Here is a 244,089-nt window from a genome sequence, read left to right as displayed (position 1 = left end):
AAAATTTAATTATATATCATTTAATACTTTTCTCTCGGACTCAAACACAGAAAATTTTGATCCATCTGCTTTGATATCATATTAAATTATTGGTTGACCAAAAAACTTAATTAAACTGAAAAATAAAAATAAATTTAATTATATATTATTTAACACATTTTACAACCAAATTGAACCCACAACACTTTGATTCAATATACTTAATTAAAATGCATTGGTTAGACTAAATCAAAAGCCATATTGGAATCAATGTGTTGAACTTCATTCAATGTTTTTTAGCTAGTGGGGTTTCTTTTAATTGAATGTTTGATCCAAGTTGTATGATCTATAATTTGATTAGCAATTGTAGACACATGGATTAAATGTATAGTGTATAAATGAACATTTGTAATTTTGATTAGATGGTCTTTTAGACTAATCCATTACACGTTTCAATATTATTATTTGAAAATGATAACAAGTAGGTATATAGTGTCCTATTATTATAATAGTTTGCCTTTAAATTTAGTGTCAATAACATTGTAGAACATATTGGACGAGTCTTGCCTTGAGATGAACCTTAATGTAGAAAACCTTACTAGGTTTTCCCACTACTTTAAGTCTTTCTTTTTATTGTTTCGTGTGATTTTTTTTTTATCTTTTGCAAAGGTGTCGGACTAAAGCATTTGCGGGAGAAATTGAACTTCTTATCTCAAAGTTTATAATATACAAGTGTATGTCAGTTGAATTATCTTCAATTTGATAGTTTTTTTTTTTTTTGAAAAAGATATAATGAGTAAGTAAGTGCATCCGAACATCTCCACTAAGTGGATACCCCTTTAACACTCTCATCATTCCCGTTTCATTATAATAAAGAAATCAGAACATGAAGCAAGAACTAAAGTTATACAAAAGAATTTTAATTTAGAGCAACTATGATAGCACTATAATTTTTATAGAGATTGGATCTCCATAAGCCTGTAAGATTTTTGATTTGTACTTCAAATGTTTTGGCATAAGTAAGATATGTTAGTGAAGCTAAGTGGTCATGTCAGTTGATTGTATATGTGATCTTGTCCCAAATCTCCTTAGTAACAACACAATTGATGAATATGTGATCGATATCTTCTAAATGCTTTTTACAAAAATAACACCAATTTGGATCAAGGCAACAATTTGGTAGTCTTAATTCTTTGGAGCTTCTCACAACTATTGATACACTTATGCAAAATATCTCATTTCAAAAATTTACATTTCTTGGAAATTTTTAGACTTTCACAAATTTTGAAGGTGTTTGTCTTGATGTTGCTATGATTCTCTTAGCTCCATATTATGGATGTCTTTTCTAATGGATGCAACTATGAATTGTCCATCATTATTCGGCTTCCATTTAGGCATACCAGTAGTTTGGGATGAGTTTAGAGAAGGGAGAAAGATTTTCAGCTGAGACCATTGTTGTATTTCGATGCTCTTTAATGGCCTTCTAGGATGTATATCCCAATCACGAATCTATTGATTCCAAATCTCTTTTACACTTCCATATTAAAGATTTGAGAGGGAGAAAAAGCTAGGCTTGTATAGAGAGAGCGAGGATTTTTTGTTCCATGAACCATTCCAAAAGGAATTTTTTTCACCGTTTTGTTGAGCTACCAATTTATATTTATAAGGAACCAATCAATCCTTTTTATAAGAGATCTCCACGGGGCCTTTAAACTGATGAATTTACCTTTTGTTGGATAGCCACGAATAGAATCCTTTGTGTATTTGGTAGATATCAATTTTTTCCGAAGAGGTTTATTTTCAGAGATGAAACGTCATAGCCATTTACTTAATACAACAAAATTTATGTCAGTAATTCTGTTGATGCCCAAGCTACCTTTGTCTTTTGGAGCCGTAACTTTAGTCTATTTTAAGATGTGTGAATTATATATCGTTCTCTTTGGGATTTTTTCCACAAGAAATTCCTCCACAGTTGCTCAATACTGTTACAAACACCAATGGGAGACTTGAATATGGATAACTGATATGTGGAAAAACTTTCAAGAGTTGCACTGATGAGAGTCAATTTACCACCTTTTGATATGTATGAATATTTACAGTTGCTGAGCTTTTTATTAATATTTTATGTAATATTATTATCCCATAAATTTGTGGAAGTAGGCTTGCCTCCCAAAGGAACACCCAGGTAATTTATAGGTATGTATTGAACTTGAATTCCCCAGCAAATAGCAATAGTTTCAGCCCTGTTTTATTCAACATTGATAGAAGAGATGGTGGATTTATTCGATATAGAAGATGGAATTCATACGAAATTGAAAATTTCACACCTTACCGACGATCCATGGAGTTGAGGGAAAGAGTAACAGAGAACAATTTCACAGAGAGATAGAGAAAGAGAAAGGAACATACGACTTACCGATAGAGTAGGTGACGGTTGTGGTTTGAATGTTGAAGAGATTGCAACGAATTGGAGATTATAGGCACAGATTGTAAGTATTGGGACAAAGGATGTTTCGTCGTCTAGTAGAGGAGGTTTCGACGGCGCTAGAGTGAAGAGACGGGCACGAGGGGGTGGTGGCAGTGACGAAACTGAGTGTCGTCCAGAGATGGCCTTCTTCGAGTTTGGAGATGGGCGACAGAACCGGGTGCTGGAGTGAAGAGACGGGCACAAATGGAATGAGGGTATTTCGATAGGGGTTAAGCTTTAATCCTAAATAAAAATTTAATTTTTTCATACATTAAATACATTATTTTATGTATCTTTTATGACATCAAATAACTGTCGCGAAAAGTATTATACAAAAAATTCTGTCTTTTCCTGCCAAAAACATGTTTTTTCTCCTTTTGTGGCAATTTTTTTCTCCATCCATTTTGTGAGATAAACAACTGTCGTAGTAGAGGATTTTTGTTTTATTGATATGTTGAGACTTGTAGCCGCTTTGAAGACGTGTAGGACAAATATTAGATTAGAAAGATATTTATCACTATCTTCTACAAGAGTAATATATATCATCCGCAAATAGTAAGTGTTCAAGTTGATAGCAGACACTTTTTTTAAGGATACCAACGGTGGGTCAGTAGGTGCACCCAAGCATCCTTACTAAGTGGACACCCTTTTAACACCCTCGTCATACTCGATATACATTCAATAAAGCTCAATAGGTACAAAGTTCATGGAAGGGCTAGAGATAAGTCCACACAATTATAACAAAGTATTGATATTTAGAGAGATAACATGCCACGGTGAGTAATTAACCAAAAAAAAAATTACTTTTTGGTTTTTGGGTTGATGGTTGAAAGATTATATTGTTGAAGAGTTTGTTGGGTGGAGCTCAAATGTTGTGTACTACACACACTTTTACTTTTACTAGTAAAGAAAAATGTGAAATCTTTTAGTTTTAATTAGTTTATTCTTAATAGTTATTTCTAAACATATATATTAGAAGTTAGGTAACATATAATAACTTTTATTTTAGTGTTCTTTTAGAGGAAAACAAGGTGAGAGAGCAATGCTCACAAACCAAAATTTATTAATAAAGGGAGTACATAAGGCTGGAGGGAAGCCCAGAGATACATTAGTTTAGAAAAGTTTGAATATTTAGAGCAATGGTTTGAGCATTATAGTCTTTCACAAGTTTAAAACTAAAAATTGAAAGGCCAAGATAATAAATTAATATTTTAGTTAATTACATAAGAGATTATAGTTTAAATATATTTTAAAAGAATAAATGCATTATTCCAACTACATTAGGTTAGAAGGAAGGAAAGAGGTAACTTTATAATTTATAAAAATAAATTAACATCAATTTTTACTTGTCTAATATTATTAATAAATTTTGTTATATTTGCAATATGTTAAATAAAGGTGATAGAAGATTAATTTTATTAAAAGATTTTGTTATCTAGTGTAAATTCTAAAAAATATATATAATGTTTAGTAATTAATCGAAAATGATAATGGTGTCAAGGGGTATTTACCATTATCGTACTTTCTACCCTAATGTTATTAAAAAAAATATATATGCACTATTTAGTTAGACTAAATCAAAATCCATATTGGAATCAAAATTTTCGACTTCATTCAATGTTCTTTAGCTAGTGGGGTTTTATTTAATTGAAAAGTTTGATGCAAGTTGTGTAATCTCTAATTTGATTAGCAATCGTAGACACATTGTTTAAATGTATAGTGTACAAATCAATATATATTTGTAATTTTGATTTGATGGCCCTTTAGACTAATCAATTACACGTGTTAATGTTATTATTTGAATATGCTTTGAGTAAGGAGAGTGTCGTGTTATCCTGTAACATTTTTAAAAATAACAAAATAAATTAAAATATTTATAACTAAATTTTAGATGCTATCAATGATAGTCTTTTATAAATGATAGTCTTCTATCCCTAGTTATAACATATCAATAACTATCGAAGATAAAACTTACTATAGATTATAAATATTTTGTAAAATTTGTTAGTTTTAAAAATTTCTCTATATTATTATTGTTAGAGGAGTTTGCCTATAAATTTAGTGTCAATAACATCGTAGAACATACCCAATTGGACGAGTAGTATTGCCTTAAGATGAATATTTTTTATTGGCTATAAATGTGGGTTGACTATAGAGGAGAATTTCATTTGGATTATTGTTATTTCAATACGACTTTCAATATATAGCCTTTTCACACACAATAACATATAAACAATCTTCCAAGTTGATGGCACTTGAAAATTAAAACTTGCAATTGGACTTATAAACAAACATATATTGATGCTTTTATATCAATTGGAGTACATAGAATGAATTTATTTCTTTTTTAAAATTTATAAAATACTTTTTCCATAAAATTTGAATTAGATCGTTGGATTATAAAATACACATTGTATGAATGGAATGTGGAAATTAATTTTAAAGTTTTTTCTATTTTTAATTAACTCGATTAATTATTATATGGTATATAGTTTTTTTCCTTATTATGTCCGATATTTAGGTTTGTTTTTACACTAGATACAAAATTGCATTATACGTTAATTTTAGGGATCATTACAAATATAACAATTAGATTCAAAATAATTAACTATAACAATACTTTAAAAAATTGCAAATATATTAAAATATGTCCCTCTATCAAGGATAAAAGTCTATGACTGATAGACTATATTACAAATATTGACCATAAGAGTCTTTATCACTGATAAATCATAAGAGTCTTATCATCAATAGATTTTGTTATATTTGCAATTTTTTTCTAAAATGTTGCTACATACTTAATTATTATTCATAAAATTGTCATCAATTATAATTATCCATTTTTATCGACCTTTAATAACTAAATTAAATGACAGTTTTTAAAATAACTATCTTAGAAATGATAAAACGGTTAGTCCTTAGTGTATATCTTGATTGGTCTAGAGGTCAATGTGTATTTTAAAATAACTATTTTATAACTCTCTACTTGCTTTGATGTGTACTTTGAGTTAAATCTAATTTCAAATGATTTTGTTTTATTTTTTTACATTGGTTTTGTTTTTATTTTACTTTGTATCTGTTTTGTATATCAGTATTGTGATGCACTTATATTATATGTATTAATTCGTTGATATACTTACTACGTGATTTTTTCTTCTTTTTTTATAAAATTTATGCATTTTATTGTACTTTATAATTGATTAAATATGTGTATATGAACAATATAATTCAATGTATCATAACAAAGTATATCAACAATATATTATTATTAAAAAGTATATATATGAACATATATTAGTAAAGTGAATGATCAGGTATATATCAATCAATTTTACAAGTGTATATTAATAGTGTATCAAGTGTATAAGTAGGACTTTAAACATATCAAATGTATTTGATCAATTGAATAATGTATATGTAGTACATACATTGAGTGTATCAAACATATCATGTGTATCATGTGTATCAAATTTGTTGAGTGAACCAATGAAGCATAACAAGTTTATTAGTAAGACATCAAGTGTATTAAACTTATTAGTGAATCATTTTAGTGTATCAAAACTTAAATTGTATCAAGTGTATCAAGAAAAAATCAAGTATAACAAAGAGTTATTATGTATATCAAGGTGTTCAGGTGTATCAAAAGATATCGAGTTTATCAAAGAGTATCATAGTTCATCGACTGTATCAAGATCCAATAAAGGTTATCAAATGTATATCAAGAGTATCCAAGAAATATCATATGTATTAAGCATATATGTATTAGTAACGTAATGAGAGCATTTGCGACATTTTACATCTTGTATATGTAGGTTAGCCTTTGTTTTTGTCACTTTTTCAAACAATAAATATGTGTGGTATAAACTTAATTATTATAACTTGTGTTGCGTGTTTGTTATAAATGCCCTTTAAACAACGTCAACTATTGCTAATCAAATTAGAGATTAATATTCCATCCACCACTCTCCCTTTAATATATGTATTTATCTCTTCATTTAAGGAATTGTAAACTATATTTCTTATTTCATTTTAGTTATATTTATTTGTTTTTTTTAACTTGGCATTCCTTCTTTTTTTCATATTATATATCTAAGAAATATATACTACGAAAATATTACAAAAAAAAAGAAAAGAAAATAGTGGTCACCCTATAGAAAATTACCCCAACTAAGCACGTTTCACTTTGAAGTTCCTATGATTGAGCCATTGAAAAAAAAGTACACCTTGTTAGTATAAGTAGTAATTTTTAATTTTTTTAAACTTTACTTTCACCTCTTCAGAATACCTCTCATTTAGATGTAATATCATTTAATTCATGTCTCCCTCCTAAGTCGAGGCGTTACAGATTATAGAAAAAAACAAAAATTCGTTGTAGATTACATCCAATACCAACTTTTTGAAAAAAAAGAACAAAAAGAAACGTGGAAAATAATTAATATAATTAATATCAAATTAACAATATATTTAACAACCAAAATTCCTAAAACGAAAGAGAAATATATATAAATCAAATAATATAATAATACACATTAAGAAATAACCATAAATAGTAATGGTGGTAAGGGGTGCTCAGTTAGTAATTAACCATAAAGAGTGATGGTGTTAAGGGATGGTCTGTTAATGGGGATGTGGTGCAACTACTAATCCACTAATCCATCGTATTTTTTTAAAAAAATAATCGTAAATAGTAATTACACCAAATATTATATTGTTCGCAATATTTGATAATATTGAAGTTTTTGATATATTTAAATGGTAAACTTTTGATATATTTAAATGGTAAAATTTTTGAAACTTTATTAAGAGAGAATATTATGAGTATTAAGGTTAATTATTTTATCTTAAAATTTAGAGAAAACTTAGTGAGGAAATACATGTGAAGATTAGGACATCCGTTAAATATGGATTGTGCTATTCCTAATCTTTTTAAATTAAATCTAAATTCATGGTCAGTTATTCCATTTATGAGAGATAAGCTCAAACCTTCCAAACCTCTAAATTGAATTTAGCCTATTTTCCTTTTTTTAGAGAAATTATGATATATGTAAAATTCAAATTAAAGGGCTTCCAATGGAGGTAATCTCATAGCTGAAAAAGTCTAATTATCCATTGGTTCTTTATTTTGCCAAGATTATTTGGGAAAAGGTAACGAGATCATCTGGGTGGAATAATGACAGGGAAAACATTCTGTTGATCTCTGCTCCAACATCATATTTGCCACAATCAATATTCGAACACCAAGGATATCATCCACTTCAACTTGGGTCGCAGCAGCTTTATGGAACCATTTGGAATGAACGAAAAAAATGGTGCTTCAAGGACACCGCTAATAGCCACACATGGGAGGATATATCTGCTCGTTGGTTGGAGCTTGGTCGCTCACACAACCAACTCTTCAAAGACTATAATGCAGCTCACATATAGCTATCAATATTCATGCTTTCTGTAATCATTACGAAATCTGTTATGTTATGGGCTCTCTAGCCCTGAACTTTTTCTTACTCCTTTGCGCTTAATGAATATAAGAAGGTATCTAAGGGCAATTAATTAAAATTACAAGATTTCATAATATATATTGCATGTGTTTCGTGCGTGACTAGTAAAATAATAAATGTGTACTATCAACTTGAGCATAACTCAACTCGTATTATATCAACTTTGAGATAAGAAATTCGATTTGTCCGACCCATATGCTTTAGTACAACACCTTTGCAGAAGATTAAAAAATAACAAGAATCACACTAAATATTAAGAAAAGACTAAGAGTGGGAAACCTAGTAAAGTATTAGGCTTGTCTATGCACGATCGAAGAATGGCTTAATTATTTTATTTTGAAACATGAGTTTGTTTTCCCTATAAAAGGCTCCTTTGGAGATGGGATATAATATCTCACACATAATACCAAACTCTAATTCTCTCTCCATAATCTAACACCTTCCTTTCATTTTACAAGTAGAACATATGGCTGTTTCTAAGCCTGATTCTCAAAAGGGGAAATACAGAACAATTTTGAGCATTGATGGAGGTGGCATTAGAGGCATTATTCCCGGAGTTATCCTACAATTTCTCGAGATTGTGCTTCAGGTAATAACAACACTTACATTTTGATTTTTTTGTTTTTTTATAAAAAGCTAAGGTTCAAGTTGACTTTAAAATATTGAATAATGTTAGGATCTCATATCACATTGAAACAATGAAGAGAAATCTAATTTACTAGTTACTCATCTAATAAGAACTAAACTAATATAGATACATGTATATTATATTCGCATCAAAGTTTATAAAATCCAACTGAGCAATAACATAACAGGTTAATTAGGATGGTTACAGCCCTCTCATTAATTATTGTCCCTATAAGTTTAACACGTATATGAAAATTTTGATTTTTGGTTATTTGATACACTTTTGGCTAGAAATTGGATGGAGAAGATGCAAGAATAGCAGATTACTTTGATGTAATTGCTGGTACAAGTACCGGTGGTTTGGTTGCCACGATGCTTACAGCTCCAGACAAGAACAATCATAATCGACCTTTGTATGCAGCGAAAGAAATTGTCCCCTTCTATAAAGAGCATGCATCAGAAATCTTTCCTCAGTCAAAGTTGCCATTGTAATTTTCTTTTCGCTTAATTTATATAATTTTCAATTTGGAAATGCTAATTTTTGTTGTGATTTACTTTCCCTTTCCTAAAATTCAACAACACAATGAAAAACTCAAGGAATTTATGATAGATGGACTACTCTGAGATAGAACATCATACCATTAACTATACTAAATTGGTGTGTTTTATGGTGTAAACGCAGTAAGTTTTTAAGATCAACAACGAATTTTTTATGGAAATTTTGGGGCCCAAGGTACAACAGAGACGACATGGAGAATGTGTTAAAGAAGAAAAAGCTTGAAGATATAACACTCAAGGAAACTATTACACAAGTTATAATTCCTACATACGACATTAACGGTCTTTTCCCTCGTATTTTCACTACTGCCGAGGTATGAAAATTATTACTTATAATTGTTTGACAATAATAATAATAATAATAATAATAATATGTATGTCTCCTATGAACTAATTAGCATTAAATGAACTTGACATTATTTGTTTCAGGCTAAAATGGACGAGTTAAAAAATCCAACATTGCTTGAAGTTTGCATGAGCACCTCTGCAGCACCAACTTACTTACCTTGTCATGAATTGAAAAATTATGGAGATAGTCGTAATTTGCATTTGATTGATGGTGGAGTTGCTGCGAATAATCCCGTGAGTTTATTGAAAAGTAGTAAAAGTAATGTTTTTGTTTTTAATTGATCGTGATTAATTAATTAATTCACGTGTTGATATATATTTGTTTAGACATTAACTGCAATTCTGAATGAGAAAAGAGAGATGATCATCCGGAGACAATTCAAAACTGAGAAGAATAAGGAAGAAGAATCAAAGATGTTGATCCTTTCTTTAGGGACTGGTTCATTTAAAAATGTTGGGAAGTATGATGCAGCTGATGTTTCCAAATGGGGACTTTTTGATTGGATCCATAAAAATAAAACTTCACCTATCATTGATATTTTCAGTGATGCAAGTGCTGATATGGTGGATATTCATGTTGGCACTATGTTTCAATATGATCATAATCTTCATAAAAATAGACCTGATAAAAAGAACTATCGTCGTAAAAAGAACTATCTTCGTATTCAGGTAATAAAGCAAGTAATAAATGTAAAATTTATGTATGTATGAGCTAGTACAGTACAAACCTTTGATGCATCACTGTTATTTTGTACAACAGGCTCAGAATTTGACTGGCGAATTACGTTCTGTGGATATTGCAACGGAAAAGAATTTAACCGACCTGGAAACTGTGGGAGAGGAGTTGCTGGATAAAAGAGTGTCCAGGATAAATTTGAAAACGGGAGAGTTTGAGGAAGTTGAGAAAGAAACTAAAGGAAAAGCCCTTTCTGTGAAGTTTGAGGGACTTCTTGTTAAGAAAGGAACCAACAGACATGCCCTTATTAAATTTGCTAAACTTTTGTCTAAGGAGAGGAAGCTACGACAATCGAGTTGAATAATGAGGAACCCAATTCCAATTTCAAATATGCTTTTTTCTATTTGCATCATTTTCTGTTTTATTTAATTTCATGTACTTATGAGTGTGTGTGTATAATCCTTTAATTTCTATTTTTAGTACAATAAATTATTGTAAAAGTAGTCTTTATAAGACTATATTTTATGATGTATCCTTTTTTATTTCAATAAATTATAAGTATGTCATTTTCCTTCTACACCGTCAATATTATTATTTATCCTTGGCGTCTTTTCCATGTTTTCATCGTCTATTCATCTCTCATTTGATTGTGCAATGGAACAATTCTCATCCATTCGTCTCCTTTTCGAATACACAACCAAAAGTCTTGATGAGTATATGTACATAGTAAATAATACGTTATGTTTAAAATAATAGTGATTATGTATGAAAGTTGTGGAACATGAATGAGAACAAATTATGATGAGTGTATTTAATATATGCCATTAAAATATTATTAATTGTTGTAATGTTGAGGAAAATTAAATATGTTTGTGAGGTTAGAACTTTCATGAAAGGACTGAAGAGTCAGAAAATTGTATGAAAATGTGGTTGAACAAAAAATTGGTTTATGAATAGTATATATGAAATAATACATTGTATATTTTATGAATGAAAAGTTATGCTATAAATTTGTTTAATTGGTTTATGAATAGTATATATAAAATATATGTATTATGTAGTATATAGGTAATAATTAAAAAAAAATACTGATCTGTTATATAATATGTGTTTGCAGTAGTATATAAGAAAGAAGTTGTGGATGTATTATTGAGTATATACAGTAGTATATATGAAATAAAACACAAAACATAAATGTATTATTCAGTAGCATATGTGTAAAAAAATACAATGAATATATAATCCGTGTATGGAGTGGTATATCGAACATGATAGAAAGATGAACTGAAAAATATAAAATTAAATAAAATAGGAGGAACATGATTAAAATATATGCAGCCGTTGTTGGAAAAAAGACCAAAAAAATTGAAGGATGAAGTCATTGTCGACGACTGATGGAAGCACTCACATTATTAACGTGGTATGGATAATATGAAGTCGTTGCTGAAAGAAAACACAAAAAAATTAAAGGATAAAGATGTTACCTGCGACAGATGGAAGCACTGAGATTATTAACATGGTGTGGACAATATGATATACAATTATATTTAATTATTAAATCATTCCATGTTCCATATTAGAAAAGATTTAATTTTATACTTAATTAAAAAAATTTTTTTAATTTATTTTCATAATAAAGTAAGACATTAGTTAAATGCATAAATAAGGAGGTTATTATTTTCATAATAAGTTGCATATAACGTGAATAAGAAAATAATTTAAATTTAATTTTAAAAATCATATATAATTGATAATAATGAGGGTTATAATTGTCGAAAAAGTATACGAAATTCCAATCAACAAAATAAATTTTAATTCTGCACATTTATGAAATTTCATAGTAAATTGAGGTATTTTGTCTAAATACTTGGTGTTATATATAATTACAAGAGTAGATTATTATTAACCTATTAATTTTATAATTTAATAAAAACATATTTTCTCCTTTTAAACTAGTGGAAGGACCTTTTTTAGTTTTTTTAAAGACAATAATAATGAGAATATACTAAAATAGAAATTGTTATATATGTTGAGAAATCACTATTTAGAAGAAAAACTAATTAAAACTACAAGATTTCATATGCATTGCATCGTGTATTGCACGTGTTTTGTGATTAGTAAAAATGAAAACATGCACTATCAACTTTTTTAAAAAAATGATACATGGGTCAGTAGGTATACCTGAACATCTCCACTAAGTAGACACCCTCTTAGCATCCCCATCATTTTCGCTTCATTATTGATCGATAAAAATAGTACGGGAAGCAAGGAACATAAATAAAAAGAGCTAGAGAATAGCCCAACAAACCCAACAAGTTATACATAAGCTTGAATGTACTAGCATTGTATTCAGAGAAAATTTTGGCTCATCTACTCTCCATAAACTAGTGAGAGCTTTAATGTCTTCCAATTGTTCAGTCTCTGATCAAACCTTGTTATTGAAAATTGTTTTATTCCTTTTCAACCAAATGGCTATAGAGAAACAGCAAAATGTTGAACATAATGGAACGTTTTCTATTTTTTGGATTATTGATGCAACTAATATATTTACAAAGAGAGGCAGTGTTATTTATATTGTTGTTATGCCAGTTCAACAAATGAGCAATCTTCTCCCAAATATTTCTGTCAATGGCACAAGTGTTGAACAAATGGTTAACGTCCTCAGGGTGTTTTTTACATAGGACGCACGAGTTTGGATTTAGGTTTCACTAAGGGAGTCTTTTCTGAAGTTTGTCGGTCGTGTTGATACTTTCATGTAAAAAGTAATCAAACATGTACTATCAATAATTTAAGCAAAAATCAACTTGTATTATCAACTTTGAGGTAAGAAGTTCAATTTTCTTGCACATGCTTTAGTGTGAAACCTAGTGAAGTATCAGGCTTGTTTATGCACCAATCAAACAATTCTAATCAAAATAGTATTGGTGAGCAAGAAGTAGTGTTCGTAGATTCAGACATTCAAAGTATGTTTGCATTTTCTATGTTAAATCTTTTAGTTTTCATATAACATTAGATGTTTTAATATTAACATTTCTTATGTAGGTTCTAGTACAAAAACAAAAGGTCGAGGATTGACTAGAGGGGTTGCGCGCACTTGAGAAATATGTCCAAGCAAATGGTCTCATTCCAATTAAAATTGAGCTCAAAGATAGAAAACCGATTTGTAAGGACTCTTCCAAGTCAAACTCTCAGATTGGAAAAGAGGTACGAGCGATAGTACCACTTGAATGTGAACATTGGTCAAATATATCCAAAGAGGTCAAAAGGGAGATAGTAGATAGACTTTCACTAAGTTATTTAAGTTTTAGTTTTAAGGAAATACTATATATTTTTTTTTACTAAGTATAAACTAACTTGTTTTATTTCTTAATGCTAGAACTACTTCATTCTAGACTTAGATGACCCTTTGGTACAAGATTACCTTGATCACGAGATGAGTGTATTGTATAGAGATTTTCATTGTTCACTACACAAAAGCTACAAAAAGTGTGATTCTCCAACTGAAGCTCGAAAACATTGTGACAAACGAGTGGCACAGGATTCAGATTGGGCTCGTTTATGTGATCGATGGGAACGAGAAGGCTTTAAGAGTAGATCTGAAGCAAATACTAAGGCACGATCTAAACTTCCATTCACTCATCGAGGTGGAACTGTAACATTTTTACGCCATAAACAGAAAATGGTATGATACTTATTTTTGTATAGTATTTATAAATACTTTATCATACTTATAATTTTGGTTGTAATGTGTAGAAAGAAGAGGGTAAGGAAATAAGTAACATTGAATTATTCCAACCCACGCATTCCGATGAGAAGAAGAGGTGGGTGGATGAAGCTAAAGCGAAATATGTACGTAATGACACTCATTGTTGAAATTTTTCTTAACTTATATATAACACATTTATACTAGGGATAGTTGCAAATTTAGCAATTAGATTCAAAATAATTAAGTATATAGCAACATTTTAAAAAATTTGCAAATATAGCAAAATTTGTCAAATTCTATCAATGATATAAGTCTATCACCGACAGATCATGTTGTAAATATTGGTTTATAACTAATAGACCATAACGAGTCTATTAGCGATATAAGTCTATCAACGATAGTTTTGCTATATTTGCAAATTTTTTTTTAAAATGTTGCTATATCCTTGATTATTATTCCTCAAATAGCTATCCATTACAATTACCCTTTATAACTATTATGTAATTATGATGTAGGATGAAATGGTGGAATTAAAAACCACTTTATCACAAGAAGGGAGTAAACTACTTCTAGAAAAGGAAATATGTGAACGGGTATTGCGTAAACGATTGGGGCAGGTGAAAAGACAAGGTTGGGGACCAAGACCCAAGAATGCTAGAAATGAAGCAATTCAACAAAGCACCAAAAAAGCAAATGCACAGATTGCACACTTGCAAAGTATAGTTGAATTGCAACAAGCTACAATTGAATTGAGAGTCAATACATTTTTCAACTTAATTAGCTTGATATAAAATGTTAGATTAGAGTAGTATATACAAACATTGTATATTGTGAATTGATATGACTATCCTGTAGTTATGGTAGTCATAAATTCGTTCTTATGATGATTTTGATGATTAGAACGTTGTAGAGTGTCATCATGATGATTTCGTGCTTGTGATTTTGGTTCTTCATGTGGATATGTCCCCTTTCCTCATTTACGGAGTGTCATTGTGATTTTTGTTCTTGATGTGAATGTGTCCCCCCTCCCCTCCCCTCCTTTTGGTGCTTGATGTAGACATGTTCCCCACCCCTTTCTCATTATTTGAATTTTCTATTTAGACATGCCTCACTCCCCTCACTCATTGTTTTAGAATGTTTAAGTTTCAACCATTTGAGAGTAGTGTCATTATGCTTCAACCATTTGAATTCGTTGCTTTTCATGTAGACATGCCCCCTTTCCTCATTATGGAGTTTGTTGCTTTCACTTTAGATATGCTCCCTCCCCTCCCCTCATTCTGGTGCTTTGTGATTAGAATGTTATGGAGTGTCATTGTGATTGTTGTTCTTAATGTGGATATGTCCCCCCTCCCCTCAATTTGGTGCTTGATGTGGACATAACCCCCACCCCCTCCTCATTGTTTGGATTTTCAATTTAGACATGCCCCCTCCCCCTCACTCATTATTTTAGAACATTTGAATTTCAACCATTTGAGAGTAGTGTCATTATGCTTTAAAGTTCTAAGTTTTGTTTATTGAGTTTAATCATATATTTAATTTGTTGCTTTCCATGTAGACATGTCTCATTTCCTCATTATGGAAGTGTCATTGTGATTTTGATTCTTGATGTTGACATGCCCCCTCTCCTCCCTCATTGTTTTAGAATGTTTGAGTTTCAACCATTTGAGAGTAGTGACATTATGCTTTAAAGTGCTAAGTTTTGTTTACTGAGTTTAATCATATATTGAATTTGGTGCTTTTCATGTAGACATGTCCCATTTCCTTATTATAGAGTGTCATTGTGATTTTGGTCCTTGATGTGGACATGCCTCCTCCCCTCCCTCATTGTTTTAGAATGTTTGAGTTTCATCCATTTGAGAGTAGTGTATTATGCTTTGAAGTGCTAAGTTTCGTTTATTGAGTTTAATCATATTGAATTCATTGCTTTCCATGTACACATTTCAGATTTGACGCACAAATGGTCTTCTATACAAGATTTTGAAGTTGACTTTGGATGAATATGAAAAGAGTTTTTGGTTCGTATCATATAAATTTGTTAGGAAATATATTTTCATGATTCCAAGACTTGTAGGAATTCTTTGTTATTATAACCTTTTGTTAGACTTGTTGGAATGCCAAGACATGGAACTTCTTGATGTAACTACATGGTTGTAACTTTAGAACTAACTTTGGACATCCACTTTTTGTATGTAGCTTTTCACAGTTCTTAAAATTATTATCCAACGATGGTTTTGTAGCATAATGGTTAAGTGTTTCGTTTATTGAGGTTATGGGATTGAAACCTAGTAGGTGAAGAAGAAGAAGATGATGATGGAAAGATAGTTATTAAAATTATTATACGTGACATTTTATACCAGGTTTATATAATAAATTGGATTATATTTTTTATATAATAAAATACTTTTACTGGCATTTACAATAACATGGCAGAAGCATTGATTGAAAGAAATATATATTGGAATTTTTAATGGCACACTTCAACAAGTCGCAAAATATATTTGTAATGGTCCCAAATTAATCTTTACTAACAACATTATTTGTAACATCACTTTTAGTGGCGATCATAATACATCACTAAAACAATAAATAGTGACATAACATATGTTACTAAAAGTAAAATTTTAGTAACGCGGAAACGTCATTAAAAGTATCTCTTTTGCGTCGCTAAAACTTTTAGCTACGTAGATACAACTACAGTCTTAGCGACGAATAGTATTTCGTCGCTAATACTTTTAGCGACACGTTTTTGGTGTACCACTAAACATTAAATTTCTTGTAGTGATTGGTTGTGTACAGATTGTCAAGTACTTGATCTTTATTATACTTCTTGTCACAGGTCCAACATAAACTCACTTGCAGAATCTTCAACAATTCATAGTATATCAAAAGGGTAAAATGACTACCTTCACGAAATAATAAGTCTTTGAGAAAAAACTCATTTTTAGTTTTAAAGATCTTCCGATAAAATATTCCATCACGAATAAATTAATAATATTGACAAAAGATTCCTATTTATAAGGAAGATATTTTTTCTTTACCAAAAATAATCTTTTTAGAGATTTCTTAAATATAATCAAGAGAGAACAACCACTTATTTCTTTTGACAAAAATACCCAACAAACTCTCCCTTTTTGTCACCAGAGGAACTATTCTTTTTATGTTCAAACATATGTCCCATGTAACAAAAAGAGACACCCTCATATAACAAAAAGAGTATTTTCCATATGCTGACCCATCTACAAAAACATGTATTAGTTGCAAATAAGATTCCCCCTTTGAACATAAAAATGAAAAACATACCACTTAAGACGAATTAGAAGAGCTGGAAGATGGCAGAAGGGACTTCAAATGACGTACAAGACCATCAACTTCCAGCCTTCAATCAGAGAATAAGTTGGTTGAAGTGCTTAGAGCTCGTGATTCAGCAGTGAGGGTATTAATAATTCGTGAGGCTAAGTCTCGAGGAATATAATATATCTTATGTTGTGAAATCCACATCCTTTGAGTCAAAATTTTTAGGAGTCCTGTCAGGTTGCATAAAATGCTCTTATATCAGGGAACATGTGTTCCCTGAAACAATCTGTAACTGAGTGATAAGGTCTTTGGATCAGGTCCTGGAACTCCATCTTGTTGGAGGCGTTGACGAGCCCACTCTAAATTTACTCTAAATCTCACGAACTTTTAAGAGAAAAAATTTGTTCTCTTAGAAAACTCAATAACACACAAGAGAAGAATGTTGTTCTCTTGAAACTCACTTACTTTCTAAAACTCAATTTGCTTCTACTGATTTGATTCTTTTATCTTACATACAAATGAAGGAAATGATCTCTATATATAGTACTCAAGAGACACTTCCTAAAAGACACAAAATAAATGAAGTACATGAATACATATCATTCATGTACTTGAATAATTACATGTATCTAGAAATGCATATGTATCTTGAAACTAGAAATGTATCTATTAATGTGTTATCCATAATGTATCTAGCTTATTAATTTCTAACATGCCCCCTTAAGCTAGACTTCCCAAACTCCGAGCTTCTCTTTCATTTTCAAGAATGAATCTGTCTTTAATGCTTTTGTGAATACGTCTGCAACTTGATCTTGAGTCTTGCAATACCTGATATATACTTCTCCATCTTTGATCAATTCTCTGATGAAATGATATTTGATGTTTATGTGTTTGCTTCTTCCATGAAAAACGGGATTCTTCGAAAGTGAAATAGATGATTGATTGTCACAGAACATGATGGTCCCTTTCTCTTGAGGACACTTCAATTCATGTAGTACATTTCTTAGCCAAAGTGCTTGACAACTAGCAACAGACAAAGAAATGTATTCAGCTTCTGTTGTGGACAATGCTACAACATCTTGCTTCTTTGATGCCCATGAAACTGCTCCAGAACCAATATTAAATACATACCCAGAAGTACTTTTGAAATCATCAATATTTCCTCCCCAATCACTATCACTGTAGCCAACAAGAACATTATCCACATTCCTTTTATAGTGGATTCCATGATCAACAGTTCCAAGAATGTATCTAAGAACTCTCTTTCCAGCTTCCCAATGACTTCTCTTTGGTGATGTCATAAATCTACTCAATAAACTGACCGAGAACATAATATCAGGTCTAGTTGTAGTTAAATACATTAAACTTCCAACCAAACTTCTATAAATGGTGGCATCAAAAGCTTCACTAACATCATGCTTACTTAACTTTAAACCCAATTCCATAGGAGTACTGGCAGGATAAGCATTCTCCATTTTGAACTTTTTCAACAAATCTTTTGCATACTTCTTTTGGAAAATTGCAATCTCATTATCACCTTGTTTAACTTCAATACCAAGAAAATAATGAAGTAAACCCATATCAGTCATCTCAAATTCCTTTTTCATGCTCTCTTTGAATTCTTCAATCATCATATTTGAGTTGCCCGTAAATATTAAATCATCAACATATAGACAAATTATCAAGAAATTACCATTTTCATCTTCTTTGGTGTAGAGAGCATGTTCATATGGACATCTTCTGAAACCATCCTTTAAGAAAAAATTGTCGATGCGACTGTACCAAGCCCTTGGTGCTTGCTTTAGCCCATACAAGGCTTTCTTTAATCGACACACCTTATTTTCTTCTCCAATCTTTGCATAACCGGGGGTTGCTCAACATATATTTCATCCTCTAAATACCCATTTAGGAATGCTGACTTTACATCCATTTGATGAACTTTCCAGTTATTTTTTGCTGCAAGGGCTAACAACAAACGAACAGTCTCCAAGCGAGTTACCGGTGCAAAAACTTCTTCATAATCCACACCAAACTTTTGTTTGTAACCTTTTACAACGAGTCTGGCTTTGTATTTTTGCACTTCTCCGTTTTGCTTTAGCTTTGTTCTATAGATCCATTTGACTCCAAGAGCCTTTTTATTTTCTGGTAATTTTACTAACTCCCATGTCTCGTTTCTTCTTATTGCATCAATCTCTTGATTCATTGCATCTTTCCAATTTTCATCTTGAATTGCTTCTTCAAAGTATACAGGATCAACATTTGCAAATAAAGCAAAATCAACATGTTCTTCATCTAGTATCCTTCTTGAAGTATTATAGATCTCTTGAATATTTCTGGTCTTCCTTGGAGTAGTTTCTTCATCACTTGTGGAGTGTGATGAAGAAGGTGAAGTCAGTGGTTGAGTTACTTCAAGCTCCAAGTCTCGAGCATCTTTTTTTCCATCCATATCAACATGTAATGGATTTTGGTCTTCATTTGGCGCATTCCATTGCCACAATTTTGCTTCATCGAACTTGACATCTCGACTAATAATAACTTTCTTACTTATCGGATTGTATAGTCTGTAGGCCTTAGAGTTCTCACTGTACCCAACAAAAATGCATTTCTCTGATTTATCATCTAGCTTACCTCTTTTCTCATCTGAAATGTGAGAGTAAGCAATGCACCCAAACACTCTTAGGTGACTAACGGTTGGTTTCAATCCGCTCCATGCTTCTTGAGGAGTAATACCTTGCACACTTTTCGTTGAAGCTCTATTTAGGAGATAAACAGCACAAGTTACTACGTCTCCCCAAAATTGATCAGGAAGCTTCTTTGCCTTCAACATACTTCTTGCAAGTTCCATTATTATTCTATTTTTCCTCTCTGCAACTCCGTTTTGTTGAGGAGTTCTTCGAACAGTCTTCTGATGCTTGATTCCATTTTCCTTCAAGAAATCTGCAAAAACAATATATTCTCCTCCACGATCCGAACGCAATGATTTCAATTTCAAGTTACTTTCATTTTCCACCATTGCTTTGAATGTCTTGAAACATTCGAAAGTAGCACTCTTTTCTTTTAGTAGATAAATCCATGTTTTTCGACTGTAGTCATCAATAAATGTGAGAAAATAACGGTTACCTCCATGTGTAGTAGTTCTCATAGGTCCACATAAGTCTGTATGAACAAGCTCGAGTGGTTTTGATGCTCTCCAAGAACCTCCAGTCGGAAATGAATTTCGATGATGCTTTCCGAAAACACATGCTTCACAGAGTTGATCTTCCTTTTTAATATTTGACATTCCTCTCACCATATGTTGTTGACACATGTGAGACAAAGTGTCAAAACTTAGGTGCCCAAATCGACAATGCCATAACCATGAGGTGTCATTTACTAAAGTCTCAAAACAAACAAGCTTCTCATAACATATTTTAATTGGAAACATTTTGTTGTGAGTCATACGAACCTTCGTTATGAGATCTCCATTCTTGGTTCTAATCTCACATATGTTATCTTTAAAAATAACATCATGTCCTCTTAGGAGAAGTTGCCCAACACTTAAAAGATTGTGTTTGAGACCTGAAACATAATACACATCAGTAATTTTTTTTGCCCCCATTTTTGTCTTGACAAGAATATCTCCTTTTCCTTTGACTTCAAGCATCTTGTTGTCACCAGTCTTCACTACATTTTGATGAGATTCATCTAAAGATATAAAAATATCCTTTCTGTCTTCACTACAACCACTATCAAGATACCATATTTCTTCAGTGCTTGATTCTTGAACATTGAGAGTGAGGAAGAGAAGACCTTGATCATTATTTGATTGCTCATGCATTAGTGTGGTTTCTGCTTGATTAGAATTAGTCTTCTTAGACCAACAGTCTGCTTGAAAATGTCCATAACGTCTACAATTGAAACATTGTATGTGAGAAAAATCTCCACGACCACCACTTCTACCTCTTCCTCTATTTGAACTTCTTCCTCGTCCTCTATTTGAAAAAAATTGATTGTCTCTGCTTTCTGACTCTGTATTTGTTACAACGTTGGATCGTCCATTGCCTCTACCACCACGTCCACCTCTTCTTCCATTGGATCGACCTCTATAGGAGGACTGCATATGAAAAGCTTCTTCTGAAGGATTAGAATCAAACATCTTCAATCTGAGCTCATGAGATTGAAGAGATCCCATTAAGCTATTTATAGAGAGAGTTGACAAATCTTTGGATTCTTCAATTGCTACAACAATATGCTCATATCTTCTAGTCATGCTTCTAAGAATCTTCTCAACAATCCTTTGATCTTCAATTGTTTCTCCATTTGATCTCAATTGATTAACAATTAAGAGAACACGGTTGAAAAATTCTTCAATAGTTTCAGAATCTTTCATTCGAATTGTATCAAATTCAGCTCGAAGTGTTTGTAATCGGACCAATTTTACCTTTTCTTCTCCTTCATACAAATTTTGCAATGCATCCCATGCTGCTTTAGCAGTAGAGACTCCTGATATTCTTTCAAAAATATTTTCATCCACAGATTGGTAGATGAAAAATAATGCATTCTTATCCTTTTTTCTAGCATCTCTCAACTCATTGAGTTGTTGTGCTGAAAGACCATTCTCACTTTCTGGCTTTGAATATCCGATGTCAACAATATCCCAAAGATCTTGAGATCCATAAAGAACCTTCATTTGCTGGCTCCACCGCCTATAGTTTTTTCCCTCAAAACGAGGAAGTTGAGGCTGCAACATGTTAGATGACATCTTTCAATCCTTGCTCTGATACCACTTTGTTGGAGGCGTTGACGAGCCCACTCTAAATGTACTCTAAATCTCACAAACTTTTAAGAGAAGAAATTTGTTCTCTTAGAAAACTCAATAACACACAAGAGAAGAATGTTGTTCTCTTGAAACTCACTTACTTTCTAAAACTCAATTTGCTTCTACTGATTTGATTCTTTTATCTTACATACAAATGAAGGAAATGATCTCTATATATAGTACTCAAGAGACACTTCCTAAAAGACACAAAATAAATGAAGTACATGAATACATACCATTCATGTACTTGAATAATTACATGTATCTATAAATGCATATGTATCTTGAAACTAGAAATGTATCTATTAATGTGTTATCCATAATGTATCTAGCTTATTAATTTCTAACACATCTTGCTCAGAAAGAATTCCAGGATTCAATTGAAGCAATAGACTGCAGAAAAATCTAGGTAGAGCAATCGAGATTTTCACACCATATGTTCCTACATGTCTTAATAAATCAACATCAACTGAGGAACCCATGCAAATTTGATACAAAAACATTCTCAAGGAAACTAAAAGACTCGAAGCATGAGATGATGGAAACCAGTTGGCATTGTTTATCTTGTGTAGTATAGCATATTTTATACTCAAAGAAACTGCTGGAATACCAATAACAAGCTAGATGGATAAGGTACCACCAAATAAGACTGAAACTAATTTATCATGTGAAGACAGAGATGCAACACAATCAGAAGATCCATTATTCCTAAGAAAAGTACTAATAATATAGCTAAAGAAATTTTGAATTGCAATCCTCGTATATGAACAAGCTGAAAATCTAAACCACTAGGATCATTAAAGTCAGTAGGAAGATTCACAATGAATTCTCTAATTAATCTTGTATAGAATGGAAATTCATAATAAACTCTAATTAATCTTGTATAAATTCTCTAATTAATATTGTTTAGATAACTAATCAATCCTCGTATATGAACAAGCTGAAAATGTAAACTACTAGGACCATTAAAGTGAGAAGGAAGATTTACAATTGTTTTAGAGAGACCAGCTTTCAGAATTAAATTCATAATACTAATGCAGGCGTTTATTCGAGATATTTACTTCATCTACTATTCTTATCTAAACAACATACTTCCACTGTTGGAGTACAGTTTCTTCATGGTGGAAGGAGATTCCATCAATGGGGACAGATGAAATGTTTGGGGGTAGTTTTCGATGTCAAGCTTTAGTGGTAATCACTTTTGGCAGTTTGGATGACTTTTTTATTTCTGAGGGATAGGACAGATTCCTCAACATTTGGTGATGTATTTATTTATTTAAATTCAATCTCAACACTACCCAAAATTCAATTCTACTCATTAATTAATAGATATTTTTAAAAAATAACAAAATAAATTAAAATATTTATCAACAATCACAAAATTTTAGATTTTATCCATGATAATCTTATCACTATAACTATAATATATTATCATTATAACTATAACATATCAATGACTATAAGTGACAAAATTTGCTATAGATTATAAATATTTTGTAAAATCTTCTTTTCTTTTTTAATTCCTCATTTATTAAATATTCAACAACAAATCTATTTTTTGTTTTCTGGTTCTTTTTTTCTTGAAAGATAGAGAGAAAGAAAATAATTGCATAAGATTTTTTTAAAAAAATTTTGGCTTACTTTTTACTTTTATTGTCATTTTTATATAAAAAAAATCTTAGTCTTTTTCTTTCTATTATTACTATACTTGTTTGGGTTGTTGATATTCTTTTTATATTACTATTTATTCTCTATTAATTATCTTATTATTATTACTTTTTTATATTTATATATATATTTGTATCACTACTTTTTACGTTGTTTCTTTCCTTATTTTATTTCCTCAATTATTTTTTCCTTTCTTTTACTTATTCACGTGACTATCATAATAATTACTGTTATATGAACTTAAAAGATTTTTTAGGAAATTTGAAAGTCCGATTTTCTAGATTTTTTGAGGTGAGGAATCACATTTTTGGAAGTCCAAGATATGAATAAAAAAATGAATTTAATATTCGAAGACTAACCTACGATAGATTTAGATTTTGAAAAACTGTAATAATTTCTCATTTTCTTAAGGTGAGAAGTTTCATTCAATATATAGTCTAATTAATAGAATATTATTCGGTATAATAAGACATTAATTTTAAAATAAATGAAAAAATATTTTCAATTCAAGATTTGAAATTTGGCCACCGTTTTCTAAATGGGTGTCGTGGGGTGCTAATACATTCCTCACACACAAATGACTCCCGAACTCAACTCTATTTTTTTGCAGACCATTTTTTTAAATTGTTTACTTTATTTCGGTGTCCAATCATACCGTAAAAAAAGATTGGTGACGACTCCTATTTTCTTTTAAAATTAACTCTTTTGAGGACGTCGCAGTTTTTCTAACATTGATCCAAGCTCCGACTTTCTTTTAAAATTAATTGTATCAAAGGCTTTTTCAGACCAGTATCTAGCTTCATTTAGATCAATTGATCCAAGCTTCGACTTTATCGCAGTTCTTCCAACATTGTCGATTTCACAAATCATATTATTTGCTTCTTTCTTATCGATTGCTTCAATTTCTTTGATAAGATCCTTTTTTATCACGAGAGAATGACTTTTGTTTGCGTTGATCTTTTTTTGGTGATGTTAGACATATAACATAGAAGAATTTTTAAAAATAGTAGATTTTACAAAATATTTACAACCTATAGCAAATTCTATCACTAATAATTATTGATATGCTATAGTGATAGAATCCAAAATTTTACTATAGTTTGTGAATATTTTAATTTTACTATAACTTTTCGAGACTGATCCCTCTTGTTTTTCAACCGACCAAAGTTTGTGACTCGCAATTTTTTTATTTATCATGTTCATTCTAAACAGTCGTTTGATCGTTTTTTTGCTCGTTACAATCTAAAATAATAAATAGATTGTCTTGTAAAAGCTTCTTGAGCATTAATCTATATCAATATTTAGAATACGTATAAAACGGGTACAATGAGATAAACCTTTTGTGTCAAAATTATCCCTTTTCATTATTTACTTGTCATCATTTTGTAATTTAATTTAAATACAAAGGAATGTAATTAATTGCTCATTGAAACTCACCCTATACGATTTGTTGCTAATTATACCATTTCATTTGTCTTTAGGTTTTTTTTTTTCTCCATCAATTTCTTGTTTGAGTTGTTTATAAATCATTAATTATTTACTAAATGTAAATAAAATATGAAGAAGGTAAAATATATGGAATGTGCTTATGCATTTGTTTCTGATCACTCCATAATTTAGGATTCTACTTTTTAATTAGAACTAATTTTTTAGTTCCAAAAGTTTTGTAATTTTAATATTTGCAATATTACTCAACTCTTTGCAACTATATAATGACTCATCTTCTCTCTACTTTTCTTCCATGTAAAAGAATGTCATCTCTTGGTGATCTATTTCAATCAACTCAATTTCTTCCAAAGTTTTATTTATTTATTGGATTTAGATATTAATATATAAACACTATTTTTCCTTCTCTTGACTTCTTGACTTCTTTCCCTAACAAGTTCTTATTGTTGTATGATTGACAGATAAATACAATGAATTATCAAGAGTTCTTATCATATTCGTGTCGAGGAGTCTTTAATAATGTTCTATATTATTGTTTTATGATAGCTAAATATTATAATAATTAATGTAATGATTTTGTTTAAAGTTTTAATGCAATTTATACCATTTTTATTAATAAAAATGGTATATATACACTTCTAATATGTAAAAGACAGAATTATATAGTCTAGATATTTGTAATTCACCAAAAAAACAAGTCTAAAAAAAGTGTTCCTTTTTCTAAAAAAGAAAATACTTTTCAAATTTATTGTTAATCAATACACATAGATGGAAGGATATTTAAACACAATGAAGTATCAAATAAAAAAGACAAATAAAACCATGAAATATTAATGGAATTGGGTCTCAAGAAGACGATCGTAATTTTCTCTCCTCTGATAGCATTGAAGCAAATTCAACGAGGGCATCCTCATTGGTTCCATGGCCATCAAGTGGCTCAAACTTTCCAGATTCCAAATTAACCCTTGACAATTGTTTCTTAAGCAAATCCTCTCCTACTTCAATCAACTTTAATAAATTCTCTTCGGTTGCAACATCCACAGATGCTACAACGCCAGACAATGTGTCATCCTGTGTGTACAAATCCACAATGTAATATATTCTATAATATATGGATGAAATGAAATGGTGTTTAAAGTATATATATATATACCTGAATACGAAGATAGTTTTTTTGATGGTGTTCAGATTGGAATATGCTGGCAATATGATAATCTACCATATCAGCACTTGCATCAGAGAAAATATCGATAATAGGTGTTGATCCACTGTGATAAATCCAACCAAGGATACCCCATTTTGAAGAAACAGCTGCACTATATTTCTCTTCGTTTTTAGGTGCACCTGTTCCTAATGAAAGTATCAACATCCTTTTTGATGTTTCCATTGGTTTTATTGGCATAAGTTCACTTTTTTCTTTCCATATGCTCATCTCTTTTCGAACATGGGTCATTGCAGCTAATGTCTACAAAAATTACAATATCGATTTATATAACATTAATTAATCATACAGCCATTAAAAAGACTAGATAGAAAGATACTTACAGGATTATTGGCTGCAACTGCACCATCAACCATATCAAATCTACGTTTATTCCCTTTGGAGTCTTTAATTTCAAATTCATGACTAGGTAAGATGGTTGGTGCTGCAGAGGTACTAATACAAACATCTGCTAATTTTGGATTCTTTAACTCATCCAATTTAGCCTGGATATATAAATGCCAATTTATGTTAATTAATTACTTTATTTGAGGGAAAAAGGAATATATATATTCAGGTAAAGCATAACTATTTCAATTTTAAAAAAAAATACTTAGTTTTTTAAAAACTTAATTTAAAAAAAGAAAAAACAGAGAACAAATATATAATTTGCATACTTCGACTGTTGTGAAAATCACTGGTTGAAGACGTTTAATGTCGAAAGCAGGAATGATGACTTGTGTTAGTGTTTCCTTGAGCGTTGTATCGCCGAGCAAGTTGTTTATCAATGTCCTCAAGTATTTGCCGTCATATTTTGGTCCCGTAACTTTTCCAAATATATCCATCACCGAACTTAAAAAATGACTATGTTTACACCATAAGACACTGGCTTTAGTAAGAGAAATAACAAGAATTTTTTTTGAAGAAAGGAACTACTAAAACCATTTACAAATATAACAAAATTTCATATTTTATTGATAGTATATACATAGAATTTGAAATTTTATATAATAATTTATATACAAGAGGGGAAGAAAAATACAAACTTTCTTTGAGGGAAGATTTTAGGTCCATGTTCTATGTAGAAGCGAGTAAGATCTTTTGCAGCATACAAAGGTCGATTATTCTCGTCAGGAGCAGTAAGCATGGAGGTAACCAAACCACCCGTGCTTGTACCACTAATTACATCAAAGTAATCTGCTATTCTCACATCAGGACCATCCAATTCCTAGCCAAAAGTGTATCATCCAAACAACCATAAATACAAATTTTTAGTACGTAAACTTACAATATCATAATGGGAGGAGTATGTAACTACCCTTAACACATGCTTTTCAATATCACCGTCCATAATTTGATCTTTTTATGAATGGTCAATATTCGAGACTTCATGAACAACTTTGATACCACATTAGGTAATGAAAATGGTATTATACCTCACCAACTAATTGTCTACAAGTGGGAGGAGTAATTAGATCTCTCCTCATTTTTTTCTCGAGTACAAACGGAGTATGATAGACTGAAAAAAACCAACCATAACCTAATCAATTAGGCAACAATTTAAAACATATTTCAAAGGTTTAAACCAACCGATGAACTGACTACGGTTTATACTCTTTTATGATCGAAGTCGGTTTGAACATTTACTAAACCAACCATAATTGGTTCAATGTTGATGTGAGTTTTTGGCTAAAAAACTAATTATGGCCAACTGGATGCTCATCCTTTGATCGTGGGATCCTTAACATTCAATTGTTTATAATCAAGTTGAACTAAAATTTAGTTGAACGTAACTATATTTTGAAACACAAAATTGAAATATACGTATATTATTATTACCTGAAGTTTAGACTCGAGAAAAGCTAGAATAGTTCCAGGAATAATGCCTCTAATGCCACCACCATCTATGCTCAAAATTGTTATCCTCTTCCCCTTCACACAGCCATCAGATGCCATGTTGTATTTCTTAAATTGAAAAGGAAGAGAGTTTCTAAAAGGGAGAGGGAAAAAAAAGTGAATAATATGATGCTTTTAGAATTTGAGTTTTGGATTATGTGTAAGATTTCTTGTTTCCAAAGGGTCTTTTATATGGAAAAAAGACAAACCAAAGTTTATAAATAAATAAAGATTAAATTATGCACTCTTCTTTCATGTAAATACGAGCCTCATTACTTTGCTAATTTCCCACTCTTCTTTTTATTTTATGTTTCACGTGATTCTTTTTTTTTTATTATTATTACTATTTTTAAATCTTATCACAAAAATTATATTTCCCACTTGCCCATTTGAATTTGGCTCAAATTTAATATTTTCAATCATTAAATAAAAATTATTCACATTTTCACATAATCAATTAATTAATTTGATGGGGTTGTCCACGTATAACAATCTCATCTAAAATATTCACAAATATAATACTCTACAAAAAGAAAAATAATAGTTCACAACAATAAATTTGGTTATATTTATAATTTTTTTAAAATATTGGTACTAAACAAGTTATCGTTGATCTTAATTATCTTAATTATTTTTATTTTGATTTAGATACTATTTTAAACACTCTTAACTTTTAATCTTTGCACAATTATATTACATGAAAATTATATAAATTAACTTTTAAGGATTGTATTTAAATTTTGTTTATATATTTATAGTATATAAAGTCAAACTAAACCAACAACTAACATACATTATGTTAATTTTTCCAATAACAATAATAATATTCTCATTGTCGAGGGGGGAAGATAAGACTCAATAATATTTTTTTCATTTCTTTTGTTTCTCGATTTTGTAATATATGACACGTGATAGAAGTTATTTTTTATATCTAAAAAAATATTTCCTAAATTTGAATTTTTGAATAGAACAGAATGTAAAATATAAAAATCTAGAAGCCCATGGCGTGAAATAATAAAAGTACATTGTGACTAATCGACCACATACAGCTTGAAAAAACAATCTTGTATCAAACCTAAACCTAAACGATCTTGGTACGATCTTGTACTAAATCCAAACGAGCATGTGGTGAAAAGAAAAGGACACGATATTTGATAATTGAAAAAGAATAAAAAAAATATTGTCTTTATAAAAAGGATGACACCCAATATAAAAATATGATGAGGAGGAGATAAATTCTGAAAAATAATATTATGAAATTCTGGAAGAACAAATTTAAAATTTATAAAAAAGATTAACTCCAAGTTATGTAGGGTTGATGGACATTTTTTTTATTTTGTTAAATAATAATTAATGGAAATATTTATAAAATATAGAAAATTTTTAAAATATATTAATAGTAATTTTTTTATTAAAATAGGCAATGTTTTATAAATATATAGTTCGGTAATTCTATTATTTCTGTTTTCTTGTTCGGTTGTTTCTTTAAAGGTTTAGGTAATCTAATTTTGAAGCTTTGGCAGGTACATAAAATATATATGTATTACTTTATTGCCTCCTGGATTAGTGAGAGATTTCTTACACAAATTTTATTGATCTTAGGCAATCCGAGATTTAATAATACAACTTAAACTCACACATTTAATTATTTAATTAGATGTGTTTTCTATTTTCCTTCAACTAATTAGGGAAGAGGGAAGTGATTTAATAATGTGTGTACATAAGTAGTTTAATATATATGCTAGTACTTATAAAATTACCATTGACTGAAAGTCAATTAAATAGTATATAATTTTATATTCTCACTGCTGGACTGAAAAGTTCTCAAAATGAGGAAAAAACTAAAGCTTCTGCACGCCAGTCTTCCAACCTACCAACTCTCTGTCTTCAAAGCTCCGACGACATTTTATAAATAGATTAAAAATATCTGGAAAAAGTTCCTCTGGGATTCAAATATGGACAATCCAAGCTCAACTGTCTCTCACCTTAGCTATTGTCAATTGGGATATATCGTAACAAGCCCAAAAGAAAAAGGAGGTTTGGGTATATCAAAACTTAAAACTACAAACCACGTGCTTTTATGCAAATGGCTTTGGTGATATCTGCGCCATGGAGGAAAATTAATTATTAGTGCCAAGTACACCACCTCTGTTGTAGGGGACTTTCCCTTATCAAGAAAGCACTACAGTCAAAAGGCCCCTTGGATGTCTATAATTAAAAACAAATCATGGTTTGAAAGTAACTTCAAGTGGCAAATAAGCAACGAAGAAGGAATCTCTTTCTGGCATGGAAGGTGGAATGAGAAAAGTCCTCTACTCATATCCTATCCGGGACTTTTTGCTTTATCCAATTCAAATGATATCTATGTCAACTAACCCTGGAACCAAATCTTAAATGATTGGAATATCAAGCCTAGAATATCTCTCAATGAAAGGGAGAGTACTCTATGGAACAACATAAAGCCTCTACTACCAACTCCCAATCCTCAAAGAGGTATTAGCACATCAACATGGAGTTTAAATGGAAACAAATGTTATACCACCGCTTCTGCTAAAAAGGCTTTGCAAGATGATCATTGTTCGCACGAGATTTCCAGGGAAATTTATTTCGTGGTCTTGAACTTTTGTGTTGATGTTGTATTTTTGTTGATTTGATGCAATGTGGTTCTATCTCTACAATTTGATCCTCTGATTCTCTCTCGACTGAATGCATATGCTTGATTTGGAGGAAGCGGGGCACGTGATGTTCTTGAAGTTGGAGTCTTGGAAGAAAGTTTGTCTCTTAAAAAGAGCTGATCTTCGAGGGAAGTTGGAGGAAACGGAGCACAAAGAAGCTTCAATCTTCGAGGATGATCGACTTCAGGAGTTAGGGAGTCTTCTAACTCTTGGAAAAATTCTCTCTAGACCTTCTAGAGTCAAATTTTCAACTCTTACAAATGAAGAGAACTCCTCTATTTATAGACTTCACTGGCGAGCTTTATGGGCTTGAACTTAGTTAGTCAATGGACCAGACCCATGAACTCAACCACATGGATTTAGGTTATATTTGGGCTCACTTAAGCTTATTTTTGGGCTTAATTGAACTTAGTCCAAGTCAATAATATTTAATTGAACCAAAATGATTAACTTAATCCAACGATTAAAATAAAAACATGTGGCATTATTAGAATTGGCTAGTTTATGTTTTCAATTCTTTAATTTGGGCACATGTCAATTTTAATTAGTCTTAAATTTAATTATTTGCATTTTTATTTTTTCATCATTAATTTAATAAATTATGTGGCAATTTGTGATTGGTTTCAAAATTTCTTATTCAACAATCATCGTGATCACATCAATTCTCTCAAGAAAACCTTCAAATCTTTGAAATCATATGGTCTTCAACTATGCCCAAAAAAATGCAAATACTTTTTATGGGCAGTCATTCCCAGAAAAATCAACACAATGGATGTTATTAAAAAGAAGTATCCATCTTTATACCTCAACCCAAACAGATGTACTCTGCAATGCCAACAACGAAGACTTCAACCATCTACTTCTGGATTGCAAGGTCACAAAGTCAATTTGGAACAAATTAGTGGGAGCTATCGAGGATTCAATAAACATTGATAACCTAAATACCCTAAGTAGATCTCTTAGCAAGCTGAAACAAATAAACAGAAGAAATGTCACTTGTTTTAGTTGCTGCCTCTACTGTGAATAGTATGGATAGAAAGAAACAATAGAATTTTTAAGGAAAAATCAAAATCTATTGTAAACATATGGGAAGATATGTGTAACCTGATAGGGTTCTGGTCTAAACACCATTCAACATGTAAAACCACTATGATGCTAGTATCATTTCTCTTTAACTTTAGAACTTTGTTAGATTAGGTTGATTTAGGCTTCACTCTAGGCTTTCAACCTTGTAACTAATCTCTTTGTTAATAGATAAAGACTATCATTCTAGGTTCACCCTAGTTTGATGGGTTCAGTTTCTTCAAAAAAAAAGGAGAAAAGAAAAGCAAAGCCATTCATAAAGGTATTCTCGTTATTGAAATGGACCAACATAAACTAAAATAATCTTTATCTCAATCCAAATTGATCTGTTATGTGTAAGAATGGTAACAAGACATCTGATCACTTATTCTTCACTTTCCCCACAATCCAATCTCTCTTTCAAATAAGGTGGAGTTCTCTTATTGGTTGGTCTAATCAATATCTTTGCCTATAAAAAGACCTTTGTTGCTCACATTAGTTCAATAAATATCAAAGATCAGAGAGGGATGATTCGTTTTAATATATTGGTGGCTATCATTTGGGTTGTTTAGGTTGTGGGAGGAGTTGTGTACAGTCTTCACTTCTTATTCTTCTTCTTTTGTGATCATTTGTGTCTGAAACTTTCTCGCCATCGTTTTAAGTTTATCATTCAATCATTTAAATTTGAAAATTATCTTTTCATTGTGTTTAAAATGAATTACACGATCGTTCAGAAGAAGATTATAACAGAGGAAGCATAATTTGGGAGAAAAACTTACTGACGGCAGTAAATTCCTTTATTTCTGTATGTGAAAAATATTTACATCAACCAAGCTTGGTATTTATAGATGCTTGGCAACAACTAATAACTGTCTAACAGATTAACTAATACAACTAATAATTGTCTAACATATTAACTAATACAACTAATACAACAGAAAATAACAGTCTAACTACTTTTATTGTTAATACTCCCCCTCAAGTTGGACGATGAATGTCTTTCATTCCCAACTTGGATATATGTCTGTTTAAGGTAGATGAAGGTAGTGCTTTAGTGAACATATCAGCTAGTTGTAGGCTAGTGTTGATAGGTAAAACCTTTAGAAATCCTTCAACTATATTTTGTCTCGAACAAAATGACAATCAATTTCTATGTGTTTTGTCCGTTCATGAAATGTCGGATTCGAAGCAATAGCAATGACTGCTTGATTATCACAGAAAACAGTGGTTGGCATCAAGGTCTTTACTTTAAAATCAGTAAGGAGCTGTGTGATCCATACTAGCTCACTAGTGACTGATGCTAAGGCTCTATATTCAGCTTCTGCAGAGGACCTTGAGACGGTTGGTTGTTTCTTAGATTTCCAGGAGATGATGGAATCACCTAGGAAGATACAGAACCCTGTGACTGATCTTCTAGTGTCATGGCACGATCCCCAATCAGCATCAACGAAGGCTTTTAAGTGAAACGAATCAATAGGTTTTATTAAAACACCTTGTCCTGGGGAACCTTTGAGGTACTTCAATAGGTGATGAGCAGCATCTAGGTGATGTTTAGTAGGTTTGTGCAGAAATTGGCTTAAGCGGTGAACAGAGAAGCAAATATCAGGTATGGATATTTGTAAGTATATCAGTTTGCCAATTAATCTTCTATAGCAAGTGGCGTCTTCCTCAGTTAGTTGTTCTCCTTCATATTTACATAGCTTCAGATTAGGATCCATAGGTACTACAACTGGTTTAGAATCAAGAAAACCAGTATCTTCTAGGATTTGAAGACAATATTTTCTTTGGGAGAGCATAAGTCCTCATTCAGATCTTGATAATTCTAGACCCAAGAAGTATCTTGCTTGCCCTAGGTCCTTTAATTTGAAGTGTGCCTTCAAAGAATCTTTGACTGAGTTGATATTCGAAGGAGATGGTCCTGTTAGTAATATGTCATCAACATATACTAATAATGCTACAAAGGTGCTTCCATTCCCCTTAGTAAATAAGGAGTAATCAGCCTTGGATTGGATGAAACCATGTGAGGATATTGCTGCTGCAAATTTTAGGAACCATTGCCTTGATGCTTGTTTAAGACCGTAAATGGACTTATTTAGTTTACAAGCCAATTTCTCTCCTTTGTCTGGTACTTGAGAGGTTTGATAACCCAATGGTAGGGTCATGTGCACTTCTTCAAATAAGTCTCCATTGAGGAAGACATTATTTATGTCCATTTGGCTAATGGACCAATTATAGGATGTGGCAAGAGCTAAGAATATCTTCACAGTGCTTATTTTCGCCACTGGTGAAAAGATATCCAAAAAATCAATTCCCTCTTGTTGGTTATAGCCCTTTGCTACAAGTCTTGTCTTGTATCTATCAATGGTACCATCCGGTTTGCACTTTACTTTGTACACCCATTTGCTACCAACGGTGTGATGATCCTTTGGAATGGATACAATTGTCCATGTATTGGTTCTTTCCATGGCTTCTATTTCCTCAGCCATAGCTTTTCTCCAAGTCTGATGTTTCACAGCTTGGTGATAATATGTGGGTTCATAGATGGAGGTAACATTGAACATATAGTTCTTATGGTGTTGGGAATAGGCATTATAGGAGAGATATTGGTTAAGGGGAAAGGGAGTTGAATTTTGGGAGGTGAGGTTGCAATGGAAGTCTTTTAGGTAAGATGGTGGGTGGTGTGGTCGGGAGGATTTTCTGGTCATAATGGGAATTGGTTCTTGGTCAGTGTTACTAGTTTCTTCTGAGTTACTGACATGTGGATTTTGATCATCAACACCGTGGCTGTCTTCAGGGCTATCCTCTGTCGTAGGTCTTGCATCAATACTATCTTCCTTTTCTAGGCAATCAAATAGAGGGCATGGTATGACGAATTGCTCAAGGAAGTCATGGGAGATCGGAATGTCCTTTTCTTTGATAGAATGAAAGGGAAATAGTTCTTCAAAGAATAGGACATCCCTAGATATAAAGAACTTTCTCTTGGCTATGTCATATAATTTGTATCCTTTTATGCCTGGTGGGAACCCCATAAAAACACAAGGTTGTGCTCTAGGATCAAACTTAGATCTGTTTACTGAGGGGTAGAGGCATAGGCAAGACACCCGAAGGTCTTAATGATGTTGTAATCTGCTTTCTTCTTTAATAGAACAGCAAAGGGAGTGTTATTTGATAGTAATACCATAGGCGTTCTGTTGATCAAGTATGCAGCACTCAGAACACATTCTCCCCAAAAGATAAAAGGAACCTTTGATTGGAACATCAATGCTCTTGCTACGTTAAGAAGGTGTTGGTGTTTTCTTTCCACTACTGAATTTTGTTGAGGAGTGTAAGCACACGAGAATTGATGAGTTGTTCCAGTTTTGGCAAAAAGATCCCTGAAATTCAACTCAGGAGCATTGTCAGATCGAAAGACCTTGATGACTTTTGAAAATTGGGTTTCAATTAACTTGAAAAATCTAGGAATAACTTGTAGGATATCACTCTTATGTTTCAAAAGATATACCCAAGTGTATCTAGATTTATCATCTACAATGGTGGCAAAATATGAATGACCAGCATGTGTTGGGGTTTTGAAAGGACCCCATATGTCACAATGTATAAGATCAAATATATTTTCAGCAATGTTATTCAATATAGGAAAAGAGAGACGTCTTTGTTTAGCTAAGGGACAAATATGGCAGACTTCTTTACAATTTGGAAAGTCAGAAATTTCTATCATCTTAGCTAACTCCTTTATTCTGCTGATAGAGGGATGTCCCATCCGTTTATGCCACATAGAGGCCGAGACTTTACACATTAGTGCAGTGTGCTGAATGCAATTAACTCTTTCATTTTTCATTCTGAGTAGGTAGAGCCCATTAGTTAATTCAGCCTTCCCAATCGTTTTCAAAAGCCACTTGTCCTGAATAAGACAATTAGAATCAGCAAAAATGATATGGCAAATTTGTCATCCTTGAGGAGAGTACTTACTGACAGCAGGTTATACTTGAAGTCAGGAATATAAAGTACATCTTTCAGGACTAGATCATTTGATATGAAAACATCTCCTATATGCTCAACCTTTAGACGAGTCTTAGTGGGCAAAATAACAAACATATTCTGGGCGCTATAGAGATTTGTAAACATAAACTTGTCATGGCAAATATGTGAGGAAGCACCAGAGTCAATGATCCATGTTAAGGGATCATTGAGTGAGTTAGAGAGGCAAGTACCTGCTATGTGTGTAGTCTCATTTTTGAAATTCTCACCATTTTGAGGTGTGTTGAGATGAGTTTGAAGCATGCCCAGAAGCTGTGTATATTGATCACTGTTGAGACTAGCAAAAAAGGCAGATTGATTCCTCTTAGAAACTTCTGTCACTTTGTCATTTCCATCTTGGATTGTGTTGTTCTGTCTTTGATGGACAGAATTATTGTTGTTGGCAAGTCTATGTCCGGGTGGGTAGCCATGTAACTTGTAGCATTTGTCAGCAGTGTGTCCTTTATAGCCACAGTTGGAGCATATAGGTCTTGTATCTTTCTTCTTGGATTTATCAGAAGAAAATCTTCTTTCAGAGTTAGCCATCAATGTGATGCTCTCAATGGAGGGTGAAGATCCAATGGATCTTTGTCTTTCTTCTTGGATGATTAGAGAAAAGACTCTATTTATGGGAGGTAAAGGATCAATCAACAAAATTTGGGCTCTAATTTGCGAATAGGATTCATTTAATCCCATGAGAAAGGTCATTACGAATTCTGCATTCAAGAAATCGATCATTTTCTTTGATCCTTCACAAGTGCATTCATCCATAGGACGATATTCCACAAGTTCCTGCCATATAGTGGTGATTTTTGCATAGTATATTTCAACTGATAAACTTCCTTGTGTAGTGGTTACTAGGTCCTTTCGTAACTGGTATATGTGAGGTCCATTGGACTGTTTATACCTTTCTTTCAATTCATCCCACATCTCCTTTACGTTTCCATTATAAACGAGGCTTGCTGCTATCTCTTTTGAAATAGAGTTGATAATCCAAGAAGCTATCACATCATTGTTGCATTTCCAAGCGGATAATAGATTACTTTCTGAAGGTTTCTTGATCAGGCCGGTGATGAACCCAACTTTGTTCTTTCCAGATAAGGCCAGCATCATTGCTCTACTCCATGATGTAGTTATTCGATCCTGCCAATGGTGTAGAAACAAGGTTGGTGGTTGGAGTGATGGAATGATGAAGCATGAAGGGATTTAGTTGGGCGTCAAGATCAGAAGAGGTAATCGGAACTGAGTAGTTGGAGCTGCCGGACGTCGAACTCTCAGGTGTCGTCATTACTGTAGACTGCACGAGGGTAAAGGACGTTCGAGTTTTATTCTGCAACTCTTCTTTGCGGAAATAGCTCTGATACCATAACAGAGGAAGCAGAATTTGGGAGAAAAACTTACTGACTGCAGTAAATTCTTTTATTTCTGTATGTGAAAAATATTTACATCAACCAAGCTTGGTATTTATAGATGCTTGGCAACAACTAATAACTGTCTAACAGATTAACTAATACAACAGAAAATAACAGTCTAACTACTTTTATTGTTAATAGATTACTCTCGCACGTGTAACCAATTAATTGTGTGTTGATTGAGATATTTTTTATATTTCATATTGTGGGCCTATGACTTTTTTCCTTTTTCAAAATTTTTCTATTAAATATTTTATCGGTTTGTTTTAGAGGCATTTTTAAAAATAGCAAAATAAATTAAAATATTTATAAGCTATAACAAAATATTGAATTCTATCAATCATAGTCACTATCAATCAATGCCACTGATAGAAGCATATTAGTGGCTATCAACGTCTATTATTGATAAAATCTAAAATTTTTGTTATATGCTGTAAATATTTGGTCAAATTGGTTATTTTTGACAATTCCCCTTTTGTTTTATTTTTTGAAAAAGCCCTAAATATCATTTGCTAAAATTAAATTCAAGTTTTTATTTTTTTTCTTTCTTTCTTTTTTTAGAAGAGTTACATGCAAGTCAGTATAACGGTAACTTCTTAGCTTTGAACTACTCCTATGGATGATTTGCCAACCGTTGCTAAGCACAGAAGTCTCAATGCTCCATGGAGGTCCATCTGCAAGGGTTCAAACTGGTGTAAATCTCAATTGGGTTGGAAATTAAGCAATGGCAGGATGTTATCGTTTTGGCACAGAAACTGGAGCATTTATAGTCCTCTTTACACATATCCCTTTCTAGATTATATGCTCTCTCAACTCAGCAAAATGGCACCCTCAGGGATACATGGAACTCTGTAACTAATGGGTGGGATTTACACCATAGAAGAACTCTGAGAGACAGAGAAGCATTACTGTGGAGAAACATCAAAGAAAACCTCTCTTCCCTTGCGAATAACAATCAAATTAATAGATTGTTCCATTTGAAAGCTCAATAGTAATGGTAGATTGTCTGTTCAATCTGTCATCCTTGCTACAAATCTCACATGTGTGTGGACATCCAAGAGACAGAGATGCATCTTCTACAAATCTCCACAAACCACCTCTTCCTCCACTGCCTCTTTGTCAAATCTTCATTGAGCAAAGTTAAGGATCTCACAGGTTGGACAAATAATGCATTAAGTCTAAGAGACCTTTGCAAACACATCTTTTAATAAACATCAAGACTCAAAAGGGTGTGATTTTTTTCAACCTCTTGGTGGCCTAATATGTGTTTGCAAATATTCTCCGAAAGACTAATAGAAAAAATGCCTAATATATATAGATATATAAACTTTCAATTTAATATCTAAAATGTTCATGTATTAAAATATTGTGTTAGATAAAAAAATATATATTTTTTTTTTCTTTCTAATTGAACCTCAAAATAAAAAAGAAAAAAAATTAAACCTTACAATTTAATTTTGTATTCAATTATCTTCTTTTTAAATAAATGTTTGGTATACTATAATTTAGACGCACAAATCGAAATGTTAGTGCTTTAGTATCTATATTTTTTAAAACTCTACAACTCTATGTGAAACAAACTTAGACATTAATAGCTAACACATTTTAACTTGAATAAGAAGTTTACATGAAAGTCTGAATTTTTCACTATTAGTATGCCACTCAGTTTGGTTTATTTTAATGATATTATATGATTTGAATATTATATGGATGCATCTAAAATTTTATTTTTACTAACTAAATTGTGCCTCCCTACCATTGGTTGCCACTGAGAATAGATTTTTAACCTAAGAAAAAAACTAAAAAGCGATTTACAACTAAACATTAGTCTCTCTCTTCTTTCACCATCAATCTCTTCTCTATCATCTTTTCTCCTAAAAAACAAAATTTACAACTCAAAATAAGGATGAGATTTACAAGTATATTAAAATAGATTGTCATTTCTTGGGAATGACTTGTCACGGTATAAGAAATAACTTGTCAAAAAGATGTCTCTTTCTTTCTCTTCAATATGTGGGAAGCACTTTGTCACATCAAATGTCTTATAACCCAAGTGGTAGGACATGTATATTAAAACCTTTATGTGGACTTGTAAAAAGTATTTTAAATTGTTAAAACATTTTTGCCCACACATAATAGTGTTGTTATCCATCTAGCTGGATTGGCAGGGCTCTGTGTACCAAACTAGTCTAGATTTCAACTAATCCAAATTCAAATATTCACTTGTCCTTTACTTATTTTGTCCACATTTTTACGTGCATTCTAGAAAAGTTTCTACCAGACCACCCAACAATCGATTAAAACTAGAAAGGGTGGAATATAAAAAAGAAAGGAAAACAATAACATGGTGTAAAAAAATTATTATTAATAGTTTTACAATTTATTGGACTAAAGTATGAAATAATGCTTAAAAGAAGTGACGCATCATCTATGGAAGACAGAAAAAAGGGGTTGAAGATGAAAACAAGAAAGAAGCATAAATTGATGAAATGGGAATTAGATAGCTTCAAGGGCTCAATCGTAGTTTCCTCTCATCAGACAACATTTGAGCAAATTCTGCAAGTGCTTTTTCATTAGTTCCTTCTCCATCAAGTGCCTCAAACTTTCCAGATTCCAAATTTACCCTTGATAATGGTTTCTTCAGTAAACTCTCTCCAACCTCAATGAGCTTTAATAAGTTTTGTTGGGTTGCAATATCCACGGACGAAACATCACCACTCAATGTGTCATCCTGTTTGAAGATATCACACAATATATCCTTATCAAAAACATGCTGATTTTATTTAATTATAATTAACGGAGATCATAGTTTAAAATTATTGTATACCTGAATACGAAGATAATTTCTATCATTATGTTCAGATTGGAAGATGCTAGAAATATGATAATCCACCATATCTGCACTTGCATCACTAAAAATATCAACAATTGGTGTTGCTCCTCTATGATAGATCCAACCAAGCATACCCCATTTGGAAGACATAGCTGCACTATACTTCTCATCATTTTTAGCCACACCAGTTCCTAAAGAAAGAATCAACATCCTTTTTGCTTCCATGGGTTTTATTTTCAGAAGTTCACTTCTTTTTCTCAAGATGCTCATCTCTTTTGTCACATGAGTCAATGCAGCCAATGTCTAAACAATCAACCATCACACACACACACACACACATATATTAGTTAAACATCCACCAAAACGAGTCTTAAACCACCAATAATTCAGTCCAGAAGCTTAAGCTTCATGAGTAAAAAGACAAATTTAACAAATTAAGCTTTATGAGAAAAAAGACAAATTTAACAAATTAAGCTTTATGAGTAAAAAGACAAATTTAACAAATTATCTAATATGGGGAAGGAAGGTCGATCTTACTGGATTATTTGCAGCAACTCCACCATCAACCATATCGAAGTTACGAGTATTTCCCTTAGAGTCCTTAGTTTGAAATTCATGACCAGGTAAGAAAGTGGGAGCGGCGGAGGTACTGATACAAACATCAGCCAGTTTTGGATTCTTTAACGCATCCCATTTTGCCTGAATAATTAATTCCTCCGATTTATTAATTATTGAAAAAAAATTAAAGGAATATAAACTGTTTATCAAATCGTTTTTAATTAAATTTTCATACATCGAGTGTGCTGAAAATCACAGGTTGAAGAAGCTTAATGTCGAAAGCAGGAATAATGACTTGCGTTAGTGTTTCCTTAAGTGTTATATCTCGAAGCAATCTGTTTATCAATGATCTCAAGTATTTGCCATCGTACTTTGGGCCCATAACTTTTCCAAACATATTCACCGCAGAACTTAAGAAATGACTGTTTTCACACCACAAAACATCAATATCAGCAAACGAAAACGGTAAGACCAGAATAACCGCACATCTGTATGGTGAACATTATTTCAAAACTTGCAATTTATTATATTTTCTATTTTATTTTTACTATTTTCTTCTCATTCTTAAACTAAAATAGTTTACCCTATGCATACAAATTATAATCACTTAAATATAATATTTTAGGAGGCTATAATAATTTATTTCTTACAGAGGAAAGCTTTTGACAATTGAAAAGAGGAGAAAACTACTGACTTTCGTTGAGGGAAGATTTTTGGTCCATGTTCGATGTAGAAGCGGGTTAAATCTTTTGCAGCGTACAAAGGTCGATTATTCTCGTTAGGAGCTGTAAGCATGGAAGTAACCAAACCACCTGTGCTTGTACCAGCAATTACATCAAAGTAATCTGCTACTCTTGCATCTGGTCCATCCAATTCCTAACCAAATCGTTCGTCCAATCAATAAAAACCAAAAAATTTCTTACAAATTCGTAAAGAGTTTGAGTATAGACGAGTAATACTTTCACTAATTTAAGTCAACCTTTAGTTTTGAAAGAAAAATAAAGTACTATATAAGTATATATATATATATCATTATTACCTGAAGTTTAGACTCGAGAAAAGCTAGAATAGTTCCGGGAATGATGCCTCTAATGCCACCACCATCTATACTTAAAATTGTTATCTTCTTTCCCTTCTCAAATTTAGCAAACTTGTCTTCCATAATGTTTATTTGTAAACAGAAAGGATGGGTCTAGGAGGAAGAAGAGAGAAAGATAATAGTAAGTTGCTTTTGCAAATTGAGTTGTTTGGGATTATGTGTCCCCAAAGAGGTCTTTTATAACCAAAAGAAACTCTCAACTATATTATTTATTTTAATTATTATGTTTCACGTGCTCCTAATATTTAATTTTATCGCCATAGCCAAAAATAATGTCTTCGATCCGATCCCCACTTGCTTATCCAAAATTTGCTTCACATTTAATCTGTTCCAACAATATTTAATTTTTTTAAAAAAAGAAAATAAACGTCATGATTGATGGTTCTTACCAATTATTTGAGTTTAGTAAACTATCATTTATTTTCTCGTACGTTCAATTTTAGTCTCTATATTAATCAAATCATCATTATTCATCACTTCTTCATCTGGATCATTGATCCCCAATTTTTTTATCACTGATTTTAATCGTTTTAGTCACTATTCATTGTGGGTTTTGGTAACCTCATTCAGAAGATTATTATTGTAACACTGATTTTAATTTATGCTGTAATTTCTTGTTTTTGTTTTTGATTGTCTTACTTTGGTACTGCTACTTAAGGTTTTGTTGGTATGGAATTAATATGGATAATATTTATTAATAAAGTTATTCTCGTTAATAAAGATATTATATCGGTTGTGGTTGTGGTTGTGGTTGTGGTTGTTTTCTCTTAAAGTTGGTTAATATTTATTAATAAATATATGATTGATATTTAATAATAAATTGAGGGAATTAACTTTTGTTTTTGTTACGACGTGTGACCTAAAAAATATAAGCTTGTGGCCGTGTGATATTGTTGTGGTTTGAAGACAGAAGTGTGAGCAAACGTGCATCAAGATATTTATGTGTTGAGAAAGCCTTTTACAAAGTACTCATGGTGTGATGTTGAATACTTTGGCATTGTGAGTCAATTGGTTGAGAAGATCCGTGCAAGTTAGAGGAGCCTAACATTAAAGATTATTATGAGAAGTCTCTCACAAGGGGGAGCCTGCACATTGAGACGTAAAGGTGAAGCATGAAACATACGATCTAAACGAATTATATTTGTTCACATATTAAGTAGTTTAAGAAAGCCTAAACGTTTATTTGGAAAAGTCATATGATTAAGATATTTGATTCTTGATAAGTTATGTACTTGTGATCCTTTTCAATCTTTATAAAATAATCATTTCAATTGGACTAAAGATTTTTAGGTGTAGATTCTGTGTCATGGAATTGAGTTACAAAATTTGATGTATTATCTATGGTTTATGTGTTTTCATATTCATTGTTTCCATAAGTAAGTATGTGTTTTCACAGGTACAACTATATATTTCATTCAACGCACAAGGAGCTTAACCTTGTGGCTCTAGACTCTCTAAAACTGAGGAGACTTTGAAGTGTTAACAATGACATGCATGGCAGATCAACTCAAGACAAAGAGGCCAATAAGGAATTATTTGATTTTCAGCTCTCAATCTAGACAGTGCAATTGAGAATCGTGAAGGCACCAATCCAATGTGAACAACCTTGAGCTATCAGGCAAAGAGATAGCAAAGAACAACCTTGAGCTATCAGGCAAAGAGATAGCAAAGAAACCAACTCTTGTGAGTAACTACAGCAACTAACTTATCCTGTCAATTCGTATAAATGTACACCCTTCTTCCTCAACAACCATTCATTAGAAATTTTATAAAGAATTCTCAATCTTAAAATTCTACGGTTTTGAAAAGTCAATCTAAATACCAAAAATATTGAGAGTGACAGAGGAAATTAAAAACACAGAATAAACATGTGGAAGAGATCAGTATGGAAGGTGGAGAATAAAGATAAAGAGATCACTTTATGCATATTTTGTTTATGCATTTTTTTCAGAATATAATAAGTCAATTACCCTTTTAATTTGTATCTAATAAGTTTTAATAACGTATTCAAAATGTATTTTTTTCTAACAATTCCTAGTTGATATATTCAATCATCTCTTAGATATAAAATTAATTTTATTTTACATAATCTAAAATGTAAATTTTCTATTTAATTGATATGTGTGAATAAAATGTGGAAAAGGTGAAGAATTCTTCAAAATTTATAAATTTATTGTTGTACTAGACAAGAAAAATGATGATTTAATGAAAAATGGAATGAAGGCGAAGAAAATGGAAGAATTATGGAGAAAATGAATGGGAAATGGAAAGTGATGATAAGAACTAAATACATAGAATTATTGATTAAGTTTTGGCCGTCCATTTTTTGTAGGGTTTGGTCTATCAATTTTTCTCACGTTTTCCCCGTTCTCATCAATATCTATATAATTAATTAACTGACAACTTTGTCATTTTCCATTTTAATTCATTACACCTTTATTCTCATTTTCATATGAAATAAATTAATACTTTAAAATTCAATACATTCAATTTATGAATTATTAATTAAGTTGGTAATGTAATTTAATTTATTCAAAAAAAACTTTTCAAGTTCCCTTTCAACAGGGTGACATTAGATAGGTCAATAATTGATGTCAAATTAAATTAGTCATCTTGTATTTAACAAAGGTGTAAACGAGTAGGATTGAGTTAGGTTCTTTGGGGACATTCCCAATCCAATTCATACTTTTGGGTTGGTTGGATTGACAACCCAAATAACTTAAATAATATTCCTAACTCAACCCATAAAATATAGGTTAGATTGAGTTGGGTTGTGGAGTCGTATTGTTTTATAAACTCTTAAAAGACTGAGAGGTATGAGATGAGAAGTCGAGCCAAGAAAAAGAGAGTGGGCTAGAGAGATATGAGGCTTGGCTTAAATTTACTATTTACTTAAATTAATAATAAAATATAATATAAACATAAATATAGAAAAATAAAAATTAATATATATAGAAATTTTTTTAAAAAATGGCAAATTTGACTAAACATTTATAACCTATAGCAAATTATGACTAGTATCATGTATAGAATCTAAAATTTTAATATATAAATATATTTTTAATTTATCTAAAAAAATTTAATTTATTTTGTTAAATGCATCATTCATATATATATATATATTAATTCGAGTTAGATTGTGTTGAACCGAATTTTTCAACACTCAACCTGAGATCCAACCCAACTAAAAAAAATTTATCCGACCAAACCCAAATTTTAAACTAACTCAATTCAACTCTTATAAATGGATTGAGTAGTCCAAATTATTTGAATTGTCTTCGTATTTAATTTACCATTATAGATTGAGATTTAATTAGAATGCAAACCTTTAATAATTAATATGATACAAATTTAATATATAAATTATATAAAACTTGTTGATACTTCTCACATTGCGACTCAATTCTATTTTATTTAATTTGATGATTTTAAGATTTGAAACTTTGAAGATTGAAGATAAAAAAAAAAGTTAATGAATTTTTTTTGTTTTTTTTTTTAAATTTTAGTGTTGTTTACTAAATATATAGGTGTGTGTGGTTTTCATTGCGATTGTTGCGTGTGGAAAAAGACGACTAACCCGAACTTCATTAAGACAAATTTTTGCTTCATCAAGTTAGTCTGTTGAAGGTAGTATGATTGTTGCCTTTTGATATATTAACACCAATGCAATAAATTATGAGTGATAAGAAATATGAATGAAGACCACATGATTGAGAAGTCAATCCATTAATTCAGGGAGAACCTAAACTTGTTTTTTAGAAGATTCACGTTTACCGTCAGGAGAGTTTGAGTTTATACATTTAAGTTGTAGAGATATTATTATTGTAGCTTTAGTATTAAATTAGACACATATCAATCTTAATAATATTTCTTATCTGAGCAAAAAAAAAACTCCCTACATGTAATCTGTAATCCGTATTTATCGAATTGAGTTATCAAACTCTTATGCGTTACTTGTTGCTTTCATGCTTTAGCTATTTCTGCAGTTAATAACTTTCATTGAGATATAACTAAAGATTATTTTGATCATATAACTTTTTTAAAAAAAATTAAACCTAAATTGAATTTGACCTAAGTTTTTGAGGTTTGAAACCAAATGTGTGTAAATTTCATCATCATCTCATCCAAAAGACCATCAATCATTTCAATGTAACCTTTCTTCTTTGGTACAAAACTCACATGCATTTGCTCCCACTCTCACACGCACCTTAACATTAACTACGTACGCCATAGTTGAACATATGAATAAAATTAATTTGGTTTTCCAAGTTCGATGTGTTCTTCACTATAAAGGACAAAATACAGACCCTTTAATGGAAGGATATATATCCTTTACCAGAAAGATAAATAACTAAAACGTGACCAAATGGTGGACTTGTGGATACAAAATGATAAATAACTTTCTTTTCTTTTCTTTATTAGAGTCTTTAAAATTCAATTTATTTTCACACAATATAGTTTCGTTTCGATCTTCTGGATAGGGTTGTTGCTTCCATAAAAAAAAAAAAATAGTTTGTTCTCTCTTTTTTTGAAGAATAATTACTCAAAAAATTAAATTTAAATGTTGGAGTGAGTAAAATGAAATAATGCAAATTCATCTAGTGTAATTTTCTGAATTTTTTTTAACAATATATATTTCAGTTTTGTGCTAAGGGCTACCTATAAATAAATAGTTGAAGAATCCATTTTCTTTGTTCATTAAAATTGCTTAATGGGTTGATATGTTAGCTTTATTTATTTTATAAATACATACATATTTTAGTTTTGTGTTAAAGGGAATAGCTCCATAAGTTACTTTTCAAATAAAAAGTTTCTACTCTAGTTAGATACGTGTGGTGCATGTCCAAAAATTTTATGGAAGTTGACATTGAAAAAGTTAAGGTATCGTCCGATAATCATTTGAATTTTTTTAGTAAGTTATTTGATAAAATTTTGTTTTATGTTTTTTATTTAAGATTTTAAAAGTTAAGTTTACAAACATATCTATCATCTTTAAATTCCATGCTTTGTCTACTTTTACTCATACTTTAAAAAATCAACCCAACTCTTACGCTGAACAAAAATGTAATACCACGGTAAGAAAATATGAGAACATAGATTTAATTGTAAAAAATAAATAAAATGATTATCGAGATGTGACCTTTTTTTTTTCAAAACTAATTAAGCATATTTGCTCGTTTTACAACCATTTCCTTTTATTCCTTCTTTCTTTCCTTTCTTTCTTCTTTCCTTTTTTTATTTTTTTGTTGTTTATGGTTTTTATTTTTTTTTCTTATTTATTTTAACTTATTTTTGTTGCATGTATAATAATTATTATCATGTAATATTAAATTTATGAATATTTCGTTTACACTTTGCAATATTACCACGGTATTTTATATCAATTAATTGTTTTTTTTCTTACATCATATTTATCTTTATATTCTACCATTCTAAAAAAAATCGACGATGAAATTAAAAATATATGAGAGTCCGTTATTTCTAAATTTTTGAGGTGAGAGAATCGTTTCTTTAGGAGTTCAAGATTCGATTTTCAGTATTTTTAAAAAAATAAAATCTTCTGTTACTTCTTAATTCGTTGTATAATATATTTGATTTCTTTGCTCATTATTTTCTATTGACCTAATTTTGAAGCCTTTCTTAAATTTTCTTTTTTAGCCGTTAAGAAATTTTTACTTTAAAATTATCCTATTTAATTTTTTAAAAAAGAGTTTAAAATATAAATTTATACTTCATAATCAACTTTTTTAATAACACACTTCTAATTCGCTAAAAAAAAATCCTATGATGGAATCTAGGAAATTTGGGAGTCTGATTTTCTAGAATTCTTAAGGTGAGTGATCAATATCTTTGGGAGTCCGAGATTTGATCCCAAGAAAAAATGAATTTAATCAATATTTTAAAAAAATATTTATTCGAAGACTAGTCCATGATACACTTTGAGAAATTGTAATGATTTCTCATTTTCTTAAGGTGAGATGTTTCCTTCAATATATAGTCTAACTAAGGAAATATTATTCAACTTATTTTATGAGATCATTGCTTCAATATTGGAGTAATGAGAGGTAAAATAAGACAATAATTTTAAAATAAAAAAAATATATTTTCAATTCGAGATTTGAAATTTGGTCACTGTTTTTCTAAATGGGTGTTGTGGGGTCCTAATACATTTTCCACACACAAATGACTCTCGAACTCAACTCTATTTTCCACATACCAGTTTTTAAAAATTGTTTACTTTATTTCGATGTCCAATCACATCGTAAAAAAATTTGTGGCGACTCCTATTTGTTTAAAAATCTAACTCTTTTGAGGACGTCAGCCGCTCCGCATCGTCTCAGGCATGTGGCGACAATAACAGAAATTTAATCAAAGACAGACTCCACCTAAATTTGTGTTTGAATCTATTTGAAGATAAACTCAGGCTCCCGTGAATTCATTGACCGTAGTCAACTATTTTAGTATTCTTTTATATTTCTTATCAACGGGTGCAACGTCACTTGCAGAACTTCAGTAATCCATCTTCATAAAGAAGGCAATGACTACCTTCCCAAATAATAATTCAAGAGAAAACTTCTCTGAAATTAATTTTCCATCAATGTGCACACAGATCTAAGCCCATAGCTTAGTTGTTTAAAGATCTCACTAATATATCTTCTCTTTAACTTTTTTATGCAAAGATATAGATAAAATATTTCTACTACGAAGGAAATTTTTTTATTTTTAAATAATATCTCTATCTTTAAGTAATATCCTTTATTTTAAATAACCACGTTAATAAAAAGAAATTTATTATTTTCTTTTGACAAAATTATCCAACATACATGAGTGATCTTACATTAATCTATTATATAAATTTAAAGTATTTATGCTAACACAACCAACCTAATTAAACAATTCGACAAAAATTTAAAAAATATTTCAAAGGTTTAAACCAACCTAAACGATTTATACTCTTTTGTGATCAAAGTCGGTTTGAACATTTACTAAACCAACCATAATCAATTCACTATCGGTTTGAAATTTTGGCCAGAAAATCGATTATGGCCAACGGATGCTCATCCTTAATCATGGGATCCTCAACATTTAATATTTTGTAATCAAGTTGAATGTACTAACATTTAGTTGAACTATATTTTTAAACATAAAATTGAATTGAAGGTTTATTGTTATTATCTAGCATGTAGAGTCGAGAAAAGCTAGAAAAGTTCAAGGAATAATGCCTCTAAGGTCACCACCATTATTGATGCTCAAAATTGTTATCCTCTTCCCCTTCACACAGTCATGAGATGCCATGTTGTGTTTCTAAATTGAAAAGGAAGAGAGAGTTTCTAAGAGGGAGGGAGAAAAAAGTGAACAATACGATGCTTTTGCAATTTGAGTTTTGGATTATGTGTAAGATTTCTTGTTTCCAAAGGGTCTTTTATATGGAAAAAAGACAAATCCAAAGTTTGAAATAAAATTAAGATTAAATTATGCACTCTTCTTTCATGTAAATATAGCAAATTATGCCTCATTACTTTGATAATTTTCCACTCTTCTTTTTATTTTATGTTTCACGTGATTCTTTCTTTTTTTAATTTTATCACCAAAATTATATTTCCCACTTGCCAGTTTGAAATTGGCTCTAATTTAATATTCTCAATCATTGAAGAAAATTATTCACATTTTCACATAATTAATTAATTGATTTGATGGAGTTGTCCACGTATAACAATCTCATCTAAAATATTCACAAATATAATACTATACAAAAAAAAATATTCAAATATAATTTTCAAATTAGGGACATTTTTAAAAAATAACAAACTAAATTAAAATATTTACAAATTGTTGCAAAAATTTTAGATTATATCCATGATAGTTCTATTATTGTAGCATTAAGTGACCATTAGGGATAGAATTTAAAATTTTTGCTATAAGTTATAAGTATTTTGTAAAATTTGCAATTTTTAAAAGTTTTCCTTTAAAGTTTATTACAAATAAAAATCTATCATTGATAGATCATGTAGTAATAAGGGTTTAGAAACGATAAATTTTGAGAAAATTGTGAAAAATAAAATATTTGATAAAATATATACAATTCATATAAAAATCAAGTGTAATTTTTTTTAATGGTTTTGTTCAAGTCAATTTTTTTTATTTTTGAAAAAACTCATAAATGTTGTTATTATGATAACTAGTAATTTTATTATAACACCAACCATTCATAAATCAACTCAATCTTTCCACACTTATATTACATCAAAATTATATCAAGTAACATTATATTTAAAATTTGTTTATACATTTATATAGTATATAAAGTCAAACTAAACCAACAACTAACATACATTGTATTAATTTTTCTTTTAACAATATTATTATTCTCATCGTCGAGGGGGAAAATAAGACATGTGATAGAAGTTTTTTTTATTTATTTTGCTAATATTTTTTATTTCTTTGTTTCTCAATTTTGTGATATATGACATGTGATAGAGGATTTTTTTTTTCTTTCTCACATCTCTAAAAGAAATGTCTCCTAAATTTGATTTTTAGGTGACTTTTTAAAAAACACACCAAAACGCGAAAATATAGAAGTCTATAAGCCCACGATATGAAATAATAAAAATACCCTACAACTAATTGATTACATATAGTATAAGAAAACAATCTTTTATCAAATCCCAATCCAGTCAATTTTGGTACATGATCTTATATTAAATCTAAACAATTGTTTGGTAAAAGAAAACAAGAAAAAAAATGACACAATAGTTGATAACAAAAAAAGAATTAGAAAAAAATATTGTCTTTATGAAAAAGATCACGCCAAAGATGAGAGTTATGATGAAGAAGGATAAATTCCAAAAAAGAAGATGAAGAAGTTCTGAAAGAACAAATATGAAATTTATAAAAGAAAATTCACCAAGTTATCGAGGGTTGATGAACTTTATTTTATTTTGTTACACAACCTAAAATATTTTCATTTTTGTTATATATATATATATATATATATATTATATATATAATATATATATATATATATATATTAACCTTTTTCTTAAAACAAATTTATTGTGTTTTTGTTGTTTCTATAATTATGTGAAATAACAAATTATGAAAATATTTATTAAAGAAGTAAGATAACTTTACATTTAGCTATATCTAAAGCAATTAACTACAGAAATAGTTAAAGCACAAAAGTGACAAATTACGCAGAAGACTTTGGTAACTCAATTCGACAAATACAACCTACGTTTGGGAGTTCATTTGCCTCGGATAAGAAACATTATTGAGATTCAAAAGTTTGTAACTTAACACTAAAGCTACTTTAATAAATTATCACCATAACTTAAAAATAAACTCAAGCTCACCTGAAAATAATCATGGATCTCTTGAAAGATAAGTTCAAGCTCTCCCTGAAATAGTTCTTTCAATTAAGTGATCTTCATTCATATTTTTTATCACTCACTTTTCATCACATATGTCAACTATCTTTAATGTAAATTCATATACTGAAAGACAACAACCATACCTTCAATAGGATTGAATCGAAACCTATCATCGTCAACCACTAATCGCAACTATGTATATACACACACTTGTAGATGTATATTTATTTTTACGAATGTATCTTCTCCAAATTATTCATTAACAAATACAAATCTACATTCCTAAAATATAGGTTTCAAATATTTGAATCCCAACAACATATTTCCATATAAAAAGAATTTTAAAAAAAAGGACAAAAATCTCAATATTTATAAAAATATACTAAAATTTTAAAATGATCAATAATAAACTTATATTAAAAATTTGCTTTTATAAATGTAGTTCACTAATTCTATTATTTCTCTTTTCTTGTTCGGTTGTTTCTTTAAAGGTATAGTTAATGTAATATTGAAGCTTTGTAATCTTTAAAGGTATATTTTTCACTAATTCTATTATGTGTTCCTTTATTGCCTCCTCGATTAGTGAGAGATTTATTACACAAATTTGATTGATCTTAGGCAATCCCAGATTCAATAATATAACTCAAACTCACACATTTAATAGATATGTTTCATATTTTCCTTCAACCAAGGGAAGAGGGAAGTCATTTAATAATATATAATTTTAGATTCTCTTTGGAGAAATGAATTAAAAAATTGAAAATATTTATAAAATAAAGTAAAAATAAATATTTAAAAACGAATCGTCAAATTTTAATGTGTTGTATAGAATTTGATTGATTTTGCAATATTCTATAAATAGATTAAATTTTTTTATGCTCCATCAGGTGAACTTTTAGTTTGAAAAATTGTTATAGAGAGCCATAAAAATAAAATTATATTTATAGAACATATAGTTCCATAAATTTTGCAAATAGTTTTAATACATTATTATTATTTAAAATAGCTCTTTAATTATTGAAAATTAAAATTAAGTATAATGATAGTTTAGATAAATGTAACAAAACCCTAAATATTTATGGTTCGTATAACAAAATAAGAAAAACTCATTATGTACAATTATTTTTTATAAATTTCATGTATCGTTGTTGGTTTTGAATATTAATATTGTGGGACGAGTTGTGCACTTCTTTACTTCTTATTCTTCTTCTTTTGTGATCGTTTATGTATGAAATTGTCTCGCCATCATTTATAGTTTATCGTCTAATCATTTAAATTTGAAGACTATTTTTCCATTGTTTAAAATTAACTACACGATCGTCTAGAAGAAGATTACTCGTGTTCATGTAACCAATTAATTGTGTGTTGATTGAGATATTTTTTATATTTCACATTGTGGCCTATGGACATGTGACCTTTTTTTTCTTTTTCAAAATTGTTCTATTAAACCGACATTAATGAGGCCTTTAATGTCGTTTTAAACTGACATCAAACTAGAAACGACATTAAAGACCTTTAATAACGCTAGCATAAATGTCGGTTGTCAACCAACACAAAAGGCCATTAATATTGGTTTTAAACCGACATTAAATAATTTGAAAAAAGAAACTAAAAAGTGATTTACAACTAAGCGTTGTATATTAAAACCTTTATGTGTGGACTTGTGTAAAAAGTGTTTTAAATTGTTAAAATTAAAACATTTTTGCCCACAACAGAGTGTTGTTATCCATCTAGCTGGATTGGCAGGGCTCTGTGTACCAAACTAGGTCTAGAACTCAACAGAAATTCATATTCACTTGTCCTTTACTTATTTTGTCCACATTTATGTACATTCTACGAAAGTTTCTAGGAAACCACGCCAACAATATATAGAATCGATTAAAACTAGAAAGGGTGAAATACAAAAGAGAAAAATAAAACAACAACAGGGTGTAAAAAAATTATTACAAGTATTTTTACAATTTACTGGACTAAAGTATGAAAGGCTTAAAAGAAGTGACGTATCTATGGAAGACAGAAAAAAAAGGGGGGTTGAAGATGAAAACATGAAAGAAGCATAAATTGATGAAATGGGAATTAGATAGCCTCAAGGGCTCAATCGTAGTTTCCTCTCATCAGACAACATTTGAGCAAATTCTGCAAGTGCTTTTTCATTAGTTCCTTCTCCATCAAGTGCCTCAAACTTTCCAGATTCCAAATTTACCCTTGATAATGGTTTCTTCAGTAAACTCTCTCCAACCTCAATGAGCTTTAATAAGTTTTGTTGGGTTGCAATATCCACGGACGAAACATCACCACTCAATGTGTCATCCTGTTTCCAGATATCACACAATATCCTTATCAAAAACATGCTGATTTGATTTAGTTATAATTAACGAAGATCATAATTTAAAATTATTGTATACCTGAATACGAAGATAATTTCTATCATTATGTTCAGATTGGAAGACGCTAGAAATATGATAATCCACCATATCTGCACTTGCATCACTAAAAATATCAACAATTGGTGTTGCTCCTCTATGATAGATCCAACCAAGCATACCCCATTTGGAAGCCATAGCTGCACTATACTTCTCATCATTTTTAGCCACACCAGTTCCCAAAGAAAGGATCAACATCCTTTTTGATTCCATTGGTTTTATTTTCAGAAGTTCACTTCTTTTTCTCAAGATGCTCATCTCTTTTGTCACATGAGTCAATGCAGCCAATGTCTAAACAATCAACCATCACACACACATATATATATTATTAGTTATACATCCACCAAAACGAGTCTTAAATCACAAATAACTCAATCCAGAAGCTTAAGCTTTATGAGTAAAAAGACAAATTTAACAAATTAAGCTTTATGAGTAAAGAGACAAATTTAACTAATTATCTAATATGGGGAAGGAAGGTCGATCTTACTGGATTATTTGCAGCAACTCCACCATCAACCATATCGAAGTTACGAGTATTTCCCTTAGAGTCCTTAGTTTGAAATTCATGGCCAGGTAAGAAAGTGGGAGCGGCGGAGGTACTGATACAAACATCAGCCAGTTTTGGATTCTTTAACGCATCCCATTTTGCCTGAATAATTAATTCCTCCAATTTATTTATTATTGAAAAAAATTAAAGGAATATAAACTGTTTATCAAATCGTTTTTAATTAAATTTTCATACATCGAGTGTGCTGAAAATCACAGGTTGAAGAAGCTTAATGTCAAAAGCAGGAATAATGACTTGCGTTAGTGTTTCCTTAAGTGTTATATCTCCAAGCAATCTGTTTATCAATGATCTCAAGTATTTGCCATCGTACTTTGGGCCCATAACTTTTCCAAACATATTCACCACTGAACTTAAGAAATAACTGCTTTCACACAAAAACATCAATATCAGCAAACGAAAACGACGAGATTATAATAACTACATATCTCTTGCTACAGTAAATAATATTTAAACGAAAGTAATTTACACCACAAATACAAGTTATTATAACACAATTATATAAAATTTAGGAGGCTATAATAACTCATTTCTTATCCAGGAAAGCTTTTGCAAATTGAAAAGAGAAAAGAAAACTACTCACTTTCGTTGAGGGAAGATTTTTGGTCCATGTTCGATGTAGAAGCGGGTTAAATCTTTTGCAGCGTACAAAGGTCGATTATTCTCGTTAGGAGCTGTAAGCATGGAAGTAACCAAACCACCTGTGCTTGTACCAGCAATTACATCAAAGTAATCTGCTATTCTTGCATCTGGTCCATCCAATTCCTAACCAAATCGTTCGTCCAATCAATAAAAACCAAAACATTTCTTACAAATTCGTAAAAAGTTTTAGTATAGACGAGTGATACTTTCAAGTCAACCTTTAGTTTTGAAAGAAAAATAAAGTACTATATAAGTATATATATATTATTATTACCTGAAGTTTAGACTCGAGAAAAGCTAGAATAGTTCCGGGAATGATGCCTCTAATGCCACCACCATCTATACTTAAAATTGTTATCTTCTTTCCCTTCTCAAATGTAGCTAATTTATCTGCCATACTGTTTATGTGTAAATCGAAAGGATGGGTCTATGAGGAAGGAGAGAAAAAGAGAATACTATGTTGCTTTTGCAATTTGAGTTGTCTGGGATTATGTGTCCCCAAAGAAGAGTCTTTTATAACCAAAAAAAACTCTGAACTAATTTTCTTTTATTTGTTATGTTTCACATGCTCCAAATATTTTATCTCCAGATCCAAAAATAACAATATCTTACCCACTTGCATGCTTATCTAAAATTTGCTTCATATTTAAATATGTTCCAATATTTAGAAATAAATAAACGTCATGATTGATTGTTCATCTTACCAAATTAATTATTTGAGTTTAGTAAACTATAATTTATACCCTATTATAGTTATAATATAGTATAATTTTAGTCTCTATACTTGAATTGATCGTTGGACGATGACTATTGATCAAGTGTGTCGTTGATCATTATTTATCGCTTCTCCATCTTGGTCAATATTAATTGATCACCAATTTATTTGTCCCTGATTTCAACCATTTTAGTCATTATTGACGGTGGGTTTTGGTAATTGGTCTTAGAGAAGATTATTGTAAGACTGATTTTAATTTATGCTGTAATTTCTGTTGCTTTTATTTTCCATTGTCTTGTTTGGTACTGTTATTAAGGTTGGTTGTTTTATTTTATTAAAGACAAAATTGGAGTTTAATTTTCTGTATTCTATTAATAAATATATAAATAATATTTTTTATTAATAATTAAGATATGTAGTTATCATTTAAGATTTGGTTAGTATGCAAGTTTATATTTATTAATAAATATATGATTCATATTTATTAATAAAGATATTTTGGTTTAATAAAGCTATTATATTGTCTGTGGTTGTTAATATATTTTCTCTTAAATTGGTTAATATTTATTAATAAATTGAGAGAATAATTGGTTTTTGTTTTTGTTACGTGTGAAAATATAAGCTTGTGGCCGTGTGGTAATGTTGTGGTTTGAAAGATAGAAGTGTGGGCAAACGTGCATCAATATTTATGTGTTGAGACAGTTTTTTTAATGTATGTGCTGATCAATTTGTGTGGTGTCACACACTTTGCTTGTGGCACTGTGAGTCACTTGGTTGAGAAGATTTGTGCAAGTTAGGAAAGCCTAACATTAAAGATTATTATTAGGAGTCTCTTACACGGAGAATTTGCACATTGAGACACAAGGGTGAAGCATGAAGCATATGATCTAGGGGAAGCAGTCTAGATCAAATTCTTTGTTCACACATTAAGTGATTTAGGGGAGTCTAATCATTTATCTTGTAAAAGTCATATGATTTGAGATAGTTGATTCTTGATAAGTTATGTACTTGTGATCCTCTTCGGTCTTTATAAAATGATCTTTTTCAATTGAACTAAAAGCCTCCTCCATGTAGATGTTGTATCATTGAACTTGATTACCAAAGTTTAATGTGTTCTATGTGCTTTATGTGTTTTCATAGTTTATTTATTTATTTATTATTATTATTATTAACACACGATACAATAATAACTAAGTGTATGTTTTTTAAAGTACAACTATATAGTTCATGCAACCCAGAAGGAGCTTAACCTTGTGGCTCTAAACTCTAAAACTGAGGAGACATTTAAGAGTTAACAATGGCATGCATGGCATGGCAGATCAACTCAAGACAAAAAGGCCAATAAGGAATTATTTGATTTTCAGCTCTCAATCTAGACAGTGGAATTGAGAATCGTGAAGGCACCAATCCAATGTGAACAACCTTGAGCTATCAGGCAAAAAAATCATAACTCTTCTGATCAACGACAGCAGCCAACTTATCCTGTCAATTCTGTCAATGTACACCCTTCTTCTTCAACACAACCATTCATTAGAAATTTTATTAAAATTTCTCAATTTTAAAATGCTAAGGTTTGAAAAGTCAATCTAAATACCAAAAATATTTGGAGTGAAAGAGGAAAAAAACATATAATAAACATGTGGAGGAGATCAGGATGGAAGGACGACAATAAATATAGGGTTTTAAACATGTGGGAAAGAGGAAGGGAAAAAAATAATTATTTGGAGGGATGGAGATAAAAATAATAATAATAATAATTTTACGTTAAAGTTTAATATCACTTTATGCAATATTTTGTTTATGCATTTTTTCAAAATATATAATAAGTCATTATTACACTCTTAATTTTGTATCTAATCAGTTTTAATAAAGTATTCAAATCGTACTTTTTTTTCTAACAATTCCTAGTTAATATATTCAATCTTCTCTTGGATATACAATTTTATTTTATATAATCTAACATTTCAAATTTCTATTTAATCCATATGTGTGAATTTAAATATAATATATGTGGAAAAGGTCGAGGAATTCCTCAAAATGTATAAATTTAATGTTTTATTAGACACAATTACCAAAGATATATATATATATATATATATATATATATATATTTATGTTTAAAATTGAAATGAACATGTAGGTCCAAATTAAAAAATTAAAAATTTATGAATAAAAAAAGTAAACACCAATTTAAAATTCTAAAAGACAAAATTGATGATTTAATGAAAAATGGAATGAAGGCCAAGAAAATGAAATGGGAAATGTAAAGTGATGATAAGAACTGAGTACATAAAGTTATTGATTAATTAAGTTTTGGCCGTCCATTTTTGTAGAGTTTGGTCTATCAAATTTTCTCACGTTTTCCCCGTTCTCATAAATATCTATAATCTATAGACAACTTTATCCTTTTCTATTTTTAATTAATTACCGCTATACTGCCATTTTAATATAAAATAAATGAAAAGTTGAGTTAACTGAGTGTAAACAGGTTGAGTTAGGATGAGGACATAATTTTCAATCCAATCTATATTTTTGAGTTGACAACTCGAATAACCCAAATAATATTTCCAACGACCTTACCTGTAAAATATAGGTTGGATTGGATGGAGTTGTTGAGTTGTATTGTTTTATAGTCCTAAAAAGACCGAGGGAACGTCGACAGTAACACAATGAAACGCCGACAACAACACAATAAAGATTGAGAAGGAGAGACGATCGAAGACGATGAAATAGAAAGTCACTACTACATAACTGGCAATACTTGACTCTTTTTACCTATCAAGTACTTGTTTACTTTACGCTTTTTCATGCATCAAGTAATCTAATGTCAAGAATAATGAAAGTTTACTTGACAGTTTTTAAACGTCAAATACGATAATTTTACTTGATAGGTTAAAAAACATTAAGTATATGAGATTACTTGACACTTTTTACACATCAAATAATCCAATGTCAAGAATAAAGGAGTTTTTTGTTTGACAGTTTTTACGCGTCAAGCAAAATTTGTTTATTCTTGACACGTTTTGCATGTTAACATTTTTTTTTCTGCCAAATGAAAAATTGTTTAATTTGAAATATTCATATAATTATATTGCACCTGTTTTGAAGTCCATTCACACACATACAAGTAAAGCCTTTGAGATTACACAAAGTTGCTAAACTATGTATATTAATTAAACAATTGAATCAACCCGAACTTTTTCCATCAAAGAACTAATATTTTAACAAATTGCATATATCATTGGACAATACATATAGTTAGCCATTGCATACTTAATTATAATAATTCAAACTTCTACCATATGAAGATATTGTTCTAGCTAGCTCTATATCTAATATGAAAAATCTTAAAGTTTGTAAAATATAAATATGAGGAAAAGCTAACATTTACTCTATGCTTTGGATTCTTTCATAACATGTCCTTAATAAATGTTTTCCTGCATGTAGAAAAGAGCAAGAGTTTCAATATTAGACTGCATGACAACTCAAGAATTATGTTTCAATTGATGAAGCTAGCTGTTCAAGCATATTATATTTTCATTTAAGAAAATGCATATGCAGGGTATGATGTGCAGTTATGGTCATAAATACAAAATAATAAAAAATAAATAATAGTAATTTCTTCGTAAGGTTTCCAATATAAGAACTTACCCTTTTTTATAGCAAAGATCCACGTAGAAACACATATTTGCCTTGTCAAGTTAAAAGTTAGAAAAAGTGATAGGAAAGAGCCATAATGAAAGGGCATCAAATGAAGGGATGATCAGGTTACTAAAAGATATGGGCTACATAGAAGCAAATTTTATCGGAAGAAAATCGGTGAACAACACGTGGATTTTAACATCACACCAAACTAGTCTTGGGTTCTTAATAAAACAAAGAAAGAAAAGCCTTTTTTAAGTTGTTAGATGTTGTTGCTTGTAAACCCTTTTCATCTTCAAAACCATTTCACACGGAAACTACTTATTCAATACCTTATACATGAAACACTATTCTTATTCTCATTTGCATCAATATTTATTTACTAAATCTCTACTGTTCACGAGCCTCGTAGGAGTGGGTCACCGTCAGACGTCGGTCGTCGCCGAAGGTCACCATCAGTCGTCGTTGTTCATCGCTGCCATCCTCGTTCGTCGTGGTCATGGTTGTCGTGGTTTTAGGTTAGATTTTAGTGGAGATGGAAAATAAGGTAGTATCGTGGAGCTGGAGAGAAAATTGAGCTTTAGGTTTTCTTTTCTTAATTTTTTAATTAATCATTTTTTGGGTTGTCGGGTTATTATTACACTCTCGTTATTTAATTTATCGTTATATATTAAGATTTAATTAGAATGCAAACATTTAATAATTAATATGATACAAATTTAATATATAAATTATACCAAACTTTTTCAACTTTTCACACATTTCGAGTCAATTCTATTTTATTTAATTTGATGATTTTAAGATTTGAAACTCTCAAGATTGAAGATGATTTTTTTTTTAAATGAAGTTTTTTAGTCTCTTTTTTTAAATTTTAGTGTTGTGTGTTTACTAACATAAAGAATGAATTAATTAACTTCCTTATTTCTTTAATAAAAATAGTAAAATATTATATGATGCATCTTTTTTGTTCATCATTTTTTATCAAATTTGGATCCCGATTTCTTTTTATTTGAACATATTATACTTTCTTAAATTCTATAGTTTTCTGATATCATATTGGATAGTATAAAATTCTTATAGAAAATTCTATTTCAAAACAAATCTACGGAAGGAATATTTTATTTATTTTATAAGACATACGAGATCTTGATTTTTCTAATATAGGATTCTCAACGATTAAAATTGAGTTTGAGTAATAAAAGTTTTTAATTCAATATTACACCCATAATAGTGTTTCTTTGTCACTCCTATTAACTCTTATAATTGTTTTGGATATCTTTTTTAAAATAAAATAAATTGAAATTTCTTTATTTTTTTTCATTTCTCTCTCTCACCCTCTTTTCTCCTCCAATTTAAGTTTTTGGATTCAAGCAGTGATTTAACTGTTGTATTAAAAAACAAGAGGTTTAGAAGGTTCTACATTCAAACTCCTCACACCATGCATTGATATACTATTAAATTATTGGATAAATTAAACCTAAATTGGATTTGACCAAAGATTTTGAGGTTTGAAATCAAATGTGTGTAAATTTCATCATCATCTCATCCAAAAGACCATCAATCATTTCAATGTAACCTTTCTTCTTTGGTACAAAGCTCACATGCATTTTCTCCCACTCTCACACGCACCTTCACATTAACTACGTAAGGATATGTTCAAGTTGGATGTGTTCTTCGTTGTAAAGGACAAAATACAACCCTTTAATGAAAGGATATATGTCCTTTACCATAACCATGAATACAAAACGTGACGAAATGAAAACTATCTCGTGGACTTGCGGATACAAAATGATAAATAACTTTCTTTTCTTTTCTTTATTAGAGTCTTTAAAATTCAATTTATTTTCACACAGTTTCATTTGGATCTTATGGACAGGGTTGTTGCTTCCATAAAAAAAAAAAAGTTTGTTCTCTCTTTTCGGAAGAATAATTACTCAAGAAATTAAATTTAAATACAGAAGTAAGTATTAAAATCGTCTCAAGGAAATAATGTGAAATTGTTGTGTTCAAATTCTATCACGTGTATATTCTAATTTTTTTTTAAGAATGTTATTTATCTAACAATATATATTTTAGTTTTATGGGAAAGGCTACATATAAATAAATAGTTGAAGAATCCATTTTTGTTCTTTTTTTTTTTTAATTAAAATTGCTTAATGAGTTGATATGTTAGCTTTATTTATTTTATATGTACATACATATTTCAGTTTTGTGATAAGGGAATAGCTCCAAAAAGTATTCCAAAAAGTATTTAGATGCGTGTTATGCATGTTCAAAAGTGGGATGAAAATTGACATTTAAAAAATTAAGGTCTCGTTTGATAATCATTTGAATTTTGTTTAGTAACTATTTCAACGTTATTTCATACAAAATTTGTTTTCTTTTTTAGATTTTAAAAGTTAAGTTTACCAATATCTCTATTATCTTTAAATTTCATGGGTGTTATCTCTACTTTTACTATACTTTAAAAAGTCAACGCAACTCTTATACCTAACAAAAATGCAATACCACGATAAGAAAACGTGAGAAAATAGATTTAATTTTTAGAAGTAAATAAAATGATTATCAAAATGTGACCTTATTTTTTTTTCCAAAACTAATTAAATATATTTTCATGTTTTACAATGATTTGAAATTTTTAAATAACCATAGGTGAATTTTTAGTCCAACTTTAAACTTCAAGTCGAACTTGTAATTCCAAATTCGATTTGAACCTAAAACCTCTTGTCAACAGAAAAATCATACAGGTGTCAGTTGAACTAAGCTCATGTTAGCTTTTGTTTTGCTATTTACTTCTATCAATATTTTCAAAAATAAAAGAAACTTTTGAAAACTAAATTGAAGATGTTAGTTTTTATTAAGTTATTTTTATTTTTGAAACTTTGACAAGAATTCAACTCGTGCATACCCAATAGATGGTATAAGAAAATTAAACTAAAAATAGACTTAATTTTAAAAATTAAAAAATAAAGAGTAGATTAGTTACCTAAAAGGGCCTTGGTCTTATAAATTTTTTTATTATCTATTTTTACTAATGTTTTCAGAAACTAGATCATGTTTTGAAAATCAACCTGCTTAACTCTATAACACATTACTGCTTTTGTTTTCTATGAACCCCATTCCTCTATATTTACCATTAGTCAATTCATCATAATTATCATAACTTTAATGTTTAATGTCTAAACATCTAATGCAAAAATTTGATCACAATAACCATATTTTAATTGTGTTAAAAAAAAACTCACAAAACACACGAGTTTTTTAGGTTTGGATTTCCCCAAAGAATAACTCATTAAACACCGTTCAAAAATTCATGAATTTATTATTGGACACAAAATTTAGAGTTTAATAACTTATTATGATAATTTTTAAAGATTAAAGAGATGTTTATTTTATTTATTTTTTTAAAAAAATACGGATGAGTTAGTAGGTGCACTGAGATATCTCTACTGGGTGGACACCTTTTTATCACCCTCGTCATTTTCACTTCATTAATAATATAGAATAATATTGTACAGTAAGAGTGAAATAAAAAAAAAAGTGGACTAGAGATAAGTCCAAATAAGAACCACAAGTTGTTAGACAAAAACATGAATATTTAAAGCAATAGAACTAACACTATAGTTGATAAAAAGAGATCTGCTAGCCCGATATCGAGTGAGAGGTTGAATGTCTTCTCAAATATCCACAAAGGATTTTTCATGGTTTTTGAAGATTATATTATTCCTTTCAAGCCAAATGGACCAGATGACCATAGCAATGATGTTGAAATTTAAAGTGCCCTTTCTGTATGTTTTTTTTTTTTTTTTTTGCTTGATGAAACATAGCACCTTACACATAAGTTGTGGTTGTTGTTACTCCACTTAATCAAAAGTTCAACTTTTTTCCAAAGCTTTTTTTTGCAAATTTGCAAGATATGAAAAATGTGATTAATACTTTCCGAGCTCTCTTTGCAAGAATGCACCAATTTGAGCTGAGGCTTCATTTTGGCAGTCTTCTTTGAAGTTTGTCAGCTGTATTGATGCACTCATGTAGCAGAGACCATCAAACAAAGAATTTAAACTTTTTAGAGATATCCGACTTCCATAGATTTTTTACTATACTCGGGTCAATGTTAGATTCATCTCTTTGTTTTCAACTGTGTGTATGGTTTTTTTTATCAAGGCAATGCTAAAATGGCCATTTGAGTTCAGCTTTCATATTGGAGTATCAGGACCACGACTGTGACAGGGGCAGCTAGGTGAGTTTTTAGCTTATTCCAACTGTTGGATCTCAAATCTTCTAGAATTTCTTCTAGGTAGGAGCTCCCAATCTTAATCAGCTGGGTTCCAACATATCCTTTACACTGCCCCCTTGTGTCTTAGGAAGAGCAAATAGCCTCGGTCTATATAAACAAAGATGGCTCTTTTCATTCCAAGCCTCTTTCTAGAAAGAGAGGCTTTCTCGATTGTTAACTTTCATTGAATATGAGTTAGGAATCAGTCCAATCCTTTGGTGATAGATCTCCAAGGAGCTTTAAGGCTACAGAATTTACCTTTTGTTGGAGTGTCACCAATGTAGGCTTGATCATATTTTGCAAGAATCAATCGTTTTCACAATGGCGCTTGTTTATAAAAAAAATCTCTACAACCATTTACACATGAGAGCAAAGTTCGTATCCATAACTCTATATTGTGATTCCCAATCCACCTTTATCCTTTGCAGAAGTGATTATAGGCCATCTCAAGAGATGAATGTGATTTTCCTCATTTGTGTTCTTTCAAAGAAAATTTATCAAATTCTTTTCAATAGTTATGAATACACTGTTTGGAGCTTTAAAGATAGATAGCTGATATGTAGGGAGGCTGGCAAGAGTTGAGTTAATAAGGGTAATTTTTCCTCCTTTAGATATATAAGTGTATTTTCAGCTATTAAGCTTTTTGTAGATTTTGTCAGTGATATTGTCCCAACATTTAACCGAGGAAGCCTTCCCTACCAATGGAACTTCTAAGTAGTTTATAGGTTAAATAGACATATTTATAAAAAAAATTATGGTTAAATTGATAATTAGTTTGATACAATTAGTTGATATTTTTTCTTATATATTTATATTAGTAGTATTTGGATGTTTACTTGTTTGCGGTTTATTTAAAAAATTTCTAATAATGCAATAAATATTGATTCATAATCGTTTTGATATTGAATCTATAGAAACATGTAAATATGAATGTATGAATGAAAATATAAATAGTTATGATTTTAATACCTTCATAGTTATGAAAAGCTTCTAGATTTATTTTGACAAAAATATTTAATTGAGACTTGACGTTCATAAATATTTAATTGAGATTTGACGTTCATTGGTAGGTAGATGACCCATAAATTAATTGTAGTAATGAGAAAAAGAAAAAAGCTTATTATATAATGACATTAATTGATCAATTAGTCTTTGTTTAGGCCACGGCTCATAAATTTTGACCCCTTCACTGCCCTTCACACACCACATCTATCCTTTCAATTTCATACGAACACTTTAAGGCCTTAATTTTAAAATCTTGACTGTTTCTCGAATATTTTTTCTTTCATAAACAAAATCATCATTTCGAACTTTGTTTTTTAGTATTATATCTTGTTAGTGTAGAAAATAGAAATGATGTTGGGGACTCGTTGTTTGAAGGTTTGGTTAAGGATCTCAAACATACATATTTGGATATTTACTTACTAATTTTTTTCTTTCAATTTGTTTGTTTGTAAGAAGTTTCATGAGAGAGTTTGGGAGTTAGGATTCTTTTTTTTCTCTTATTCTCCTCTTGTAGTCGTTCTACTTTGCTCTCAATTTCTTAATTTTTAAGCTTTTGTTGAAGTGTTTGAAGAGTAACTTGTGAGCAATAGCGAATTCAAAACTTCACTGACACACAAATTTACATAAAGTTTGAAGTTTGGGTATCATAGTTCTTAGGTTAAACTTTCCAATTAAAATACCTAATACGTTTGTAGATTCTCAATTTTTGTGTCTATAGATTTCTAACGTATCAATTTGCATCCAACAGGAGTTCTTAGCTTACACATATTATACAATATTAAGAATTAAATGTGATAATATTATATATTAAAATTGAAAAAATCAAAATGAATCTAAGGCAAAGTATAGTCAAAGTACGAATAACGTGTTATCAAAATATAACAGTAGAGATAGTGAGATACAAAGATTGGTAACTCAATTTCATACAATATTTATCACTCACGTCTTGAAAATTGTGTTTTGATTGAAAGAAACAACGCTATATAACAAATTTAACAATTATAACAAACGGTTTATTATTGATAGATTGTCTCTCTAGTTTCTCATGTACATCTTTCCTATTCAATTTCAATCCCTTAAGTTTGAAATTCTTTCACTTCCACGATAATGCTTCTCTAAACTATATGTATTAATAGGATTTCTTAAGTGTGAGACTCCCTCTTTTTCCTCAACTTAACCCATCTTACAACTTTGTAGTGTATGTGTGCATACGTGCATGTGTGTGACGACATTATTATTTGAAAGGAGCAAGGAGCTCCTTTGATAAATTCAACCATACTCACATTCATCTAATATATATTTATGTTGAAATTTTAAGATACTTACGTGTGCGTGAGATTTAAAATTAAATATGTTGATACAAAAAAAACTTTGCAATTTGGAGAAAAAATGTTAAAAAGGCCATTTTAGATCAACAAAAGGTAGACAAAGTTTTAGACAGACTAGAAACATGACTTGATCACATTTTTAGTTAAAGAATTTTTGATCTCATTTTTTCTCGTTTAGCTAATTTTACAATACAAACTCGACATTTAATTTAGTTACTTTAAGATCGGTATTTAAATTTAGCTACTTATCTTGTTACATCCCTTTCATCAATTTAAGTATTTTTTTTTAATGACAATAGATGTGATTATTCAAACATTTGTTTCTTAATGGAAGCTGGTTTTTTAAGCTGTCATATCTAAATACATTTTTATTAAACATATGATTAGAACAAATAAGTACTTGAGTTCAAAACTTGAGTAGATCTAAATTTTCAATTAAACTTGAAAAAGAAGGTAGACCTCTTGAAAGAGATTGATGGCCTAGAAAAAATTGGACTCATCTATCCATTATTTATTACAGTATTGATTATTATCCAACTATAGTCACCAATTTTGACTAAAGGAATAAATACTTAGCATCTTAAATATCACCAACTTCCAGACTCCCATTCCCTTCCATAAGCTTAAAATTGAAAAACTCATCCATATAACCCTCATAACACAAACCTCTCCCACAACACATTCCATAAAGAAAAAAAAAAAGGAACGAAAAGATGAATCCTAATTTTGATAAAGGGGAGCTCATAACAATTCTAAGCATAGACGGAGGCGGCGTCAGAGGCATCATCCCCGGAACCATCCTTGCTTTTCTAGAATCCAAACTTCAGGTGAACAAACGAGCAAAACTTTACATTCTCCATTGTTGGAACACACGTATGATTTTAATTTGAGTTGACTTTGTTAGGAAATGGATGATCCAGAAGTGAGATTAGCAGATTACTTCGATGTAATTGCGGGGACAAGTACAGGAGGATTAGTAACAGCTATGCTTACAGCTCCAGACAAGAACAACAACAATCGACCGTTGTTTGCAGCGAACAAGATTTCAGAGTTTTACATGAAAGAGACTCCAAAGATTTTTCCTCAAAGAAGGTGGGTTGTTAGTGTTGTTTTAGAGACATATTTTAGCAGGTTTGTTAAGGGAGTTGAGCTTGATTTTGTGGTTTGTTTATTTGAAGCCATTTTCTTAGTGGAGTCTTCAATTTGGTTGGACAAGCCGTAGGGCCCAAGTATGATGGGAAGGAGCTGAGAAGAGTGGTGAATGATTTGGTGGGAGATTTAACTCTGAAACAAACATTGACAAATGTTGTGATTCCAGCTTTTGATATCAAGATTCTTCAACCTGTCATCTTCACCACTAATGATGTAAGTTTTAAAGAGTCACCCTTATAATATAGTACTGGTACTTAAAGAGTATATTCTCAAACTCTTACTTGTAAACCTTGACCCTTTTCAATCTATACAAGTACTAATATCGGACGGTAACAATTGAGTAAGTTTGTGGTTATCACATAGGATTCAATTTCTACTATCCTAAGTTTGAACTAATTCCAATTTCAATAACAAACTACTAAGTTTAAAAAATTTAATTAGAGGTTGTTTTAGTAATCAATCATTTAAAAATTTTACTTCACAAATTCTAAATTAACTTTTTTTGTAAAAAATAAATTTAAAAAAATAAGTAGGGGTGTGAATTTTGCAGGCAAAAATAAGTGCATTGAAGAATCCAAGGCTGGCGGATGTGTGCTTGGGGACCTCGGCAGCGCCCACGTTCTTGCCACCCCATTTCTTTGAAACTAAGGACGACGTTACAAATGCCACTCGCACTTTCGACCTCATTGATGGTGCCGTTGCAGTTAATAATCCAGTGAGTTCATTTTATTTTAAAAATTAGACGAAAAAACGTAAAATAATAAAGAGTCGATACAAACAATTTTATTAGCTAGAGAGGAATAAATAAAGTAGAATTACCACACAAATAACGTAAGGAAATGATAAATCCATAACTAAGGTGGAAGGTTTCAAAAACTTGGAAGGGTATAATTAAATTTGAGTATAAAGTAGGAAGCTTATATTTGTAATTTAAAGTTGCTTAGTTAACAAATATGTATGGACAATTATGAGTATACAATGCTTCCAAATTGAGGTTTAGATGGGATATATATTATGGAGATTGGAATTTTGGCTTCAATTAATAATTGTAATAATAACAAAAGAATAAGGGCCTAGGAGGCTTCAATTCCCAACCAATCAAGTTGCTCATTCATCATTATATTATATACATTTTTTTTATTAAAAAAATAATATTTTGTTTTTCTCTATTCTACAAAATGTCAAATTAAGTTTTTGTTGTCTTTTGCTAATTTTCCTTATTTTGTTTTAATATGACAAATTGATTTGTTTTCTTCCAATTTAGGCCACTATCCTATAGTCCCATGTGTGATACCTATAGTAAACATGTTTACTCTAATTAGATGGTCTCTGTTATCATAATAAGGATGTTAATTTTTCAAGACTATATGTGAATATAAAATAAATAAAAAATATGTCAAAATTTAGATTTAGTTCTCGAAATCTAATCGTGATAGATTATATTACTATATATTTGCAATTAATTTACGAGGAAGGTTGCTATAAATTTAATTATCAATGCAGTTATTTTTTTTAAAAAAATTGTCATTATTCTTAAAAATTGTTTAAAAATTCAAGTGTTTATAGTTAGGATAAAAGATGAGAATTCTTCATAAAAAATTTGTAAGAAAACAAACAAAGAGACGTTTTAAAAAATAGCCAAATATTGTAATTATCTACCTAATATAACAAAATTTAAATTCTTATTAATGCATTAAAGTTTTCTTTCTTTTCTTTTTCTATATTCTATAAATAATTTTAATATTTTACTATTCAGACAATTTTCCTCTTAAAAAACTAATAAAAAAAAAATAGTACATATTTTCCATAAAAATATTTTTTTTCTTTCTAAACTCCTCTTGTTATATATTTTAGTGGGATATTTGTTTTCTTTTATTCCAAATTTTTTATATTGATGATAGTGTTATAAATGGGTAAAAGATGCAGTGAGTGTATCTCTATTTTAGCATAACAAGAATGATGATTATTATTTAATTTCTAAATTAATTAAAAATGATATAGCTAATTAATTAAATTTGACAGACAATGGCAGCCATAACACACGTAAATAGGGAGATAGCAATTCATCATCAAAACTCAAGAGTAAAAGCAAATGATACAAGAAGGATGCTTGTTCTATCTCTAGGGACTGGATTGGGTAAACATGAAGAGAAATTTAATGCAACACAAGCATCAAAATGGGGAGCTGTTAGTTGGATTTTTCAAAGTGGTTCAACCCCAATTATCGACTTTTTTTCTGATGCTAGTTCTGATATGGTTGATTACCATGTTTCCACTCTTTTTCAATCCTCAAATGTTCAACAAAACTATCTTCGAATTCAGGTAATTAACTTAACTACTTTCCAACTTTTGTCTCAAAGCCAATTCATAATGATTTTGATTTGAAAAGGGAAGAATATTGATGAAAGATTTATGTATATATGATCGAACACAGGAGGACTCATTAACTGGGAATGCTGCATTAGTGGATATAGCAACTCCAGAAAATTTACTACAGCTTGTGAAGATTGGAGAGGATCTACTAAAGAAACCAGTTTCAAGGGTTAATTTAGAAACAGGAAAATTTGAGAGTGTTGATGGAGAAGGTAGCAATGGGGATGCTCTCACCAAGTTTGCAAAATTGCTTCATCAAGAAAGAAAATTAAGACTCAGTACTGCCTAACCCTATGATGATCACTTATGCGTTTTTGTGTTCTTGTCTCTCATCATCAAAATAAGTTCAAGCATTAAAAGGTGTTGTGTTCTAATGTGGGATTCATTAATGATTAATGTTGTTGTGAGTGATTCATAATTAAATAAATAATTTATAGTAGATTGAGTTACAAGTTTAATCTCTAAACTTTTGTTGTTACAGTCTTAATAGGTTGTTCTTGATGATGAATTTTAATATATATGGCGTATGTGTCTCAATTTTTAGTTTTGTATTTACTAATTTCTCGAGTAAATACAACCTGTTGAAATAAGTTCTTGTAAATGGTAAAAACAAGTGGTTTAAAGAAAAAGTAATATGAGTTTTACATGATTCGAGGTAACTAATACAAAAAGATAAAATCAAGTTGAGAATTTGAGTTTTAATTTTGAAAACAACCAATGTGAGGGTAGAAAAAAATATATATATGAGGATGATCAAATTTGTAGAGATAAATGACTTTGTCAAATTAGTCTATTTGTTGAGATCAATGATGATAAATTTCCTTTAATACGTCTTTTCTTTTTCTTTTTTTTTTAATTCAACAATTCATGTTTAGTTGAGCTTTGCAGGAAGATTTTAAAGTTTGGACTTCAATTTATTAGATTTCGTGGAATTTAATATTCAATTTAAAATGTGATCGTAGTTGAGAATATTATTTTTATGAACAATTTTGTGAATGTTGTTCTTTTTTGTCACATCTCTAGAGATAAAGAACAAATTTATCTATGCTTTAGCAGCTTTGGCCTTATCTCATGAAATCTATCTATGTTTTTAGCAGCTTTGGCTCCGTCTCATGGCTATTACACTACAAAATTAAACAACCTTTTAATAGTCATTCATTATAGCCTTTATTAAATGGGCTAAAAGAAAGAGAAAAACTAAAAAAGCAAAAGAAAGAAAAGAGGCAGAAAGCTCAAATTTTCTTATTTTTAAATAGTGTGCCCTAGCTAATATTTGGGTCTTCAACATTGAAATTGCCTTTTAACCCATTTTTGTGAACTATTTAAATATATATATAGTGTTTTTGAAAATTAACAACAAAAATAAAAATAGGGTAGGAGGGAAAGAAACGATAGAAATAAGTGGTTGGCAAACTATTGACAAAAATATGGTAGTTTTACTAATCGAAAGACTTTTATTAGTCCGCGTCAGCCTATTTTGACGCTAGGATAAAGAACAATTATTAACGTTGTGGCTGCGTTACGAGCAAACCGAGAGGTAAGAAGAGCAGTTGAGATCATTGAGCTGTTAGAGTGATAGTCACGATGTTGGATTTAAGAGCTATGAGCTTCTTGTTGAAGGTTGTCTAGAGTGTCGTGGGTATATTTTAGCAGGGAAGGTGACGAATGGGGATGAGAGACCGAGAGTTTATACACCATATTATCAAGGTTAGGCAAAAGGATGTTGAGGGGCTTACTGTCATTGGGGAAGTGGAACTTGCTTCTGCTGTAAGACACAGATTGGTAGAGCTGGGGTCTTATAGATACCATAAATTATTTATATCTTATTCTTAAATATATATATATATAGAATCCAAATGGCATGTGGAGAAGATTTAGAGAAGAATTTTTCACGATAAATACTCCTTGAATATGTTTAAATTTTATTGTACTTGAATCCTTCATTTTCTTTTGACTTTTATTGCTTATACATAATAACCTTTTACTAATTCTTATTGCATCTTTAGTAGACATAAAAATTTGCATGGCAAATTTAATTTTTTCACCTCTGAAGGTAGACAAGTTCAATTAACATCAGGAAGTATGCTCAGTCTTTGGTGGGGTAGCTAGCCATCATAGCTATGCCACAAGTACCTTGCCTGTCAGTTGAATCACGCTTCATTCTTATGTAACCTGATTCACCCCAATCAGTGCCCCATGAATTCTTGACAAGCCAATAAGCTTGATTGCTAGTTTCCCCATACCCAACTATTGCCACTCCATGATTCAGTTGGTTTCCACAATTGCCTGAGAAGATTCCACCAGAATAGAACTGAAAATTGTTTCCCTCTGCATCAATTGCTACAGAGACTGGCTGGTTAGCAACTGCTGCTTTTAAGCTTTTCTCGTCGTTGACCGGTACTTTTTCATATCCACTTATTGACACAAATTGGTATTTCTCTTTTTGTTCGTTGCATGCAGATTCTGCTCCTTGGTATGGATATTCTATTTCTGTAGTTAGTCCAGTTCTCTTGATGAACTCAAATGCTTTGTACATGTAACCACCATTACATCCCTGGTTCCCCGAGGTCACATCGCAGTCTACAAGCTCTTGTTCTGAAAGAGATATCAATTTTCCTGCTTTTATTTTGTTGATGCCTTCGACTGCTGCTACTGCAGAGAATGCCCAACAGCTCCCTGTGTCGAAAATTCAAGATTGGTAAGTTTTTCCAAATACGATGAAATGACTTACAATGGATAGAAGGTAGGGTTTAGGGTACTTGTTAGGAATAGGAAAAAAAAAACTTATAATCAGACGTAAAAAGAACATGTTCAACGTATTTCTGATAATTTGAATGAATGAGAGTATTACAAGTTCATACCACATTGGCCTTGATTCTTTATCGGAGTAACTGCACCTTCCTGTCTCCAATCAACATTAGTAGGCAGATTAACCATATTTCCATATCTGAAGCATGTATCAGGAATCGAAACGGTTTTATACCCTAAGTAAGTTGCCTTAAACTCCTCATTTGTGAGATCTGCAAAGTTATTTTCAGCCAGAGTATGTGAATGATTCATAGAATTGAAATTGTCAATGTATTGAACATTCGCTTGATAAATTGTGAATCTCCGCTCCCATTCTTCTCTGCTCTTGTATTGTCGACCGTATTTATCCATCCATTTCTGGTACCTGTCTTGTATGTCACTGGAACAACTAGATCCTAGAGAGTAATCCATTGCCATGGATACCAGTCTAGGTGTCCAGAAAACCCAGAGAATCAGAAAAATCAAACTCACATTAATCCAAGTCATTTTATATATACTTTTTCCGATTGCAAATGGAGCTAAGTATGCATTCATTATCAGCATCGAATTCTAGTTATATATATTGATCCATTCTTAACTGCAAGAAGATGAAGTTTGGATACTAATTAAGAAATCCTTGGATTCATGTACTTCACACCTTGAAGTTTGTGTAGGGTTTAATATGTTGTTTTCATCTTTCCAGCACGCCAAGAAAAGGTGGAAACGTATATGCTTTATTCTCTAATTGCATAATCATCATTTCTTTAGGAATTCTAAGAGCATTATTTTTCAATATTAAAAAATAAAACATAATTATTTATTTCTGGCAATATATCCTCTCTTTTCTTCATTAATTTATTTATTTTTGTTTTGAAAAACCATAAATTTAAATGTTTTAAATGAAAAAATTTATAAATATAAAAAAAAAAATTAGTTTCTACTAACTCATTAAGATTATATATAGACTCAAATATATATCTATTGATATTTAAGTTATACATGTTTATATGATAGTAAAGTAAAATTTTGTTATATTTGTATGTAACTTTAAATCATTTTTTTATATCAAAAAACGTTCCTTATAAATTGGAATACAAATGGCCCTTTATGTCTTCGAGTTCCCAGATTGTTTGTACTATCCACTGTACAAAATAGCTCTATTAATGACTCTTGGAACATCCCCTCATTAGCCGTGGGATGATATAAAAAAATTCTCTTCCTAGCCCAAACGTGAGCAGAGGCAAAGATATCCCCATATGGAAGCTAAACTGATCAAATGGTGTTTTCACCATTGCATCAATAAAAAAAGGCAAAAAATAACATATACCAAAGCGCCAATCAGAATACAGACAACTTTGCGAGGTCTTTAAACAACTATGGAAAGCAAAGATACCTAAGAGATGTAGATTTTTCATATAGTCTCTTATCCACTATTGCTTAAATACAAATGATGTTGTTTAAAGGAAGATTCCTTCCCTTTACCTCAATCCTAATTGGTGCTCGTTATGTCATCAAAGTTCTGAAGACATCGACCATATATTTACCAACTACAGTTTTATCAAATATTTGTGGATGAAGATCGAAAAATCTGCTTGGATGAAAGATACAACATAATAGTATCTCTTCTCTTTACTTGGACCTCTGCATCATTAACCAAAAGAACAAGAAAGGTATTATCAAGTTCAACACTATTTCGACTGTGCTCTGAAAAATATGGTTGGAAAGTAATAATCGAATCTTCAAAGAGAAGAACAACTCAACTATAAACCTTTGGAAAGACATATGTGCTCTATCCAAATTTTGGACTAGCAGATCCCCTCTATTTTCTAATTATAGCTCTAGCTTTATCACCACTAATCTTAATGCTTTCTAATTTCTTTGTTCTTGCTTTGGGCTTGTCTCTAACCCTTTTTTCTTACTTCTTCGATATTGTCTTGCTATATATATATTAATGAAACATGGATGATGAGAATGCTAAAAAAATGTTCATCTAGTGAAGATGTCCGAGTGCACCTACCGATCCAAAATATCTTTTTAAAAAAAATGTATTTCTTATAAATCTTTTTTCCAGGATAAGTATTGAAATTTGGATAAGTATTGAAATTTGTATGAATATGAGATTGTCAAATTAGTTTGAGATAGAAATGGAATATTCTTTCACTTATTTGATTTTGGGATGGGATGGATAATATGTTTATTTTTTCCAAACCTTTAAACTCGAACGTTGCCCACTTTTTCGATCTCCCAAATCTTCACTAATACAACCACAAATAAAGCACATAAGAACAAATGTTTCCAAACTTATTTTTGTTTAAACTTTTTTATAAAAAAAAAACTATAAAATACATTTAAAATAAATATATTTTGAGTGTTAACGCTCTAATTTTTTTCAAAATAACTTATTTTCTAAATTTAAAATTTAAAAATGTAATAAAAAACATACTATTAATCTCTAGAATAAAATTTAAATTTGGACTTTAAACAAACAAACAAAAAAGTTAATTTTCATAAATATAACAAAACACCAAAATATTTACAGTTCGTGTCAAAATCAAAAAGCTTATGAAGCCGGCTATTTTTTACAATATTTCAGGGTTTCTTTTCCTTTGATGTTCTTTGTTCTGCAACTTTTATTTTTGTTTTTTTTTCAAACAGTTATTTGGTTCAAGATCGTGAAAAAAATTATTGAAATATTGGATAGTCAAATCAAAATGATCTTGTACCAAAAATATCAAGATCATTTGGAAAAAATAGCCAAAAACATTTATAATGAATCTTTAAAAAAACCGTTCAGATTTGGGTAGTCATCTAAATGATCATATACAAAAAAATATTGAAAAAACATCATGTAACAAAGAATAGTCAAATCTAAACGATCATTTATTAAATATATTAGGCGCATTGGCTCCAGTTAATAATGAGGAATTTTTTTGTATTTTTTATTGTGGGTCTGTTGGTTTTTTCCGTTTTCGAAATTGTATTATATCGTATAAATATTTTGCAGTTTTGTTATTTTTTTTATAAAACTAAAAAAAAAAAATTGCATAGTTTTAGACACATATTTACAATAAATAAATATGAAGTGTGTGTTGGATGTTGGTAGAAAAATCGAAGATACGAGTTGTTCGGGTTTGAAGTTAGTGTTCAATTTTAGAATAAGATATGAGATGGGGTCAATAAGCTAAGTGTACCTGTGTATCTCCACTAGGTGAGCACCCTAATAACACAATCATCATTAAGGAACTTGGTGCTTAATTGGTCTTTTAATTAAGTTTTAACAAACACTTTAATTAGTCTATGAGCTTGGAAAGTACTTGTAAATAAGTCATCGAGTTAACTTGACCGTTGAAAAATGACGTGGCATATTGGGTTGGCCAATTTTAAATGAGGGTGACTATTTATTGAATTTTTATATTAGTTTTTGTGTTGTTTACAAATATATTAAAATGTCAATGTTTATGTGTGATAGACAATAATATCTTTTAGTGACATTTTGCTACATTTGAAAATATTTTCAATAGTTTTACCATTTAAAACAATTTTTCTTAATTAAGTGTACCAATATAAATACAAACTAATATTTCTATATTGTCGAATAACGAAAAACGAAAAACTACCAAGACTCAACACACAATTTTAACTACTGCGTCCATGAGTAGAGAAAGAAAACTTTTATTAGAGATTACTCTAATTCATAAATTAAAAAACAATACCTTTAAAGATTAGAAAGTTTATAAATGATAGATTCGATGGAAACACCAAATCAACACATTTCAACCCAATCATTTAATAATATGTAACAGAAAGTAGGTGTATATATATATATATGAAAGAAGCAAATTTAGAATTTAGTCCATGATCAAGTTAAGATGTATATAAAACAATATGAAATCTAGTTATGTAATATAATTATTTAATTCCACAAAATAAAAACTTATTCCAAAAAGAAATTATGGTTTAATTATTTAATTGAGTTATGAAATCTGGTATTTATTGTCCTTTTTTTTTAATTTTGATTTAAAAAATACATAAAGAAAGAAATAATAATTATGGGCATTGGCTTTGGAGGGTAGGTAAAATCGTAAATTCGGCCTTTAAATAATGAACAAAAAATGCCACCTAAGGGACATGCATTATTTAGCAATAAATGATTCCATTCCTTTAATTCTCTCACTTCAATCCGAATAAATTCGGAGGAAAGAATTAGGTCCCTTTGGATAGTTTCTTCCCGTGTTAATAAATATTCTTTTTACCAAGTCAATTCAAACACATTTTAAGTTTGGAGAAATGATCTTTAAAAGGAATATTATACAAATTATAGGGATGAGCATTGGTTCGAGTTGATTTTAAACTAAGATGGGTTTCGAAACGGATTTACTTGGTTTATTATATTGGAAAATCAAACCCCACGAACCCACAACAAAACCGAACCAAACTATTTCATCAGTTTGGGCGATTCAACACAATAAACCGAGTTACTAATTATTTGTTTTGTTTTTGGATTAAAAACCTAGTTGAGCGATCATGTCACAAAATGTCGAGCAAACGGCTGGTGTGAGAGGAGAATGGACAGGAGGCATGTGTCTCCACGATAAAACCTCTTTCTCCAAATATCAAGTTTCTTCCTAAATTTCAATGATTTACTGAAAGGAAGATAATTTGATTTCCTAAAAGAAAATAATTTTTAAAAAAGAGAAAAAAAAAAAAACTTATCAAAGATAAAACTCTAACTTATTTTATAACCCTCACTTGTTATCTAACAAATATTTAGAAAAAAAATGCAACAATGTCGGTGATCTAAATTTTCACCTTCTCAACAATATTCCATGAAAAAGGTTTTTTTTTTTCCTTTTTTGATGAAATTTTTAAATTCACATTTTGTGGAAATTGCTAGTCTTTTCTTTAGTGCTAGAAATGTAATGAATGATATTGGAGCATCAGTGAAACGTCAATATATTATTTTAAACATTTTTTAGTTTGCTTATTATATTGGGGGTTATATAGTGTCTGATGCCTTCTATATAATTTTTTTGGATATGTCACTGGTCACAACAGGGTGTCGAAGGTTGGAGCGAAAATCGAGGGAACACCGACTGACTTTTATGATTTTTACCATTTCCTACCAAAAAGTAAAACTAACAAAACTAGTTGAAATGTTGATATTAGTGAGGATTAAAATATCCATAGATATATGTTGGTATATTCGTGAATATATCTAACATTTTCTTATAGATTTAAATTTATTTTAATCTCTAAACTTTTAGCTCCATATTTGGTTGAGACTACTAAATAAGGTAATCACCCTTAATAATCTAGAGTTTTAATTTTTAATTAAAGGCTAGATGTTAAATTTATGTTTTATCAAATAACTCAAAAAATTATTCGAACTCTAGTACTGTGTTTTAGCTCATTGTCATTATATACTAGATACAATTCATCTACATATAAATTTAATTTTAATATCTCGGATATTTTGTGATTCTATTTAAGATTTCAATTTAAAAAACTAAATAAATAGAGGGTCGAGGGTCGATGGTCGAGAGGAAATGCAATTTTGGAGAAAAGAGAACAATTAGCTTTTTTAATTTAGGTTTGTTTCACTCGAAAAGTTGAACTAAAATAGAATAAAGTCCAAAATTTAAGGACCAAACTCGTAAAACACAATATATCATATCTATCTAGTCTAATGAAAATACTAATAGTTTAGGTTTGGAGTAAAAACAACTTCATTAAGAGTCTAAATAAATTTTATAAATCTCGACATTGAAATATGATATCGATATTGACATCAATATTATAATCCTCACTGTTAGATATTAAAATGATATATAAAATATTGAATAAAATTGAAATTTTTGTGTTATTTTATTTTTAGGGTTTTTCTTTTAAAAATACAATAAACTAGCAAAATATTTATACGGTATAAAACAACTTTGAAAATAGAAAAAGCTGATAGACTCACATAATGGAAAATACAAAAAATGTCCAATCGACACGTGATTAATCGACTACATGCGCTCGTGTAATTCTTCTTCTAAACGATCATGATACACGATCATATATATAGTATCAACTCGATTATGTAGTTTTTCTTAATAATAGAAAAAATGCTTCAAATCTAAACAATCGTGTTAATCGTGTTAAACGATTATGTTAACTATAATAAATTATCGTTTAGATCATATTCACACGATCATGTAGTTCTTTTTAAACGATGGAAAAAATGACTTCAGATCTAATTGATCGTGTTTATAATGGTAAAAATCGTGTTGATCATTTAATGACTAGGTAAACAATCGTTTAGATCATATAAAAGTGATATTCAAACGATCTTGATATTCTAAAAGATGAGCTGAAATAAAGAAAAAGAAGATAAAGAAAGGAAAAGAAAATATGAATAAAATATAAGGAAGAAAATCTAAAAGAGAAACTAAAAAAATTTAGAAGAGAATAGGAATAAACTAGAAATCATTCAAAATATCAAAAATAAATCTAAAATTTATAAAAAACACGATTTTTTAAAAAACCAAAGCCGTAAATATTTGAGAGTTGAATTATATTTATGAAAATTAACGATACTTTTGGTATATTTGAAAACCGACACTAAAAAACAAGAAATAAAAAAAAAATGGAGGGACGCGTAGGGAAGGAGTGAAGAGGTGGGCATTGATTAACCACAGCTGTACTCCAATCACACTCTCACTCTCTTCTCCTCCATCTTCATGTGACATTCATCTCTCTCTCTCTAAACCCCCCCATCTCCTCCTTCTCTCCCTTCCCCAAATCTCCAATGGCTTCCAAATCCCTCCTCTTCCCCCTCTTCACCCTCCTCCTCCTCTTCCTCTCTTCCTCCTCCGCCCACCTCTCCGTCGACACCTCCCTCAAACTCATGGCCGACGCCCTCGAATGGCCCACCACCACTTCCCTCATCCAATCCCCCACTGAAGACGACCTCGACGACGATCTCGACCTACAACAAGACCCCCGCAGATCTCTCTTCTGGAGGCGAGTCCACTACTACATTTCCTACGGTGCCCTCTCCGCCAACCGGATCCCTTGCCCACCCCGCTCCGGCCGCCCTTACTACACTCATAACTGCTACAAAGCTCGTGGCCCTGTCAATCCTTACACCCGCGGCTGCTCCGCCATCACTCGCTGCCGCCGCTGATCTCTCTCTCTCTCTCTTGTAAAACCCCGTCGTATCCCCCCTCTACTCCGAATTTCTTCCTCTCCTCTTTGTTTTGTCGTTTTTTTTTTAGTGCCTTGGAGTTCGACAACGGAGACGACATGTAGTTTTGGGGATTTCCTTATTTTATATTACTTTTTTGTTTATTGTTCCGCAATCTAGGGTCCGGAAAACGACGTGGTTTTGTTGGTTGGCTATTTAATTATGATAATGATGTGTACTTTTATATCTGAACAAGATTATATAAATTCAAGATTGTTTTATCATTATCATTACTTCCTAATTATATTTTAATCATAGATTGATGCTCTAATTACGCCCGAGTGTCGGTGGACGCTGCTCTTTTATGTTTAATTAATTTATCTAATCTTTCGTAAATTGTTTTCATGATTCTGAGGCATTGTCAGCATTTTTAATCTCACATTCCTAATTTCTCAATGCATGTTATCTTATTAGAGATCGAAAATCAAAAGTGATAATCCAACTAATGAATTCACGAGGTGATCTCTTTTGAGTTTGGTTTGTAATACTAACTTCATTTCATTCTTTTCTTTTACATTTCTCAATTTTATTTTTGATTTCTCTTGTGCATCCAAAAATCGATTACTTTCCAACGTTCTTTAACGAAATTAAAAAAATATGACCATTTGGTTGTATTGTTTAGTTTGTACTTCTATTCTATTATGATTGTTGAAGCTTTCTAATTGAATACAATAATTAACTTTACCTTTCCATCACATAATATCTTTAATATTGTACACATAAAGTAGTTGGAGTAAGTGTTAGATTAATAGAATGATATTTATGGCTAACGTATCTTGTTACCAACATTTACAAAATCTAAAAAACTAGATAGATTTGTAAAACATGATTTTGTTTTGTTTTGTTTTTCCTTTTTCTAGATAAGAAGGCAAAAGTGATTACCAAAAAACAGTTAGAAAAAGTACTTTTCTTTAACCAGAAAGTGTTCTTTTTAAAAAAAAAAAAAATTTGAAAATGTATATGTTGGGTATTCAATGCAGTGGAAATTATATGAAAGGAAGTAGCCTTTTGATGTCTTTTATATTCAAATAATAGTTTTGTTAGGTGTAAATTGTAATACAAATGAATAATTTGAAAATAATTCTACAAGACTCATGAGAAATGGTTTACTATAGTATGCACAATTTATTATTGCAAAAGGGAAAAAAAAATTGAAGTAGATGGTCAAGAAGAGGTTAGCACCCAAATTTTTGTTTTAAGACCAATGAGAAGTAGATGTGATTATTACATGAAATAGTGTGAGAGTCTAAATGTTTTTAGAACCCAATTTTTTGTCAAGAAAAGTAATGCAAACTAAGAATTAAATGTACATAAAGTATAATATGATATATAACCAACCTAATATAATAAAATATGATAGTGTTCATAATAGTATTATAAATTTATTAACATTAAAGAAAGCATCATACCTAGTTAGGAGGGACCTATTTGTGTGGTTGTGTTATTTTACTTTCAAAATACTTTTACTTAAAAAGAGAATCAAAACAACTATTATTAGTTATAGTTAGAAAAGTAGGAAGCAAACATTTTGGTATGTTATTCACATTTCATATTTGATTGTCTAATAAGTATGAACATAGTGTAAATGTTCAATAAACTTTAATCAATTCATGGAAATATAGAAATAGAAGTTAAAGAACGAAAGAAAGAAAAGGGAAAGATTATAAAATATAATGTAGACATTGATTTAGAGATCTATTCGTTCTTTAGCACAAACAAACTTTAACACATCATGAATAGAAAATTTAAACATTGTAAGATTTGTTTGAATCTAAATGTTATTTAGGAATTTATTTACCAAAATTACGTTTTCTTCGCAAGGAAATGACTAAAAGGGGTAGCAAACGGACAGTCATTTGCATCTCGTCGTCGTCGTCGTCGGATGCCGACGAAGAAGAATCGGAGGAGTATGATGATGAAGACGATGGCGTAGGGGATTCGGAAGAGGAGTTTGATGATAAAGACGATGACGAAGGGGAATCGGGAGAGGAGTTTGATAATGAAGAGAGCGACAATGGTTGCGATGAAGTTCTATCCAAGCGAGTCATACGCTTCCTTAAAGGTAATTTCGGATCGTTTTTTTTTTTTTTTTGTTTTTTTTCTTTGTTCACTCACTCGCCATTATGTTCAAATTTGAGCCGAAGTTTGAACTGTCGATTGAAAGAATGAAAGCGATGATTTGCGCTAAAGGTTAAGAAGTGGACAGACATTTGATTTGATCTGTTAGAAGAAGAGCAATGAATTTATCAATTTTGTAACATATTTCTTTGCAGAGAACAAAAATTTGGATTCGTTAACACTTAATGATTGCAAAGCTTATTTACGGGAGAGTAGGCTAAGAATAGCGGGGACTAAAGCCGTATGTATTCAAAGAGTCAAGGAACACTGGAGGTACGCGAATTCTTGATCTTGAAGCTCAAGAAAGATACAGAAATCTTTGCCATTGTTAGTACTTGTTCATGTAGGGAACTGCTATGAACTCGAGATATCATTATTTCCACTGCAATTAATGTTAATTCTTGTTTTGGATCTTTTATAAATTTCCAAGCTTACAGGTGAGGTGATTGTTGAGTAAGAGTTGTTGATATAACTATATATAATATAACTCATAAGCTTAAGCTTCTGGGTTGAATGAGGATTATTATGATACCACTTGTGAGGGATAATATACCTCTACACATCTCTACATTGGTATGATATTGTACACTTTGGGCATAAACTTTAATGACATTGCTTTTGGATTAACCCAAAAAATCTGATACCCATTGCTATATTAACCCTCACTTGTATCTCATGATCTTTCTTTCGTTTAGCCAATGCAAGACTTTAGTTGCATTCCCAACAATATTGTATCGAACATAGGACTGTTGAGCTTTCCCTCAAATTCTTATCTATCTATTACCTCTTATCTAAATGAACTCCTCTTCAATTAAGCACACTACCTACCAATCAGATGGGGCTGAGCATTGGATCATATCATGATATGTAGAGAAAGGACCAGTGAGTATTTTTGTAAAAGTTTGTTTCGATTGATTTGAGAAAAAAGTTTTATTCAAAGAACTCATTTTTATTTAATTTCTTTTGATGATAATTGTTTAAAATACACTTCAAAAGCTATTTTAAGTGGTTACTAAACATATCCTAAATGTGATTGTCCACTATGTTCCTTTGGACTTGAAGACTTTTAGACAAATGGTATCTTGAGAACTTTCATATCCATTTAAGGATTCTTTTCTTTTTTTTCCTGGTTCTTGGAGTTTTTATCTTCCAAGCGTTCTGTGTTGAAGCATATCAAACCAGAAGGCAGCAACCTCATTTTTCTAAACACTTTTTTTACCCAATATTGCATTTCCATCTGTTGCTGAGAAAATTCTTGATCATCTAATCTCTATCCTATGAATTCTCTTCTGTTATCGGGTTTCTGCAAAGTTGAACCATTATATCGAACTTATTAAGCAAAAAGAGAGGGGAGTCTGAAAGAATTATATACACTTATTCAATCCTTCACAAAGAGTTAAATATACGATTCGTATCAGGTACAACTACTCTTAACAAAATGTATATGCCCCTCCTCCCTCCATCATCCCAGGTTGAAAAATGGAAATGGTGAAGTTCAATATCCAAAGTCATCCTTCGTTGTCAATTGTACTGGTGAGTGCTTGTTCATTTGTCATAGTATTTCTATTTCTTTGATCTTTGATCTCTTTTAGTGGCTGTAATTATTCAACTAAAACATCAATGCAGGTGATGTTTGTAGGGGGGATACTGTTCTGTTCACTCAGAAAGTTTATGCAAAGTACCCAAACAACCAACTCTTCCACCACTATCCTTGTGCTATATATTTTGGACTATACTTCTAATTCTTGTAGTTTACTTCTTAATAGGTTTGATAAAGTAACTAGGCATGGTGGACTCATAGGGAAGAGAACTGTAGCAGGGAGGGTAGTAAAGGAGAGCTATGGTGCAAGCAAACAGCAGCATACCTTTACTGTAAGGCTGCTTTTCTGCTCAAGTATTCATTTTCTCCAATCTCCGTACATGTTTCCAACACTTGTGACTTTAATATGCTAGGTTGAAGTTCTGTGGAGCAGGGGAGTTAGGAAATTACGTCCACTTTATCCTCTGCTTGTTAAGGGTCGAAATCTCTATAAACTGAGAACTTTCAGACTGGTAACTACTCGCCATAAATATATTGAATTTACATTCAAAAGCATCTATGTTATGGAGGCTTGTTCTGTGGATGAAAATTTAAATCACGTTGATACTTTTAATTATGTCATTGTTGGTGAAGGGCGTGGCTGCGTGCATGTAAATATGAATTTAGTAACAAAAGAATGTTTGTTGTGTCTTACATTCTCAAGAATTGGGTTAACTTCAAAACCTGCCCCATTTCCAAATTTATGTCAGAGCCAAAGTTCTACAAAATATAATTGTAAAAGTTTATCGTTTCGTCTTCTTTCCAATTGATGATAAATGGAACCGTCTTCTTTCCAATTGACGATAAATGGAACCTAGTGACATATATTGTAGAGTTTTATTCATTATTTGCATTTTCTTCTCTGTTTTCTTTAGCTTTGGAATGATGAAGCTGAAAGAGTTCAAGCTCTTGCCGAGAAGCACAGAAGAGGTGTGGCTGCTCGGGGTTTACGAGCAATGCAGAAAAAGAAACGAAAAACTATTCAAACCAAAGGTATCAATTCTTGCCCCTACTCGCCATAAAAACAGCAAAGGAGCTTACTGCTATCAAATAAAAAATTGAATGTTACCATATATTTCCATTGCATTCATCAGGATGTGCAGAGAATCAAGGACATGTTCATCTTGCAAGACAACCTCTTAAGAGTAAAGAGAAGCGCCAAAGGATGCCATCAAGGGACAATAACAATGTTGTACGTAGACATTCAACATAGCCCCCTATTAGTTTTTGAATTTGAAGTTTATTCTAACGTCCTCATTATGTGATGAGAAGATAGGACGGTCCTGGTTACCTCCACATTCCACACGTGACACGGGCTAAATGAAATGGTAAAAGAGAGAAGAGCAAATGGAATAACAATAGGGGGAAAGAAGGGGATGATTGACATTCATGAATGATCAATTCTTTTAGAATATTATGTTACAGATGAGGAAAATAGAATTCAAACATACTATCCACTAGAGACCTTAGCATTCGAGTTCAAGCTGTGTGCAAATCAGCATGATTCCAATTCTAGAAAAGTTTGTAAATGTCATCAACCTTTCTCTGACCAATGGTACAATCCCTGACCAATTTGGGATTATGGGTTTCGAGTCACTAGAACAATCTTTGAAGTTAGAAAAGAGGGGTCAGTGCTATCCCTGTTAATAAATAGCCAAACCTTGGTCCAAATCAAATGAAAACATGGGTTCATTTTCATCAAATATTGACATTCACACAGTAATTAAAGAAAGTTGACTGACCACATCTCAGTTTTTTACAAAGGCATTCACTTAGCCATTTTGAGATCTCTTGTTATTGTGGTCTCAGCTAAAAATCCCCCACCCTAACTGTCATAACAAAAGAAAAACTACTTTAACTGAGTTTACTACTTTAACTAATACAAACTAAAAAATATTCAATGAAAGTAAATTGAAGTAATGAAAACAAAGTCAAATTCCTACCAACCATCAATTTTTCGATTCAAACCTTGAGATGAGGTCACTAATGTCTGGTGAGAAGTTAATTTATGAACTCATCAGCTATCAAAAGTTGAAGTTGATTTGACAAATTTGGTTGATTATATTTCAATACTGAACAATACAACTTGATCCTATTAGTGAAATGACCCACCTAGGAACATAGCCCAGGATTTGCCACTACTATCTTTTAACAAGAATCACATTACTTTGTCATCTTTGATTTGACTTGAATGGCTTCTACTTCTTGTTTCAACTCAATCTGCACCCTATCCACAAAACAAAGCACTTTTGATCCTATAAGTGCAAAGACCAAAAGCAAACACTTTCCGACAATGGAGAAAGAAAGAACAAAGAAAATGGTAAAACTCAAAAGAGAAGTTCACAAAAGAAGACGACAGTCAGACAATACATTCAAGGGGGGTGTGAGAATAAACATTGTATTTTCTAGTGACAGTAGTTTGATTATCTACCTTAGAACTCAAGGATACAGTTGTGTAATCTATAAAATAAATCCTATTCCAATATGGTTGTTAAGTCAAGTATCTACCTAGAGACTCGAGTGTAATCGAATTAATTTAAACATTAAAATGAATGTTATTAGAAGAAGTAAATGGGAATAGAGAGAGAGAAGGTATTGTTATAGATCAAGACACTATTCATACTATTGAGTGGAATGGAAGAAGAGCTCACAATTACAATCCAGAAGTTAAATGTCTGGAAATGCAAGTGCCATCCTCAGAAAACCTTTGAGGAGTATCATCACTTGCAAGTGAACACACACTTTTTTTTACTCAAACCTATACAAATACAGTGAGGAAAAACTCCAACTCCTACATTTTCACTTCACATACCAATGAGAGGTCGGATCGTCAACCCTGTCGTGAGTATCCACAAGCTTAGGGCCAAATGGAAATCGAAGTATTTCTCGACTCGGCCATTTGATTCAATTACCCAACATCAAATTACAACTGGGATCTCACCACTATGTAGCTGATGGAATCTTGGTAGAGCAACCAATACATTTGATGATTTTTCAAACATTCGAGTCATACACTTTATAATGGTTTCGCCAGAGTTCGACTAGAAGGTCCGTGTAACAGTTTGACAAACCCAAGGAAGCTCAATTTTCCGTCGGTATGTCTAATCCAGTCATGAAGAACAGCATGAACAGGGACAGAAGGGCTGAGGCCAAGTTCCTGAAATGTTCACAATACAGAGATTATAGTTCACAATATCAAAGTTCAAAGACACCAATGCCTTTTCCAATTGGTAAAACTATAGAACAAGTTGTCTACCAATTCCACGTAAATCTTAATAGACTGAAAATTTTTTCAAGATTTCTATAACCACGTGTTTGAAACCATTTATAAAACACTAAGGAAACTGTAAAGTTGAACTACGGAGCATTTGTACGACAGAGATTTAACTATTTCTGTTTCATCACACAAGCAAATCAAACATACCGATGCCAGTTCCTCGATAACAATAGGTCTGTTTCCGTCCTTCTCAAACAGATCATAAGCATAACGTGCATGTTGCTCCCACCTATCAAGAGCTTCAAGTTGATGGATACTTACGGCAGCAGCACAAAACTCCTCAAAATCCATTCTCCTATATTGCAATGCACTAAGCTGTTGCACAAAAAGCAAAGCATAACCAACACGAGCTTAAAGGATAATAGACTTAAGGAATAGACTTGAGCACAATACCGAAGTCAATAGATCAGGTATCCTTGATTCCTTCATCCCATTCGTTATGTTTTTCATCAAAGCCTGACCAGAAGTAAAAGAGAAATCAACATAACCAACAGAAAATCATGTTGAAGAAAGAAAAGAAAAAAAAAAGGATATAGACCTCTTTGATGTTTTCTATGTTTATGGTGCCATTTTTGCTTGGCTCCAAGAGCGAAAATTGCATCTTCAAATAGAATAACTCGTCTATAGTTAACGTTCTCGACACAGCCTACCACATTGTCCAAAGAAAAAAGAAATATGAAGTTAACAAAATAATGGGAAAACAGCAGATGGGTATGCATGAAACCCTACTAGTAAAGAAAACAAACCCTCAAAGCAGCTTTTCGAAGATATGATGACCGCATATAAATCTTCATGAGTTTGAATATAAGTATATCAAGAGGTGCTTTTACATCCATAGAATTTTTAATCCATGGATGACCTGAGTAGAAAAGATGAATAAGAGAGGAAATTATGAAAACAAAAATACTTTTTTACTATTATGAAGCACGAAAAATTTCTACTATTGTGAAGTACGTACTCAGGGCTTGAGCAGCAGACATTCTTTTTCTTGGATCCTTAACTAATAAGCGCTTAACAAAATCTTTTGCCTCAGAAGATAGAGAAGGCCACGGTGGCTCATCAAAGATGGGATCAGCTTTAAGGACAGCTTTAAAGATGCCGGACTCCGTTCGAGCCCAAAATGGACGACTTCCACATAGAAGAATATATGCAATTACACCTATACTCCATACATCTGCCTCAGTACTGTAAGATCTATGGAGCACTTCAGGAGCTACATAATAAGCACTACCAACAATGTCATTGAGCCTTTCATCTGCCAAAGGAATTAAAGAACATAAACTATTTTTCAAGCCTTGAAGTTGCTAAATTAATTATAGTGTAACTAAACAAAAGGAAAACCTGGTTTCGCAAAATCCGACAATCCAAAATCTATAGCCTTCAACGGCGAATTTTCGTCCCTTGAAGTGAAAAGGAAATTCTGATCCACCAATAAAGTGTGCTTAGCCATGAATTCATGAAGTAGAAATGAACAAGGAAGTCACATTTGAAACTATGCGTTGAATTAGAATTAAAACCACTGTTTCTCAAAATAAAATAAAATTGCAACTTAAGACAAACTGATAAAATAAACCAAACTCAATTCCAGTACACTAAACATCCATTATTAAGCTTATTCACTATATACAGTGGAAGTTAAAGATGAATTTATATGACTATCCCTTAAATCTGAAAAATGAAATGAGATTCATTTGCCTACAAAGTCAAGGAGAATCAAAACGATATTCTCTTTTATTTTTCTTCATTGGCAGAATGAAAATGAAATATTGAAATTCTTCCTTTACAACGCATGCAGTGTTCTGTATAACGCACCTCAGGTTTGAGATCCCGATGAACCACACCCTGAAGGTGGCAAAAAGCTACAACATATAATATTTGCGTCATTACAGCCCTTGCATCCTCCTCGGTATATTTACCACCCCTAATGTGAAAGAAAATTCGAGAGATCATCAGTAGATTAATCAAAGCTTTATGGTCCAACCAAAAATGCATTGCGTTATAGCATTTATCCGTGACAGCATTAGGAAAACTAAGAGTACCTTGACAGAATTCTGTCTAAGAGCTCTCCTCCTTCACACAACCTGAAAATGCATTAACCCATTGAAACCCGAGTAAGGCATGATTTAACTTCGTCCAAACCATAAAGTAACGAAAGAAATTTCCACAATAATCAGATGTATATGATAGCGAAGAAACTAACTCCATTACTATATAGACGTTGTCATGATCCTCATATGCATCATAGAAATTTACAAGATTCTTGTGACCACTCAATGACTTTAATATCTTTACTTCCCGTCTGACATCCTCAATGGCAATGGCAGTAGTCATCTACCAGGAAAAATACAAGTCAAACAATTAGGAACAACGATAACTTCAGTATGGCACATATTGCAATCATAAAAAGCAAAACGTAAAAGACTACTTGTTTAAATCCGTGCAAAGGTTCAAGACTTAGGTGAGCATTTCAGAAGCTAGAATCTCATGCCAAAGCACTTGAAGTAAAAAAAACGTCATTTCATTTTTTCCTCTCAACTTTAGGATACACTCACTACAAGAAAAGAATAGATACGTCTGGACTTGAGTTCATAAATTCATAAAAGAGAGGCCGGATGTCTCAAAATCAACTAAAATAACGACCCCAAAAAGAAAATGGAACTACTCAGTATGTTAACATAATTTATCAAAACAATACATATATGAAATGGACATGGTTACTAGCAGAATATTTGAAGCATAAAAGAAAAGCCTGAAGTCGCATAAGCATAAGCCAGTTTTTATAATCCATGTTAACAAGATCTTAAGGCAGCTAGATTTAAGCTCAAGGTGAAGAATGCTCCAAGCTGGAATCTGAAAAAGAAAAGTTAGCATAACCCCTCACCACCATCTCAAGAACAAAGAGATAAACAAGCAATTGCTCCAAACATAAAACCAATTTCCTCATTTTGAGAGGAAAGGAAGCAACATTTTCACAAAATCTAAGATGATTACAGAGCACAAATCTATAGTGAAGAAGAATAAGATCAAACACCTTGGACTTGGGAATGATTTTAACAGCTACTTGTTGGCCTTTAAGTTCACCCTTCTTAAACTTCGCCGCACAAGTATAGCCAAAATGCCCCCTCCCAACCTCTTCTCCAAGCTCATATTTACTCCCAAGATGCTTCGAAAACCCAAAATTCTTATCCAAACCAGTAACCCCTTCAGCTTCAGTTCCCTCCGGAATCGACACCTCATTCGGCTTCACCGAGCCATGCCGCCTTGCCAAAACTGCACGAATGTGCTTCGCCGGCGACGGAGGCGGAAATGGCTTCCTAAAAAACCGCTTTGGAGTCGAATTAGCACTAGCATTCGCCGGAGATCTCGCCGGAGACTTCTTAGAAAACAGGTAATGAGCAGGGCTAGGACTGTAAAACGGGAAAAACGGAGATTTCTTCACATTATCCATCTCATGACTCTCGTTCCTCCTATTCCCCGCCCTCCCATCTCTACCATTTTCAGAACTAGGCGGTAAAGGAGAAGCTCCTCCCATTGCGGTAACAGAGTTTGGTTGTGTTGAATTAGACCCTTCATTGGGAGTTCTTGAACCAGATTTCTCAGCAAACAGATCAGAATTTGGGGAGGGTTTAGAGTTGCAAAGACCCATCTGACACCTCCCCCAGAAAACAAACAGAAAGAAGAAGAATAATCAAAGGAAACAAGAAAATTGAAATTCAAAAAGTCCCAGTAGTACTGAATCAAAGCATTATCTCCAAAAAACAAAGAATGGATATTTGAACAGGATTCTTTGGAAACAATAACAAACTTCCTCAAGAACTTTGAAAGGAAATTTAAAAAGAAAAAAAACCCACCAACCGGAATCTTGATTTGTCTCTGATGATTGGAAGTGTTCTTAAGACTCAGACAAACAGAGTGATCCACACAAAATGATAAAAAGGAAGCGACGTTGAGTTCACTTTTCGGTGTCCAATTTAATATTATTTTTGTTATTCATTTCGTACCACAGAATTATAAATTTTAAAATCTTATTACCATAATATCTGACGTAGAATTCATTTCATTACGTGGGGGCCATTGATAGGTCCTATAACCTTGCCACATTTCATCCACGTGGCATTCATTTCTTCTTTTTTTTCTTTTCTTTTCTTTTTTAATTGAAAAAAAAAACTTTTATTTTTATTTTTATTTCTCCTCATTTTATTACATTTTTTCGAAAAGGACCCAAGACAGAGTTTACCTTTTTTTATTTATTCCATTTGCTATTAATTAAATACTTCATTTCAAACTTTTCATTAAAAAAATCATTTACCAAAAACAAATATGAGTGATTTTGTCTGTTATTCACGTATGTGACGTAGCTTTAAAAGTAACAAAATTCGAGTTAAACTAAGCTTAAAAATAGCGTTTATTAGGGTCATAGTCCAAACCAATATGTTCGATCTTATTATTGTTGTCGAGTGAAAATCCAACTCTTATTTTTATTTGAATTTTGACATTTTTAGTTTCTAAAGTTCTCTTAAAAATTATATTTATAAGATTTAAACAAAAATTGAAATCCATAGGAGCTTCCAAAGTTAATAAAATGTGCAACCTATCTATCTACATATACATATAAATAGAATTGTTATTTGTTTATACACTTTTCTTTTTGTCAAAGTGTGAATTGAAGTCTAAGCTTTGGGAACAATTTTTTTTGCATATTATTCTTTTAATGGGACCCACAACCTAATAATCCATATGAAAATCATTATTTTAGATGAGGTGTATCTGAGTAATCTTAAAAAAAAAAGGTTACATATTATAGTATATGCTTAATAGGTATAGTTTTATATTGAATTAATTAATGTTATGGTTTTTCTAATTTTGAACTTGAAAAGAAAAGGGGAAAAAATAATGAATGGAGAATCTATGATCTAAGGGGATGGGTTCAAACAAGTAAAACAACTTTGTTGATTTCTTTTTCCTTTTTGGATAAGTAGTTTTCATCACTATATTTGGAGCCATATACTACTTTGTTTGATTTTCTAATCTACATGTTTACTACTTGGAAATGGAAAGTAGAGTGTTGGAATGCACTTTAGTTATTTATGATTTTTTAGTTTGAAATCTATAGTGTATATATAATATTTATAATCTAGTGACGTCATATTATATTTTTAAAAAATATATTCTCTTTAATAATATTTGTTCTCTCTGTTCATGGACGAAGCTAACACACTGTTAGTGAACCACGTATATCTTTGTGTCGAAATTTACGTTCTTCTATATATAACTTAATTGTTGATTTCGTAACGACATAGAGAAATGAGAGTAGTGTAGATGGAAGAAGATATATCAATCGCCAAGTTTGAATATATTTATGACAATAGATAGTTACATTTAATTATTAGGTTCCGCCCTTGCTAGTTTTAGGTTTTCAAAATTTTCTTTTAGGTAGTCATATATCTTGATTATTGGTTTGATATTTGTGTCATATCAATGGCTCAAGTAATCATCACATTCACAATAAAGCTTGTTGTTATATAACAGTGTTCCACTCCATCTTCATAGGTCGTACACAAAATTGATTCTAAAGGGTAGAAGTAGCTTCTTCATCTAGCTGTTTTAAGAAACTCAGAAGTCTAAGACTATGTGTGAAGAACAAAACCCTCCACATTTGACCTTTAAGAATATAGTTTGAAATCACATATTTTTCATAAAGTGAATCAATAGTTTTTACGAGCAAGGGTTCACTAGAAGAACTATATTTAATGGATAGCCGAAGTATGAGTTTATGGCCTCGTTTGTATTGGAAAGGGTTGTGGTTGAATGAATCCGAAATTTTCTATATATATATATATATATGAAAAGATAAAGTTTATGAATAATATATAGGTCATGCTTACGTTAGATTGTATGTATAGAGAGTTTATGTAAGAGAAAGTTTGGTTAGTGGTAAGAATAATAATGATAGTAAGAGAGTAATAATAATAAAACCAAACGTTCCTTTAAGAGAAAAAGAAACAAAAAATCAAAACTACAAAAGCTTTTGGCAGAGCTCACCATACTTATTTCCACTTAGCCACCATCTTCATAATTTAGCTCCCCACTATATATATATAATTTTATATATACAAAAATAATTAGTCCAACTTCTTCTTCTTCTTCTTCATTATACTTCAAAAAAATGATCAAAGTATTTTTATTTTGGGTGTATGGGGAAGTGGCCCTAATGTACAATAAAATGTGGTGTTGGATCATTGTCTATGCTGCCAACTGCCTTTTTTCAGTGTCATTCTATGCCACACACATCATTTTTTCTAACACTTTTTTTTCATCATAAAAATCATTATTTAACAAAATAAAAATATTGAACCCAACGTGAATCGAACACGCAACCTTCTGATCTGGAGTCAGACGCGCTACCATTGCGCCATGGATCCATTCATGTTGCAAAGTTGGCTTATAAGTTTAATATTCCATCTGTATTTTGACTCATCCTTCATGAATATCCCATATCAAGTCAATGTGACTCATTACTCAATGGCCCATTCCATATCCTATTGAGCTTCAAAAGTCCAAGTGTTATTAGCTATATCAAGAACGATTTTATATTTTAATTTAGACTTAACATGTTAGAATAAGTTAGAAAATATGAGTGTTTTAAGTTATAGAACATAAAAAATAGAAGATAAATTTTTCAATAAATGTACGAACTTCGTCATACTAAAATAATGGGAAAGATAAAATTATTAAAAACAAAATACATATGAAAAGTGTCAAATTTTGTTGAAGTGAAATCAATCCTTAATTATTTATGTGTTGAGTATGAGAAGACTTTATAAACCACTTGTTATAAGTTACTATACAATGATCCAAAATTAATTCATTAATTTTGCTTCCTTAACTATTAGTCACTCCACTATATACCAATATACCAAGAGTGAACTCTTATACAACAAACCAAGTTGTGTAAACAAGCGAGTCAATTATTCATAAGTTGTTCACAATTAGAGTTTAAACTTTAAATATGCTAGCAAAAGAAGAAAAAAAATTAGAACATTCTTGATCAGAAAAAAAAAAAAATTAGAACGTTCTTGATCAATTTCGCATAGCAATACGCCCTTCTCAAAGTCAAACTTGTATGTAATTCAAATGTCATATCAATTGAGCTATGTTATTTTTCTTCCTTAACATAGATTGTTCTGAATGTTCTCCACATTTTAGAAGTTATTACAATAAAGAAAAATGTAACATAATTAATTTTGGTCGGTATATGGTATCGATAATGGCAGGCTTGCATGAACTCTCTAGGGCTAAGCATGTTAATGCAAACTAGCCAAATGCATACTCACTTGCCTGTGCTCGAATCAAATGACACCGATAGACACGATATAATGTAACATGGAACCGTGTCTACCTAACCGGAATTCTTATCTCCTCCAAATCCAGACTGCAGATAATCTGTCTGGTCAAGATGGCTAACATCACCCCATGTTTTTATCTTCCATTTATCTCCATCAGACAAGTGAAATACATTCACAGATGTATTCAGTACCTTCCCTCCACCTCCATGCCTGTGAGGATGAGCTCGTTTACACAGCGCTCGGATCGTACCACCATGAGAGACCACAACTACTCGTTGCCCTGTGCTTTAAACCAGCAAATATTAGTAAAGAAGCTCAGCCTCAAATTGAGCACTTTCCAACTGCAAAGAGAACTTTCACTTGAACCAACTTGTTTGTCTCCTTATTCCTATACTTGATTATTTTTTTCTTAATCGAGGTAAAATATGTTCAGCCACGGGAGTGATTACCTCTATGCTTGTTTCCTATCTTTTGCAATGAAGATGTGCAACGCTGATAAAGTTGGTCAAGGCTTTCTCCACCACCCTGCATTAGGGGCAATAGTAAAGTAAATAATTCCAGTAAATTTCTTATGTGCCAGAACCAGAATATTGTGGATGCAAAATCTTAAAAGACATTTACTAACGGCCTAATCTCTCCACTATTGATCAAATTTTATACTCAGCTGCATAGAAAGGCTCCAGTATGGATGATAAGAATCATCTTGAACATCCATCTAACATTGCTATCACAAATCATTTTGGAAGTAAAAGTTGGAGTTCCACACATTTATTTGTAGTGTTCCACATGTAGAGCCGAGCCTTGAACATATTTTCTAGCATTGTCAATTTCCTCTTTAGATTTGGACCCATTTTATAAAGATTGCTAAAGTTGCCATAGCCACGTAATAGAGGTATGGGAGATTGAGGGTCCGTAAAAGGTTCAATCTTTGGCGGTCCCCAATCCAGGGTCAAAAGTCTATTGAGACAATAGACTTTTTAGAGGTTTGAGAGGTCATTAATATAACACCTTTGTGAGGGACTCGGTTACTAACATGTTCTGTACTAATCTATTTGGCCTCATCTCTTGTAGTTGTAGTAGTTTGGACTCCTTTGGTTGGCTTTTCATTTTCTATGTCCTAGTGCATTCATTTACTTCTCTCCATGAAACTTTTGTTTCTCATTTCTGGAATTTTTATACATGAGGGGTACTATACATAAAAAGGTAATAAAAAGAATTTGGTCATCCTGTACAAATAATTTAGCTCGCTTCGTCAAATTCTGGTACTTCAACCTGCTAAAATTAGAAGAAGAAAAAAAAGCAACTCACAACTACATACCTTTTCAAAGTAGGCCTACTGGATTAATTTGGAGACAAAATGATAAAACCAGTTATTAGCAAAACTATTTGCGTGCTACTACGAGCAGACTTACGATAATGTTCTTTGATGTACAAAAGTAATTTATTTAATTAATAACCTGTTTATTGCTCCAATGTTTTCAAGATACCTACTATTGATGAATGCATAAAGTAATATTACTTACCGGAATTGTTTGGTCTGACCTGTGAGACCTCAAAGCCTCAGAAGCTTCAGGGTTTGTTAGGACTGCTTCACGATACACAAGACCTTGAAGATCTCCTAAATTTCTTTCCCTCAAGTCAGGATCTGTAATAACCTAAAAGTGATCTTCAAGTAAATTTCCAATAATAATAAATAAAAAATAAGTAGTCAAATTTCACTTATTACCAATTAATAAGTATACTGGGGTAGAACTTAAGAAGAAGACTCAAAACCCGAAAAATTCCAAAGCTATTTCATTGATTTCAGAACGTAGTGTTAGTGACCACCAACTGTTTTCTGTTAGGAAGTGAGTGCCGCTATATGCAATTACTATTAGGTGAGAAGGGAAGAGAAGAAACAAACGAGAACAAAGAGCAGAAAAAATGAGTGCAGAGTCGTTGACTTAATAAATGGCTGGATAGAAGTCATACCTCAAGATTACCACAAGTGGTGGCAATTATCTGTGCAGTTTCAAGAGCTCTTTTTAAGTCAGAAGAGTAGACAGCAGAGAGTGGAGGCTCCTTGGCCAGCCGATTAGCAACCTGCAAACCAAGAAATGAAGTGTTCAAACTACTACTTTATGTACATGTATATATAGTTCTACAGCCTTTATGTTACACGTTGAGAATAAGATAGCTTGAACTCACTGCAACTGCTTGCTGTCGCCCAGCTTCATTTAATTCAACGTCCAGGTGTCCCTGTTCAAAACATAAAATTCAGATGACGGATGGGAATAGAAGTGTTTTCCGAAGTTGAAGTGGGAAAATGATCAGAAGCACAGTTTACATTCAAGGTAACAAGGGTGACAAAAGTTATAATAGGTGAATTTGATTCACCAGAAATTTTACAAGTATCTTAGTTTATGGTTGGGAGGTGAAGATTCAAACCTCTAATCTTTTGGTCAAAGATACATGCCATAATCATAGTTAGATTGCTGATGTAATATCAAATTTACTAAAAACCTAAAAGCGTAAGCTTTTGATTGATTGGTGATTGAACAAAACATCAAAGCAGGAGGTCATGAGTTTTAGTCATTTCCTTCCTAATTAATATTGAATTCCTGTCAAATACTGCGCTAATGCCATACCTTGTCTAAACATTCTATCCTTGCCATGGAGCTTGACAACTCACCACTCACTAGAGAAAGCTCCACCGTGATTACAAACTAAACTCCCCCAATTTCTCGTCATGATTGATTCTATTGATGTCCTCACATTCCCTATAAACGAACTGCTAAATCTTGACAAGATCCCCCCGCCCCCCTTCTATAAGTAATATATGAAGCGACCCCCTCCCAGCTTATTGCACACAGCCATTGCAGGTTTTTTAAAAAAGAAAAACTAAAATTTTGGAGGCCACTGTACCCGATAAATTATTCCTCAGAACAGAAGCTTCAATACAACGTCATCCCAACTTGATCGTGCATTAATCATAAATTAATTAATCAATCAATTAATCAATTAATTAAACTCATTTAAAGGAAATTTTATAGGTTTGCAAATGAGGCAGAACCTGAATTCTGCCATCGGCATTCCAAGCTGTTTCACCATGCCTTACAACAATAATTTCAGCAACAGCTGGGTTCACAAAGCTGCATATCAACATCAACAAGCGATAAAGTTTAAGAGAACCTATAAGATTGAGAAAAAGAAATGAAAAGTTAGTGGTGAAAAGAGAAGAATAGGCAGGATGATGGAACCTAAAATCGAAGTCGGCCATGGAAGAGATTGGGGTGGTTCTGAGTGATGGAGTCTGGAGGGAAGTAAGGATCAAAGCATGGGAGATGTTGGAGTAAGATGAAGTTGATTCAGAGGGTGAGAATTGAGGAACGGAAAGGGAGGATTGGAAGCAGAAATGGGCGCCGGAGATGAAAGAAGATTGAGGGCCACGGCGCTCATAACTTCATTACTAATTACAATTTGTGTTCTCTTTTAGTGATTCTTTCGAATCTCCATTTTGTCCTTTAGATGTCTTTTTTTTTTCTTCTTCTTCTTTTGTAAAGTGTAAATAATTTGTATTTTTTTTTATGGTTCTTGAAAAAAAAATTGTGTACTTTTTGTTTTGTTATATATTTTCTATCAATGTTTTTAAAAATCAAATTAAAAAAAAGAGTAAGGTTTAAAATTCATATTTTTATTTTTAGAATTTATGTAAGAATTCCATTTCTTTTTTCTACTTAGAACAATGAAATTCGTTCTAAAAAATTGACTACATTTTTAAGAGGGGTCTTTTAAAAAATATAACAAAAGAATAATTTCGAAAACGGAAAAAGACAATACACCCACAATGAAAAATATAAAAATATTTCGTGATTAATTAGTATCCATAATATATTTAAAAAACGGTCGTTTAGATTTGACCGTTATTTTATAAACGATCATTTAGATTTTGGTAGCAAAATCTCAACGTTTATTTTGATTAGATTTGATCTTTTACATTTATTTTGATTAAATTTGATCGTTTAAATTTGGGTAGTCAAATCTCAATTATTTTTTTAAAGGATTTTTTGGTTTTATATTTGGAAAATGATAGTTTATATTTGAAAAATCATTGTTTAGATTTGATCGATTAAATAAATCTAAGCTATTTTTCTAAGTTTCTTTGCACACGGTCGTTTTGGCTATATTCAATATCCAACAATTTTTTTTCACTATCTTTTATATTTGAAACAACCATTTGAAGAATTTTTTTAAAAAAAATAGATCTTTTATATTTGGTATACGATTTTAAACCAAATAACAATTTGAAAAAAAAAATTGCATAAGAAGAAAGAAAAAAATCGCACGATGAAAAGGAAGGGCAAAACTAGAATATATTAAAAAAATGGACGATTTCATAGCCTTTTTCATTTTACTCAGGCGGTAAATATTTTGTCGGTTTGTTATATTTATGAAAATTAACCTTTTCAAATACTAAATTGCTACCGTACTTTATTTATACCCAATTTTTTTTTTTTATCTTTAGTGTATGTCATCACAAGGTGAATTTATTGTAATACAACTCTTTCGAAGCACGAGCCCTTGACACTCGATACTCGCTCTTGAAATTTACACTTCCTTTCACTCTCATGACGACTCATCACTTATTCTCCTAATTGTTCTCGCTTCTTCTTTTGGATTCTTCACTTTTTTCAAACACGTATGATCACTCATCAAATCTCTCAATCGGTAAGATTACATACATTTTCCTTTCCATTTCAATTTTGATTTCATTTTCATGGATTAAGGTTTTATGTTTAGGACCTCATTATGTTATTGCACAATACCCACTTTTTAAAAGTAGAAAGGGAAGAGTTCGTGGAAGGAAGTATATAGAGTAGTGGGTAGAGATAATCGATGATAGAAATTGAGGGCCCATTTGGTAACGTTTCTGTTTTCTGTTTTTTGTTTCTTGTTCCTTGTTCCATGTTTCTTCCTTGGTTAAAACAAGAAACATGAATGTGTTTGATAACGGTTTCTATACTTCTTGTTTTTTGAAAAAAAAACAGAAATAAAAAATGTGTTTGATAACTGTTTCTTATTTTTTTATTTTCTTCGAGATTTATTTTTTTATTTTATTAACATCTAATTCAATTCTACATTACACCACTCACTTTATCAAACCTATATAGGAAAGTCTTCTGGTAATCTTATGGAGATTAAGATGAAGATTGAGATATGAAGAACAGAGCCAACAAGGAGGAAGATGAAAACCCAAGATGAAGAGGAGAACTGAAATCCACGACGAAAAGAAAGACAAAGACCCACAGCGAAAACACAAACCTGACAGAACCCTACAACGAAAATCCAGATCCATGCCAAGAGGAAGAGGAAAACTTAGATCCGACAAAGAGAAAAACATCATGTAGAGGAAGACGATGAGAGGCGAGGAGGAAGATGGAGAAGACAATAAGAGGAAGAGGAAGACGATGGTTATTTAGGGAAGACGATGGAGATAAAAGGAAGAAAAAGGAAACCATGTGGAGAGTGTCATTTGGGAAAGAAGATGGAAATAAAAGGAAAAAAAATCACGTGGAAAAATGAAAAAGGAAAAGGAAAGAGAAAAATAATGGAGAAAAAAGAAAAAGAAACCAATAAAAATAATTGAGAAAAAGGAAAATGAACAAATAAAAGTAATTAAGAAGAAAAGAAGAAAACTAACAAAAATAATTGAGGAAAAAAAAAGAAAATCAATAGAAAAAATTGAAAAAAAAAAAGAAAACCAATAAAAATAATTTGAAAAAAAAAAGAAAAAGGAAACCAATAAAAGTAATTGAGAAAAAATAAAAAAGAAACCAATAAAAATAATTGAGAAAAAGAAAAAGAAAACCCGTAAAAAAAATTGAGAAGAAAAGAGAAGAAAACCGATATAAATAATTAAAAAGAAAAAAACCAATAAAAATAATTGAGAAATGGAAGAGAAGAAGCTACTTTTATTGTTTCGAGGAATTCTTTATAAAATGAGAAACATTTATACTTTTTTTAGAACGAGAAACATGGAACGTTAGTAAACACATCTGTTTCTTAAAAAATGGAAACAGAAACAAGAAACAAGAAATAAAAACGTTACCAAACAGACCATGATAAATTTATATCTCTGTCTATCAATATCACTAATAGAAACATATTATCAGTGTCTATCAATGTTTATTATTGACAGAATCTAAAAAAATTTATATGGTGTAAATATTTTGTCAAATTTACTAATTTATATATCTAAAACGTGGGAGTTAAAATTGATTTTCATTCACTTCCCTCTTTTTAAACATATCTTCTAATTCTCCAAATATTTATACAATTTTTACTAAAAACCACAATTTTATCATAAATCAATCTATAATGTGTATCAATACATTCATAATTGATCATCGATAAAATTTAAAATTTTACTATATTTTATAAATAATTTTCATCCGCTTTGTTATTTCTAATAATTTTTCTTTATTTTATTTAATGTGAACATGAATGAATGTATATATATATATATATATAAATAAAAAGTAGAGGCCGACCAAAAGAATATTACAAGGACGATATGGAAACAAAAGAAAAAACATACCCAAATACCAAATCTTCATGTTTTTTTTCTTTTCTTTTTCACAATGCCAAATACCAAATCTACAAATATTTAGTTCATCTTTATATATTTTTTTCTTTTTAGATAATTCATTTATAATATATTATCTCGAACGAGTTCAATTAAAACGCTGAATTAATGAAAATACATTAGAACTTCATAATGGATTATATACAACTACTCTTAATCTTAAAAATTATCCCTAACATAGCTCAATTAACATAATACTTTGTATTATCAAATTCGAGATCAAATGTTCAATTCTCTCCGGCTCACACTATGGATCAATTTTTTATACATACAAAAACTACTTTTAGTTTTCAAAAACTTGTTTTTATTTTAAAAATTAACTGAAATTTTGAACCAACAAGACAAACCCTCGTTAGTTAATGAAATGAACCAATAATAATCAAAGAAAAACAAAATAAATATATAAGTTAAAGCCAAAACTTGAAACCCTCCCGTGTACCAATATTTCAAACTACCATATTTTTGTTTCACGTATTAATTTTAACACATTTTCACATATAGCAAAACAAATGAAAGTATTTACAAAATACAAAAAAAAATTCATATTTCATCAATAATAGATATTGATAGACATTTTATATAGAATAGGTTTGGCTATATTTTTTTGTAAATACTTTTCGATAAAAAGAAGAAAGATAATTAGGGTCCAACAACTTTTGACATATGCATCTTACACGAATGGCTTCAGGGTTGTGGTTAATATAACAATACAACTCATAATTCCACTATGGTTAGAAACTTTTGAATTGGTTTCACATTTTTTTAAAAAAGGGAACTAAAACCAAGAAATTCAGATTTAAAGTACTCGTTAAAAGGTTCATCAAATTTGTACTCATTCATACACGTGATTTCACATAAAGGAAGAAAAAGTAAACAGTAAGTCAACCTATTCCTCTAAACAAATTCATATTTAACATTCTCTCACTTCTCTTCTCTTCTGTATAAAAAGGGTATCAAATTGAAGAGCTTCTCCATCTATGCAAATTTATTTTACATGGGTTTGTGGTATATTCCATCTCTTGCACACTGGACAGCCGGCAGCCGTAGGAAGGTGGCAGCTGGTGTGCATGAGATGGAATACGCCATTGAACCCATGTGCTTCCATGAGAAACAGTACATAGAACTTGGCATATATAATATGGTCATCGTTATGGCTGTCTTGATCTCTTCTAAAGAAAGATCAAGTTTTGATGTCCTTTATGTGGTCAATGTTGGGTTTGATGGGTTGAGAGTTTTTAGATTATCCACTGGTATGTCTTCCTCTTTTAATTTAAATTGTTATTATTAGTTTTGCTGAAGCTTATAAAGTTTGTTGGTGAGATCTCTTCCTTTTTTTTTCAATGCGATTTTTTTTAATATGTCTCGTTTAACGTGTTCCAAGTTATTCGTTTCAAAATGCTTAAGGATATCTTTAGTATTATCGATAAACAAATAATTGATCTAGACTTTAAGTGGAAAATATTGACTCTAAGAAAATATACTAACAATAATACAACTCCTAAATCGATCATGTCTAACCGAGACTTAAGTTGATCAAATCATATTAGATTCTCCCATGATCAATTGAGAACTTGAGAAAAATACAATCTTCGCATATGAATCTTTTGACACGAGTGTTCGGTATGAAATCTTTTAGATGTTCCAAGAATAAAGTCACGAGAGCCATGACTAAAGTACACCACATATATTATACAAAATTGTAAAGATGTCGGAGGTGTAGCTATAAAAGATGAAAAATGTTTAGAAATTGAAAAGGAAAAGCAACCCATTATTACCATGGGGGCAAATGGTCGAACAAGTTTGAAGGCAATGAAAAGACATATTATACTACACCATACATAAGATCATTAGATACACTATATATATTCCATACATATATAAACTCAAAAGTCAAATTAGTCCTTTGTTGTTCCTGAATTAATTAAAACATATATATATATATGAGAGATGATTATTATTGTTCATTAAAGGTCACGAAGCTGTCTAAGATTATAAGGGGAAATGAATTTATGATCACCATCAAGCAATTTCTTGGCAATAAGAAGATTGGCAGCTTCACTTGGATGATAAGGATCCCAAAAGACATGTCTTGATCTCTCACTGCATAAACTTGATTGAGGTCCACATGGTATTATTCCTGCAAATTGCCCTCCATTTCCACAACATGCTCTACTTGCTGTCTTGAATCCTATCATCAATTATATATATATAGTCTTTCAATTTGTATATACACGAGACTTAATGTATATATACACACCACTATATCATGAAAAGGTACGGATTCCTAAGTATTTGAGTTATATGCTATGATTGAAATATGTATGAAGTGACATAGTACTAACATTAAGTTAGTTGAATTATGCACATTTTAGCAATATCTTATGATGGTTAATTATATTCATGGTACATATCCGACTAAAAATAAATTAGTTGAATTAAAATAACTCAATACTTAATTTCATTGCTATTGATTTATTAAAATTAAGCTTATTTCATATTGGTTAATTATACAATAATAGAATTACTTTTAGCTAAATTTTAAAAGTACCGAAAACTAAATGTTTACTACATAAAACCTAAATTTATAGTGTAACTAATTTAGCTTCTCATGCTTAATTATACATTGCGATTCCTAAATGTATATTGCATATATGTAATATATTTAGTAATTAGACATATTGTCATATCATTATTGAGCTAATAATAATGTGTAAATTTCAATACATAGACGTGTCATATTATTAAAAAAGAGAACTAAGCTTATAATCATGGTAACACGTTTTTATGCAAGATTAATCAAGAAAAGTAGAAACAATAGGAGAGATGAAAGTAGTATAGTATAGTTAAAGTATAGTTACCATAATTGTCATAGTTGACGATGAGGTCCATGACAAGATCATAGACATTGGCATAGACAAAAGTGGAGGAAGGAAGGTCTTTGTTAAGACTGGAAAGCAAATCTTTCAATTTGGCATTGTATTGAAGGGCTAATTTGTTGGCCAAATCAACACATTCATCTTCATTCAATTGGTTTATTGTCTTTTGGTAAGGTATGCATCCTATTGGTCCAACGTTTCCCACTACGAATTTTCGACCATCCATTTTATATAATCTCTACCATATCACTCCAAAAAATTCATACATCAATACATTGAATTCTCCATCCATACATAACAAAACAATAATATATTTAATTTAGGAGTCGAATGGGTGTCATTGTTCGTGTTTATGGACTAAACAAACACATATCATTGGTTGGAATTCAAAATTGAAATACCATATGTTTGGTGACTATATAGTTTTCTTGCAAACCAAGCTCAATTTTAGAATCGTGATCATGGTATGTTCTTTAAATTTGACTTTTAAATTTGAACATTTTCTTTATGGGAAAAAGGAAAAGTTTAAAGAAACATTGGCACATAATTTTTAAAATAGATCAAATAAATCAATTGTTTGATAAATACGCTATTTTCCCATTAACACACATTATAAAAAAGAGCAATGTTATATAAAAAAAAATTGTACTTTTGTTTTCATATTTGATCAAATCTTCTCTAAAAAAAACATGAAACCTAAGACCAGACATATGATTTTCGACAATTTAAGGTTGGAACGATCTATCTTTTACGTTTCATTAATTGTTTCGTTATCTACTTTTACAAAATGGGTTAAAAAATCAAACCAATGTTTTGAAACCTCAACAAAATAAAATTACTTATGAAAATTGATGAATAATAATATATAAAAACTAAATGAAAAAATAAGTATAATACTAAAAAAAAAAAGATCTCAAATAGTTACAAAACAAAATAAAAATAGGAGTAACGAAACTCACAGTGAGCTGGTTTTTAAGATGAGAGATCATATCGTCAACGAAGGCATCGGGGGTTTGTGAGATTCTAGCACCGACGGAAAGTACAGGAAGAAGATAATTATTCAGGAAGTCATTGGCTCCAATTGTTATGGAAAATATAGATTTCTTGCCAATATATTCCTTTGCCTTTTCTGCACCCATTATTTTATCAAACTGTTTTCTTGTTACATTGAAGAAATCAACTTGAACATCCATTCCCAACCTGTTTACCTATACCCATTAACAAAATCATGATTTACATAAGTCACCATAACTTGGTGGCTAAAGATGCATGATCATTTATTAGTCTACTATACGATCGATATAGAAAATTATTCAAACGTATCTTTGACTGTACTGAAAAAAGAAATATGTCAAACAAATGATGAGAAATTGTGTTAGAATATGAAAAAGGATTAGAGAAATATTCATACGAAGATTCTTCCGGTAGCATTGAGAATTCCTCCGCCGCCGGAAGCATAGTTAACGCCGTACAATATTGATTTTCCGGTGGCGTTTGGGTCTAGAAATGGCACTGCGTGGTTTGGTATTCCTAACTCCTCACCTACAACCAACCAACTCATATCAATAAAAGAAATGATCAAGATGAGATCAAAACTAAAGTGTTTGTGTTTACTTCAAGTACTGAAACAGACAGAAATTCAAAAATAAAAATCAGAAGTGTAGTATTTTGTTCTATAATTAATTACATGTACTGTGTTCGTAAGGGGAGGGAAGTAGTACATACCAACGATGTCGCCAATGGTTCGGCCGTTGGTAAATCGGCCAGTAGGTTTGCCCCCAGAAGGTTTGTAATCCATACCATTAGGACGAAGATTAGCTTTAGACAAAGTAGGCAAATAGTTATTATTTCCAGCATCAACCAATGAATCGCCAAAGATAAATGAAGCTCCCACAGCCTTCTTGTTGTTGTTAGCAGTAGCACCATCAACTCCATTATTACTCAACAAACATTCCATCAAAATCAAACCAACAATAATCAACAAACCCATTTTACAACCTCTCATCATCATCTCTACCATAAAGACAAGGATTTATTTGTATACACACACACATATATATAAGAATCAAATTATTCAAGTAATTGTTTTGAATAATCAAAGTCATATATTGGGTTTGACTTTTCTTTTTGTTGTAAAGTTTTGAACTTTGATAGGGTTGTTTATCAGAATTATATTTCCCAATCAATGAGGAAAACCAAACCTCTCACTAGGTGTTGTATATTTATTGCTGGTGGACATAAACAATATGGTTTATTTTACTTTTCTTTTAAATATTGACACTAATGGGTTAAGAGAAGATCAAGAGGATACATATATTATAAAAACTAACATTTGAAAAGAAAGTCAATTTTTAGAAAGAAATAGGCTTAATTTTAAAAAAACCAAAAACAAAATTTGAAACAATTATCAAATGGAACGCCTTAGTAATTAACATGCATGTTATGAACGGTCTATTCAACGTGTGTCGATAGGGTGACTCATTTAGCGATTTTATCCTTTTTCAAATGAGGTACTAGCTAGCTAGAGACTATTTTTGCCCTAAAAAAAATTATTTTTTAAGAAGGTTTTAGATTATATGAAGATTGACTAAGAGATGACATTGGGCAACATAATATTTGGCATGATCTCATCATTATTTATAGATTATATATATTTGCATTAGGGGATGCTAACCATGTTCTTGAATAATGGCTAATTTTAGGAGATGTTTATTAGGAAAAAAATACATTTTTAATTAGTACCTAAACTTTTAGTATATAGTTTCCATATATCTAGCTTCTAAGTTTTTTAATCCTTAAATTCTAAATTTGATTTGAATTTAGACCCTCAATTTCAAAATTATGTTATAATTACAACAATAAAGTTCGATTTTTTTTTTGTTTCAATCTAGTTCACACCTTCAAGATTTAATTTTTTACTTTGATTTTTTTATTAAATATTTATTTCCATTCTTTTGATGTTATTCTTTATTAATTAACTTAAAATAATTATGAAGATTAAATTTTAAATCAATTGTAATAATTAAGAAAAATTGTGAAATTTAATTAATGATAATTCTTTTAAATAAATTTAATAAGCATTTTCAATGTACTTTAAATTTTGAAATATAAGAAAAAATTAAAATAAAATTAAAACCAAATACGTAACATTTTAAAATTTAGAAACCAAATTGAAACTATACTATAAAACGTATGACCAAAAAACTACTTTTCTCTTTTTCTTTTTCTATGATTTATTATTACTTGATTTTAAACAAATATTTGAATGATATGTTACCATTGGTTTAGAGTGCTTCTATAATTTTGTTTGTTTGTTTTGGTTATTGATTTTAGACCCTAAATCTTACAGTTAGATGGAGTGATTCTATTGGGTATATAAGTATTAATAAAGATATAAAAGTTAAAGCCTATATGGTTTATTTTATATGCAAAATAAAGAAGTTGGCAACAAGTTCAAGTAAAGAGGAAGGTTGGTTCAGCTGTTCATTTGACATAATTTTCCTAAGTAAATTGGATACCATTTTTATTTGCTAACCTACCATACCATCACCCTTCTCTCTTTTCCCCTTTATTTATAGCAAATATAAGCAAGACAAAAACAAAACAAGTTGCACTGAATATTACAATTTCATGCTACCAAAGATGCACTAAATGTAAGAACCTTTTTCAACTCTATTTTGACTCTTGTGTGCCTCTCGGTTGAGAAAAATTAATGTGTTTTTCAATAGTGTCTAATTTTAAGATCTAGACTTGTTAGCATGTATTATCGATCAATATGGATATATGAAGTATAAATAAATTATATGTAGTTCAACTAACAAAAGATTCGTAATCATTTCAAGTAAATAATTGGTGTTCAATTCCAATCATGAAATACCTAAACCTTGCCAGAAAATGAGGTTGATAAAAGGAAGCAACAAAAAAGCCTTTGAATCTAGCTAATTAATGGCATCCAACATTATTGAAATGATGAATACCTGCAAAAGTAGTTAAGTCCAACCATAAAAACTCCCCCTTGGTCGAATCGAAAGTAGTGATTACACTCATTATTGCCAACACTCATCTATAGAAACCAATTATATAGATTGAAACCATGATGAAAATTAATTAAAGTGAAAAATTGAAGCAAGCAAGAAAAGGCTTCATTCAAATTATAACATATATGGCCAATGTGTAAATGTGGAATAGCCAAAAGTTTACATAACCTCTTCAAGATGACAAATTCCCAAAGCTCCCTCTCTCTACAATAGTCTCAAAGGAGACACAATCTAAATCTAACCCAATTATAAACATAAATTGACAGCTTTCTGCTTGCATTCAAGAGGCATATCCTAGAATCCTAGCAGATGGAAATTCAAATAATTAAAAAAATGATCGATTCCTTTAACTCTCTATGAACAAATCACCAATAGCAACTGCAGCTTCAAGTTGTTTCAGAACCTTCCTCAACAGGAGCAAGTGTTCCCTCTCTGATAAAGGAAGGATTTAAGAACTTGGCCACAAATCCCCACAGTTTGTAAACATCTTCGAAGTTTGTTAAGAATCCTAACGAAGCTGTTACAACCTCAAGCCGTGCAAATCCGTGCTTCCCACGTCTGCCATTCTTGGTTTCCCTGCATAGGGATGACTCTTCAAGATTTAAAACACCATATTGCCGTTTCGAGCTGTCCAAAACCCGAATGTGGCTCAGGAATCCAATACCTAGGGATATGCCGTCTCTTTCAGCTAGCTTCTGAACAAATTCTGGATTGATTAGTCCCCTGTTTCTGTTTCTCACATTGAAAGCTACTGCTGCTCCCCTTTCATATTTTATTTTTGGTCCATAAATTTGGACTAGGTTCACTTTGTTGCTTCCTTCAGAACCGGGAAACTTTAGTTGAAGCAACGACGTCACGAGCCAATTTATCAAAAATCGAAGTCGAAGTGTTGTCTTGTTCAGACCTAACATATTTATGTGATCGAGATGTCGACATATAATCTCAGGCTCCCTCCTGTTCCACTCTTCCTCATCATCGTACTCCCCATTGCTGGTATAATCTTCATCATCCAAGCTCGTCACTGATACTTCTCCGGGATCAATGTTATGGCTTAACTGCTCCTTACCATTCTCTTCCATTCTAAAAGAAACTCGTCTTCCTCGGCTTTGCATATTACTGTCTTCCAAACCAAAAAACCTCCCACCAACATGTTTGCTTCCATCCCTTCTCCCTAACAACCTGAATTCACCTTCTGTTTCCCTTCTAATGGCACTCTCCTTCACCTCCGGACATATTTCTGATGTTGTACCATTTTCTAGTCCACGATAACGAAAATCGGAGGTAGAAATGTCGAGATGAAATCCATTGTTCACAGTATAACTTTTCGAGGAACCATTGGAAAGTGGTTTACTCGCTTCTGTTACTTCATCTATCTCTGTAACAACTCTATTATTGGAGATGATTTTGCTATTAGCCGGCATGGTACTTGCTTCTGCAAATAACTCTTTGGGAACCTCCTCCACGCAATCCAGTTCCTGGCAGACTGACTGAACAGCAGCATCAAAAGATAGCACAGGTTGTTCATCACAAGGCCTGAAGTTAAAATCTTTTTCATTGTCGTATGTTGGTTCACTGTGGATCTTAGAAGTTGGCTTAGGTGAGAGTAGTTTGTTCTTCCTTCCTTTTAACCAATGCTGAGGCAGGGGAGAAGCAATTTTCTGTTTGTACATTTGACCTCCATTATCAGATCCTAAGGGACTCTGTCCCAAGTCAATCCAAATTGAACAATCCGATGATTCGTCTTCACTGAATACTGGGCTCTTCATCACCTCCCCAAGAGAAATAGTCTCACTTTCCTCAAGTATGGTGCTTGTTCCATCTCTGTCAGAGCTGTTATCGTGATCCATCTCTGTTTCATAAACATCCCTCACCTGAGCGGACGTGAAGGCACCAGAGAAAGCAGGCAGTTGCGACCCCTGACGAGTTTCGGATGTTTTATCCACAACCCCAGCAACTTGGTCGTCTTCAAATCGGCTCACCCCGTCAAGATCATCCATGGAGTCACTCAGGTACATGGGATACTCGGGGGTTATCTTCACCATTCCTGAGCCAGTACATCCAGACCGAGTTTGTAAACTTCCCATCACTGATTTCTTTATCAGAAGACATCCAAAACCAGTAGGATCATACCCGAAAACCCTATAAAACGACGTTATGATAAAATCTGGTCGAAAAAGCGATAAACCAAGTGAATCCATGTCCTTTGGACCTAACGATCCAGCGTCAAGCAAAACATGCCAATTGTTCTGTTGTGCCAAAGCCATCCATTGGTATGAATACTTAGCACCAGTCACTCTAGACTGAACAGGAAACACAAACAGACCAACAGAATCCTTCTTCTTCCTTCTCTTGTTCGTTATCTGTTTCCGCAAATCGGTAGAGCAAAGCTTCAAAGTTGGCCATTTAAACCAAGCACTATATGCTTTAGCACCCTTATCCCTAGCACATTGAGCCAACCAATTCACAGATTGACTCTCATAATCAAACATAGTCAACAATTTCTTGTTGGTATTGAAAGGGTATGATTCAGCCAACAATTTAAAAGCAGAACCTCTACTAACAGTAAAAACAAGGCCATATTCATGCTCAGGTATGTTCAAATGATCCATAATCCGACTCTTAATATCATGTTCTACAGTCCCTCTCTCAGCACCACCATAAAGAGCTTGATTACTCAAATTTGCAGCAATCTCAGACAAACTAAATGTAGAAGACTCCCAATAATGAAGACTCTGAACATAAGAAAACAGCCCAAATCCACAGTAATCAAGACATACCTTAACCAAATGAGAATATTCATTCGAACGAAGCTGATCAATCTTCTCTGAGGACTGATACTTTGGGTACATTGTGAGAAACTTAGAGAAAGCTTCATGAAGATCAGGAATGTCATCATCAGATTCATATGTACGATCGGCCGCCATAGCTGTGGCCTTGAGGAACTCCCGCTGAGCTTGAAGTCTAGCAAGCGACCGAGATCGGCCCAGACCATTGCTGTCATCGTTAGGCAATGGTTCAGAGTCCACATCTTGCGATTTGAAGAGAGACCCATCTTCAGAAGCTTCTTCAAGAGCTTCTCTAAGCTTGTGTTCTTCAAGTTTTCGAAGAATCAGTTTGTGTTTCTTGATATCCATCGCTGAATCCGACCCATCTTTTTTTCTACTCTTTTTATCCATAATCAAAGCAGCACAGTGAGATAAAGGCTTCCATAGTGAATGATGCATCAAACCCAATTTGTTAATGAAGAGAGAATTAAAGCTCGAGATGAAACACAGCAATGTGGGTTTATTCCGCCATTAAAACAAGCTTCTTTCTGATGAGAAAATGAAAACCCACATCAAATCTAAGATCCCCATAAAGGAAATTTGAATAATAATAAAAAAAAAAAAACCAACAACACCACCACCACCCAGAAGAAAAACTGTGAAAACAAAAGTTGCCTCACCCCAAGAAGAAGAAGAAGAAGAAGATTAATTATTTAGAGGGTCAAACCCTAAAAACACAGGACCCGGATCCCAAAAAAAATGGCAGTAACACTCGAATTAAGTGCAAACCCAACAGAAATAACTCAATTGAGCCTCAAAATCAAATACCCATTTACACCATTTTCAATTCAGAGCCACCCTTCATTAAATAAATGAACAGAGAGCATTAACAATTCATAAAAGAAAAAAAGGCTCCATTGGAGCTGTATTTCTTCAAATGTTCACTCAAGCAACCTCAAGTTAAGTAACACAGAGTGCCTTAAGAGACAGAAGAAAATAATTGTTCTTTATTGTTGAATTTTTGTTCAAAAAGAAAAAGATCAACTTTAGTTTGAATTATTTATCTTTATTACTACCCATTGAATGATCTTTGGCTATGTGATTTAAGGACCCCACTGTGACTTTTCTTTTTTTCTCTTTAAACAAAAAGAAATTCATCTCTGAAATTGGCAGATTAAAGAGGAAAAAAAAGTCAAATATCAGCTTCATTCACAAAAAGCTGTTTTCTGTCCAACCAATGCCCACTAATTGGTTCATTTCAACTTTTCTTTTCCTAAAATAATATTTATAGATATCGATAGTGGAACCGAAATGATGTTGAAGACGGTAAAAGCAAAACAAATTTGATATTATAAATCGAGTTAAAAACAATTCATAAATTTTGAATTACATCATACTACAACTTCATTCTATTTATCAAATTGACAATGAGGTTTATAGATTTAAGGGTCTTTCTTGCTTTGTTAGATTGGATTTGAGTGAATTGTTTTGTTTTGAGCATCTTTTAACATGTCAATCAACTAGTAGTGTGTAGATAAAAAACAATGAGAAGATATTATGGACTAAAATTAGAAATGTTGGATAGCTACTTGCTAATGCAATGGATTCACAAAAGACTTATGAGTCTCGTGATATTTTTGTTAAATTATAAAAATTTAGTATACCAAGAAGATTTTCTTGTGTGTCAAATATGTATGTAACCTAACTTTTATTAGATATAGAATTAAAATTTACATGTAATAAGAGGTTAAAGTTTCAACATATCAAATATGTTTGTGAATTAAAAAAAGTATGGAATAGGTCAATCGTATATAAATTTAATAGCATAATAATTTATTAATTATAAAGACTTATTTAGACCCTTTTTAAAGTTTAAGTGTTTATTAATTATAGAACTGAAAATTCATAAACAAACAATATTTAGTTGTGAAAATAAAATATACGCATATTGACATGTAAATTCTAATCTATGTAATTTGGGTTTTGGGTTTTGCTCAAATGGTATTAACATAATACATTAAAGATTGAGGTTCGTGCTTGAAATCTACGCAACCTCTTTTATACTAAAAAGAAATATGGATGAATTTGGAAAATATATTGAGTTGTTACATAGCTTTAACTTTACTTCCTACAAAAGTTTACCATTTATATATAATTTTTGTCCAAAAACGATTATTGGTGAATTTAATTTAATTTGTAACACAAGATTTCAAACTAGAAAGGATAATGATAGTAATGTAATTTTATTTATAATTATTTTTGAAAATGATAGAAAGTGTAGTATACAATAATTGGGATTATTCTTAAGATGTAGTGATGATTAAAGCAATCCACTTCAACTCCCTTTTCAATTGCAAATTTTAAAAAGTTGAAGGACTAAGAGTAAAAAAAAAAAAGACTATTTTGAATTTTTTTTTCAATAAAGAAATTTAGTGGTTCTTTGATAATGACCCAATAATGATTTTGTTTTCATGATATTTTAGAAAATAGCCTAGACGAATTCCATTATTTAAAAAAAAAATATAGCAAAATTTCATATTTATTTAATTTTTAATAATATATTTTTTTAAAAGAAAAGACTATATATTCTATACTAAAAAAAATATTTTATTCGTTTCTTTGAAAATTTCGAATAAATTTAAAAAGATTTTAAAGAATGTTGTACTTTTTACAAATTGACTCCAAAAGTTTTCTAAAAAATTATTGTTGATAATCATAAATCTCACAATAAAATTGGTATCAAACATAAATTACAATTTTCTTTTATCACCATAGATAAATATTTTACAAAAGAAAAATTATAGCCAGCTAAGCTTAATGAACAAAATAATATTAAATTTATTTTGTATACCAAATAAATTTAGGTAGGTATTGAGTAATAATAATTTGGTTTAAAGAAGAAACTTTTATAAAAGTGACAAAAACAAACATTGATTTAATCGAACTTATTTTGATCGTCACGAACTTGAACGTTAGAAACTAATTAAGTTATTAAACAATGAAAGATTAAAGGTAGTGGTTGTGTATATTATTATAATTATAATGATTGAAAAGTTGAAATTATTGTTTTGTATTTGTATTTGATAGGGTTGGAGGAGGAGAAAGTTGGATGATTTGTCCATTTGTGGACAAAACATCACTAACAATATTACCAAACCTGAGGTCGGTATTGCTTGGACCTTTTCCCTTACTCCTTTTCTTATTGTTCTTCCTTTTTGTTTTTCTTTATTTTAAATTCTTTCATATTAATCTCTCTCTCTTTTCTTCTTCCTTTTTATATTATTGATTTTATTGTCCATAAGACATGTGGTGATTCTCAAAAATTAATTTTAGTTCTTTCTCACTATCAGGTTTAGTATTATGGAGTGTGTTGAATAGTATAGTGTAGAATTAACCTTTGGAATTGACCGGTCAACCAAAGTGTGTGACCAATAACAGTTCAACACGTGCTTAAAACTGATAAAGAAACTTCATACGCTTTTCAACATCCTTGTTTCCAACTAATATATTGGTGACACGTGGCGTCAACACTCTTTTTCACATTTCCCTCCTCTTTAATTTGAATTTTCCCGTATTGTTAAGAAAATTATTATAAATTACAAACGCTTCAAAATATTTACGAAAATATAAATTTTTATATTCTATCTCAGATAAAATTAGTGTTTAAAATTTTATTATATTTTATAAATATTTTTTTTTGTTCATTATGCTAACTTTTAGTTATAAGATTTTTTTTTCTTACAAAATTTATGAGTCTAGATTTTAACATCTATTTGAGAGATTTTGTTCTTTTAACTTTCAAATATGAGGCGTTTGCAAAAATAGCAAAACAATTTATGATAGTAGAACCCACATCACTACATCTTTTAAATTACAAAAGTAGCAAATTTAAACGTAGATAACCTTCGGATAGCTCTTCGATAGCCTTCTGATATCAATAATTACATGACATATTTGTTATATTCGCAATATGCAAAAAAAAAAAAAAAGTGTTATGAACTGTTTTTTTTTTTTAATTTTTTGTCATCTAATGCAATTTTTCTTTAAAGTATTTGTAAATGTTGCCACTATGAATTCATGGAAAAGAACAAGTATATATGATTTAAGAAGTGGTGTACGTAATTTGTTCTTAAACTCATACAAAAGGGAGGTTTATGCCACTTTTAGGCCATTCATATATTTGAATTTGATAGCGTGTTTGTCAAGACTCCAATCAAAGAAAATTACCAACTTTATAATATTTATAAACACTCTGACCGAATCAAATCCATAAAGAAGATGTGCTTAATTAATTTCCTTATGATTTTAATCTAATTCTAAACAAATTCAAAGACAATCCAATGCTTTCAACTGTGGGTCTAAGTTGCTATATTCCCTTTTGCACAATTCTACATGAGTCACTGAGTTTTATGGTTTTTGTTGTCTTAGTTGGATCACCCCCTAATTTAATTCTTTCTCACTATATCAAGTTGGTGTTATGCTTGATGTGGTTTGATACCTAAGTTAGTATTATTAGTTAAAGCTATATAGAGTTTATAACATATAACATATGTACCTTCGATGGTGAGGTGTGGTTCTCCAATATATTATAGTGGAAAACGTTGAGACAAGATTGATAACATGACAATCAACTTTAGGCTTATATTACCTCTTCGTGTAACAAAGAGTTATCTAAGTTCGACCATCATGATCTACAAAGACATTTTCCTTCTTGTTCGAGGATATAAATATGTGATGGGGGGAGGGGGTTCTTTAGTTTGACCCAAAGATCCGAAGTTGGTTATTACCAAGAAGGAATAGAAAATTCGTGAATTGAAGAAATGTTTTTTTTCAATAGTGGTGAATTGTTTTTCTTCTTTTTTATTAATGATTTTGACTTCTTGGACTTCTTCGACTATCTTCAACAATCAATGCTTTTGGATTTGAATATTACAAGATTGGTCCTTATAAAGGAATAGACATATAAAAACAAGATATACATCAAAGAAATTTTTTTAAGTAACAATGTACATGCTCGATCGTAAATCGATTCGGGTCAGGCGGCATCATCCCAAGGATGAGGGAGATGAAAATTGCACTCTTATATAGTTGTCTCACCCTTCACCACAGTAATTGCACTCTTATATAGTTGTCTCACCCTTCACCACAGTGCCAACTGCAATTGAACAAGTAGTCCATGAAATGAGAGAGAATGGCCAAATTTTCCCTCGTGCATTTGGGAAGAAACATGTCCCAATGGATTTGTCAGAACAAAAAGAAGAGTACTTACTTTTTGTTCACTACACCACCGATCGTCCTACATTGTCTGCAATGATTTGCTTTTCACAGTATAACTTTTTTTTCCTTTTTAAAAGTTTCCATATAGTCAACTTTCTCTAAAAGTGGAATGATGATAAAATGGACCTTTCTTTTGACATCAGCTTTTCCAAAAGTCAGAATCATTATTAAAAGTTGGAAAAAAGAAACAGTAGTCTAATGTATGAGTATCAACTAAGACTGATTTAATCTAATAGTTATATTAATATGAGGATATAAAAGAGTCCTCCAACACTATCTTCTCTCCTCCATCAAACCCTTACTCCAATGAAGTAAACCTTATGAGAGGTCATATGGAAAGTACAATCCATAATCAATCCACCAACAATCTCTAATCTCTCATTGAGAAACCATAAGGACTACTACCACTATTTCATATCCTTGATGTACATTTAGGTTGTTTAGGGTGTAGCTCTCATAGATTGCTTGTCTTTATTAGTGGGACCTTTCTTGCAATGATTGCAAGTTATCCTATCATGCATTCTCCTTATTCAAAAAGTCCTTGTTAGTATTCTTTTCTAGCTGTTTGTTTCTTTTTTGTATCAAAATATACGATATACCAACAGTAAACAATTAACAAACTAGTTCTACACTGGTTCGACTACATTAGTCTACCACTTTGAAAAAAAAAACAACAATATTCCATTCAATCGATCAATGCGAGAGCGAAGAAGAACAATCGAGAGAAAGTGATCAAATAAAGAGGTCATGTCACACCCCGTCCCGCACGTGTCCTTACTAGCCATGCGAGACGCAATATGACTTTGAGTATCTTGACGCGTTTAACGTCAAAATACTCAAATTGAGGTCCTTAAACTTTGCTTAATCGCCCAACATTTTACCCTTAAACTTAATAAGACAATAAACAACTTAACATAAGAAAGTAATCAATCAGTAAACTTGTATTGCTTAGGTCAAATGTTTATAACACTTGGCAAAAATTCATAAAAAACAGTTAATTAACTTAAACTAAGTGCCTTGACAACCTCTCCTCACCCTTTCTTTACTTTGGCCTTAATGTCTGGTAACCTGAAAAAATAAAACTTAAAATCATAAGTAAAAAAACTTAGTGTGGTTCTAAGAAAACCTTTATGCGAAATACCTTTCATAAACATTATTATTCAAATCAAACCATTTAAACGCATCTTTTAACATAAATATATCATTTCACTTAAACATCATTTCACATAAATACACATTATTCATAATCATATTCTTTTCACCAAGGTACTAAATCATTCTCTAAGCTAAGATTCATCATCCTGCGTTTAGACTACAATAATGACTTTCTCATCAACAAAATCTGAGAATATCCCGATTTTTTTCTTGTTGCTCAAGTCGAAGAGCAATACACATCTTTTATGCATTGTCCCACCTCATTTCACCATTCACCTCTTTTATACATGGTTGCTTTACTTTTCATGTTGGTTTAAACACCATTTTACAACTAATGGTTTAAACACCATTTTACAACTAATGGTTTAAACACCATTTTACAATCATTTGTATCATCTAAAACCATGTTTTAAAATATAGCATAAACTTTTCAAATAAATCTCTTTAGAAACATTTAAATGAAATCATTATTCAATCAATAAAGACTTCAATGAAAACCTTTCAAACATATGTAATACTTTTGAAGAAAAGACTCACAAACTTGGAAACTTAGACTCTAAATGATTTTCTTCTTCTTCTTCTCGCATAGTCACTTTAGTGGCACGTACTTCAACACTTTATCTTTTCTCTTCAATCTTTCAGAGTACCAATACTTGATCATACTTCATCCTCCTATTTATACTAGTTCTAATAAGGATTAGTCATGCTCAAACTCTCAATAATTCGCCAACTCCTACTCTTAGTGGTGTACGTGTAAACTTGAGATTTATCTTAAACATGCTTAGCTTAATCTTCTACACATGTTTCATTAAGCATCCTTAGGAAATTTAATTTCCTTACTCCTTCTCGCCTAGTCTTTCAACTCGCGAAGAACCTTAATCCCATCCTAACACTTAAACTTCAAAAGTTTTGTCGCATAATCCTTTTTGCTAACTAATTCAATTGTCAACTTCTTGTTGCATAGTTTTGCTTCATTGCCTAATGTTAACTTTTGTCAAACCTTTCATCCAAAACGCCTATTTTTCATAATTAACCAAAGTTTAACATCTTACCAGTCTCACAAGTCATGCTCCTAAGGGGAGTTATAGCTAACAAATTCAACTAATATGTAGGATGTGTTAGTCTATCATATTGTACTTAAAAACAATCTAAATTCCACTTTAAAGGGACAAATTTAGAGTCAAAGTTGGATGTTTTCATAAGGAAATGGAAGGCTATATAAAAATGACCAAGAAAATTTCTCCAACTCTGTTGGGTATTAATAATAAAGTATGGTAATGAAATGATCATCGTGATAATGAATTTAAATTACAAACGCGAACATCAAATTTAATCAAATTGCAAAATTAAAAAGAAATTTGCTAGCCAAATAAGGAATATGTTTCAATCTGATAGTATTCTCATTGAGAAATGGCAACATTTCATCTGAAAATTTGAGGTAAATTGTTTTACATTCTTGCCACGTTACAAACTATCAGATTCAAAGGACGGGTTCAACTGTAGGAGCTGTGATTTGTAAACTTAAACCAAAATACAGTAAGATCCAAAGAAAAAAAACTATTGAACTTACCAAATCACACACTACTCCTTGCTTCTCTAGATTAAAGACACCAAGTTTCTGAGTTCCCAAAAAGTTACTACCCTCAAAACTTCGGTGTCAAAACTAAAACACATAATTTAGCACTATATTGCTTTGAACCTAGACCGCAAAGCCCTATTGCTACTTGAAGATTTTACCTCTGAAGAGGTTGAAATATTTTTGCTCCGGCCTTTGTTTTTTCCTTTGACGAACTGTTTGATCCTTCTTCTTCTTCTTCTGATGTTTTACCATTATTTTCTTGAATGATTCTGCCTTCTTGGCTACGTTCTTCAGCTATACTTTCTGAGTTTGTGTGGGTACTAATATCAGGCTTCACACTTTGGTCTGTTGATGATGTTGTTGTTTGAACTCCTGACAATTCTTTCTCGTGATCATTGCCTATACGACAACCCAGATCCATGGTGTTTGATTCTACAGTAATTGTTGGTTTCTTTTCAGTCAATGAACATTCATCACGACAGTAGTTATCACCATTCTTTCTCTTGCGGCAATCAGCCTTCTCTTTCTCATCAATGATGTTTTCACCAAGTTCATTGTTTGCACATTGATGTTGTGATAGTTCATCATGGTTGAGATGATTAGGAGGTTTAGCGTCTTTTGAGCCCTGCTGCTCCTGCTCCAGGCCTGAGAAGCTCAGCGACCTCTTAACAGAAATATGATCTTTGATCTCGTTATTGGAGATACTCTGTAGCATACTCTTCTTCTCATTTTCAGATACATCCACTGCTTGAGGCTCCATTGTTTCTAGGAGATCATCATTAACCTTAGGAGGGTCATCAGGATTAACTTCAAAATCTGTGAAGGACAGCGACCTCTTCGCAGAAGCAAGATCAGTAGGATTCTCCTTTGAACTTGGCTGTGAGCGTTTGGTTTGGATGAGAAAGTGCGCAACAGACTTGAATCCCATCCTCGTTATCTATGCAGTTCAAACTATTGACCTTAGCAGCAAGGTAAAACAAAAAATACAAGGAGATGATACACATTAAAGATAAGAAATCGACCTTCTTATACAAAGGCCCAGTAGGAAACCATCCTTTCCCTTGGCGACAGAAACTGCAGTTGCAAATTCCACGACAAACGGGACAAATCCAATCTGGGTTTTGTTGGGCTTCAAGAACGTGCTCTCCGTACCTGCAAGAGTGGGAAAATAATAGGAATACTTTGATGGTAACACCAATATAAAGTCCACCCATGTACCAGTTTCAATGCTCAAAACCGAGCTCAAAGTTGTTCTTGCTTTCGCAAAAAGCTAAACAAATAGTAGTTTAGACGGTTTATGCATCCAAAGATTAGAGACAGCACACTGCTAGGAAAAGTGAAGTTTATTTTCTTTACAAACAATGTTATAGTTCTACATGTGTTGAAAGAACTAACACATTAAAAGTTTTCGATTAAAAATATACACCATATTCTCCAAACAACTCAAAGGAAAGAATATCAAGAGAGTAAAAATGAATGTTATCAAGAGAGTACCTCATATACAGACAGTCACCACAAAATTGTCCTTGAACCATGTTACATTTGCTGCAATGAGTACGATGCCCCAATGTTTTTTGCCTGCAAATATAAAAAAATTCCAATTTCCCATTAAATAAAAACATAGCAAATGGTATCATACATTTTCATTAGCTAACAAAGCTGCTAATTCCAATATATACATATCAGTGACAAAATCAGAAAACGATGCACAATATTAATATAATTAGATTATTCTTAGGAGATATTATTCTGGAGATATTATTTGATATTATTTCCTTAAGTGTATTTCTCTATGGTTATATATAGGCTTGTATCTCTATTAAATAATGAATGAAATATATATTAATTCGCACAAAAAGATAATAAGATCACACAAGCAACAGATTTCCACTGAAAAGTTAGGAAAAAATTCTTTTAAACGAACCTGCACTGATGGCAAGTCTTTCCCTTTACTGGATCATAAATTCGTTTCCCATCTTTACCATAACCATCCACAAATAGCGTCCAACTCATCTCTGTACAACCCAACATCTTCTCATGCTCTTCCGTGTATATCTCCGGTCTCGAACCATCTTCAAGAATCGCATCCTCATCCTCAGAGAACTTGTTTTTCCTCTCTATTCGCAGTTCAGAGTAAGTTACAGGCGTCGCATTCTGTAACCTAAAAAATTAAAATAGAAAAAATTAAGACAAAAAGGCAAAAAAAACTGGAAAAATACTGAAGAAGGAGAGCCGAATAAAGCAAGAAAAACTAATATCCCCAATGTGTATCCAAATTAAGGATTCAAGGAAAATGGGTTAGAAAGAGAGATTAAAGGATTCGGCGAAAACCTGGATGATCGTCGGAGGGGTCCGGCTGGAGGGAGGTCGAAGGAAGGTGGAGAAGGTTTAGGGGTAGGTGATTTCCGGCGATTTTGCTTTGAGGGAGCTGAGGATTTGAGCTTGAGAGAGAGGTCAAGGATCCCGAGCTTCTGCATGCGCTCCATGTTTTCTCTGATTCTCAACTCTCTGGACTGCTCGTACTGAGAAATCTCCGGGATTTGGGCGGCGGAAGGATGGTCGATCTCCATTTGGAGTGGTTCCGATGAGGGTTTTGGAATTGGGGATTTCTCAATGCATGAGGGTTCTGTCATTTCTGCTTACACTGTTCCTCCTCTCGGTTCCTTCTTCTATTTAAAATCTTAACGGTCATATTTTTGGAACTATTATTTTCCCATTTCAATGTTTATGGAAAAAGATATCAAATATTTATTATAAGCTACTTTGGTAATAAACTAATCCATATGTTGTCTTTATTATCTACTTACACGTGTGAACTACTTAACAATATTGTTCATATTGTATAATGACCATAGTATATTCATCGCATACATAGTTGTTGTCAAGTTAATCTACTTATAGCTAGATCTATTCTTCATGATGTACACTTGTCTTTCATTCCAAAAGATGTAATTGCAAGATGTAGGATCTATGATCATGAATAGGATCAAAACCATGATGAACAATAAATAGTTGTCATATTCCTCTTTCAAGTAAACTAAGTATGCTTATGGGATTGATTACCTTTACATATATCATATGCAAAGTATACAAGTATGGTTAAGCTAAAGAGATCGAAAGAAGGTACTATATTGAAGTTACATATTGTTGAACTTTAGAAATATATACTCACTTTGTTGAGTATATGCAATATAAGAAAACCACAAATTTTCAATCCTTACCGATAAATAGATTTGCATGTGAGTTTTTTTTTAGTAGACAAGGCGACAAAAAAGCACAATAGTCCACACATGCTCATATTTTACCTTAGAATATTTACGATATACAGTTGGTCGATCAAAGCAACTAGGACATATTTAAATAAAAAAATATCACAACTTTTCAGTTTTTAAACAACAAACAAATTAAATTTGCATGTGGGTTGTTTTGGATAGACGAACATACAAATGCATATATAAGAATCAGGAAGCTATATATTTGTGTATTTTGAAGACTCGACAGAATCGTATTTCAACAAAAGTATTAATGAGATAATAGATGAGAGTTTAAATGTATTATCAAACTTTATCGAAAACTATTATATGGCTCATACATAATCCAAATGACATTTTTATCCCATATAATATTTACAAAAAAAAAAATCGAAATATATATAAGTATTCTAGTCATCTTCTTTGCAACATATAGTATGTTCATTTGCCCAAACACTAGGTTGGGTCAATGGGAAAGGGAAGGGAGTATCTAACAGTGTTCGACCTAAGAAAAGGAACCACATGTGGAAGTTATCATATTTGAACGTGGAGAAGGCTTGAATTTTAAATTTATTACATTATTTATGTAAAAAACAACCAACAGTGGTGGTATTTTAGGTAGAATTCGTGATGATAATGGTCGCTCAAGTTGGCCCAATCGTTAGAGGTTGTGGTTCGAGCTCATCAGTGGCAATCGTCGAAGGTGGTAGTTGAAATTTCTCCAACAAAATTAGGAAGAGGTTAACCATTAAGCACTTTAAATTTATTTTTCTAAGAGTTTACTCCGAGTGCTTATCTTAAACCAATCTATTTTATACCGTTGTTTTTTTCAAAATTTATTTTAGGTGGTTAGCGAACACATGAATTTTTTTCAAAACAACTCATTTTTTAATTTGATAAGTTGAAAAGGTATTCTAAATGCACCTTAGAAATAATAATTTTAGGTATTTAATGACAGTATCTATCTAATTTTTGTAAGTTTAAAATTATCAAACGCCCTGAAGTCATCTACCTCACTTTCACTATGTTGCAATGAGTATCATTAACTTATGATAGCCAATACTCTTAACAAATACCTTTTGATCATTGTTATCATCTTTAGTGCCCACTACTATCGACCACCTCCATTGACTACCATAGTTGGTGTCCAACTCCGGTGACAACCTTTGACCACTGTTGTCACGAGACTATGTTGGATAACTATATCACCACCGACTTCAAGAACTACCCCTATGACCAACTTAAATGAACATTATTATAAATGATTAATTCATAGTAATTTGTTGTTGATTAAAACATATTCTTAGTATACGGTAAACTAAACAAACTTGTATATAGAAACACTTACACTATAAAAAAGTTTCTTTTAACATATTTTAATTATTTTCATAGAAACCATCACGGCTCTCTTATGTTTTTTTAAAAATAAAAGTAAATGTAATCCACACATAATTCTCAAGTTATAATTTTCAAACACAATCAAATTGAGTCGGTTTCTTTACTAAATCATATGTACCCAATTATTTGTTGTTCAATTTGTAGTTAGCAGCAAAAGAACTCATAAAAGAAGAAGAGGAAAAAGTGAAAAGAGGAGAAAAAAAGTAATCGTCGCCTCCACCTTCTTCCCCTCTCCCTCGAACTGCCGCTGATCCTCCCCTTTTCCCTAATCTTCTTCTCCGGCGACACTCCAGCAGCCACAGGCGTTAGGCAGTGACGACGGTAGCCCACATCCACGGTGGTCCACGTTCACCCACGAATCTGACTTGCTTTGTCAGCCCGACGTCCAACGGCTTTGCCTAGTCTCTCGTGGTATCGTATTTTCTCCATTTGTGCATCACGTTCTGACGACTGCGCGTCTTTTGCAACAAAGTTTTTGACTTGGGGGTAAGCTTTCAACAGTTACCCACACTCCGATTGGCTTCATATTCTGTATATATCTTGTAAATTCATTACAAACGCTAGAAATGATTTTAAAAAAGCCTTTTGTACTCGAATTTCTCGCTCGATAATAATATTGGTAAACGCAGTGGGTTATTTGAAGATTCGAGTTCGAATTTGTGTGTCAGGTGTTTTATTGAACCAAATAAAGAGGAAAAAAAAGATGGGGCATGTGGTTTGATGTTATGTAACTTATATTATACTCCGAATTAGGTCTGTAAGAAGGAAGAAAGAAGGCCAAAATGGATGCTCAAGCCAAGAGAAAGGCATTGTTTCGTGCTAAATTGAACGCCCAAAAGAAGGATAAGCGCATTGATTCTCCTCTCGTCAGGTAAATATTGATGAACATGGGAGTGTCAAGGTCTGATAAGGATTTCTCCTCTAATTCCTTTTTCTCTGCTTTTATTTCCGATTTTCATTTGTGGAGTGCAGTAGACTGGTTGGATTTTCATAGGAGGAAGTTACCAACTGGAAATTGTGCTCTGATGGAATATATATATATATATTTTTTAAAAGGGAAACAAGTCTCTATTATTTCAATGAAATAAGACTAATGCTCAAAGTACAATAGAAATGTACAAAGACTAACAACGCTTGGAATCAGGAGTTGCACTGGGGGCATTTCAAGCTCTAATGGAATACACTTCTCACATTAGTTTTGCATTTGGCCGAGTTCGAAGTTCTCTATATAGTTCTCTTTCTCCTTTAGTAAACCGAAGTGTTTCTTTATAGGGACTTTATTTCTCTATATTTAAAATTAATGAAAAATACCCAAGGTGCAGGACTTTGAGCCCTGTGCCTTGGAACTTCATAAAAGCCGTGGTCCTGAGGCGTACCTTATGTTGTGAACCTCGAGGCACAAGACTTGTGCATTTAGCCCAGGTGCACGCCTGTGAGAGCTTTATAAAACACAATATGATAATGGCTGCTTAACTCCAACTATAATCCAACCAACCTATATTGGGGAAGACTGTACGGCTGTTAATGTTTGCGGCTTATTTTTTCCATATGGAAAAAATTAGAGTTTAAAATTCATCATTTAATATTTTTAAAATTCGTAAACAGGTACAATGAATTGGACCAACCTGTCTGTAGGGTTTGCGACATGGTCTTGAAATCAGAAGCTTACTGGGATGCCCACCAATCTTCTCGCAGACATCATGAGGTGATGCTTTACCACCAAATCTTGTTTAAATATATTATTCATGGGCACATCGGTTTTTCTACATTTAGAAAGACCAGTTTCTTTTGCTTGTAATTTGAAAATACAACGTTTAAGGGGTAACTGTTTATTTAGGTTTCTAATGATGAATGATTGGATATTAGATGATTCAACTCTCTGGTCAATGAATGAGATGACTTCACCTATTTCTCATTCTTCTTTCTAGATATATTTTCTTCAATAATATTGGCAACAGAGAAATATATTAAAAGGGGGTAGTTGAAGTATCCCCACAATTCCTGCTCTAAGGAGCAATGAAAAACGATTAGAGTATAGACAAGCTCTTGATACCTGGGAATTTCCAACAAATTATCTTATTCCTTGGAGAGATAGAACCAATCTGTTAGTGTAACACATTTTAGTATTTGTTATCGTATTTTCCTTCTCATTTTTCCTCTTTATTTTTCCTGTTATTGGATATCCTATTGTATTGTCAGATGTGGCTTTCCTTTGAGTATTAATACACATGCTAGCCTTAGTCCCATTATGGGTTGCAGGCATTTCTTTTTGCTATTACTTCATGTTATTGCTACATGGTATTCTAGGTTCACTTTCTCTCTTTTCTCAAGAATCTTCTAATAAGATGGTTTCCGCTTCTTTTATTTGGGGTTTACTTATCCCTGCTGCCATTGTGTTTCCTCTACTAGCTCTTGATAAGGAGCTCAAAGTTTTAAATCCTTTTCCAGCCAAATTTGAGCTGATTTTTGGTCGGACTCGTTATTTTCTTTTTTTGAAAGGGTGGTCGAACTTATTATTGATAGAAGTTACTGTAAATATCAGGCAATACAAAATCTCAAAGCCAGTGCAGCAGGCAGGTCTGGAGTTGAAAATATTAAAGCTGAGGCCCCTGCTGAACTCCCTAACAACAGACCAATAGATTCAAAAGAGAAGAAAGAAATGACTGGGGGAACATCGTCAGAGTTACCAAAACGTCCGTCATCGTCTGTGCTTCCTTCAGATTTTTTCGACCAGAATGCCAAAAGGCTTAAAACTGGTAAAGATATAGGCTTGCATGAGATACTTTTTATACATGTATGCTTGCGTTTATATATGGTATTCTTGAAACCTTAGATGTATGGATGCATATTGTTATTAACTTATTATATATATCCTCTTTGTGAACTTACGAGAGAGGGTAGTGACAAAAGAATTTAATGTAGTTGTGGCACCACTATCTTGCATTTAGTAAAGAGCTGTTGGTAGAAACTCATAAATTTTGCTTCTAAGTCTCCATCATTCGAGAACACCATCTTCCGAAATGGCTTCTACTCTGAAGTTTTTTCTTTGATTAGCAGTGATGATTCTATGGAAATAACGAGAAATTTCCACCCCCATCATTCTTTCATGTCGATTTGGTCTTGCATTGACTCACTTTCCTACATGCCTAATCTTATCTGCAAACTTCCAGGAAAGGATATTGAAACTGATTCACGTAGTGGTAGCATTGCACAGTCACAGGTGATTCCAAAGGCCAGTGACCTTAATAAGAAATCTTCTATGAATGCTGGTTCAGAGGGGAAGCAAATAAAGGGAGCTCTGCCCGAAGGTTTCTTTGATGACAAAGAGGCTGATTTGCGTGCACATGGGATAAAACTTGTTAAGCCTGATGTCAAGTAGGTTCTTCATCATCCCATTTGTTATGTATGCATCTTTCAACTTTTTATGCTTAGTTTGTATCTTAAGTGTTTGTCATCCTTTTATTATATCTAACAATTCTATCATGTTTCATTGCTATAAGGTTAGCGTTTTTATATTATCCTTGGTATATTTTATTTGGTTTTATATCTTATTTGTTCCAATATTTATTTGGGTATATATTTCAACCGGAGAGTATGGGGAAATGGCTTACTGATGATTGGCTGTGTCGTTAGAAATTGTATATCTTTCTTCTGTTTTACATTTTTTGGTGTTTACACTGATTTTGCATTTTCCAACAAACATTTATTTTTTAAAATTTTGCTGAGTCTCTGACCATTGGTTGTGCTGCCGCTCAATCTTGAAGAGTGAAGTCTAGGTCGCAGATTTGCATGGTGGAGCATTTATATTGATTTCCATTTACATCTTACTACATTTCCATAATTACAAGTCTATTTCTACACGTATCAGAGAACTCTAAATGGGGTTCTGCCTGTATTGTAAGGGAATGATCTCATCTTATCGAATGCATGGAAAAAATGTCAACTTTCACGTTCTTCAAAAATTTATTGTTGTGCATCTTTTACTCTTTATAGTTTATACTTTATGGCATGGGATTCCATAGGAACTTGACTGTGTGTACTTCATTGTCAGAGATGAATACAAGGAATTTGAAAAGTTGATCCAAGAAGATTTGCAAGAGGTGGATGACCGTTTGGAAGAGGAGGAGGTAATACCCAACTTATATCTTTTTCTGTCAATAAGTTGACTGTTGGCATTGGCTTGCATTATTATACATTCGTTGCTTTATGTACTACAGATCGATGCTGCCGAAATGATAGAGGAGGCTGAAACCTTAGAACAGAAGTAAGTGAAGCACGATAATTTTATCTTGTTATTCTAATCTTCATTCTGATTGGACCAAACCTTTTTCTGTTGACAGGGCCTACAGGGAGAGAGTAGAATTGTTGAAGAGGAAGAAAATTGAGTTAAAGTCCAAAAAATCAGCAGAACAAAGTAGAGCCGAGCCCCAAATTCCTACTAAAGATTCTCAAGTTGACTACTCCTCGAGTGATGATGATGATAGTGACACAAATTATACAGTAGATTGGAGAGCTCAACACTTATGATATTAATTCGATTACAAATTATACAGTACATTGTGATGATACTAAGGATTCTCAAGTTGACAACTCTTCAAGTGATGATGATGACTGTGACAAATTATGCCATTGATTGGAGAGCTCAACACTTTTTGATAGATATTCGATTCTGAATTTTTGATATCATATAAGATGGAACGAACAAAATAGCGAGAGGAATGTGAATCATGTGATAATGTAGATATTAATTTTCTGTTCAACCGCATTTTGCAGCTTGGGATAGGCTATCAGCTCTTGTTGCATATTGAAAAAAGGGTAGCTGAAATTTTCTTAGTGTTACTTTGGGATTCTTGAGAGTGGCCTTACCGATTAGTACAAGAATTGGCATCACCCCTTTGTTTGACATGTCCAATTTCAAATCAACTATATACTTCATCGAGCCTTGGTCGTTGGAGGTTTACTCACTTGTCTCCACAGCTATTGTACTAAAATAATATTAAATCTCCTTATCTCGCAAATAGGATACTTTATTATATATATTTTGTTCGGAGAGAGATACGACTTGGATTAGCAATTGCATTCAAGCATCAACATTAGGTGACATCTTTTTTAGCACTCCTATCATTCCCACTTCGAAAAGTACATGATAGTGCTCAAAAGAAGGGCTAGAGAAAAGCCCACGAATACAAATCAATTATGCGAAAACACTAATATTTAAACCGATATAATTGATGATTTTTAACAAGTTGATTTTTAAAAAATGTTAGAAGAAAAATATATATTTTATCAAAAATTTAAACGATTCAAAAGTAGGGTTGACACAAAAATAATGATCAAAACAAGGTTAATTAGGAATCATGAAACTGTTAGACTATACGTGGCTAAATCATGTACCCAATTTACAACTTAATTTCAATCACTACATGGCTACCACATTCTACTATACCAGTTTGGTAACCGTGGTTGGGGTCCATGCACGGGTTCCATTTGATCCCCCAAAAATTACCTCTCCTCAAATCTATCAGTTCATCCGATGCTTTCTTGCAACCTTCTCTTTAATTTCTTTTGCTGGATTGATTTGCTTGTTCACTTTTCAAAACAACGACAGAAAGAAACATATATAATACCAAAACGTTTACATGTGAGAGGATAATCAACCTCCAAAATAACATAACAGTAGTGAACCCTTTTCTTTTCCAAGTTGATTGATTTAGTTGATTGGGTGCTAAAATGTGTCAACTTAGGTAAATGTTCTAGTACACCTCCTACCTGCTCCACGCCATTGCTTATATTGTTCGATAATAGATTTGGTTGATCAACTAGAAGCTCGAAAAATTTCAACTTTGAAAGAGATTCTCGTACTACTTAATCCAATCATCTCAAAAACACAGAAATCGCCAACTTTCAAGTTATTGTCCTTCTTAAACTTCCTCCAACCACTTATCAATTCAGCCCTCTATTTCATCATTTTAGTCATATACCAACAACAACTACCTTCCCAAGTTCTTCCATCGGAAATTTGAAGAATGCTCTCCATGGACTTTTCTATATGCATCTCTACAAGCCTTCTTGGTATACTCTAATCATGACAAAAAAAAAAGAAAAAATTTGAAAAATGATCAGCTCGATGAAATATATATATATATATATATATATATATTAGAAAGCAAAATTAGTTAATTTGGCTTACAAGAGATTTTCCTGGATGAATGTGTGAAGTTGACATCTTGCACATGAAAGAAGGATTGAGAGTCATAGATTGGAAAGCGCTTGCGCTTGCCATTGCCCTTTCTCGTTGGTTAGTTGTCGTCGGCCACAGCTTCTTCTTGTTGTCCATCAGTTCTACAGCGCCAAAGTTAACTTCGCCAGTTTTGGAATCTAAGGTTTCTTTTTCGTTATTGATTAGTACAAATGTGATTTACTACCCCAGTATGTTAACTACATGTCCACTATAGAGATTTTTTTTATTAGGAGTGTAGTTCAATCGTTCAACGTAGAGACGTGGTCTCTTTGGGTACACTCCTCTAAATATATATTCTAAAAGAGTTACTAGTTTTAGATATGTGTAGAAGATTAAAAGTACTTTTGAATGATTGTTTATTTGGAGTGTATTAGTTAAATTATTAAAATTTCAAACGCGTTTAACTTTAATCTAACCAAAACCAAAAATAATCTTATAAGTCAATATTAAAAGAGCCTAGATTTGATGTTCTTCATCAAGATCAAACCTCAAACAAGAAACATACCTTGAGATATATGTGTCTCCTTTTTTACCTTTTCTTCAGCATCATCGAGACAAATTATCTTTATTGGATATTCGATTTCTGTAGCTGTACGATCAAAGATAACCACGTAAAAGCTCGAAGATTGACATTCGTATTTAAAGACGAGAAAATACTCCAATCCAACAGAGTAAAACTCTACAAACGTTTGCCAACCATGATCGTGAAACCACACTCTTGTTCCATCATTAGATTTTGTCAAACCCACATTCCACTTTCTACCATCTGCTGCCACCTTGAGACATATTTGGTTAGTTGCAAAAGCTTTTACACCATATTCTCTCACAAACTTTGTTGGGATTTCCTATTAAAAAAACAGTATACAGTTAAAATGAAAAGACAAAGAACCAAACAACATCGTAACAATTAAGAGACTTTGGATAATTGGAGTAATATAATTTTGCTTACAAGCTTTTGATCTTTGAGAGCACTAGCCATAACAACCTTGAAGAAATGGGGACTGTCCAATGCTTTACGAGGTCGTTTAACAACATTGTTCGTCCAATAATTGAAGGAATCCATTGAAAGGAAGCTCTTGTTTAAGAAATTCAAGTATTCTTGTTTTGAGCGAGGGTTTGAGGAAGAATAATCTTGAAGAAATGGGGCATTGAGGAAGACGAGGAAGCCATGGCAATAGGAAGCTTTAATTAATTTGATGTTCCTTTTTGTATTTTTTGTATTTCAAGTCATCTATGGAAATTAATTAAGGAAAATCAAATCTGTAAGAACATGATTAAACCTTATTTTTCAAAAAATCTTCAATTGTTGCCTATTTTGGTACAGAGATCGATAATTATCTTCTTTCATAAACGTTCAACACACTAACTTTCCATATACTTAACATGAACAAGGTATTATCAAATTGTATCAAGAGTTGACCCTTCATATTCTAGTAGTTAACATCAATTAATTATTAGATATATCAACTTCTCATTTTCCCCTTAGATCTTAATCATTACACAAATCCTTATATATAATACTTCAAGTAAACAATAATGTTTAGTAGAAGAGACTATTGTGATCAATTTAAATGAGCTAAAGATGTTGATAGACAATAATATATAACTAATAAACTATGAAGCTTTCTTAATTACATTTATAAATATTTTTTAGTTTTGTCATTTACATTGATTTTTTTTGTTATTATATTAATTTAAATCTTGGACATTTATGTATCTTAATTTATTACTCCCTAGTCCCTCCTTTTGGATTTAGTATGAAAAATATTCTATGAGATGTTTAATGGGGAATTGACAAAAATAGGCCAAAAATGTGATAGATAAAGACTTTTAGGATTGATTGTAAAAAAGTTGACATTTAGGACAAATTGGAGGTGAAATGACGAAAATACCCTCATTTCAGATTAAACATTTCAATTTAAGAACCCGCGAGATGTCTACCAGATGTTTGCGAGATAAAATAATAATAATAATAAATTGTTTTAATTGTTTTATTTTTTTTAAATCCGAATACGAATTGTGTTATACGTATATATATTTGCATCTTAAATGTATAAATTAAATATTATTTTTTATTGTTTCAAGTTGATTTATGGTTGATTTAAGATTGTTTTAGAGATGTTTCAAATGATGTTAGCAATTTATTATTATTATTATTTTATCTCGCAAACATCTGGTAGACATCTCGCAAACATCTCGTAGTCATCTCGCAGACATCTCGCGGGTTCTTAAATTGAAATGTTTAATATGAAATAAGGGTATTTTCGTCATTTCACCTTCAATTTGTCCTAAATGTCAACTTTTTCACAATCAATCCTAAAAGTCTTTATCTACTCCATTTTTGGCCTATTTTTGTCAATTCCCCATGTTTAATTTTACAAGTATACTTCTCTATCAATTATGACTTTTATTAGGATTATACTTGAAATTTATTATTAATGCATATATATTTCTTCAATCAAGAAATGTATGGGGTAGTGAATTGATGTGGATACACATGGATTTCATGAACCCAACACATTCAAAACTTCATGATTTTTAATGTATTTTCATTTTGTTTTAACTTGACAAGTTAGGGTAGCTATCATTAATAGGTTAGTATAAAGATGGTCGTTGCAAAACTTCATGATTTTTAATGTATTTTCATTTTGTTTTAACTTGACAAGTTAGGGTAACTATTATTAATAAGTTAGTATAAAGATGGTCGTTGGAAGATATAGTTGTTGAAAGATAGAAAACTTAGTTGTTAATGTGTTTATTTTGACTTTTTAGTATTTTCACTTCATTTGTAGAAAGAAAAGTTTTGATTAATGCAATTTGAAATATCATTTGAGACTTTTTCTTTAATTGTTTTGATTAATGCAATTTGAAATATCATTTGAGACTTTTTCTTTAACTTGCAATTATTCTTACGACAGAAGGTATGTAAGCCATCAATCTAACCTTCATCAAGTTTGATTGTGAGGTGACTCAATTTAGTTAAAACACTTACCATTTTCAAATCTTGCCTCTAGATCTTTGATGTAGGAAGTAATCTAATTTTAACTTTTTTTTTTTGTTGATCTAAATTAGTATAAGGAGATTGTTAATTTCTTATTCCACAAGTTCTTGCTACGTTAATAGCTTGGATCTCTGGATTGAGGATTTGGATTGCCTTATCACTACCCAAGATATACACTTTATTAAATAGCTAACACAAATGTATATTAGTTTAATTTTTAGTCCTAGATGAAGATCAATACTTGAATTTCTTAAACAAGAGCTCCCCACCATAGCTTCTTTCGGTCACTGGAAGAACGACGCTGTGAAACGACCTTGTAAAGCGTCAGAAGGTTCTTTATTGCTAGTGGTCTCAAGGAACAAAAAGGTTGTAAGCAAAATTATATATTACTGTAGTATTCCAAGTATGTTGTTAAGTTAATATGGCTTCTTTGTCTTTCCATTTTAACCTTATATATAATGTTTTTCTTAAAAGGAAATCCCAAATTTGTGAGAGAATATGGTGTAAAAGCTTATGCAACTAACCAAATATATGTTTCAAGGTGGCAGCTGATTGGTAGAAATTGGAATGTGGGTTTGACAAAATCTAATGATGGAACAAGAGGAAAAATATATAGCAAGCCCTCACTTTGTTTCCCTAAAAAATGCACTAATTAATAACCAAGTTCGTCCAAAAGAAACCCTACATTTCAAAAATGGAAAAGTTAACTGATGCCATATTATATAGAACAGACGAACAACAAGAGAAAGCCGTTGTTGATGACAATGAGCTAGCGAGCAAACACGAGCAAACACTCAATCATGACAATAATTTTTGTTTTAAAAATTATTCCACATGTGTTTTAAAAAAAGCAAGGCAAAATATGTACGTATTTCATGATTAATCAAAAAACTTACAAGCTTTTTTTCAGTGAGGGTTTGAGGAAGAATAATCTTGAAGAAATGGGGCATTGAGGACGACGAGGAAGCCATGGCAATAGGAAGCTTTAGTAGTTTGTTGTTTCTTTTTGTTTCGGTTTTGAAGTTGGGATTGTGAAGTACAAAAGAAGAACAATATTTATGCTATTAGATTAATAATTACCAAAGAGGTTTGGAGTTGTGTGGGGAAGGTATAATTATTATGAATAGGGGTTTCATTAATTATATGACTTCAATTCAAATCAGTTAATTATTAGATATCAACTTCTCACTTTTCCCTAAGATCTTAATCATTACAAATCCTTATATATAATACTTCAAATAAACAATAATGTTTACTAGAAGAGACTATTATCAATTTAAATGAATTAAAGATGTTGATATTATAGACAATCATATATCACTTATAAACTATCAAACTTTGTTACATTTTTAAATATGTTTTGAAGTTTTCTCATTTGCCATGATTTCTTTTTGTTATTATATTAATTTAAATGTTAGACATTTATGTATATCAATTTATTACTCCCTCCTTTTTTATTTAGTATGAAAAGTATTGTATGAGATGTTTAATTTTCCAAGTATACCTCTAAATTGTTATAGGAATCAATTAGGACCTTTATTAGGATTATATTTGAAATTTCTATATTAATGCAGTCGTGAATGCATACATTTCTTCAAATGTCAATTAACAAATTGGAATTATAAAATTTATATTTGATTGAATTTAAAGGATTTCTAGTAAGTTGAATAATTAATCATAGATTTTTCAGTATGATCTAAATGTAGCCTAACTCAAATTGAAGGTTTAAATTGATACAACTACTAATAAAAACACATAAGTTTAATTGATAAAATCTTCATTTTAGGATAGATTATTGATATAATACAAAATTTAGCGGTATAAAATTGAAAATTTTCTAGATTAAAAAACATGGGTGTATGCATGAGTTGGTGGTAATGTTGGTTTGGGTATTTTGGTTTGAATGAAGAGAGAGAGAAAGGGGATTTTGAGAAGTAATGAAGAGATGGGAAAAATTGGTAAGAAATAAAAGCAAACAAACCAACAGAAAAAATGAATTCAGTGGAGAAGGTATGAAGTAGAAACAAAAAAAAAAAAAAAACTAAGGAAAAATAATGATTAACGTGAAGATATAAAAAAAATAGAAAAAAGTAGTAATTATTTGTTTATAGAAGAAGACTCGTTGATTAAAAAGATGTGTTGAGAGTGAAGAAAAGGTTTACACCAACATCATTAATAACTCCTTCAATATCCTTTCTAATCAGCATTTAATAAACAAGATTTTGTCAGCCTTTTTTGCCTTCACCGAATCTCTTGATATTCGCATGGCATAAATTCACAGCAAACAAATAAAGATATTCCATTAAACAAACTAATTAAACACTAAGAGATAGATTAGTTTATTTAATTAATTTGCATGCACCCACACTTTTTTTTAAGTTCATTTCTTAGTCAATATATAGAACAGGATTATTCAACACCTTTTCTTCAGCAAGCTGAGTTTGAACTCATGGCTTCTTCCTCTCATTACCGATCAAACAGCATCGTTAAACAATCTAGTGGAGCGTTACACAATCCTCATTTCTTTAAAGTTGTTCTTGATGATGCTCTCAAGGAACAAAAACTTGTAAGCAAAAAGCTATACTATATATGTATCTATGTCTTTTGTAATTATCTCTTTCCATGCATGTTAAACTCTACAAATGTTTTTCTTTCATTTTTATGTTTAGGAAATCCCAAGAAAGTTTGTGAGGGAATATGGCCTAAAAGCTTTGTTAAAGGATCAAATATGTCTAAAAGTGAGGGATGGCAAAGAATGGAACGTTGGGTTGACAAAGAGTAATAATGGAACAAGAGTTTGGTTACATTATGGTTGGGAAAAGCTTGTAGGGTTTTATTCTGTTAAAAGTGGCTACTTTCTTGTGTTCAAATATGAAAACCCATCTCCGAGTTTCTATGTAGTCATCTTTGATCATACTGCCACGGAAATTGAGTATCCCGTAAAGAAAACTCGTCTGGATAAAGCTAAGGAAAAGGTAAAAATGGAGACATATTTTGATGATGATTGTCTTGACCTAGGTATGTTTCTTTGCCTAAGACCACCTTTTTTTTAATTGTTTACCTAAGGTATATATGTTTTTCCATGCATGCTTTGCACTATTTATTTATTACCTAGCTTTTATTTCATAGATTTCAAGGATGGTGATCTTAGCTCTGGGGTGAAGAAACCGACGAACAGCAGGTGGAGGCCGCCGTCGACGGGGAGCCAGCAAGCAAGGGCGATGGCGGAAGCTAACAGATTTCAATCCATGACTTTGAATCCTTCTTTCATCTGCAAGATTTGGCCATCACACATTCATCGCACAAAATCTCTTGTAAGCTGCAAATTTAACTTCATTTTTTCTGCTATGAAAAGCATGGTATATATATATTTTAACCTCTCTTTTTTTCGTTTTATGGAAAGAGTATACCAAAAAATTTTGCTGACATGAATCTAGAAGATTCTATCACAAAAATAATACTCAAAGCATCAGATGGAAGAATGTGGAGTGGTGAATGTGGCTTTTATTGGACTCCTAAAATGCAAAGGATGACTTTCTATAAGTATGGTTGGAAGAGTTTTATTCGAGACAATAACTTAGCAGTTGGAGATTTTTGTGTTTTTGAAATGACTGGAAAAAACAGTACAACAGTCGCTTTCAAAGTTGAAAGTTTTAGGGCTTCTTGATCAGCCATATCAAGTTTGGGTGCATTTTTTGAAATAGGGTAATGTACTCTCTTTTTTTTTCCTTAGGGTGTAACCTTGATCATATATGGAACTTGTGGTACGATTGATGTATGATCATTTTGACTATAGTGTTGAAATATTGTGGTTGCAACTCATTCATTAGCTGGGCGTGCTATATCTCTAGCTGTGAGGGCTAAGTGAGTTGAACATATTTTTCTATACGGCTTTAATCTATACCATTTGTGTTGTACGGCTTTAATCTATACCATTTGTGTTGATGTTTGGTTACGTAGCTCCAACCATAAATTCTAAAATAAAAAAATTATTACATTTTGGTTTATTTTACTATATTTAAAAATAATAATTAAATTTACTTTAAAATATGATTAAAAAAATTAGTCTCAAAACTTTCAAAATTCTTATAATTTAATTCTCATGCGTATACTAGAAATTTTACTCATAAGGATAAATAATTGTTACAAAATTTTAAAAACTTGTGCATCTTATGAATGGTAACTAAACGCCAATTTTTCTTATTTAACAATAATGCAAACTTTCATTAGAGCAATGCTCAATACTCAATTGTTGCTTCTATAAAATGAATAAATAAATTAGGAAACAAAAAATTGATTAATTAAAAAAAATCCACAACTAAATAATTGAATAAGAAAGAGAATGAAAAGCTCCTCAATAATTATAAGGTGGTTAATTAGTTTTCTCATTACCCAAGATGAAATGTATGAAATCATTAGGCATGCAGCATTTCTTGTCAAACCACTGCAATGTATGACACTTGAAATGATTTTCTGCTTTCTCAAATATTTCTATCCCATTTAAATCAAATCACTTCTGACCAAATATTTGTTGAGAGTGCAAATTCAAAACCTAATCTAATAGATTTATTGTGCCTATTGGAAACATCTATCTATGAATAAGGTTAAGACAACCCTCTCCAACAATATTTTGCTCGTTGATACATATATCTCACTAGAAGAAATCTCAATTTTTTATAGCTTTCATAAAATAAGCTATGAAAGAGAGTAAAACATTAGGCCTCCATTCCTTAACTCGGACCTCATATATTCTCTCTTTTATCCTAATCTTTCGATTAATATAACAAAATTTTAGTTTAAGGTTAATGGGTTTTTTCTAAAGGGCATATTTGGGATTCCTTCATGAACCTGTTCCAACATGAACATCATAGTTTACTAATTACATGATATTATGTTGGGTTAATCTTATTATTTAATAAAGGCTGTTTTGTTTGGATTAAAAGAAAATGTTTCAATCCAAACAAATACGTCCGATCTATCTAAATAAAGTTACTAAACTCATCCCTCAACCTAACTTCTCAACACTTCTAGCTTTTCACTCTAATATTCAAGCCACAATTGAAGATAGAATGCATCTTAAGAATATACTAAGATTACTCCAATAATGCAAAGGATTGAACTAGAGTTATGTTTAGGATTGTGAGAGACGGTTTGTTTTACACAAGCATCTTAGATATCTATAAAAATATTCCTACAAAACAAGCATGGTGATTTAAGAATGTCAGACATCTATAATTTTTATGTTCATAGCTCATCTTCGACTATGGTATTTTCGAATACATGGTAGATGCTAATTTTATAAGATAGAGTAATTATTTGGAATAATCAAACTATGAAATGTGATATTTATTATTGTTATTATTCGGTTGTTGGAGTTCCATTTCCCATTCAGTTTCAATGAAGAACCACATAATGTCCTCATGAGTCTTCTTCACATTCTCATTTCTCTTCATGAGTTTCAAATCATTTCTTTCACGACTTTGATCACTTAAAAACCATCCGTTTTGTTGTATTTCCAAATTCATACCATAGAAAAGAAACTCAAATTTTCCAAAAATCTTTCTCTAATGGCTAATCTCTTCCGTTCTCCAAATCCCCATTTCTTCAAGGTCATTCTCCACCAAACTCTAACCCAACAAAAGCTTGTAAGTAATCGATCAAACTAACTAAACAAATCAAATTCTCTAATTACTTAATTAAATCTATTAATTTCTTCTCAGGACCTTCCAAACAAGTTTGTCAAGAACAATGGCGGTTCTCTGTTATTCAACAAGGTCACTCTCTTCCTTCCCGACGGGGCAAACTGGAAAATCCAACTCAAGAAATTAGACGGAAAAATCTGTTTCCGGAGAGGCTGGCCGGAATTCGTCCAGTTTTATTCTGTTCAACCTGGACATTTCCTAGTGTTCCAGTTGAAAGGAATTTGTTGTTTTAATGTCCTCATTTTCGATACCTCCGCTACCGAAATCGATTATCCAATTCGTCGGTTACTGGATCTGATTCCGAAAAGCAGAAACGAAGATGAAGAGGAATCTATTCAGATACTGAATGAGATGGTTTTGAAGAAGAGGAGAATGGAGAAAGAGGAGGAAACGCCGCCGGCTTATCGTTCGTTGCGAGGACTGAAGAAGATGATGAGGAAGAATGCGAAGGTGAAGATCGCTAAGAATCGAGGAATCACTAGCGATGAAGATGAAGGAGACCTGGAAATGGACAACTCACGGAGACAGAGTAATCACAGAGGAATAGGTTTGTGCGCTTAATTTCTTTGGAATTTAATTTGAATTTCAGCAATCAGATCTAAAATTGGATGAATATAACAATACCTACCGATTTCAGTGTATAATGAGGGAGACGATGGCCGAGTCAGTCCGGAATCGATGAGACCGATGAATCCAAGGAAGACGCCACCGGCATTGACGGAGAATCAACTAGCAGTTAAAAAGAGAGCGAGCTGGTTCAAATCGAGGAGGAATAATCCTTCATTCATGGTGACAATGAGACCTTCCTATATCCAAACAGGAAACTATCTGGTAAGAACAAAAAAAACGTGGATTGAAAGAGTGAATTGAGAACAATTTTGATGAATTGATTGGCAGAGCTTACCGAGGAGATTTGGAGAGAAGTACATAAAGGAATCGGTGGATGTGAAGCTGGAGGTGGGCGACGGGAGGTGTTGGAGAGTGTGGTGTGGAGTACGATGGGCGTTTACACGGCGGAGAACGGAGTTGAAAGGCGGTTGGAAGAGATTCGCGGTGGACAATGAGTTGAAGGAAGGCGATATTTGTGTGTTTGAATTGATGAAGAAAAACGGCTCCGTTTTGTTTAAAGTCGCCATTTTCCGTCTTCCAGATGCTGAATAAATAACTCCGTTTTCATTCTTTTGGGCAATAATTAACATTAAAATGGCGATTTTAAACAAAACGGGGTCGTTTTTCTTCAAGTACTTAGCCTAGAATATGAGAAATTTCCAATCTAATTATATGTATCAAAAACTAAAACTATCCTTAATTATATTCATAATTACACCTACAACTATACATGCATAAGCTAAGTAATTACAATAAATTAAGTATAAACATTTCTATCTATCCTTGGACATTAATCCCTTTTATTTTAGATCGAACAATCCCGATCAGTCCGTAGATAATTTAAAAAACAAACCAACAAACAATATTTAATTATTTTAAAAATTGTCACACAACATAATTGTATTCACGGCGTTGGACAAAAATAGGTATACTCAACAAACAATACCCGAGTTGATATATATACATTAAAAGAACAACAAGTTTTATTGGGATTGTTTCAATTCAAGAAGTCTACACATGCTTCAGAATTGAACGGGTTGATTCTACATGATTTTGAAATGTAATGTTAATAAATGATGTGAATTGATTAATACTCGTGTAAAATTATACTATTATTCGTTAAAATTGATCAATTAAATTTTTTCCTAAAATAAATTTTAAAAATAGATAAATAGATTTATAAATAATTGGCCAAAAAAAAGAGGGGAAAAAATAGAATTGGATGAACAATGGGTTGTCCTTTCGTTCCCTCCCTAACGTCCTGACTGTTTGTCCTTCACAATGTTAGTTGGCGAAGTTTCTATGTTAAGAAATTATGGTTTCCACATTCCATTCTCCATCTCCAATTTCATCTTCTTCACCCAAAACCTAAAATTCCTCTCTCTCTCTCTCTCTCTCTCTCTCTCTCTCTCCCTTCTTCTTTTCTATGAGAATCCCACAATGCTTGGCGGCGGAGGCTCATTCAGAGGCGGCCAAGATTTCTTCGGACGCAACAATAGCAACAGCATCTCACGTTCCAACAAGCTCATCAAATCCCCCTTCGACAACTCCAACATCCCCCCTTTTCCCTCCTCCACCGCTACTGCCACCGCCGACCAACCCATTTTCCGGCCTTCAATGGACACCGACCCCGACCCCGAACATTCCTTCTTCGAACCCGCTTCCACTTCCCCTTTCACCAAATCACCATGGTCCTCCCATTTCAACTCCGATGCCTTACCTTCCCCCGCTGACAACACTTCCTTCCTCCCCAATATCCTTATGGGTTCTCTCGTCCGCGAAGAGGGTCACATCTACTCTCTCGCCGCTTCTAGGGACCTTCTCTATACCGGATCCGACAGCAAGAACATCCGTGTTTGGAAGAACCATAAGGAATTTTCCGGTTTTAAATCCAATAGCGGTTTGGTTAAATCCATTGTAATCGGTGGGGGGAAGATCTTCACCGGTCATCAAGACGGTAAGGTTCGGGTCTGGAAAATCTCGAGTCGTGACCCAAGTGTTCATAAGCGAGTTGGGACTCTCCCCACTTTAGGCGATTACATCAAATGCTCGATGAGACCCAGTAATTATGTGGAAGGGAGACGACGGAGGAATCTCTGGATTAAACATTTCGATGCCATTTCGTCACTGAGTTTAAGTGAGGATCAAGCGTTTTTGTACTCTGCTTCATGGGATAAAACTTTTAAGGTCTGGAGAGTTTCCGATTCAAAATGCTTGGAGTCGATTGAGGCTCATGAAGATGCTGTTAACACTCTGGTTTCAAGTATCGATGGAATGGTTTACACTGGGTCAGCCGACGGTAGCGTTAAGGTATGGCGGAGGGAGCTTCAAGGGAAGGGAACGAAACATTTCTTCTCGCAAACTTTGGTCAAACAGGAATGTGCGGTCACTGCTCTTGCTGTAAACGATGACGCTACTTTCGTTTATTGTGGTTCTTCCGATGGAGTTGTTAATTTTTGGGAGAGGGAGAAATCATTGTCCCACGGCGGCGTTTTAAGAGGTCATAAGCTTGCAATACTCTGTTTGGCTACCGCCGGTCATTTGTTGTTGAGTGGCTCCGCAGATATGGGGATTTGCGTTTGGCAGAGGATAGCTTCGGATCATTTTTGTTTGTCGGTATTGACAGGCCACACGGGGCCGGTGAAATGCTTGGCCGTGGAGAAGGACAATGAAGTCAGTGAAGGTGAACGACGATGGATTGTTTATAGTGGGAGTTTGGATAAGTCAGTGAAGATGTGGAGAGTATCGGAACAGCCCCCGTCGACCTTCCAAAGGTCACCGTCTTTCATTCCGGAATGCTCTCCGACCGCCGGCCTCTTGGTAAATGCTCCCAGTTTCGTTATTCGAGAACAGTAACAAAAAAACAAAATGAATCAAAACTTTTCTATTAGTTCATAAACTTTTAAAATCAGTCTCCAATTAAACCTCTAAAGTTTTTAAAAAATGTTCAATAGATCCATTTATTAAATTCTTTAAACATTCAAACCTATTTATTTTTTATTTTTTAAAAATTGATGTATTCTCTTTTTAAACGATTTTTGTGTTTAATAAACAAAAAATAACATTATGTATTAGAATTTTCAAAGTTGGCAATAAATTAGAAATTTGATGGACCTATTGGATATTTTTTTTTAGTGATAAGAGGTTTATTAAGAGGGAAACAAAATTAAACATAGTTTTCTTGGTAAATGTAGAAAGAAAGATGTGAAATTGCAGTGGATTTTTCTATTTTTTAGTGATAAAACTCATTTAATTTACTTATTAGATGAAAAATAGAATTAAGCTACAAAATTATATCCATTGTGTACAAATAATATTTATGTATATGTAAATGTCTTTTGATCTTTCTTTTTCTTTTTTGTAATACTTTATGTGAAAAATATATATATATAGTTTCATTGATAGATTGCTAAATTTCAGTAGTGAATTTCATTTTTGTATAATTTCAATTTTCTAATTGAAATTAAAAAAATAAATTAACGAGGAGAGTTTTGAGATTTTGAGATGGGGAATTGTAAAAAATGATAAAATTGAGAAAGTATTTAAAAAAAAAAAATCATTTTTTACATTTTGTTTTTATGATTTCTTAAATGTAAAATAAAAATACATAATAACAAAAATTATAAAAGCAAAGTTGCTAATGAAATCATAATCAAATTGAATTTTGTGTTTTTTTGGTTTTCAGTTATCTCAATACATTGCTATCAAAGCATTCTTCAATCTTGAAAGTATCTCGAGCAGTTGGTGGTGCGTTAAAGAATCTATATCATCTCGGATTCTAGGTTTGAAAACGTTACAATTTCAACCTGAATATAGTTCTTATTTTCAAAAAGCTATATTAGGATTAAATTTCTCTAAACTTTCAAATATTGTATTTAATAAGCTTTTAAAATCGGAAAAACAATAATCAATAGGTTTACTTTTATTTCTTTTTTTAACTTTATAAGTGTCTAACAAGTCTCTAAACTTTTAATTTGAAGCGACTTAAATTGTAACTTGTTATACGATAATATTAACTTTTAACACTTTTGAAATTAAAAGTTTAATTTCACAAGGAGATGTATTAAACACGGGTTTGGAATTATAATTGTAATTTAACTTGAACAATTCTTATAATAATATAAGGAAAGAAACTCGTGTAATTCTACCCCATTTTAGAAAGTGTTGTGTTCTTAGTAGTGAATTTTGGGTTAGAAAGTTGATGAGGTTTTTAGTGATGTACAAACATTCACAAGATGCTTGAACACCCGTAATGTGATTATTATACATTGTAATGTAAATCTTAAATCCAAAATGTAATATTAAAATTATTTCGAGAGCTTTTGTTCTGTCCTCAATTCAACATGCATTCCAATACTTGTTTAATTTCGATAATTCTAACTGCATTTAATCTTTTCAAACATTCTATTTTTTTATTATTATTATTATGACTTGGGCATAAATTTTGATTGTCTAAATATATTTTCGTGTTTAATTCATATTTTGGTTTGGAAAACTCTTTGTAAAAAAATGGAAACATAAAAAATACTTTTCAATAATATGCTCAAATAACATGTTGGCGATCAAATCTTGCACAAGTTCATTATTGTCGTCTACCCCTCTCGTGACTTTATTCTAGTCTATTTTCATTTTTCAATAAGATATCATCCTATTGATGTGGTATTTATAGATAGAAAAAAACAGCTCATACATCTCATAACATTTTCTTTTTCATATTACAAATTTGACACATATGATAATAAATTTACTATTTTTGTAATTTTAAAAATGTAGGTGACATAGACTCTAATATCATAATTCTTTTTTGTTATTTTTGCAAACTTCCTGTATACAACTGAACACAAAAAATAAAGTCAATAATCTCATTAGCCTCATTCGAGTGGTAAAATGAAGCTATTTACAACGTTTTCTTCTCTGAGTTACTACAATGAAATAGAAATAGAGCCTTTGTATGTATATATACCACAAAAATAGGGCCTTAGATATGAACAAAATGCATATTTTAGCTATAATTTTATTCATTTAAAGATTTGGGTAAAGAATTACAAAAATGATATAAATCAATCATTTAAGAAGAAAAAGTAAGTAACAAATTCTAACTTATGGTAAGGAATCTCTCTTTCATAATCATGGGTCATCAACAAAGCTGTATCTTATTTGTTCATTTGTACTGAGCAAAACGTTCTTAACTGCCCATCCTAAGCTTGACATTTGTTGAAGCACAAAGCAACCATTTTCTTCTGCATATTTCTTGCTATCCTCAACCAAATTAATCCATTCCTTAGCTATTGCATCTGAAACTTCATTACCCTTCACCATTTTCTCTTCCCAAATCCTTGTGTTTGATACAATTGTTTTCCTGATAAAACATGCCTATTCAAGTAGAGACTTGTTAGGATCAGAATCGAAGATCAAAGCCTCACACTAAGCATGTCGAGTAAAGGAATACAGTGGCATCACGTTTTGGTATTTTAGTCTCTCTAGTCCAGCTTTACCTTAGTCCTCCTTATGGTTTAAAAACTTGACAAGTAGTGTTAACAACAAAGACTATGCTAATTGAATCAATTTTCTATTACCTGCAATAACCCGATGCATATATCTGTCGCACGAGCCCCTTCACGGAGACAAAGAAGGATACCATGCTATGTTTTCGAACAGGAGAAGTGAAAAGGTGAGTAAAATAAATGTGGAATGCTCTTAAAGGTTAATCTCAGAAGTAGATATACTTACTGTATTTGTAGTTGAACCCCTGAAGAAGGCATCCATGCATATAAAATAATAGTCTTTGCTACATACAGATCTCATTGCCAGGATTGACAGTTTGGGTACATGAGCCTCAAGATTCAAGCAACCTATTCTGATAGGCCATGAATCCTTGCCTGAATATTGAGATTGTATTAACTTACGGTTTCAAGACACATATATGATGTGAAAAAGACATGGTCACATGAAACCTTTTTTTTTTTTAATCTAGGGCATGGTAAGAATATGTTTCTTTCGGTCATGTTTGATCACAATTTTGTTTTCTTTAGAACTCAAGGACACAGTTGTACAACCTAGAGAATAGATCATGTTCAAGTAAAGTCATGATAATGGTTTTGTTTTCAGTTTTTAGAAATTAATGTTGGTTTCCACAAAATTTCTCCATTATGGTTTTCACCAATCTTAGGGAACATTTGAATCCCTAGTCAAATCCTATGAACAAAAACAGGTTTTTAAAACTACTTTGAGTAATCAAAACTTGGCTCGGTTTTTTAAAACATGAGATGAAAAGGATAACAAAAGTGTCTTGTCCCCAAGCTATATCATTTTCATACCATAAGAAAAATTAAAGACAGTAGGTTTGTGCATTTATATGCACATGCATTTTGCTCTCAAAATTTATACAAAACCTGTTCAATACGCGTCTATCTAATAACATTGGACCTATCTTGAATTTGTATAACTAGTGTTTAGTCAAGCACATCCATTGTGCAAGCAACTGTCCAAAAGTGTCAAGAGTATCCAAGTGTTTAACATGTATCAAACACAAACTCGGTAGTCAAAAACTTAAATTAGAGTGTCTGAGCTTCTTTGTCACAAAACGTAGTTCTATGATTTGTTAAGAATGTATGTATACTGAATTAATAAAGAGATAAGAAATCACCTTGTCTACATAGTAAATCAATTCCTTCCCTCTCACTTACTTCTGCAGGTGTAGGTACGTATCCTTGCTCGATCCAATTACTTAATATGATCTCAAGTCTATCCTGAAAATGAAGAAATCAAAGGTCAGAAAAAAAAAGTTCCACTTTCATTAACTTTCTAATAACTTTTAGAATAGAAAAAGACATACTTTATAATTGTCATGGCAATTGGGGCATGTTTTGAGATGGCTACAAAATCACATTTGCTATATTCAAAATGACTACGAAACATGTTTTTTATACATAAAGTATTTCACTTGAAAAATACCCTATCAAAACTCAAGTCATACAGACAATGAGTGAAAATCTACATAGGACCTCCCTTCCAGTCTCAATCAACAATCATGAATACAATTTTATGAGGGAGAACAAAGAATCCAACAATACCATGATGTAAACGTGCAAAACAAACACTTAATTAGCCTCCAAATATACAAGAAAGTTGAATAAAAAAAACCAACCTTTGTTAGTGTTTGCAAATGGACATGTTTAAGCCCTTGATATGTTCCAAAAAGATCCATTGCAGCAAAAATGGGGTAAACTACAAAAGGTAAAGCTGCCTGCAATCTAACACAAAAATGGTGTGTTAAAAACAATGGAGAGAAAAATTCCAAAATTAAGTTAACTTATGTACCAAGCAGTGCAAATGGGTAAAATAAACATGAATCGATAAGTTCCAAGTATTTGCAACTCATTGAAGAAAAATCGAAATGGAAATCTAAAAGATAATGATGAACAAAACCTTCGGTCATTCTTGGACAAGAAGTTAAGAAAAGCCGCAAGTACAAGACCTAAATTGTCAAAGCACACTGATTGAATCTGCATAAAATGGATAGTTGAATGAATAAATGTAATGGATGCAAACAAGTTGTGATAACTGTTTCTGTAAGGAATATAGCGAACCTGTGCCTTAGCAGAAACTTCACCAAGGTTATCCGCCACAGCAAAACTTCTATGAACAGCAGACTGATTACATATAAGATGATAAAATCCAAAGTGATCAAGCAAGAAGAATAACTCTATTGGAATGGAACTTTCTAGAACATTTTACAAACATAATTAGACATTTTCGAACTGAAAGTCCTCCAGAAACTTTATAAATTAACCAAATAAATATCTCTAGACAAATCCATACAGATTGTACAAACTTCAACAAATTTAAGTTAAAATACTTCGGTTGATGTGGATTCAAGTTTAATAATATAGGGAACAACCTCCAGTACAGACATAGAAGTTAAAAACAAAGCAATGAATATAGAGTAGCCCTAACATTTTTAATATAGCTGAAAAAAAAAGGCTGAACACAAGAGTTGAATGTAGCGGATGGATATTATCCACTGTCTATCAAGTTGCCATGGCAGAAGCTCTAACAGATAAATGTGGAAAAATGATACATATTTTCTTCAAAATATATAAACTAGATAACTATAGTTATGGGTGAATTGCAACGACAATGCAATCGCGTAATCAACAGCATGGAGTAACTTTTCTCAAGGAAAAAAAGAACAACATAGAGTGAACCAACAAACACATGTACCAACAGGCAACAACAGAAAAAGAAATGTTAATTACATACAGAGTGATGGTTGATTTTTTTAGAAAAGTATGCTAAATATACAATGCACAAAAAGCAGATTAAATTTCCCATCACTGACAAAATTGTGAATCCTTACAGCAGTTGATAAGTAGCATCCAAGACTTATTTGCTTCACAATGTTTGCAATGGATGCAAGAAGCAAAAAGTACTGGGGAAATGCCGGGGTCAGCAACTCAACTCCAATGCTTAAACTGAATAAAACAGCAGTTGAAAACCTGACTCTCTTGAAATGAGAAACAGAAAATAAATTGTTCGTCAAACAAAGAGGTAGAAGAGTAATACATATACCACACTTCCAAGGAAGATATTGAAATAAAATTCCAAGTTCACAAGAAATTAACATACAGAAGCAAACCTTCAAATTTGTATCAAAAGCAGATGCTATACTAGCAGTGAAAAGGCACCGACTTAACCGTCCAAGTCCGTCCTTCAGGACCCAATTAAGGGCCGCCGCAGATGCTAGCGAGCGACTATGCCCAACTCCTATAGCCCGAAACATTGCCTATCAACAACAGTTTTCCCTTATAATCTGAAGAGAATGCTTATCATTAAAACAGGAGTTGGACATGTATAACATCAGAAATTTCAAACTAACAAACATTGTTCAGATAAACAATTCAACCCACACATCACCAAACAATTCAAGCTTCTGTCATCCGAATGAACTCAAAGCCTCAAGCTTTAATGTTGTTTCTCACAAAGAAAAGTATGAAGTATTATTCCAATACTGAGAATGTTACTTAATTCTAAAACCAACTATAAGAAATAAATAAAACAGAGAATGATCAAACATCACTAATTTCTCCCTCACAACCAGAAAAGCTAATAAAAAATTTCAACTTTTCAGTACAACAAAATTCAACCAAAAGCGAAACTTCCACTGACCTGAGTAGCAATGACCTGAAGAGCGGAGCTAAAAACCCGATGCAAAAGCTTCCATTTAACATAAATTACATAATGCTCACTGACATTCTTAGGAATAAAAAAATCTTTAACAGCCAAAACAGAGACTCTATACAAAGTTCGAAACCCATCACCGAAATCAAAAGAAACAGAGGAAGCACCACCATCAAAGCCAATCAACTGCAGAGAAAACCCATCCCACACGTACTGAGAAACCCTACCGGACCGGCGAAGCACAAGGGGCAAACGAACAGGGGAACTGGGACCGGGTCCATCATCGATGCCATCATCGGCTCTGTAGCAAGTTCTCAAAGACCTGGTAACAGTTCGAGGTCGAAAACAGAGTGTATTGGGGACCCCATTAGCGATAGGTAAATGGGTTTCGGGGAGAGTCCATGGGGGTGAAAGTTGAAGGGAATTTGAGAGTGGATTGAAAGAGGTGGTTTGCATAAGGGAGTGGAGTTTGTGGAAAGTTAAAGAGATGAAGAGAAGAGAAAGGAAAACAAAAGATTGAGGGAAGAAGAAGGAATTGAAGAGAGAAGTGAAAACTAGGGTCCGGCAATGAACTAGAGATGACGGACCATTACCTCCCGCCAAGAGCCAAGGGTTTTCTTTTCTTTCTCTCTACAAGGAACATTCGATTTTGAGCTTTCTTTTTATCATCTTTTGAAAAGAAAAACGTATTCTTTCCTAGCCACTCACAATAACAATTACGAATATTAGGCTTATACAATAGTTATTTTTGAGATAAGCACTTAGTTTTAACTTTATTATTTCGAGTATATAATGATTAATCTCTACCTAATTTGTGTAAAAAGATGTTTGCATTTTTAATATCATAGTTATATTTGTACAAGTCGTTTTATTTGGAGCATCCTTTCAACCACCTTATCATGTTTTTCACTATTTTTGTAGGTAAGGGTGACAATCACCAAAAAAAAAAAAAAAAATGCTTATAATATACTATGGAGGTAAGACCTTCATAAACGAAAGTTGTAAGCTACCAACGTTGTTGTTTTCAAACGTTATAGAACAATCTTTTTCTCGAACATGCTTTTTAAATGTTTATGAAAACTTTTTTGTCTAACCACGTTTTTCAAAATCATTTTCTCTATCAATGAAAGTAGAGGTTGCAAAATATGTTTGTTGTGCTGGTGGTGTGACAATTGGTATAAGAGTCAAGCCGACTCATAAAGTGAGAAAATAATTGACGTGTTGTCAATATAGCAACTGAGTTAGTCTAGAGTGGATAAATTATTGGAACAAAAGATGAATGCTCTATCCAAAGAAAGTCCTTATTCTTATCTTGAAAACTCAAAAGTTGAACAAATTGATGTCATAGCTTGCTCTTTAGGCAGAATGTTCATTAGAGTGATGATAAGAATTGACACCCTATAGACAAAAGGCAGCTTCAAAGTGTGGAGATAGCTCATGAGCTATCTTACATTTATGGAGAACAACATTGAAAAGTTGGATATCTCTTTCATAAAGAAAGATTCATATATCAATTGATACATTGAGGATTTTCGAATAGCCCTCAACGTCGAAAAACAAAGATCACAAATGTGTGTGTGAGTGAAGTCCCACCTTGGGGAGTAGTTTTGATGAACAAAATAACGATTCTAGAGCCAAACCTTTCTGTAGGGTGCGTGATGCAAAGGCTCTATAGCAAACAAAGAATAAAAAACCCTTCCCCACAATTACATGATTCTATTGCCTACCAAAGTCAAGTGCTTGTCATCAACTGTATACATTTCTCTTTTAGTTATTTCAACTTCTTAGGTAAATGAGTTTTTAAAAAACTTTTAAACATATTCAAATCAAGCCACTAGTAATCGAACCAAGATAATGAAAACCATTAATGTACCAACATCAGATGCTCCCACCATTTTAAATTTCTATTATGGTATGACCACTATAAGAACTCAACAACCTTTGTAGCCCTCGCCAACCAATTCTCGAATACAATTTTACATTATCCTGTCGAAACTAACAGAGATGCAATAAGTAAACTACGAAACAAAAATGCTATTTCTTCGTTAGTAAGCCAGATGAAGAAAGTAGCCGGAACGCTTGATTAGGATTGCTGAGAACCGTTGATGATCTTGCAACATTCATCTTCCTTTTCTTCAAAAATTCCAAGGAGTTCTGTAAACAATGAGATGGTGTTCTTTCATTTAAAAGAACCGTTTCAATCCTGCATTAAAATAAATAAGAGACTATTCTAAATCAGAAAGTACATTAAAATTAATAGGTGTGACATTCTAAATCAGGTCTGGTCCCTTACCCGGAGCTTTTGGTCTTCTTCCTCTTTTGTTTTGGTTTAATTGCTGGCTTTTCATCGCCCGAATCTGATGAGAAAACTTGTCTATAGATGGAGAGAATACCATATTAGTCACTTGGCAAAATCATGATCTACACAGCAATACATGAATAGAGGAGAAGAGACATACTTCTCACGGTCTACAAGCAGTTGGACTATATTACTAGGAAGCGTTCCCAATTTGCTAATTTTGTCGTCATTTCTAGGAGGTTCTGCTAAATCTTCAACGATTTCACCCTTTTTAGATGGGCGTGGTGTTTTCTTTTCAGCCCATAGTCTACGACGTTCTTTTCCTTCACGAATAACCCTACAAAAAAATAAGGTTACATATGGTTAAAATAACACAATAACCAGACACAAATGTTTAGGATATCGGGCTTGTAAGAATTCCAAGTACATTGGATTCTGAGAATGAACAACAATTGTCCACCCCAGAGCAATGGACATGACACAATAAGCCATCCTAGCCAACTACTGGCAATGTCCAGTACATTGGATCCTTGCCATGATCCTTGTTTGTTTTAAATTAAAGAAAATTATCATATCAGGTGTGACCAAAAAGTTTGATTCTTATTAATTCAAACTATGAAAAAAGAGAAGGCAGCCCATTAAGGAAACGTCTGAACTGCCCAAAGCCAAAATATACCAAAGGGCCGAAAGAATACATAAAACTTATGAACTAATAAGAGCAGAGCAAAAAAAGGTAATCAATGTTCAAGTCAATTTGTATGCACTTACTCCCCATTACCACTCCACTTCAATTTTATGAACATATCATTAGCAGGCCATGGCCAACAACTTGTTGCCTCTTTAAGAATGATTGAAGGTTCCACGAGAAAAATAGTAGAATGCAATGGCATACAGAAATAAAACCCACAAATGAGATATACTCAAACTACAAAAAGGAGCTCCAATTTAGTAAAATATGACGTACAAAATCATTACAAAAAAGGCCTAATTACCAACACCCAAAAGGAAACATTGAATCTAATAAGGGACCAAATATCGCTAGAAGAACTCCCTTAATCCTCTATTGATTCTCCCTTATTCCTCTCACCACAAAGACCAACAAAATAGCATACCGCAACCTTTCACAAAAACAATCCTTTCATACAAAAAAGACAATTGAAGAAGAAACTCCTCTATATTCTTCACAACCCTAAGAGCAGGCAAATCACTTCAAAGAAACAACTTCAAATATAACCAACAAAACGGATAATCAAATATTACAAAAGACAGCTCAGTAAAATCATCAATGAAAGAACAACGAAAACACAAGATTCGACATCAAATACAATATACTAAAGGGAAATGCGGATTGAATACACACCTAGCCTTACTTTCTTTTTGAACTTTTCTAATCTCTTCATCTTGTTGTACTCCCTGCAACAAGAAAAAAAAGAAGAAGAAGTTCCAAATCGTTAAGGAGCCATTGACAAGAAGCAAAGAGAAGTACATAAAGTTAAAAATAAGCAACCTGCTCGGCGGTGAACTCCTCGGGAGCGTCCGAATCGGTTTCCTCTCTGTCCGACATCAAAACCCAACTCTTCTTTTAGGGTTTCTATGAAGATATTTGAAGAAACAAATTGAAATTGGAAGTAAATTCCACATAATTATGTTAATGGGCTTCGGCCCAATAGGCTTTTGTACTAAATCCCACTTTTACCCTTCTATTTTTGACGTGGCAGATATTTGGCGGTTCAAGGAAAGGGTATTATCGTATCTAAAATTTTAATGAAAAACGAACCGCTATCATTACATCATCGTATTGAAAGGATTAGAAAAAGCTATGGCTTCCACAGCAATCTCTCCCGCTCTCCAAATCCTCCGACCACGATGCCGATTAAGCAACACCGTCCGCGCCGCTGCAGTGAAATCTCCGTCGGAGTCTCTCTCCGCTAGCAGAACGCGGCGACAGACACTATTGTTTCTGACGGCGACGGCGACGGCGGCGGTTGTGGGGAGAGAGAATCCGTCAATGGCGGAGGACATTCCTCTGTTCGGGCTGAGGAAGAAGCTGAAGAAAGTGGAGGAGGAGGCGGAGGAGATCGTGAGAGAAGGATTTGAAGCGGCGGAGAAAGGACTTGAGACGGCGGAGAGAGGGATTGTGACTGCAGAGAAGGGGATTATTGCGGCGGAGAGAGAGATTGAAACGGCGGAGAAAGAAATTGAAACGGCAGTGAATTTCGGAGCGCTGTCGCAAGCCGGGGCGGTGGCCGGAGCTGAGGTCGTTGGAGTGCTCATTGCTACGTCGATTGTTAACGGTATTTTGGGTCCTGAAGGGCAGAGTTAAAGTTAAATGTGTATTTTTATGAAATTTAGTTTTTTCATTGCTTTCTTGTGATTATAAGTATTAATTAACTAAATGTTGTAATAATGTTTGGTGAATAATTATTAAATTCAGTGAAAATTTGAAGTTAATCTACCCGTTAACTTAGTAAAGCAAACATGAGAGAAAAACTGCAACAAAATGTAATTTTAGGACATTATTAATGGATCGAATTTTCATTTGGTCTTTTAAGTATCGTAATGTTACATTTTGAGATTTGTTTTCTACGTTATTTATCCATAGTTTCTAATGGTGGAATAATTTTATCGGAAGCAATCAAATGTTTGGGAGAAAATTGGTACATTCCCTTCTTATTCTTTTTAATTTTTGTTCTTAGTCCGTAAATTTATTACAGTGTGATTGACGTTCTGAATTGAATTAATTGTTTGTGTTTAACTTTCAAGTGTGATATATTTTTGTATTTGTGATGAGTTGAGTTGGTCTAAGAAGGAAGTGCTAAATTCACTTGGATTGAGTTGTGATTTATTGGGTAGTTTTTGTCTAATATAAAAACTATAATTTTTTAAAAGTTGAAGTAAGGTACTAAGAAAACCTACTCAAAAGGAACCAACTATTTGGAAGCTAGGCGGGAAGTGAAGATAAAAGAGAGGAAACAAAGAAAGTGGGAAGCAAGGAATAAGACGTAGTAGGAGTTCGAAGGATAAAAGCGTTTAATGCATTAACGAACAAAACAAAGATGAATTGAAAGAAAGATTCTCTATTTTCTATCAAATATATCATAAATTAAGAAAAATTCACATCGAGCTAGTACAATTTCACTCATTCACCAAGAACTCCTTAGCTCGTATTCTTTATATTAAATTTTCTATATTTCTCAATTACATAATTTCGTGTCTCAATTTCTCGATAGGAAAAGTTGTGTCTATCTTTCTTCTTCCTCTTCATCAGAACCTACATGCTAAAAGAAAAGGAAGAAAACGAGAAAGGAGTTGTCAAGCTTAGTATTTGAAAGAACCTACTCGAGAAACCCTAAGGAACCTACCATAAGGCACAAAACCTACCAGATATTCCTTATTCTAAAAAAAATCAAAATTTAGTTTTAAAGGCACGAACCAAAGCGACAAAATACAAGAGCAAATTAAACTCTATAACCTGATAAACCCTAACGAAGAAAGTTTATCCTCCTACAGCATATTACTAAAAAGACTAAACTTTTTATGAAATTGTTTCGACAAAATGTATTAGCATAGTGCTAATACTATAATTGTTTTTTAGAAAACAAGAGTAACCAATAGCAGTGACATTTTAAAATTTAATTAGAAAAAATAATTGAAATCATACTAATAAAATGAACTCGAAGGTATGGAAATCAAACATATATTTAACCTAATACATTTCATAGCCTTGGAACTAAAATTTAAAATTTATCTTCTTTGACTTTGGGTAAAAAAAATGTATGTTCCTATACATGAGCACAATAGTTGTTCTCTCAACTTGTTTTCTATAGCCTCCACTAGAAAACAAAATCCTCAAGATTATATATGAAAAGTGATATAAGAAGTGATTTATATTGAACTCGCAAATTTATGAGAAGGAAATTCAATGATATATAGAGTCATGAGTATTTTGGATATCTGGCTTCATAGCGAGTAACTTACTTTGCACCGCTAGACATATACACGATTTATCATGTGACTAGATGTGTCTACTCAATCCTAAAGAACTTAAATTATATGAATAAAAAAATTTACACTCGAAGATGTAATTGATACTTAGTGAATTGAATTCAACACCTATTCAACTATCTTACCTTTAGGAGACTAAGAGTTTTTATTTACATTGACATTCTAAATGTTTAATAGTGTCAAAAATGTTTATCAATACTTTAAAAAGTCAATCCAAACGAACCCTAAATAATTAATTGTGTTTTTATATGGTTAGTTTAAAACTTGGATAAATGAATGTATAATTCTAGTGATTCTATAATTAGTATCCTATTTCTCGGGTTAAAAAAAATCCTATAGGTAAACGGCAAGTCAGACAAATACCAATATTAACTAGTAGCAAACGACAAGATGCCCCAGACACGTACGGGAGAGGTGAAACAGAGGCCTCAAGCATTGTCTAAGAATAGTTGACCTAGTTGTTGAAGAATTACTTATTTTAACCATTATCTGAAGGAAACCAACTATTCTATACTCGAAGCTAGCTCCAAAATATCAATTTGAATCAAAGTATATTAAAATCCTTCGTGTCTTCTATTGAACCACATGACTACCTCTACACACGATACTTTGTGAGAGGTTGAATAAATGACTAATTTTATAGGATAAATTTGACGAAGGTATATAATTACGATGTATTAATCAATAAAATAATTAATAAATTTCAATTAATCAATGATAAACTAATCATCAAACTATTAATAAATAAATTCATATTATATGAATCATAATCACCATTAACTAACTACAAATGTAATTAATTAACTAATAGCTTTATTGCGTCGATTCTTTATTTAAAAGTACCATCTATTTAAAAATAAATATGACTATGTACGTGTATATAAACTAATTTATTAAATTAAAAGAAAGAGAAAGTATATGCTAATTTATTAAGATATGGTATTAAATGTACACACTATAATTTAATTTTATAAACTACAAATTTAATCTCGTGTTATTAATTTTAATAATATATTAAATAAAATAATAAAAAATGTATTAAAAGAAAAAAAGAATAACATATGTTTATTTTATAACCCTTCCCACTCCTATTTCCATTCTAATTCCCACTGTCCAATGGACACCTTAACAATGCTATTTAGTACTCCATCAAACTCCACAACACATAATATTCTTCATCTTCATTAATCGAATCAATAATTGAATCAAGAATAAACTTACGAGAACTTGAAAGTTAGAGTATTATATTTCCTCAATCAAACAACTAAATGAAAAACTTTACTAAACTAAATAAGACTAAAGCCAACAACAATCAAATTTAGTCTTTGATGTTTGAGCTTTGTATTTATTAATGTTTAAACTTTTATAAATATTTAATACGTTTTTTAACTTTTAATTAGGTGTCTAATAGATTTTTAAACCTTTTTTTTATTAAATAAACTAAATTTTTTTAGAAAACTAATTAATCTATTTTTATATAAATTATCCAAATTTTTATAGCATAAAATAAAAATACATAAATACTTAAATTTTTATAACATCTTTTTCTGTAATTACAACTTAGATACAAAAAGGGAGTTATTATTTAAGGTGTCGCGTTTCCGCCCAAAAAGGATTTTGAAGCTCAAAGTGAGGAATTCTCTGCTTAAACCTCCAATTTTCTCTAATACAGCCATGGCCGACGAGGATCCACCATCGGAGGTCTCAGTGACGGTGGACAAACCCAAACTTGACGAAACTCTCAACGTCAGTGAGGTCACCACTGAATCCATTGTTCAAGGAGGCCTCCAGTCGTCTTGTAATTCTCCGAATGAAAAGAAGCCCATTACTCAACCCACTGCTCAGACCTCTGATGAAAGCGGGGACAAATCGTTAGACCTGGCGGAAGAGTTGCTAGAGAAGGGATCCAAGGCCATGAAGGATAATGATTTCAATGAGGCTGTCGATTGCTTCAGCCGTGCCCTTGAGATTAGGTTAGGGTTTTCTTATTTTTCATTATCGCTTCAATTCCCTTTTTTGGTTATGAATTAATTCTTGAGTGAAGATGAAACTTGAGGTTTTGTTAACTTTGAAGTCTCCCTGTTGGATCATTTCCGTTCCATTACCATTTACTCAATTTCAAGATTTTTCATCCTGGGTTTATTTCGCTCTGCTTTACTGGTGGGGGGTATATTCTTGCTCCAGATTTTTTTTTCCCTTTTACTTCGACGAATCTTCATCTTTCTTTTTATTGAAGATCAACTGCTCGTCAGGATCACTGAACAATCTTGGTCTGGGATGTTGTTCCTTCTTGTTAGGTTCTAAGTATATTCTTAAATCACTAGTATTTGGATACTTCTAGTTTTTGTGCTTGTCGTAAGTTGTAACCATCTGAAATCCTTCGATTTTTTTTTTTTTACTTGTAATAATGTTGAAAATATTTAATTTCAGAGCTGCGCATTATGGTGAACTGGCTTCAGAATGTGTCAAATTGTACTACAAATATGGATGTGCTTTATTGTACAAAGCCCAGGAGGAGGCAGACCCACTGGGAGCTGTCCCGAAGAAGGAAGGTCAATCTGACAAGGATGATTCTGTGAAGAGTGCTGTTAATGGTGAATCATCAAAAGCTTCTGTTTCCAGCAATGCTGAAGCGGTCGATGGGGTTACAGATGACGGTTGGTATCTTTATTATGCTGTCTGAGTAATCAAGTTTCTATCTACGTTTCCCTTTCTTTTACTTAGATATTTTTTGTTTTTACAATCATGTTTTAGCCTAATGAACTCCCCTCTAATGTTTGACTTACTTGAAGAGGTTTCCACTTCAATTTGTCTTCTTTCATTTTTTCTAAATGAAAGTCGTTACTTTTCTACAAAAAAGAAAAAAAAAGGAAAAAAAGAAAGAAAGAGTGAGGATCTTATATTCTTAAGAGTTGAGTAACAGCAACATGCTTCTGGTTTTATTTTATCTTGATATCAGTGATGTATTTCATGGTAATCTCAGTGATGAATTTAGTCTAGTTTCATTGAAGCACTTCAACTGGAAGTGAAAAGATTCATTATTTTTCATAACGTGTATTTCAAATTTTTCAATGTATTGTATGTATTTCCATCCTGAGATGTTACAAGCTCTATAGCTTTTCTTATGGACATTAGGATGTGACGACTTGCTTTATTCTTCTTTTGAACAGCAGGGTTTTTCTAGAGTTAGAAAGCATATACTTGTTTGTCTTCTTTCCTTGTTTAAAACACACACCCACATATTTAGTTGGTAGGCTTCCAGCTCACATTGGGTAGATGGGTTGTCTTGCCTTCTGTGGAAATCGTTTAACTCGTATCTTGGCTGCAGTGGACACTGGGTTTTGTATATACATGTCTTTATGGAAAAATTCCTTTCACTTTAGTTTCTTGTTTCTTCCTTTCACTTTCATATCAGATGATGGTATCTCTATCGATTTCTTTGCTTTCCTATTTACGAAGTGTTTACATGAACATTTTATAAATTTTTTTGGTCTTCAGTGTTTTGATATTTAGAAAGGATACTTTTCTACTTGATGTCAAACACGTCACCTCATCCACACTTGCATCTTTTTTAGCATCTCAACTGTGGCACGATGCATCTTTTTCATTTTGTCATTGCACTTTGTGCTTTAGAAAATGCAAATCACTCATACATTATTTTAGACTGATTGATACCTACTAATTGTAAATAAAAAGATTTTGTTTAGAATCACTGTCTTCGCAGTTTGAGTAGAACAAATTTCTTGGGGCTTGTAGTTCACTGCATTCATGTGCAGACAACATTTGATTGATTTTTTTGTTTCTTGTTTTCATAAGTTTAATTACGTACATTTAATGCTACCTACTGATGCATAAAAAAGAAATTGCATATTTCTCCTTTATCAAAGTTTTGTTTGATGTGTGGAATGCATTATGTGTACTTCTATCATAGATGTTTTTTACATGCATGAATTATGAATCAGTTGAGTTTCAAACAGTTTCTACTATGAAAAATTGGTTTTCATATCTGAAGAGGCATGTATAGCACTTCAAATTTGAATGGAATTATCACGTGCTCACATTTTCTCAAGGACCTGAAAGATAGGGTTGAGTATTAACATTGTTCTGCTTTGTTTTGATTGCGTTATGTTATTTCTGGTTTTCATTTTAAGATACTATCTAATAGAAAAGTTGTTTTTAAACAAAAATGTCTTAAAAGATAATCTTGTGAGGAACTTTTTGATCTTCCATTTTCCTTTGTTTTTTCTTTGAGACAGTTTCTGAGACAGTCAGTAAGAAGGATCGGGATGAAGAAGAATCTGATGGTAGTGATGCTGAGGACTTGGCAGATGCAGATGAAGATGAATCTGACCTTGATTTAGCTTGGAAAATGCTAGACGTTGCCAGAGCAATCGTGGAAAAAGACTCAGCTGACACTATGGAGAAAGTGGACATACTCTCAGCCTTGGCAGAAGTTGCACTAGAAAGAGGTACACTTGCATTGTATTTCCTCTGGTGTGATATACATTCAAGTGGTTTTTGTTTCTTTTTCTTCCATTAGTAAGTGGTTTATCCATCAATTTTAAAGTTTTGTTTCTTTTTTCAACTTTTTTTAGAGGACATTGGAACTTCCCTCAGTGACTACCAGAAAGCGTTATCAATTTTAGAAAGACTTGTTGAACCTGACAATCGACAGCTTGCTGAACTGTATCCCTCTTTCAGATCATAAACTATAAGTATGTAAATAGAATCTAATATATTCTTAAAACTCAGATTCCAATTATTCTTTACGAGATTTCGAAAAGTAAAAAGGAATTAAAAGGGAAAAAAAAACCCTGTTTTCAAGGTAGCCGACCTCAAAATTTGTTTTTAAAAATAGCTTATAAATTCTGGGAGGTTCTTAATCTATGCTTTTACCTTTGTACTATTTCGAGTGAGTTTTTGCAACTACTCTTCTTCAACTCGTATCTTTACCACTGGAAGCATTTTTGTACATCTCCTTGGTAGAGACGTCATCTCTCCTTTTGTTGTTCTCTTTCTTTGGTAATGAATGCATAGATTCCTTTTGTTGTTCTTTTCTGTTTTTGTTTTGAATTGGTATGGTTACTTCCTTTCACGTGAGGTCTTTTGTTACCTTAATCTAAAAATTCCAGAAATTTCCGTGTATGCTTGTGTTTGGAGTTTGGTTCTCAGCCGCAGGAAGCCATTTCATATTGCCAGAAGGCAATATCAATTTGCAAGTCACGTGTGGTGCGGCTCACTGACGAAGTAAAGAGTGTCATTGTACCAACCACAGCTTCGTCTACTTCGGGGTCAGAACCAGAGGTCCCACTATCCTCCAATGGCTCCCAGACTGACAACGAAAATGCTACAACAGAGAAACAATCTGAGATTGACACTCTATCTGGGCTTTTGGTTGAGCTAGAAAAGAAGGCGAGTGTAGACTGTAACTTATGAAACAAACTTCAACAAAGAATGCCAAAAAACTAACCAATGTTTTGTCTTTGTACAGCTTGAAGATCTCCAACAGCAAGCCTCAAACCCAAAGTCAATTCTCTCAGAGATTCTCGGCATAGGATCAGCAAAGCCTAATCTCGAAAAGATCACACCTCCAGTTCCATCAGTGTTCAACTCCTCACAAATGGGTTCAGCTCACAGCAATGGAGGATTTGACTCTCCAACAGTCTCAACTGCCCACACGAACGGTGTGACGCACCTTGGTGTTGTCGGAAGAGGAGTGAAACGAGTATCAACAAATTCAGAGTCTAATGACTCGAACCCAACGAAGAAACTGGCAAAAGACTTATCATCATCACAAGATAAAGGCGACAGTAGTTCCGCCTGAATGTTCTTCAACTCATCTTGATGTTAAAAAATTCATAGAGCAGTAAAACAAAACTAGATTAGAAAGAGGAAAAAGAAAATCATCCTGCCTGTGGCCTGTGGATGTTATGATTTTCATGTATGTTTGTATTGTGTTCTACTAGAATTTTCACACTTGAATCATCATGTTTTTCCAGACTCCTTAAATCATAGATTTAATTTGGATCATCTTCTTATGTGAAGTTTTAAGTCATATAAATAACGAAATGAATCCTGTATAGTGTTATACCATATAACATTACATCTCATCTCTATCTATGAACTAAAACTTATTTGCTATACACACATCAAATCCTTCAATTTATATAAAGGAATTAATGAAGTGAGATGCTAAAGTAAAATTGAAAATGTCTAATTAAATAGTAATTAAAAAGGATGAAGTCAAGAATCAAGATTTGGTGGAGATATTATGAAATACAATATTGATATCATTAAGATAGTGGCTGATTTTAACATAACAACTATAGAGAACAATGATCCAAAATAATAGTCCGTGGGTCTAAATAAATTATATAGTTCAAATTAAGGTGTTTAATTTTTATTTAAAAAATAAGTGATTTGTTAATACAAAAAGAATTTAAATCAAAATCAAAATTTGGAAAAATATATATATTCTTTTCCAATCCAAACGTACTATTACTTTAATAAATTATATAGTTTAATTGTGGCAGTTCATGTTACTATTACGAGTACACAAATCAAATTCATACCTGAGAATGACCAAATGGAAGTTATCCTAACAACCAAGGTATGTATGTATATTTTCAAATCTATAGTTTTGAAAAAATTAGTGTCTGATCAACAAGTTGTGCTTGGTATTATTGTTTTTGTAGGAAGGAGAATGCATAATTGGAGGTACTGAAGAAGGAGATGAAATTAAATGTGGAATTAGTCTTTACCCAATGGAATTTTACAAAGCTTTCACATCAAAAGGAGTTTGGTTGTTATTCAATTCATATGATCCCAATGGCATGCTTTTGATTGCTCCTATGGGATTGTATACTCACATTTCTTCATTTTCTCCTCATGATATCTATGGAGGAATTGACCTCCATATTGTTAATATATCATCACTACATTTTTCTTTTCCACATCAATAAATTCCAAAGGATATTAATCTCTTAGTAATGACTCATCTTTGATTTTCAAACCATATTGGTTTTGTGAAATTTTAGTAGCTAATTAATTCCATTGGATTGCTATTATAACTTAATTGTATACTATGATTATTTAAATGATTACTATTATAAATTTAAACTTCTAAGATACTATAAAAATATCTTATTATATAAACACAATACTAAATATATATTTGGAAGCTATCATAAATAATCTAATCAACCATATAGATATTAAATATCCCCATAAAAACCAATTCCAAATCCCCATTGCTAATTAGTTTCAGGATCTCAAAATTGATATTCCTCACTTAATTATTAAAATAATTTTTCCAAAGATTTTAAGTCTCTCTCTATATATTTTTCTTTTAAATATATTGGAGCAATTCTTAATCGATAAGCATCAAATTGTTTGTTTGTTCTAATCTTTTTAATCAAACAAATTGATATGAAAACTTTAATTTTGGAGATACCCCAATGTCAAACGAAGTCTAAAAGCATTATTCTATTATTCCATATAGGAGCAATTTTGTGAATTGGAATGAACTAATGGGCGGTTGGGAATAAATCAAAGCAATTAAATATGTAATTAAGTCTAAAACCATATCCTCACACATAGTGTTTGACAATTTTTAGAAGAAACTAGAAAAGAAAAAGAAGGGAATACTTGAGCATTGGAAAATCGACGATATTCCCAAAGCTTTTTTCCTTTGTTAAATTGCTTTTGAAAGTTGATTAGCCTTTAGAACACAAAAAGAAGAGAGAGAGAGAGATGTGTATGCTAGTGGTTTGTAAGGATTGCAGCAAATATACATGGAAGGGGTGTGGCCGCCACCTTCCTGGTCTCTACAAGAGCGTAGAGAAGGGGAAGCACTGCAACTGCCACCCTTGGCCGGGTGTCGTCGTGCCACCGGAAGATGTCCCCGACACGACGAAGCCATCGCAACCAGTGCAACCATCATCTGTCTCTACAGGTATGCTGCTATATGAACTAAACTTGTTCGAATAACATGATCTTTTTTGGAATGAAATCTGGGGTTTAGAAACATTTGCATAATTTGTTTTTGGAGTTCTTCTTTTCTTCTTGCTTGTTGTTCTTTGAGATTAATTGGATATATAGATGAGGGATTTGAGGAAGGATTGTTAACAAAGTTTGAGGATTTGATAAAATTGGTTATTATGTGGAGACGATATCTTGAGATCTCAAATACAATGTTTAACAATTCAAATGTTTATTTAAACAAAAATGGAAACCATGAATTAAAAATGGTGAGAAAAACAAATTAAATTATCATCTGCACAAAATCTATGAATTTAAAAACTAATTGTTCACAAAATAAATTTAATTCTCCTCGTGGTAATAAGTTTGATTAATTTTGTTAGATTTGTAACTAATGTTTTATTATTTCTTTAAAGAATGATACAAACAAATATATATATATATATATATATATATGTATATAATTCTGATGAATAGTTGCTATCATTTAAAACTGTTTAGAGAGATTTGATGATGGAAGAGACGGATAGTAAAGTTGTAAAAATATATGAATTTTCGTAGGCAGTGAAAGTTGGAGTTGATTTGTGCAGGTAAGACAGTTAAGTAGGACACTATGGGAGTAAGCCAAACTACAACTATTACTACCTCTCTTCACTTGTCAAGGTTGTCACTTCAAATATTTCATATACTATTATTATTCCATAAATAACGAAGGGCTTTGTAAAGGATGCAATCGTGTCCAATTCTAAATCAATCAAAAAAAAAAAAAAAAACTTTGAGTCATGTGTGTTCTAATTGTTTAAACTTCTCTCTCCCTCTCTCTCTATATATATATATATGAATGCAATGCATATCAATACTTAGCAATAACATAATATAAGATTAATTAGACATTATTTGGGTGTTGAATTCACTCACTAAGGACTTGGAAGACGGAAAATGGTGACGAGGAAATGAACTTTAGGGGTTTTGTTCATTAATTCAAACACACAAATATCCCCTTCTTCCAATTCATTATCAACCGCGAATCTCTTCCAACCGCCTTTCAGCTCCGTTCGCCGCCGTGTGAACGCCCACCGGACTCCGCACCATACTTTCCAAATCCGACCATCTCCCACCTCCAGCTTCACATCCACCGATTCCTTTATATATCTCTCTGAAAAGATCCTTGGCAAGCTCTGCAGATTAATTAATCACACATTCATCAACGATGACTATTCTCAAATCACCCATCCATCCATTCAAGTCTTGTTGTTGTTCTGTTCTGTTCTTACCAGACAATTTCCTGTTTGGATGTACGAAGGCCTCATTGTAACCATGAATGAAGGGTTCTTCGTTCTACATTTGAACGAACTCGCTCTCCTCACAACTACCAATTGATTCTCTGTTAATACCTGCTGCGTCTTCCGTGGATTCATCGGTCTCATCGATTCCGGACTGGATCTGCCGTCTTCTCTCTCGTTGTACTCTGAAATCGGTAAGTGTTCATCAGACTATAGTACTGATTGCTGAAATTCAAATGAAAGTTTAGAGAAATTAAGTGGAAAAATTAACCTGATGCTCTGTAATTAGTTTGTCTCGGTGAGTAGTCCGTTTCCAGATCTTCATCTTCATCGTCATCGCTGAATCCTTGAGGTGTAGTGAACTCTCGACGCTTCATTATCTTAATCTTCATATTCTTCTTCATCTCCCGCAAGGAGTAATACGCGGATGTTTCTTTCTCTTTCTTCTCCATTCTTCTTCTCTTCTTCAAAACCTCCTCATGTAGTATCTGGATAGATTCACCTTCATCATCGCTTTCGCTTTTAGGAACGATTACCGGCAGTCGACGCATTGGATAATCGATTTCGGTAGCGGAAGTATCGAAAATAAGAACATTGAAACAACAAATTCCTTTCAACTGGAACACGAGGAAATATCCAGGTTGAACGGCATAAAAGTTTACAAACTCCGGCCATCCTCTGAGGAAACATATTTTGCCGTCTAGTCTCGTGAGTTGGAAGTTCCATTTAGAGCCGTCGGGAAGGGAAAGAGTGGCGTTGTTGAATAACAGAGAATGGGCATTGTTCTTGACGAACTTGTTTGGAAGATCCTGTTGAAGAAGAAGAAAAAAAAAAAGAGTAATTAGAGAATGTGATTTGAAAAATTTGTTGGTTTGATTAGTACTTACAAGTTTTTGTTGGGTGAGATTTTGATGAAGAACGATCTTGAAGAAATGGGGATTTGGAGAAGTGAACAAACCCATTTACAAATATATTTCTTGAGCTCTTTCTCTCCAATGGGTTTGAATTTAAATACAAAATCAATGAACTTTCAAAACTTTTTAGAAAAAAACTCATGCAAATGTGTTAACAATGATAGTGTGTTGAAGAAAGACTCATAAGGAAAGTATGTGGCCAAATTCATCCAAGGCAGATGAATTTTTCAAATTCATAATATTCTGATAATTATTAAATAAGTTTGCATAACGTTATGATTATTTCCCATATGTTCTTTAGTTTGTTATAAACATGACAAACAAGCAAAATAGTATAAGAATGGTGAAATGAAAGGGGAGTAGAGTTATTATTCCAAGTCTTGTGTATTCTCTCCATTGTTCTTTTCTTCTTCCATAGTTTTCACAATCACATCACCATGTTCATCTCTTAAATGGATCCTTTGGAACCATTCTCTTTCAATAATAATATTGAAAACTATGGTAAGTTTGATATATAGTTTAGATCTTTTTTTTAGTATTTCTTGAATCAAGCATGTTTATTATTATTATTTTTTTAATATTCGTGATAGTTCCCTTTAGGGTTACCAATTCAAAATTGAAGTTCTTTCTCCCAATAGGGAAATTGATTTTACTACTGACCTATTTTATCTTTTCATATTTATCCTGCAAAATAAGAAAATATTATTATTGTGTGCATTTTTTTCTTCTTCTAAATTTCATATGATTTGAAGTTTTAGCCAAGTTGTTGAAAGACATTTTTTTAAATATTTGGTTATTTTCTTTTAATATTTGGTATACTAATTAACAGCTATTACAAGCAAGTTTATTTTCTACCTCTTTTGTGTTTAATGAAAATTTTGTTTATTTTATAAGAAATAGCTTCCATTTTTTTTTGTATATTTAAAAATATATTTTTTATGATAATGAGTATGTTTTTTAGATGGAAGAGTTGAATCATAAACCACGTTAAAATAATAATATTAATAAATAAAATTAAAAAATTTAATTTTCAAAATTGAGCTCGTTAATTAGGTTATTAAATCGAGCATAAATAATATTATTTGGAAGGATTGATTTAATTCTAATTATAGATGTGCAATGCGTAGTTGGGAACCTAAGACATTGGGAGAGGTGCAATAAGACATTGGGAGAGGTGCAATAAGTGATCTAAATCCTAGAAAGCTTACTTTAATTACACCTAAAAAAATTATGATTATTCAACTAATTTTAGTTGGATGATCTCTACCAAACCATTAATATCAAGGATGATCTCTACCTATTACAATTTCTTTAATATTAATTCTTTTTTATATTCGTGAGTATCTGGATCAGGCTGAAAAAAGATAAAAAATTAATTCTTCATGATATCTTACTTTGTTTCACTTGATATAACTTCCTAACCCACCAAATAGCTAGAATCCAGTTCCCACATCTAACAGAGTCTTTATTTCGAAGTGATGCTTGTTCTTGAAAATAACATTGAAGTAAATGTTCATGCCAAAATCAATGCCCCTACCTGCAGACATCATTGCTATCGGTCCTTCAATTCGAATGACACCTTTTGAGGAGCTTCCCATAGTACAAAAAATTTATTTTCAAAACTTGTATATACAGTAGGTGTGTATTTAAAATGGATTTTACATTTTTTACATTTTTTTTATTAAAATGGATTTACACTTTTTATAAGGCTGTATTGATTAAAAGTCCAATTTATTAATAAACTATACTATATATTTTGTCACTACAAAAATAGAAAAGTTAATATTTTAATTTTAAATAGAAATGAATGAACGGCTACTCAACCCTAAAAGTAATGGAATATGTATTTCAAATATTTAATTTAAAAAATAATAGAATATGTATTTGAAATGTTTAATTTAAAAAATAAGTGATTTAAAAAGTAAATAGAGAAAACTCTAAAAATAGTTTTTGAAGTATTTTAAACCATTTTATCAAAATCTTCAACTAAAAATAAGTTTTAAGAAAAAATATATTCTTTTTAGGAGATTTTAAAAGAAATATCTTATTTATTTATATTTACAATTTATTTACAGACCTTTCTAAATAATGTACAAATTATAATTTCTTTAATAAATAAAGAATTATTTCTACCTTCATACTAATTTTTGTATATGTGTATATTTTGATATTGGTGGGTATGGGACGAGACCTAAAGAAAAGGGTAGAAAATTTATTGTTCACTACCTCTTGGTCAACCCATAGTGGTTGGTTGAATAAGGTTATTAGCCTTTAATTATACATTATAAACACTTTTCTCTTTAGGAGTTTTTGACATTTGAAGGTGAACTTAAATAATTCTTAAAAAATTGTGACAATTGATTTTAGTTTTCATAATTTTTCATTAAATATTTTGTTTTTTAAATAATATTTTTTAATAACATGGTAGAGGCACATATTTAAAATACCTTTTTAAGTATTTAATTTAATCTACAAAATATCTTCGGAAGCACAAAATTATTGGAAGATAAATGAAAAAGAGAAAGGATCTTCTAGGGCATAAACGCTAGTTGGGCGAAATGTATGGATCTACGAACGCACAAGATTAGGGCGTTGGAGATATGTAGGATATTCGACTCTTAATCTTGTGGTCGGGAGATCCTATATAACAAACATTATTAAATGAAAGGTATTATACACGAAGAGCCTTACCCCTCTCTTGTGCCTTTGCTTCTGTCCTCTCCCAAAGCATTTTTAACGCCTTGTATGTCGACATATATTTATGCGTCGGAAAAGCCTTTTCGAGGTTGTATGAACTTCGATACTACCAATATTGCGTCAGAAGTTCCTCTATTTAAATGGAAGGTATATACCTCCACTCTTAGAATCACAACTTCAACACTTCAAATTCAAATTCCTAAAACCTACAACTAATTCAAAATCTAAATACAACAAATAAATTGAAATATAAATATATACTAAAACTAATTAACTAAAACAAAACAATAACTAAACTAAACTAAACCACTTGCCGGAATGAACAGTGACAACAAAGATGATGACGAACGGTCATACAAGGACGACGGCTAGCGGTGGCGTGGATCTCTCTCCTTCTCGGTCTCTCTCAACTTCTCTCTCAACTTTTCAATTCTGTGACTTACATAACTGAAGAGGATTTTTATAAGAGAGTCCCAGACGCACATCGAAAACGTCGGGAGACACCATGAACAAAATAGTTTTCACTTCTACGGGCGTTTTACTTATGACGTCGGAAATGACTAAACTTTTCCCGACGCCATGCAAAGAGACGTCCGAAAAAATGCGATAATTAAATATTTATTTATCTTCTCCCTACGTCTTGAACTACGATGTCAGGAATACTTGTCTCGATCGACGCATCGTGGATTGGCCTTTGTTTCGACACTGTTTTAGCCGATGCCTTTATCTGCGTCAGGAGAGATCGAGAATGTTCCACCTGTTTCATCCCTTCACTTCTGCCGTCGTTCGAGAGAACCTAGCAACACTTCCTCCGTTGGTTGATTATCAGATCGAAAACGTTACACCTCTCCGTCCCTTTCACTTCACTTTCGATCGTCCGAGTGTGTTTTGAGTATACACACTAAGATCAAAGCCTTAAGTGGAGCTAGAAAGGTTTGTTATGGATGCAATGGAATTTTTGCATTCAACCACTTTGTATGAGATGTTTCACCTCCACCTTTGTCGAGAGAAAAGTTCTTTTGAATGACTATTTATTTGAAGGTTGCTTGAGTACACAATCTGACGAGTTTGACTTGGAAGTGCCTATTGCAATTTGGTACTTGCATTTTTGCTCATTTTCTTTTCACTATTTTTATTAGGTCTTGCACTAATATCGGATCGATCTATTGATGTTTTGAATAATTTTGTTATTCACAACAATACCTTATTGTATTTAATTTCTTTGTAAAAATATATTACCAATGTTTAGTTTCTATTTTGCTTTGTATTTGTCATTTAGGAAATTTCAATAGATTTTGTGTACTTAGTTTCTTTGTATTGTTATATATGAAAGTTCTTATTTATGTGTACTATTTTGTGTTAAAATAGAATCAATTGATGAAAATTATGTATAATGTCATGAACAATATTAGCCTTTTTTATTCTGCGTCATTTAAAAACTGACCAGAGTTTGAGAGCACATGAACAAAAAATATAATTGAATTGCAACTTTTCTTTAAAAAATTTCAAAACACGTTTGACGACTTTTAAATGTCATAAAAAGATATTCTTGATGGTTTTTTAATGTCATAAACAATCAATTATTTTATGGTTATTAAATGTCATGAACACTCATATTCTTCACGGTTTTTAAATGTCATGAACACTCATACTCTTGATGATTTTTAACTGTCAGAAAAAATTGTAAACTGAACGTTTATAAAACGTCAATGTTCATTATTCTTGAAATTTTTATCAACCGTCAAGAACTTCGACTTTCTTGATATTGACATCAGTGAGGATTTTAAAATCATAAGAATAATAATACTGCAAAAAAAAATCTATTTTTGTAGTAGTGATAGTATGGTGGTTGGGTTAAACTAAATTACTTTAGGTATTTTGAGGATAGAATATATTGGAGTTTTTAGGGACGACTGTCTAGTAGTTTAAAGATGTTTAGGTGACGTTTTGATGATTGCAACGTCACTAGGTTAGGGAATTAGTATAGTGCACTTCTCTCTGTACTCAAGAGTCTTAACAATAAGTTATAAATAATTAAAAGTGCCAAATATGAAAATTTTGAATAGGTCGTTGAATAAAGTTACTAACCTTTAATTGTACGAAGTTTTTTTCTGGAGTTTTGAACGTTTAATTATAATTCTTAATTTTAGTTTTCATAATTTTTCATTAAATTCTTAGAATTTGCCGGACTTATTCAAATTAAATTATGATCGTTCATATAAAATATATATATATATATATATATATATATATATCACAACAACTTCAATACAATATTGATAGAAACATATTAGTGTTTTTTAATATCTATTATTGATATAATTTGAAAATTGGATATTATAAAAGATTGTGATAAATTTGTTATTTTTGACAAATTCTAAAAAAAAAAAATAGTTTTTAAAATATTTTAAACACTTTTTATGAAAAGTCATGAGTTTTTTTTCTAAAAACGATATTTTTAAGTCAATTCAAACATACCTAAAATAATATTACTGGAAACTTGCAAATCTTATTTACCATTTATGTTTACACTCAGTTATAAATTGTTTTATTGATTATCTAAATAATTTACAAGTTAATTATCTTTTAAATTTCTGATCCAAATTATGTAATATTTCTCATCTTCATCATCATCTTTATTATTAAAAACTGAAAAGGGAAAAAGGGGAAAAGAGATAATAACACATAAATAATTTCAAATTTTAAACTTTTTTATCAAACAAACAAACAATTTGAAAAATTCATAAAAAATGAATCAAAAAATCCGATTAATGAGGCAAAAGAATTGGGCTTCCTAATCTCAAGTAATCTGTTGGATCTTTTCAGTCTTTAACCTTAATTAAGTTTTTATTTATCTATTTATGTTTTGATCAAAAGATCATATCCATTTATATTATCATCCTCCTCGTCGTCATCATCATTATCTTTCCCAATACACAAAAAGCCGCCATGGTTTTCTTTGAAATTGACCCCATTGAACCTCTTGCAGATGCACTCTATACTCTTTCTAAATTTTCAGAAAAATGCCATTTCAAATGGACACCATTATCTTTCTCCATTGTTGTCTCCCGAAATAAACCTCTTTGCATCTCAACTATCAAAATGTTGCCTAAAAGATTCATTCGTTTTTATTGTCGCAGATTTTATGAAGTCACATTTAATATCGTTGATTTCTTTGTTATAATGACTTATCTTCATCGCATGGGAGTTTCTTCCCTCTCTTTCTGTATGCCTACAATGCCTACAAATCAAAGTAGTATCACTCTTAAATATCGTATTCCTTGTAAGTAATTTTCGTTTTATTATTTTTGTTCTTCATCTACAATGCCTACAAATCAATTATTTTTGTTCTTCATATATATATATCATTGATTTTTTTAAGGTCAAGAAAACCCATTTTACACGAAAGTGCTACCAATGTCCATAGTTGAAGAACCTGCGGAGGTTGGGGACGTTGACTATGGTTCTTTCTTTGTATCAATGGCTTTAGAGGAGTTTCGATGTGTTGTACAAGACATGGAAAATGCTGATTATGGTAAATATATATAAACTTACATCGAAGTTTTGTAAGGAATTTTTTTTAATGTTTTGTTAATTTGGATCACAGTTCGTGTTACTATTACGAGTTCACAAATCAAATTTGTGGCTCCAGTTGATCATTGGGAAACTAGTTTTACCACCCAGGTACTTTCTTCAATTTTAGTGTGTATATATATATATGTTGTAATTTGAGCAAATCTTATATTTAGCTTCTTATAATCTTTTATCAAAATGATCAAATTCATTTGCATGACATTGTTTTTGTAGGAAGGAAAATGCATAATTGGAGGTATTGAAGAAGGAGAAGAAATTAAATGTGGAATTAGTCTTTATCCAATGGAATTTTACAAAGCTTTCACATCAAAAAGAGTTTGGTTTTTCAGTTCATGTGATACCAATGGTTTGCTTTTGATTGCTCCTATGGGAGTTTATACTCATATTTCTTCATTTTTTCCCCAAGATATACCTAATGGAGGAAATACATCGACCTGATCTTTACCCTACAAAATTGTTACTATATCATTCTCCGGAACCCTTTGTACGATTATGTCTGATCACTTCGATCACTTCCCCATCAAATGGGGCCCTGCACCTTTCAGATTTACAAACGTTGTTCTTAAAGATGTTCGGTTCAAAAAAAAAATCTAGATCTCACAAATCCTATCAAATGCTAGATTAAAAATAAGATATAAGATAATGAAAAGAAAGAAGATCAGCATGGATAAAGAAATTGATTGGATTGTGATAAACATGATCAAGAAGAAAATAAAATTACTGATCTTTTGAGTTTGCGTAGAACCTCTCTTAAAGCCGATCTCAACCAACATGCTTCCAAAGAAGCTCAAGAATGGGCTCAAAAATGTAAAAGAATTTGGAACATAGAGGGAGATGAAAATTCTGATTTTTTCCATAAAATATGCTCAGCAAGACAGAAGAAATTTCATTTTTAGTATATAGCAACAAAAAGGGGTGATATATGTACTACAAAATGAAGAGATTGAAAAAGCTTTTATTTAACACTTAAATTTGAAGATATCTACCGAAACAACAATAGAGATCTTTGGCTTATTGATAATCAACAATGATCTCCCATTACCAAAAAGGCTCATAATGATATTTGTAAGCCTTTATTTGAGACAGAGATACATGATGCTCCCAAAGCTTTCTCAAGTAATAAATCTTCGGGACCCAATGGCTACACTATGGAGTTCTTTAAATCGACGTGAAAACTTCTTAAAGGAAACATTCTGAACATTTTTAAAGAATTCCACAAAAATGGAATTATCAACAAAAGCTATGAATGCCACTTACATTCTCTCCCATCTGATTACAGGCCGATAATTCTAACCACAACACTTTTGTAAACTCATGGGAAAAGTTATTAGCTCTTCTTGATACGGTTGCAGAAAATTCGTCAAGGGCCAGACAGATTAAAAGTCTTTTTGGAAAATAAAGAAGGTTAAAGGGTTTGTCATAAAACTCGATATCTAAAAAGTCTTTGATAAAATTAATTGGAGCTTCATTGACTATATGTTCTTAAAGAAAGGCTTCCCCCTTAAATGGCGAATGTGGATTAATTCTTGCATCAGCAGTGTTCAATACTTTGTTATTATCAATGGTAGACCCAAAGGCAAGATACAACCATTGATAGGAATTCGACAAGGAGACCCCATATCCCTATTTATTTTCGTCCTGGCTTTGGACTACCTTAGTAGGCTTCTAAATACTAGATCTTGACATGCAAAATAAAATAAGGGGAAATTAGAATTATAAATGACAGTATTAATCTCATACATTTGATGTTTGCGGATGATATTTTACTTTTTGTTGAAGCTCATGATGAAACGATTGAGAACATATATGTGCTATTCATCTTTTTGAACTTGACCCTGGTCTCAATATTAACCTTCAGAAGTCTAGTCGACTATATTCCCAGTTAATGTTGATTCCCTCATTACTTTGGAGGTGGTCGCTAAATGGGGCATTTGTACACAGTTTTTTCCGATCAACTATTTGGATGTTCCTTTGGGAGGTAAGCCTCTTTTGAAAAATTTATGGCATAATATTTCTGAAAAAGTCCAAAAGAAAATGAACATCTGTAAATACTCTCTTCTGTCCAAAGTGGAAAAATCACGCTAATTAATTCGACTCTTGTCAGTCTTCCCACGTATCAACTATCGGTTTTCAAGGCTCCTATCTCGCTTTGTAAAAATATTGAAAAAAGGGAGAAGCTTAAAAGTCCAGCAGAAAAAAACACTAACATCTTATAAGATGGTTGATTGTTTGATCATCTCTACCAGAAAAGGGTGGCCTCCATATTAGTAGAGTTTTAGATAACAATTTCGCCCTTCTTTGCAAGTGGCTTTGGAGATTCTTGATTGAAAACGATCTCTTTTTTTTTGGGTGATATTCCATCTAGAAGAAAATACAACCGTAAAAAAGCACCAGATCCATCACAGATGGAATTGACTGGTTTCTTTCTCAGATTAAATGAAGTATCAATAATAGTGAGAGTCTTTCTTTCTGGCATGGTCAATGGCATGAAAATAGTCTTTTATATCTTTACAAACTAAGACTCCATGCTCTTTCAACCAAAAAAGAAAGCTCTATTAAAGAGATGTGGATTGGGATTATTTATGTCCTAGAAGACCTCTCACAAGCTTCTAATTGCAACTTTGGAATGATTTCAAATCTTCTTTCTGTGTTCCTGCTATTAAACATGCTATTCATTCATGTGATTAAAGAGACATTATCAACCATGGGGTCAAACATTTTCAAAAACCTTTGGAAGTCTAGCATTACGAAAAAAAATGTAAATTCTTACTTTGGTGGAGAATGACCTTGGAGAAATTAGGGTTTGAATTTAAGTTCAAAATTACGAAATTTAAAACTTAAAAAAATTAAAAATTTCTTTCTAGAAAAAAAAAAACCATGCAAACGTGTGAAGAAAAACTCATTAAGGAAAGTATGTTGCTATTGTTGATTATTCATTATAATCTTATTATTAAATAAGTTTTCAATATCCTATTAATAGTTTCTTATATGTTCTTTAGATTATTGTAAAATGTGACTAACAAAAATATGAAACTCATGAAATCTTTGTTTATTTTAATTTTATTTTAAAATTTAGTTTATTTATGTATGAGAACTAAAAAAATTATTAAAGTTATTATTCAAAGTCTTGTGTACTTCCATTGCTTCTTCTTCTTCCATAGTTTTCACTATCACATCACCATCTTGGTCTTTAAAATGGACCATTTCCATCCATTTTCCAAATCTATTTTTCAATAATGGATGGATTCCTTTACTTTGCATGTTGCTATTGTAATCCAAAGTGTTTTCAATCTTAATCAGTCATTCTTTCTCTTCTTCGTTGATGATCTTTATACCAAATTCTTGCTCCACAAACACTCCTTCACTTTTTGTCTCGCTAATTGAATTATGCATAATTAAAAAGAGATTTTGATTCAAGATTTCGTCCATCCTTGAGCTCATTCCTCACTTATCATTTTGGAATTCAATCTCTAGTATCTCCCTTTTTGTGTGAATTCTATTGCATACTAAATTCTTCGTCTCATTCTTTCTTATAATTTCCCCAATTTGTTTCCAATGCTTTTCTTTTACTTTTGTTACTAATCTCAATCTTTTCAAGCATTACATTCACGCAAACATCTATCCTACACTCCCTTAGGTTCGCCACCCGTGCTTGCACCTATCTAATATAAAAGTCGGTAAACTACGGATAATCTTTTGTCAACTTTTGTCTAGGCAGTTTAGGTAAATATCCTTCACAACCACTTTAATTTTTGAACATACATGTGTTGATAATGACATTGCCTATATACTTTGCATAATCCTTTACTTTTTAGATGTCAATTCCGATCTTGTCAAAAGATGGCCCGTCAGTTTCGCTTCAATATGGCCTTGAAATTTCATTCTTCTAGTAAGTTGTTTTTTTAATGGATCGACATTGATGTTTTTACTTTCAAGATCATCAAAGAATGATAATTAATTAACCATCATAGATTGACCATAAAAGTTTACCTAGTTGGAAATTAATTTTCTAGCGGTTTTCTTAATCTCAAATGTTGTAGCCTCTTAGTTGAGGCAGGCTTAAGCTGGCCCGGGCATTTAAAAGTTTGATATATATAGCTTTTCTCTATTTTTTTTTATCTATTTTTTCTCTTTTTCTTTTTTCTTGTATTTCTTGCATTAAAGACGTTTATTTAATTATTTTTTTTTGTGATTTGTGATAGTTCCCTTTAGGGTTACTAATTCAAAATTGAAGTTCTTTCTCTCCAAGAGAGAAATTGTTTTTACTAGTGAGGTATTTTATCTTTTCAAATTTATATATGCAAATTAAAGAAATGTTATTTTTTTCTATGTGATTTGTGATGTATTTTTTTTCTTTGAGAATGGTTTTTTTCATTGTGATTTGTGGTGTAATTTTTTCTCTCCCAAAGGTTTTGTTAAAACAGATATGTCAACTCCATAACCCATTTTGGTATAGCAACAAAATGGTACTAATCATCCCTTGCTGGTAGTAATCATTCATTTTTCAATCTTCCAATTTGAACCCAATTGGTGACACCACATGCGTGCATGGCTATACATAGTCTGGCTTCACCAGTGGTTAGAGTCAAACATTGATCCCCGCAAAACAAATATCTCATCCACTCATATATCAACTTTCTCTAGGAGGACAACATCCTCCGTAGATCCGTTGATTACATCAATTACATCGTGAACGAGTGCACGCGAATGTTCCCACATCTTAGTCTCCACCACATATATCTTCCTTGCACCTGCTTGTGCTGACCAAATAGCTAGAATCCCACTCCCGTCTTTCCTTCCAAGTGATACTTTTCTTAAAAATGACATTTGAAGTAATTGTTCATGCGAACACGGTCATAGAGCATCTTTGGTGATACAGAAATACAGATCAAAATCGATGCCCTTATCAACCTGGACGACACCATTGTTGTCGAAGCTCTAGTCCCCAACTACACTGTTTGAGGAGCTTCCCATAGTACGAGAATCCATTAGCAAGTAGAAACCGAAAAAAAGCGATGGCGAATTCTTAGTTAAGTTGAAAGAATTTTTTTAAAATTTATTTTCAAAAATTTTATTTATATATATAACCTTTTTATATATTTTTATTAAAAAAAGATTTACTAAATATTTTGTCACTAGAAAAGTAGAAAAATTAATATTTTAATTTTAAATAGAAATTATTGAATGGCTATCCAAATCATAAATGTAAGGGGTATATATTTGAAATAGATGGATAGATGTTTAATTTTAAAAATCAGTCATTTAAAAAAAGAATAGAGAGAAAACTCCTAAAAAATAGTTTTTAAAGTATTTAAAACCATTTAATCAAAAGCCTTAGAGTCAAAATGAGATTTAGATATATGGAAAATTTATATAAATAGAAGAAAGTGGAAAGTATTTACCTCTTAGAGAAAAACATATGAATACTTTCGTTTTAGCTTAAAATTTTGGGTAATTGTAATTGATATTCATTTTAGAAATAATAATTAAAGATATAGCAACATTTAAAAAAAATTGCAAATATAGCAAAATCTATCGTTTATAGACTCGTATGGTCTATCACTGATAGACCAATATTTGCAACATGGTTTATCAGTGATAAACTTCTATCATTGATAGAATTTGATAAATTTTGCTATATTTGTAAAATTTTTTAAATGTTGTTATATGCTTAATTATTTTGAATTTAATGGCTAAATTTGCAACTATCCATTTTAAAAATCTTTCGATTTATTTATATTTACAATTTACAATTTATTTACCTACATTTCTAAATTGATTTTCTAAATAATTTACAAATTATCTTTTTAAATTTCTCCAAATTGTGTAATATTTGGTAGTATAATTTTTAAATTTTGGAAAGATTACATACATTTGGGTTATTTTCACTCGAATCTAGATGCGTGTAATATGGCTAGATGTATAAAAAAGATCCAAAATTAGAAAAATAAAATTTTTAAACTAGATCTCGATATCAATCTGATAGAAAAAAAAGTATCTGAACAACTTTTAGAAAAGGGTGCACTTTGTTTTTGAATTTTTTTTATTATTTTGTTTTAATAGGGTAGTAAATGACATTGTTCTAATTTAGTGATTATTTGAGAAATTGGAATGGACGATTATTTTAGCAATAATAATTAAGGATATAGCAATACTTTAAAAAAATTGTAAATATAGCAAAACTATGATAGACTTGTATCGCTGATAGACTTCATATGGTATATCAGTAATAGACCAATTGGTCTATCAGTGATAGATTTATATCATTGATAGAATTTGACAAATTTTGCTATATTTGCAAATTTTTTAAAATTGTGCTATATACTTAATTAATTTGAATTTAATTGCTAAATTTGCAACTATTCCTTATTATTTTAACATGTCTAAAAGTGAAATTACAAGGAGATTTTGAAATAAGCAAATTTCGTTGTCGAGAAAAAGTAGATATTAGCAATGACACAACTCGTTGGGTATAGTTTTTTTTTTAAAAGAAAAGATATGACTTGGTTAGTAGATGCACTCAGGCATCTTCACTAAGTGAATATTCGCACCCTCGTCATCCCATCAATAATTTCATTCAATATAGCAAAGGTAGAAGATGATAAAAAAAAAGGCTCGAGATAAAGTCCAAAGAAGCAGAGTATAGTCAAGTAAAAACCCTATAGTACGTTGAGCAATTTGGCTGGAAATAATAATTAGATTAAATCTTGTTTGTAGCTGACCAAGTTCGCAAACATTCTCCCACATGTTTATAGTGCTAACATATTTATTGTTGAAAAGTCTACTGTTTCTCTTCAGCCATATTGTCCATGAAGTAGTCACACTCATATTGAAATATATAATACCTTTTTGGGCTTTTTGTATTGATAGAGCATAAGTTTTCACATAGGCTTTGGCAACTTTGACTACTGTTTTTCCATCCTACAGAAGCTTCAACCTGTTTCCATAGGGATTGAGCAATGTTGTAATGGATGAAAAGGTGATCAGTAGTCTCACTGCTTTTTTTGGCAAATGATACACTAGCTAGGACTAAGACAATGATTTTTCAATCTTCTTTCAAGAACATCATAAGTGAAAATACCATCATGAAATAAGACCCACCATGAAAAACTTGCATTTTTTTTGTGATATTTGACTTCGAGAGAGTTTTATATAGCATTGACTCATGATTATCAATAATGAAGTGTAAAGTTTGTTTGATGGCCGTAGAGAACACATATCGTTGCCACTAATCTTCCAAACGGGGATATCTGGGCCTCTATCATTATTTGGGGTAGGTAAGAGAAATTTTAATGGAGTTCTGGACGTTTTGTTCTCTCTCAGAAAGAGGCCTCCTCACTTTGATGTCACAGTCCTCAATAGTCTCATTCTAAACTTCTTTGATGGATGCATTTTGTTATTGCAATAAAAGCAAAAAAAAACCTAGTAGCAGATAAGTTTGGAGGGAACTTTTGTTACTCCACACATACTATACCAAAAAGTTAAATTAAGTTCTCCATTGTTGATCTTCCATTCAATTTACGAACTGTACCAATCAACAACTTTGATGATGGATCTTCATGGTGCCTTCATACTACTAAATTTCCGAGAAAGAGAGAAGTTATCAATGTGGGCTTGAGTATATTTGGCATCTATTAACTTCCCCTATAAAGCGAACGGTTCGGTGTGATATCTCCATAGCCATTTGCACATTAATCCAAAGTTTGTGTCAGCAATGGGTGTCAGTCATAACCCGACCTTGTTTTTAGGAGCAATCACAATAGACCATCTGATAGAGTATAATTTAATTTCTTCATCTCGAGGCACGAGGGTTAGTTAATGTACGCATTAATGGAGTATATATGTAAACTATCTTTGATAAAAATGCACGTATTATACAATAATAATAGATCTTGATGTGACACATCTCAATTTTCTATACACAGAAAAGAAGAATTAGAGCTAAAGATTTGTGAGTGTCATTAATTATATTATATAATACTTTAAAGTAAACTTATTGGCAGATCATTACAATCTAATTAACTCAACCCGTGGGTTAATCTAACTAACCTAATTATAGTTTTATAAAACCCAAAACACTTAATAAAATTCTCCTTTCCAATTCATCATATCGTCATCACCATCATCATCGTTATCTTTCCCAATACACAAAAAGCCGCCATGGTTTTCTTTGAAATTGACCCCATTGAACCTCTTGCAGATGCACTCTATACTCTTTCTAAATTTTCAGAAAAATGCCATTTCAAATGGACACCATTATCTTTCTCCATTGTAGTCTCCCGAAATAAACCTCTTTGCATCTCAACTATCAAAATGTTGCCTAAAATGTTCATTCGTTTTTATTGTCGCAGATTTTATGAAGTCACATTTAATATTGTTGATTTCTTCGATATAGTGACTTATCTTCATCGCATGGGAGTTTCTTCCCTCTCTCTCTGTATGCCTACAACGCCTACAAATCAAAGTAGTATCACTCTTAAATATCGTATTCCTTGTAAGTAATTTTCGGTTTATTAGTTTTGTTCTTCATATATCTTTCTTCAATAATGGTGGTAACTGATATATATCATTGGTTTTTATAAGGTCAAGAAAATCCATTTTACAAGAAAGTGCTACCAATGTCCATAGTTGAAGAACATGCGAATGTTGGCGATGTTGACTATGGTTCTTTCTTTGTATCAATGGCTTTAGACGATTTTCGATGTGTTGTACAAGACATGGAAGATTCTGATTATGGTAAATATATTCTCTTCCTTTAATTTCTTGAAAGAAAGTCTTTCTTCTTTTTGCAAGTTTTCTAAGGATTTCTTTTAATGTTTGTTAATTTGTGTGGCAGTTCCTATTACTATTAGGAGTTCACAAATCAACTTCGTCGTTGATCATGATTGGGAAACTAGTTTTACCGCCAAGGTATTCTTTAGGTTAAAATATATTTTTCAAATTAATAGTTTAAATGCCTTGATATACACAACATCAAGTTTTTCAAGATTAGGGACTAAAATGATGTTTTAACAAAATTCAAGATGGAACGTTAAGAATATATCTACTTAGTGAAATGTTTAAGAGACCCAAAAACTCAAAAAAGAAAATGATATTTTAACATTTATATAATAACATAATCTTCAGGTATAGATTGATGCATGTTAGAAAATAATGGTGTGTGAACAAATTCATTTGCATGGCATTGTTTTTGTAGGAAGGAGAATGCATAATTGGAGGTATTGAAGAAGGAGATGAAATTAATTGTGGAATTAGTTTTTATCCAATGGAATTTTACAAAGGTTTCACATCAAAAAGAGTTTGGTTTTTCAGTTCATGTGATACCAATGGTTTGCTTTTGATTGCTCCTATGGGAGTCTATACTCATATTTCTTCATTTTTTCCCCAAGACATATCTATTGGAGGAAATACATTAACCTGATCTCTGTTTACTCTATCATTCTTAAGAACAAATTACCTTACATTTTTCTTTTCCATGAACAAATTTCAAAGGATCAATCTCTTGTAATATTGTGGTTTCCAATGAAATTTCTAGTCAGACACATCCAATTCGATCATATGTTCAACATTCACCTTATTATATTCTTCTTATAAACTCAATAAAGATGGAAATTGCAGTTATTTTTATAATCTTTGCACACCTTGTAAAAATTTAGTATAATCACAAATCATCCCTCATTCAAATTAAACCCTAAAAGTGGACTTTATTGAAACAATTTTTTAACTGAGAATATAATCGCTTATTAACTCAAAGTAAAGAATATATATAATTCAATGAGGCATTCTAAGGTATACCCCAATTTCAATTAAAATCGACCTTTTCAAATCCTAATTCAATCAATTTAAAAATCTTTCTTTTTTTAGTCTCCTATGCAAAACTTCAAGTTGAAAAGAAAAAAAAAAAAACAAAAACAAAAAAACAAAAAAACTCCAAACCCTAATCTCCCATTTAACAAATACAAACAATATTAGGGTTAGATGATGAACAACTAATGGACTACCATCCTTCATCAAAACTTTCCAATATTTATAAGTATTTCAAAATTGAGATATTAACTCAGTATGATATTTTATATCCACAATATCTAAAAACCCTAAAAAAAAATTCAATAACAACAATATTATGATTTAAAAAACAAAAGGTAAAAAAAAAAAAAAATCTAAAAGAAAGGTGCTCTTCTTGGTACCCCCTTCCTGCTTTTTTTTCTGAAAGATTTGTTCTCTCCCAAAATTCCATGTCCTTCAATTTCCATTGCCTCTCTCTCATTTTTATTCTGCTAAAAAAAATTATTATAATAAACTTATCAATATATCAAAATTTCAAAAAAATTAAAAACTAAAAAAAAAAAGCTTACTTTACAATGGTGTGAGCTAAGAGAGGATTCAATATCAAAAGAGCATCCACATTTTTCACATCGATAATCCACAATTAAATGACTTACATATATTTGATCATCACTTGCCTTTTCCTAAATTTGATATTAACAATTAATAATAACTCAAACAATAATAAAGAATAAAGAAAGAAGAATAATGATAATGAAACCTGAAAATCTCTGTCATGTTTATGAGTTTTGGAGTGTTCAGTTGGAGAAGAAGACTTGTGATCTTTCCTTAGTCGAAGGTTATAAGGAAGAGATTTGTCATCCATTGTTTAAACTTTCAATTCATCTCTACGATCCAAACATAAATAAATGAAAACTTAATTAAGGTTAAGATTGATAAGATCCAACAGATTACGTGAGATTAGGAAGCCCAATTCTTTTGCCTCATTAATCGGATTTTTTAATTAGCTTTTTATGAACTTTTCAAATTGTTTGTTCGTTTAAAAAAAAATTGTGCTATTTTGGTTAAGTTTGAATATATCTCTTTTTCCTTTTTCCCTTTTAGTTTTTAATAATTAATTTTGTTGGCTCTCAATATTTTAAAAATAATTCTTATCTATAAAGTTATCGATAATTTTTTAATTTATTTGTTCTTTTAGATACTAAAATAATCTTTCTAAAAAACTTAGAGAAAAACAAAGATATGATTAGATCTTAAGAACAAAAGAAAAAAATTGATAAAGATTTATTTAAATGGTACTAAATTTAAAAGTATATATTTTCACACCATATTTAATATATTTTGAAAAATATGACTATTCAAAACAACAAAATTACATCCAAATTATTAGAGATTAAAACTGAAAAATTATTGATGCATTTAGTGGGAAATTATTAAAAAAAAAAAAACATAGAGGCAGTTAATGATATTTAGCTAATTAATAAATGAAGGAATTTTTATAATAACAAAATATTAGAAACTGTTTACTAAATATTGAAAATTTCATCAGATTCTCTCTAATTCATTTGAAAATTATTCTTATATTTTTCTAGATAGTTTCATTTGTTTTTTTAATAACAAGTTCCCTGATAAATATTCTATTTGATTTTTATTATTTTGTTCTTTGATTTTTATTATATACTTTATAATCAAACATTATGATCATCATCATCATTATTAATTATTAACAATAATTATTAATTATTTTCTCAAAATCTCAAAAAATATGAATTGATTAAATATATATACACACACATTATCTTTTAGCGATTTTATTTGGAGAATTAGGAGAAGGAGAAGGAAAAGGAAACTTTTTGTTAAAAAGAAAAAAGAAAAAGGAGATAAATCCATTAAATCCATTTTCGAGTAGGAAAAAGAATTTGAGTCTTTTTTTGGGTTATAAAAGGGAGGTTTCTTAGTTTTATACACACAATTAGAAAACCAGAGAAAAAAAAAAAAACAAAATATTTAAAAGTTCTAAATTTCTCAAATCCCAATCAAAAGTCTCAAGAACTCAAACACATATAAAGAAAAGGTAATGAAAGAAAAAAAGAACAAAAGCCTTGTTAGTTATTCATATTTATTTTGTGTTAATTATCAACTTGAATCTTAGGGTTTGCTAATAACAATAATTTTATTGCTATTCTCTAATTTGTCAGATACAATGGATTATTCTTCAAATGGTTTCGCCATTGGAAAAGTAACTTCAAAGCAACAAAAATGGGCAGAAGCAGACGCAATGTTCTTGAGAAAACTAAGCTTAAACAAGAACGAGAATGAGAAGGAGAAGAAGATGAAGAAAGATGAGACATTGGGTTATTCCTCTTCAGTTTTTGGGTTTGAAAAATATAGAAGTAACGATATTATTAACTATTCAAGACAAAGGTATTTGAGAAGCTACAAATTTAACGATGATCATAAAGAAGATGATGTTGATCAGGTTCAAAAGACAAGTCCTTTTGAAAAGGTGATAAATTTTTTTAAATTAAAATCAATAGCAATGCCAATTAAGTAATAATTGCAACAATAGTTTAAGAGAGTATGAAAAGAGCATTTGGAAGTTCTTCTCTTTTGTTGTTGAGTTAATTGATAAAGTTTATGCTAATTAATTATAATCATAAACTCTATTAGTGAATGGATTTTTCTATATTTTCAAATAAAAAGACTTAAATTCTATTTTATGTTATGTTGTACTCTTATTTTTAAGTGATTAAGTAATATAAATATAAGAATGTATTAAATAATGCTAGGTAGAATTAGATAATGAAATATTTATCTAATTTTAGTTAATGTTAAGAGAGAAATTATTGTGTATAGCCGAACACAAACGGGGTTTGAACCAAGACAAAAGGCCCAAGACCAAGCCCAATCCCAAGCCCAGGGCAGTTCCAAGTTCAATCATTCAGCGCGAAGGAACCAATTTTTCTCCCATTATTTCTATTTTAAAATTAAACAATATAACGAAATATCATAATGTATTGGTGATAGATGAAGATAGAGTTGTAAGATAATTTATTTTGAAGGTTCGTAAATAACAAAATTAGTAAAAATGAGAGATTTGTATGATAAAAGATTTGGTAAATAAAATTGTAGAGTAGTGAGTGGAGGGGAGCCCAAATGGGTGCCTAGAAAAGAGCTAAAAAGGGCTTTTTGTTCTTTTAAAAATGGACCCACCCACAGCCCCACAGCCCCACAGCCCCACACCCCAACAACAAGGCTGCCAAACACTCTTCCATGTCCAAGACCAAGCCCACTTCCTTTTTGCCATCTCTAAACCTTTCTCTCTCTTTCATCTCTTGTGTGTTTTGGTGAACAGCCTGTCATCTCTCTCTCTCTCTCTCTCTCTCATAAAGAGATTATTATTATTATTTAGTGTTCAAAAGAAAAGGGAGAAAAATAATAAAGGTCAAGGGGAAGGACCACAATTCCCATGTGGCCTTGACCATCCCTTGCCTACTGTGCCACCTGGACCCCCAAGATGCCCTTCCAAGGACCACCCCCTTTCCTAACCTAACTCCTTCCTATTTTTTTATCCCATCATATCATCCCTAAACACTTTTACTTCCACTCTTAACCGCTTTTTAATCAATCCCTCTCATTTCAAACTTCAACCATATACTTTATTATCTACATACACTCCAACATTTTAATCTCAATTTTATTATATTCCTCCTACACAAAATATACCAACAAAAATCATCAACTTTTCAAAAACAAAACTTTCACACATTACTTAGTTTTTTTTTTCTTTTTTTTTTTTATGTGTAATATCGTTTGTTGCCTTTCAATTATTTGAAGGACCTCATTTTCATCCAAAGGGCCACCATCAAAAGCCTCCTAAAATCCTCCATTTCTCCATGATCTTTAGTGTTTTCTTCTTTTTATTTATATATATATATATATATATATATATATATATATCCCCCAAAAGGGGCATCTTCACTCTATCCCTAACTAATCCCCTCCTATCCACATTTTTTTCAATTCTCATATAATTATTCAAATGCCCACAATGTCTCCAACTATATGAGTTTCAAGGGGTCCATTATTTGGAAAAGCAAATGAATTTATCTATCAATCAAAATTGAAATATGATTATGTTAAAGTGAAAACAATATTATATTGTATAATATTCCCAATAGAAGAGGGGAAATTAAAGAAAGTAAAATTTTGTGTGGGAAAAAGAATGGGGGAATCAGAGACCATGAGAATGTTGGTCCCTAAGTTAATATTATAGAGATAGGTATCAAAAATAGAGAAGGAAAGTGACCCAATTGAGAAGGACACAGCTGTGTTTGATTCCCAAGTCCCAAGAAATTACAATATTCACACAATCTTTCACTATCTCTCATTGGCCCTTTCAACTTTATGTGATTAAATTTCCCATAATTATACATTTTTCAGTTAATTACCCCTCCAATATATTAACTAACTTCTTTTTCCTTCTCTCATACACAAAAACCTCGCCTAAACATTGCTCAATTTAGTAAATATTCAAACATCGACTTTCACATATAAAGAAGTACAACTTGATCGTTGGTCGGTCGATCAATCGGTTTAAGCTTTGAATTTTTTTATAAAGCATCAATTTGGATTTTCCCGAACCCAGTGTACGTTCAGCTCGGTTAGCTCAATTTTTCAATTCGTAATGGCCACCCCATCGAAAAAAAGGGTTGAATTTAAATTTCATTAATTAAGTTTGGTTCTCTTTAAAGTTCGTATAAATAGGGTTTTGGCATGTTGTATTGAGGTTCTAAAGGACTGTGGTCCAAAAAAGACTCCCAATTTTGGATGTATTATGAATTTTCAGAGTGACCCATCTTGGTAGTTTTAGGGTTTTCAATTTCAATAAGGGGAAGAAAAGATTAAAAGTTTTCATTAAAGGGTTGGATTTGTAGGCAGTGATCAAATGAACAAAATGACAAAACTCGTTTCCTTAAATCAAAATAGAGATTAATTCCGTCATTTTTTATTAGTCTTTTTTTTAGAAAATGATACGATGGGTTAGTAGGCACACCCAGACAATTTCAATTAGTCTTTGGTCAACCGATTTACTTATTTTTAGTTGCAAGTTTAAGAAAAATTAAAAAACATTCAAATTGTGTAATGACCATCAAGTAGTACTTGCCATTGGTAAAGGACCAAAAGAGAGATGTGGTTATAATTCAATGATCATATAGGCATAATGTCCATATTCTTTAGTCATTGATAATTAAGCAATTATGTATGTGATGAGATTATTAATTCACACAAGAAAAAAATCCAAGAAATCTTATGATTATTTATAAGTTACATGACATTTACACTCATTGTTATCAATTGGTTACGAGAATAGAACTTCGTGTTTAACTAATATGGTATCATAACTCATCAAGTTCAAAGGTCAACCACTCGTGTTGGAAAAGTCAAGTAAATTAAATTAAAATCAAAGTGCCATCTCTCTTCTCGACCAATTGGATCCTTTGGGTTTTGGTCTATCATGATAATGACCAAAGTTTAAAATATCTAAATCGATGGAAATAGCTATGTCTAAATTATTTTTAGAAATATGGATAAAATGTCAGTGTTATTTAATATTAATAAAAAATTAAAATAGCAAAATAAACATTTTATAGATTTTAGGAAGATTTACAGAATACAATAAAATTTCACATTCAATCATCCCAAAATGAGTAGTGTTTGGTAGGAAAGAAGTCAATTTTTTTTTTTTTTTTTTTGTTGCTTTAAACCTTATTGAAAAGAAAATGATTGGTAAAGCTTTAACATCTCATTAGGTAAAGAGAGAGTTAATTAATTGACATATTATTATTTTTTTAAATAAAAAATAATATAATTGTTTAATTTATTTTGGATGAGTTCTTAAGCAATCGCATTAAATTATACTATAAAATTTACTTGGCATTTAATTATCCAAATTTCCTCTTCATGTATGTGTAAATTACCTTATCAAATTGCTCATTAATTATTATATTGAATCTAATAACAATTTGACCTTATTGTATTGATGTTTTCAAGTTTACTTTTCAACACACCTTCGTCTAAACACAATTGCATGCAATGCCATTTTTTCACTATTGCGCCCATCAATCAAATTATGTATACACATATAACTTTTGATGGGGTAATTTAAAATGTAACAACATTCATATACCTTGTTGTGATGATTGTTTGACTTTTGACTTGTTCAACTTTATTGAGAAGCTAAAGTACAATTGTAATGGGGAGCTTGATCTTACCACATCGACGTACTTAGGGAGACCCTAAGTTACTTTCTAGTGTGATCTTGTTTTTATTCAAGATAGTATATTGAATAGAAAAGGTGTGTACTTTGTAATACTTTCAAACTCTAGTGAATATTTCTTTTCAATTGGACATGCCCTCATCATACGTAGGTGTTGTAGTGCATCGAACTAGGTTAACAAGTTGCTTGTATCTATTTTTCTCTATTGTCTCTTTTACTTTGTTTGTCATTGTGTTTTTTTACCTTCGATCTAGCATTACTCTTAGTTTTTCATTTCATTTTGCTATATTTGAAAACAACCCTAAATTAAAAAAAAATAAAAAATAGAGTTCCTAATATTATTGAAATTCTTCTCTATTTTTCCATGTTTTTCCAAGAACTACCTTCAATAAATCATTTGAAATGAAGCTCGGATATGTTGAGGATGCAACGAAGTTGTCAATCTCTAAAATCAGGATTCTTTACTGCACCTACTAACCCAATTATCTTATCTTTAATTAAAAAAGAAAAAAGAAACAAACCATTTAAAAATTTATCTTTTATCATTTTTCTATGAGTACATGCAGCCAGTGTAAACATCATATTTGCATTCTCTATCTCAAGTGGGTGGTTAATTACAAACTAGCAATGGACATATATAATGAACAAATCTTGATGTGTTACATCACAAAGAAAAAAAAAGTATATAGAAAACCACGAGACTTGAAAGAAAAATTAAAAGAATTTGAATATTGGAGATGGTAGAATTAAAACAAGAATATATAGCAATAATGATTTGGTCAATAGAAGGTGTATTATTTTGTTCTTTATTTATTTATTTTGAACACTATGGCCCATAAAATAGTAACAATATGAATATTGAAATGATATATATATAGAGAGAGATGTATATGTATATATAATGATATGAGAAGTAGAAAGAAAGAAGCTGTCATAGCAGTTAGTATTAGCTTTGTGCTATGAGCCACATCCACATGGCTATCTTACCATTTGAAAGTGAACCTTCAACAGACACACAACTACCAACTGTATTTCTCTCTTTTTTTAAAAAAAAACACCAAATTTGATCATGTAATAACCAAACACATTATATTGCAACTTTTTAATATTTAAAAATAAATAATTGTAGTAGTGTTTTATTCCAACCCTATGTTAAATTGATCTAGTTCATTTTTCAAGTTTATTACAAATTTGATGGAAGTTGTAATGTCTTAAACTCAAGATTCAAAATTCGGATTTGATAATTGATGGCTCCAACATTGTCCTACAACGTCATCCTTGCTATTCATGATAGCTAATTAAAAGTGAAAGTGGTTGTTCCACAAACCAAAACAAGGTAAGAGTGCTTGCAAAATCAATAAGTATAGACTATAAGTCTAAATTTTTAGACTTATTTTGTGAAATCTACACGGAGATCGTTAAAATTTGAACATAATGATTAAAGGGAAAGAAGGAAGAAGTTGGGAGGAATTAAAATGAAAAAAAAAAAAAGAGAAGAAAAGAAAAAGAAAAAGAATGGGATAGGAAAGTATAATGTTTAATCATATCAAGCAAACAAGGAAATTTGTAAAGGTGTGGTTGAAAGGAGAACAAAAAAGAAAAGATGATAATTTGATTATATATATATAAAAGAATTAGATGATAGAAAAGAAGAGAGGGACAAATATTAGCATGAGGGACCATATTAAATTTGCTTTACCATATGCTGCCTTATATTTATCCTTAATATAAATATATATAATATACTTTGGAGTTTCCTTTTCAAAAACACTCAATTGGGCAAAAACAAGGCATAGAATTTGGGACTTGACACTTCCTCGTACATCAATCACTTGATATATATATATATATATATATATATATATATATATATATATATAATATATATATATAATGATCATATACACTTTGTCTCTCCTTTTTCCTTCCCTTTTCTTTTACTGTTTTCTTTTTCAATATATAGTTATGTATTAAATGACAACATTCCTTTCACAAAGTGTGTTGATTAGTAGTCCAAGACCTTGAATTTTCAAGAGGGTTTGAAAGAGAGAGAAAACAATACTCCATCCAATAGCAAAGATATGCATAATTATAAAGGAGAAGAGAGATTTAGAACAAACTAAGAAACAATAATAAAATATAAAATACTACCGTCCCACAAATTTGTAGAGGATCCCTTGATAAACAACAAGAAGATTCTACTGTTTCTTTCCAACTACAAGCACCAAAGACAAATGCCAAAACAATCGCTTTTGATCCTCATCATAATGCTTTTCTTGAATATTGTAGTTTGTGTAAAATGGATGAGAGTATCCAACAAACAACCCAATGAATTTGGCAATAGTAGTATGTGACATGATCTTAAATACAATGATATATGATTCAAACATAACTTTACAAAAGAAAACTCAGGTTTTCTAGAGTAACTTTAAATTATCATATGCCTACCACATGATCGAATTTTGAATATAATTGTAGTAATAAAAGAAAAAAAAAAGTTAGGTGAGGTTATTGAGATTATCATAGCCAAGGGACATATCGCTTTTATGTTTGTTGATTGTTGTCACAATCATGTGTGTACTCTTCCAACTTTATTTTATTGTCTCCATCTATATGGTTTTTGGACTAATGTGTGAGAGAATGACAAATTCTTTACACACAAAAATATATTCTACTTTTCAAATAATATATATATATCCTAAACTAATTACCATCTAAATTCTCTTTATTAATTTCTCTACGTTTACTCTTTAATTTTTATGGTTAGAGTTTTTTGTTGAGCGCTTTTATTGATTGCTCTCGAGAATCTCCTTTTTCTCGTGAATTTAGTTGAGCTGTCATCTTTTATTGATGATATTGAAGCCTTGGCTTTGTCAGCTTAGGTGGTGTGTTCGCGCTCTACGAATAGTTTGTCCCATAGGTTGGCTCAAGCCGCTTTCGTGTATGGGTAATTGTTGGGGTTTGTTTTGTCCCTCTTTCTTTCTTCGGTTTTCTAAGGGAGTGGGGTTTTTTGGTTTTTTCCGGATTGAGTTTCCTCTTCCTTTGTTGGTAAGGCTTGTGAATTTGGTTTGTTTCTAGTGATTTTTTCTTCTTCTAAAATTTGATCATTTGAAGCTAGGAACATTTTCAAATATAAGAAAACAAATAAAACTATTTACAAAATATAACATAATTTTAAATTCTATCAATGATAGACACCATCTGTATTTTGTGAAATATATTTTCAATAATTTTGTCATTTGTGATGGTTTTCCTTACTTTAACTGTTGTCAATCATTATTTTAATCAAACAACAATTTTAAAATCATGAAAAGATGTTAATATAGATGATTTTTGAGTTACAATTGTTTTTTTTTTTGCTTATCAAAAGGTCATCTATCTAAATCTTTCATCATACATGTTAATTTAACTTCAAAAACTTTATGATTTTTTATAGAGGCACTTACAAAAATAGCAAAAAAAAATTATGATAATAAGACCCATACCACTGCATTTTTTAATTAGCAAAAGTAACAAAATTAAAATCGATAAGTATCTTATAGTTCTCTAATAATTATATGATATATATTATTGGTCATATTTGCCATTTTCATGATATGCACAACAAAAAAAAGGGGTATGATGAGCTATTTTTTAAAAATTACTTTTATGATTTGATCCAATTTCTCAATATCACAAATCAAACACATAATAATTCACTTTAAACCTATAATTACATGCACAATATTATAATTAAAATAATTGAATATTTTTATTTTTTATATCCCATAATCCTTAAATAATAGAGAAGATATTTTTATATAATTTTGAGTAAGATATAACTAAATATAATATAGTTTGGTTGGAAAAGATTGTGGAGTTATATTGTGATGTTGCTTTACATAAACATCCCACATTTAAAAGTTTCAACCATCACTACTTCATACAAACTTATGATACTCAACACTTTCCATTTCTTAATCATTTCCCAATTTCATGCTTTTTGATAAAAAAATATATATATATATATATATATTGTGATTTATCTCTTTTTATTTTTCATTCTTCATTCAACTTAATATTTAGGATGCTTTAATATTAAGTTCAGTAGAATAATTACAAAAACAAAACCGTGGAAAATATCTACAAACATTTTAAATTCTATATATCATAGACAAAAACGTGTTGAAAGGTTGGATAAGAATTTGTTTAATTTTATACTAATAAATGGAAGAAAGCATTTTGGAGTAATAAGTGATTTAGATGTCCAGTAGACAACTTGAGGACCGGTGAGTCGCTATCCAAATTTTGCAATTTGCAAATCAATATGAAAGAAGAAAAGAACATCAATCTCTGCCACAGATATATTACAATTTTCCAAATATTAATTATATATGTATGTATGTATGCATATATATGTATTCGAGAAAATATATAAGAGAAATAAAAAGACAAGAAATGTGTCAGTTTTTGGCACTGAAAAGTAAAGAAATCTTTAAATATTCCATTAAACTTCGATTGTTGTGCTCTCCTTTGCTCATTCATCTTCCTCATTTCACTTATACATTTATCAAACTGCAGGGAGATTAATTCAATCAATTGGTAAATTAATAGTAATTGAATCGGTTTTCTTTTATCCTTATAGATTTGGTTTGAATTATGAATTTGATAAGTTTACTGTCATGTAACAGTAACCATTGTATTATGTTTTTTATTTTCTATTTTGATTGAATCGTTTTAAACGTCCGTCGACTATGAAACATGTGATTAAATAACACTAAATATAATCAAACGAAATTCACTTTTTTTAATATATTATCAATTATTCTAATTTTAATAGTTAAACAGACACACACTCCTTCTACTAAAAATTGGTAATATAACAATATATTGTTGTAATGTTTTGATATTATTAACTTTTTTTTTAAGTATTTTCAAAATCAAAGTTAATATATGGTTGAAACTTTGTTTTTCCTATATGCTTTCAAGGAAAAAAAATGAAATTTACTTTAAAAGATGTATATTGGAAAAATCAAAAGATCTCATCTCATGTAATATTTATGAGATAAATTTGTCCACTGATCTCTTATTAGTAAATATAACAAAGTTTCATAGTCTATTACTTCTCTTATTAGTAAATATAACAAAATTTCATAGTCTATTAATGATAGATAATGATAGACATTGATGAACATTTATTAGTGTCTATCGACATCAATCAATAACAAATGATAGTAGAGTCTTGTGAGTGTCTTGTCAACATTTATCAGTAACATTTGTTATATTTGTAAATATTTTAATTCATCTTGTTATATTTGAAAACAACCTTTAATACATAGAATATTAATTGGATTAGAAAAAACTAAGTTGTCATTTATTAAGAGAAGAAAATTAAGGAGGAACTTGAACGTTATGAATATAATTTCCGACAAAGAATTCCACATGGATATGGATTAAAAAAAGAAATAAGGATGAAGATGCGTCTCCATCTTCATCGCTATTCCAACCCGTGAATATCTCTAAATAACGTAGCACTTAAGCATAACTTAAAAATTTGAACATAGTCTCTCCATATTATATTAGATGTCATTAATTTGGTAAAATCCCTACTACCATAAAGAAGAAGGAAAAACAAAAAACTTGAATATAATGTGTGGTTGAGTTTTAGATTTGTTGTTTGCTTGAAAAGGTTTGAAAGGGTGAGGAAGGTATCCTTAAGGGTTATTACTTGCGTTTAAATCAAAGTCCTTAAACCCTTTCTTTTCCCCTCTCTTTTCTCTTTCTTTTTGTTTTATAGATTCACAATTATTATTGTATTAATTAGTATTCATATAAACCATATATATGAAGTAGTTGGTATATATACAAATAAAATTTAAAAAAATTGACACCTAAATCTTCACTTAAAGATCATAGTAAGTTATATCATTTTCTTGAAAAAGGGTCTAAGGCCATTTCAAATACTATACAATGTTAACAAATGATGATAATGAGTATTATTTTATTTCAACAAACGCCATCTTTTCTAAGTGAGCTCGGTTCAGTGATAACTAACCAAACACTACTTCTCCTAAAGTTGAAGCTTTGACGATTTTGTATAGAACCAAAAAGGAAACATGAGATAAATGTTGGTAATGTAAAAGTTTAACATGACTAGAACGACGGAAGATCTTGGTATATACAAGTGGGGATAACTATATCCAACTTCATTGATATGAAACACTTTGGAGCGAAACAAAAACCAAAAGCAAGCTCCGAGGGTTTATGTCTTGAAAAAGGACCTAAACACCTTAACCTCTTTTTAGTATAGGTGAAGATATTTTGAGATTTGTTGTATTAACATTCTTTATTAAAAGAAGATAATCTAAAAAACGTATTTGTGCCCCATGTCCGTGTTCATGCTTCTTAGGAGTGTGGCGAGAAGCACTTGGTGATAGTGGATGCTTAGTTTGTTTGAAGTGGTTGAGTTTGTTGATTAGAAAAGATGCATGTGACCCTATTACAAAAAGATAACGTGTTTTTTACCATAATCCAAATTTACTTATACACATGCTATCTTACCTCACCCTCCACCAACTAACGTAAGTCATTGAATATTCATATTTATATGTTTCATTTTGTAATGTTTATTTTCTTAAATAGTTATGTCAATTTTTATAAGTTTAATCTTGAGCTAAAAAAAGGTATTGTAAATTTATAGGTGAATTTATAAAGAGTTCATATTGCTTTTGTTCAAATTAGCGAAAAAGTTAATAAAAATGAAACGACCTAAGATAATGCAACACTTATTTAAATGTAAGATTTAAAATTGAAAGTTAACACATACACACCCTCACACAACTTATTACAAGCAAAAAAAGATTGAAAATTTCCATTTTTCTTTGTTAACTTCTTCTAGACCGAAGTGTGATGAAGGTAATATGATCTATGTAGATACTCAAGTGCACCTTTCGATTTATCGATTTTTAATGTTCATGGATATAAAAATTATAAATTGAAGAAAAAAAAAAGTAGATGAGAAAATGATGTGGTTGAAATGTCACATATCAAACCGGTTTGCAGTTGGAAACTAAAGAAAGTTTTGATCTTCTTCTTCATTTGGGTTTGGTAGTACACACTTCAAATACACCTCTTAATACCTATACACACACACATATATATATATATATATCTTTTCTTTATTTTTAAGAAACTTCATTTTTCTCTCTTTTTTTAAATATAAATATAGTTTAATAATACATAGTTGTTTGTAACACAAATTTGGAAAAATTTTCTTCTCTTTCTCAGTGTGATCTCTACTCTTTATGTAAACGACAAAATACCCAAATTATTCGTTGACTCATCATATTATTTAATTAGTCTAAATATCTTTCCCCCTTTTTTTAGAAATCCTACTAATAAATAGTTTAGTAATAATACAAAATATTTTTCATATAATTCTCTTTCTCATAAGATAACAATTGAAAATGTGTAATAGTAAACATAACGTGTAATTAAAAACCTAATTCACAAAATTTGTAAGGGGAAATAATAAATACTAATTTTACGTTTATAGAGTCTAATATTGATGTCATACACTAAACAACACTATTGAAATAATTCTTTATTTGAAAATTCCAACTAATACATATATATGTGGTAATAAATCAAAGAGCTAATTACGTACTTATTTATTAACCTTTACATACAAATACACTTAATAACTATTAAGAAGAGTGAATAGTTGACTCAAGTTAGGGACACTTAAAAATGCCACAAAAATATATAATGTGCTTTCATACGTTATTCTTTGAACCTTAGAAGGAAATTTTGCTCCATATGGCAATCACAAACTCTAAAAAATATATATGAGATTTTAATCCAAAACTAAACGAGTCTTGGACATGAACTTACCTATTAGCCTATAACTACAACTCTTTGATATTATATATAAAGAGCATAAATCCCTTAAGTTCATGCTTATTTTTTTAAAAAAAATATATGTAAGTGTCCGAGTCAGCTTACCCACACCTCAACTAATCTTACATGATGACAGACTGTCTGACCCTACAACATCTAAGTGTCAAGGAAACTTGTAAAAAATTAATTCTTAGGTAGGTGGCCACCATGGATTGAATCCATGACCTCTTAGTTAGATATTGAGACTGTGTCTCCTTTTTTATCACTAGATCAATCCATGATGATTCCTAAGCTCATGCTTAATATGTTGGTGGTTTGCACAGAATAGCTCCTGAACCAACTTGTTATATCATATATCTTAATTAAATCATCGATTGACCCAAAGATTAAGCTGATGAGTAAAGATAAATTTAATATAATATCTAACCTTTATTCGATTTTTATAAAATAAAAAAAAAATCAATCGACATGAAATTATACTATCAAACTCGAGTTTAGTGGTTGCGTGTGTATAACTCCAATAGTTTGGGAAGTAAAAAGATGGAAAATTAGGGTGTAGGGAGAGGGCAAATTGGTCCACATATGGTGGAAATATGAAGAGTTGCAAAGCCACAAAAGGGTTAGGTGTGGCTTTCACACCATAGGTTACATGTCATAGGGAAGAAAGAAACCTAAGTTTGTAATTTCATCTCAACCCCCTATGGCACGTGCCACATATCTTACCACACGTGCGACAAACAAAAGAAGAAAAAAGAAAAGATAAAATAAAAGCCTTAATTAATTTTCATTGCAACAATCCCTTTTTGAGTTTTGTCTCTCTCCGGGTTTGCTAATTATTCCTCCACTAATTACTCATTTACCCTCCGATTCAAACCCCGGATTTCATGACTCTTGTGGGCATTACCGACATTCCATAACTCCGATCATTGAGGTGACTTTGTACTATCCTTATCTCTTTATAATTTATTCCTTTCCTTCTGTTTTCTCCAAAGCACTGTAAAATCAAATTATTAAACTTTAATCAGAATTTTATTTGGGTTTTTAAAAAATATAACAAATTCATAAAATATTTACCTATTAATCCAACCTTAATCTCATTTGTTACATACCAAAAAGGATGAAAAGTTAGGGAGGGTATTTTGGTGAAAGCATCTCACTATTTTTATTTTATTTTATTTTATTTTTTGAAGAAAAGAAAAAGGAGTGTGTCCAATGAAGATAAAATTAGAAACAATGAAGAAAGTAAGAGAGGGAATATAATAGAAAGGCATTCTCTTTCCTTATTTCTTTATGATTTGTGTCTTCAAACAGTGTTGGTTTGTTTGAGAGAGATATCACTCTTAAAACCTCTCTCCATTTTTTTCCCCTTCAATTTTATATATATATAAATTATATATAGATATTGAAGCTCCAACTCTCCTTTTCCAGAAGGCGATTTGCAGCCCTAAAAAAATAGAGTGAAAAAGAAAGAAAAAGACGAGAGATAGAAGGACAACAACAACAACAACAAATTTTTTTAAAAAAATGAAGAACGAACAACCTCTTTCAATTCCACTCAAACGAAAATGATGTCCCAAATCCTTTGCCTCTAACAGGTATCTCTTTATTTTTTTAGCGAAAAGTTTTCATTTTTTAGCTTTTTTTTTTCAATTATTACCTCAAATTAACTTGTGGGTGTTGATTGTTTTTTCTTGGTTGATTGAATTTGTAGTGAAATTATGAGAATTTTGATACCCAATTTTCAGTGATTAAAAACCACTATATAATTGTGATTCTATGTCACAACAAGACTACCAACAAGCGGCGGCGGCGGCCGCTGCAGCAGCAGCGGCAGGTTTCTTCACGCCGTTTTCCAATGGCTTTGATAGATCTTCCACAACTCACCACCAAGACTCACATCAACATTACCAACACATAGCTCACCAGATCCGTAAAGAGAAGCTCCGCCTCCAAGGCAGTTACGACGCGCCGCCACATCCACCGTCCTTAGTCGGAATCGACGATGACGACGACAACGATGACCAATCCACTGTCCATCACGTTTATGACTCCACTGGAATTTTATCCGAAATGTTCAATTTTCCACCACCGCCGCCACCGCCACCCCCGCAGACTGATTGGTATAGTAACAGGCAAACAATCAACGCGGCGGATTCGGCTGTCGCCATGCAGCTTTTTCTAATGAACCCGAATCCTCGGTCGCCATCTCCGCCACCACCGCCACCACCGTCGTCAACACTCCACATGCTTCTTCCAAACCCTTCTTCAGGAGGGTCTTATGGGCAATTCACATGGGGGGTGGTGCCGCAGCAAGAAACAAATAATGACCATTCTTCATCAAACCCTAATGAAGGTCGTCTTTCATTGTCGTTGTCATCTTCTTTGGAAGCTGCAAAAGCTGAGGAATTGAGAATGGGTGACAGCAACAATGGGTTACTTTATCATCACCACCATCATCCTCATGTCGGAATTGGGTCCTCCAATCCATTGGGAGTTGTCAACTTATTGAGAAATTCAAAGTACATCAAAGCTGCTCAAGAATTATTAGAGGAATTTTGTAGCGTTGGAAGAGGTCAATTTAAGAAAAACAATCACAATAATAAATCAAATTTGCCCTCCAATTCTAATTCCCACGGTGGCGGTGGAGGCGATGGTGCCGGAGTTTCTTCATCTTCAACAAAGGATCATCAACCATCTTTGTCAGCAACTGATAGGATTGAACATCAAAGGAGAAAGGTCAAATTGTTATCTATGCTTGATGAGGCAAGTAATCTCTTTTTATATATATATTAATCTACACATTATTTTAGGAAATTCTATAATGATCCGGCCGGTTTTTTTAAATCCAAAAAAAGCCGGCTGATTTTGTTCTAAATTGTTTTATAAGATGACCAACTTAATTGGTGATGCACTACCAACTTTTTCTTTCTTTTTGTATAAGATTGCTTTGCTTCAAGAAATTTCTTTTGTATATATAAATACATATATTATTATTCATATTTATAAATTGACTGTAGTTTGTTGGTTTCTTGTGTGTGTGACTGTGTGTGTGGTGGGTGTTAAATAGTTCTAGTGCAAGTATTGATATTCATATGGTTATTAAACTATTCAGGTTGATAGAAGATACAATCATTATTGTGAGCAAATGCAAATGGTGGTGAATTCATTCGACGAGGTGATGGGATTCAGGGCAGCAGTGCCATACACGGCGTTGGCGCAAAAGGCAATGTCGAGGCATTTTCGGTGTTTAAAGGACGCAATATCATCACAGTTGAAGCATAGTTGCGAGATGTTGGGAGAGAAAGATGGGGGAGTAACTGGAAGAGCTTCAGGAATAACAAAAGGAGAGACTCCTAGACTTAAGCTCTTGGAGCAAAGCCTTAGACAACAACGAGCTTTCCATCAAATGGGTATTATGGAACAAGAAGCTTGGCGTCCTCAACGCGGCTTGCCTGAACGCTCTGTCAATATCTTACGAGCTTGGCTCTTCGAGCATTTCCTTCATCCGTACGTATCTATCTTTCTTGCTTTAATTTATTCAACTTTCATTCTGATTATCAATTACTTGTTAGTTTACCCAAGAACTCAATGCATATTTTAGAATGATTATGAAAATTGTTAACTAAAATCATTTCATGTAGTACACTTCAAATCATTTTAAAACACACACTGAAATTAATACTCAAACTTAATCGAATATATAACTTTACACTTTCAAATGGAATTTACATTATTTCACCAACATTGAAACATTAAAAACATGTTTCATAATTGTTTAGAAAATGACAAAAGAAATCTTAACCATATTTAATATTATATAACACTCTAATACTTTGTCACAACTATAAACTTGAAATACTATAGAAAACTGAACTACTGAAAAGTACTAAAAACCAACAAACAAACAAATAACCTTACATAAGTTTAATCATATAACCTGATCTTAAACCTCCTGTTACGAAATCACCAATAAGTAACCTATCAACTTTTATCTTCAACTATCAATTTTTAAACAGAGTCAAGTGAAAATGGGATAGGGATATTTGAACAAGATGGGTAAAGTCAATCCCTTTCTGATCATTAATAAATATAATTGACAGATTAGATTTCATGTATAGATTTGAAGTTCACAAACATTGAGTACTTTGAGGAGGTATATCTATAGGTGAGCAGGGGTACACTTAGATGTAGGGTGGGGAATTATAATTAGACCATGAGAGAGAGAGAGACAAAAAAGAAAAGAAAAAAAGAAAAAAAGAATTGATTAGTCAACTTAGAGATTAATGAGTGTAAGTGATTAGCAAAAGATTAAAGCTGGAAAACAAAAAAAGAAACAGTGATACACTGTCCTAGGATGTCAAAAAATTGGTCAGCCCTAAAAGCTGTCTGAAAAAAAAAAAAGCAAGCCTAGTGAGTGAGCTTCATTAAAAACTCTCTCAAAACCCAACAAACAAACAACAACAGCAACATGATGATGAAAATGATAGAATATCAATAAAAATAACTCATAACTTATTTAGATTAAAAAACAAAATAAGTGATCATTTGATATAATTGTCTAAAATATTTACAAAAATACACCAAATTTTCAAATTCTTTCTAGAATAGAGATTGATAGACTTCCACTAACAAGCTCTTCCAAAGTTATTATGATGTCCTATAGATTGTTACCTCCTTGAGCTAATGTTTTTATCCTTTTTTGTTCTTAGGTATCCTAGTGATGCTGATAAGCATTTGTTAGCTAGACAGACTGGTTTGTCAAGAAATCAAGTAAGTATATAAATTAAATTTCTTTTTTTATTTATTCGTATATTTTATTTGTTTGTTTATTTTACTATTAATATTGGTGTGTGTCTGGACCTTGGATTCTTTATTCACGTACTACAAAGACAAAAATTCTGATAAAATTTTGAAAGAGAGTAATAAATGTGTAGCACTAAGTACACTACTTACAAACACATGCATATATTATATAGTTTTTTCTTTTTCCCTTTCCTATTTCAGATAATAATACCCAACCATACACGATAAGAAAACATGATGACACTGTATAGATTCGTAGTAAGACAGAAAATTAAAAAGGGAATAGTAAGAATATATTATATATATATTAATCATTATTGTAGAGTTAGAAAAAACAAGAGAATATTTTGGTGTTAAAAACAAGGTTGTGTTTCACTGTTAAGGTAACCGTCTCCATACTATCAGGTTTTCCCATGCTGGTGTCCTCTTTTAAATTGTGCTTATAAATATTTTGTTTTGAAACATATTCATACTATATTTTCTAAAATTGAATAAAACTTTAACGTATAGGGGAGGCTAAGAAATGAAGATTTTTTTAGTAAATTTATAGTATGGAGATGTTTAAACTCCTATCCACACCCTACAATTATTAACACTGTGTAGATCAATTAAGCTATTTTTAGTTTTCCGACATGAAAAAAAAAAACATTATAATCCTTTTATAAAATGGTTATATATATATATATATATAGTTTTAAATAGTTACATGGGAAGGAGTTGTAGCTTTCAAAAAATGGAATTAGTACGAAACAGAAAAGTAAAGCAAAAGTAGAGAGTAGAGAGTAGAGTGTTGTTATAAGCAAACAAGACGAACTTTTAAACAACAATAATAATAAATAAAAATGTCAGTTAGCAAAGGAAAAGATCAAAATTCAAAACCCTTTTTATGATAGTATAGTATAGTACTGCTACCATCTCTTGTTCTAAATATCAAGCATTATGCATGAGTTATCATTAAAAAAAGAGGAGTTTCTTTTCTTTATTTCTTTCTTTCTTTTTTTGTTTTTGTATATATAGGATTATGAGTGGTTAGAGAAGTGAAGTGTGTGGGTTCATTAATGCAGTATTTAAGTATATTTTTATTTGTGAAATGGCAAATATTTGTAAAGGAAAAAGAAAAGTGTTTTTAAAAAGTAATATTGTTTGTTGATATTATAATTGTCAGACTGTTGTATTTGTCATCGGCATTCAGCTGCTGCTGCTGTGTGTTCTGCCATTATTATGTTCTAAAAGGTGGCTGATTAAGACACCCATTTTCCTACTTTCCTTTTTTTTTTTACCACCTCCTTCTTCCCCTTTTCACTCTTATATTAAATTGTGCTGTATCTTGGATAATAACAAAGAAAAATAATAATAATAAATAAACAAAAACTTTTAAAAAGAAGTAAGATGAATCTGCTGTTTTATACATAATATGAATGGGTCGTTTTAGGGGTTGGATATGATAAATAATGATATTAATGGTGTACTAACCTAGCTTAAATGTTGTAGTGCACATCATGATCCTCCACCTTCTTCTATCTGATTAAAAATAATTATAATGTTTTGACTTTACATTTAACTAATAGTTTACATTCATACGATGTTTCTTTTAGAAAAATTTATCTAACTTAAGGGAGTGTAATAAGCAATAACACTTTTAGGTTTAACAACTAACTGTATAATAACATGGTTAATTAAAAAAAAAAAAAGAAGCAAAACCTATAATTGGTAGAGTTAAAGAGGTAGATCCAAATTTTAGTATAGATACAAATTCATTTGTATATCATGTATTATCTATGTACTAGTTCTTTTGTCCACACTGTAATAGGGTTTTAGAGTGAGTGAAGGTTGTTTTTACATGATGTGCATTTGAGTACGTAGTAAACAGTGGGGGTAATTTTCTTGTAATTTGGTGTTTGATAGTGATAAATAAATATGAGTTAATTGATATATATTTATACGTATTTTGCAGGTATCAAATTGGTTCATTAATGCCAGGGTTCGTTTGTGGAAACCCATGGTAGAAGAAATGTACCAACAAGAAGCCAAAGATGATGACGACGACGATCATAATAATAACAACAATAATAGTAATAATAATAATAATAATAGCGATGATGAAGAAGAAGAAGAAGACACACAAACCAACAACAACCATCAACAAATAATGAATCCCCTTTCACAAACTCCAACGTTAACGCCGCAGCCGCAGGCACTTCCTCCATCCTCCTCGGCGGTGGCGCAGACGTTTCCGGCGAACAATTATGAGACAGAGCTGCAGGACACGTGTCGGAGAGTCAGCGTTCTGGCTGCACCTGATCTTCAATTCGGGACCACAAATGCAGCTGCCACGTCTGACATTGAAGGGCCCACAACGCTCATAAGGTTCGGGACCACCGCCGGTGACGTGTCACTCACATTAGGTTTACGCCACGCCGGAAACATCCCCGATCAAACCTCTCCCTTCGCCCTCAGATCGGAGTTTGGAGGCTGTTAAATATATAATCTCTCTCTCTCTATATATAATTTAATATAGACATAGTTTTAAATTAAGTTCTTTTTTTTTTAATTATTATTTTTTTTCCTTTTATTTTCTCTCATATATATTTAAGGAAGAAGAAGAAGAAAAAAAAAACAAATGAAAATAATCATTTTTATTTTTCTGAGTTTTATTTTATTTTATTTTATTTTTTGTCTCCCAAATTTTAGCCATTTTGTTAAGGAATTTTACATGGTGGCATATATTAATGAAATATATGTTCATATATGTTATTATTAGTAGCTATATTCTATTTTCATCTTCTAGCTAAGTGGTTGTTGTATATATATATTCTTTATATATTAGTTGAATTAATTAATATAATCCTATTAAAGTAGTTAAATGGAATTGTTTGTGTATTCATGAAGTTTGATTATAGAACAAGTAATTACCTTTCTTTTCTTTCTTAGCACTTTTATATTATATTACTCTTTGTTATAGAATTTGTTCAACTAATATTACGTTTGAGCTTATAATCTGAATTGATTAAATTAGTAAAAATTTTATATGTAAATCATTATCTTTGAATACCATTATCAATGCATGCATGAATTCACAAATACGTGTAGATTTCTTCGAATGATATTAAGGATACAAATATTGATTAACATTTTTGAACAAATTACATGTGTTCTACCTTTTGCTCTATTTTATACTTTTAGTTACTAATTTTCCAATGTTTTAATTTTAATTAAGCACTAAATTTTAGCTTCCTTTGAGATCAATTTTATTTTGGGAGATTTTTTTCCCTTTTTACTTCTTTCTATATATATAAAAGCATTTTCTTAATGGAAAAGTTGTTGGAAAATAGTAGTGTTATATGCATATATATTTGAGTTAGCCATAGCTTAGAAATGAAAAAAATAAAATTTCAAGCAACAAGAACTCTTCACCTATATAGACAAAAACATTTCACTTCCTTCTTAAATTTTTAGCCTTGTGCTATATGTGTATCATTAATTATCTCCTTTTGCTTCATATCCATATGGCACCTCTATCTCTGTATTGTCTTGTCAAATTAGACTTATAGCCATATATATGGTTATGAAATCGATGAATATAGGAATCAAGAAAACGTAAAAAAAATATAGACAACACAGATATTTGTGTGTTTGATCTTTAACAGTGTATTAGTTATGTCAACGAGAAAATAATACATATTGCAAAGGCACCAATAAGATTAGTGTAGTGTTCCAAGTTTAGGAGGAAGACATAAATTAACTGATATCATATATGAAAGGGTTCACGAGAACATGAAAGTAATGTTAAAAAAGATTTGAAAGAATTAAAAATTACTACATATACCAACAAGGTGCACTTTCATTTTCGGTGGCTCGGCCATAGGAACTTCAAAGTTAAGTATGCTTAGCTTAGAGCAATTCTATGTTGGATGACCTCCTGAGAATTTTTCTAGTATACATGTGAGTGAGAATAAAACATGCTGAAAAGACTTGTGCTGGTTTGAGAGATGAAATGATGATGATGTCAGGTCGCAAGAGATGTAGGAAAATGTCAGAGATCTGAATTCTGAATCTTGGTTCGAAGGCGTTATAATTAGAGGGTTTATATGTGACACCCACTAAACTTCTAATGTCGAACTTAGGCTTCAAGGATGTTGTCCCCAAAGCTCCCACTATGACGTAGTATTCCTAAACCTAAATGTGTAAGTGCTATACTCTCCATTTCCTTCCAACTTAGATGAGTTTACAAAACATTTTATGGCAATTCGATTGTAGCTCATGTAATAAAGCAAATAAACAAATTATCATATGTGTAAGCATAATTAGAGTATATTAATTGATTATGAGAAAGAAGACATCTCTAGCTCGTACCCAACCTTTGACATATTATAAGAAAGGATAGTATGTTTAATTTCTAACAATATTTCACACTACCTTACAATGTGGAATTGAAAGTAAACCCTAACTCAAGGTGTAGAGATCAGACAAGGTTTGTTGATTGATTATTGGTCCTTTTATATATTAAGTTTATTTAGGACTTAAGGAACGAATGTTCACAGAATAAAATATGTCACATTGAACATCAAACCTATTTATTATCTTTGGTTCCATACAAAGTATATAGACGAAATTCACTCTATATTAATTGCAACATTAACTAGAGAAAAGAAAAGGCATCTTATATTCAATTACTGTGTAGTAGAGACAAAGGTGGTCCTGTTGGCCTCTTATGTTCTTGATGCATAACGATCCATCACCCATAATTATAATGAAGAAGAATCAATGCTTCAAAAAAAAAAAAATCAAAAATCATTTTGTCACAACAAAAAAAAGAGAGAAGATTAAGTCAAGACGGGCATCACTCAATTACTAACATAAAAAACTGCACTATTGACCTCACATTCATACTAATTGTCGGCAAGAAGAGCTAGAAAGATTAACCCGTATAGACCAAATTTAGATATAGTTATGTATGATAATTATTAACATGGTTACATCATACTACATGAGATAAGAATTCATTGACCATGTTAAAGAAATATCTTAACTCAACATCGAATCTCTCCCCTCTCAATTGTTGTATTAAAAAAAAAGGTTCGACACTGTCAATTATGATCGTTTATATTAATACAAGATAATGTTGTATCTTAATTATAACTATTCAAGTCGACAATGATAGTGGTTAACTATTAATCGATCTCGAAAGGAAATATAGTGTGGGTATATGGGTAAAATATACAAGGAGGAAAGGAATGAAAAATTTGAATGAGAGAAGAGAGAGTAGGTGGATTTTAATTTAAAATTATATAAGGTAGGGTTTGAATAAATTTATTTAATGCAAAGAAACAGAAAAAATAGGAGGGGTTGGTTGGTCTAAATTGAATATGAAGATAATGTGAAATTAAATGTTAGTCTGTGGGGAAGGAGGGACCCCTAGCAGTGGGCTGTCTTTGTTAAGAAGATGAAATGTGGGCCGATATTTAGGGCTCTTCAAGGCCCATAAACCAACCCAATCCTTTTCAATACTATAATCATTTAATTCTTTTCTTCAAACTTCAAAGTACTTCAAATACTTTTTTTGTCTTTTCTCTATATCCCATTAAATACACACAAGTCAAACATTTTTCATTCTTTTTTATATTTTTTATTATTATTATTTTATAAATATATTAATTTTTAAAGACTTGCCCCCTACCATTATTTGGGTTGAGCCTACACCTTATTTTAGGATATTAAGATTATTTCAAATTATATATATATATAGTATAGATGATGTTTTTAGTACACAAAAATATATGAAGCATATAGTTAAAAATGATATGATTAAATTGTAAAATTGGAATTTTAATTATGTATTAGTATTAATTAAAATGTATTTAGAAGTATATTGTAGGTTTTTAATAGTGTTTTATTAAGATTACAACATAGGCGAGCCTTCAACTTAATTAGGTATTATGGTCTTAAAAGTAAGAAAGTGTTCGAGTATTAAATTATTCATATATCTTGAGAAGTATTAAACTATAAAATATTCATACCTTCTATAGATTGGTTCTTCTATGATAGAACAATATTAGAAATACTATATGCTACTTATTTTGGCTAACGTACACCAACACTAGATTACTAATCACTTTTTCATTTAGAGGTTATCAACTTTGACGCAACTAACATTTCATAGTAAGTCAAAACACATTTGATGTATTATTGTGACTTGGTGGTGGTTTCTATTTCGAGAGAAAGAAAAATGTCATGTAAAATAAAGAAACTTACACATCGAAAATAGTAGTTGTCATATAAACTGATACTTAAATTAAAGGGAGCGAGAAGTATGAGTTTGAAGTTTGTTTACGAGAATGAGATCTACCCTTAGTTGAAGTTATAGCTGACTTTGCATGCATGTTCCCATTTCCTTAAAGAATAAAGTTAGTAAGAGAGAACTAACTTGGAGTCTTTGTGGGCTTTTTCATAATTTATTGGGTACCTCAGTCTAGACCTTTCAATGGGCTTGAACTTCAATATGCCAAGATTGAAGTGGATCGAAAGGGCCCAATTATCACTCTTCCTTGTGGCCCAATTGCTTTTATATCTTACTTTCAATCTCATGTCTTAAATTTTAAACCTTTATTTTCTTTCCCTCTTTTCAAATCCATTCCTATAGTTCAAATTTACCCACAAACACACTCTAGATGTTTCATATATATGCATACGTGTAAAGTACCTTAAATGTTTCATATATGCATACGTGTAAAGTTAATTTAATACACAGTTAAGAAAGATATAAAGTTAATTTAATATACAGTTAAGAAAGATAGAATCAAGATATAAGAACGCCTATGTCACATATTTTTTTTTGTGAGATTCATTTATATATCGAACCTTTTCAACACTTGAACTTAACCGATTGAAATTGAACAATTAATCATACAATTCAAGTAGGAAAAAGATGTTGATACTTAAAATAGGAAACAAAGCTATCACATGTTATCACATTGGAAAGTACTATAGAATAAGTTTGGGTTATAAATTCCAACTACCCTTTTCTCTAACCACCCTTCCCTTTAATTTTGTTTAATTATTTTTATTATCTACCTAATATACCCAAACACATTTTATCATCATCAATCATACAACACATTTTTTCCATTTTATTGTATAAATTAAAAATATTCTAATTGTAAAAAAAAAAAAAAACCTTAAAAATGTCATCTTAGTCTCTATACTTTAAAATTTGTTCGATTATAGTCTTTATAATTTCACCTTCATTCCTCAATGCAAATGAACTTGTTGGTTGATTTTTTAAAAAGCATTTTGTTACCTATAAAATTTGAGAACACACATATGTATACATGTTATAGCAGGAAAATCATTATAACTCTAATGTAGGTAAACCCAAGAATGTGTGAGAGGTGGGTTTGGGTAAATGATACATATCTAATGTATATATGGGTAGCAATAAAGGTATATTTGGATTGAAATTTTGGAAGTAGTAAAATTGTAATAGAGAAAGGTAAAAAGGTAAAAAGGGAAAAGGGGAGAAAAGTGGAAAAAGGGGTGTGGGAATTGGAAAAAGAGAGAGTTTCCAAAGAGATTTGGACAAACAAGTCAATGCCAATCATATCCAACCCAAAAGGGTATCTCATCTATCTCTCTCAACTCTCTTCTCTCTTCTCTCTTTAAAAAGGGTTTTGTGAGGTTGGACTTTGGCTTTCACTTACTCATCCACTCAAAGATTCCTTTGAACCCTTTTGGATATATTAATGCATTTGTTTTTCTCTCTAATTAACACTCTCAAGCCCCCAACCCCTCTCCCCCTTAGTGCTCAACTTTTTCATTTCCAACTAAAACTACTCTTACCAAATCCTCTTCATCATCATCACACTAACACACCCTTTATTTTTAAAACAAAAGAGGTTAAACTAAACACATCTACACTTAACCTCAACCATATTCTAATACTTATCACAAACAAAAAGAGTCAACTTTCCATCCAATTGTGTAACAAGTATGTGTCTTTTTTACATCTCCATAATCACACAACACCCTTTTATATATTTTCCCTTTTGTTAATTTTTCATGCATTTCTTTATATTTCTCTCTCTCTCTCTCTCTCGTTTTCAATGTTAAACACATACACAAACTTATACACTTAGTTTGAACTAGCTTGATATCACAATTTACATCTCTAAAATTTGAAGTTTGGGTCAATTTAAATCATAAATTAATTAGTAATTGTATCAATTTAACTCTTCAACTTTTATAAGTATGTCAAAATATATTTATACCCTCTATGTATCCACACCACATCCTTTACTCCTCCTTTTGTTTTCACCCCAATTAAAATAGAGGTTTCCCTCTCTCTCCCTTTTGTATGTTAAACACAAATGCATGCTTAAGCTTGAGCTAACCCATGCATGCCTATTCCAAAGAAAAGAAGAAGTTAGCCTCTATTTAGGGAAAAAAGAAGAAGAATAAGAATAAGAAGAATATTGTTATCAATATCGTTTTCTTTACATTTAGAGCTACAATGTAACCCTAATATTCATCATTTGTAAAAAAAAAAAAAAAAGGTTGATGTCATATATATACATATATATATCAATTCCATCTTAAGAATACTTTTTTATAATTTGTGTAATGAGTGAAAGACATAAAATTAGGTACATTTCTAAAAGAAAATGCTATAACTAAATCATGACACACCAAAAGGAGATATTTCTTTTTAATAAGATAGAAATGAGCTATAGATCACACTATAGTTAGCCCTATATTATTAATTGTTATTTTTCCTTTTCTAAAAGGAATCTGAGTAGTATGAAACTTGAGTTTTGGTTTATTGTGTAAAAGCAATCCAAATATATGACATGATGATGGCTTATGCTATACTTAGACATCCACTCTCAAAAGAAAAAGTTGTGAAACTTTTCTTAGACAAATTGAATCTAAAAGGATAAATAATGGTTTGAAGTACTTTTTTACCCATTTTTCCTTTTTCAATACTCTTAGCTTTTACAAACACCCCTTCTTTTATATCAACAATTTAATCTATGCTTTCAAACTTATCTATTTAGGACTATCTATAGAAAGAAAGAAGAAAGCAAAGCTCACATGATTAGAAAACAATAATGTTCCCGTAGAATTGAAGTTGATTACCCCTCTTTTACTATACATGACTCACTTATTATCATCGTCTCTAATTAACTACCATTAATAAAGTCGCTTTTCTAGTTCAACAAATATTTGAGTTTATGAATTTGAAAAAATATATAATAGTTTCATATTTTCATCAATTTATGTTAAATTTAGTAGGATGATCAATTTAATTAAATTCTCAAATATATATTTTTTTGAATAATTTGGGTTTGATTAATCACATTTTCCTTTATTAAAAAAATCATTTGAATTGAATCATCCCATTTTGAAGAAAAACAAATATTAATGGATACTTTTCGAGAAGAATCTGAGTTTCATGAAACTTTGTGTAAGTTTTGGAATATTCAAACTTTTTAAAATTAAAATTACGATACAAACTCGAACTACTACATGAATCCATGAAGCATGTCTGTCACCCTTTGGCTTATTTTATTAAAATACCTATATGGTTGTTTCACTTACCCAAAAATAATATATATATAATATGCTTTTTGTAATGTTGTATTTTTCTTAGAGCTTTGTTTTTGCATGGAGGGGAGGGTTAGTTTTGATAAGATAAAATAGAAGTTTCATTTTTCTATATATATATTGAAATATTTACTTTTCTTTGTTCATATATATTTAGGATGCAAATAATTCAAGTTGTTAACTGTGTGGGAAAGTCCAAAGAAAAGAAGAATCTTTTCCAAAGTCAATTGAGTATTAACATCTTTCTCCCTATGCTATATTAAATAGTAATGTATAGTTTTTCCCCACAAAAAGGTACAATATTGAAAGTTTAATTTGAAAATTTTTGAAGCTTGAACAGTGAACTATATAAATTCTTACATCAACAACTAAATAAAATTGCTTGTTGTATATAAATGCCTCTAATTATGCATGGAGAAATATATAGAGAGAGTTTTTCTTAACTTCTCAAACTTTGGCACAATATCATAAACTATACTCTATTTAACAAATATATTTAATTAATCTTATTGATTCATATAAGTAATGTTTAACTTTCTGTCACAATGTAAAAGTATGGTGAAAGCAAACATATGTAAAAAAGAAAAATTAATAAATTAAAAAGAGAGAGAGAGAGAGAGAGAAGAAAAGTAATTATAATAGAGAAGATTAAATTCCCAATTCCCAAAAATCCAAAAGCAAAGATTTTGGCAGCATTGAGACACAATGTTTTTCATTAGTTGTTTTGCTTGTGAGTTTTACGTGGAAGAGAGTGAAGCCTTTGGATTATTATTCAACCCTTTCTATTTTATTTTATACATGTTTATATATATAGAGAGAGAGGATTAATTATCATAGAGATCATGTCCTTTTTCTTCAAATAAACTATTCATGGAGAAAAGAAAAGAAACCAAAAGTTTTGTTAATATGTTTGTATTTTTATGTGCAAACAACAAGGAAACAAAGGAATGAGAGTAAGTTGTTTCTCCTCACGATGGAAATAGAAGACATCTCTCCCACTCAACATCACATCTTGAGATGAAATTAGGTTTAGAGATACTCTTTTACGAAAAAGAACGAAAACTTTTAAATGTTAGGTTTGTACCAATCTAACAATTTAGATAAGTTCTTATCGTGAAAGATACATGAATCGTTAAAAATAAATTTAGCTCGATAGTAAGACATGTTTGTTACGTAATTGTTAGTATTAGAAAAATCGATTGTAAAAAGTGTATTAATGAAAAAGTTAAAGTCATAAATCCCAAAGAATTGTTGTGGTTTCCGTGAAGGAATTAGTGGTCCATATGATTATGAGTTTGCATATAAAGAGAGAAACCCTATATTTGCTTTCCCAATTTTCATCTTCTATTTACCCTTTTTGGCTTTTCTTCTTTTTCCCTCCATCCCTATTTATATTACTTTTCAATTATAAAAAAAAAAATGTCTTTCATTCAATTTTGTAGTTCGTGTAAAAAAAATATTGCTAAATTTTAGATAAGGGTCGTTAGTTTCAGATGAAAATCTTTATACAAGAAGTTTTTCGAAACTAATGCATTTTTCTATGAGTTATCAAGATTATTTCAACTTGGTCTAGGTAAATGATTGAAAAGCTTTGATACGGTGTGGCACTTTGCTTCAACTTGTTCATCGAATGATCTTCATTTCACACATTTTTTTTCAAACACAAAGCAGCCAACAACTTAGTTTAGAAAGAAAATAAGCAAGGACTAAAATCTTCAAAAGATAGAACATCATGGTTGGCAAAACGAGGGACAAGATAGTGAAATATTATGACCCAAAGTACACATCTCGTTTAATTTCTAAGAAAAAAATAACAAATACAATCAGACAAGTATAACCCCCAATAATATTATCCTTAAGTACAAAAACTTCTGTTTAAAAGTTTACTCGAAACTTAAACTCTTAATCAAAAGTATACTTCAAATTCACAAGGCTCTTTTGGCAAACACAATAATACAAATAAAGAAATAACTCAACTAATATAAAATATATGTATGGTTAAACCAAAACAATAATAATAATAATGAAAAAGATGAAGCATTTTCCAAAAGAAATGTAATAAAACAAAAGATTAGGTCTAAATACACAACTAAAAGCTAAAAAGAAAGCTTTACAAAGACATAAAATATTTGTAACACCAACCATATTGTGTACTTAGAGAGAACACATATTTATTAAAGCATATCGAATGAACTAAATTCTAACTTGAACTAAATTCTAACTTTAAAGTTTGTTTTTATCAAATAATAGACTGTATGTTGATTACGAGATTTCTCTAATAATTCTAACTATAATCCATACGAACTCAATTCTAACCTTTTGTCAAGTTAATTAAATTTCAACCCACGTTTTATGGAATATCAATTAATGGTTTGATTAAGGTTTTTGGCATTATTAGTGTTGCATTTTCAAAAAATTTATTTGATTTTGATATCTCAATTGCATTAATGGTGACAATTGTTATACCAAATATAAAATACTCATTAATATATTCTATTTTTCAAAATTTGGATATGATCTTTTTTTTAAGACATTTATTTTGCTATATCAATTCTATAACAAATATACTTTGTATTTTGTACATATTAGTTGGGTAGCTAATGTATTAGATTTAGAGAAAAAAAAAAACATATCGATCGATACAAGTATATAAAAATTATATATTTGTATTGCATTGGTATTTCAACTTTATGTCAATACTAAGTAAAAAAAGACTCTTCCAAAAATAACAAAAAAATTATGATAATAATTACATAAGTAGTAAATTTAAAAGTTGACAACACTATAATTATCGTCTGATATCACTAATTTTACTATATTAATAATATACAAAAAAAAAAAAGTATCCTGAGCTATTTTTTTACGTATTTTTGTAGCAACTTTCTAATTCTGTAATTTATGTCCAATAAAAAAGTTTGAGATATATTAAAATAAACTAAAATATTTATAAAGTAGAGAAAAAAATGTAGATTATAAATTTTATGGAAAGCTAAAATTCAATGTATAAATTGATTTTTAATTTTTTTTTAAAATTTCAACAAAATCATTAGTGGAGAGAGGCAATTGTTTCTTATTGAAAATGTTAAATGTTTGTGTTTATATTTGTTGGTTCTTTCATTTCTAAGCACCAATTATCATAGAAGTTTGTTAAATTGAATCATCTCCTTCGTTTTTCCTTGAGAAATCGACCATTTATGTAGAGATAATGCAGAACCCATTACCGGTTGCCTGAAAACCAGAGAACTTGGCCGGCGACTCTCCTTATATAATAACAACACACTCTTTTAACCATTCTACTCATGTTTCCCCTTTGAAATCTCTAATTTGGCCACTTTCCCACTTCTCAATCGCTTACCCAGTTGACGATTTGGACTTTTATTTTCTTCTCTTCATTCAAACCCCAACGACCTGTCCATTTCTCACCAAATTTTTCTAAAAACACCCATTTCAGAATCTCTACCTTTTCTCTGAGCTGATGGGTCCCTTTTTCAATGGAAGCTTGTTACTAGAAAAGCTTCCTTTTCTATGACCGTTTTTTCTTTGTGGGTCTGTTGCAGCCTTTCCATAACCTCTGTGCTGAGCTACAGATTGATCGGTTTCTTCCATTTTAGCTCCCTTCATCTTTCTCCCTGTTTCATTACTTCTATTCTCTTGTTTGGGAGTTGATTCTTTTGTTTTTGGGTGTGTTTTGTAATTTTGAGTTGGCTTCGCGGGTTTTGGATTCTGGTTGGAGGTCGGCTTAGCAAATACAAAAATGCTGGGAGTGGATGTAAAAACAGGGTACAGCCGTTCCAGAAGGTAGCTTTCAATGTGTTTTTCCTTTTGTTTGTTATCAATGTACGTAATGAGTTTTGAAATTTTGGTCTGTGTTCTTGTTTGAGTTCTGAACTCGAAGTATTGTGTAGTCTGGAGCTCTGTATAAATGAGAGTTGAGGTTCAATTCAGATCTTCACGATAGAGCTTTGGAAATTAGGAGGGTAGGAAGACTTCTCCTGTCTGTCTTGTGAAATTGGCTGATTATTGTAATAGAGTCTGTAGCTGAGCCTGAGACATGTTAAGAAGGGGGAAGTTGCAATCAGTTGTCTTTGTTATTGTTTATCTTCTTTTTCTTTTTGGAAAAAAGTATGAGAAGCATAGTTTTGATGGGGAAGTTCGGTTTTCTGAACGATGATGAGAAACCATTGTCCTTGACTTCTTCTTTTACTCATGTTGTAGAATTCTTTTGTCTTTGCTCTCCGCACATGGCAGCTCGGTCGACAAGAAAGCAGTTCAAGATGATCGATTAAATAATTTGCTTGAGTCGTCCAACACTGTAAAACTGGTAAGATGTTTTCTTATTTTCTACGTCCTTATCAACTGTAGATTACAAAAATGACATGACCACAAGTTCAAATTCTTAGTAGGTACGCTATGAGGAAATTTAAGATAGAAGTACCTATTGTACAAAACTCCCTTTCTAAAGATAACTCATGAGTGCAACTGTTGAGTGATTTTTTTCTGCAAAATGGAAACTTACTTGTATTCTCCCATTGCACTCCAGGAGATGGATCAGGTAGAAGAAGTTGAGACTAAGAAAAACTCATCACCAAAGATTGGGTTGCATAATTCTTTGAAGCAGGAGGTATGGAACTAAATTCTGAAGTCCTTGTGCTTGTAAACGTAAAAAAAACAACCACAAGCCAACCGAGTTATACCAGCAACTTTTTATTGATTACTTTATCACCCTCTTTCTTTTCTCATTTTTCCTTACTTTATCATTTGAATGCTTCAATTTAGATTATTCAACTTGAGAAGCGATTGCAAGACCAGTTCAAGCTCCGCTCTACATTAGAAAAAACGTTGGGTCATGGGGTCTTTACATGTAATGAATCAGACAAAATCTCAATGCCAAAGGTAAAACAACCTCTTCAATTGTTTTCAGATGTTCTATGCCTTGTCATATAGGAAAAGGCAATTCATTTTTACGGGAAGAAATATGTAATAAGTTCTTGTAACCTCTGAACATGTATCATTTTAATCATTTTGTAGATTTAATCAATTTTTTTACTGCAGTCAGCTGTGGAGTTAATCAAGGAGATTGCAATTTTAGAAGTAGAAGTTGTGCATTTAGAACAATATCTTCTTTCTTTGTACCGAAAAGCATTTGATGGACAATCATCGTCTTCATCCCCTTCTGCTAAAGACGAGAAGTCGAAATTGCCTTCAATCCTTAAAGGCAGGGGAATGGAATCTCCTCTATCTGACGTTGCCCCAAAATATGTAAACTCAACATTCCCGTCTGCTTGTCTGTCACTTCAAAACCCAAGGAAGGATTATAGTGATATTGGAAGAGATGAAAAACTATTGGTTGCCGATTATCCTCGTTCTCAATCGTCTCTGACAACGGTAGATGCAGCTTCTTTGGATAAAGTGTCTACTTCAGTAGAATCATTGGATGGAACTCTGCGTGCATGTCACTCCCAACCTGTGTCCATGATGGAGGTAAGTTCTATCACTTGAAGCATTGCAAGTGTTTTTGAAGCATTATCGAAGTTTTTTTCGTGATGAATTGTTTGCTGTTTCTTCACAGTATGCACAAAATGTTTCATCCAATATCATCAGTCTCGCAGAGCATCTTGGAACTCGCATTTCTGACCATATACCCGAGACTCCTAACCGGCTTTCAGAAGACATGATCAAGTGCATATCGACTATATATAGCAAACTCACGGAGCCATCTTCGTTGAATCTTGGACTTTCGTCTCCAGTGTCTTCTTTGTCATCAGCTAGTGCATTTTCTCCAGGAGAACAATCTGCTATGTGCAGTCCAGGGTTCAGAAACAACTCATCCTTTGACGTCCGATTGGACAATCCTTTTCTCATAGAAGGTCTTAAAGAATTTAGTGGGCCATACAGTACAATGATTGAGATTTCATGGATTTGTGGAGACCCTCAGAAACTATGTCATGTCAAGAGTTTGCTCGAAAACTTCAGGTCACCCTATGCAATATTTAGGAATTATCATCACAAATCTTTTCTAGGGCTTTTTTCTGTTATCGTGCTGTGACTTATGTTGTCGGCTTGGGTTATGTTTTGACAGGTTGCTTATCTCTCGTTTAGAGGAAGTTGATTTGGGGAAACTTAGTTACGAGGAAAAGTTGGCTTTCTGGATAAATATACACAATTCATTGGTGATGCATGTAAACATGTCAACCTTTTGCATATATTATTCCATCCTTACTCTACTTTCCCCACAGAACCGGATTATAATCATTTCCTTGTTTTTGAACAGACGTATTTGGCTTATGGAGTACCTCAAAACAATGTCAAGAGAGCCTTTCTTCTCTTGAAGGTAACTTCTCTTGTTTCTATTAGGAACCTTAGCTCACTTTGGTCTTCATCACTATTTCTCACTTTGTTTATTGTTTTCAGTCTGCATATAACATTGGAGGCCATACAATTAGTGTAGACACAATTCAGAGTTGTATTCTTGGCTGTCGGATGCCTCGTCCTCGGCAGGTATCAAATGTTCTATTTTCTACTTTCTTCGAAAAGTTTTATTCGTATCATGATGTGGTATTGTCTCTCTTGATTTTTCACTAAACCAGAAAGATTGCATTTCTCTATAGGCCTGATATAATGAGTTTCATCATATGCAGTGGCTTCGGCTCTTGCTTCCCTCAAGGACAAAATTCAAGATCGGAGATGAACGACAAACATATATAATTGACCGTCCAGAACCCCTTTTACATTTCGCCCTTTGTTCCGGGAGCCACTCGGACCCTGCGGTAACTTTTGAACTCACTGCTCTAATGTTCCACTTTTCTTGTTTCTCTGTTATAGTATATGACACTTGTTCAACTGTAAAAGTTATGAATAGAAGGTTTCATAAATATTTTAATGTTGTCTTAGGTTCGTGTTTACACACCTAAAAGAGTGTTTCAAGAATTGGAAACTTCAAAAGACGAGTACATTCGAGCCACGTTTGGTGTAAGAAAGGACCAAAAGCTTCTTCTTCCAAAGATCATCGAGTCATTCGTGAAGGACTCTGGTCTATGTTCATTTGGGCTGATGGAGATGATTCTCAAGAGCTTGCCTGAATCACTGAGAAAGAGTGTCAAACGATCGCTGCTTGGGAATCCACGGAAGAATGTCGAATGGATTCCTCCAAACTACACTTTCAGGTACCTGATTTCTAAGGAGCTGATTATCTAATTTGCTTGCTTGCATTTCCTTCTTTTTTGGGATCAACTCAAATGCTGAAGTTTTTGTGCATTGAATTTGATTTCTCATTTGTACATAGAAGAACTGTAAGCAAAGACATCTGAGAATACAAAAAATGGACCTATCTTATTTTCTACTTGAAATGTTCATATTATCTTCCCTTCAATTTCCTGAGCTTGAGATTGCTTTATCAAACTATTGGAGCAACTTTTGAAATGTATAACTTAATAATTCGATTAGCAATCATTTTGTATGATTTTACTTCTATTTCTAAATTCGACAAATAATATCATAGTATTGACACATTTGTATGTCAACATATAAAACTAAATTTTTCGTTAATCATCAAAGTAAACATCATTCAACTATATAGTTTCTATAAGTTCAAATCTTATTCTTCTATGTTAGGATTGTTAATTATAGACAAAGTTTAAACACCATTGATTGAGATATTATTAAATTGGTAAGTTGTGAAAATTAATTAGGAAACAGTCAGTACTGACTTTGGCAGTAGAAGAGCACTCATGTGATGAATTATTTTATTAGAACGACAAAAGTTGAAGATCCTATGTAAAGGATATGTAATATAAAGTATATAATATAATATATACATACAAATATCTTATAGAAATCTTCATTTGGTGCAAGAAGTGGGCTTCTAATATGTTTGTCTTCTTTCCCCCATTATTATTTTAGAACAATACAACTTTTTGATGCCCACAACACTCACTGCGATATGCAGAATGACTCACTCAGATCTACCCTTTCTTTTTTCTCTCTCATTTTGTTATAATATAAGCTTTGGCTTCATTCAAAAGTGCACTATAACACAAAAACAAAGGCATTTATTATTTGAACAACGTCACATTACATTATCTTACCTTACACATTTTTATTTTCTTAAAAGAAGAAAACGAACAAACCTCTTATCTCTAATAAGGACTTTCACCGACGACATTTCCGGGTGGGTTATAGAAACAAATGGTCAAAGTAATCCCTTCTTTCCAGCAAGTAGCCTGACCACAACCCACCTCCACCGACTTCCGCCACACCACCTGAGTATAAACTCCACAATGGTGATCCCCAACACACGTATTACTCGAATAATTATAAAACGCCTTCTCTCTAACCCACGCCTCCACTGCTTCGCGCGGCGTCAGTACCCGTCCACTCACCCACATCTGATTTCCTCCGTACCGGCTCCCGCTCAGCTCCGCGAACCCGCACCCCTTTTGGTTGCGTTGGAATCGAGCCAGTCGATCTGTAAGACTCGCCAGATTTTGACTCCATTGCAGAGGCTCCACCCCCACCTCTGCTCTTGCTCTGTTGTGGGCTTCTAAATACTCATTTGCTGCTGGCGATAGAGGTGCCGTTGGTGGCGCCGCCGCAGAACTCTGGACTATGAGTGCTAGGACTAGGACCAATAAGGGTAGAAGTGGTAGGACAACTTGATTAATGGCCATTTCCTGATGGGGTTTGAGTTTATCTTGAGGATTTTTGGGAAGGTTTGAACTTTGAGTCTCGTGATGAGAGTGGAAAGGGTGTGTTGTTGAGTTAATCAATATTGGCATTTTATAGGAAAATTGGAGTTTGGGAAAACTTTTTTTCTTTCCATGAAATATGTGAAAGTGGGGAATGGGATTGTGATTAATTTTCCACCAATTGGGTAAAGATAAAGATATGTGTCCCTTATGTTTACTTAATCATATACTCAAATTACATTTCACAACCCTTAATTAATTGAAGTAGGGTTAGTTTAGACTTTTACGCTTGCTTTTCACTCTCGTTCGTTTCAATAGTCACTTTTGGTAATTCGATACTTTCTTTCACTTTTGCTCTTGTCACTCGTCATTGATTCTCGTTTTGTTGAGTATATATAAGAGGAAAAAAAATGATACCTTATGAATGCATTTTTGTCTCAATTTAAAATATACCTAAGCAAAATGGAGAATGAGTAATAACAGTAAGAGCAAGAGGAGGTTCAAAACATATAACATATTTTAGAAATTATAAGGTAATGGTTGTAAATGATGCATTCCAAATAGAGTAAACTTAGGTATAAATAAATTATATTAGTTGTAATTAAGATTTAATTATTTAAACGTAATAAGGTGGAAGAAGAGTTATTAGGAAGAGAAGTTATGGTTTTATGCAATAATTTTACATTATTACATGATGGGTTTTTTTGATGTCATTACAATAATGTACACTTGGATTCCAAACGAGAATCTACTTATTAGAAAACAAAAACGAGACAGTACGTAGACTAGTCATCAAATAGAACAAATAGTTGTCCATCAATCTAGAAAAAACATATTTGACGAGAGTTACATCTTTGGCCACATTTGAAAAAGATCACGTGGAAGACCGTTTACTGACCTAATAAGATTTAGTTAAGAGGTTAGAGAGCAATTTCCCATTCCTCTTTAGATTTAGGGTTTTTTTTTTTTTGTTAATATTTATCTCTTCACTAGTTTCTTTAATTTGTTAGCTAATCTATTGGTTGACGAGGTAACGAGAAAGCAACAAAGATAGATGGGCTATGTTTGCAATAATCATTGTATATCATTGATCTTCACAATCTTATTATTAGCTAGCTTCTCCTTAATGACTTGGACGTTCGGATGGTCAAATATATCAACGTACTATTTTACTTTTCTTCGATAGAAAATTCAATCTAGGCCGATCTTACAACATGGTTTAATTTCCCACATTTCAATTGCCCAAAGCATTGCCTATTGAAAAATTGTTAAATTGACGTCCGTTTCAACCTTCAATCCTTTAGTAATTATGCGGGTGTTATGGTTAGTTAGTTTCGAAAAACATAACTGGGTAAGGAAAGATTTGAATTAAAGAGAAAAAAAATGTTAAAAAAATAAAGTTTAGATTAAGACAGTGTGTAGTTAAAAGTTGAAATAATAGAAAAATAAGATGAGAGTGAGTTAGAGTGTATAGTTGGAATTATTAAAAGAAGCCATTAATGGGGTTAAGTTGAAGTTGAATTTGTTGAGGAATGTAGCATGTGGCATACATTTATAAGGGCACCTTTGTGTCACCACATATGCTTCCTAATAATATTATGGTTTCAAGCCTAAGAAAGGTTACAAAAATTATTGAGTTTGAAACCCCAATTGCTATCCTCATCCCTTTGGTTTGTGCCTTGGCCTAGGGGAATTTTCACTTGAATGGACACTACCATGTCCTCAACCCAAAAGTCTCTTAGGTTAGCTTGATTTAACTTCTTCAAACCTAATCCAAGTGAGAATTAGATGAATCGTGTATACATAACAACCAAAGTCACACACAAAATGTTGTAACAATATGAACAACAAAAGTGAATAGTAGAAGAGGGACAAAGAAATTGGTAACCTTGTTAAGTATACTATATCACCTACTATGTAGAGCAATGTTTTAGAGGAAAGAAACTTAACTAAAAGAGTTAAAATAGTTATTTATCAAACTCACACTTTCTAGGGAGACTCTCGTATGACCTATTCTTTAATGTTTAATTAGGATAAGTGCTCTCAAAATTTGTTTGAAACGCACATCAAACAACTTTACTTAGGCTTCCTAAGTGTGAGTTCCCCTCAAACCAAACAAACTTAGACTCCTCCAACCGTTGCAAAGTCAATTGAACGAAACCTACTTATTAGGAAGCCATTTAACTTAGATCTCTCAATATTAGTTATCTTAGGCCTTAATGTTTAGTTGTGTTAAGATGGTTACCCAGGTCTGAACAATTCAATGTAATGGGAGTGTACTTAGTAAGCATGCAGTTGTTTTGAAATGGTTAGAAGAGTCTACTGTTTGAGTTGTAAAGTCTTCTGCTTTCAAGTATTTTTCATGGGCTTTTGAATGGGGTTTGGTGGATTATTAGCAAATGAGTGGACTTTTAAGAGTTATACACTGTCCAGTCGTGAGAGGAATAGTTTTCTAAGGTACAAACAATGGGCTTCTATGTCCACTCATGAGAGGCCTAGTTTCTAAAGTGTAAATTAGATAATTACTTTATGATATTTGTAATTAGGTTCCATTTCACATTGGTGTTATAATTGAAAAATGAAGAACTTGAAACTTGACGCCCATAGGAACCCCATACTCAATAAAGTCAACAACCATACAATTTTGTCAAGTTCAATCACCTACTTTTTATATTTAAATAAAATAAAACAACCCACCATCAACATCTCTTTTCTCTAAATTAATGAATATATATATAATAAACATTCGTACCGTCCAAAACGGTAAGCGATTCACATTTGGAAAGAGTTAGGATTTCTTTTTTGAAAGTCAAGGGATTGTTTTAATTTAAGTTACTTTCATACAAACAACTCGAAGTATTGAGAGGATTCACAACTTGTTTATTAAGCATTATAAACTAGTGAGATTAGAGGTACTAAGATAGCTCATTGGGGAGCTATATTGGTAAGTGACCCGTCCACTATACATGAATAAGTTGCATGATCAAACAAATGTGTACGTAGTCCATCATATACAAGCATATGTCACAGAGTTATAAACATATATGTGTATTGTGTTCACAAAAGAGGTAAAATATTAAGTGTAGGTGTTGAGACACACATCACACAAATTGTCAATATATACTCAAGACTTTAGTAACGAACAACCCACAAGTTAGCACATGATAGTATGTGCATAACTCATTGTAGTTTGTGAGATATGCAACATGGTCACATAGACACATATCACACAGTACATATCTCACAACTCAGGGCTCGTGTCATGCACATTCACATCACACAAACCATCAATGTGCCCAATACGCTTCAAACAAATATCAACAAACACATAAGCCGAACGTGAGTTAATTACCAAAATTACAACAAATATAAGATATTCATGTGCAGGTTAATATCTTTTTGGAAGGTTTGTTGTGCACACATTTTATGATTTATGTGATAGTAGCGTGAGATTTGAGATATGTCCACTCTATTTATTTAATCGGTCTATATGACCATGTGCCATATCTTACAAGGTACAACGATCATTCACATTGCACACTAGTTCATCTAACTTATGAGTTGTTTGTTGCCAAAAGGTTAAGTATATAATATGTATGAAGCATCATATACATTAATTCCAACTATCTACCACCTTTGTACATAATGGGCCATACACATTTATTCGACTGTGTAATATGATGTGTTTATGTATAGTAGTCACTCGTATGAGTCAAGAACCATTTGTGTCGCACTTTCGCCGGGTGGTCAGACATTTAGCTTTAAAATTTATATATTATTTTTTAAATGCATCATTCAAGGAATCCCAAATGAACAAAATATTATTTCTTTTAACTCCAATTTTAGTCAAAATTTATATTTCTTTTGAAACATATGCGCAGTAACACCAAAGATTCGTTTTTATCAAAGAATAGAGTCGTAACACATTAGTCCCAATTTCATAAATTTTTCATCCAACACCGTAAAAGATAAGTATAGTTTCAAATTTTATATGAAGTACAACAACTAAAATTAAATGTTGTTCAAAAAATAAAGATTAAAATAATATGTTTATATATATATATATATATATATGTGAACTTATAAAGCAAATGTGAATTACTTTTAGAAAAGAAAGAAAAAGAGAGATTTGAATTATTAACGGTGTCGTTTAGTATATGAGAATCCCAAAGGAGCTTTTTGCTTTTTCAATTTCCTTTTCATACACACACACTAACAAATCAAATAAACAAAACTATTACAACAATTCTTCAATCAATCTAATTCCGCCAACAAAAAAACGGAACAATAATCATAATAACAAATATGAAAAAAAGAACGAATCCATCGATCCATTTTCTGAATTCACCACTTGACTTTGTAATAATCCGATCAACAATAATAACAATTAACTAAAATGACTCCGACATCGAAACCCATCACATTGTCAAGCAAGCAAATCCAACGAATTACACGATTACCTGAATAAGGAAGATTGAATGTTTCGAAGAGCAGAGGAAGCTTTAATGGCGAAATTGCAGAGATCAGGGAGAGAAAGAGGGGAATGAGCGAGAGAGAGAGGGAGGAGGAAGTAGATTTGACCCATTTGAAGATTTTCGTCGCTGGAAAGAGAAGGAACACAGCTACCGATTAACATTTGCTCTGAGTTACAGAGGAAGAAATTAGGGTTACGAGATGTGATTTTGGAGGCTTTGATTGGATCGGAAAATTCCTCGATGAAGCCGTCCATGTGAACGACCTTGATTGAATCTAGATTCAATAATTGTTGCTGTTGTTGTTGTTGTTTGGGGAATTTGACTCCGCATTTGGGATTCCTTGTTAGTGGTGTTTGAGTGGAAGCACAAACCCCCATTTTGGGTATGGATTTGTAGAACAACTAAATGGGAAAGGAAGGAAGAAGTGATTTTAATTTGATGTATTTTTTCTCTTTGCTTTTATCAATTGTTCTTATGGTCTTCTTCTTCTTCATTCATTTTGAGAAGAAGAGATTCCCTTTTTATACATTTTATTGTCTTTGCCTTTTCCAAAAATCATATCCATTTTATCTCTTTCTTTTAATTTAATTTTGAAAAAGAATAGCATCTTGGTCTCCTCTTCTTCACTTCTCTTTTTTTTTTCTTAAAGAAAAGATATATTATTTTGTTGGTATTTTTTAATTTTACTTTTGTTGTAGTTTGTTGTTTATATGCATTCTACAATGGTAGACTCTTTTTCGAAATTAGTAATCTATTCGGGTAATGTAATCGAGGAAGGGAAAATCCTTAATTTAATGTTAAGCATAATGTGTTAGACGGTAAAATGTGACAGATTAATAATTATAGGAAAATAGAAACATAAGCAATCCAATGATTTTTGTGATCCTATTACAATTCATTCACCAATTTTCATATACAAGAACAATAGGGGTAAAGATTAAACCTTCAACGTTTTAGAAAAAAATTTCATGTCAATTATTATCGAGTTAAACTTTTTGGCTATGTTTATATTAAACTTAGTATGTTATCCTTTTTTTTTTAGTTTATTAAATAACAATAATTATTACATTTTTGCTCCTAAACATTTTAATTTATTACGGATTTTGGTCTAAAACTTTCAAAACCTCCGTGCTTTTCTCTTAGGGGTTAACAAATTGACGATGGTGTTGTTTCAAATGTTTGTACTAAATACGTTAATATAGAAATATAAATTCAATTCAAACGACTTATAGATAAAAAATAGATAAGATATATTTGAATTGGGTATCAAATAGATTAATTTTAATAATATGTTTTTTTTTCTATTTATAAATTACAAATTTAATCTCACAAACTTTGCAAATCTATTGGCCTTCCAACATATGAGTATAAAAAGGTGATCAATTATTAGGGATTATGTTTTTATAATATGTTGCTTTCCCCTTCAATATATATACTAATTATATACATTGACACATTTGGTCAAAGATTACCTAATTTTACTCATTATTCTCATCATTATCATTTTACCTTTATAACACATATTTTTAACCATATTGAGTTAATATAGAGTTGTTTTTATAAAAATGTAAAGTTGCGTATAAAAGTTGAAATAGATATGTAACTTTTTCTAGACTATTTCGTGAGATTAGTAGAAAAATTGAATTCTAGACTATTTCTAAACTCGTTACACACTTTGACGCTTGAGTTAGAGGGTAGAAGTTCTAGTATTTGTGAGTTAAAATTGTCTTACTTTCTTTCGAACTACAATGACGTGTGTAAAGAAAAAAATAACCTAAGTTGTCCTCCGTAGAATTTCAAAGCTATATTAGATAACAATTTATTTCATCGACCATATTGGGTAATGTATGCAAAAGGACGCACATATACATTATTAGCATTTTGGTAGACCTTAGTCTTGTCCAAGGCCAAGGTCGAGCACCACCTCTTGGCCCATTTTGGTCCTAAAATGATATTATTGTTAGGCATTCAATCCCTTCTATCATGATTTTGTTAGTATTTTAGGTTATATATATGTGTTTTTGTTGACTTTTAGAGGTTGAAAGGATGAAAAAGGGTATTCTTGTCTCCATTTTTGGATATTAATTATAAAAAAAGAAAGAAAGAAAGACGCTTTATCAAGCATATTTTTTGTTAGGCATTTTGTTAGGTTTGTCCTCGACCAAGACCCGAGCATATTGGCTTGTGGCCAAACCCCAAACCCTAAACCATAACCTCTCTTCTAAGTCCATTTTGGCCTAAAGTTCTACTTTTGTCTCAAATCATGTTATTTTTTCAACCATATAACTTATATTTCTGTTTTATAATGTCGGTAATGCGTTGCAATTCAAAATTGTCCATAACAATATCGAATCATAATCTTTTTCAAGCAAAGTATACACACGAATATTTTCAAGTAATAAAGTGAGAATACAATATTCCTAACTTGAAACTTTCGAAACAAAAACCATAGAAATGCATTGGGTACACCGTGTTTTGATTTGTCAAACTATTTAGATGCAAAATCTATGCTTGAGTCTTAAATTTTTACATCTACTTCGTTAATTTGTCCAAACTAATTATATTAATCGACAAACCAATTCAATATCTATAAGATTACTTGATTTTCTTTTTAATTTGGAGTAAAATCATAACTAAACCCGACTAAACATATATGCCATTTTGAGTTTTTGATGATGGACCATATTTAAAACTTCAAAATATATCAAAGTTTTAGAGGAAAAAGAATAGTATATATATAACCCAAAACCATAGAAAAAGAGTTCATAAATGTGGAAAAATGACTTATAATTAAGATATTGGAGTCCATGTGACTTTGTACCATAAATAACATAATAATGCTTTTTTAATTTCTTCATAATTGAAATATCCTAAGATTCTCCTTTTCCATCAAATCTAATTGTTGCACCCTACCATCTTATTCTATATTACTTTGCTTACTACTTTTTCAAACATTTTAAGTTATATGATTAAATCAGAATCTATAGTTTCATGTGAAAATATCACCCAAAAACAGCACTTCTTGTTATCCATCAAATCTTAACTTAATATATAAATCATTTCACAATATCATTTCAGTTTGGTTTTATATTCTATCCATATCCATATCTATTCAAATTGATATACATTTTCTATAATTTAATTTTACAATTTATATTAAAAGAATCTAATAAATCTGATTACGTTGTGGGATTAACAAAATGTTTTAGATAATTAAATTTCGAATATTATGTCACATCATACTATAATCAAACAATCTCAATACCTAATACCTAATTCAAATAGAGCTTACTAAGACTATATTCTATCAAATATTTTTGTACTATGTAAATAAATGCTTTCACATATACATAATAATTATCACTATCAAATCAATTATTTTTAGTATGGTCTGATCAATTCAAATAAATTATACTACATATAATTCAACAAAATAATATATTCAAATTGATTTGATTTATTTCCTTTCGCATTTAATTTTTCACTTCTAAAAATATTTTGTTCCAATGTATTAACTTTTTTTTTTTTTTAGAATTATTGATTTGGAAAAATTAAATTGGACGGAAAGTTTAAAATTGAAATTCAAATCAAACCCAAAATTTAAAAGTTTAAAACAACATGTCTTTTTTCTTCTAAAACGTATTCGTTTGTTAAGTTTATTCTCACTTAATTTTAACATATACTAATAGTACAAAAATTTATACAATTAGATGAATTGTTATGTAAAATTAGTTGTAGTAGGTGTAAGAGTGTGTTTACGATTGATTTAGATAATCAAAATCATGTCTTTTGTCAATATCACTTTTTCGAATGATGATATGAACTAAAATCAATTTCTAAAATATATAAAATTATTTAATTTAGGTATTTATTTTTGTTAAATAATTGACTGAAAATCACTCTCAAATGGTGAACAAAACAAAAAATTATATATATTTTGAATTGTCTTTAAAAAATGTATCTCTATAAGTAATATTACTATGTGTATAAGAATAAAAGAACAGAAATAGATTTTTCCCATAAATATTTAACTAATTAGATAATTATAATTAACTTTCGAAAACTAAACATACAATAAACAAACCAATTCTAAACATATGAAAATTAGTTGACAAATATTAGCTTCCAACACATATAAACATAATAATAATAAATTGCATTGTAACACTTACTTTGGAATCTCAACCAAAATTTAATTATTATTAGTTGTTATTTTAATAAAGAAGACTTTGGAAAAAGGGACTTTAGGGTTGGGAAGGTCGCCCTCTTAAAAGACTTTGGAAAAAGAGACTTTTTTCTTACTCACACTTACTTTTCCCTTTTCTTCTTCTTTCACTTGATATGAAAAAAAAAATGCTACAAACTAAGGAACCTTCCTATCGTAAGCAAACAAATTAAAAAGCACTTTCCAACACCCATCAAACTCATTAATCTTTTCCCCTTTCCAATCAGTATCTATAAATTAAAATTCTAACACTTGATCATAAAATTAGTTAGAGTGATTGATTCAATCAATTCAAAAGATTTTGAAAGACGATCGTGAAAGTCTAAAATTAGTACATGAAAGATATGCTTTATGTGTTTATGTTTGATAATTACATGAGACCCACACTCGTTTTCTATAAAGTCTCTAAGTTTACCACCGGTTTATTATTAGTAGTATATCAACACTTTCTAAAAATACATGTGTTCTACTTCTATCATATCAGTAATAGATAGTCACACGTTGAAAATTTAATTTTCAGTTTAACATTTGTGTTCAGACTATTTATTATTGATATATTAAAAACGATTACGGACAAGACAAGTCAAACCATTATACGTTAATGATGATGTAGAATAAAAATAATACTTTGAGTATAAGTCTATAAATAAATACATATGCATAAGTATTTATTCACTGTAAAATTAAATTTGATACATCAAATATATAAGGAGTTCGATCTTATGTGAAAAAGCAGGAAAAGGAAGATTGATAGAGGATTGGAAAAAAATGAAGAAAAGGGGCTTAGAATATGCTACAAATTAAAAGTTGATATTATAAGAATATGAATAAAGTTTTCATAAAATTTGTGACCTTTTTAGAGCAATTTGAAATTGATTAAAAGCCTATTGCCTAAGGAACTTTCCAATATCTTTAGGCAAACAGATCAAAAGGAACTTTCCTTTTTCTTTTCTAGGGACAGTCCTTGGAATTAAACCAACCATGAAATTCCACTAATCTTTTATTCCCCTTTTCAATTAAATCTCTATAAACACTTTTATAAGATTATTGACATCATTTTTTTTGTTTGGGTATTATATAAATTTGTATAGGCCAAATATTATTCTTTGTTATAAAAAAGCTCCACAATTATGAAATTGTCAATCCTAACAACTAAAGTAAATAGTAAGATCATCGTTACAAAATCTGGTTAGATGATGTTATTTTTGGATATATACAAATAACTTAAAAGAAAAAAAATGCTCATTGAACCACCTACTTTGATACTATGTTAAATTTTGATAGTATAAGGTTCAATCTCAAAATCAATTGACAATAAGAGGAGTAACACATTTATCTTATATGGAGTACGAGTCTTAACGTGGGACTCTCGACTTCTCCAATCGTTTACTTTTGGTGAGGAAAGAGGGAAGGAGAGGAGGAAGAAGAACGAAGAAGATAGGGAAAAACCCGACCCGACCCGAATGCGAAAAAAGTGTTAGTTTTCATTTTTTTAAAAAAAAATATTAGAAAAAAAAGTTTAATCGAACCCTAAAGCCCTTCGTCATTTTCCTCTCTCCCTTGGTTAGCCTCCGACGTCTTCTACGCTCCCGACGGTGTACTGCTGCGGCATCCGACGGGACCAACTATTCAAATCGCTTAATTCTTACGATCCACGCTCCGACCGATCTCAATTCTTGACACCCACGATCTCACGGCTGCAGATCTGCAAGTTTGAACGCCTTCGAACTTAGTTCGTCAAGCTCAAGCTCGTTTGGTGAGAAATAGTGCGTAACGTTTACTCTAAACCACTTTCGGACTCTTTTTTCAAGTGTTTTAATTTAGTTTTAGCCCCTGAAGCTATGCTTGTTTGTAGCCTCGAAGCGTTCAAACAGGTTGCGAAAAAAAAAAACGAATTGTTACCATCTTCTGAACACATTTTCCGCTTTGATTGAGGATTTCAGTCTGTTTTTTAAGTCTGGAATCTTGTTTTTCTTGCTTCAAGAGCTAAAAGCGCTTTGATTTAAACTGTATGCTATTACCGGCTGCTATGTTTTCTGGTGTGATGTTGGGTTATGCTCCTGTGACGTTAAGCATGTTGTTATGTCTAGATTTTCTGAAACTATAGGATAGTGTGATCTTTTTTTTGCTCAAGTTCATGGAGTGATCTAGAAAACACGTTTTAGAATGTTCGTACTTGGGTTTACTGTGAGACTGAATTGTGAAGAGGTCTCAGAGGACCTTGTGTTATGATAAAAGAAAGTGAGGGCAGTAGTAGGGCCTGGGTAAGTAAGTGAATATCATAGCCTGGGTCTTTGGGAATAAATGGTTGATGGAAAATGTGTCACTCTTCGATAATGAGATCTCAGGAAAAAGGATTGTAGCCTTTGGTATAATTCAAAGGTCAGTGTGATGAGTCTTGAGGCAGATATTGGGGCTTTCGGTATATATGATTGACGGCCAATACATTGTTGAGTCATTGAGTTTTTGGGTATAAATGGTCAAGGGACTTGAGGCCTGAGGTATAAATAGTCAAGGATCAAACATTGAGTTCTTTAGAGCAGTGTGGAAGAGTTTGGTAAGAGTTTGATAAGGGAGAATGCTAGAAAGTGTCATGGGGACTCGGTGATGTTTGAGAAAGTTTGGGATGAGCATGCATGATGATATAATTTAGATCACGAATTGAATAAGTCACACATATTATTCATTTTCGTATATGCTGTATTGTATGAGTAACTTGCATTTGAGAAGCATGTTGTGATTTATGTTATATGTTGTTTGTGACTCGTTAGGTGGAAGCTAGTTACTGAGCAAGAGATGTCGTACTTGCTGCCACATCTTCATTCAGGATGGGCTGTTGACCAGGCAATCCTTGCAGAAGAAGAACGTCTTGTGGTCATTCGTTTCGGTCATGATTGGGATGAAACTTGTATGCAGGTCTTTATCTCTTCCATTCCATATTCTTCCATTCCTCTTTCTCAGCATAATTGGTTCATCATCAAATTTAATGTTGACCATGTTGTGTCTCTCTCTCTCTCTGAACTTCTTTATTTTTCTTCTTGCTTCCAACGAACTGAGTTTATTTTGTTCTGGTTCATCATCGTGTGTTCTGTTGCAACTGTGCTCCTGGCATGTTCTCTATAATCATGCTTTCCTACTTGTTTTTAGTATGTAGTATGTACCAAAGATGAAGTTTCTTCATCCCAGTTATGAACTATGATTTTTTTGGTGCACGATTTGTTTTGAATCCTTTTCCCTCTTTCTATGTTAAATATGATCACAGTTCTTCTATCTTACATGTTAAAGATTGGGAAGATGAAGATCCTTGTGTTTCTTTTTGCTTGAGATGTTTTATCTGATTGAGATGTTTTTGTTGTAGATGGATGAAGTGTTGGCCTCGGTTGCAGAGACTATTAAGAACTTTGCTGTAATATACCTTGTGGATATCACAGAGGTTCCTGATTTCAACACAATGTACGAGCTTTATGATCCATCCACTGTTATGTTCTTCTTTAGGAACAAGCACATAATGATTGATCTTGGTACTGGAAACAACAATAAGATAAACTGGGCACTTAAGGATAAGCAGGAGTTCATTGATATCATTGAAACAGTCTATCGTGGAGCAAGGAAAGGACGTGGTTTAGTCATTGCACCTAAGGACTATTCGACCAAATATCGCTACTAAGATTTTCTGCTGCATCTGAAAGTTCGTATTGATCTTAAACATGTACTATATGACATTAATAACCTCCTAAGCAAAAGTAATGGTTTATTCTGGTATGTTAAGGTACTACCCTGTTTGTGAATAAAAGTGTATGGTACACAAATTTAACGTTTATTTCTAATGTTGAATTGAATCTTAATTATGCTATATTTATGATGGAATATACTGTCCTTTTCCATTTTTATATGGTAAAATTAAAGCTATATATGTAACATTCCTAATCTAAGATTTGGAATTTGGATCGTGACATTTTCATGTTTCCTGACAGCATCATCCTTAATATCCTTAAAGGCTTATTAAAGTGAAAAACGAAAACGAGTTTTTTCAGCATGTTTTGTCTCACTCACAACATTCTTTGTTCTTACTTTGGAGTTCTTATGATTAAGCCATCGAAAAGGATGATGTACGTTGTTGGTATAAGTATTAACTTTTAATTCTCTTTTTAAGTCTTTCTTAACATTACTTTCATATCTTTAGGATTATTTTCATTTAGATGTGGTTTGAGTTCATTTATATCTCCTTCCTAATCTCAAACGTTACATGCTTACTAGTTTTTGTTTGGTTCGTTCTCGAACCACATCTTAATTTGTAACACCTTAGGTCCAGGATTCAGATCAGAATTTGGAATTCAGATACTTGACATTTTCCTACAACCCTTACAACCTAACAACATCATCCTTATTATCTTTAGTGACTTATTAGAGTGAAAGTTCTGCCAACAAACAAACACGAATCCTTTCAACATGCTTTGTCCTCACTCACATGCATCTTAGGAAAATTGAAAATTTTTCAGGAGGACACGAATCTTGGGCCTTGGGCTTGAGGGTTACAATATAGGGATAATTGCAAATAATTAAGTATATAGCAACATTTTAAAAAATGTGCAAATATAGCAAAATTTGTCAAATTCTATCGATGGTAGGAGTCTATCACTGATAGACCATGTTGCAAATATTGGTATATCCGAGTCTATGAGCGATACAAGTCTATCAGCGATAGTTTTGCTATATTTGTAAATTTTTAAATGTTTTATATCTTTAATTATTATTGCTAAAGGCCATCAATTACAGTTATCCTAGAATGTATAAGTGGTTAGTGTTATTTTTATCAGACATTTGGGGTTTAGGAAATCAAGCTTCTCGTTTCAAGTTATATTCAATTCAATTGAATAAGTGATAGTATAAGTACATAAGCAAATGGTTTGATCGTTGGTGGACTTAGGTACGATTCAAGCAATAGTTTCGTAAATGATAAATGAGAATTTATTTAGATTTTATTGTTGATTCAAACTTGAGTTAAAACAAGGATGAACTTTTGTGTTTAAAGTAAAAGAAAAAGATTGGAGAAGGTTCATAGTTTTGGGTCAACCAATGACTGGGACTTCAACAACAATGCCACTGTCATCGACGTAAACAATGACACGGTTGCAACAGAAATCTTCGATTCTGATCGCCCCTCTTCTCATAACGGCGACACCCACTCTTGGAAGTTCTTCTTCAATTTTCCTTTTAGCATATTGCCATCTCTTACCTACTAGGTTAGGCCATCTATAATTCCCTCCTGCATATACAAACACCACCATTAATGACAAACAAAATTAATCAAAATCTGTCTCATCACAGTCGACTTTAGAGTTTGTTTGTTAGGGTAGAAAATTTAATAAAACATAATTGTATTTCGTGTTTTAAGATATCTGTTTTGTCGTAGCTTATTAAAAAAATCATGTTATCATTTAAACGACTGTTTAAAATAGGTTTGATGAGTGTAATCATGTTTAATATAAACAATTAGGTCATTTTGAAAACAAACTTTTAGAAAATTTTCTTTTAGTGTTGAATGGATAATATTTCTCTAATTTGATATTTTCATTATGATATCGTTATTACCACCAACAACCTACTTCTTTGACCACTACAGACCAACTTCAACTACCATCGTTGTTGGCACTCTGGATGGTCATTACTATAAAAAACCTTCTACCACAAGCTTTGTCAATCACGGTTGGACATGATCTCTTGATATGTGTGAACACCACTTAACCAAATCTAGCTACCACTTTCGGTGATTATTGTAGGCCAACTCCTTTCACCACCAACAATCACTATAGCCGACCACCCTTTTGACGACTGTCAACCAACTCCGACCACTATTTCCAGAAACTATCGATGCATTCTCTAGCCAACGCTTTCAAAAACTGCAATCTTTGATGGTTGTTGTCATCTAAACTTGACCATCACAACCGACGAAAGACTCTAGCAACCACCTCGATACAATCAATTTCAACGATCATAATTTTAAATTATTAGTTCATAGTATTTTTTTATAGTCGTTAATTTCACAATAATAAAAATATTTTTAATATATAACAAACTATACAAACTTGTATATAAAAACATTTCGAAAATTAATTGCAAAACATATGTGTGTCTTTATTTAAGGACTTTTTATAGAAACGTTTAAACAAAAATGAATTTTCAAAAAAAAAAAAAAATTCAAGTAATTTCAAATAGTTTTTTTTTTTTTTTTTACAATAAACTATTATTAATTTATTTATCAATAGAATTTATGTTAAACCGAGTTTTATAATTACTAAAATGACATATTGCATTTTTAAATTTTTACATCTTTATTTAATAGTTGCACTATTTGGATTCCCTAATCCAAAAATAGTTATCTAAAATAAAAATCCAAGCTATTTATAACCAAACATATATTAGTTGAATCCGAAAACATAAAATAAAATTAAACGCAATTTTCTATCCAAAAAGTAAAAATCAATATTAATTGAGAAAAAAATAATACTGTAGTAACTTGAACACAAAACCTAGACGATCACCTTTTCTTTGAAACCCTTCTAAAAATTACTGTCTAATCTTATTATTAACCTCAAACAAAAATAAAATTAGAGACAAAATAAATATTTAGAGGGTTAATCTTAATTAAAAACTAAAATAATTAGGAAAGAGATATGATGAAGAATAATAGAAATGATAATGATAGAAAGATATAGGATATATGTGTGTGAATTAAGATCCTAACCAAAATCACAACATTGAGGATCCATGCAACCATCACTTGCACAAGGTGGGTAAGGAGTCCAATCATATCCCATTTGTACTTGTTATTAATTGTGAAATAATAGTATATATCAACCTCTTTGCATTACATCTTATATATACACACACATGACACACACAACCTAAATATTGCCATTGGATCAAAAGAAATTGCATGATAACGATGCTGTTTATTATTTTTCTTGTTTGAGCATTACGTTTTCTGTTTAGATGCATGCATAGAAAGCATTCAAAAGTCTACACATTTATTTCGAAAATTGGATATTAATATACCTAAATTAAAAGGTATATATATATTGTTAAAGACATATACTATATACTTGTTATTGGTTTCTGTTTATATATGTTTATGTTTCTAGTTGTTTTGAGAAACTAAATTATTTGATAACCATTTACCTTTCTTATTTAGTAAATTTTAGAAATGTTTATGAGAAAATGAACCAAATTTGAAAACTATCGTGGTTTCGATTTTCTTTTAATTAAATTTGTTTCTAATATGAATTAAAAATTAAAGTAGCCTTAGTTGGTAGATATAAAGTTATGTCCATGCATGCTAGAGTTTAATGATCATGGTTCACACCATGATTCTCTATTTTGATGAGTTGATTTTATTCTGATGGTTTAGTTAAAAATCATTTCACTTTTTGTTTTTTGTTTTTTAAAACTAATCCTACCAACCCTTTTTCATCCTTAAATTCCTTCTTCATTTCTTATTTTTAACCAATGTTTTGAGAACCAACGAAAAACTTAGAAACTAAAAAATTAGTTTTTGAAAACTTTGTTATTGTTAAATTGCTAAGAGTTCAACTACCTTACTCAAGAAAGTTACAAACGGTTGTAAGAAAATGTAAGGAATTAGGTTTAATTTTTCAAAAACGAAAAATAAAAGAAAATTGGTTACTAAATCGAAGCTATTTTTTATATTTCTTTCTTTATCTTATTTTTTATATTTCTTTTATATATTAATTTTTCATAATTAGGCTAATTTAATTTTGATTTTTAAAAGAAAAATCATCCATAATAGAAAAATTAACAAAATATTTATACTTAATAAAAAAATCAAGTGTGATAAATTTTACGGAGAACTTGTAAAAATGACAAAACAAGTTATAATCATTAAGTCCATAACACACATACTTTATAATTTGTGAAAATGACAAAAACAAAACCCAACTCACACATCAAGAGGTAAAATGTCAGAAATGTTCTCATTACTGATATACATTTGATACACCTTATACACATTTGATACACCTAATACCCTTTTTGATACACTTGATACTTCTTAATACATCTAATACATTTGATAGATACATTTGATGAACTTGATACTCTTTGATACACTCCGATATTTTTTGATACATACTTGAAACATCCTAATACACATAATACTCCACGTTACACTTGATTCTTCTTGATACACTTGATAACCCTTAGGCCTTGATACACTTTATTTATTTGATACACTTAAAGGCTTCACTTATAAGTTTGATAAACGTGATACACTTGATATGCTTGAAGTCCTACTTATACACTTGATATACTATTTATATACACTTGATAATGGTTCATTTTACTGATATGCTTTAACAATATATTGTTGATATACTTGATAATGATACATTGATTTATATAATTCATATACTTAATAATACCATAATGAATTACATAAATAGTTTAATTTGTTTGGTCGGCTAATATAATACATCTAATTTAGATTCACTTAACTTTTTACAACTACCACATGTAAGTTGACATCATTTAACACAAATCAAATTTTAGAAACATAGGAATTCTTACTCTCATCTCAAAATTTAAAGAAAGTCATGAAAATAATATTGTTTTAATCTAATTCTCATTCTCTTCCGAGAGCCAAAGCCTCAAATCAACGAATGACATTCATTTAATCACAAGATAGAAAGTAAAAAGAAAAAAAAAGCATAAAACATACCATTTAGATGAAAATGATAATAATTACACTATGAAGAGTCTTTGATGAAATATCAACTAAAAAAAGAACAAATTCATGTTCAACACATTAGAGATCTAGGACCAAGAATATATAATGGACGAAATTTATGTGAAGCAAAGACAATGGGAAGGAGCTCCTCAGCGTGGTGAAGTAATTGAACTATGTTGCAAGAAAAAATTTTCAGATCAGAAGCCTCACCGGAAACCCAACAGTACGAAAAAAAACAAAAAAATACCCCAATGAGAAAAAATTTGAACTATGACGATGATGACAGAGACAGCAATGGAGCTAAGAAGTTGAGAAAAGACAGCTTGTAAAAGAAATGGATAGAAAAGAAGAAAGTAAAAATGATATGAAGTGAGGAGTCTTCTTAATGGCAGACCACAACAACTCCAAACGTAAAGTTTCATTTCCATCTCCCAGAAATGAAATTTTTTTATTTGACCCAGCCAGTGCACCTATGAAGCCTTTAAGAATTGGAAGCCATGTGGAGCTACCACAACAAGGTGACAAAACTAAGCAAAGAAAGATAAAAAAAATATATATCAAGAATAAAACAAAATCTTCAAAGCTTAAGAAGCTGCTGAAAAAGAAACGTTGATACAAGAAGTTATAGAAAAAAAGTAGGGTGAAGACTTACAACCCAAAATAAATCGATTTGATTGTTGACGTAGGCCCTTTATCTGATCCCATGATTGAGCCCTAGGTATCTAGCCCAGAAAGCCCCTGCATACACTCTCACTCATACATCTCCATCTCCTTCAGAAATTGCAAAAGATAGCGTGGGTTCCATGATGAATTAGTGATGAAGAAGAAATAAAAAATACAAATACAGAAACTAATCAAGAGGAGACAAACAATATATACAGAGGCTCTACAAGAAGAGTTGACTTCCAAACAGAAGCTAATAACCTGCCTTAGTGAAACAATTTGAACTTAGCTCTGAAAAATTGACTCTGATATTGTTAATGTTAGAAAATTTAAACAATGAAAATGTTAGAAATATTATTAATGGTATGGTAATTGTTATTGTACAATTTAGTTCTGATTGTTGAGTCAGTCCATGGTCAGCACGTTGGTTTCTGTTGCTGTACCCTCCGTCATAACATTGTAACGATCAATTACTACACGAGTAATATAATCTCTTATTATGGATCTAAGACCTCCTAGATGTAGATGTTGTGTCATCGAACCGAGTGATCAAAGTTTGATGTATTTTCTATACTTTTGTGTGCTTTTTGTAGTTATTCTTTATGTTATTAACTCATAGTACAACAGCAGTACTACAATAACTTGTAAGTGTGTGTTTTCTTAGGTTGTATGTTTAATAGATATATAATATTGGATGATTATCAAGCTCAAGAAAGTAGTTAGGTTGGTAACGAAACTTGATCATTATTATTGTTCTTAATGCCATGCTTCTTTAAGATTTTGTCCACATAATTATTAATCAAGTAGTAAAAGAAAACTTCCAAAGGAAATAGGTTTCTAGACTTCAATATATAATTGACAACCTACATAACAATCCACAGGTTATCTTTGCACGACTTAACGAACGATTATTAAACGAAAAATAAACACCCACATGAACATCTTTCATATCTTGAATAATTTAATAAAGACCAAGCTTGTCTTTGCTTTGTTTTAAAATCAAATAATCTTCCGTCCAATCATTAGATAAAACTTATTAGCACTTCAAAAGTTCTTAGCTAGACTTATATTTTGGTTATTTTTGGTTCGTAAATAAGTTATTTGATGCTCTATTTGTTCATTTTGTAGCTAGAATCAACCATTAATTTAGTCTATTACAAGAGTCCAATAGGATGTAAAATGGCAAAAATATTTCGAGGACTTCTTAAAGTCAAGAAGAGGTAAAAAAAGTGCGAAACGAAGCAAACATGACGTGCTATTGTCACGAAACACGGCTTAAGTTTTAGAGCTTAAATTTTATTGATGGATTTAACTTGAGTACACAACAAGTTATGGTATGATGTGGTTAAATGTAAAATAACATAATGGACCTCTTAAAGTCAACCGATGATTGGGATTTGATTGACTTTGCCATTATCATCGAGGTAAACAAAAACTCGATTGCAACAAAAATTGTCAATTCTAATCGTTCCGGGTGATAACAATATAACACTCACAAAAGATACATCCTTTTCAATCTTACTTTGAGCTTGTTGTCCCTTCATGCCTACCACTTCAGGCCACTTAAACTTGCCTTCTGCGTAATAATACGAAACACTAAAATTAATAACAAACATAAATCAATTATCAATTTTTTTTTAAAAAGGATTATCAATTGAGACAGCAAAATAACAAAAGAGATAAAAAGAGATCCTAACTGTTACAACATGAAGCATCCACGCAACCACAACTTATGCAAGGTGGATAAGAGCGAATTTTAATAAAAGAGCACGCCATTTTTAACTTTGATATTATGATACGATGAAATAAACTTATTGTATATCATCTTTATATATACAAATGTATCCCAACACATAACCTAAAATATTGGCATTCAATAAAAATTTCCATCTCAATGCAATTTATTATTTATCTTGTTTAGGCATAATTATGCTTTTATAATTAATTAAGATAATTTAGGCATTTATTTCTCAAATTGGATAATAATTTACCTATGTAATTAAAAGTTATATATATATATATAATTAGTATGTTTTATAAGTAACCAACATACTCATTATTTGTTAAAAAAAAAAAACATTATAAAATCAACCCATAAAGAGCAATTTCACCAAAATAATTAATACTATATTCATGCTACATATCTAAATGATTTATTGCTATTTAAATAGAGAATTGACATAAATTATAATAGAATATAAATAGAAAAAAAAATACTACTATATATATATTTAATGTGAGATTTATTTCTATAGAAAAACAATTACAATCTTTTTATTTAAGAAATCAAAGAATTGGAAGTATTGTGTTATAGTTTGGAATTGGCTATATATATTTTTTTAAGAGTGTGATTGATGTTTGCTAGCTAGTTTTATGATATATTATCACTATATTATGTGTTTGAGAGGAAAACTAGTTAACAGGATGTAGCAAATAATAAAAAAATTATGAATTGATAGGTATAAAATAATAAAAACTATATCAAATAATAAATACTATAGCAAACAATTGATTTTGAAATAGTGTTGACTCAAAATAATATTTACTATAGCAATAGATAGATGTTACAGTCATGGGATAGTCGTTGTCCCAAACAACCTCTAGAAACGTTAGTAAAATTGGGCCAAATTTATTTATAATATGAATAGAAAGTAGGCTTTGGCATGCCCATCAAAGATTCTACCAATCTTGCCTTGCTAAAGACTAGTAGAAGGGTGCATATGATCATGTTAGGAGTTTTACTAATCAACGAATGCAAAAATGCATTTTATTTGTTGAAATGTGGGCTTTGACTAGTGCTCTTCCCATTATCTATTCTCCTAGGTGGGATCTTCATTTATTTTGAGGTCATGGGTGACACAAGAAATTAACATTATTGTTTGGCATAGTTCTTAGACAAAGTTTGGCGACCAAAAATTCATATGCATGATTTATCATTGTACCTGCAAACTTGGATTAGTCCTGCATGAGAAAGTACACACTTATTTATAGTTGCATCATGTGTTGTATGGTGAGTTAATATATGAGAGAATAACTAGAGAAACAAGTAAAGTAAAAGATCAAACACAACCAAGCTTTGGTAACCAAGTTTGATGACATAGCTATAACATCAATCGTTTGGAGTGCTTTAGACCCGTGATAAGAGATTATATTTCTAGTGTGTAGTAATTAACCATTAAAATATTATGACTTAGGATACAACCGTACTTTATACATAGTTCACCGTGCTGACCATAAACTGACTCAACAATTAGAAATGTGTATTATACGATAACAATTATCATAGCATTAATAGGATCACTCCTCCTCAATCAATATTCACGTGCAATCCTAGCTTCAAGCATCCTTTGAAAGCTATTTGATGTCTTATGTTTAGTATGTTGTATAGTCACCCATTAACTTTCGAAAGTGCATACAAAATGCTTACCGCCTGTTAGAATATATCTTCCAACCAAAGCAGAAAGGTGAAGACTTCTTTCACTATCAATCCCCCTCGCAAACCTATTTTTAATAATCTAAACAAACTGACCTTAGAATAATGATCCAAACTGTCCGATAAAGGTGAGATGTCGTAACACCAAGCCAAATAGTCTCAACCACCATATTTAAATACATAAGTAACAAATAAATATAATAAAATAAGTGAGACCACATCATAAAACATTGTGTATAGTACAATTACTCCACCATATATATATATGGAAGATCGAATGTTGCTTTCCATTGTCTTTGCTTGAGATAAATTTCGTCCTTTATATTCTTTGCCCTAGAAGTCTAATTAGTTTGAACATGAATTTATAAAGTTCCTTTTAATATTTATTAATATTTTATTATATAATACATAATACATATTTTTCATATTTCTAACAACAATTTGAAGTTAGATTTTTATAACATCCAATAAAATTATCAATTTGAATTCTTTTAAACAATCATATTCCTAAAATAATGACAAACATAAATTTACTGTTTTAAAATTATTTATATTCCAAAATATTTATAAATTTTGAATTTAAATACCTCCAAAATATGTACTATTAGTAACAAATTGAATTAAAAATTTTATCTTCACTTAAAATTGTTGTAATTGGTTGATTTTTATTTTTTAAAAATTGGTTTATTGTGCCAATGTATTGAATAATTATTTTGAGACAACATGTTTTTAAATTACGTTAACATCTACATTTATTTTCATCTAGTGAGAGTCTCAAATATACCATAATTGTGATCCACAATCCTTAAAATCTCATAGTCATTTATTATATAAACATATTTCAATCAACAGATTTGGGACATACAAAAAAAGATAAAAAAATTTGGTCAACAAAATGTAGTATCATTTCCCTAAATATATGATAATTCAAATATTCTAAATACAATATATTTCAATAGGTCAAAAAAATGAGACAGGATATTGAAAATAGCACAAATTCACTGTATTTTGTAAATAGCATTTAAATTTGGGTAAATTTTAACTAAATATGTTATTTTGTTGTTGAACAAAATTGCACTAATATACAAATTTTTTGGTTTTTTATATTTTAAACAATTTATTAAATAATACATAATATAGTTTTAATAACAATATGAATTTAAATTTTAGATAATCTCCTAAAATAATGGCAAATATAAATACAAGATTTTCACATTTTCTACCATTCAAACAATTTATTAAATAATATTAATAAAAAAAAATTTAAATATTAGATCCTCCCCTAAAATAATGTCAAATATGAATACAAAAATTTCATTTTTTTATATTTCTAGTCGATTTAACGTGTATAGAGGGAAATTCTTATCCGATAGATACAGTGTATTTGTGTAGGTTAAAATGATGAAATATAACCTAGAATCACAGATAGAGTGTATTTGCAAACAATTAAGTTGTATAAAAATATTAAATAAATATTTATTTTCGAGATAGATCTGATTGAATCAACATCCCTAGATATAGCTTACAATTTATACCAGATTTTCGTGTTAATAGGTTTCAAATCAAGTAATTAAAAATTTATTTAGTTGTGGTTGTTAAAATTAAAATTGTATCTTACCCCTATAATTATGATGCATTTAATAGGATTATTCTAAGAAAATTTTGATCTCCCCTATAGTCGTGCTACTTGATTGATTTTCCTAAAACGATGTCAAACATAGTTTGAAAGTTTCAGTATTGTCTTGTTAATATCCCTTATCAATTTTCCATAATTGTTTTTTTTAAAATAGATTTTAAATTAACGAAAAAGAATCAAGAAAAATAGTCTTACATAACATTGGGTTTGAAAGTTATTTGTGTATGGAAAAAAGATGTGTTGTTAAACACTCTTATCTTCTCCAAATTTTCAACAACACAATTTCATATTTTTCCAAGACTCCATTGGTGATCTCAGCTGCAAGCTTCGATTTTCTTCTTTTTCATATTCTTCTTGAGAGAGAATATTTTGTATTGTGATGATTATTAATATGTTAAATGCTTAATGCTATGTCTACTAATTTTTAATTTGCACAAAAATAAAATTGATTTTTTGGACCTTAGAAAGGGGTTGAGTTTGATGGTGGGAAACTTGAATATATTATTATAGACTTGATCTCTAAACCTAAAGTAATTGAATCAAAATGTATCCTTTTATAATATGGGGCATTACAACAACATACCACTTAGTTAATACAAAACCCTAAAGAAAGAAAATGTTATGAAACAATATGGCTAAAGCTTAAGAAGTTAAAATTTTATTTTTATTGTAGATTTGACCATGAGTACACCAAGCTATGATCAATGTAGTTAAATATAAAATAACATAAAAGGACATCTTAAGGTGTCAACCAATGGTTGGAATGTTAATGACTTTGCGATCATTGTCGAGGTAAACAAAAACACGATTGCAACAAAAGTTTTCAATTCTAAGCATTCCAGGTAATAAAAATGAAACTCTCACGAAAGACACGTCGTTTTCAATTTTACTTTTAGCTTCATCTCCAGTCATACCCACTACTTCGGGCCAACTATACTTGCCTCCTGCATAGATACCAATATCAGTAATTTAATTTGGTAATCATTTTGTTTATTAGTTTTTTATTTTTGAAAATGAAGTCTATTTCTTCACAATTTCTGACCGTGATTTGCATCTTAAAAGTGTCAAATTCTTAGTTTTTAAAAACTATTTCTTCTTAGCTTTCATAGTTTGAATTGATTTTTTAGAACATTTAAAATGAAGACTCCAAATCAGTTTTAAATCATTAACTTACCCTCAAGCTTAAGTTTGTAGGTGAAGACAAATTTAATAAAGTAATTAAAATGGATAGCACTTTTAGGGTGAAAACGAATTAAGTGTCTAACAACAATATTAAAGAATTGCAAATAGAATAATATCAAGGAAAATTGTAAAAGAAATAGCAAATTTGACAGAATACTTACAATATATAGCAAAATACTTCAGTTTCTATCAATAATAGACATTGATAGACACTGATATGCTTTTATCAGTGGCATTGATAGACAGCGATAGAAGTCTACCGGTGACTATCATTGATAGAATCCAAAATTTTGCTACAGCTTATAAATATTTTAATTTATTTTTCTATTTTAAAATGTCCCTAAAATCAATAAATTGATACTCTTATTAGTGGTACGGTCTATCATCGATAGACTATGAATAAGAGCTGGATCTAAATTTTTATATTTTGCAAATTCATTTGCATTTTATGAATATTGTTTGAGTAGCCTTGTTCAAAATTAAATCATATTGTGATTAATGAAATTAAAGATCGAATGAGTACTAAAGTTAAAAACAAAATGATTGTGTAAAAAGAAATAAAACCGTACCGAAATTGCAACATGAAGAATCGGTGCAACCACAACTTAGACAAGGCGGATAGGGACGAATATCTGAAGAACATGCCATTTTGCAGTTTGGTATTATGCTCAAAATCAACTTGTTGCATCATCTTATATATACACAAATTCACTTCAAAATATTGGGCATTCAATTCTAGAATTTACATCTCAATCCAAATGAATTTATTAATTATTTCTAGTTTAGGCATTATGCTTTTTAGTTAGGTACATGTATATCATAACATATCTAATAATAATTAAGATAATGTTGAATAGAGATAACATTCAAAACTAATCACGACATTTTATTTTTCAAATTGATGGTAAATTTACATTTATAAGGTATATATATATATTTGTTGAAGTATGTTTGTCGTTAGTAATCAACATATACTCATTTATAAAATCAAAGCATAAAGAGTAATTTCACGAAATACATATACTATATTTATGCTACTTATCTAATCGATTCAAGTATGAGAGAATGAAAATAAATATAATTAAAATAGATAAATAAAAATATGTATATATATATATTGAGATTTCTTTTTTTGTATTGGAAAAAAGAATGACCATGCTTGCCATTTTAGAAATGACAACCAAAGTCTAAGAAAATGTATGATCTGTCGGATTGCTGGATTGCTGATTGTACAGATTATATTTTTTTCTTTATTTGGTTATTTTAAGATTTTATTCTTTAAAGTACTCTTTTCTTATTTAAAATTTGAAAATTTTGAATGGATCTAATTACCTTTTTCACAATGCATGCCATTGTTAACAGTAAGTTGTCTTCCTATGATTGCCACTCTTTTGGGGGAAGCATTTATATATAGCTCTGGTGATTTATTGTAATTGTAGCAAAGACATGCTTAATTTAAGTGCCAATAGATTGAGTTATTTGTTGTGATCGAATTTTCTATCTTTTCAAGTTCATCATATTTCACGTAATGGACGGATTAGAGTTTATCGATATCCATATCAAGTAATAAGATAGTTGACAGATTATCATACCCAACTTGTTCGTTAGTTTTAGAATTAATTTGATTTTCTATGTCTAATTAATTAGATCAATATCATCTATAGGATTGGGATATTAATTTACAAACTATTTCCTAACTTCTAACTGGGTGTATAGGACAGTTAAATGACTGCTACACACAAAACCTTTACTGTCATTTCAAGATTAAGAGTCAATGTCAAGCAAAATAAAGATTTAAAGGATTACTAATAATTTACCAATGTTAAAAGGTATCTATATCGTTAAAGTATTGTATATAGTAACATACTCATTATCAAATCAAGCATAAAAAGAGCATTTTCACCAAAAATACATATACTATGTTCATGCTACATATTTAAAGGATTTATTATCATTTAAAGAGAGAATAGAAAAAAAAAATAGAATTAAAATGTAAAAGGTTAACTATATATATATATTGAGATTTAGTTTTATAGGAAAATAATTGCATGCATGTTTTTCGTTTAAGACTACTGATTGATGCTTGCTGGTTTGTTGGTTGCTCACAAAATTAAAGACAGTCTTCTTGGATGTCCACCAGTTTTTGCTGATACAGCAGACTGTTTCTTTTTTCTTATCTATTTTTTCTACGATTTTATTTTCCAGATGATTCTTTCCTTATTTTAAGCTTTAAAGACTTTAAATAATGGAGTATATATTTATATACGTTTTATGCTGTGCCTTTTTTCAAGAGTAGGCTTTTGGCTTTAGTGTTTGGTTCTTCAATTTTGAGGTGGTTGGAAGTCTGTTGAATATAATTCAGAATCATTAATATCGTTGATCTTAAAGTTGTGTATTTGTGATCATTGTTGTTGTATGAGCTTGATGAGAAGATTGTTTTTTGGTGTTGAGGGGAGCCTAATACTTCATTATTAGTGAAGAAAGAGAGTTCTCTAACAATAACTTAGGAGGAACCTAAAGGAAGTGTTTTAGAAGTGATCATTTTGAGATAATTAAAATCACTTTTTTTTTTAATTGTCAAAACTATTTCT

General features: G+C 31.3%; 29 protein-coding genes, 4 long non-coding RNA genes and 1 other non-coding gene across 40 annotated transcripts; 17 read left to right on the top strand and 17 right to left on the bottom strand.

Moving 5' to 3' along the window:
* Positions 1 to 8,358: 8,358 nt before the first annotated feature.
* LOC101215860 (patatin-like protein 2) lies at positions 8,359 to 10,736 on the top strand. The gene is made up of 6 exons (XM_031881371.1): positions 8,359 to 8,530; positions 8,860 to 9,056; positions 9,251 to 9,440; positions 9,556 to 9,708; positions 9,802 to 10,143; positions 10,235 to 10,736. Exons 1-6 carry the CDS (start codon positions 8,408 to 8,410, stop codon positions 10,508 to 10,510), a joined length of 1,281 nt encoding a protein of 426 aa, XP_031737231.1. The 5' UTR covers positions 8,359 to 8,407; the 3' UTR covers positions 10,511 to 10,736.
* A 15,022-nt stretch (positions 10,737 to 25,758) lies between these two features.
* On the bottom strand, positions 25,759 to 28,321 carry LOC101209795 (patatin-like protein 3). The gene is made up of 6 exons (XM_004148004.3): positions 28,103 to 28,321; positions 27,310 to 27,491; positions 26,941 to 27,127; positions 26,608 to 26,769; positions 26,216 to 26,527; positions 25,759 to 26,133 (listed from the first exon to the last, which is right to left on the bottom strand). The coding sequence occupies exons 1-6, from the start codon at positions 28,217 to 28,219 to the stop codon at positions 25,909 to 25,911; spliced, it is 1,185 nt and encodes a 394-aa protein (XP_004148052.1). The 5' UTR covers positions 28,220 to 28,321; the 3' UTR covers positions 25,759 to 25,908.
* An 11,339-nt stretch (positions 28,322 to 39,660) lies between these two features.
* On the bottom strand, positions 39,661 to 41,975 carry LOC116402105 (patatin-like protein 2). The gene is made up of 6 exons (XM_031881050.1): positions 41,756 to 41,975; positions 41,411 to 41,592; positions 40,952 to 41,138; positions 40,696 to 40,857; positions 40,153 to 40,461; positions 39,661 to 40,056 (listed from the first exon to the last, which is right to left on the bottom strand). Exons 1-6 carry the CDS (start codon positions 41,876 to 41,878, stop codon positions 39,832 to 39,834), a joined length of 1,188 nt encoding a protein of 395 aa, XP_031736910.1. The 5' UTR covers positions 41,879 to 41,975; the 3' UTR covers positions 39,661 to 39,831.
* A 10,986-nt stretch (positions 41,976 to 52,961) lies between these two features.
* On the bottom strand, positions 52,962 to 55,317 carry LOC101215385 (patatin-like protein 2). The gene is made up of 6 exons (XM_031881051.1): positions 55,091 to 55,317; positions 54,758 to 54,939; positions 54,352 to 54,538; positions 54,097 to 54,258; positions 53,592 to 53,900; positions 52,962 to 53,497 (listed from the first exon to the last, which is right to left on the bottom strand). The coding sequence occupies exons 1-6, from the start codon at positions 55,211 to 55,213 to the stop codon at positions 53,273 to 53,275; spliced, it is 1,188 nt and encodes a 395-aa protein (XP_031736911.1). The 5' UTR covers positions 55,214 to 55,317; the 3' UTR covers positions 52,962 to 53,272.
* Positions 55,318 to 66,389: 11,072 nt separating this feature from the next.
* LOC101215139 (patatin-like protein 2) lies at positions 66,390 to 69,844 on the top strand. Its single transcript, XM_004148025.3, has 6 exons — positions 66,390 to 66,609; positions 66,687 to 66,874; positions 66,961 to 67,147; positions 67,485 to 67,649; positions 68,957 to 69,256; positions 69,369 to 69,844. The coding sequence occupies exons 1-6, from the start codon at positions 66,496 to 66,498 to the stop codon at positions 69,594 to 69,596; spliced, it is 1,182 nt and encodes a 393-aa protein (XP_004148073.1). The 5' UTR covers positions 66,390 to 66,495; the 3' UTR covers positions 69,597 to 69,844.
* A 1,362-nt stretch (positions 69,845 to 71,206) lies between these two features.
* On the bottom strand, positions 71,207 to 72,655 carry LOC101214903 (ervatamin-B). Its single transcript, XM_004148024.3, has 2 exons — positions 72,169 to 72,655; positions 71,207 to 71,983 (listed from the first exon to the last, which is right to left on the bottom strand). The coding sequence occupies exons 1-2, from the start codon at positions 72,647 to 72,649 to the stop codon at positions 71,394 to 71,396; spliced, it is 1,071 nt and encodes a 356-aa protein (XP_004148072.2). The 5' UTR covers positions 72,650 to 72,655; the 3' UTR covers positions 71,207 to 71,393.
* Positions 72,656 to 78,785: 6,130 nt separating this feature from the next.
* Positions 78,786 to 79,552, top strand: LOC101214661 (protein RALF-like 34). Its single transcript, XM_004148023.3, has one exon. It carries the CDS (start codon positions 78,885 to 78,887, stop codon positions 79,260 to 79,262), a length of 378 nt encoding a protein of 125 aa, XP_004148071.1. The 5' UTR covers positions 78,786 to 78,884; the 3' UTR covers positions 79,263 to 79,552.
* Positions 79,553 to 80,922: 1,370 nt separating this feature from the next.
* Positions 80,923 to 87,714, top strand: LOC101214421 (zinc finger CCCH domain-containing protein 62). 2 transcript variants are annotated; one of them, XM_031880785.1, is made up of 9 exons: positions 80,923 to 81,384; positions 81,596 to 81,713; positions 82,912 to 82,973; positions 83,067 to 83,118; positions 83,207 to 83,312; positions 83,394 to 83,492; positions 83,895 to 84,012; positions 84,114 to 84,211; positions 87,330 to 87,696. In XM_031880785.1, exons 1-9 carry the CDS (start codon positions 81,147 to 81,149, stop codon positions 87,375 to 87,377), a joined length of 939 nt encoding a protein of 312 aa, XP_031736645.1. In that variant the 5' UTR covers positions 80,923 to 81,146; the 3' UTR covers positions 87,378 to 87,696. The 2 variants fall into 2 exon arrangements, with proteins under 2 accessions (XP_031736645.1, XP_031736646.1); XM_031880786.1 differs by lacking the exons at positions 82,912 to 82,973; positions 83,067 to 83,118 and having other exon boundaries at positions 87,330 to 87,714.
* Positions 85,594 to 90,231, bottom strand: LOC101209550 (CDPK-related kinase 5). The gene is made up of 11 exons (XM_004148003.3): positions 89,328 to 90,231; positions 88,497 to 88,627; positions 88,336 to 88,377; positions 88,109 to 88,217; positions 87,638 to 87,716; positions 87,255 to 87,551; positions 87,043 to 87,155; positions 86,835 to 86,942; positions 86,690 to 86,752; positions 86,444 to 86,611; positions 85,594 to 86,176 (listed from the first exon to the last, which is right to left on the bottom strand). Exons 1-11 carry the CDS (start codon positions 89,940 to 89,942, stop codon positions 86,036 to 86,038), a joined length of 1,866 nt encoding a protein of 621 aa, XP_004148051.1. The 5' UTR covers positions 89,943 to 90,231; the 3' UTR covers positions 85,594 to 86,035.
* A 2,415-nt stretch (positions 90,232 to 92,646) lies between these two features.
* On the bottom strand, positions 92,647 to 92,718 carry TRNAW-CCA. Its single transcript has one exon. It is a non-coding gene; the product is annotated as a tRNA-Trp (tRNA).
* Positions 92,719 to 93,358: 640 nt separating this feature from the next.
* LOC101209304 (phosphoglycerate mutase-like protein 4) lies at positions 93,359 to 97,128 on the bottom strand. The gene is made up of 7 exons (XM_004148002.3): positions 96,882 to 97,128; positions 96,695 to 96,773; positions 95,830 to 95,880; positions 95,614 to 95,724; positions 95,166 to 95,297; positions 94,092 to 94,167; positions 93,359 to 93,922 (listed from the first exon to the last, which is right to left on the bottom strand). The coding sequence occupies exons 1-7, from the start codon at positions 96,899 to 96,901 to the stop codon at positions 93,696 to 93,698; spliced, it is 696 nt and encodes a 231-aa protein (XP_004148050.1). The 5' UTR covers positions 96,902 to 97,128; the 3' UTR covers positions 93,359 to 93,695.
* Positions 97,129 to 101,219: 4,091 nt separating this feature from the next.
* On the top strand, positions 101,220 to 102,659 carry LOC116402001. The gene is made up of 2 exons (XR_004214351.1): positions 101,220 to 101,517; positions 102,238 to 102,659. It is a non-coding gene; the product is annotated as an uncharacterized LOC116402001 (long non-coding RNA).
* LOC101214180 (GDSL esterase/lipase At2g23540) lies at positions 101,983 to 105,156 on the bottom strand. Its single transcript, XM_004148021.2, has 5 exons — positions 104,869 to 105,156; positions 104,555 to 104,685; positions 104,103 to 104,351; positions 103,126 to 103,381; positions 101,983 to 102,455 (listed from the first exon to the last, which is right to left on the bottom strand). Exons 1-5 carry the CDS (start codon positions 105,152 to 105,154, stop codon positions 102,232 to 102,234), a joined length of 1,146 nt encoding a protein of 381 aa, XP_004148069.2. The 5' UTR covers positions 105,155 to 105,156; the 3' UTR covers positions 101,983 to 102,231.
* A 2,100-nt stretch (positions 105,157 to 107,256) lies between these two features.
* Positions 107,257 to 110,953, bottom strand: LOC101209057. The gene is made up of 2 exons (XM_004148001.3): positions 110,626 to 110,953; positions 107,257 to 110,493 (listed from the first exon to the last, which is right to left on the bottom strand). Exon 2 carries the CDS (start codon positions 110,402 to 110,404, stop codon positions 107,567 to 107,569), a length of 2,838 nt encoding a protein of 945 aa, XP_004148049.1. The 5' UTR covers positions 110,405 to 110,493; positions 110,626 to 110,953; the 3' UTR covers positions 107,257 to 107,566.
* A 6,794-nt stretch (positions 110,954 to 117,747) lies between these two features.
* On the bottom strand, positions 117,748 to 120,629 carry LOC101213938 (cell division cycle-associated protein 7). Its single transcript, XM_004148020.3, has 5 exons — positions 120,288 to 120,629; positions 119,881 to 120,117; positions 119,451 to 119,534; positions 118,979 to 119,108; positions 117,748 to 118,893 (listed from the first exon to the last, which is right to left on the bottom strand). Exons 1-5 carry the CDS (start codon positions 120,587 to 120,589, stop codon positions 118,111 to 118,113), a joined length of 1,536 nt encoding a protein of 511 aa, XP_004148068.1. The 5' UTR covers positions 120,590 to 120,629; the 3' UTR covers positions 117,748 to 118,110.
* A 2,116-nt stretch (positions 120,630 to 122,745) lies between these two features.
* Positions 122,746 to 127,569, top strand: LOC101208815 (zinc finger protein 830). The gene is made up of 8 exons (XM_004148000.3): positions 122,746 to 123,091; positions 123,359 to 123,476; positions 124,211 to 124,310; positions 125,148 to 125,361; positions 125,776 to 125,980; positions 126,657 to 126,732; positions 126,823 to 126,869; positions 126,946 to 127,569. Exons 2-8 carry the CDS (start codon positions 123,388 to 123,390, stop codon positions 127,130 to 127,132), a joined length of 918 nt encoding a protein of 305 aa, XP_004148048.1. The 5' UTR covers positions 122,746 to 123,091; positions 123,359 to 123,387; the 3' UTR covers positions 127,133 to 127,569.
* A 384-nt stretch (positions 127,570 to 127,953) lies between these two features.
* LOC116402213 lies at positions 127,954 to 129,307 on the bottom strand. The gene is made up of 2 exons (XR_004214672.1): positions 128,796 to 129,307; positions 127,954 to 128,684 (listed from the first exon to the last, which is right to left on the bottom strand). It is a non-coding gene; the product is annotated as an uncharacterized LOC116402213 (long non-coding RNA).
* Positions 129,308 to 129,334: 27 nt separating this feature from the next.
* On the bottom strand, positions 129,335 to 129,909 carry LOC101213693 (B3 domain-containing protein At4g01580-like). The gene is made up of 2 exons (XM_031881177.1): positions 129,796 to 129,909; positions 129,335 to 129,691 (listed from the first exon to the last, which is right to left on the bottom strand). Exons 1-2 carry the CDS (start codon positions 129,907 to 129,909, stop codon positions 129,335 to 129,337), a joined length of 471 nt encoding a protein of 156 aa, XP_031737037.1.
* Positions 129,910 to 133,951: 4,042 nt separating this feature from the next.
* On the bottom strand, positions 133,952 to 138,589 carry LOC105434618. Its single transcript, XR_968725.2, has 3 exons — positions 138,454 to 138,589; positions 138,178 to 138,355; positions 133,952 to 135,118 (listed from the first exon to the last, which is right to left on the bottom strand). It is a non-coding gene; the product is annotated as an uncharacterized LOC105434618 (long non-coding RNA).
* LOC116402024 (B3 domain-containing transcription factor VRN1-like) lies at positions 134,175 to 135,777 on the top strand. Its single transcript, XM_031880703.1, has 4 exons — positions 134,175 to 134,413; positions 134,517 to 134,865; positions 134,977 to 135,161; positions 135,251 to 135,777. Exons 1-4 carry the CDS (start codon positions 134,204 to 134,206, stop codon positions 135,512 to 135,514), a joined length of 1,008 nt encoding a protein of 335 aa, XP_031736563.1. The 5' UTR covers positions 134,175 to 134,203; the 3' UTR covers positions 135,515 to 135,777.
* Positions 137,326 to 138,932, top strand: LOC116402023 (B3 domain-containing transcription factor VRN1-like). Its single transcript, XM_031880702.1, has 4 exons — positions 137,326 to 137,492; positions 137,568 to 138,096; positions 138,187 to 138,380; positions 138,447 to 138,932. The coding sequence occupies exons 1-4, from the start codon at positions 137,415 to 137,417 to the stop codon at positions 138,708 to 138,710; spliced, it is 1,065 nt and encodes a 354-aa protein (XP_031736562.1). The 5' UTR covers positions 137,326 to 137,414; the 3' UTR covers positions 138,711 to 138,932.
* A 451-nt stretch (positions 138,933 to 139,383) lies between these two features.
* LOC101213458 (protein JINGUBANG) lies at positions 139,384 to 141,133 on the top strand. The gene has a single exon (XM_031880731.1). It carries the CDS (start codon positions 139,440 to 139,442, stop codon positions 141,012 to 141,014), a length of 1,575 nt encoding a protein of 524 aa, XP_031736591.1. The 5' UTR covers positions 139,384 to 139,439; the 3' UTR covers positions 141,015 to 141,133.
* A 1,979-nt stretch (positions 141,134 to 143,112) lies between these two features.
* On the bottom strand, positions 143,113 to 147,988 carry LOC101208576 (protein root UVB sensitive 4). Its single transcript, XM_004147999.3, has 10 exons — positions 147,327 to 147,988; positions 146,797 to 146,943; positions 146,518 to 146,664; positions 145,748 to 145,810; positions 145,587 to 145,663; positions 145,306 to 145,411; positions 144,805 to 144,907; positions 143,889 to 144,037; positions 143,735 to 143,800; positions 143,113 to 143,531 (listed from the first exon to the last, which is right to left on the bottom strand). Exons 1-10 carry the CDS (start codon positions 147,792 to 147,794, stop codon positions 143,286 to 143,288), a joined length of 1,572 nt encoding a protein of 523 aa, XP_004148047.1. The 5' UTR covers positions 147,795 to 147,988; the 3' UTR covers positions 143,113 to 143,285.
* A 1,159-nt stretch (positions 147,989 to 149,147) lies between these two features.
* On the bottom strand, positions 149,148 to 151,281 carry LOC101208336 (hypothetical protein). The gene is made up of 5 exons (XM_004147998.3): positions 151,145 to 151,281; positions 150,998 to 151,050; positions 149,798 to 149,974; positions 149,632 to 149,712; positions 149,148 to 149,541 (listed from the first exon to the last, which is right to left on the bottom strand). Exons 1-5 carry the CDS (start codon positions 151,199 to 151,201, stop codon positions 149,373 to 149,375), a joined length of 537 nt encoding a protein of 178 aa, XP_004148046.1. The 5' UTR covers positions 151,202 to 151,281; the 3' UTR covers positions 149,148 to 149,372.
* Positions 151,282 to 151,420: 139 nt separating this feature from the next.
* Positions 151,421 to 152,188, top strand: LOC101208092. The gene has a single exon (XM_004147997.3). The coding sequence runs from the start codon at positions 151,457 to 151,459 to the stop codon at positions 151,958 to 151,960; it is 504 nt and encodes a 167-aa protein (XP_004148045.1). The 5' UTR covers positions 151,421 to 151,456; the 3' UTR covers positions 151,961 to 152,188.
* A 3,026-nt stretch (positions 152,189 to 155,214) lies between these two features.
* On the top strand, positions 155,215 to 159,686 carry LOC101207851 (NASP-related protein sim3). Its single transcript, XM_004147996.3, has 6 exons — positions 155,215 to 155,615; positions 156,073 to 156,299; positions 157,899 to 158,111; positions 158,238 to 158,328; positions 158,775 to 159,054; positions 159,134 to 159,686. Exons 1-6 carry the CDS (start codon positions 155,317 to 155,319, stop codon positions 159,464 to 159,466), a joined length of 1,443 nt encoding a protein of 480 aa, XP_004148044.1. The 5' UTR covers positions 155,215 to 155,316; the 3' UTR covers positions 159,467 to 159,686.
* Positions 159,687 to 161,214: 1,528 nt separating this feature from the next.
* On the top strand, positions 161,215 to 162,407 carry LOC101207606. Its single transcript, XR_004214293.1, has 2 exons — positions 161,215 to 161,596; positions 162,213 to 162,407. It is a non-coding gene; the product is annotated as an uncharacterized LOC101207606 (long non-coding RNA).
* A 75-nt stretch (positions 162,408 to 162,482) lies between these two features.
* LOC101213215 (B3 domain-containing transcription factor VRN1) lies at positions 162,483 to 164,263 on the bottom strand. 2 transcript variants are annotated; one of them, XM_004148017.3, is made up of 4 exons: positions 163,793 to 164,260; positions 163,177 to 163,714; positions 162,897 to 163,090; positions 162,483 to 162,800 (listed from the first exon to the last, which is right to left on the bottom strand). In XM_004148017.3, the coding sequence occupies exons 1-4, from the start codon at positions 163,865 to 163,867 to the stop codon at positions 162,540 to 162,542; spliced, it is 1,068 nt and encodes a 355-aa protein (XP_004148065.1). In that variant the 5' UTR covers positions 163,868 to 164,260; the 3' UTR covers positions 162,483 to 162,539. The 2 variants fall into 2 exon arrangements, with proteins under 2 accessions (XP_004148065.1, XP_011649360.1); XM_011651058.2 differs by having other exon boundaries at positions 163,177 to 164,263.
* Positions 164,264 to 169,403: 5,140 nt separating this feature from the next.
* On the top strand, positions 169,404 to 170,564 carry LOC116402216. Its single transcript, XM_031881427.1, has 4 exons — positions 169,404 to 169,799; positions 169,899 to 170,051; positions 170,124 to 170,200; positions 170,324 to 170,564. The coding sequence occupies exons 1-4, from the start codon at positions 169,466 to 169,468 to the stop codon at positions 170,546 to 170,548; spliced, it is 789 nt and encodes a 262-aa protein (XP_031737287.1). The 5' UTR covers positions 169,404 to 169,465; the 3' UTR covers positions 170,549 to 170,564.
* An 8,135-nt stretch (positions 170,565 to 178,699) lies between these two features.
* On the top strand, positions 178,700 to 179,667 carry LOC116402255. The gene is made up of 3 exons (XM_031881557.1): positions 178,700 to 178,846; positions 178,947 to 179,020; positions 179,307 to 179,667. The coding sequence occupies exons 1-3, from the start codon at positions 178,729 to 178,731 to the stop codon at positions 179,529 to 179,531; spliced, it is 417 nt and encodes a 138-aa protein (XP_031737417.1). The 5' UTR covers positions 178,700 to 178,728; the 3' UTR covers positions 179,532 to 179,667.
* A 15,664-nt stretch (positions 179,668 to 195,331) lies between these two features.
* LOC101212977 (BEL1-like homeodomain protein 2) lies at positions 195,332 to 201,408 on the top strand. 2 transcript variants are annotated; one of them, XM_011651056.2, is made up of 5 exons: positions 195,332 to 195,649; positions 195,800 to 196,817; positions 197,167 to 197,561; positions 198,764 to 198,824; positions 200,812 to 201,408. In XM_011651056.2, exons 2-5 carry the CDS (start codon positions 195,831 to 195,833, stop codon positions 201,334 to 201,336), a joined length of 1,968 nt encoding a protein of 655 aa, XP_011649358.1. In that variant the 5' UTR covers positions 195,332 to 195,649; positions 195,800 to 195,830; the 3' UTR covers positions 201,337 to 201,408. The 2 variants fall into 2 exon arrangements, with proteins under 2 accessions (XP_011649358.1, XP_011649357.1); XM_011651055.2 differs by having other exon boundaries at positions 195,766 to 196,817.
* A 10,163-nt stretch (positions 201,409 to 211,571) lies between these two features.
* LOC101212736 lies at positions 211,572 to 215,903 on the top strand. Of its 3 annotated transcripts, XM_031881136.1 has the most exons (12): positions 212,119 to 212,255; positions 212,363 to 212,434; positions 212,673 to 212,778; positions 212,998 to 213,078; positions 213,234 to 213,350; positions 213,510 to 213,938; positions 214,027 to 214,430; positions 214,537 to 214,636; positions 214,729 to 214,788; positions 214,869 to 214,955; positions 215,096 to 215,224; positions 215,349 to 215,903. In XM_031881136.1, exons 4-12 carry the CDS (start codon positions 213,001 to 213,003, stop codon positions 215,649 to 215,651), a joined length of 1,707 nt encoding a protein of 568 aa, XP_031736996.1. In that variant the 5' UTR covers positions 212,119 to 212,255; positions 212,363 to 212,434; positions 212,673 to 212,778; positions 212,998 to 213,000; the 3' UTR covers positions 215,652 to 215,903. The 3 variants fall into 3 exon arrangements, with proteins under 3 accessions (XP_011649356.1, XP_004148063.1, XP_031736996.1); XM_011651054.2 differs by lacking the exon at positions 212,363 to 212,434 and having other exon boundaries at positions 211,572 to 212,255; positions 212,706 to 212,778; XM_004148015.3 differs by lacking the exon at positions 212,363 to 212,434 and having other exon boundaries at positions 211,572 to 212,255.
* A 494-nt stretch (positions 215,904 to 216,397) lies between these two features.
* On the bottom strand, positions 216,398 to 217,285 carry LOC101207360 (STS14 protein). The gene has a single exon (XM_004147994.3). It carries the CDS (start codon positions 217,229 to 217,231, stop codon positions 216,593 to 216,595), a length of 639 nt encoding a protein of 212 aa, XP_004148042.1. The 5' UTR covers positions 217,232 to 217,285; the 3' UTR covers positions 216,398 to 216,592.
* Positions 217,286 to 227,353: 10,068 nt separating this feature from the next.
* Positions 227,354 to 229,725, top strand: LOC101207116 (thioredoxin-like protein YLS8). Of its 2 annotated transcripts, none has more exons than XM_031881493.1 (3): positions 227,354 to 227,597; positions 228,613 to 228,757; positions 229,200 to 229,725. In XM_031881493.1, exons 2-3 carry the CDS (start codon positions 228,638 to 228,640, stop codon positions 229,506 to 229,508), a joined length of 429 nt encoding a protein of 142 aa, XP_031737353.1. In that variant the 5' UTR covers positions 227,354 to 227,597; positions 228,613 to 228,637; the 3' UTR covers positions 229,509 to 229,725. The 2 variants fall into 2 exon arrangements, with proteins under 2 accessions (XP_031737353.1, XP_004148041.1); XM_004147993.3 differs by having other exon boundaries at positions 227,357 to 227,607.
* The last annotated feature ends 14,364 nt before the right edge of the window (positions 229,726 to 244,089 follow it).

The sequence above is a fragment of the Cucumis sativus genome, chromosome 2 (genome assembly GCF_000004075.3).
Source record: "Cucumis sativus cultivar 9930 chromosome 2, Cucumber_9930_V3, whole genome shotgun sequence".
In the NCBI taxonomy this organism is placed as follows: Eukaryota; Viridiplantae; Streptophyta; class Magnoliopsida; order Cucurbitales; family Cucurbitaceae; genus Cucumis; species Cucumis sativus.
Note: the sequence above shows the minus strand (reverse complement) of the source record. Positions and strands in the feature narration are given on the sequence as shown.

Coding starts and splice junctions, on each gene's coding strand:
- LOC116402105 (XM_031881050.1), bottom strand. CDS start 41,878: ATGGAAGACAAGTTTGCTAAATTTGAGAAGGGAAAGAAGATAACAATT. Junction 41,139..41,410: donor AAAATCTTCCCTCAACGAAA/GTCAGTAGTTTT, acceptor GTGTGAAAACAG/TCATTTCTTAAGTTCTGCGG. Junction 40,858..40,951: donor TGATTTTCAGCACACTCGAT/GTATGAAAATTT, acceptor TTAATTATTCAG/GCAAAATGGGATGCGTTAAA.
- LOC101213693 (XM_031881177.1), bottom strand. CDS start 129,909: ATGGATTCCTTCAATTATTGGACGAACAATGTTGTTAAACGACCTCGT. Junction 129,692..129,795: donor CTCTCAAAGATCAAAAGCTT/GTAAGCAAAATT, acceptor TTTTTTTAATAG/GAAATCCCAACAAAGTTTGT.
- LOC101212736 (XM_004148015.3), top strand. CDS start 212,212: ATGCTGGGAGTGGATGTAAAAACAGGGTACAGCCGTTCCAGAAG. Junction 212,779..212,997: donor CGTCCAACACTGTAAAACTG/GTAAGATGTTTT, acceptor ATTGCACTCCAG/GAGATGGATCAGGTAGAAGA. Junction 214,789..214,868: donor GAGCCTTTCTTCTCTTGAAG/GTAACTTCTCTT, acceptor TATTGTTTTCAG/TCTGCATATAACATTGGAGG.
- LOC101207360 (XM_004147994.3), bottom strand. CDS start 217,231: ATGCCAATATTGATTAACTCAACAACACACCCTTTCCACTCTCATCAC.
- LOC101208336 (XM_004147998.3), bottom strand. CDS start 151,201: ATGTCGGACAGAGAGGAAACCGATTCGGACGCTCCCGAGGAGTTCACC. Junction 151,051..151,144: donor AGGAGTTCACCGCCGAGCAG/GTTGCTTATTTT, acceptor TTCTTGTTGCAG/GGAGTACAACAAGATGAAGA. Junction 149,975..150,997: donor CAAAAAGAAAGTAAGGCTAG/GTGTGTATTCAA, acceptor ATTTTTTTGTAG/GGTTATTCGTGAAGGAAAAG.
- LOC101215385 (XM_031881051.1), bottom strand. CDS start 55,213: ATGGCAGATAAATTAGCTACATTTGAGAAGGGAAAGAAGATAACAATT. Junction 54,539..54,757: donor AAAATCTTCCCTCAACGAAA/GTGAGTAGTTTT, acceptor GTGTGAAAGCAG/TTATTTCTTAAGTTCAGTGG. Junction 53,498..53,591: donor GAAATTATCTTCGTATTCAG/GTATACAATAAT, acceptor ATCTGGAAACAG/GATGACACATTGAGTGGTGA.
- LOC101207851 (XM_004147996.3), top strand. CDS start 155,317: ATGGCCGACGAGGATCCACCATCGGAGGTCTCAGTGACGGTGGACAAA. Junction 155,616..156,072: donor AGCCGTGCCCTTGAGATTAG/GTTAGGGTTTTC, acceptor ATTTAATTTCAG/AGCTGCGCATTATGGTGAAC. Junction 156,300..157,898: donor CGATGGGGTTACAGATGACG/GTTGGTATCTTT, acceptor TCTTTGAGACAG/TTTCTGAGACAGTCAGTAAG.
- LOC101207116 (XM_031881493.1), top strand. CDS start 228,638: ATGTCGTACTTGCTGCCACATCTTCATTCAGGATGGGCTGTTGACCAG. Junction 228,758..229,199: donor GGGATGAAACTTGTATGCAG/GTCTTTATCTCT, acceptor TTTTTGTTGTAG/ATGGATGAAGTGTTGGCCTC.
- LOC101214903 (XM_004148024.3), bottom strand. CDS start 72,649: ATGAATGCATACTTAGCTCCATTTGCAATCGGAAAAAGTATATATAAA. Junction 71,984..72,168: donor AAAGAATCAAGGCCAATGTG/GTATGAACTTGT, acceptor TTTTCGACACAG/GGAGCTGTTGGGCATTCTCT.
- LOC116402255 (XM_031881557.1), top strand. CDS start 178,729: ATGTCCATAGTTGAAGAACATGCGAATGTTGGCGATGTTGACTATGGT. Junction 178,847..178,946: donor CATGGAAGATTCTGATTATG/GTAAATATATTC, acceptor TTTGTGTGGCAG/TTCCTATTACTATTAGGAGT. Junction 179,021..179,306: donor AAACTAGTTTTACCGCCAAG/GTATTCTTTAGG, acceptor TTGTTTTTGTAG/GAAGGAGAATGCATAATTGG.
- LOC116402024 (XM_031880703.1), top strand. CDS start 134,204: ATGCACCCACACTTTTTTTTAAGTTCATTTCTTAGTCAATATATAGAA. Junction 134,866..134,976: donor TGATGATTGTCTTGACCTAG/GTATGTTTCTTT, acceptor TTTATTTCATAG/ATTTCAAGGATGGTGATCTT. Junction 135,162..135,250: donor TTCATCGCACAAAATCTCTT/GTAAGCTGCAAA, acceptor TTTTATGGAAAG/AGTATACCAAAAAATTTTGC.
- LOC116402023 (XM_031880702.1), top strand. CDS start 137,415: ATGGCTAATCTCTTCCGTTCTCCAAATCCCCATTTCTTCAAGGTCATT. Junction 138,097..138,186: donor GAGTAATCACAGAGGAATAG/GTTTGTGCGCTT, acceptor TACCGATTTCAG/TGTATAATGAGGGAGACGAT. Junction 138,381..138,446: donor TCCAAACAGGAAACTATCTG/GTAAGAACAAAA, acceptor ATTGATTGGCAG/AGCTTACCGAGGAGATTTGG.
- LOC101215139 (XM_004148025.3), top strand. CDS start 66,496: ATGAATCCTAATTTTGATAAAGGGGAGCTCATAACAATTCTAAGCATA. Junction 66,610..66,686: donor TTCTAGAATCCAAACTTCAG/GTGAACAAACGA, acceptor TGACTTTGTTAG/GAAATGGATGATCCAGAAGT. Junction 66,875..66,960: donor AAGATTTTTCCTCAAAGAAG/GTGGGTTGTTAG, acceptor GTTTATTTGAAG/CCATTTTCTTAGTGGAGTCT.
- LOC101209057 (XM_004148001.3), bottom strand. CDS start 110,404: ATGCATCATTCACTATGGAAGCCTTTATCTCACTGTGCTGCTTTGATT.
- LOC101209795 (XM_004148004.3), bottom strand. CDS start 28,219: ATGGCATCTGATGGCTGTGTGAAGGGGAAGAGGATAACAATTTTGAGC. Junction 27,492..28,102: donor TTCTCGAGTCTAAACTTCAG/GTAATAATAATA, acceptor ACTTTTGGCTAG/GAATTGGATGGTCCTGATGT. Junction 26,528..26,607: donor CAGTTGCAGCCAATAATCCT/GTAAGTATCTTT, acceptor TAATTTTTGTAG/ACATTAGCTGCAATGACCCA.
- LOC116402216 (XM_031881427.1), top strand. CDS start 169,466: ATGGTTTTCTTTGAAATTGACCCCATTGAACCTCTTGCAGATGCACTC. Junction 169,800..169,898: donor TCTTAAATATCGTATTCCTT/GTAAGTAATTTT, acceptor GATTTTTTTAAG/GTCAAGAAAACCCATTTTAC. Junction 170,201..170,323: donor AAACTAGTTTTACCACCCAG/GTACTTTCTTCA, acceptor TTGTTTTTGTAG/GAAGGAAAATGCATAATTGG.
- LOC101209550 (XM_004148003.3), bottom strand. CDS start 89,942: ATGGGTCTTTGCAACTCTAAACCCTCCCCAAATTCTGATCTGTTTGCT. Junction 88,218..88,335: donor TTAGACAGAATTCTGTCAAG/GTACTCTTAGTT, acceptor CTTTCACATTAG/GGGTGGTAAATATACCGAGG. Junction 86,753..86,834: donor ACATAGAAAACATCAAAGAG/GTCTATATCCTT, acceptor ACTTCTGGTCAG/GCTTTGATGAAAAACATAAC.
- LOC101214180 (XM_004148021.2), bottom strand. CDS start 105,154: ATGATGATGAGAGGTTGTAAAATGGGTTTGTTGATTATTGTTGGTTTG. Junction 104,686..104,868: donor AACCATTGGCGACATCGTTG/GTATGTACTACT, acceptor GGTTGGTTGTAG/GTGAGGAGTTAGGAATACCA. Junction 104,352..104,554: donor ATGCTACCGGAAGAATCTTC/GTATGAATATTT, acceptor TAATGGGTATAG/GTAAACAGGTTGGGAATGGA.
- LOC101208576 (XM_004147999.3), bottom strand. CDS start 147,794: ATGCAAACCACCTCTTTCAATCCACTCTCAAATTCCCTTCAACTTTCA. Junction 144,038..144,804: donor TGATTTACTATGTAGACAAG/GTGATTTCTTAT, acceptor CTCAATATTCAG/GCAAGGATTCATGGCCTATC. Junction 143,532..143,734: donor TATGCATCGGGTTATTGCAG/GTAATAGAAAAT, acceptor CTACTTGAATAG/GCATGTTTTATCAGGAAAAC.
- LOC101213215 (XM_011651058.2), bottom strand. CDS start 163,867: ATGGGTTTGTTCACTTCTCCAAATCCCCATTTCTTCAAGATCGTTCTT. Junction 163,091..163,176: donor AACTAATTACAGAGCATCAG/GTTAATTTTTCC, acceptor TACCGATTTCAG/AGTACAACGAGAGAGAAGAC. Junction 162,801..162,896: donor TCCAAACAGGAAATTGTCTG/GTAAGAACAGAA, acceptor ATTAATCTGCAG/AGCTTGCCAAGGATCTTTTC.
- LOC101214421 (XM_031880785.1), top strand. CDS start 81,147: ATGACTAAAAGGGGTAGCAAACGGACAGTCATTTGCATCTCGTCGTCG. Junction 82,974..83,066: donor CTTCGTTGTCAATTGTACTG/GTGAGTGCTTGT, acceptor ACATCAATGCAG/GTGATGTTTGTAGGGGGGAT. Junction 83,313..83,393: donor AACAGCAGCATACCTTTACT/GTAAGGCTGCTT, acceptor TTAATATGCTAG/GTTGAAGTTCTGTGGAGCAG.
- LOC101209304 (XM_004148002.3), bottom strand. CDS start 96,901: ATGGCCGACTTCGATTTTAG. Junction 95,298..95,613: donor CCACTTGTGGTAATCTTGAG/GTATGACTTCTA, acceptor GATCACTTTTAG/GTTATTACAGATCCTGACTT. Junction 93,923..94,091: donor GATAGGAAACAAGCATAGAG/GTAATCACTCCC, acceptor TTTAAAGCACAG/GGCAACGAGTAGTTGTGGTC.
- LOC101214661 (XM_004148023.3), top strand. CDS start 78,885: ATGGCTTCCAAATCCCTCCTCTTCCCCCTCTTCACCCTCCTCCTCCTC.
- LOC101215860 (XM_031881371.1), top strand. CDS start 8,408: ATGGCTGTTTCTAAGCCTGATTCTCAAAAGGGGAAATACAGAACAATT. Junction 9,441..9,555: donor GTATTTTCACTACTGCCGAG/GTATGAAAATTA, acceptor TATTTGTTTCAG/GCTAAAATGGACGAGTTAAA. Junction 9,709..9,801: donor GAGTTGCTGCGAATAATCCC/GTGAGTTTATTG, acceptor ATATTTGTTTAG/ACATTAACTGCAATTCTGAA.
- LOC101208092 (XM_004147997.3), top strand. CDS start 151,457: ATGGCTTCCACAGCAATCTCTCCCGCTCTCCAAATCCTCCGACCACGA.
- LOC101213938 (XM_004148020.3), bottom strand. CDS start 120,589: ATGACAGAACCCTCATGCATTGAGAAATCCCCAATTCCAAAACCCTCA. Junction 120,118..120,287: donor CCCCTCCGACGATCATCCAG/GTTTTCGCCGAA, acceptor TTAATTTTTTAG/GTTACAGAATGCGACGCCTG. Junction 118,894..118,978: donor CTGGGCCTTTGTATAAGAAG/GTCGATTTCTTA, acceptor TGAACTGCATAG/ATAACGAGGATGGGATTCAA.
- LOC101212977 (XM_011651056.2), top strand. CDS start 195,831: ATGTCACAACAAGACTACCAACAAGCGGCGGCGGCGGCCGCTGCAGCA. Junction 197,562..198,763: donor TTCGAGCATTTCCTTCATCC/GTACGTATCTAT, acceptor TTTTGTTCTTAG/GTATCCTAGTGATGCTGATA. Junction 198,825..200,811: donor CTGGTTTGTCAAGAAATCAA/GTAAGTATATAA, acceptor CGTATTTTGCAG/GTATCAAATTGGTTCATTAA.
- LOC101213458 (XM_031880731.1), top strand. CDS start 139,440: ATGTTAGTTGGCGAAGTTTCTATGTTAAGAAATTATGGTTTCCACATT.
- LOC101208815 (XM_004148000.3), top strand. CDS start 123,388: ATGGATGCTCAAGCCAAGAGAAAGGCATTGTTTCGTGCTAAATTGAAC. Junction 123,477..124,210: donor ATTGATTCTCCTCTCGTCAG/GTAAATATTGAT, acceptor ATTCGTAAACAG/GTACAATGAATTGGACCAAC. Junction 125,362..125,775: donor TGCCAAAAGGCTTAAAACTG/GTAAAGATATAG, acceptor GCAAACTTCCAG/GAAAGGATATTGAAACTGAT.